The following is a 288,358-nucleotide window of genomic DNA, read 5'->3' as shown; positions in this document are numbered from 1 at the left end:
TTGGCATATATACTAGCATGGAAATGTGAGAATGGAGATGTGATTTGCAGGTGTTGCATACAGAGTGTGATCAGAGCATGTCATGTTCCTCGTGATCATGTTGTTATGATCGTGATTGTTCCATGGAGTTGGATGGTGGTTTGTTGCACGGTTTTTGTGTTTTTTCCACTAAGGTCAATTGTACAGAGGTGTTTCATGTTTAGTAGAGTTGTGTTGGAGATGTGATGGCCCCCTTTATCATGTTGACTGAACATGTTGCTACATATAGGTGTTGGTTGCTTCTACAGGGGCTAGAGTCGAGAAGTCTTACTGATTAGGTTTCAATATCCCAGATTAGTTCCACATGTTGATGATATGATATATAGTAGTTGGAGAGGATCTACAAGTGTCAGAAATACTTGAGTTGGTTGTATAGGTGTTGGAGGATGTCTTACATGTTCTGGAGTTGCATATTGGTGGTATAGTTTTTGTGGAGCAGGTTGATGGCCCAAGTGTTAGTATATTTGTTGGTTCGCATCCAAGTAAACCTATTTTGGCTTGTGATGATGATGGTGATTTGGTGAAGTGTTGCATAGGTTCCAATGGCTTCTAGAGGTCCTACAGAGGCTTGTCAAGCTCTGGAACAAACTTGGGTAGGATATGAGGTGATTTCATTCGTTTTCTCCCATCCTCTTCCCCAACCACATGGAGCTAAGATTGTAAATGTGGTTGAAAGGTTCCAACTGCATGGAGACAAGCCTATGCATGCGGTTGTAACTAGGATCATCTATTTTTGTGCATGCGGTTGAGAATTTAGCTAGAATTTCATCATATTCCTCGCGCATCTCTGCTAATTTTGGTATTGTGGCAATGTTCTTTATCAAAACTTTCCAGTATATGGTTGAAAAAAGGTAAGGGAGCTTCTATAATTTGGTTAAAATTTAAAATATCCATCAGTTAAGTGAAGTTAGTGGATTGATCAAGTCAAGAAGCTGAATCCAGATAAAATCAAATGTATGCACAGAGCTCCATCATTGAGTTGAAATTATTGACTTAATCACTTCATAAAATGATAAATAGTAGAAGATGTTGAGTCTATTTGGTTGGTCTAGTTGAGAGTGTGAGAGCATGATATTGAGAAGGAATTGAGAGTTATTAGTGATTGCAGCAGCTACTCACATAGTTTTGCAGAGTTTTATCACATTATTGTATGCAGTAATAAGAGTTAGATTTGAGGAGAATATTCAAATTTTTCATGTTGCACATGGAAGTATTTAGAGAGGAGAATAATTTCGAAGCTTATGGTGTGTTAGAGAGCATATTTTTGATATGAGAAGAAGAGAAGAATTTTCCACCTCCAAACATAAATTTTTATTCAGTTTTTATGTACAGAATGATGGTGTTGTTGGGTTGCTCATGTTGAGAAAATTGAGAATCCAATCTGAAACATTTATGAAACATGGTTTGCATGGAGGAAGTGAATGCGTGGAGGATTCAGAGTAGAAAACATTACAACAAAACCCTGTGATTAGCATCCCTTTTTGCTTCCTTTTTTGCGTCTAGAGACCATTTTTGGTGCTATTTGTGTCCATTTATCAAATATGGTGCAAACCTTGATGCAAAGTTTTCACCGAGTTTTGCACCAAGTCTTACATCAAATTTAGCACCAGGTATTGTGATAGGTTTTGCACCAGATTTTACACCAAGTTTTATGCCACGTTTTATGCCATGTTTTATGCCATCCTTTGCACCATGTTTTGCATCAAGTTTGACACCTAATTTTGTATCGCCATCTTTTTCATCCTCTATTACATCCACTTTTTGTGCCTACACTTTCATCAATTTTTGCATCATCTCTTGCATCCTCTTTTACATCATTTTTAAATCATTTTTTGCATCCATTTTTGCATATTTTTTGCATCCCTTTTGTTCCAAGTTTTTCATCGAGTTTTGTGTCTAGTTTTTCATCTAATTTTGCATCTACTTTTGTTGCATTGACTTTTACATCTTGTTTTACATCCCCTTTTTCATCTGTTATTGTGTCCACTATTGCATCCATTTTTCTTGAGCTATAGTTTGACACCTCCCTTTGCACCCTTTTTTGTTTCTAAATTTGCATCCACGATTGCATCCTCATATACATATAGGTTTTCATAAACTTTTACATCTATTTTTAATCCCTTTTTATATCCACTTTTGTGTCAAGATTTGCATCAGGTTTTGTGTCTTATATTGCATCTACTTTTGCATAGAATTTTGTTTCATCAACTTTTGCATCATATTTTACATCCATTGTTGCACCCATGTTTACGCCTACTATTACATCCCTTTTTGCATCCTATTTTTCATCTTCATTTGCTTCTCTTTTTGTATCTATCATTACATCCACTTTTGTTGTGACACAATTTGTGCCATGTTTTGTACTTACTATTATACCCACCTTTTCTTTCAATTTTTCATCCATCTTCACATCCTCTTTTGCATAAAACATTGCATCTATTTTTGCATCCAATTTTGTGTTGGGTTTTGCATCTCATTTTGTATCTTCTTTTTCATGTACTTCCATTGCATCCATATTTTGCATCCAATTTTGTTTCTCATGTTGCACCTGTGTTTGCATCCACTTTTACATCCCTTATAGCATCTTGTCTTGCATCTAAGTTTGCGTCTTTTTTTTGTCTATTATTACTTCCACTTTTTTTGTGCTATGATTTGTGCCATATCTTATGCCTATTGTTGCAACCCACATTTTCTTCCACTATTGCATCCACATTTGTATCCTCTTTTGTGTCCAAGTTTGCATCAAATTTTGTTTATGTTTTTTGCATCCCATTTCGAATCTATTTTTACATCCACTTTTGATTCGTCGAATTTTGCAACTAATTTTGAGTTCAATATTGCACCCATGTTTGGCCCATGTTTACATCCCTTTTTTCATCCAATTTTTCCTCCTTTTTGCATTCAAGTTTGTGTCTTTTTTTTTACATTCATTGTAGTATCCACATTTGTTTCACCACAATTCATGCTAAGTTTTATGCCTACTATTGTGCCATGTTTTCTTCCACTTTTTCATCCATGTTTGAATCCTATTTTGTGTTCAAGTTTGCATCAACTATTGCATCTATTTTTTCATCCATTTTTGTGTCAATTTTTCTGTCTTGTTCTGCATCTACTTATGTTGTGTCCATTCTTCATCCAAATTTACATCCATTTTTACCCCCATTTTTTGGTTCACTTTTGCATCCCTTTTCCAACACACATCATATTTTTTGCATTGATGATATTTCTTATGACATTGAAAATTATGAACAACTAATGACAATGTCAATAATTATAACGATGATGATAATGAAGATGATGACGATGACATGAATTGTGATTGTTATAATAATGACAATGATGATAAACACGATGAGAGTTACAATGACAATGGTAATGATGATGCTAATGACCTTGGACATTCTTCCCAATTTTTAAATGTTGTCATGGTCAAAATCATAATAATTATTTTTGGCGTCATCTTCCAAGTCATCATCATTTGATCATCATTATCATTATTTTCATCTTGGTCATCATCAAGAACAATAATGGCATGAATGATGATTATGATGTTCATGATGAAGATGACAACAATTATGACAAAAATTATATTAGTTATGATGATGGGGATGATGACAATTATAATGATGATGATAATGGTAGTAATGATGATGATCATCGATCATCTCTAAACAGTAAAGCTATTATTTTTCTTACATATATCATGTGTCATAAAAACCCTTTTCGAGCACTCGCAACATTTTTTAGGTTGATGATATTTCTTATGATGCCTATAATTATGAACAATTGATGACAATATACATAATGATGATGATGATGATGAAGACATGAATGGTGATTATGACGATAATGAAATGATGACATAATGATGACGTTGATGGTGGTAATGATGGTGATAATGAAGATGATGACCCTCCCTCTAAACTAGGGAGTTACTCATAATGAGACAAAAAAGTACTCTCAAGTTGAAATATTCATATAAGAAGGGATCTGCATTGATAAGAATCAATGATGATTTACATCATCATAGCCAACATTGTCAAAATAGTAAGGCCTTGACTAACAAGTTTATCTCTCCATTAGATCAGAGCACAATGTTGGGACACATAAATTTGGACACCATTGCCTCTCTAGGCACTTACCCCACCAGGATGTTCACCAGGTATGTCCTCAAATTATCATTTCCTAATCCACTATCATAATATTTGACACCAGGAAATGTCAATCCTCATGACTATTCTTATCTTGGATTAATGTACTTGACTTATGGCGATTAGTCCTAGTCAAAGTCCAAATTCTCAAAGAATATTGGTCCCAGATGTTTATCCAATCCACCATTCTCCCTACTAGTGTCTTTACTAGGCTTACGATTGTTATTCCTAGCCATAGTACATGACACATGGATAATATGGTGTTTACCCTCACTCCCTTTCAACCAGAGAGGAGACATCCACAAGCATAAGATTTTCTCAAGAATACCCATCATTTTCATAGAGAATAACATCATTAATTTGTTTTCATCACATGATGCCTTTATGATTAAGCATTCATAGATTTGTGGCAAAATAGTTCCCCTTTTGTCATTTACGATGAAATAAAATCAAAAAGTGAAAGCCAAAATCATTAAAGATACACTATATTGATTTATCTAAGTCTAAACTCTAAGGTTGAAGTGAAAATTCATGTAAATCTTATATCTACGAGTTGTGCCAAACTTATGAAAACCTTATTCCCTAAGTCCTATATTTAAGAAAATGAAAAAGAAAGAAAAATAAGGGCCAGTGAATGGTAACTCATGTATTCACTCCCTCTTTGGAAAATATATGAATATATACACTCCTAGTCACACTTGTTCACATGTTTGTGATGGTTAAATCATGAATTCCTCTTTTCTCCTTGCACTTTCACTTCATCATTTAAGCACCTAATTGAGGATGTAAGGAATGTTTTTTGCCTAAGGCTTTCATGTCTACTCTTGGTTTACTTATGTCACACTACTGTCAGTTTATGTGACGGAGTGAAATACATAAGTTTGTGGAGTTATTAGAGTGGTGTATTAAGTTAGTTACCACACACACATGTATTACATCTCATTGATCCTCGTGTGGGTTGGAGACTCATTGCTTGACAACTTTAATGGAGACTACTTTATGGCTTTAATGGTATAGCTTACAAAATATCTTGTTAAACATTGTGATTCATCCTTTCTTTTCCTCGAGACACGTGATAATATTGAAGTCACTCCCAATAATCCATGGAGATGGGGAGTATAAATTACTTGTGCTAGAACTAGAATTGAGAAATAAAGGTTTTCCATTTGCGATATTGGAGTCATAGACATTGGAAACATGGCAGTAGTCCTTGATGTCAATTAACTAAAATTGTATTGTCATAATGTGAAAAGAGGTAAACATATTGGTAACCTTGATGTCTTGATCATTTCAAATAATAACCATTCCACCCAAGTATCTCTAAGCATAAATCACTACTATTTGGAAATTCCTCCCCCATTTTCTAATTATATGAGGTAGAACCTAACTTAATATTTTTGCTTCTTACATCAACATTATTGATGGGTGCTTTGTGTACCATTTTTCTTTTAGGAGTCTTTGCTTTCCTTTACTATTGAGGCTCCTCATGTTCCATGAGACTATTTTCATCAAGAATTTACATATAAAGGAAGTATAATGTGACTAAAAAAAAACATGTCTCAAGATTTAAGTGCTTGGACAATTCCACTTCATGACTCCTATATTTCCTTAACCTGGGACCAAATGGTGAACTTGATGGCCTTAAGGGAAATTGACCAAAGAAAATATAAAAAAGAGGTGACTTTTGACTTTATCACATACAATTTAATATACTAAAAAAAATATCCATAAAATTTTCATCAATCAATGAATCATTAAAAAAAATATCCAAAACAATTTCATCAAGCAATGAATCATTGCATTATAAAATACAATCTATAAACATTTTGATAAAACATGCTCAAAAACCAACATATTTAACAATAATATGGACAATAACACATTTTGATAAATTAAATAACATATTATCAAGCCTAAAAAATGTCACTAACATAAAACTATAAAGCATGCAACTAATGGAAGTGACCGGCCACCATAAGACAATTAATCTATTAAGATCAAGATTAATGGGGACAAATATCTACAAAGGACAAAGTCAAACCTATTTTAACTTTATTGTTTTATTAGCCTGGTTCAAGATGAACATTTCAAGATATCATGAAGAACATAATTAGTTTTATTACATTAAGAAAACCCAAGCACATTCTATAACTTGGCAAGGAAGAGATGTATAACACCCATGTCAACGACACAACACATGGCATTGAGTTACTTTTTTATATATAATTTAAAATCCTATCATAAAATCACAAATTTAGCATGAATGGAATGTTTAAAATCCATTTTTATAAAAACAAAATATAATTTTTATTATAGAAATAAAATACTAAAAACTAAATATATATTTTTTAGAAAATAAAAAAATACTAAAACTAAATATATATTGAAAAAAACTAAAACATAAGCAAACTAGAATTTGAATTTGACACTCTTGTTCACTTTCGGAAACTCATATGGTGGAATGTGATCTCTTTATCCTCATCTTTAGCTTTTTCCTAAAAAATAAAAGCATACAAAAGTGGGAAAGAACCATAAAGCATCGGGAAGCTTTTTCCTAGGCACAAAAGCATCTAAAAAGTGGAAAAGGTCATTTTTATATGAAGAAACATTATTCATCCAAAATATTTTTCCCAACTTGAACTAATGAGGAATTTGGGAAATCTTCATAGCCTTCACTTTCCTATATATTGGAGACTTGGCCATTGAAAAAATGATGGGAGTTCTTGTATTGTCATGCTGCTGAGATCTATCTTGAGAGGGAGAGTTTTGGAGCTATGAGTTTGGGGAGGTGTTCTTGCAACTACATTTGATTGTTGTAACTTTCCTCCAACTCCTTTATTCATATAGATCAGTTGTTCTTCCTTCCATATGTTTCTATTCATTCTTTACTTCTTCTATTTAATTAATGGATGTATGGAATTTTGGTTTGTATTTATTTATTCAATAATATTTATATGTTTCTAATAGTTTCGATTATCAAGATATTATGCTGTGAAGGTTGTTTTATTCTCTCTCTTATGTGTAGGACCAAGCTTTGGAGCTAGCTAGGAGTGCTTCCTAGCTATACTAAAAACTCCAAGAAGACCTGCATGCGAGGACTCACAAGAATTCATTCTCTTTTTCTTAATCTATACTCTACATCTTGATCTACTATGAATCCTGAGCCTTAGAACAACCTTTATCTTAATTGGTTTGTCCTAGGTTTCTGGGATAAACTGAGAGGGTTTTATTTTCATCTAACCATGCATTAAATCCTACAGCAAAATGATATTTAGAAACTTTAATATATTTCACTATGTAAATGAACTTAGTAAAATAAACCCATAGAAGGGGTCATAAATGGAAATAAAAGTAAAACTCTAAACAAGAAGCCAAAAGTGGATTTAACCATGGATGCAAAATTAGGAGTAGAATTGGATGTTAAACTAGCCATCAAAACAAGATGCAAACAATGACACAAAAAGGGTTTTAAAGTAAAATCAAAAAATGGTGCAACACTAGACACAAAGAAGAGAACAAAATAGGGCATATGAAAGGATACCGAATTGGGCACAAACAAGGATGCAAAAATGGACACCAAAATGAGGATTCAAAGAATGGTGTAAAATTAGGATGAAAATAGGATGTAAGAAAAGACACAAAACAAGATGCAAAATGGGACTAAGGAAGGGTGAAACCAAGGATGTCAAAAATGATGCATAACTAGATGAAAATTCAAACTAAAATCTAGGTGCAAAATGAGATGCAAATGTGGACACAAAATGTGGCAGAAAAAAGGATGAAATTTTGGAAGCCAAAAAGGATGAAAAATTAGATAACAAAAAGGATGCAAATTTGGACATAAAAAATGGTGCAAAATTGGACACAAAAGAAGAAAAAATGGTGCAAAAATGGGCATAAAAATGGCTCAAATTTGGATGAAAATTGAGATGCAACATTGGATGTAAAATGATTTGCAACAGATCATTCAAAACTTGGTGCAAAAACAAATGAAAAATTAGACCAAAAAAATGGCTCAAAATTGAACATAACAATAGACACAAAATGGGATGTAAAGGTGGATGCAACATATGGTTCAACATAGGATGCAAATTTAGATGCTCAAAAGGATGCAAAATTGGATGCATGAAATCGTGTTAAAAATGATGCTAAATTGAATGAAACAAATGATGCAAAATTAAATGCAAAATAAGGTGAAAAATAGGATGCAAGAAAGGGAGATAAATAGAACGCAAAAGTGGATGCAAAAAATGGTGCAAAAATGCATGCAAAATTTGACACTAAATCAGATTCAACATATGGTGCAAAATTGGATGGAAAAAATGGTGTAAAAAAGGGAGAAAAATTGGCACAAAAATAGATGTAAAAATCAGTACAAAATTAGAAGCAAAAAAAGGCATAAGACCAGATGCAAAAATTGGCACAAACTAGATGTAAAAAAAGGCACTAAATCAGATGCCAAAGATGGTGTAAAAATTGATGCAAATTATGACACAAAACTAGAAGCAAAGAATGCCACAAAAGAGGAAGCAAAAAATGATGCAAAAATAGATGCAAAAAATGGCACAAAACTAGAAGCAAAACCTATTATAAAACCAAATGAAAATCTTGGTGCAAAATATGATGCAAAAAATGATGGAAAATTTGGCGTAAAAAAGATGCAAATTTTGGTGCAAAAAATGATGCTTTAAAAATTGTACAATAGAGCCAGATTTAGGGCCAGGCTGCTCATCCCAATTGAGAAAAAAATGCACTAAAATCTGGTGCTAAATCTGGCGCAAATTGCCTGTTTTGTTGTAGTGATATTATCGGCGGATTCAGTAGAAGGAACGGATTTCTCCATACAATAAGAGTTGGATAGTCCAATGGGAGTTAGGAAAGGATCATTAGTCATGGGGGCTTCCAGCGGATAGATTTCCTTAGATCTGTGAGAGAAACAAATTTCCTAATTAATAGGTGTCAACAATGTGTGGGGGAAGCCAAGTCTTCTAGCTTATGGTTGTAAGCTAATCCATGTAAAATATGTTCATCAGATTAATAGAATAAATGAGCAGTGCAACAACAGCAGGGTGGTTTTTCTTCCGAAAGGGTTCCCACCAAAAATACTTTTGTTCTTGTGTGTGCATGCTTGTGTTAATGTTTTCCATGGTTATTGTGCTTTGAGTTTATTATTTCCTTCATGTTTTGATAAGCTAATATTTTGGATGTGTGTTGCAAATTGATAATCTAGAAAAAAAAAAAGTTATAAAATTGATATAAATGCCACACTATTGATTCACCCCCCCAGTAGTAATCTAGTTTCCAACACAAAAGACATGTCTCTATAAGAAAAAGTACCCCATTTGGTTATGAAAGTTGTCTTCAAGCAATCCATTTCAGAAAACAAGACTTTATTGTATCCTACGAAACCATCTAATACGGAAGACATCTTAGAACCTGATATTGTTTAAATAATTTTCTCCATAGATGGGACAAGTTAGTTATATTTGTTGAATGATTAATTCATATTACAAAAACCCACACATAGACTAATTTCCCCTGATTTCTTTCTCAAGGGAACCAAATTAGAAACCCATCTCGAGTGTCTTACTTCAAATATGATTCATGCATCTAATAATTTCTTCAACTCTTTCTAGAGAATAAGTTATAATGTTGGATGCACTTTACACAACTTTTGTTGGAAATGTTTGACACCCTATTTGATGGGAATGGCATGTTGAATAATTTGGGTATCATATTTATTTAGATCATCATAGGTCCAAGAAAACACATCTTGGTAACTCTTTAACAATTGGATGAATGATTTTCATTCTACTCAAGTGCGGAAGGTACTAAGATTAACATACTTGGGGTCATGTTTAGTACCAAGATTTACTTGTTCATGCATCAATGTGAAACTTTGAGTTTTAGTATTCGGGGGCCCTGTCATGCGGAAAGAGTCAATTTTGTGGACAAAACCGACCTCCCTAGAAACAAGGCTTTTCTAGTGAAAAAGAAAACAATCAAGCACTATCTTTCCCTAAATATGCATTTAAAATAAAAGCAACCAGGTGTTTAAGGCTTTCCTTTAGTCCAACGCTGTTTGTAGCAGCCAAGCCTCTCCGATCCAGATGAGCTCCTTCTCCTTGAAGCCTGCATTCACTAACAAGCAAATGATTACATAGCACCTGAATAACTCATATAATAAAACATATTCATCATAAAGACCAAGGAGTTTATGAAACAAATTATATATAACAACTTGTTGAGAAAAATGAACTTAATTGTATTAATTGGAAACAAAAGAAACCTTACAACCAGTGCCTTGGTGTTGTGCAGGTCCCTCCCAGGGTCTAGCAAGAGTTCTCCTCTACTTTTATCAGCTCACCCACTTCCAAATGAAGCTAAGAAAGGATTGGAATCTCTCCTCTCAAGCTCTATAAGGGAGTCCTAATTTCAGCAGCATCTACCCTTAGGAATGTTCAGCTTTCAACCTCCTCTCCCTCTGGCCCAATGCCTGTATTTATAATGCTTTGGAGGAAGTTAAACAGGTCCACCATCAATGGGATAAGCCCCTCTTTCAAAGGGATAGTTCCCCTCTTCATGGGATAAGTTCCTCTTTCATTGGGATGCATGAACCATCTGGAGGTGCTCAATCCACGTCAAACCATCTTCTAGAATGCTCTAGAATCAACCGCAAGTAAGTTTTTTGAAGTAAAACTTGCGCCTTTTGACTTTTACAGGGGTACGCACCCACCCTTTTACAGACAGAGTGTACAAGTACGCAGGTATTATGTACTTGAGGTGCCTGCACGCAGGTAAGAGTAAGAGAAAGTGCGGAACCAGAGTTACATTGATTTTTAAAGGCTTTCTCTCTTTTTTGGAGTTTGACATGAGGAGCAGAGGTATAAGATTTGCCAAGGAGGACAGTATGGTTATTGATGGAGCCATATTGACTGCAAATAGTCATGGTGACAAATTTTAGTGTAACAGATTGCCCCCTAAAGTGCGAAGTCTGTAGTAGATTAGGGTTTTATATCATCTAGGAAGGGTGAAGCACTTTATCATTTCGAGGATTATCTTGTGGAGAGCCCAGTCGGAACCTGCAAATATTCAACACAAAATACATATATGAGATCATATCATCACTGAGGTAGGAATTCCCATACTCAGATCAAAATCTTAACTAACAAACTAACTACTGCTCTGACATAGGAATGATTTCACAATACATCATAATCATAGACCCATGTAGACACAGTATGGACGCAGCCATCTGTTTATAATTAGTCTATTGTATAATGAATACAAAACTCCTCGTAGCCTGGATGGCAGAAACTAGATCCAGGGTCTTCATTTCCGCTTCCCGAAATAGTACGATTCTATCCATGCGAATAAATGAGTTGATGTCGAACATGGTAGAAACCACTTGATTACCAGTCGATGATGTAAACTGTTAACAAGTGTGAGAGAGACCACCAGTGATGTCAATGGTTCTCAAAGTACTCAATACAATCCATGAGATGTGAATGAATGTGTTGATGTCAAACATGTCACAGAATCCCTTGATCGATGGTCATTGATGTAACCTGTCGTCAAAGGCGAGAAACCTGCCATTGAGGCATGCAGATTTCAAGGTACTGATGATTCCTAGATCATCTTTCTAGATAATGTGCTGATGTCGATAGAAAGCAATCCGTTGCAGGCAAGCCCACAACACGAAATCATAGATCAAGTTGAAGAAATGTAGCTGTAAGGACTGACTCAGGGATGGTCAAGATGGATGACAGATATTTTGCAGATGAATGGTTTATTTGCAGTGACCTCTTGAACACATAACGACACAACAGATGGCTTGGTGACAATTGATCCAAAGTTAATACCCAAAAACCGGCTGAAGCATTTCAATGTGGTTTGATCAACTATTAGGCAAAGGATTTCCCAACCCAGGTGAATGAAAAGTGTCGTGTTCAAGAGTGGTGATAAGGTTTTTCCGAGACAGAGTATAACAAATAGGCTCATTTTCCTCTCTTTTCCCCCACCATTTCTGGCAAGTACCTCTTTATTTTTTACAAGCTTGAGGAGGATAACATTTGCTTGATTATAAGCTCATCCTTCGAATGAGTCCAACTTAGTTTAGATTCGAACCCTAAGAAGGAGTGGTCCGTTCCTGTTTGTAATCAAACAGGTCCTTTACTGTGAAATTTTAATGAGTCCAGTATAGGAGAAACTCGGCGTTTTTCAATTTTAGAGAGTCTGGAAAAACTTAAGAAGACTCCAGGGTTGACCTTTTTCGTAAATTTGTGTCTCCCGAGCCCGAAAAAAGTATAAAATAATACTTGAGAGAACCGCTTGATCTTTACGACCAAGGAGTACTTTCATGATTAGTGTCTTTGATCTAAAAAGTAAAAAGCGATCAAGGACACGTCATTTTATTTCCAATATCGAATTTGAAACGACAAAAATCCGGCAATCTTTTCATGTTTTTACGGTCAGAAAAGGGCTGTAAGAGGATCGTCTTTTAATTCCATTTTAACGAGTGTAAAAGAAACGCTCGGCAATCTTTTCATGTTTTAGGAGTCAGAAAAGGGCTTAAAGGTGACTCTAATGTTTTTGTTTGTAAAAAATGACAATTTTCCCTAAAAATCCTTTATCCTGCACAAAAACCAACACATTACTCATACCTGTTGAAGATAGATAAAAATACTTTGAAAAATACCTTTTCATGGTGAAAAATAAACAAATTTACCATTTATTTACCCAAAAAACCTATAAAAAGGGCTTTTACCAATTCATTTTTACCATTTTAATGTTGAGGAGAGAAAAAGGGCTTTTGGCAAGAAACTTCCCGTGGACATTGCGAAGAATCCGACCGTCGAAACCAAACGCCATCTCTTCCAGGTAATTTTCAACATCCTCCTCTTTAATTTCATCCGTTTAGAATTCTTTTTAAGGCCCCAGATTTCATTTTTGGGAGGTTTTGGGGTTTCAAAGACCGCCTCTCGGCGTACGCAGGCACCACACTAGGGACCCGCGCACCCCAGCATTTTCTCAGTTGGAAAAATGTCGGGGGTATGCACCTTGCCTTCAGGGACCTTGCGTACCCACGCTCTGTTCCTAAAGGCGGGATGCGTACTCCACGCAACAAGTTTTTAAACCCTAAATTCTCCAAAATGGACCAAAAATTTTTGATTTCATGGAATCTAATGGATGTTTCATGGCTTGTAGATTGTTCACCATTCTTGATTGGCGCGAGAGAGAGCACGAAGATGTTGATTTGGCCGCCATTAATCATCAACCATTAATTGATGCTTTGAAGGCATGCGGCCTTTATAAATACTGGGCCATACCTGGCATGAGGGCCCAAGTGAGCTTTCTAGAGTGGCTGGTAGAAAGATGGAGCGTTCAGGACCAGTGTTTTTATATTGGAGGGCACCAGCTTGAGATGGAGCCCGCAGATATCTACTTTCTCACTGGTTTTCCCAAGAGAGGCGAACACTTGACTCTGTTCGGGACTAGGCCAAGTGGCCAGTCTATCGCTAGTCTCCGACTAGAGTGGTGTAACACTCAGTCTCAGGAGAAGGGGATAGAGATCAAAACTATATCCCGTCCTGAACTTAAGGTGATTGTCTTTACAGTTACCAGACTTTGCGGGGCTGCCGCTTTACACATTGCTATTGGATCCCAGATGCGGATGGCGATTGATTGCTATCGAGGTACCATTTTCAACTAGTGTGATGCTGTGTTGGCCAATGTAAAAGGCCAACTGACTAGAGCCAAAAACGGACAACTAAAGACCTTTGGTTATGGGGCTTTAGTTGTGAGTTTTGGCTTAGAAAGGGTTCCAATGTTGATCCCACAGCAGCTCACTGTTGAGGTTGGGCTTCCTCGAGAGCCCAAATTGATGCGATGGGTTGCGGTTACGGCCCGTCATCCTGATGAGGGGACGGAGGTTGTCCGATTTACTTTGGAGTACTTTCACTGGTTAGAAGACCAGGTCTTTTCTATACAGGATTTTCCTTATGCCGGAGTTGATTTTCGTGGAGATCCGGACATGGTTCTTCCACCGGGAGAACAATGGGATGATACAAGTAATTCATTTTTCACAAGTTTTTTAAACTATCTATTTTTTTTGTTTGTTTTATATCGTCTCAAAACTGAGAGTAATAATTTTCAAAATGCAGATGTAAACCCACGACGTCCAGCCAATCTTCGGCCTTACAAGAGGAGACTACCAATTGCAGCGGCACCGGCCCCACAGGACGATGCCACAGAGACTTTGGCTGAGTTGGAAAGTGACCTCGAGCGTCTTACAGCAGATATACCGGAGACTACGATAGATGACATTCCAATCAGGCTTCAGCGCTACGTAGTCGGGGTCCCAGGACCTTTTAGGAGGTTCTTGTGTAGGGTGGCTTGTGCAGTGGTGTCATATAGAGATCATCACCAGTGATTGGATGGTCGTTTTGTAGACACATGTGACATTTTGGTTTTTGTACTTATCATTTTTGCCGATCATAAGGTTTTTTTCAACCTATGATCGAAGACGATGTATTTTTTGACACACTCCTATATATATATATCATTATTACCGGCTTATCTTGTTAAACAGGTGTGATGAAATGTTTTTAAATTTACATGTATGATTATTGCAAATGTCTATTTAACATTCGAGAATCGATTGCATCTGCTAATGTATTTAAAGACCTTGGAATATGCTGATATTCAATGTAATCAAATTCACGTTCCAAGAGACGCACTCTCAAAAATAACCTTAATAACACTGGATTTCTAATGGCATACACTCTATTAAGCTGTAATACAATGAGTTCAGAATCTAACCTCACTATCAAACTCTGAATCCCAAATGAAATAGATTCAGACAATAACTCAATCACTGCACTGTATTCGGCAATGTTGTTTGTTGTTTGACCAAGGCTCACCCCATGCATAGAAACTAACTCGTCAGAGGGCGAATAGATAACCCAAGCTGCAGAAGAGATATTCTGTGTACTACGACAAGCACCATCAGCAAATCCAATGTATGTTTGGAGAGGCATCGACATCTGCAATATCAAGAGTAAAACCAAGATAAGCCAGAATAACGACGAAAACACACTCTCTAAGCTAACACACTGTCTAAACTAACAAACACACCAGCTAGAAAGAAAAACTAACCTAACTAAAAATCTCCATACCCATTCTTCTAAGCATAATACCTCTTCAAGTAAAGACCATTTCTGGGTTTACCTAAAGAGTCCCCGTCAAAGTCTACCAACTCATAGGCCCCTTTTGCTAGCTTTCGCTTGACAATATAGGGCCCATGCCACATAGGAACGAATTTTCCAGCACCTAATTTATCATTAGCTTGATCATACAATAACACTAGGTCTCCTTCCTAAAAATTTCGAGGGGTCACATTTCGATCATACTGAGCTTTCATACGTTTTGCGTGAGTCTCGATCGCCAATGCAGCATCACGTCGATTCTCATCTAATTGAGCTAAGTATAATAAACGCTTTTCCTCTTCGGAAGTAGCTGGAAGTAACTCGATGGCCATTTGCAGTGACGGGATTTCGCATTCAATGGGTAGCACAGCTTCCAAACCATAAACTAGTTGGAAAGGAGTGAACCCTGTTGATGTTTTCACTGAGGTTCGGTATGCCCAAAGCGCTGAAAATAACATGTTGTGCCAATTCGACCGATGAATACCAATGATTCGTCGAATCATGATAACTAAAACTTTGTTGATGGACTCAACCAGACCATTCGCTTGTGGATAATAAGGAGTTGAACTATCGTGATGCAAACCAAGCTGGCCTGTAAGTTTTGTCATCATAACGTTTCGAAAATGGCGCCCATGGTCAGTGATTATCGCTTATGGGACACCAAACCTAGCAATTATATGATTGAACATGAAAATTGCAGCTGTCTTGCCGTCTTCCTCGAATGTAGGCATCGCCTCGGCCCACTTAGTAAAATAATCTACTGCAAGGATGATATACGCATGCCCCCCGGCCGAGTGAGGGTTACATGTAATAAAATCGATACCCCATTTGGCAAAAGGACCAACGGCAATTATAGGGTGGAGAGGAGCAGGTGGAGCGCGCATCTTTCGATCAAACACTTGACAGTTGTGGCATTTTCGGACCGCAGTAATACAATCTTTAAACAAGGACGGCCAGAAGTAGCCAGCGCGCAATATCTTTTGGGCTGTGGCATACCCAGACATATGACCGCCACACGCTCCAGAGTGACAGTCATTTAGAACCCTTTCAGCCTCTTCGTGAGTTAAGCAACGTCGAAAAACCAAGTCCGCCCCACGGCGATAAAGAGTATCTCCAATAATTTTGTATTGTTGGGACTGGAATCGAATTTTCCAACGTTCCAACTTTGAAACTTCGGGCCGAAAGGATTGGGTTTGGAGATAGACAATGATATCCCCATACCACGGATCTAAAGTGCTGATTAGAAACAAAGATTCGTCTGCAATGGGCTCCTCTGCCACAGTTTTCGTGTCAGCACGCGGGAAGTCACACATTAACTCTGCAAAAACTAAAGATTTCTTAGACTTAGATTTCTCAAACTCCAAGTCGAACTCCTGCAGGATAACAATCCATTTAGAGTACTTGCCCCCTAGCAATTGTTTGGTCAAAATGTAGATCATAGGGTTGCAATCCGAAATGACTGTAGTTTTACGGAGTAAAATGTAGTGACGAAAACGTTGGACAGCTTGAACGGCTGCCAATGCCAATTTCTCCACATGAGAGTATTGTAGCTCAGTTGGATTTAACGTCCGACTAAGGTAATATATCACATGTTCCGTTCCGAATTCGTCTTCCTGAACTAAGACCATCCCAATGGTGGAATGGGCGGCGGCGAGGTACAAAAATTAATCCTAGTTGTAGTTGCGAAGATGCAACAACGGTGCATCGGTCAACGCGTGTTTGAGTGCATCAAAAGATTTCTGAGCTATCTCATCCCAAGAGAATTGAGCGTTTTGTTTCAACAACCGTGTAAAAACTTTTGTAACCTCGGCGTAGTTAGGAATGAATCGTCGTAAAAAGTTTGCTTTCCCCTGCAAACTTTGGAGTTGGCGAAGACTCGAAGGAGGAGGCAATTTGATGATAGCTTCTACCTTCGAGGGATCGACACGAATGCTGGCTTTCGAAACTACAAATCCCAGTAATCGACCCGTTTCTATACAGAAGACACATTTGTGTGGGTTCAACCGAATTCGATAATGCCTACACCTCATAAATATTGCTCGTAAATGGACAAGGTGATCAGCTCGATGTAATGAATGAGCAGGCAAATCATCGAGATAGGGTTGCACAATGTGCTTGATGTCATGAAACGCATAAGACATCGCCCTCTGAAAAGTTGCTCCAGCATTCTTGAGCCCAAAAGGTAATTTGCAATAAGCAAATGTCCCCCATGGACAAATGAAAGTCGTTTTCGGTTGATCGGCAGGTAGAATATTGATTTGATTGTAACCGGAAAAACCATCAATAAAGGAAAATATTTCACTGCCGGCACAATCATCAATTATTTGATCGATATAGGGTGTTGGGTAGTTGTCCTTTGGACAAGCTCGATTAATGTCCCTATAATCGATGCATATTCTTATTGTTCCCTGTTTTTTGTTAACTGGAACAATATTCGATACCCAATCCGTTAACGGGATCGGATAAATGAAACCCGCTTTCAACAGTTTTTCAACTTCTGCTTTAGTTGTAGTTGCTTTTCGTGGGTGAATCTGACGCAAACGTTGCCGGACGGGTTTAGCATCCGGGTAAGTCTTGATCTCATGAACAACAATCGCGGGATCAATTCCTGGCATTTCCTCATAGGACCAGGCAAACACGTCGCAGAATTCTTGAAATAGGGCCTTGTATGTCTGAATTTCGTTATCTGTACACGAGGCACCTATATGAATGTTCTCAACAATTCCGGGCTTAACCGAAATGTCAATGGGAATAGTTCGAGAGATGTTTCCCAAATTCAGCTCTGAATCAGGATGTTTAATGGGATTCTGAGCTTCCTTGACATATTCAGCTGTAAAAATTGATGAGAAATCATTTTCAAAACGATCATCCTCAGGTAAAAACGAAGATCTGTGATGGAGATCTTCCCATGGTAAATCATCTACACTTAGGACTTCACGAAGTTTCTCATTAGATGAAACAACTTCATGAAACGCTATTAACTTCGAGGTTGATGTGAAAAGTGATTCCTCACATACCACATTCATTAAGTCTTTTTCGGTTGAACGCGGGTCGGTAAAAGACTGCACGGCTTCATAGGAAATTTCATATGGACTCAACGGCATAGCATCACCAAATGAGTCTATCTCAGATTCAGAAGGAACGATCCAAGGATCATCATAAACAATGGTGTCTGATGTAATCATATGAATGGATGCAAACGAAGACAATGCGTTGATTGGAGGAAAAGGAAAAGTTCCCAGTAAACCGGCATCTTTAACTAATCCTACTCCAACATCCTTATATGGGATAGTCATTTTACCGACATGCTGAATACTCTCTGAAGAGGCTGGGTCGGATGAAAAGTAAGCCAGTTGGTCTATTGTTACGATCTTGCCATTATGTGGAAACTTTATTACTCGAAAGACCGATGAAACGACCGCTGTCATAGCGTAAGACCAACTTCGACCCAAGAGAAGGTTGTAGTCTAGAGGGGCATCAACCACTTCCACATCTAGACTAACGGTTTTTCCTTCAACCCCTATAGGCAAATCCTGTAGAATTCCAAAAGGATGAAACCCACGGCCATCAAAGGCCTTAAGAATTGTCGGGGATTGATTTAGTGAAGGAGAACCAAGCGATCTCCAACACTATATCGACATAATACACGTGGAAGCTCCCTCATCAATTACAGTCCGATGAATAGGCATGTTTTTTACTATCACTGGGATCTGGAAAGCCATTTGATGAGGCAAACGTGGTGTACTATTTTCTAGATCAAATATTATTAGGTTCGGGTCTTGAACATCAACAGCTCCTATAGCCGACAAAAGTAATTTACGTTGTGCTGGGCATGATTGCAGCACTTCCAAAGCCGACATTTCTGAGGGTGAAACAGCTAAGTCCTCAACAATGTTATAATTCTGGGCCGCTCTCACATGTGGATTGAAAGCAGACTTTCGAAGTATACCCTTGGCGGGCGGTTTGATTACTGAGTCCGGTTAGGTTTCTCGATCTGTAGTGGATTGGAACCGGGAGCTGAGGTTGATGGATTAGAATGAGAATATTCTGCTTCTTTGCCATCAACAGGACTTTTACTACCATAATCTTGCGATCGAGTCGCAATCCTTACATGGGACATCATCAATATGGGTTCTTCATTGGCATTCGAGGAAGAACCTATCATCTTGCTATCTTGATTTGGAAATGGATCCCTCAAAACAGCAGGAGTTTGGGAACCTTTGATGATTTTCGCAACCTCTGCTCGATGAGGGCAGTCTCTTGTAAAATGTTCCTCTTCACAAATCAGACATGGATAATGAGGTTTACGCTTTTCATCATTGGATTACGCTTTTTTGGTTTTATCCTTTGGAGTTTTGTCTGCTTTATTCTTCTTCTTCCCTTTCTTCTTCCCACCGGATTTTGATTTAGTCGTAGATGACTCTACAGCGTGAATGTCGGCGGAAAGTTCAGCGGAAGAATCTCCCGTCGGGGAATCTGGTAAGGTTATGATAGGAGAAGAATTCTTGGAGGATTTCTTCTTGCTTTTAGTGTTCACCGTACCAATCATGCCATCAGCAGCATGAGACCCTGACGGAGCTGCAGCGATTTGATTTGACTTGGGAAGATCTGGGATCTTTTCGTGTAACGTACCTGACTGAGTATAAACTAAGTCAAGGTACTGTGCTTGAGCAATCACTTGCTCCTCAGTAACTACTCTGGCCTTAGCTACGTCTTCAGTAATCTTCGATAACAATGATTTAACAAACCATTCAGCTAAGATCTGGTCCGGGATAAAAACTTTCACTAACCGCCTTCGACGTCTCCATTCATGAATATGATCGGAAATCTATGTGGACGTCGATTGCTTTAATGAAGTTAGTAACTCCGTGCCATTATCATATCTGACCGGCAACTGAAAATGAGTTAAAAACGAGGTAGCTAACTGGCTAAAATTATAAAAAGAGGCCCGTGGTAACTCAATGTACCAATTGGCCGCAAGACCAATGAGAGTGCGCTGGAAAAGACGTAAGCAGATCGAATCATCTGAGATGGAATTAGAGGCACACCAGAGGTGGTAAGTCATCACATGATTCGACGGGTCCTCTCCAGACTTACCCTCGAACTTGGGAATGTCACTGGGCAACTTATTCGGCATTGGCGGCCAAAACGGAAGACAATTAATTGGATCGTTCGTTAGGCGCGACAAATCAGGCAAGTCCAAAGTTGCGATAAACAGTAACTGCCGATTAGGATCCCTAAAACTCTGGGTCACGAGACCAGCCCCAGGAGGAGGATATCCGGGATAACTTGGAATAGGAATCGCGTTCGGGATATTATATCCTCCTGGAAAACCAGGATTAACCGGACCGTACTGGGGTTGTTGTGGTTGTTGATAAGTGTACCCAGGATACGGTTGATACTGGTAAACTGGTTGCTAGACAACAGGACCGAATTGGTACTGTCCCTGGTACGGTTGATAAGTGAATTGTGGTTGACTTGTGACAACCGTACTTAAACCAGGTTGTCCTACAGGCATCTGAACCGTAGTATGAATCGTGGATCTAGACGATGGTAAAGATATCTGAGGAGTAGATACAGGAACAGTAGAAACTGGAGCTGTCGATACTCCATAAGTAAGTGGGGTAGATTGAACAGATGTTGCGGCAGTTGCAGCAGTCGTTTGAGATGGAGTACGAGGCGAAATAGGCCCAGACTGAGAAACTACCGAAGGTACAGAAGTTTGAATATTAGATTGGACTGGTTGCTGGGATGAACTAGAAACTAAGGGTTGTCCAGTTTGAGATGACAACTGTACATTTGGCTGCAACACCTGTTGAATTTGCGATGGATCCCACACTAAGTTCATTCCGGGGTACTTACCCATAACAGGTTGAGAGTATGGGGGACCATAACCAAGTTGAGGGTAGGATTGATAATTGAAAGGTACATTTCCCTTTCCTTGAACATAAGATTGACCTTGGGGTGGTTGGAAACCTTGGTTCGAGTACTGACCTTGGGGTAGATACCCTTGAGGCATGTACTGATACTGGGGTTGACCTTGGGGTATAAATTGATACTGAGGTTGACCTTGGGGTACATATTGAGGTTGGGGTTGACCTTGAGGAATGTACTGCACCATGGGTACATACTGTCCTTGAGGTTGCCCCCCAGACACAATTTGTGTACCTTGAGGTTTCCCCCCAGGCGTTAATTGAGGCTGCCCCCCAGGCGGTAACTGGCCACCTTGAGGTTGAGAATTGGGAATAGAACCTGACATCATGAGAATGTTTTCTACGCTCAACGGTTTATTACCATTGTTTCCAGTTAATAACCCATGTTCAATGGGTTGAGGAGATGCTCCCGCAAAAGTACCAGAAAGTGACTGATACCCAGAGGGAACAGAAGGACCGACGTACAAAAAGGATTCGGGCGATTGAGTAAACATGGACGACTGACCAGACATATTTACAAGAGTATAAAGATCTCTAGGTGGATAAGGAGCACGAGGTGGTGAAAAACTTAACCCTGAGTTGTCCAAATAATTAGTTAAAGAAAGATACCAAGTAGTACTTCTAGGTGGACTGTAAAAAATTGATTCACGCTCCCTTAGATCAATAACAGGTTGATTTTCAGGGATAGGGATGCCTATTTCTTCTTCTGGAGCAAGTTCTTCAATAGCTATCAAACCAGAAGGAAGATTTTTGGTGATTACTCTTTCTACCCTAGGTGAATTAGGAGCACTAGAAGTTGGAGAAACTAACCCCAATGTTGGAGTAACAGGTTCAGATATCTCAGGTTCTTCGCCTATATCACTAGTAGATGAAAAACTACCAGCAAGTTCGGAAACCGAAATAGCTTCAGGATTATAACCTATTTCTAGAGTTTGGTAATCAGGATGAACAACCAACGAAGACTCTCCTTCTTCAGGTGAACCTACTTTACTGCCACTAGGAGTTACGAGGACTTTCAAACCTTCGTAATGGCCCGGGACGTCTTCAGGAGGTTGACCCCGAAGTCTACGGGACTTTCTCAACAAATCGGCCACGGTTACAACCTCAGGAGACTGGCCCCAAAGTCTACGGGACTGTCTCGGTAATTAAGGCACAGTTAAAACTTTTAACTACTGCACACGCAAACAAAGTAAAATCTCAAAGCAAACCGCCTAAAGTCTCTAAAGAACCAAACAAATTTGAATCACACGCCTAAAGAATCTAGGGCGTCAAACCACACACAAACAGTAACTTTCCGGACCGAAAACACTAGTTGGTGATGAAATCCAACATCGCAGAATTCAGTACAGAAATGGCGGGTGGAACAGTTACCCCGGCAACCTGCTTAATGAATAGACTGGCACAAGTTCCTCCACTTTAACCGTCTTGAGTGAAGTGAACCCCCCAGAAAATCCAAGTGAGTCTAGCCGACGTCTGCTCCAGGTACAGTGGGATCTTCCCTCCACCGTCACCTTAGGTAGAATCCTAAAGATAATAGTCACTAAGGTCACCAACAGCAACAAATATACCTGGGGGAACAGTCTACGATCCGATACGCACGCAAGGGCAGAGTAACAAGCTCAATCCCCTTGTCGGCTCCTTGACAATAATCCAAGGTTTACCGACAAGTGACCCCAAGCTCCTCGACAATGGTTAATCCGAGGTTTACCGTTTGTAGTACGTGCATATCTGGCGTCGTTCCCAATAAAGGAGGATTGATTCCCTCACTGGTTCGGACACGATCTCGTGCTTCTCCTTTAAGAGGAGCTTTCCCAGAGCATAAATGTAACAATTGGATTTATCCTACCGCAAGATAAGCTACTTGTTTGTTTTTACTGTCTTGGAGAGTTAATTACTCTCCTACTCCAAGACACTAGCTTGATCTATGTTGGTGTATCAGAGCCCTAGTAAATAAAAGTTACTAAGTTAATTTTACTTTAAGCATTAATTTTTTATGGCTTTTCTTTAGGACAAAAGGTAGCGGAGATGAAACTTATGATGTGTAGACTCGACTCAAATCCACTAAAAAAGATGCACCTAGGATGAAAAAACAATCTTTCCTTTTCAATGAATTCCCTAGCTAAGAGAGTTGGAGAATGCAAAATTTATAAAGACAACTTTCTTGGCAATGAAAATCAAAGAAACAATCTCTTTATCTTTTCCAAAGCACACAACACAAGACCACTAATTATTTCACGAAAACTTCCTTTCTCTTTTCAAAGACTTCAAACGCTACTAAAACAAACTTTCTTCAAAAGAGATTTTGTATTTTTCCTATTTTAACAAAGCATGAAAAACTACTTAACAAAAATCAATTTTAAGATCTATGAAAATCTAAGAGAAGTTTACCTAAAAGAAAATCTAAGAAAAATTTACCTAAAAGCAAATCTAATGAGGTAAAAGCCTACAAAATATCATTCCAGGATGTTTTACTTGGTTACAATTCAACCAAGGACTAATTCATGCAGAATCATAAATCAGTCAAAAAAAAAACAAAAAGTTTTTGTTCTTCTTCTTAAGAATGAAATTCACAGCTTAACAAACAAGCCTTCTCGAAATTCCGCAAAGAGACAACACAACGGTAGGTTTCTCACAAAGGTGGATTTTACGAATGGTCTGACTCCTAAGAAGACTGAAAAGACCAGGGATATCCAAGGTTTCTACAACTTCTAAAGCCAGAGTCACTACAAGACCAATACAAAAATCAAACCTAGGGCTAGAATTTCTATGAACTTCACCAAAACCCTCGATGCTAATGAAACAAGCTTAGATGAAAACTTCTGACAGGTAACCAGTGGATCTGGGCAGCAACAAATAAGCTAAAAATAAAATCTAATAGGTAAAAAGGAAAAAAAATTGAAATTTTATAAACTTTTGACAGGGTACGCAGGCAGCCCGTTTGCACAGGTGCGGCCACGCTCTGTGTACAAAGCAGAAGTGCGTACAGGTACGCACTGTGCTTAACCCAAAGGGTGCGTACTTCTCTCAAAAACAAGAAAAATAAAAAACTAACTCAATCCTAAGCTATTCCACCCAAATTCACTGTCAATCAGTCAAAAACTAGAAAGAAATCAAGGTTTCTCAAATCAAAGTATCAATCAAAAGAGAAATCAATCAAATCCATGGATTCCCCAGTGGAGTCGCCATTTTGTCATGCGGAAAGAGTCAATTTTGCGGACAAAACCAACCTCCCTAGAAACCAATGCTTTTCTAGTGAAAAACAAAACAATCAAGCACTATCTTTCCCTAAATATTCATTTAAAATAAAAGCAACCAGGTGTTTAAGGCTTACCTTTAGTCCAACGCTGTTTGTAGCAGCCAAGCCTCTCCAATCCAGATGAGCTCCTTCTCCTTGAAGCCTACATTCACTAACAAGAAAACGATTACATAGCACCTGAATAACTCATATAATAAAACATATTCATCATAAAGACCAAGGAGTTTATGAAACAAATTATATATAACAACTTGTTGAGAAAAATGAACTTAATTGTATTAATTGGAAACAAAAGAAACCTTACAACCAGTGCCTTGGTGTTGTGCAGGTCCCTCCCAGGGTCCAGCAAGAGTTCTCCTCTACTTTGATCAGCTCACCCACTTCCAAATGAAGCTAAGAAAGGATTTGAATCTCTCCTCTCAAGCTCTATAAGGGAGTCCTAATTTCAGCAGCATCTACCCTTAGGAATATTTAGCTTTCAACCTCCCCTCCCTCTGGCCCAATGCCTGTATTTATAATGCTTTGGAGGAAGTTAAACAGGTCCACCATCAATGGGATAAGCCCCTCTTTCAAAGGGATAGTTCCCCTCTTCATGGGATAAGTTCCTCTTTCATTGGGATGCATGAACCATCTGGAGGTGCTCAATCCATGTCAAACCATCTTCTAGAATGCTCTAGAATCGACCGCAAGTAAGTTTTTTGAAGTAAAACTTGCGCCTTTTGACTTTTACAGGGGTACGCACCCACCCCTTTACAGACAGAGCGTACAAGTACGCAGGTATTATGTACTTGAGGTGTGTGCATGCAGGTAAGAGTAAGAGAAAGTGCCGAACCAGAGTTACATTGATTTTTAAAGGCTTTCTCTCTTTTTTGGAGTTTGACATGAGGCGCAGAGGTATAAGATTTGCCAAGGAGGACAGTATGGTTAGTGATGGAGCCATACTGACTGCAAATAGTCATGGTGACAAATTTTAGTGTAATAGGCCCTTTAAAGCAATTATGTAAATCATACAACTTCTCCAAAGTGACCACTCCTTTAGGCTTATATTTTCCTTTACATATATTTGTCTAATCTTCCAAGGATTGTTCATGTTATTCTTCATCAATAGTCGAATCTTTGAACACATTTAACTTTGTAAATAAACTCCAGAATCTATTCATCATCATTGAACATTGTGAGGTTAGTTACATTATTAGCTACCGTGGGTTTATAAACTAATTCAATGGAAAAAACAAATCTTAAAGGAGTGAAATGAGTTGTTGGATTAGATAGGGATCAGTTGTAGTGTTCCTAGATCTAGAAACAGAAGAAATATTAAAAAATTTAAAAGATTATATGAGACACCATACCTCTATTAATAATTCTTTAGATGTGGAGATAAATTGTGGATATTACTTCGTACCTGTCTGGTGACGATATCAGAATCACCAATGACTTTGATACATTCTACCTTCAAGTCTATGGCCCTTTTCAATCCAAAGGTTAAAGCATTGTATTCTATTATATTCTTGGTGCAATTGAATTCCAAGTGGCATGAGATAAGTGTTTTTCTCTTTACTAGATCTAGAAAGATGCAACTTGCACCAGCTCTATCCTATGTTTTAGAACCATCATAATAAAGAGTCCAAATATTATTATTTACAAAGGCATTACTATTTATAGTAAGGTTAGTTACATATATTATACATTATTCGGTAGCACTAGTCAGGAAGGAGTTCTGACTTTTTATCAGATAGTATTGGAGATGGTTGGGCCAAATAACATCCAAGATCTATCTCTAAGAAAAAAATTCTCACTACTTGAGAAAAACTTATAGTTTCATTGTGTCCTTCTAACTCTGTGATAGTATATTTCATGTGAGGTTTACTATATACCCTTATTTGATTATTATTACCTTTGAAAGGAAGCCACAAATGAGACCAATCAGTTGGAAAGCAACCTTGTAGCTTCTTAGTGTTGAAAAATGTAACTAGTGTTGGTCTTCATAATTGTATTTGAGTCATGATGTAATATATTTGTCAAAAGAAAGAAAAATGAATTCTATTATAAAAGAAATTGACTTATTAAAGCATGGGTTTCATTCTTAGGTCAATGTTTTTAGGTCAAAGCCTCCATTATATGCCTCTAGAGTTTATTTCAGGATTCCTTGTCTTTGTCAATATGTAAAAGACCCTTCTTGTGCTTCATCTATCAAAGAAGAAATTTATTTTTATGTAAAATAAGTCATTCAGGCCTCCTCCACCAAGTCGACCTCAACCTGAACAAGTTAGCCTAATGAGAGAGGTAGAAACCACTATAAAAGGGCAGCAACTCGACTCATTTGGAGCAAATTCACAACAAGTTCGATCTGTAGTTGTTGGAGGTAGAAAAAGCATGCAAAATTCAAGGAAGAGGAAGGAAACCCAAGCGAAGGAGAAGGAATTCTTTGTCTAGAAAAAGAAGTCGAATTTTCTCTCTCCTTGTCTCACACGTGTTGAGTTGTTGGGTTTCTAGAAAGGCTAAAATTGTAGTACTGTAAGCTGGGATGAAATTATGGAGTAGTTGGGCCGAAATTATGGAGTAGTTAGGCTGAAATTATAGTTTGTTGATGGGTTGTATTTATTGGACAAGAAGATACTATTGAAGTTTTTTGAATCATATTGGAAAGCTGACTTGGTGGAGGAGGAATGTCTTTTGGTCAGGTCTAAGGTCTTGGTCTATCTCAATTTGATTAGTGGAAGAGTTTGACTGGGTTTTCCCCTACATAGGGGTTTTGGCCCTAGTTGAGTGCCTACATCTGGTGTCATTGATATTTTTGTTTTGATTTCATGATTTCTTGATGAAAAGAAGATAACATAATAACATAAGGAAGATAATAAGAATACAAGAACAACACAAAATTATCAAAATAAGAAAATATTTCTGCTTTTTTTATTTACTAACATGGTATCAAAGCTAAGGTGAAGAAGGAAGGAAAAGGAAGCATGAAGGTCAATTGAAAGAAGACTTCGGAAGGAGAAACACAATAAGATAATTAAGGAAAGGATAATATAAGAAGATAAGCCTACTATTGATAGAGACTATGAGAACCTCAATGAAGACAAAAAATAAGCTAGAAGGAGGCTCCAACTATAGGGCATGGAAGAAGAGGATAGATCTTATTCTCGCTAAGCATAAAGTTTTGGATCTTATTCAAGGAAAAGTTAAGAAACCTACAGATGATGCAATAAAGGAGAAATTTAAGGAAACTAACATCTTGTCCATGAATCTAATAGTAGATGGAGTAAATGAAAATCTAATCCCATACATATCCAATATAGATTTCGCACAAGAAGTGTATGAAACCATCTCCAAGTTATTTACCATCAAGAACAATGGTCAAATAGCTAGCTTCAAGAATGAACTAAGGAAAATAAAGAAGACAAAAGATCATATTGTGTCATCATATTTTGTAAGGATCTCTAGAGTAAGAGATGAATGCCAAGATATTGATGAAATTGTACTAGAGAAAAAACTCGTGATTGTTGCACTACTAGGTCTACCGAAATCTTGGAACTCTTTTGCATGAGGAATTAGCAATTGGAAGGAAACACCAACCTTTGCACAAATGTGGAAGGCATGCAGTAAAGAAGAAGACCACACCTCATTATTAAATAGCAATATGGAGGATGAAGAAGACAACATTTCAAATTCTTACATTGCTCAACACAAGAAGAAGTTTGATCTATAAAAGATTAAGTGCTACAATTGTCATAAGATTGGACACTACAAGAGTCAATGTCTTGAGAATCCAAGGAATAATAAGAGAGAAAGATAATATGCAAATGTTGTCGATGAAGCTCCACCTAAGAAGAACAAGATTGAATAATTTGAAATCAAATATTATACTATTAAGTCTCCTCTTAAATATCCTTCTTAGTCTACTATTTTAAATTTTGTAATGTTTTCTTTTATGTTTTGATTTTTAGAATTCATAATATGTCTTGTTAGAAATTCTTGAAGTTGTTTTGATAAGTTGTAGATATCCCTCAGAAAGATTGGATTAAGAGGAAGCTTTCCCCTTCCTCACGTCGAGATTTGTTTGTATTATATACTCATAACATTTTTCTTTATATTTTCATTGGTAGAAAAACTTGCAGAATATAAAAAGGTTATGGAGGAGACTTCAAAGGAAAGAATTGAATCATGAAATAAGTCTTGTTGCAAAGGAAGCCCTTCAACAACTGAAGACCTACAAGGTTTGTTAAAGAATAACTTAAGGCATGTCTTAGACTACAAATTTTGTTACAATGTTCTCTTCATACATAAGGTATGAGAATTCTTCTTTTGAAATTTTCTTTACATTACTAACATCTTTATGTCTATGGTTTTTAATCACAAATATTGTTGTTAGGGTGATTAATCATTAGATTGAATATACCCTTGTTATTTTGTCTCTTGTCATTTTATCATTCTTGTAAAACCCTAACGCTTAGTGTTCACTGTAAAACCCTAACGCTTAGTGTTCACTGTATGTCAATGTTAATAATGAAACCCTAGTCTACTTAGGGTTGTTTGAAATCCTATTATTTTAAAATTTAGGTTTTTGATAATGTCACGGTAAAAACCTTATTCCTTGAGGTTTTCTTGTTAATGTCTAATTTATGTAATGAAACCCTAGATTTTTAATGTTTGGTGAATCAAGGTTCATAAACAAAATCCTTTTAATAGTTATAGGAAGGTCCTAGAAATTAAACCCTAGGTGTATATTCATACGTTTGATCGAAACCCTAGCCTAGTCAAAATTATTTGATGTATTCATCTTGGGTTTACCTAGTAGGTATTGATGTGAAATGCTAGTGCATCCTAGATATGTATATGCGAGTGTGTTAACTTAAGTGTTGATACTCATGTTTCAGTTTGTGAAATTTAGGGTTTGTAATAAATCCCTAGTAGATATCGATATTCTAGGACATGATGATATTGTTTCTCGATTATTGATATGATTTAGCTTTGATGATAAAATATATGGTTTGCATCAAACCCTAGTAGAGTCTAACATGTAATTCTAAAGTATATTGTTGAAACCTTAGATGTATAATACTATGATTGAATTGGTATTGTTGATATCTTAGGCTTTGTGTCTCGAAGGCGAAGTCTAGGTTTTATGACAAAAACCCTAGCAAGTTTTTAAAGTCTAGAATATAAAAGATGTAACCTTATTTTATTATGAACCTAACTAGGTATATGTATTTGATGTCTAAATCTTGAATGTTTTGATAATGACATAATTTTATGGGGTTGACTTCATGCTTTTGTATGTTTTCATTTGGTTGTACCTACTATTAAAGTTATGCAGGGACATAATCTTCAAGATGTTGAATATGTTCATAATGATGAGCATGATGAAGGAAGCTATAAAATTATGATGATCAATATGACCTTGATGTCATGAGAAAGAACTGAAGCCTTGAAAGGATAAATTTTCTCTGATATTATAAAAGGAGGAAGTTGTTGATCTCCTTAAATTTGAGAGGGAGCATGGTTAGAAGAAAAGGTATATCTCTCCAATTGAGAGGGAGGGAATATTATGACATTCATAATGAATACCTTGAAAAAAAAGAATGAAACTGAAGAATGAATGATTTAACTACATATGGATGTTCGTGAAAAAGACTTGAGAAATACTAAAGTTGTATTTGGTGCTACTGAACAAGTGAAAGAGGAAAGCTTCCTACAAAGTTGTATCTGAATAACTTGATGATGATATGAGTAGCATAAGAATGATTGAGGACCCTGAAGGTTTGTGTTTACTAGTATATTTAAAGGTTTATTACTAATTTGGGTTGTGATTGTGTAGGATATCTCCATAAAAGGTTTGAATGTTTGAAGCATGTTGGTGGATATATATCTGATTTAGTTGATAAGGAGAGATGAAGCATCTTGTGGAAACAAGATTCTTGGGAGGAAATTTTGTTGGCCTATGTGTTAATGTCAAGATCCTGAAGTAGGGAGGGTGGTGTTGGTCATGGAGCTTCAACATTAGATATGCACCTAGATCCCTGGGTTGGTGTTATAGCTTAAAATCCTAATTGTACCTAGAGTTTCTAAAGCTTGAGTACACCTTAGTACCACCCAATTAGAGTACCCTGGTTAGGTATCTATTATGTGGCACTACGTGTGCTATGAATCTTCATAGAGTATATCATTTTTAGATCTTCCATGTGCCTTTGTATATGTAATTATAAATACCTCCCTAGTTAAGGCGGAGTGTTGAAAAATGTAACCAGTGTCAGTCTTGATAATTGTATTTGAGTATTGATGTAATATATTTGTCAAAACAAAGAAAAAGGAATTTTATTATAAAAGAAATTGACTTATTAAAGAATGGGTTTCATGCTTGGTTCAATGTTTATAGGTCAAATCCTCCATTTTAGGATTCTAGGGTTTATGTCAAGAGTCTTTGTCTTTCTCAATATGTAAAAGACCCTTATTGGACTTCATCTATCAAGGAAGAAATTTATTTTTATGTAAAATAGGTAATTTAGGCCTCCTCCACCAAGTTGGCCTCAACCTGGACAAGTCAACCTAATTAGAGAGGTAGAAACAACTATAAAAGGTTAGCAACTTGACTCATTTGGAGCACATTCACAACAAGTTCAATCTACAGTTGTTGGAGGCAGAAAAAGGGTGTGAAATTCAAGGAAGAGGAAGGAAAAAATATCAAATAAGAAGGAAGTCTTTGTCTGGAAAAACAAGTCATTTTTTCTCTCTTCTTGTCTCACATGTGCAAAGTTGTTGGGTTGTTAGAAAGGGTCAAAATTGCAATATTGTAAGATGGGCTGAAATTCTGGAGTAGTTGGGCCAAAATTATGGGTTGTTGTTGGGTTTTAGCTTTTGGACAAGATGAGACTACTAAAGTTTTTTTAATCATATTGGAAGGCTGGCTTGGTGGAGGAGGAAGGTATTTTGGTTAGGTCTAAGGTCTTGGTATATCTAAATTTGATAAGTGGAGGAGTTTTATTGGTTTTTCCCCTACAAGTGGGTTTTGGCCCTAGCTAATTGCCTACATCTGGTGGCATTTATCTTCTTGTTTTTATTTTATGATTTCTTGATGAAAAGAAGATAAAAGAATATAATAATAATAACACAAGTAATTATCAACATAAGAAAATATTTCTGCCTTTCTGATTTTCTAACACCTAGATCAATCTCGACTCAATGGAAAACCATAAGCCTCAAGTATGTCTACCACAACGATGTCAATAACTTGGTGAACCCTTAAGTCAGAAAAAATTTAATAAGCACTCCATTAAGTTCACCAACAACCTGCGCTTTTTTTACGTCCAGTTGTATAATCTTAGCATTGGTTTTCTCTGGGATAGTGTTTATTTTGAAATTTCTAAAGGCATAACATTTTTCAAGGCAGCGTAGTCCACTAAACAATTATGCACAATATGATTAAAATTCTCAAATGTAAGCAACAAGGGTGGTGTTTTAGATCTCAAGTGTGCTTTGATACTCGTATCATTAATTATGGCCTTATCATTGTTTGTATCCTTTTCTGATACTACATTACTAAAATTAGTTGATGTGGATGCATACTTACTCTGTATAGTGGGTGATTTGAATGTCCTAAGAAACAACTCTCTTTTTGGTGGAAGATTACATAAATTTTTGAGAGTAACATTGGTTATTTTCTTCTTCATATCATTATTCACATTATAATCCATTGTATTACCTTCGATATTATCCTTAGTTGTGTTGGTTAAAGGTAGATTTGGGGTAGAATCTGGTTCTTTTTCATTTCGTTTAGTATTCCTAATTATATTCTTGGTTGGTTGAGCATTCCTAGTTTGAGAAGTTAAGTTTTTATTACTAGTCTGATGAGTAACTATTTTCTTGAGCAATGATTTTCCCTTCTCCTGGGGACTAGGGTCGGCCACCAATCCTTTATTATGTGAGTTACAAGACTTGGTAGCTTCAGTAGGCTAGATATCTACAAGCAAAACTTTTAATTTTGTATGTGTTTCATTATCAACCACCAAATCCCATAAAAACATGGTTCACCAAACAGCGGATTCATCAGTTTTTGGAGGGGACTCTTCCTTTAAAAATTCCTCTATTTGATATTCAATGGATTGTTGCTCCAGTAGTTGATTGATTACAATCATCATATAATTAATCCATTGGGGACACATCTTCTCTGAATTGCCAACTTGATGATATTAAAAGAAGTTATCCATTCCCAGTTCTTTGACATTCAAGTTAACATTTGAACTCGTACCAGGTTTGGTCAAAGGATGTTGTAACACTTGTGAAACAATATAAAAGATAAATTACTAGAAGAACTTTCTCTAAAACTTCTACTTAGATCTACCACCTCATTGGTTAGCTTCTTGACCATTTTGACAACACTCTCCAAATCAATGGTTTCCTTCTCAAAGGGTTTACTTGTTGTTGGTTGAGGCTTCCCGCTACTTTTTTATTCTTCTTGAGAGTGGTGAACACCAATAGAGAGCATTTTATTTTCTACTTCCAATGCATCAATAAAATTCTCTGCCAATGTGGCCTTATTTTCTCATTTAACGAATATTTTTAACCAAAAAAGAAGTGTTGAGGTATAATATTCAATAGTTACCGCATCCTAGGGAGCCACGTTGGTGTGAAACTTGTTTAAAATTATAGTGAAGCATTGATTGAAATCCTTGACCTATTCTTCTATTAATATTCAAGGAGAATAATTCTCTCAATATTGTAGTGGGTGTTTTCTCATCTCCAAACTTGCTCATAAACACTTTCTAAAATTGATCCCAGTTAGCAATACAGCCTGTGGGAAGATTGGAATACTAAGTGGCAGCCTTATTCTCGAAAGTAAAAGGAAACAATTGACACACGACATATTTGTGTTGAACATTCATCGAATGCAAATCCAAATAAAAACTTTGAATATGATTAGGGAAAATTTTAGGGGCTAATATTCGTAGGTGGGCTAATTTTCTGAGTTTTTTTAGTAAAAAAATAATAATAATAGTAATAAAGTAAATAAAATTAATTAATTAAATATATATCTATATATATATATATATATATATATAGAGAGAGAGAGAGAGAGAGAGAGAGAGATAGATATAAGATTTAAAAAAAAAATTAACAATAAGGAAAAAAAAAAGACTCGCTAATTTCCCTTTTTTCTAAAATCTATTCGCCCAAATGTTATAGTATAAAATTATTTTAATTTGAAAACCATCAACAAATAATAGATACTATATAAAATCATTAGAAATATGAATACTTTTACAAAAATATAGCCAAATATTTTATAAATTGTATGTCAATGACTAGTATGGTTTACCAAGGTTTCTAAAATTTTTGATAAATTTCCAAAAAAATTTCATTGAGTATGATTTGTCGGAGTTATATTTTATCTGAGTCAAACTTCGGAAGCAATTCCTCGAGATGTATAGGCGAGTCATGCAAAATTCCTGCAAGATTCAATGCCCTTTGAGCCATCCACACAGGGTGTTGATTATCGGCCATTGTGTTATCTAGATGCTCGTCGTTGTTTGAGTTGTTATGCTCTTCTTCACTCATATTTTTCGCCGCCTTGTGACTCTTCGTCTTCCTCATTGGGGGGGAGAAGTTGAACAATGTTGTTCAATAGATTCCACCAAATATACAAAAGACAAATCAACCAAATATTCAACAAAGTCTACCAACACACCTTCCAAAGTTGTTGATATTCTCATAACATGTCTATCATGTAGTATACTAGCAATAAGAAGTTTCTTGATTCACTTTGCATAAGAACGGGTAAAAGGTCTAAGAGGTCTCAAATCTTCTTCTTAGACCACATATAAAGATTCAACATTCTTTAGATGAGGAAGTTCTTCAGGGTTGGAAGTTTCAATAGCTTTAGGGTTGACTTGAGAGGTATTGGGTTGATTACAATCTTGACCATAAACTTGGGAATTATAGAAATGAGGAAACCTACCAGCCATACAACGGCCCTCCTTCTACCACAAAAATATTATTGATGGGTTTGACTACATTGCTTACATTATTAAGGGGATCTCTTCAGTATGAGGCCCCAAATAGGCTTCACACTATTTGGGATGAGAGTATCATCCAATTTTTCAGCCCAACTTCCACATTATGCTTTTGTGAATATTAAATTTCGGATGGATAATATATGAAAGAGAAACCTAAATGAAGTCATTGATGGAATGCAAGTAAAATCAGCTTCAACGAAAATACTTTAAATCAATTTGTACAAGGAATTCTACAACAGATTTATAATAAGCGTGAATCTCAAAGAAAGAGTGATAGCAATATCCAATTAAGATACATGATGGCTAAAGTATACTAGTGATTAATGGCAAAACAGTTTACAATCAACAACCACCATAAACACATAAAAAGCAGCAAGAAAATCTTAAAATAATAATATTTTTCATCGAACAAAATAGTTCATTAACCTACCACAAATGTACATCAATGATATATTAGCAAATAGCATTAAAGAAAAGTCTTACAACAGTTGATAATACATGATGAGAAAATCCTTGTTGTGACCCTTCAAGGTTCTCAATATTAGAGTTGAACATTCAATGCCAAATCAAAGTGTATTCAAGAATCCCAAAAGTGGGAGTGCACGAAGTTGAAACTAGTCCTCAAGTTGATTACAAGCTTCTCCCTTCCAAGAATCTCCCAAGAGTCCAAAAACTAAGATCCCCTTTTGTTAACTTTTAGGGTAAGATTCTTCTTTGTTGTAGATAATTACAATTTTTTAAACTTTTCAACATTTTCATATAACATTCACCCCATCACATTATTTTTTCATTAGCAATTGCATAAAGAGAACAATAACATCAACAATTCAGCAAAATAGTAAAGAACATAAGAAAAGCATGCACAATAGAGACACCGAGATTTAGGTTAGAAACCAAGGAAAAAATCCCACAAGGGGGAAAACCCAACCAGATTCTTCTTCTTATTAGATATTCGTTAATTGTTCAGATGAGATACATAGTACAATAAGAATGAGATACATGAATCACATTAGGCTTCCTAGGGCCAACACAAGTTAGTTCACAACTACTTTTTTAAAATAAAAAATATGATCTATGATAATCAAACAAGTCCAAGAGAGTTGTTATCATATCATTGTCTCAAGTAACATCATGAAGGAACATAATCACTGCCAAGTTTCATCATTCTTGTTATGTATCATAAGAGAAAATTCTATATCACTATTATTGTCGTAGGGGTTTTGTCATCAAGGTTACATCCATATCAAAGGTTACTTCCATTGACATATCTAAGATTATTTCCATTCTAGATCAATGACACATTGTCATATTGATTACTTAGTCATGGTTATCAAGGTTACTGATATAGGGTTACTATCATCATGATTATATCATTGTCAATTCTAAATCTACATATCCATAAACACAATAGGCACCTCCAAGACACAGTCATAAGCTATGAGAAAAATGAACCACATATGATTCACTGTAAAGTGCCATTAATACTAAACCATTGTAGTGTGCCATCGATCACTATAATATAAAGCATGACCACTGTAATGTTGAGAGACCATTGATGAGAGATATAATGGAACTAATATGAGTCATATTATATCAATTCTATTGTAATAATTTGATACCACTCAGAGAGAAATATAGAGATGCCACTCTTAGTGTATTATGATGCTAGAGTGTCATTATTACATGTATTACAATGCCAGAGTGTATATGATTACATCGTTACATGTATTATGCTACCAAAGTGTAAGAATGAGAGCCTCAAAATGGAAGAACCTAAGAATTGCATAGATCTAGAATGAAGTTATTGTTGTGCATCTACCATAGAATCATTGTGCAAGCTAGAGCATTATATATTCCTTGCGTAAGGAGTAAATCATTGTGTAATAGATCCATTTTATAAAGAGTGAATCACTATGTAATAGAGAGAGAGAGCCTTTGCGAAATTGCGAGCCATGTGAGCTTGAGCAAAGAACATTCGAACCATAGAGTGAACATTAAAAATTATTTTTAACCTTAGAGATCAAACTATACGAGCCACAAAAAAATAAATGTGTGCCTGTAATGCAAACCATAAAGGATTGACATACGAACCATGGAGTAGTAAGTGCAAGCCTGTAATACCAAGTGCAAGCCCTTACATAATTCATCATTCTATTGTAACGAGCCTCAAATAGGTTATACAAACCATATAGAATTAGAAGTGAATATATTGTATATCAAATGAATCACAAAGGTTTCCTTTATATAAAATTCGTTGGAGGAGGAAGGGGTACCTTGAAAGGTCAGGTTGACTTGTAATCTTTGGAGGGAAAATAAAAAATACCCAAATTCAAAATTTCTCCTAATATTAAATATATTTTTATTACCCAAACTTATGCCTCATTAATAATATTTCTTTTATTTATTTGAATTATTCTTTGAGGCAAGATAGGCCTCTCTTGGGGTCTTAGGGTTTCTATGTGGAATTTCATCCCATATTTTCCCGACTTTTCAACACTCCCTCTTAGCTAGAGAGGAATTTCCATTTACATCAAAAGTCTCATCTTAGATGTATAGGTTTATTGCATCATGTCTTATCTTGTCTCATCTCATTTCATCTCATAGAAGAATAATAATCCATTACCGATGATAGGGGATATCAATTAGATCCTCCAATCCATACAAGTCTCTAGGTCAAGTTCCATGACCTTCATCTTAGTTGTATCAGCAATTCATCTATCTCATCACATCTCATTTCAAATTATCTCCTTTGATCATCAGTTGAACAATGATGTCTTGATATAAAGAAGAAGAATCACCATAGGAGAGCTCTGACTTCCACCCTATATCCACAGAAAATAGGGGATATTAATATGCTACTTTATATTTCTAATCAACAATAGGTAGGATACCACTTACCGTGAGAGGTAAGGATCATAACCTATCCTATTTTCTGACAATAGACAAGATACGACTTACCATGAGAGGTAAGGATCACAATCTATCATATTTTTTGTTGATCTTCTCACCTTTACCCTCAAGATTCAAGGGGTAGAACACCTGCATCCCATCACTTAAGTGAGATACAACTTACCATAAATGGTAAGGATCACACACTATCTCAAGTCTCCTCACCCATTGTCTAGATGGGTGACAATCCCGACAAGCCTACCTTGTGGGTAGGATGCATACTAGAGCATACTCTTTCAAGTCCCAAACTTGATGATAGGGGGAGATACCCACTTGTCACAAGTGAGAAGGATTACACACAAACACACCCTATATCGACAATAGGTATGATACTACTTACCATGAAAGGAAAGGATCATAGTCTATCCTATTTTCTAGAGTTCCCTTAACCCTAGGAGCTTTCCAGCTCCATTCCCACCCTGGGAGCTCAAAAAGGAGGGAAGAGCATAGCCTAGTGTTCTCGATCATCCATGACCACTTCTCAGAAGGGTTACCTCCATCTAGTAAAAGCTACTCTCTGAAGACCAAGAACTTCCCTTTTGGAAAAGGCTTGTTATGAATGTCAATTATCTACTCATCAACTGAAATGTGATGGAGTCTCATTGCTCCTATCTACATCATATCCTAGATATAGTGATATTTCAACTCAATATGCCTGACATGTCATGGAACACGGCAGTCTCTGAAAGTCATATCACACTTCTTAATATGGTAGTAAATCACAGTCGTTCCCAACACATGCTCAAACAACTATCCAAAGGGATTTCTTAATCATGCTACCTCATAGCTGGCCATGTTAGCAACAATTTTCTCTACCCCAATCATACTCAAATCAACAAACTTATGTTTATGTCTCATCTAGGTGATCATGGCAGAGCCCAAGCTACAATAGCACCCATATGTTCTTTTCCTATCAACAACATTTTCAGTGTTATTCAACATCGGTGTATCCATCAAGTTTTCAGCAATGTGTCTCCATCCATCATTAACTATTTCATGTAGGTATCCCAATACATATCCAAGATTTATCTAGCTCATGCTACAAATCAAGGATTTTTCTAACTGCCTGCTCATCATAGGATCCATCAAATCAAAATATTAAGAGGAGACTCTCTCAATTGCTTCAGTGTATTCCATAATGACAAATTATATCACATCATACTTCCCTTAACAAGGAAGTCCTAATAATATCTCTATTAGACTTCTAATCTCAAGCAATATATCATCAGAGCTCAAAGGTCAACTCCCTTTGGCGCTAAACACAGAGATGATTTGATCATGTCAAAAATCATTGTTAGCATATATAAAACCAAACATCAAAGTCATACCTTCAACCTTGAAGAGAGGTTGGAGTCTGCATCAAATGTCCATCAATTTAGGCATGCCAAATCCAGGGGAATTTCTTCAATATAAAATTATGAATCTCTTCTTATGTGCCTTAAAGAACTGAGGTGACTCTAAGTACACTTCTTCCTTAAATAAATCATGGAGGAATCCAACTTCATGTAAATCTGATAATAGTGCATCAAGAAACAAATGCTAATATCTTATCATAGTTCCCTCCCTCTAAAATCACCCCCATGCAGACACCTATGATGAAGTCCATGATCAAAGAAAAGTGAAAGGGATGAAGATGGTAGAGACTTGTTGTAGCGGCTACAACACCCTCCAAAATTTTGTCTTGTATCCAATTTCAGAGCCTCCCTTAGGTTTTTACTTGATGTTTGCAAGCACTCAGGCTCACCTTGTGAGCTCATGTTGAGTCTCTTCACCCTCCTTGCTTGACCATTCAATGGACATCTCTCTGAATGTTGGTCACAATGTCATGCTTGCAGCCATGTTTTGTTCATGCACAAGGTCCCGCTTCGTGTGTACAAGTTGTATTTGATGTGTAAACATCTATCGCACTCACACACGAAGTTGTATGCACTGTCACACAAGCGTCATCGCGGTTGTTCAATGATCTATCACAAGCGTCGTGCTTGTCGCTCGCAATGTCGATCAGTCATGTTGAGTATATGTTGTCTTGATGGTTTGAGGCGTCTTGTTGTCAAGTCATGTTGAGTGTGTGTTCGCAAGGTCGTGTATGCACAAATTCACTCACTCACACACTTAGTCATTTTGTTGAAGTTCTGATGACCGGATCACCCTCTAATAGCTAGACCTCCACCCCAGAATCGACTCGACCGATTGTCACCCAGAACAATGTAGAAGTGTCCAACAAGCCATTTCAATTTGCATTGCCGCAAGCTAATCAACCAACCCTCCTGCTGGTCAACCGAAGAGTTTGATCGGGCAGTGACCCCAGGACTCACTCCCCTAAAAAATTTTACAAAAGTTGTAGACCTTTCCCATTCTGTTGACTAAGGAAATTGCGCAGACAGGCCGAATAGACACCAAGTGTCCATCCCTGTCTCCCTCAAAAAATTGCGCAATTTTTCTAGTCAGCTAGTCGGCTGCTCACCCAGAAAACTGCGCAAATTTCATGAGAAGTCCCTCAGCTGCCCAACATCCCGCTCAGCTCAGAAACAGCATAGAGGTTCTCAACAGGTCAACCTCCTAGAAATTGTGTATTTTTTTTCACCAGCAATCCTGCAGCCAGCTTCCAGCTCCCTGAACAAAATGCACATTTTTCCTCGGTAAGCCTCTTGCAGCCTGCTCCCAACTCCCTAGAGGAATTGCGCAGTTTTTCTGCCAAGCCCCTTTGTTGCCTACATAGCTTCCCTCAAGAAATTATGTATATCTTCCCTCTAGCTGAGCCATATCCTGCAGTAAGTGGCTACTGATATGGATTGTCCATCTCTGTCTCTCAGTGACATCTGTGCAATTTTCACCAGTAGTGCTCGGAGCCCACATCCCAGCTTGAAACCTACCTTGCTCAGTTTCATAGCCTTGTCCTCTCTCCCGGTCACCTGCATCCGACAACGAATGACAATGCATCATGGTAGACTAGGAGGTTTATGGATTTGATATCGTCTTGTCATGAGTGATTGCAGATACAGGTACATGGATGAGACATGACATGACAACAAACGAGATGGACATGGAGGGCACATGCAAGGATATTTGTTCGCGAATGGATGAATGAACGATGCATGCGAGGAGATTTTCTCACGAATGGACGATGCATGCGAGGAGATTTTCTCGCGAATGGATGATGCATGCGAGGATATTTTTTCGCGAACGGACAATGCATGTGAGGAGAATTTTTCGCGAACAGACGAACATGTGAAGCATGCCAAAGTACTAGTAAGTGAGCGACGTGCACATGCAGAATCAAGCAAACACCAAGACCATCAAAGACTCTTCACACCTTGCCATGTGGAGGAGAATTTTTGATACACCAAGAGCACATCCATCACTCAGCAGCGCTGCAACTCGACATGGACACCACCAGTAGCATGAACATACCAGCACTGGCGTGTCAAGTCATGTCATGAGTCATATCAGCCACATCACTCCTATGGACCATACTGCGTAAATAAATGTAATGTAATGTGGAAGTCCAAGAGACCCACATGTCGTACGAAGAGTCATGTAAAGATGAGGAGTCAAATAAGTCAAACATTCATGAGGGAAGTTGAACAGTCACAAGGGCCAGTTTTACCCTTGGCTATAAATACCCCCTCATTTGTACAAGCAAAGGAATTTTCACCTTGGCTCCTCCCATATAGCCTTGAGAGTCTGTAGTATTTTCTTTGAGGAGCGAGCAGTGGCTCCAACGCCCCTTTCATGGGGTTAGTGATGTATGGTGTATCGATGTGTCTTGAAACTCTCACTTAATTTAGAAGCCTGATAACAAGCCAACACATTTTAGCACATGTATTGTAACTGTTGTAAGCCTAATCTTGAACATTTGTAATGCATGTTTCCTTAACCTGCGTTAAAACAATTGAACTCTTTCAGTTGCTCTAATACATATATTGAAGAAAATGTGTTGTATAAGTTGTTGACGATGTCCTTCCCGCATGGGTTGCCTCACCGAACATCACACAGAACCTTTCACATAAACTTGTTATAATGATCGTCACACTCTCATGGACTACCCCGTTGGGTGTTGTACGTGTTATCTTCTCTTTGTGTTGTGACTGCCGCATCTGTGTGGACTGCTCCTCCGAAATTTGTGCATGTCCTATTGTGTTGTGTGTCTCCGGCAGAGTTGGGACTTTTTCCCTATCGATTGGAGACTCACTTCCACCCTCTCTCTCCACGGTGAAATAACCTTGACACAGGTAACAATAGCACTCACCTGGGACGTGAACCTCGAAGACAAACAAGACCACTCTCATGTGATAATAATCAAGAGCTAAGGCAAACATTTAAGATAATGGAAACTGAGCCATCATACTGGATGGGACTCCTACACCAAACGATGTGAGGTCTAGTTGGGACTTCATACTAGGGAGATCCCCTAAATGTTGGTAGGTCCAGTTTCGTCAACATTTCTGGCACTGGAGGAAGGCTGCCAGTTATTTATGGTTGAATCTCCTCTCACCCCCACTCATCAATCATCTGGTCAAGGCAGTAACTCACACTCCCTCTCACCTACGTGCGACTCTGAAGTTGGTTACTCCTCACCTCCCAAGCCTGACCAAGAAATTTTGTATCAACACCTTCACTTCATCTATCCCACCACTCATCAATTCGCGAAAGCAGCTGGGCTGATCCCAGGAATATAGTATCTTCCATATGCATCAAGAAAGCCAAAAACCACTCCCACAAGGGTTGTTGTCTCATCGGTGGAAGAAGCAGTTCTTACCACACTTGAAGGTCTGGCAGAAGTTGTTGAGAACAGAGAGGAACCTCCGGTCTTCCAACAGGGAGAACGAGACACCCTTGTGATCTTAGGCACATATTCTGGTATAGGAAGCAGAGGGGAAGGTAGCATAGGATGCGGAGGCAGAGAAGAACCAATGAACTCAAAGCTAGAACCATCATATTCTAAAGAAGAGGAGGAGGACGAAGAAGAAGTAGACATGGCTGACCAAAATTTGGAATGGATGACTCAGGTACCATTGGCTCTCTTGGGTGCTTTGCACAAGATTCCAAAGCGATCGGAGAGAATGATTACAAAGTTTGACCGTGACAGCACAGTGAAGGCAGAAAATCACTTGGACAACTTCTACCTACAGTTGCATACCCTTGAGGTATGGTACGATGATTTTGCATGTAGATTGTTCCCATGTATCTTGCATGGTTGCAAAACATCATGGTATCACAACCTTCCTATCAACTCCATACATAATTGGGGTATGTTCAAATATATGTTTCTGGAAAATTTTGTTGATGACAAAACCCGAGCCATGTTACTCAAAGAATTGGGAAGCCTGAAGATGGAGGGGAAAGAAAAGGTAAAATATTTCAATCAGAGGTTTTTGCACATATTTAATAAGTTTTCAACAGACACAAAACCTCATGAATCCATCATTGTCAACTACTACACATCTGCACTATTGACTAGCATTGCGCAGTTCATCAAATGAGCTGTGAAACCAACACTGTTAGAAAACTGCGAAAAGGCAATCGTTGTTGAAAATGGCCTACAAGTGATTGGAGTCATCAAGGATGACAAACTAACAAAAGACTCCAGAGGTGCGAGCAGGAAGCCTCGGGCTGCAGCGAGCAAGGGTAAGGACAAGGAAACAAGTGATATTGAAACCCTTACTCGTCTTGTCAAAAACTTGACAACAGACATGTCTCACCTCAAACAGCAAATAGTTGACACATCTACGAGTAGTCGGTCCAGACAAAGACAAGGAAGCATATCATCAGGCAGCAATCACTTCCCAACTAAAACTACGCAGATCTTAGTGTTCTAGCTCAAACAATGTGCAAATAACAAGTTTTTTTCATTTCATGAAGATGATCACTCTTAAGGGTCTTGTTCAGACTGGAAGCAAGTTGTAGGCTCAGTATGAAACCACGCACTTGACGTAGCAAGAAATGCACATGGATAGCTTGGAGACACGGATGGTGATGAAGATGTTGTGCCTGATGAGGAATCAAGCATTGGGCAGGTGGTGAACATGTATAAGTGCTCGCAAGCAACGTAGAAGACAAACACTGAGAAGCAGCCCCAAAATGAAAATGATCGTTACAATATCAAAAGTAAGGGGGTCCCCCCTACACTTGGGAAAATGAAACAAAAGCTCAAACTGTTGAGGAAGATTGATCCACCAGCTTTCCAAAAGTAGAAAACACAAAGCAAGCCCGGGAAAACAGTGGCGGAAAAGAGTACTTCCATGAGCAGCAAACTGCAGAGCACTCCGTCGGATGACACGAACACCAATCTTACCCCATACATATTGGTGAGTCTACCCAGTCTGGATTACAACACTGTGGAAGACATGAAGAAAATTTGCACAAACATCATTTTATTTGAGTTAGCTAAATCTAGAGTCAGTGGGACATCTTGTTGCACGCACTGGGGTAGACAGCGCAGCCTCTACCAACAAGGGAGAAAGCACACCTCCTGGATCACTTTCAACTATGCTAAACACACTCTAGATGGAAGAAGCAAACTCTGTTTTCCCTCCATTCCTGCTTTCATTTGAAATATTTAACTATAATGTTCACAATTGTTTGGTTGATTCTGGCGCGGCATCCATTGTCATGTCACCCTCCATTACCAAAACGATCAATGTGCAATGGTGCAAGACATCCGCGTAGATCATCCAACTCAATCGGACATCCGTACCAGCCATTGGTGAAATTTTGGATGTGATCATTTGACTATCTCATGGCGGCTGAGTTCACCAGTGCATAAACATTGTTGTTGTGAACATACCGGAAGCATATGGCCTACTACTCAGCAGAGACTGGTCCAGCAAGCTAAACAGATACTTTTCTACAGAGTGGTTGCATATGTGGCTTTCCTACAAGGGCAAAAATAATCAGATCTGGGTGTTATCCTAGAGATACATGAGGCACAATGTCACACCCATCAATGGCGAGAAGGAATCGTTGGCCTTCGTAGATCTCATGTTCGTTAATTGCCTCTTGGAAATAACGTTGGGGTGTTATCCCACATGACCAGCTCTGAACCCACCAAACGCGCAATTGGGCCTCCTTTCTTGCGCAACTAATGGAAATGAAACATGTACAGTGCATTGTAACATTAGTAGCAGTAGCAGTAGCAGTAGTGATAGCAGTAGCAGTAGTGCAAGCACGTCGAACGGTCCATGTACATATGAGTTGTGGACCATGTACTTCAATAGATCAAAGACACATGATGGCTCATGAGTCGGGTGTGCCTTGATTGACCCAAAGAATAGGAAACATTTGATTTCAAGTCACTTGGAGTTTGAGTGCACAAACAACATTGTTGAATATGAATCACTTGTGTTGCGCTTGCAAAAATCCATTAGCCTCAATGTGGTCACGCTCAAAGTGGTAGGTGATTCAGAAATAGTGGTATGATATGTACATAACACCATTCACTATGTATCACCTCATCTCACAAGTTACTAGCAAGAGGTATGGCAACTGATCTCTAACTTCCAAGCATTTTATATCACTGTGGTACCAAGAACGCATAATACAGTTGCCAATGCTTTGGAAAACACAGCTTCTAGAATGTCACCGCTTAGGGATAGATTTACTGTTGAAATTTTGTATAGACCATCTATGCTGGATAACATAACTAATTTATGCATGTTTGATGATGATCAATAGATACTTCATTTCATGGACAACTCTGATATCTTCAAGGATGTAGCGATAAACGAAGACTAGAAAGGCGACCTTTGCAAGGAGAGAGGCAATATTTGCAAGCTGGGTGGATAACAAGAAAGGCCACCTCATCCCCAAAGGTGTGGTATCTCTAGAAAAGCTCTATGACTTGCAAGAACACTTTCAGGGATTAAGGAACAGAAAAACACATAGCTCTACCATGATGCATGAACTAATTAACTTGGGAACAAAACAAGATTTTAAGTTTTTCAATCTCAGTACGTGTTGCACGCAGCAGGAGTGACAAGCCTTTGTCTGCTTGTTCAAACAGTATCAGGATGTGTTCGTGTTGACATATGACGTCTTGAAAACTTAAGACACATAAATAATCCAAAACATCATTCCGATCAAAAAAGGGGTCAATCCATATCAAAAAAGCTGAGGAAAGTACATCTGTCACTTGAACCCCTCAAACAAAAAGAGCTCACCAAGATGTTGGATGCACGGATCATATACAGAGTTTGACATTCTACATAAGTTTTAAACCTTGTTCCTGTACGCAAGAAGTTTGGGGAAATCCAATTGTGTGTTGATTTTCGGAACTTGAACCATGCCTCGGACAAAGACAGCTACCTCGTGTTGTCTATGGAGCACATTTTGCAAACAATATTTGGGGCACAAATTTTTTCCTTACTTGACGGGTTTTTAGGATATAATCAGGTTCTGGTAGCGGAACCCGATAGACTCAAAACTACCATTTGTACCAAGTGGGATACGTTCGCATACAGATGAATGCCATTTGGGCTCATGAATGCAGGCGCAACCTTTTAGAACATCATGGACATCGCCTTCCACGGACTCATCAGACAAAGCATGGTGGTGTACCTCGATGATGTGACCTTGTTTTCAAGAAAACAGGAAGACCACATATGCCATATGAAGAAACAATTTGAGCGATGCCGGAAATGTGGTATTTCCATGAATCCCAAAAAGAGCATATTTGTAGTGTCTGAGGGGAACCCCTTGGGCATAGTGTTGCGAAAAGCGGGATTAAGGTTGATCTGGACCGGGTCCAGACTATTACACAAATCCCTCACCCAACCAACAAGAAAGCAATGCAGTCCTTCTTGGGAAAGATAAACTTCCTCTAGAAGTTCATCTCGGATTATGTGTAGATAGTAAAACCAATGTAATACATGATCAAGAAGGATGTAGTCTACAGCTGGGGCAAGAGGGAAAAGTACGCATTCACCTGTATCAAGAAGGCTATTGCAGAAGTGTCTGCACTTTATAGACCATATTTCAACAAAGACTTCCTGTTATACACCTTTGTCTCTAACAACTCGCTCGCTGCAGTACTCACTTAGAAGGGTGACCTAAACGATGAACGTCCCATCTCCTTCATCAGTGCAAGCATGCAAGGACCCGAACTCAACTACCCCACAATCGAAAAACAAGCATATGCAATATACAAGGCAGTGAACACTTCATACCCTACTTGTTAAAGAACCATTTCATAGCACATGTGCCTCACCCAACAGTCCTCTCACTACTTGTACAACAAGAGTTGTGTGAACGACGTGCAAACTGGATGACAGGCTTGCAAGGGTATGATCTTGACATCAAGCCAATTCTCACTGTCAAGGGTCATGGTCTCTGCAAACTCGCAGCTGAGGCAATACATGCACAAGAGGAAGAAGCAGAGCTCACTGGCTGGGAGCAGGAAATTGAAATGTATGATGTAGTGCGAGCACCACCCACTGTAAATGGAAACTCTTGGTACGAAGATGTATGTCAGTACCTTTAGCACGACACCATAATCTCTCACTTTTCCATTAGACAGAAGATGGAACTGTGCCTTAAATCTTTAACCTATCAGTTGGTGCATGGAGTGCTTTACAGAAAGCACAATATTGCTCAGGTGCCTGGAGGCACATGAATCAGAGAATGTTTTGCAAGATCTACATGATGGAACAACCGGGGGTCACTTTATGGGAAATACCACTAAACACAAAGTTATGTGAGCTGTTTCTACTGTCCCACATTATTCAAGGATGCACATGCTTACACCTGCAAGTGTCAGGTCTGTCAGCGATGCACCAACAAAACGCGAAGGGTAGTAGCCCCATTGTACTCTGTTACAGTGACTGAATCATTCCAACAATGGGTCCTAGACGTCATCAGGAATATTTTCCCACATTTTTCAAAAAAACGCCAATACATATGGACAACAACTAATTACTTCACGCAATGGACAGAAGCAGTTCCACTCAAGAAAATGAACAACCAAGAGGTCATCAGCTTCCTCCAACAAAACATCATCTCACACTTTGGTGTCTGGGTATCACTTGTGTTTGACAATGCAATGTACTTTTCATCTTTAAATATTTACAATTTTGCATTGAAAATTGGTATTGCGCTGAAACATTCATCTAACTACTACTTGCAGGGAAACGGTCTCACAAAATCCATGAACAAAAACCTTATCCGTATAATTAAAAATACTATTTACTCTGAGTAGGGTAACTGGAAATCTACCTTGATGAATGGCTTATGGGTTGACTGCGTAACACCCAAATCCTCTCTAAACACCTCATCATACTTCCTGGTATATGGTAAAGAACCCATCCTACCACCCTATATCTACTTTCCTGCACTTCAGTTGTCTCAAGAATCCCAAGGCAAACCTTGCATGCTAGTTCAGCATAAGATGGATACACTTCACAAACTACAGGAAGAAAGGATGTAAGCAAAAGAAAACTTTACACTCCATCAGAACCATATCAAGAGATGGTTTGACAAGAAGTCTACAGGGAAAGCTAACTTCAATGTTGGTGACTTAGCCTTGAAATGGGATAAACCCCATGAAGACAAAGGCAAGCATACGAAGTTTCAGTCCCTATGGATTGGTCCATACACATTCCATGAGAAGTTTGGCCCACACACATACCATCTGCAATCACTTGATGGGAGGATTGGCAATCTTCCTGTCAACGGCCAATATCTCAAACATTATTTTTAGTAGGCCAAGTCACACGCCATGCCATTGTACATAAGTTTGTTTGTTGCTTATTGTTTTTCTTTTTCTCTTTTCTTACTATTTATGTTTTGTGTTGTTTTGTTTGTTTAGTATCCTGTTATTTTTGGTTTTTTGTAAATAAGAGTTTCCCTTTACTGAGATATGGATTTTGAATGAGTATGTGGCTGAGATCTAAAGAGTCTTGTGACACTGCAGCACTCGGCTTGTCATGTGTCTGGATTCTTCGTGCTTGGTTGTAAACTTCGACTGATGAAGTCTTGATAGAAAATATGAGCCACCTGCAAGGGAATCTTGGGTCCAACCATGAACCCATGTCCACATTGGGAAACCACATGCCTGTACTCAGCCTTCTGCTCTATGTGTTCAAGCTCATTCAACTAGTAGAAACACAGAAGGGGAAATCTAAACGAGCAAACCTATGTCAGAGGTCTTACATGCTTCTCTAAAGGAACAACCTCTTCTGCTCTCAATAAGTCGGGATCCCTCTTCCGCCCCAAAAACAAATAAGTGCATATGCACAGTCCTTTTTAAAAAATACAAATGCAAAAGAAGAGAAAGGTTTCCTGCACAGGGAGGTGAAGCATGCAACGCCACTGGGGTACTGAATAGGCTCGCTGGTAGTGGAGAAATGAATGTGTTCCTGCGTGACTCTATTGGGCTACTTTCCAGGCTTGCTAGTAGTGGAGCAACACCAGATATGAAAACTTATACTCTGAAAATTTTTAACTCGCGAGCCAAACTACCCTTCCCGATTTCGAAGCACTTTGATCAAGCTAAAACTTTTATTGTGTTTGACTGAGTTGGTGAAAGGTGAACCATGTCTATCCATGGGGTAAGTGGGGAAGCCAAAGTAACCTGCCAACAACTCAATAATCCCTGAAAGACCAAGGCCTTGTGCTACAAATGGAACAAAACAGAAAATCTGGAGTTCAACTAGTGTGTCGTCAAGCATTGTAGCGGCTGCAACACCCTCTAAAATTTTCTCCTGCATCCAATTCGAAGCCTCCCTTGGGTTTTTACTTGATTTTGGCAAGCACTCGGGCTCACCCCATGAGCTCATGTTGAGTTTCTTCACCCTCCTTGCTTGACCGTTCAACAGACATCTCTTTGCATGGTTGTCACAATGTCATGCTTATAGCCATGTTCTGGTCACGCACAAGGTCCCGCTTCGTGTGTACAAGTTGTATTCGCTATGTAAACACCCGTCACACTCACACACGAAGTTGTATGCATTGTCACACAAGCGTCGTCGTGGTCATTCAACTATCTATCACAAGCGTTGCGCTTATCGCTCACGTCGTTGGTCAGTGATGTTGAGTATATGTTGTCTTGGGATTTGAGGTGTCTTGTTGTCAAGTCATGTTGAGTGTGTGTTCGCAAGGTCACATATGCACAAATTCACTCATTTTCAGACTTAGTCATTTTGATGAAGTTCTAACAACTGGATCACCCTCTAACAGTCGGACCTCCACCCCAGAATCGACTCGACCGATTACCACCTAGAACAGCACAGAAGTGTCCAACAAGCCATTCCAATCTGCGCTACCCGCAAGCTAATCAACCAACACTCCTCTTGGTCAACCATAGAGTTTGACTGGGCAGTGACTCCGAGACTCACTCCCCTCAAAAATTGTGCAAAAGCTACATACCTTTCCCGCTCTGCTAACTAAGGAAATTGCACAGACAAGCCGAACAAACACCAATTTTTTCCAGTCAGCCACCCAATCAACCCGTCGGATGCTCACCCAAAAAACTGCGTATATTTCATGAGCATTCTCTTAGCTACCCTACATCCCATTCAGCTCAAAAATTGCATAGAGGTGCTCAGTAGGTCAGCCTCCCAGCAATTGCACAGTGTTTGTCACCAACAATCCCGCAGCCCACTGCCAGCTCCCTGAAAAAAATGCGCATTTTTCCCGGAAAGCCTCTTGCAGCCCGCTCCCAGCTCCTGAAGGAATTGTGCAGATTTTGTTGCCAAGCCCCTCTACTGCCTGCATTGCTTCCCTCAATAAATTTTGCAGATCTACCCTCCAGTCGAGCTAGATCCCGCAGAAAGTCATTGTTGATTCGGATTGTCCATCTCAGTCTCCCAATGACTTATGCGCAATTTTCACGAGCAGTGCCCGGAGCCTGCATCCCATCTTGAAACTTGCCTTGCGCAATTTCATAGCCTTGTCCACTCTCTCGTTCACCTGCATCCGAAAGTGAACAACAATGCATCATGGTAGACTAGGAGGTTTATGGATTTGATGTGGTCTCATCATGAGTGATTTCATATACAGGTACATGGATGAGACATGATGCAACGATAAACGGGATGAACAAGGAGAGCACATGCAAGGATATTTTTTCATGAACGGAAAAATGAACGATGCATGTGAGGAGATCTTCTCACGAACGGATGATGCATGCGAGGATATTTTCTCGCGAATGAACGATGCATCGAGGAGATTTTCTCGCAAATGGACGATGCATGCGAGGAGATTTTCTCACGAATGGACGATGCATGTGAGGATATTTTTTCGCGAACAGATGATGCATGCAAGGAGAATTTTTTGTGAACAAAAAAACATGTGAAGAATGCCAAAGTACTAGCAAGGGAGCGACGTGCACATGCAACATCAAGCATACACCAAGACCATCAAAGACTTCACAAACCTTGCCATGCGGAGGAGAAGTTGTGATAAACCAAGAGCACATGCATCACCCAGTAGCACTGCAGCTTGACATGGACACCAACAATAGCATGAACACACCATCACTGGCGTGTCGAGTCGTGTCATGAGTCATATCAGCCACATCACTACTGTGGGCCATACTGTGTAAATCAATGTAATGTAATGTGGAAGTCCAAGAGACCCACATGTCGTATGAAGAGTCATGTAAAGATGAAGAGTCAAATAAGTCAAACAGTCGTGAGGGAAGTCGAATAGTCACAAGGGCCAATTTTACCCTCGGCTATAAATACCCCCTCATTTTTACATCCAAAGGACTTTTCACCTTGGCTCCTCCCATATAGCCCTGAGAGTCCGTAGTCTTTTCTTTGAGGAGCGGGCAGTGGCTCCAACACCCCTTTCACGGGGTTAGTGATGTATGGTGTATCAATGTGTCTTGGAACTTTCGCTTAATTCAAAATCCTAATAGCAGGTCAACACATCTTCACACATGTATTGTAAATTTTGTAAGAATAATCTTGAACACTTGTAATGCATGTTGCTTTAACCTATGTTAAAACAATTGAACTCTTTCAGTTGCTCTAATACATATATTGATGAAAATGTGTTGTATAAGTTGTTAACAATTTCCTTCCCGCATGGGTTTCCTCACCAGACATTAAATAGAACCTTTCACATAAACTTGTTATAATGGTTGTCGCACTCGCGCGGGCTGCCTTGATGGGTGTTGTACATGCTATCTTCGCTTGTGTGTTGTGACTGTCACAACTGTGTGGACTGCTCCTCTAAAATTTTTGCATGTCCTATTGTGTTTTGTGTCTTTGACAGAGCTAGGACTTTTTCCCTATCGACTGGACACTCACTTCCACCATCTCTCTCTACGGTGAAAGAACATTTCCACATGTAACACTAGCACTCACCAAGCACTCAAACCTTGAAGACAAGGAAGACCACTCTCATGTGCTGACAAGCAAGAGCTAAGGAAAACATTTAAGATAAAGGAAACCGGGCCATCATACCGAATGGGACTCCTACACCAAACGATGTGAGGCCTAGTTGGGACTTCATACTGGGGAGATCCCCTTAATGTTGGCCGTCAACAAGACCTAAAAGAAAAATAGACTTTTATCTTATGATACATAGCGATAATGATGACACTTTCCAGGGACGGTATTCCTTGATGATGCTACTCAAGACAGTGATATGATAGCATCTCTCTTAGACTTGTTTGATTATCAAAGATCAAATTTTTCAGTTCACAAATGTATTTTTACACTGAATTGGGTTGGACCTAGGAGGCTTGATGTGATTGATGTATCCCATTCTTATTGTACTTTGTATCTCAGCTGAACAATTGTTGAATATATGTTAAAGTTGGAAACTACGGCCATATTCCACCTTGGTATGGCTCATTTGATGGAGATGATGATTGCATTGGATCCCTCTTTTCTAGAGGTCCAAGATTTATATGAAGATCATCTCATTCGGAAAAGCAGAAGTGTGATTTTGAATTTATGCCCACACATGTGCAAATTGATCAGGTCGGCTTCATCATTATGTAGCCTCAAGAAGCCCAATGGATGTGTCTCTTCACCCATAATGAAGTGTATAAATACAAGAGACCTCAAACTTCATTTGGACATCCATCGCTCACACATTCTTCTCTCTCTCTTCATCAGATTGGACTTACATTGACCATAGGCCACTTTGACCACATAGATGACCACAGAGCGATCACGTTTGACCAATGCTTTTGTGATTGTTTTGGGTTTACTTTGAACATTGTTGGAGGCTGAGTTTGACTTTATTTGGCTGATATTTAAAGGAGGTGTTTGATTGCTATTTTGGTCAGTGTTGACTTCCTGGTTAGGGTTGAAGTTTGACTGTAGTTGACTGCAGAATTTGACAGGGCAGATTTGAATTTTGGGAAAGTCAATTTGACTTCCGTACTCTCTCTGTTCTGAAATTTTTATTTAATAATAAGAAGAATTTATCAAAGGGTTTCCCCACATTGGGGTTTTTCCCTGGCATCCACCAAATCTGGCATCCTCTTGTCTTGGCTTGTCTTTTACGGTTTGTTTTATGTTCTATCTGCTTTTGCTGTCATTGTGATTATTGTGAATTTTATTGGAATACTAAGGAACATTGAAGTAAATTGTGCTAAGCATATAATATACCATTGATAACTAGGATTAACATGGTATCAGAGCCTAGGTGAAGACAAGGCCCAAGTAATAGTGAGAAAATAAATCACTAAGGAAAGTCATTGGATAAGAATTTTTAGCTAGCTTCAATGACGACTACATCATACTTCAAATCTGAGGACAAGCTTAAGAAAAAATCTTACTATCATTCATGATATATGTCTTTGGATTTGACTTTGGAAGAGAATGATGCTATGGACTACGTAAAGGGAAGAGTGGTGGGGCCTCCTTCAAATGCATTTGTTGCTATAAAATCAAAGTACAAGAAAGGTGAAGCAAAATCTAAGAAAATTATTGTAGATTCCATTCACAAGCCTTTGGTTCCCTATATTTCTTATTTGGAAAGATCTAAGGAGATGTATGAAAAGTTGGTTGGGATGTTCAAAGTAAACAATTCAAATCAAGTCTTCTTTCTCAAGAACAAGTTTAAAGACATCAATATGGATAGGGGAGAGTCAATTCAATCCTACTTCATGAGGATTACTGAAATCAAGAATTATCTCCTATCTATTGGAGAAGTTATTGGTGACAGGGAGCTCACTCTTATTACACTTGGAGGCCTTACAAGAGCATGGGATGTGTTTAACACCACCATCCTCAACAATGACAAGATTTTGGGTTTTGATGAATTATTGACTAGATGCACTCAAGAAGAAATAAGGATGATGGTATCAGAGCCTAGGTTGTCATTGATGTCAGTGGTCGGGATGGCAAATATTCTTGAAGATGCCAGAGGATGATTACAACTCTTGTTTAAGATGTCAAGACACAAATGAAGTGTCAATCATGTATCTTGATGATCATAATGGAAGACTACCATATCACTGATCTTGATGATAACACTACATGATGACATGTCCTACCTCCGATAATTTGATGATGACATGAAAAATCTCCAATGATGTGAAGCTTGATGTCCTTATGATGAAGACTACATAATGATGTTGCATTTGATTGATGAAATATCTCTGCACTAGTGACCCTATGTTGAAGAAGGCAAGGACATGATGATGGTGATCCTATGTTGAAGAAGGCTAGGACATGATTAATCAACGAAGAAATCAAACCATGAAGAATCCCTACACTCAAAGGCATTCTACTTTGCCTCCATTTCTGCACTCATAAATAATCAGTCACATTAAAAAAATAATTTTGCTACCTTAGAGGAAAAATTCCTTAATGACACCTACACCATCTTGAAGAGCATAATTTTTCCTTTCCAACGAGCTATTACTCAGCCCGAAACTCCAAGCGGTTTGAAAGTTATTGATTTTACAAGTTAATGATGTAATTTTGGTCAGTAAGCCGACCTGAGCTTCTCTCCCATGTCGGCCTGCCCTTAAGAGACATGTCTATTCGGTTTGGTGAGCGAATTGGTGTATAAATATGACGTTAAACACTTCATTCTTATCAATTTTTCGGTGATCATTTCATAGAAAAGATACAGAACAACAAGGAGGCCGAGAGGACTTAGTAGTCTACTGTTTGGGCAAATTTAAGGAGGTTGAGGAGGAATATTGTTGTGATAAGCTAGCTGTGTAAAGGAACAGTGGACAAAAAATTACTTCAAACATGTTCTCATTTACCTTACAGCTCAGATTTTTTGTTTAGGACTATGGACAGCTTGATCATGGTCTCTAGACTCCTGTAGAAGCTCAGAAGTCTGAACAGTGTCCTATTGCAGCTCTTACACCACAGAATTTCAATCTTTTGGAGCTCCGATTTTTGGCACCAAGTTACAGACTTGTCATCCGTATAGCATACTTGGAGAGGATCTTGAAGGGCCTTGAAGTAAAGTTTTGGAGCCGCATAAAAGGCATTCAAAAGCAGATTTGAAGCATTTTGCTACAAACTTTGGAGAGCAGTTGGTGGACAATCACATTGCTTTGAATAGTCATCACTCACATTGAATTTGTTCATTCAGATTTGTTGGATTAGTAATCTTATAACACATTCTTTGGACCTGTTTGGAGGATATAGGCATAGCAGCTAATGGGCATCATTTATAGACCTCTGAAGTAAATACCTCAGTCTATAATCTTACATAGACCAAGCATCTTTGTCTATTGAGGGCAGCCTTGAAAAGCACTATTGGAGTCAATCCTAGAAAACATCTTGAAGTACTATTGAAGGGTGTCTTGTGAAGAAATCTTTGGAGCCTATCTCTTGGCTCCTCTTGAGCAGCATTCTTGAAGTCTCCTTGTAGCATCATTAAATACATTTTGGAGCAATACTGTAGACACCTTTGAGCATCTTGAAGATCCTTGAAGCAGAAGTAACTTGAAGAAAGTTGTTGAAGTTATCTTGGAGCTGTTTGGAAGACCTAGTGTATAACTTGAGCGATTTATTGAAGGTCTTCCAAACAGCTCCAAGATAACTTCAAATAACTTATTAATTAACTAATTAAATAAACAAATTAATAAATTAATTAAATAATAATAATAATAAATGAAAAATTAACAAGATAATGGCCGACCAAATTCCATATATTTTTTCTTTAAAAACCTATATATACCCTAAATAGAACTCTTGGATAAATCATTAAAATCTGGTGGATATCTATTGATGCATACCCTAATTATGGACTCACTTGGTAGTCTGAAACGTTGGGTTCACAAAACTCTATAACGGGTCATTCCTCATCTATAAAACAATCCTCACTTGTATGGATTCATTATTTAACAACATCAAGTCCTACCATGGAAGGGACATGATGGACAGCGCATCAAAGTTCCAGAAATTAAGATTATCCAGAGCGAAACTCATCTCCATTAATCTATTCTTTTAACTAATTAATTAGATAAATTAATTAATCATCTAAACAAATTAATGAATTAACTAAACAAATTATTTAAATAATTAATTTTATATAAAATTAATAAACATAATAATTAATTCAATAGATAATAAAATTAATTAATTAATCCATTTAACTTATTAATTAACTAATTAAATAAACAAATTAATAAATTAAATAAATAATAATAATAATAAATGAAAAATTAACAAGATAATGGCTGACCAAATTTTAGATATCTTTTCTTTAAAAACCTATATATATCCTAAATAGAACTCTTGGATAAATCATTAAAATCTGGTGAATATCTATTGACGCATCCCCTGACGATGGACTCACTTGGTAGTCTGAAACGTTGGGTTCACAAAACTCTATAACGGGTCATTCCTCATCTATAAGAGAATGGGAGTGTTGAAAAATACAAGGCTAGGTTTGTTGCTCAAGGCTTCTCTCAAAAGGAAGGGGTGGACTATGATGAGATATTTGTATCAATTTCCTTAGATGCCACTATTTTTTTTATTATATCTCTTATTTCCTCTCACGGATGGAGCCTACACCAAATGGATGTTAAGATTTCTTTCTTGCATGGCTCGCATAAGGAGGAAATCTACTTGGAACAACCTAAGGGGTTTGAAGTATGGGATCGAAGGACGCACATATGAAGGTTGGAGAAAGCCCTTTATGGGTTGAAGCAATCCCCCAAGGCTTGGTATGATAGGATTGATAGCTATCTTATGAAGATGGGATTTACAAGGAGCGACACTGACCCTAACCTATATTTCAAGGTTGAGAATGACACGCCTCTCATTTTGGTCCTTTATGTGGATGATCTCTTTCTGACAGGTGCAGACCCTCTCATTTATTAATGCAAGAGGGATTTGGCTTCTAATTTCAAGATGAAGGACCTAGGACTGATGCACTACTTCCTAGGCCTGGAGGTTTGGAAAAAGCCAGGTGAGATTTTCCCTTCTCGAGGAAAATACATTTTGTGAAGTTTCTTGAGAGATGTAGGATGGTGGATTGCAAGTCGGTGTCTACTCCAATGGAACTCAACTTCAAGAAGATATGTGGAAGTGTTGTTGGGCCCATATTGGTGAACCTTTCCGTATATAGACAACTTGTGGGGGCCCTGATGTTCTTGGCAAACTCCCACCTTGTCATATGCTTTGTTGTGAACATGTTGAGTCAATTTATGTTTAAGCATCATCACATTCATTAGATTGTTGCTAAGAATCTCTTAAGATATCTCTGGGGCACAATCTATTATGGACAGAGATACATTGTCAATAATTTAAGTTTGCATGGATATACAAATGTTAACTGGGCTGGAAATGTGGTGGATCGTAAGAGCATGTCTGGATGTTGCTTCTCATTGGGGTCTGCTTCAATTTCTTGGATGAGCAGGAAGCATAAATTGATTTCACTAAGCACCACCGAGGTCGAATACATTGTCACTAGTATGGCCTGTTGTGAAGTTGTTTGGTTGAGCAAGCTTTTCAGTGAGCTATTTGAACATGTATTCGATACCACCATGATATTCTATGACAACTAGAGTGGGATTGTCCTTTCAGAGAATCATGTGTTCCATGAGCGCTCCAAGCACATTGATATCATGTACCACTTTATCCAGGATATGGTACAATGGGGAGCAATAAGGCTCCAACACATCAGTACTAATGAGCAGGTCGCAGATATCCTCATGAAGCCTTTGGATAAGGTCAAATTCTTAACCTTTTGAGAGAGACTCAGAGTCATGGAAAGACCCTCCCATGAGGGTCTCGCCTGAGTTGGACATTGATCTCTCAGAGCTCCTGGGGGCTTGGGGTACTTCTTGGAGCTATGAGTGACCATAGGTTGTGGTTCACCTTCCCCTATTGGTGCACTATGTATAGGGTGAGTGGTTCACATTCCCCTGTAAAACCCCTTTGTGACATGTGTATGGGGTGAGTGGTTCACCTTCCCCTACTAGACACATGTGTGCAGGGTGAGTGGTTCACCTTCCCCTACAATTCACATATACATAAGATGGGTGGTTCACCTTCTCCTATGGCATATAAGCAGGATGAGTGGTTCACCTTCTCCTATTGATGGCCCAGCATACATCCTACCCATGTAGTTCAAGACTCATGGGAAGTACCTCTCATCTAGCCAAGGAGTTGGGAAATATGGATAGGGACCATATCCCTACCGATGGACGCATCATGTACTGTCGTACTCCCTATGTCTAGGATGAATGGTGTTCAACAACTTGATCTGGAATCATTTGAGGTTCTACCTTTGGACTGAATTTTGTGAGCGAAGAGTGGTAAGGTATTGTGACTCACTCTCAGTCAATTCTTCTTCAATATTACTTCATGGTTCAGCAGAGCAGAGATGGGATGACAAAGATGGTACATGACGATAAGATGGCATGATAACAACAGATGGATTGGCGGGTGGATTCTCCCTAGTTGAGAGGGAGTGTTAAAATTGGAAAATAGGACCATATTTCACCTTGGTATAGCCCATTTGATGGATATGATGATTGCATTGGATTCCTTTTTTCGAGAGGTCCAATATTAATATAAATATCATCTCGTTCAGCAAGCAGAAGTGTGATTTTGAATTTATGCCCACACATGTGCAAATTGATCAGGTGAGATTCATCATTATGTAGTCTCAATAATCCCATGTGTCTCTTCATTCACCCACAACAAAGTGTATAAATACAAGAGACCTCACACCTCATTTGGACATCCATCACTCACAAATTCTTCTCTCTCTCTTCATCAAAATGGTTCATACAGCTTGGGCACTCTCTCTCTCTCTCTCTCACACACACACACACACATGTGGATATGGGGACAAAATTTAGGATAGTTTGACCAGTGTTGACCAAAGTGATTTTGACTAGTTTGGCTGTTGTTTTTGGGGCTGAATTTCGATTTTCTTAGGCCGCATTGACTGGCACAGAAATTGAGGTTTTTTGGGTTGTTTGGCCTACATTGACCATAGGCATGTTTAATCACAGAGTTTACCATGGGTTGACTGAGTTTGACCAATGATTTTGTGACTATTTTGGGTTGACTTTGCCCATTGTTGGAGGTTGATTTTGACTACCTTTGACCGAGCTTCAAAGGAGGTGTTTGAATGTTGTTTTGACTAGCGTTGACTTTTTGGTTAGGGATGAATTTTGACTGTGGTTGACTGAAGAATTTGATAGGGAATATTTTACTTTTGGGAAAGTCAATTTGACTTTTGTACTCTTTATCTCTTTTGAACTTTCGATTTAATAATAAGAAGAACCAATTAAAGGGTTTGCCCCACATTGAGGCTTTTCTCTGGCATCCGCCAAATCTGGTGTCCTCTTGTCTTGGTTTGTCTTCTCCATTTTGCTTTATGTTCTATATGATTTTATTGTCAATGTGATTATTGTGATTTCTATTGGAAATTGTTATTGGGTTGATAAGGAACATTGAAGTAAATTGTGATAAGCATAGAACATACCATTTTTAACTAACAATATCTAATAAGAAGAAGAATTTGGTTGGATTTTCCCCCTTGTGGGGTTTCTACCCCGGTCTCTGACCTAAATCCTGGTGTCTCTATTGTGCATGATTTTCTTATTTTGTTCTTTAATTTTCCACTTCATTGTTGATGTTATTGTTCTCTCTACATAATATTTATTGATGAAATAATGTTATGAGATGAATTTTATATGAAAATGTTGAAAAGTTTAAAAATTTGCAATTGTCTATAGCAGAGAAAAATCTAGCCCTAAAAGTTAACATGGTATCATATTTGGGCTAAATAAAAGTCATTCATATCACCCCCTTGAAGACAACTATGATGAAGTTCATGATCAAAGAAAAGTGAAAGGGATAAAGATGACAGAGACCTAAAAAAATGATAGGGTTTGAAGGAAACCCTAGAAAACCTTTGTTTTTACAATAGACATTAGGGTTTGTGAGAAACACTCAAAGTGGACTTGGATATGGTAAATGCCTGCAGCAATGGAATCCTAGTACGAAACTTCCTAATATGATATGATCAATGAGAAGCCCATGATATATTTAGAGAAACCTTAGGAGAAGGGAATGTTGCATATTCAATGGTCATCATATACATTGATAGATTGGAATTGGATACCAATGAAAGAGGTAAAGGATACATGTGGTACTCATGAAGATGTATTTCTTCTAAAAATGATATCAACATATGGTTGATGGTCCATGGTACAGGATCAAGAGGGAGCTTATAGATTCCTCCGATATTCTTTAAACATAAGTACTTTCAAGACTTATGTTATTTTTTTCTCTTGTTTAGATTTATCATTTTAGTCTCAATATTATAATGCTTCTAACTTCTTGGATCAGGATGTGTTCAAGGAAAGAATATATTTCTCAAGGATCATCATGATGTAGAGCATTGTAGAAAAATTTAGCTCTCAGAGGGAGTTGGTATAGGATTAGTAAACTCCAAGAGGGAGCGGGTGCAGGACCATGAAGAAACCACTCTTATATGTGGAAAATATAGGCAGACCTACCTTACCATCAGGTACACTTTCATTATGTTTATTTAATTTTCTTTTATGTCTCTTTCTCTTGTTCTAGGGTCTACAGGTACATCTGATGAATAAGAGGAATAAGTCCTCTACGTCAATATTGAGAAGGATGTAGAACCATCCCCTGATTAGAATGGAAATGGACAAGAGCCCAAACCTTGGAGGAAGGATTGGAATGTTCCAGGTTGATGACTATGGATGAAGAGGATTTCTATTCAAAGGGAGTATATTGTCAGTTTGAATGCAATAGTTTGATGAAATGATGAAAGAAATATGTCCTACATCCAAAGACCATTCTAGATGACAAGATGTAGCAGTGACAGATACCTCCATGATATTAAGTTTAACAGTGTTATAGACTTTTCCCTTATGATTCATTACAGTAATGATGACACTTGATAGTGATGATGTTCCTTGATGATTCTACTTAAGACAGTGTATGATAGCATCTCTCCTGGACTTGTTTTATTATTGGAGATCAAATCATTCAGTTCACAAACGTAGTTGTGAATTGACTTGGGTTGGTCCTAGGAGGCTAGATGTGATTGATGTATCTCATTCTTATTGTACTTTGTATCTCAGTTGAACAATTGATGAATATTGACTAAGAAGAAGAATTTGGTTGGGTTTTCCCCCTTGTGGAGTTTTTGCCCTAGTCTTTGACCTATATCCTGGTGTCTCTATTGTGCATGTTTTTTTCTTTTGTTCTTTAATATTCCATTGCATTGTTGACATTATTGTTATCTCGACATAATTTCTAATGATGAAATAATGTTATTGGGTGAATGTAATATGAAAATGTTGAAAATTTTAAAAAATTGCAATTATCTACAGCAGATAACAATCTAGCCCAAAAAATTAACACCATTTTCTCCTTACTAGAAGGTTATATTTGTACAAAAGTGAGGTGACTTTTCACCTACATTCATATTTAATTTCTAATTCACTTAATTTTCTAATTCTGTTTTATTTGTACAAAATTACATTAAAATTCCAAGATAATCTTTTTAATGAAATAAACACCTAACATGGATCCAACTCCAAAATTGATAAGACATGCACTTGGATTAGTAGCTCTTGGGTCATGTGAGTGTGCCAAACCTCATAATCTGTTGCAATAGATAACATTTTTCTTGAAATTAAGCCTTCATTAATGACTTCATATTCACATGTATTAGGCACCATTATCTCTCAGCTTGTATTGTGTGAAATAATGAAGTGAACATGGTATGTGGCTTAGTGGGCTCCACCATTTGTTGTTCCAATGCCTCTTTGGTCAGCGTTGTATCTTTTCCTGTGAATTCTAGTTGTTGTGCAAGAATCATTACGTGTAATTCATCTTCAATATCTTTCTTAGGCCTCACTTGTCCTCAAGCTCCAATTGAGACTAACTTGTGAGATTTTATTAGTCTCTCCATCATGATGTGATGGTGTTGATAGGTGCTAATAGTTTTCATCATATCATTTTCAAGCCTTTCATGTGCTCAAATGATGATTTGATTTCATCTTTATCTCATTCTGCACTTAGTTCATATTTTCTTGGAAATGCCTCTCGTCAATCCATACTCCATGCATGTATTATATCAATGGTTGGCAAGGTGTCCTTGAGTTGTACACATTTCCCTTTAATCACATTTTGAATCGAGATGAGTATGGAAACCACCTTATGGACTTTCCCGAGTTTTTGGTGAAAAATAATTCACAATATATTCCAATGTTTATTCACCTCCAATCATGTACTCTAATAATTTGTATCATAAGATCTTGAATCCGACAATGCCTAATTTTCCTTCCACAACCTTTCGATTTATTGTTGTGCTTTCTTAAATCCCTTATCATGTTCTTTTACCTTTTCCATTAAATATTCAATATTATTTTATGTTGTTGAGGAAAAGGCAGTCCTAGATGAGACTATGGTCAATGGATTATCTAAAGTGTTAGATCTTATGTTTCTTTTTGTGGTCACTGAGATAGGATTTGCTGGTTCTAGGGCTAAATATTTCCTCCTCTCCTAGAAAATCTGATTTGTATATTTGTTAAAGCATAAACTTTCCATGTTCATAACCTAATTATCATCACTTACAGTGAATCCCATCTCCCCAATCGGAAAATTGCCTCCTATTAATGGTTTAGAATCTGAGGCTATCAGTTTAATGTCCATGCCAGGAAAACCATCATATGTTGCATTTTGGGCTTCTTGTTCTTGTTGTTCTTTCAACTTCATTTCATCATGAGCTTTTTTTTCCAACCTCTTTCGAGTTTCTCTTCTTCTTTCCTTTTTCTTTCTTCTTACTCCTTTTGGAATCTTTCTCTTTCATCCTTTGCTCTTTTTTCTACCTCCTCCTCCTCTCTTTTCTCTCTCTCTCTTTCTTTAACCTTATATCTTCTTTTAACGTCTCCTTTTATTTCCTAACGGCTTCTTTTTATACTACCCTTTTCTGTGTAGTTTTCTTATCTTTCACATCCTTTCCTTTAGAATATTCCGCTATTGTAGGATCAATGCCTTTCATTCTTCCCAAGGCTTCTATAGCATTGTAGCAATTTTTTTATTCTTTCTTTGTCTTTCTTGGTTTGCAACTAGAAAGGCAATTTTCACTTACATTTGGTAAAATGTGCTAAGACTACACCTCTTGGGTCATACCCATGGACATCTAGCTCTCCAAAGTTGAAACGATCTAGGTTAGACGCTTCTTCTTGTGGTTCCTTATAATTATTTACACCATACATACCTACATAAAAGGGGTATATAGGCCATGGTGTATTCTTCAAACATGTAAGCATGCCACCGACACCTGTGATTGCTTGATATGCAATTATTGTAAAATTATCTTATCGATCACGAACAATGGGAGTTGGTGTTGTGGTTTCTATGAGCCAAATACTCTTATATATGTTGAGTCATATGGACTGACCAATCAACAACTTCTTGCAATGTTTCCTTGGAACGATAAAACATGCATGGTGAATCATGATCAACTAAAATACAAAGAGGGATGAGATGAAGTCTTCAAATATCTTTGTGTATGACATTGTATGTTTTCTATCCCACAAATACCTACATTAAATAGACACAAGTTGAATATCTATATTTACATTCCACTTCCACCCCATCATCTCAACTCACACTTAGCACATATGTAGCCAAGTAGGTAAGAAGCCATGTAAAATTTAGGGTGCTTCCCTTCTTCTAGATTTTGAGCATCTATCACATTGGCCTGTATATATTTTGTAATTATTTCAGTCTAATTAAATATGACCCCATCATGAGCACATGTGTATATGAGTGGGACCCAACTTTCTTCGAAGAATTTAGTTGTCACTCTCCCATACAGCCTGCAGCACATAGTTACAACCATCGAATATGCTCTTCTAAGTGACTTTGTTTTATATCCTTTTTTTCCAACGTGCTTATGAATTTGTTAGGGTCTTTCACCAACTCCTTAAGATGTATTTTTTGTTCAAATTAAACCTATTGTACCAGGCCACTGATAATGCAACTTGATGTTTTAACAACTTGCAGTATTTAGCTATCTGAGGATAAGTGTATAAATTTCATAGCCATGTCTATCTCGTATAGTCATATATCTTGTATAAATACATTTGACCAGTTGATCTATGGTCTTACCGCATGGGAATACAGTTGGGTGAGAAGCCACTTTATGCAACCATGGTTTTCTAACATTTTGGTAAACTTTGATGTCTTCCTCCCCAACCGTATATTCTTTCCTTGCAAATAGATGGGAGATTTATTACCATTTGAGAGTAATTGACTTATCAATATATGGCTTTGTATCAGCATAGTTAGGCACTACTGCAATGGGACATTATTTAAATTCTTCCTTCGCAATGTCTTTTCTAGGTCTTCTTTTCAGAAAAACCAAAACTTCATATGATGATATGTTGAAATATTCCAAACCAAGCAATCCGGGAACATCAAAGATATCCATTAGAACAAATAAATAGAAACAAAAACATGACTTGGGGTGTAGTGCAAAAGAACAGTGTAATATGAGTTCGAGAGATACATTGTGGTGCAAGGCAAAAGGTTTAACTAGCAAGTAAGACTTGATGTGACAAAAGGATGGATTCTGACATGACTTTATATCTCATCGCAAACTCCATTATATGATATACAAAGGGTTTATGTCGTACCGCAACACTAAAACTTATATTGATAAATGGTAATGAAATGTGATAAATCATCAAAGTGAGATGTGAAGTATGTGCTGCATAAGGTATTAATGCATTGATTTGATGCACAACTGCAATGAGGTGGAAACAAGGAATGATAAAAATTGCTAAGTGTTAGAGAAAAAGGGTTCTTCCATGTTTATATGTATATGCAAAAGGTGAAACTTGTTTCGGAAAAAAAGAAGTCACACCAAAATAGGATAATTCCTACATCCTACTGACACAAATGATATGAGAAGAGGATGTGCAATACCAACTTGCAACATGGCATGAGCATTACAACTCCAAGCAGCGTAGAAAAAACTCAAGAAATAGGGATGTGCTACCAATCGGCATAGTGCAAGAGAATAAGGAAGGCTTGCAACAATGTATTACATTGAAAATGAAATAGAGCGGAGGAGTATATATAATATTTTCATTGCCAAAGTGCTTTAAATGTGCATTATTGTGACATCGCAAAGAGATTTGTGATGAAAAATTGCGATGGGGGATTGCGGTGCGATGAAATCTAAGGGTGTGATGCACCCCTCAAATTTTACGAATTTTCTAAGTTAAAACCTCCTCATCTATTGAATTTCAAGGGCATTAAGAATGGTCTTAGGATCTATGATACATAGATGTCCTATATTTTTGAATGAGGGGACCCTAAATTTTCCTCTTAGAAAAATTGAGGGTTATTGTAGTTGCTACAACATGTCACAAGCAAAATAAAATACAGTTCAATTCACATTGGAATTTCTATACTCCAAGGAGGTATGGAAAGTGGAAATATTAATAGGGATTGGAAATATTTAAGAATAAGGCAGCCTTGAACAGGCCTTTAAAACCTAGTGCATCGAAACATATTGCCAAAATCAGAGTATTTCCACTCAACGTAATCTAACAAGTATGGCTTGCTGGAAATATAAATATGTTTGAAGACAAAAAGAGACTTCCCCTCAAATGTGTCGTCCATCCTACTGACACAAAAGATAAGAGAATAGGATTTGCCATACCAATCTACAACATGGCACATTGTCACAACTCCAAGTAGCATAACACAAACTTGAGCAATAGGGATGTGCTACCAATTGGTGTAGCGCAAGAGAACAAGGAAGGCTAGCATCAATGTATTACGTTGAAAATGAAATAGATATGGTGAGTATATATAACATTTCCATAGTGAAATTATAGTTATCTACATTTATTTTGATATCGCAAAGAGATTTGCGATGAAAATTTGCGATGCAGGATTGTGATTCGATGAAATGTAAGGGTGTGATGTACCCTTCAAATTTTACGAATTTTCTAAGTTAAAACCTCCTTTTCTATTGAAATTCAATGATAAGAATAATGTTCTTAGGGTCTAAGTTACATAGATGCTTTATATTTTTGAATGACGAGACCCTAAATTTACCTCTTAGAAACGTTTAGGGTTGTTGTAGCTACTACAACATGTCACAAGCAAAAGAAACTATAGCTAATTTCATAATGGAATGTCCATACTCTAAGGAGGTATGGAAAAGTTTGGAAAGATTAATAGGGTTTAGAAACATTTAAGGAGAAGCCCTTGAAGAGGCCTTCAAAACATATTGCAATGAAATAGACTGCCAAAACAAAGCACTTCCACTCAACATAATTTGAGTATGGCTTGATGGAAATTTAAAGATGTTTCAAGACAAAAAGACACTTCCCCTCAAATGTGTTTTTCAGTGCTGGAATATTCCAAATTCCTATCCACTAGTACAAGAAAAATCTCTCATATACAAGGTGTATTTGTTATAAATAAGAATATTTCATGGGATTTTTCTTATGGTGCCTCACAAGGAAACCCCTCAAGGGAGGGGAGGCTCAAGAGACATACTAATTTTTACATTGTTTAGTATTACTTCTAAAGCTAAAGTTTGTCAACAACTTTTATCAACTTCTACAAATTGATGGCTTTAACCTAGTCCTAAAACTTACAAAAGAATATGGTGTAACCCAATTACAATTTTTTGGATACATAATGGTAAAACTCGTTATCTAATGGGTACAAAAAAAGAACCACATTCAAAAATTTTACATTTATTGAGATCTTTCTTATATATATATATATATATATATATATATATATATATATATATATATATATATATATATATATATATATAGATATATAGATATACGCCCCATATTTAAAAGGACGAGGACAATGCTATGGGTGCGCTCTCAAAAGCTAACTTTAATGCTGGAATGAGGAACCTGGATTGTTTCAATAATCCAGAATTGACATACCATAGAATACAATCATAAACCATGGACCTAATTGTATCATTTTTATCTCAGTTGTTGTGAAATGATATTTTCACTGATCCTTGGATGAAAGAGTAATGTTTCTTTTTAAAGAGGCCATTAATGTAACTGAACAAGAACAACTTGAAATTTATCTGTGACGACAAATCTAATATATGAATGTCATGTTAATTACTTAAACGAACTTAAGAATGATATGGGAATATCATGATGTATTTATGTTATACTATGTTTTTCCTTGGAAAAAAGAAAAATGTTCAAGAGGAATTTTAGAATCAAACAGCAATAAAATATTAAGCTTAGAAAAACAAATATATGTGCCTTGTCAATGAAAAAACAAAGGGTTATACTATTCCCAGCTCCCATATATGATTGCTCTAAATTGAAAAAAAAAAAATCATTATAGAATAGTGCCTTGAGATGATGGTGGTATGGGAGGTTTTTCTCATGGTTAGGGAGCCAGTGCATGTGGTTTCCTCAATGGTCATCATGTGTTTCTCCCTGTCTTAGTGACCTTTTAAATTTATCTTTGGTTTCTTTGAACTTGATGTAGTTTATAGGATGGTTTATTGTCTACCACAGTAAGTGTTTTTGTTATACAGGTGGCCTATTATGGGGTTTTTCTACTAACTTGGCAATGATGTGTCCCCCGATCAAGGGGATGATGAAACCCATTAAGTGGTCCAATTTTATGTTCAATCATCACCTGAATGTGAAGGTACCTTGTCGACTCCACCCCTTTCTACATCTACGCCTATTATCAATGATGTATGTTTTTCCATCTCTCATGCAAATTCTTTTTTCCACAATATTTGTGGACCCTTATTCTATTATATCTCATGCAACCCTTCTTAGTCCCCCTCTTTTGTTCCTCTTCCAACTTTTATGCCCTTGTCCAAATGCTTTGGGTGACATGTCCTCTCCATCTTCCTCTTTGGCCTTTTCTACAACGAATCACCATGAATTATAGGTTGTTATATATAATCTTTGTTCTCTTCTTGTGTTCCCCAAAAGGGTGGTAATGTTTGGCGTTTGGTGCAGCTTTATATGTCCTCGATAGAAGGTTGAAGTCATGATGGGAAATCCTTCCTTTCTTAAGGAAAGGAGAAATCTCATGTAGATCTTGTTGTCAAAAAACAATTGTCTATCAGAGAGGCCCTTAGAGCTTTCCCAACCCCATCAGGGTCTCCCAAATGAAAATAATGTCTTTCAACTCTTGGGGTATCACTTTTCCCCCTAAAAAACAAGCATTGAAGAGACTTGTTGAATTCAATGACCCTGATATGATATTCCTCCAGGAAACTCATGGATTGAGTGTTCAAATATCATCATTCCTTGAATCCCTTCTGAAGGGTTGGAAATTTTTGGTTGTGGATGATTTTGGTTGATCGGGGGGCTCTTGCGATGGGTTGGAAATCTCATCAAATTTAGGTATCTAATATCTGGAGTATGGAGTTGGTTTTGGGGATTGAGGTTTATTCCATGTTTATGGGGCATTCTCTTACATTGATTAATGCTTAAGACCCATCCCAAAATTGCATCAACTTCTGGGAGGATCTTCTTAATGGGTCACTCACTCGATCGAATAATGCCATCATTGGTGGTGATATAAATTTCTCACTGGGACCTTCTGAATATTAGGGTCCTCAAGCCAAGTCAGAACCTTTAGTGGATTTGTTCAAAAGTAAGGCTTGGCCGCACCAGGCTGGTGGATGTGGAGCCTGTTGAAATTTGTCCTAACTCAAGGAATCATCATTTTAGTCAAGATTGGTGGCTAAGATAATTGATAGATTCTCCTTTCTATAATTGATAGGCATCTCGAATCACTCCCCCATTTTCTTGGACATAAGAAGAACCCATAAGAAACCATCCAACCCTTTCAAGTTGAATTCGACATGGTTAAAGGATGAAGATATCCTATCCCTTCTAAAGCTACATTGGTCGTTATTTTATCCTCTCTTGGAAATGTCGACAGAAACCCAATTCAAAGAAAACTTAAAAATGATCAAACAAAAGACAAAGGATGGGGAAAAAAGGAAGAAATTACAATATCTATGGGAGTTGGAGGAGGTTGAAAGGAATTTTATGGTTATCTCATCCTCAGAATGGAAAGGCTTCTCTTCCCATGATTTCAGTGTAGCCCATAGGAATTGTTGGGCCTCCAAAGTTGCCTTCTTTTTTATAGTTTTATCTTTCATTTTCGCCTATTTTGTCACATATTCCCATCACCTTACACATGTTCTATGAGTTAAGAGTCATATAGGCAATGCAAGTACATCACTAAGGTAAATGTCCATTATAATCTCAATTATATACATTTTGCTTTATAAAATTGGTATGATTAAACATGACCTACCAAATTGTGCATGTTTTGCAGCGACTTTAACATTTTTTAGCTAAATCAAAGGTCCTATAGGTTCTCATGTGTTAAAATTTGGTTGAAGTATATGGGAGGCTGCCAAATGTTGTCAAGATGGTGATCCACCTATTAGCCACAGATGGAATTTCACAGGCTCAACACATCACTTAAGTCAAATCTTTGCTCAAAAAAGTTGTGGCACACCTGTAGCAGTCAAGATATCAAGCAAGTGAGATCTATCATCAAGAAAGGTTCAAGGATGATGATTTAAAGGATAGCAGTTGGTAATGTGTCTTCTCACAATTCGCTTCTCCAATAGAGAATCGTGACAAGATTCATATTTTATTCAAGAAGCCAAGATGTCAATTTAGATTCTAGTTATTAGGAAACAAACTCTCGAAGTTTTTAATTTAGAAACCCTATATAAATGCTTCATCTAGAAGTGAATGATAGTCTAGAAGTTGAATTCCATATACAAACTTATTGTATCTGAAACTTTGTTTTACGCACTTCAATAATAAGATATTCGTTATGGCGTTATTGTAATATTTTCTAGTGATTTTAATTTCGTGGTCTGAAGTTTCCACTTACACATACATCTCAAGATGCCCCCCTACAAAAGTGCAAGATCAATATATAGTTTATTTCATTTTATTTCTTAATACTTTATTTTCATGCGCTTAGATTAATACTCTGTCTTGCTCAAATTTGAATGCTTTTTGCTAGTTTAGATCTTATCTTGTTATTTACTCATTTGTCTCTTTTTATCTTCCACAGGTCAAGCGCTTGAGAAAAACATTGAAATAACCAAAAACATTTACTTAGTTGTTCTTTAATTCGCTTAGTTTGAAATTTATAGATAATAAATAGTTATGATTGGCTCTAATTCGGTATGCACGCATCAGTAATCTCAATGGGCTTTATGCACTTTAATTTCAGTTATTTTCTTCTCGTTATAGAATAAATTTTCATTGCTTTCATAGAACAAAGTATTATTTCCTTCTAGATTAGTTGGATTTCTATAGATTAAATTTACTTTCTAGTATAATAGATTAAATTTTCTTTCAAGTCCAATATATTAAAATTGTTTTCAAGTCCAATAGATCAAGTTTATTTTCAAAGATCGATAGACTAAATTTATTTTCAAACATCAATAGAATAGGTCTTACTCTTATGTTCAATAGAATATAATTTTAAAAGCTTTTATAACGTAGAATTAGAATAGCATTGTGTTTCAATTCAATGAGATACATTACTTTTCAAGTTCTGAATTTGATACTTTACTAGATATAGCCTTTGAGAAAGAACATGTGTGTGTGTGCTCATTTATATCTTTTCATGAATAGGAGGTTTCATTTTAGCCTCGCAATCATTTCGTTAGATTAATTTCTTCTTTGATTGAGAGTTAATTTCCTAGCGCATATTGTGCAAGTGTACTTCACACGAATATGAACCCTCGATTGATAATTTCATGCTAAGTAATTTAACCAACAACTAAACTACTCAACATTTTTGGTTTCGTTGTCGAGGAAGTATATATAGGTGTTTACTTTCAATTTAGGATGTCTTTCTCTTTACACAACTCTCTTTAGGAGCAATAAGATGAGAGGTAAGAACTTGCACATCACGATTGTAGGGTTCTTCCTAACTATTTTTGTTGGCATTGCATCTCATGATATTTGCATTCATTCTTAGAAGCATAGTTAAAACTCATTAAAATATTTAATATGCATGTATAGAGAATGAGATTCTAGGGGTATATTTGTTAGAGGATGTAGTTCAATCCCAACATCACCAACCACCCCCGCTAGACCACATAATGCGACACCATATTCCATATTTTGCAAGTAGATTGAGACTCCTTGAGGCACACAGATTATAAATTATACCTAGAGAATCACTAACATCATCTACACAAGTAGTGGTAGAAGAACCTACATCTACAATCGAAGGAGTTGTTTTCCTACCTTTAACAGGTGAAAAACTCATTGGACACGAGTTAGAAGTACCTAGTGAGGAAGGAGAAGAAGAGGGAGAAGAAACTTTTCTTAAGGAACCATTGATAGAGGACCCAGAAGAAAAAGAACTAGTTGAAGGAAATCATATTGAGGAACCTTATATAAGTTCTGAATAATCTACAATGGCGGAAGGAGAAGGAGAGGTAAATAATGGATAGGAAATACCATGAATTGGTGGAGGTAGGGAAGGTAGAATACCACAAGGAGGTGGTAGAGTGGGACTAGGTGGAAGAGGAGGAAGAGGAGATGATGGAGGTTATCATGAAGAGGAGGATCCTTTTAGATTTCCTATTAAATATACTAGTATTATTTCTACTATGAAGAATATTTCTCCATCCATTATTCCCAATTTCCATCGTTTAAGAACTGAGGATCCAAAAACATTTATTTTTTAGTTTGAGGTATTTGTTGATCTTACAATTATTTACTTGGTTTTTCCTGCTACATTGAAATATGGGGCTCTTAAATGGTCCATGGGTTTAGGAACTAATTTTATAAGGACATGGGATGACATGAAAATAATATTCTTTAGAAAAATATAAATATTATTTCATACATCATGACCTTAAAAAAGAAATTTTCAAAATGACCCAAAAAGAAAATGAAAATCTTGAAGATTTAGTGGAGAGATTTACTTATAATGTTAAAAGAGCTAAATTACATGATTTATGATTTGACACATTTAAAACTCTCTTACTAAAATCTATAAGGGATGAATGGATTGATCTCCTTAACTTGATGGGTAAAGGAGATGTGTCTTAATTGTCATTCCAAGAGATTTGTGAATTATGCAAGAATATTTCAAAAGGAAAGTCAAAATATGTGAGGAGTCCAAGAGATCTAGTTATGTCAAAAGTAAATCTGCATTGAGAATGGTAAGTAGATCATAACTTGGTAATTTGCTTGATAACTTTAAAATTGATATTCTTGGAAATATTAGTGAGAAAATCGATATGTTAAGAGTGTAAAAAAAGAAAAAAGATTAAAATGTTACTTTGTCTATTTTATGTCCTAGATGTAGGAAGAAACATGCATTACGAGAATGTCCTCTTAATAGTATTGAAATTTGTGTTATATGTGCAGAGACTCATGCTACAATGGATTTCCCTGTAATACCAGGATTAAAATTTGCTTTCCAAGAGGAAGTTGGGATAAGTCAAACAGAACAACTTTTTTATGTCGTTCCTAGAAGGCCTTGGTAGCCTCGACAAAAAGGTATTGCACAAGATCTTAATGCACAATATCAATCTTATGCACAACCACAAAACAATTGGAACACACATTTAGCATGGAAAACTTGGCCACCTTGACCTCAAAATTCATCTTGTTCACAAGGATGGAAGGGTTCCTATGGTAATAATCCCCAATACTCTCAATATTTTCAACAATATTCCCATTATCAACCTTAGTACTATTCTTCATCTCAATTGACTACAATTCAACCCCTTTCGTTACCATCCACTTCATTTCCTCAAAGACCAAATCAGTTGCCTGTGCAACCACTCCCCAATCCCAATAATAAAACACCTTAGAAACCCATTTACAATGTTGAGGCCCAAAAATTTCAAGCTCATATGATAGTTCCTCTAGATATAAATGATTTCCAACTTAAATCTGGTCGACTTTTGCTAAAAAAACACCCTTTGTTGTCATTCAAGAATATAAAGAGAATAAAATTCCTAAAAAGGAAGAATTTCTTGAACAGGAGGAGACTCCTCAAAAGGAATACATTCTGATACAAATAGATGGAAACAAAATAAAACCAGACCTTACCATTCCTATAGTTGAACAACCCTCTATTTCCTTACAAAATCCTTCATTTCCTGAGAGACTTGAAATTGATAAAGGTATAGAGGCAAATAATTTTACCTGATTATAACATGTTAGATGAATTGAAAAATATTTACATCAAGATTCCATTGTTTCAAGCTATACAAGAAATATCTATCTTTGCAAAAACAATAAAGGAGTTGTGTATCAAGACACCTGGAAGAAAAAGATATATATATATATATATATATATATATATATATATAGATATATTTAAAAAGTACAATTGATAGTGAAAATTGCAGACATTATAATGGAAAAAACAATAATTGAAAAATACTTAGATCCAGGTAGTCCCATGCTAAAGATTCATATCAATGGAATTGAAATTAAAAACAGTTGTATTGACTTATGTGTAGCTAAAAATATCATGACAAAGAATACTATGGATAAATTAAGATTAACCAATCTTCAATACACTCCTACTTATTGCAATTAGCAGACAGATTTGTTATCAAACGAGAGGGTATATTAGAAGATGTATAAGTATCCTTAGATTAATGATAGTATCTTATTAATTTCATGATACTAACTGTTAGCCCTGAGGTTCAGTGCTGACTTTTGGAAGGTCAAGGAAGGGCTTGGTCTGCTCTGCTGCTATCAAAAGGGGCCCCACCTGGGTCATTTTCCCCTTCTCCCCTTACCCCGCTCACTTTCTACCCTTCCCGTTCCTTCATTCACCTTCTAAACCCGACAAAACCCCCCTTTTCTAGCCTTAGCCCCAAGCACAAAGCTAAATTACCCATAAAACCTTACCCATATGCCTTACACGCTCATAACTCATCGCACAACATCTCCACCGTCGATCTTCTCCCACCAATCCAACGGCCCATATTGCACCCGATAAAGGCAACCTACCCGATCGGCCTCCACCGTCAGATCACCTCCGCCAGATCTAATGGTCCTCGCACATATCGCGAGGACAACTAGCATAGACAATACCCGCGCGATATGGGTAGTTTTTTCTCTCTCATCCGCTGCTACGTGTCAACCGCTGAATGGAATCACGCAACTTCTGACACTTACCATTTACCGCCCGATGTCTGCACGATAAAAACCATTACTGCCCAAGCTATACCACCCCGCCCGCTAGCGCCCGCACATCTTCATCACCCGATAACCGTCCTATCTACCCATTGAAGATCCAATGGCCTGGATAGGTCCCGCTCTCACCATGACCGATAGCCTTTGTAAATTGATCTCCACCACACATTCTCCATGATCCAGCGGCCACCATTCACGATCATCCCAGCTGTTCATCCACCATGCACTTTGTCCCCACGTCCAGTCTGTTACCCGAGGAAGAAGACAACCAGCTCTATTAGCCTGGTAACAGTCTGACCCCAACAACCGAATTAAATAGAGAGCATGGCCGAATGGAGAAAAGGACACAGCACGACCCCAACAACTGAATTAAATAGTCATGGGACTCCACTGCCATAATCAGTCTAACCTCCTAAAGGACAGCACAGTGCCTTAACTGATCAGGTTTTCACAGTGAAGAAAGCAACCTCATTCAGAGACGCTATCAAACAGTTATATGCAATTGGTGGTCAATTAAAGACCCCCATCCCTAAAAGGCCAGGGGTCCGTTGTAATGAAAAAGTTATAAATAGCCACTAGAAAGATGTAATCAGGGTTGGCATTTGATGTAAGGTTCAACTTCTGGAGACTGTAGTCACTTTGTCACTTGTAGCGTCTCATCTTCATTTTCAGCAATTCAAGCTTCTTTTGTTGTTACATGCACACTGTCCATTTCTTCACTGTTCTAAGCTTATACCTGTGACGTTGTGTTCAATGATTGCTTCCATGTTTAATACTAGATAACTGTCATCTTATCTCTGTATTGAAATATTGAATTTATCAGTGAGTAGGCCACTCAGGTTTCTTCTGTGTCTGATACAAAACAACTGTCATCTTGTCTTTGCATTGATAGATTAGATCTACAAGTTTCTTTACTGGTTGCAGCAGGCCATCACATGGTTGTGTGTATCTACTGGTGTGGTCAGTATTCTCCATATTCACCAAATTCCGAAACTATTGAGCATTGGTGGTCTAAAGCCTTGTCGTCTGAGGGTGTTCATGCCTGTCTGGAGTGAAAACAGAGTAGAAGTGGTTATTTGGCTTGAACTAGACCATCATCCCTTCCAATAAAATTCTACAAAAATAGTTTAATTTATATGTTACCAGGCATCTCTGAGCTACAACCTAGGAGAGTTTCCTAGAGAGCTAACATAATTGGTGTCGTTGCCAGGGAGAGGATATTGAAGCTCGGCTTCCTTGGGAAAACGACACAAATCCAGCTTTGATGATATACAAATTCTAGACACATTTTTGGTTGTAATCATCTATCTGGCAACTCTACTGGAGGTTGAAACTATTGGCAACTCCACATCACAGTTCTGGCTCAGTTTGTGAGGCACACTCAGAGAAATCATCAGAAATCACCAGCTGACCCAGTACCTGACCCTGAGAATATTATCAAGGAAAGAAAGACATCATAAAAGGGAGCATCAGGATCAGGTAATCCTAAACAATCTTATGCATCTCTGCAAGAAAGGCTTGTAACAGAGCAAATACATATTGAGAATATAGCCTCTAGCATTATCAATGAAGAGAAATTTTCAGAGATTCATAAAGCTCCTTATTATTTAGGTCCTCCTTTGGATTTCATCCCAAAGGAAACCTCCCCTCCTGTCCATCATATTCCTTTAACCCTATCAGTCATTTCTCAACTCCCTATCTTTCAAATTGCCAACACTCTTTCATCTGCCCCAGTCATGGCAGGCCCACAAGCACCCACCAAAATGGAAAGAATCATAGCTAATAGGTATGGACCCTTGGTCTTGCCTACTCCTTTGAATGCTATGCCTATAGGAGAATATCAGAAGTACATGCCTAAGTTCACTGGGACAGAAGGAGTCACAACAGAAGAACATCTTGAGTCCTTCTATAACTATGCTGATAATCTAGACGTTAGTGAAGATAATGTGTGGATGAGAGTTTGTCCAAAGCCTAAATGGAGAGGCTAGAAAATGGTTCAGAGAATTAACCCCTAGGTCTATAACAGACATTGAGGCCTTAGATGATGTGTTTTTAAAGAATTGGGGGGATAAGAAAGATCTGCTCTACTATCATACTGAGTTTGGGAACCTGAAAAGGGAAAATGGGAAGTCACTTTCTGATTTTAATAAAAGGTTTAACCGCATGTACAACAAGATACCAGCTGAAGTGAAACCTACTCCCACCTTTTCCAAGCTTACCTATGCCAATGCCTTTGATTCTGACTTCTGCCAGCTATTGAGAGAAAGAAGATGTGCTTCTTTGGCTGAGATGTAGGATGTAGCCTTGGAGGTAGAATCTAATATCATAGCTGCAGAGAAACTCAAAGGACATGTTGATCGAAGGAGACAGAGGGATGAATCTTCTTCATCTTCAGACCCAAGATAGACAAAATGACCAAGATGATAGAGTCATTGGCCTCTGAAATCTCCAAGCTGAAGGTTTAGCAGCATTCAGGGAGAGGAAGGGTTCCTAATGCATTTGCTCCTAGAAATCCAAACCCATATAGGAGAGCAAATGAAAAATTGCAGATCATGCAAAGAGGCAAAGAGGCCAGTGAAGAACAAAAAGTGAAGACTCCTTTCCAGAACGTAGTCATGGAGGAGGAGCAGTTTGATGAAGAGGATGAGATCCACTGCATGGAAGACAAAGGCAATGCTTCCTTTTTGACATTAGCTGCCTATGAGGAGTCATTACTCAAGGACCAAACTAGCCAGGAGTGGGACAGAGAAGTTGTTCTGCAAACTAAAAATCAGCAGAGATATAACTTGAGGTCACGGATGAGTAATGACAAAGAAAGCCCTGTCCAAAAGACCGTTGTCCCTGCAGAACAGTAAGCTAACAAGAAAAAATGACCAGCAACTGATCCCAAAATCCTCAAAGCACCAGCTCAAGAGGGAAGAGGTCCTGACAAGTCCCCTTCCCCTTTCAGTTTTGAATCAAAAGTCCAAAAGTTGAAAATAGTTGTGCCTCTGATAGAACTAGTAAAGAATGAGGTCTTTAAGAAACCCATCCTTGATGCCCTTGAGCTCAAAGCCACACAAGCCTCCAATGACTATGTGAATTTGCAAGATGATAAACCTGCAGTTGTTCTTAGCCCAATGACTAAACCCTCTGATGATAGTTCCCCATCCTGCTATGTATCCTTGACCATTCATGACAAAATCCTTCACAGTTGTCTGCTGGACATAAGTTCCAATCATAATCTAATTCACAAGGTCGTCATGGATGAGTTAGGCCTTGACATCACTAGACCTTATCATGACTTGTTCTCCCTTGATTCTAGAAAAGTGAAATGTTTGGGGTTAATCAAAGACTTGGCCATCACCTTATCTCAACTTCCCATGAAGAGCATGATGATGGATATTGTGGTAGTAGATGTCCCTCCTAATTTTGGCATGCTACTTTCCAAAGGATGGATTAAGAGGTTGGGTGGGACATTGCAAAATGACCTGTCCTATGCCACTGTCCTGGCTTTTGGAGGAGAAAACAGGAGATTGTACAGAGAAGCTCAGCTGACCTATATCATCAGTGATGAAAAGAACCCCACCAATCATCCCATATATGTTGTGGACACTGATTTTGGAGCATGTATTCTCCAGATTGAAGAATCCCAGTTGGCCTCAGTGCAGCTCAAGAAATCAGTATGCCAGGTCATGGGGAAAGAAGGGCCACAACTTTGGGATATGTTCTTTGACAGAGCTTGCTCTAGGGAAGTTGCAAGAGCAGGTGTGGTGCTGGTATCCCCAACACAGGAATGCATACATCTGTCGTTCAAGATGACTTTTCAGGTCACCAATCATATAGCAGAGTATAAGGTTTTGATATTGGTTTTAAATGCTGCTAAAGAAATGGGAATCAGAGACATAAAGGTGTTTGGAGATGCCGATCTCATCATTCAACAAGTGAACAAAACGTTCCAAGAAAAGCACCCAAGGCTGAAAGCGTACAGAGATGAGGTATGGTGGCTTAAAAATTCCTTTAGTATCTTTTGTATCTTGTATATTCCTAGAGTCAAAAATCAACTTGTTGATTCACTCGTTGTATCTGCTAGCATGTTCATACTTCCCATGCCCCCTAAATTGGCTTATGAGGTTCAGGTAAAATATAGACCATCTCTGCCTGATAATGTCAAATACTGGAAAGTTTTTGAGGATGATAGTGAAGTCAATAGGTTTCTGCAAGTCATTGATGAATTCTCTGAAATGAAAATTGACCAAGAGAATTAAGCCATGGAGGAATGTCATCCATCTCAGCAGAGAAACAAAATTGGCCAGGACAACATTGTACAATTGCCTAGTAACCATATACCTAAAGGGTTGGTGCCTCTAGAGAAGCTGTTTGACCATAATGATGTACCTTATAGGCCTGCCTAGCAAGAAAATAGGTCTACAGTCCATAGGCATAACATAGGAAGCCCAGATCATCCAAAGTATATAAATTTGTCCACCCATTTGTCTACTGCCCATAGTTCTGAATATTGCACCTTGATGAAGCAATTTTCTGATGTCTTTGCCTAGGAATACAGTGACATTAAGACTTATGACAAAAATGTCATCCAGCATAAGATCCCACTGGAGAAAGACACCATCCCTTTCAAGTAGAAACTGAGACCCATAAGCCCTATGTTGCTCCCTTTGATTGAAAAGGAAATCAAGAAATTGATGGCTACCAAGATCATAGTCCCCCTGAGGTATTCAAAGCGGGTAGCCAACCTGGTAGTTGTGAGGAAGAAGAGAGGGGAAATTAGGTTGTATGTTGATTTCATAAACTTGAACAAATGCTCTAAAAAGGATAACTATCCCCTGCCCAAAATGGATCATTTGCTGCAGAAGGTTTCAGGGGATAAAGTCATGTCTTTCTTGGATGGATTTTCAGGGTACAACCAAGTTGTTGTACATCCAGAGGACCAAAAAAATATTGCCTTCACCACTCCTTGGGGCACTTTTATGTACTCGAAGATGCCATTTGGACTGATGAATGCTGGGGCCACCTTTCAAAGGGCCATGGATATAGCTTTTGTAGGTGAGAAGGATAAGTTTTTCCTTATCTACCTTGATGATATAACAGTTTACTCCAGCAGTCATCAGGATCATTTGCAACATTTGAAGAGAGTGTTTCTGAAGTGTAGAAAGTTTGGGATTTCAATAAATCCTAAGAAGTCACAATTTTCTCTAGAAGAAGGTAAACTCTTAGGACATATCGTTTCTGCTCCAGGTGTCAAGATCGACCCAGAAAGAGTTAAATCAATACAGACATGGTCTCTTCTAAGGTCGAAAAAGGACGTTCAATCTTTTTTGGGAAAGATCAACTTTGTGAGGAGATTTATTCCCAATTTTTTCAGAACTAGTGAAACATATCACCTCCATGCTAAAAAAGGGATCAGAGATTAAATGGACCGAAGCAGCAAGAATTTCTTTTGAAGCCATCAAAAGAGCTATTATGGAAGCTCCCACTCTAATCAGCTCAGACTATAACAAGGAGTTCCATATCTTCTCTTTTGCTTCCTGTGACACCCTTGTAGCAGTCTTGTTGCAGAGAGATGTTGAAGGTACAAAGCACCTGGTGGCCTTTTTCAGCAAAACTTTGAGGGATGTTGAATTAAGATAAGACATTTTTGAAAAACAAGCTTATGCTCTTATTAAATTTTTAAAGGCATTCCGAATCTACATTCTACATTCCAAGGTGATTGCCTTTGTACCCTCGTCTTCAGTAAAGGATGTCCTCACGTAGCCGGATGTTGATGGAAGAAGGGATAAATGGATTGCAAAGATCATTGAGTTCAACATCGAATTAAAGCCCACCAAGCTTGTCAAAGGCTAGGTCCTGGCTAAGCTTATAGCTGAAGAAAATGGCATACTGCTGGACATAAATTGCATAGGTGCAGATTTGGAGGTTGAACAAGCAAAGGAGGCAACAGAAGAACGAAGGTAGAGCCAATCATTGGATGAGAACTTGGCTACTTGTGAATGGTATTCCAGTGTAGCTCATTTCTTATCAAAACTAGAGGTTCCCCTAGGCCTCAGCTCAAGTCAAGCCATGACCATCAAGCTCAGAGCAGCCAAGTTTTGTATTAATAAGAACCTGCTTTATTGGAGGGACCCATCTGAAATCCTCTTAAGATGTCTAGACAAGGAGAAATCTGCGGAATCCATGCATCAGTTCCATTCTAGCATTTGTGGAGGGCATCATTATTGGAAGACGACAGCCCACAAGATCCTCAGAGTTGGGTATTATTGGCCCACTCTATTCTCTTATGTGTTTTCATTGTCAGATCTTGTGATGAGTGCCAGAGATTTGCAAGAAGACAGCAGCTGAAATCTTTGCCCCTGAAGCCAATACGCACTAATGGCCCTTTCCAGCAGTGGGTGCTAGATTTCATAGGGGAGAATAATCCACATTCCAGTGGCAAGCATAGATGGATTTTAGTAACCACTGATTATTTTACCAAATGGATCGAGACCATCCCCACCAAGAAAGTTGATCACCAAGTTGTCATGAAATTCTTGACAGAAAACATTTTTACCAGCTTTGGCTGCCCAAACAAATTGGTTACAGATAATACAGTAGCTTTCAGGGTAAAAGAGTTGGTGGACATGTGTGACTCAATGGGAATTAAACTAGTGCATTCCACCTCATATTATCCTCAAGGCAATGGCCTAGAGGAATCGTCAAATAAGAGCCTGGTAAGGATAATCAAAAAGTTGTTGGAAGACAATAAAAGGAGCTGGGATTCCAAACTGAAGTTTGCATTATGGGCTAACAGGGTTACCGCCAAGAAGTCCACAGGGAATTCTCCATTCAAGTTGGTATATGGCACTGAGGTTGTATTCCCAATCCAATTGACCCTCCCTGTGGCCAAATTCTTGCAAGAAGAGCAAAACGAGGAAAATGACATGGCAAGGAGAATTAATGACTTGGCTGAATTTCATCAGATCATAGATCAATTGATTGAGAGGTCTGAAGCACACCAAAGGAAAATCAAGGAAGCTTTCGACAGAAAGGCAAAGATGGAAAATTTTCAAGTTGGGGACTGGGTTCTCAAATGGGATGCACTGAAGGAAAAGAAAGGCAATCACGGTAAATTTGATGCTCTATGGACAGGACCTTTTGTCATCTCTCATGTCCAGGGAAACAATACTTTCATGCTGCAAAGTGTGGAAGGAGAAATAGTTTCTGATGGCCCAGTAAATGGGAAGTTTTTGAAAGTTTATTTTGTTTAAGGCTCTCAGGCCTCAGTATTGTAAATATGTTATTTTTACAAGTTTTAGTATAGGCTTAAATAGACTCCATGCCCAATGGAATACTAGGCAATGTTTTTGATCTTGTTTTATGTAGAAGGCAGTGGTCTACGGTTCTTGAAACCTCATAGGGAGGATTTCATCCCCAGAAGGAGCCAGTGTTAGCCCTGAGGTTCAGTGCTGACTTTTGGAAGGTCAAGGAAGGGCTCGGTCTGCTCTGCTACTGTCAAAAGGGGCCCCACCTAGGTCATTTTCCCCTTCTCCCCTTACCCCGCTCACTTTCTACCCTTCCCTTTCCTTTATTCACCTTCTAAACCCGAAAAAACCCCCCTTTTCTGGCCTTAGCCCCAAGCGCAAAGCTAAATTACCCATAAAACCTTACCCATATGCCTTACGCACTCATAACTCATCACACAGCATCTCTGCCGTCGATCTTCTCCTGCCGATCCAACGGCCCATATTGCACCTGATAAAGGCAACTTGCCCGATCAGCCTCCACCGTCAGATCACCTTTGCCAGATCTAACGGTCCTCGCACATATCGCGAGGACAACTAGCACGGACAATACCCACATGATATGGGTAGTTTTTTTCTCTCTCATCCGCCGCTACGTGTCAACTGCTAAATGGAATTACGCGACTTCTGACACTTAACATCTACTACCTGATGTCCGCACGATGAAAACCATTACCGCCCAATCTGAACCACCCCGCCCGTTATCACCCGCACATCTTTGCTGCCCGATAACCGTCTGATCTACCCATTGAAGATCCAATGGCCCTGATAGGTCCTGCTCTCACCATGACCGATAGCCTTTGTAAATTGAACTCCACCACACATTCTCCCTAATCCGACGGCCACCATTCACGATCATCCCAGCCATTCATCCACCATGCACTCCATCCCCACGTCTAGTCTGTTACCTAAGGAAGAAGACAACTAGCGTTGTTAACCTAGTAACAATCTAACCCCAACAACCAAATTAAACGGAGAGCATGGTCGAATGGAGAAAAGGACATAGCACGACCCCAACAACCAAATTAAACAGTCATGGGACTCCAATGCCATAATCAGTCTAACCTCCTAAAGCACAGTAGAGCACCTTAATTGATCAGGTTTTCACTATGAAGAAAGCAACCTCATTCAGAGACGCTATCAGACAGTTAAATGCAATTGGTGGTCGATTAAAGACCCCCATCCCTAAAAGGCCAGGGGGTCGTTGTAATGAAAAAGTTATAAATAGCCACCAGAAAGATGTAATGAGGGTTGGCATTTGATGTAAGGTTCAACTTCTGGAGACTGTAGACACTCTGTAACTTGCAGCATCTCATCTTCATTTTCAGCAATGCAAGCTTCTTTTGTTGTTACATGCTCACTGTCCATTTCTTCTCTATTCTAAGCTTATGCTTGTGGCACTGTATTCAATGAATACTTCCATGTTTAATACTAGATAACTGTCATCTTATCTCTGTATTGAAATATTGAATGTATCAGTGAGTAGGCCACTCAGGTTTCTTCTATGTCTGATGCAAAACAACTGTCATCTTGTCTTTGCAATGATAGATTAGATCTAAACGTTTCTTTACTGGTTGCAGCCGGCCATCACATGGTTGTGTGTATTTGTTGGTGTGGTCAGTATTCTCCATATTCACCTAATTCCTAAATTGTTGATCATTGGTGGTCTAAATCCTTGTAGTCTAAGGGTGTTCATGCATGTCTGGAGTGAAAACAAAGTAGAAGTGGTTATCTGGCTTGAACCGGACCATCATCCCTTCCAATAAACTTCTACAAAAATAGTTTAATTTATATGTTACCAGGAATCTCCGAGCTACAACCTAGGAGAGTTTCCTAGAGAGCTAACACTAACTCCCAAAAATAATCTAGGAGGACATCCATTGATTCTTGGTAGGTCGTGGTTAGCTACAGCTTATGCATTCATAAGTTGTAGGTCTAGCGATATGTTTATTTCATATGGCAATACCACTAGAAATTTCACATTGTATCCACCCAGAAGAGAAATAACTTTGAGATAAAAATTTATGGATTGAAGATGATGATGAAGAGTTTGAATATATTCAACCAGTTTTAACCATTTCACAAAATGAAGAGGAAGATCAATTAATGAATTTAATAAATAATCATGATTTTTCTTCATATTGTGAAAAAATATTATTGTGTGCACATGCTAGATCAAAGTTTTCAGGAAAATTGTGGAATTGAATATTTCTCATCTCGACAATCCAAAATATCATTAAACTCTATGGAAAAGTTTGGCAATTGTTTGGTAGAAATTTATCTAGGTAAAACATTAAATATTAATAATAACTTGGAATAATTTTTAAAAAAAATTAATAGAGATGCTACAAAAACATTTATCTGCATTCGCATGGGAATATACAGACATGAGAAAGAAATCAATCCAAACACATGTATGCATCATATTTATATACAAGAGAATCTAAAACTTGTAAGACAACTTCAGAGAATAATGAATCTTAATATGAGGGAGATTGTTAAAGAAAAGTTGCAAAAATTTCTCAATGTGAATTTTATTTACCCCATTTCAAATAACTGTTGACCTGGGTTGTCATTGATGTCAATATGGCAATATTCTAGATACTAGATGATCCATGAAGGGGAAGCAGAGCAGATCCATGAAGAGACAGGAGAAAGGCCATCAGGATAGCCAAGCCATGAGCAAGAGTCTGTTAACGGAGGAGTTAACAAAGGAGGCATATCAAAGCTATTGCTTATGCTTAAGAGTATTGCAGAATATCAGAGCAAGAGAGGCATATCTGAAAAGGCAGAAGCCATCAAGGTGTGAAGGTATCAGAGGAGGTCATTAAAATACATTGCAAAGACAAAGGAAGACATTGGAGCAAGAGGAGCCATCGGAGGAGCATCGCATGTATACATGCCCAAGAAGAACTGAGAGGAAGAAGTCATCAAAAGAGGAGTTAACATATCAGAGGAAGCAAAACAGAGCTATCAGAGCTACAGGAGGAGTATTGCAGAATATAAAAACAGAGCATATCAGAGGAGCAAACAAAGCTATTGGAGGAGAAAAATAGAGCTGTCAGAGGCATATGGGGAGTATCGGGAGCAATGTATGCCAGAGAAGGACTATTGGGAGTAATGGATGCCAAAGAAGAAAAATCGAGGGTAATATATGTCATTGATGCCAAGAGGCGGAAAACATATATATATGCAATATACACTATCGGAGGCAAAAAACATATACATATATGCAATATACACTATCGGAGGCGAAAATAGTGTATATATCAGAATACACTATCGGAGGCATAATATATATATATATATATATATATATATATATATATATATATATCGGAACATAGAGGTGGATTATATGTATATATCGGCGATATCATAATCAACGGGTTCTACAATGAGCCACTACCCGAAACCCTCGACAGCGTTATATATGTGCGGATCCAACAAGACATATCTGTCCGCGTGTATAAACAGGTGAAGTCCGCTAAGTGTGTCAAAGCATGGTTTTTAAGTGTATTTCATATATTCAGGCTTTAAGTCTTGCCATGTTAAAACATGCAAATTTGCAAAAAAAAAAAAATATATATATATATATATATCATATAATTGCGATATGTTGTGGACCCGCTGCAACATTATGCAATGGTTTAATATTATATCGCATCCGCCCATCGGAACTCACATATCGCAATATACAAAGGGGTGTCACCCCTGAAAGCGTCGATTGCGATATATGTTGCAGACCCGATGCAACATTACAGTTTGGCTTAATATCATATTGCATCCATAGGAGAATCGGCCATCAGCCATCAGAAAGGACCTCCGGAAGCTGCGACTACCGATTGCGATTACACAGCGGACCCGATGCAATTATAGATGCGGGTGTAATGATTTTTAAGTCTGCCCTTAAGCGTCTCGGTCGACTTTTTCCATATATTCTTGTGTATTACAAATAATTGTATTGTGCGGGATTTGAAGGCCAAAATGCATAAAAAATGCTCCTGATAGTTCAGGAGGCCTGAACGATGGCAATTGTGATTGCGATGGTGATGTGGCATGTGGGGCCTTCCTGATTGGTACAGTATTTCCGTTAAATAGTAAAGTCCTGTGTATGAACGTTATTAAAGAAGAAAAAGGGGCCTCTCTGATATGGTTTAATAAACATCATTTCCTTTGTAATTCAGCCTTCTCTTCTATATTAACATGTCCGTGAAGCATTGGCTAATCTGAATAGGCAAAGGAAACTACAGCGACCGAGGAGGGCAGTCGAAGGATCAAGCGAGGCAAAGGAAACTATAGCGACCGAGGAGGAAGCCGAAGAGCGAGCAGAAAGAGGAAATTGATGGTCAGAAGCATTATGAAGATACAGAAACAGAGAACAAGGAAAGAGGAAGTGTTGTTGAAAAATCTGGAGGAAATAGAGGCAACTGTAGGGTCCAGCAGAACTAAAAAGGGCCAAAGGACCAACAGGACAGGACGCATTCGAAGGGTGAGCTTCTCTGCTAATCGTGTTACCCTGTGAAAGAATTAATCAAGTACACAATGCAGTCTGTAGAACAATTCTCGAATGTAATAAATAAAGTTTTATCTGACATTGTTTGAAGGAAGAAGTAGTTAGAAGGGAAGCAGTCATGGTGAAGCATTTATTGTGACAGTAAGAACAGATGCTTGAACATAAAGTTGTTTCTTATGCAAAGCTTAATGTAGCTAATAGTAGACTCACTAAAGCTATGTGGAGACATTATCAGAGGTCATGAAGGCTATTGGAGACTCTATGTGGACAATATGAAGAGTTGTAAAGACTCCTTCATAAGAAGACTAGTTGTCATTGATGTTGTAGCATGGAGACTACAGTGAAGCTATAAACAGACAGAACTCAATAAATAAGAGTTCTGAGAGCAAAACATTACTATCAAACATGCCTTGACAAGATTGGGTCAAAACCCTTGGGGTTGGTGCCTCAGAAGTAAGAAGGATTGGAGTCCTTGGGGTTGATGCCTCAGAAGTAAGAAGGATTGGATTCCTTGGGATTGGTGCCTTAGAAGTAGGAAGGATTGGTATCCTTGGGACTAGTGTCTCAGGAACTAGAAGGATTGAAGTCCTTGGGAGTTAGTGCTCCTAAGTCCAATATTGTTGCCTTAGTGAAACAGAGTTGGAGCTCTGGAGGTTGGAGCCTCACAAAAGTCCAAGTTGGTGCTTGGAAACTGATTGCAACCATTTATATATTGTATCTATTTTATTGCAAAGATTATATTAATAAAATAATTTATACTTGTTGTTCATCTTGTGTTCTGAATATAAATTTTTTAACTGGTAAAACAATAGTTGAAAAAGAAATATTGATTCACCCCCCCCAGTATTTCCAACAATAATCAATGGGTTCCCTTCGATATTGTGCCTAAGAAAAATGGAAAGTAGAGTATGCATAGATTATCAAGAATTAAACAAATCAACTCTAATATATTTTTTTCCACTACCTTTAATTGATAAAGTATTAAATACATTATCATGGAAGAAATGTTTATCTTTTATTGATTGTTTACGTGGATATTCAACTTGCAGCTGGAGATCAAGATAAGATAAATTTTACATGTCCAAGGGGTATGTATGCATATAGGGTACCTTCTTTTGGTTTATGTAATGCACTTACTACATTTCAGAGAGGAGTATTAAGTATCTTCTCTGACTTGATCCATCACTGTGTAGAAGTATATGTGGATGACTTTACTATTTATGGGAAAAACTTTTGACAAAGCTATGAAAAAATTAGAAAAAGTTCTTATTAGATGTAAGTAAGTTAATCTTTCATTAAGTAATGACAAATTTTTTATGATGTTTAATGAAGGAATTGCTTCGGATCATCATATTTCAGGTGTTGGAATCAAAATGGATTCATTAAAGGATGAAATTATTTCCAAAATTGCAGTACCTACATGTCAAAAATATGTTTGAAGTTTTCTTGGATTCAGAGGTTACTGTAGAAAGTTTATATAAAACTTCACAAATATTACTTCACCACTTTTTAAATTACTCACTAAATATTGTGAATTTTATTAGAATTCTCATTGTTAAAAATATTTTGAATTGTTGAAACAGAGGATTTCTGAAGCACCAATTTTAAGAGGATCAAATTGGTCCCTCCCATTCCATATTTCTATTTATGCTTCAAATACAACCTTAGGAGTTATATTGGGACAAAAATACTTAACTCCATATGTTATATATTATACAAGTAGAAATTTGACTCCTGTAGAGTTAAATTATACAATAACAGAAAAATAGTTTTTAGTAGTTATTCATGCCATTAATAAATTTACACATTACATCACTGGGTATGACACTTTTATTCATATAGATCATTATGTTATTAAATACCTTATGAACAAACCAATTACTAAATGGATTTTATTGTTACATGGATACAATATTACCAATTTAGATAGGCCAGGAAAAGAAAACACAGTGGTTGGTTTCCTTTCTAGGATGCAAAATGATAATAATGATACTCTTGTAATAGATAATTTTCCTGATGAATATAGTTTTGCAGTATCTACTAAGAATATTTGGTCTACAGATTTTAATTATTTGGCTACATGTAAATTTCCTCTTTAGCTATCAACTAGAGAAAGACAAAAAACTATCAAAGTCAATATACCTTATTCTTGGATAGAAGGAGAATTGTACTGAATAGGACTTGATCTATGTAGAAATTCCAACTGTAGATCAACAGATTATGCAATGTACTAAAGCAAAATACAAGATCTACTTCTACAATAAACTTTGCAGAAGCTTAATCGTATATGAGCAAGATCAATGAGAACACATATAATTGAGAATGAGAAATCAATCACACATACCACAGAAGAAATAACCCGGGGAAATCCTCAGCCTAAAACCCCAATCTCTGTATTATCATACAAGTGGAAAATATGTTCCAGTTACAAAAAGAATCAGCTCTCAAGCTATCTTTCTCTCTCTGCAATCAAACTGTTGCTCATAGACAATCAAAGGCTTCTCATAAACCTTCTCCTCTACCCTCCAAACCTCCTATTTCCTTGCGCAGTTTCTCCTGGGTCCTCCAGTTGTCACTTGTGTGTAATAATCCCTCACACACTACTCTGACCTCTTAAATAACTGCACAAACCTAAAGGAGATAATTCCTTCTGCATGGATGAGTTTCCTTTATAGGAAAAATCCTCCAACTGATAGTACATTGTCCCTTCCTCTAATCTCAACTGGGTCTCTGATTGAACTGACATGCATGAGTTATTTATGAGAGAATATTCAGTTATCTGAAGTGCAGCAGCTACATGCATGCATGCATTAACTAACTGAACTCACAATTAATTCCACAAACTGTTGGAACTAATCTAACTGGACTTAACTCAGTTAACTGAGCTAACTAATTACAACTCATCCTTATCTCTTTAACTAAAGGATAAATTCCTCAATCAATGGAGAAACTGTTGCATGTCTTCACATAGACTTCATGTTTGATTTTCTCCAACTAATTAACTCAAGATGAATTAATTAATTATTTTACAAACAGTTGCTAAGATCAAATTCGAATTTTACTTCTCAATTTTAGTTCAGGGACTAACTAAAATTGGAATCTATCCCAAAATACTATTTATAGAAATTCTATTTTTAGCACTTCCATTTTTCATTCCTTGTTGCTATGTCCAACACTAGTACCCGAACTATTATTTATAGCAGTGCTATTTTTAGCACCTCTATTTTTAGCATTTCTTGTTGCTATTTTCAACAATTCGCTCATTAGAAAATGTGTTTGAGAAGATAAAGTACCTGATATAATTAAAGCATGTCATGATGAACCTTGTGGAGGACATTTTTCCGACAGATGAACTGCATATAAAGTACTTCTTTTGGGATATTATTAGCTTTCCCTTTTCAAGGATGCCAAAGAATATGTCAAAAAATGTGATAGTTTTTAGAGAATTGGGAGACCTATTTAGTCAAATGAAATGCCTCTACAACCATAGGTACTAATAAAGCCTTTTGAAAAATGGGCTCTCAGATTTTATTGGACCTATTAATCCTCCATCCATGCAAAAGATGCATATACTTGTTTGCATTGATTATGTTACCAAAAGGGTAGAGGCTAAACCACTAAATTTTACTACTGAAAATGTCATTTTTACATTTCTTTTTGAGGATATTTTCACTCATTTTGGTGTACCACAAGAAATTGTAATGGATCAGGGTGCACAATTTACATCCAAGCTAGTGTAGAATATTATGGAGCAATACAAGATCACATCATAAATAAACTCCATGTCATCCACAAGCTAATGGAAAAGTGGAATCCACAAACAAAGTTCGTGAAGTCATACTGACCAAGATTGTACATTTACATAGAAGAGACTGGGCAGACAGACTTACGGGAGCACTATGGGCATACCGAACCACATGGATTGAATTCCAAGTGGAGCCTTACAAGGTAACAACAAAATTGGGGCTAGAACTCTCTGAAGTCCAAAAGCAAAGGTTGGCACAATTTAATGAATTGGATGAGATTTGACATGGTGTCATACAAAGGACAAACATAATCCAGCGGTAAAGGACAATATGGCATGATAAATTCATCAAAGTAAAAAAGTTCAAGTTAGGTACCTATGAGATAGAAATTGTTTTTGACAATGGAGCGGTTAGAATTAAGACCATTGATGAAGTGATCACTTTTCTTGTTAATAGATGTGGACTAAAGCTATATCATATGCCCTTAACAAGAGAATAAATTCTTCAAAGTCTACAAGAAAGTTCTAATTTGAAATTGGTAGGGAAACATTAGATGAAATTTTAGCCTAAAAGTGCCCATGAAATTTTCACGTAATTTTTATGTCATAATATGTAAACCAATCAAAATCCTTTAAATTTCAAAAGACGTACATGTAGATATTTTAGAGGCGAAAGAAGAAAAACTACTTTTTTAATTGTATTTTTTTCTCATCTCCTTATAGATTTACTCAAATTTCAAGTGTAAATGCTCATTGGATGCGGAATTAAATTCTACATCCAACGAGTACCCATTATGCATACTTTTGAGAAGACCCAAATTTATAAAAATTGAAGATACATTAAAAAAAAAACATGTTGAACATGTTTTTTAATGTATCTTCAATTTTTATCAATGTGGGTCCTCTTAAAAGTATGCATAATTGGTACTCGTTGGATGTGGAATTTAGTTCCGCGTCCAATGAATATATACACTTGAAATTTGAGTAAACCTATAAGGAAATAACCCAAAAATACAATTTAAAATATATATATATATATATATATATATATATATATATATATATATAGTTTTCTTTTTTTCCCTCCAAAATTCATAACTCTTGTTTTATTATTTTGACTACTATTTTATTAGTTTTCCTGAGGCCACTTTTGGGCTGAAATTTCCTCTAATTATAGATCCTTCTTCTTTACCACCAAAACATATGTAATTTTTTCTATTAAAAAAAATATATATATATATATATATATAGGCATTTTTATGAAAACCAACATTGTTGGCACACACAATGTAGAAAAACACTAGTTGAAAACCATATCCTTTTGGCAACTTGGATTTTCCTTTTTCCCTTCATTTTCCCCAATTCTCTTTTCCCTTTCTTTTTTGCAAAATAAATTTTTAGTTCAAACTAATTGGTTTGAATAATTTGTTTCTCTTTTAAAAAGAGAACTCATCAGCATTTATTAGCATCATCAGCCTCAAGCAGCAAGTATTCTAAAGAATTGAAGCAAAATTTTGAAGATTGTCAACATTTCCTAGCCACTATAACATTCCATAGTTGATTCATTAAAAAATCATTTTGGACTTGCAAACAAAGAAAAAACAAATCACAATAGTGATGTATGAAAGAAGGTAATTATATGAATAGTCAATCAATTTTATTAAAGTAGAAACTATAGATATTTGAGTTGATGGACTAATATTAAAGTTTAAAAGGCTCTCATATAGTTCAATGATAACATATATTATAACTCACTCCCTATCATTTTGTTCCATCATATCTGAGAAATATCCATATCCTATTCGAAAAATTTAAAACTCCAAACCCTATGTCTATATCAAAGGATCGTATCCAAATGGTTCATGGGAATTTATGATTCAAAAAGGGAGATTCCTATTATAATACTACCACTGAAATTCTTTCACTTCCATTTAATTCAAAATCTCTTACCGAATTTTATTCATCTCATCGTCCATTTTTTCCATTGGTGTACTGTCAAAAAGGTGATTTAGGCGCAAGACTTCCTCTACATCAATGGGAGTCATCATCTACCACAAGCCAGTGGTTGGAAATTTCTTAAGTGTCTACCCCAAAGTCAGAGAGAAATTATAGAAAGTAGAATGGTTAAGGTTCTTTGAGAAGTTTAATTGGTCTAGATTGGATCATCATATTGTTTGTCATCCATCTTGATGCATTCGGAGTGGGAAAAGTAGAGGAATAAACTAATCAGACCGTTTTTATCGTCGGGGCCCAGTTTGGCAAAATGTGGTCAAAAACCTTATGGGAGTGTTTTGAGGCATAAAACGACGTTATTTGGGGGTAAAACTTTGTGGCTTTAGCGCAGGACTTTTTTATGTTATTCTACACAGATATTTCCAACGACACAAGAAGCGCGTCAATCGGAGTTTGTATGCAAAAGTTATGTCACTTAGAAGTTGACCTCCCTATTTTCACCACCATGGTTTAAGAGGATGTCACGTCAGCCCCCATTATTCATGGAAAATGGGCTAGCCACATGTTTTTGATGTAAAAGGCTCTAGAAGATTCTATATTGTAACTCTAGGTAAAAGTTGATATAGTCAAACTTAACCACTAGTAGGCTATCGGGTTGTGTTATAACTAGGCCACTAGGAAGAAGAGGCATTTCATTACTTCGAGATTATTTTGTTCCATAACTGAGAAATGATAGCCAAGAGAGATAGAAGGTAGAGCACACAAAGAGGATATGTCCACTGTAGCAACCTACGGGCCATAGGGAATACTTCTTTGTAAATGCAGCCTTATTTTACATACAGAGAAAAAGAGCAAAGCAACCTCACCTTCCAGTTGGGTTTTCTTCCAAAAGGGTTTCCCAGAGCATATCTTGTGTCTTATTTGTGTGTATGATCTTATTTTTTCGTTCTCTACTTTTTGGCATAATTATCATTCGCATGCATTCACTAATTACAGTTAAATTTACAAATCTAGAGGTTTAATAAAACTGTAATAGTGTAGAAATTCAAAATTTTTAATATAATATTATCAGATCTATTGTGACGAATTGTCCAATCAAATATCCATGGAAGTTTACGAATCATTGATGGCCATGAAGCAAAAGTAACCAGAGCATTTGCGCGAGTATTTGATAGGGTTGAAGAGGAGATTGGGAACATAAAATTAAAATTGATCGAGTTATTTATCACTAAAGCAACAAAACTCCCTAGAAATAGTGAGAGTTGGTTCAAAAATCAGAGATTAAAGGATGAAAAGTGGAAATCCTTCTTACATAACCCAGGTATGGATATCTCGTCATTCAAGAAAGGTATTCGTGTTTTTACATTGAAATCAAAATGGCGCAATTTGTTGTTTGTCGTACAAAAACTCATCATCGGTGAAGGAAGATATAGAACCCTTCTCTTTTATAATTCTCGATTATTAATGGATTTCATCAGAGGGAAAGAGTTCAATTTACCATATTATCTCATGTGGATTTAAAAGAAAATGGCATTTAACATTCAATGAGATTCAATAAATATAGACAGAGTGTTGTATTGTCATGGTTTAATCAAGATACTGGTCAAGACAAAACTAAGAACTAAAGGTGATAATTGGAAGGACTTCTTGGTGCGAAATCATTTCATTGAAAGTTCAGATGAGGAAAAAATAAAGAAGACTAGAAGAAGTCGAAGAAAGGTTTCCTCAAACCCTAACCCTGAGCAAGTAGTTAAAGGAAACGAGAATTTGGTCGCTAACAATGTAGTAGAGACAGAGGTTCATAAAATTTAAGACATGGAAGAAGATATCACACTCAAAGAGCTGGAAAAACAAGAAAAATCCTCTAGGGGTAGACCCAAGAAAGGAAAAAAAAGGAAATCAAGCAGAGAAGAAGGACGAACCAGAGGATATTAGAAGAAATAAATCCAGTCAAAGAACATAATAAAACCTCAGAAGCGGAGCATTAAAAGGAACAATGACCAAGAAACAGCAGAGCATGCACAACAAGAAAGGAAGAGTAGAAGGTTTACAAGAAGCATGACTAGACAAGTCAGCCAGAATCCACCTGAAACCACACAGATTGATGAAATGGAGACAAAAGTGCCACCAAAATCTTCTACAAGAAAAACAGCAGAAGTAGATTTTGTTCAGCGATAAGCATATCATTACTTTGAGTCATTGGAGAAAGGAGCACAACAAGAAAAGGTAAAAACTCCTCTTGAGCCAAAATTACATGATAATATTTTACATGATGATATTCCAGTCTATGATCGACGTGAACTAGAAATAAGCATTCCTTCTCCTAAGGAACAAGAAGATATTAAAACACTTAAACAAGAGATTTATGATCTTGAGTTATTAAATAATTATATAAAAGATGAAAATAAATTGATCAAAGCATAAAATGAGACAATGCTTCTACGCATATGTTACCGGTATAAGAAGAATCAAAATCTTAAGAACAACAAGATGCTCCAACAAAACACCAAGGGATTACAAGCTAAATTGTTGATGAGAAAACCAAATTGGTCAATGAATGTGAAAATCAAAGGAGTTCAATCAAATTTGGATGTTTTGGTTCAGGATTTGCAAGCAATTCTCTGAGGAACATCATTGGAATTTTGGATTTTTTTCAACAAGTGAATGAGGACTTACAAAACCTTAAGCGTGGGAGAATGTTAAGCCTCCAAAATTGTCTTCTTTTTGACAATTTTATCTTTCATTTAACCTATTTTATCACATATTCCCATCTCATTACACCTCTTTTATGAGTTAAGAGTCATTTGGTCCATGCAAATATATCTATAAGGTAAATTTCCATTATCATCTCCATTCTATACATTTTTCTTTATAAAATTGGTATGATTACATAAGCTACCGATTTGTGCATACTATGCATCTACTCTTAAAATTCTACAGTTGAATCAAAGGTCCTATAGGTTCTCATGTGTTAAAAATTGCCTCAAGTATATGGAAGGATTCCAAATGTTGCCGAGATGGTGATCCACCTGTTAGCCACAAACGGAAGTGCACAAACTCAACAAATCACTTAAGTCAAACCTTTGGTCAAAGAATTTGTGGCGCACCTGTAGCAATCAATATATCAAGCGAGTGAGATTCATCAAGCGAGTGTGGTTCAAGGATGATGATTTAAAAGATAGAAGTTGATAATGTGTCTCTCACAATTCACTTCTCTGATAGTGAATCGTGAGAAGGAATATTCCTATTTTGATTAAGAAGTTGAGATGTCAATTTATATTCTAGTTATTAGGAAACAAACTCTCGAAATTTTTAAATCTAAAACTCTATATATGTGCTTCATCTGGAAGCCAATAATAGTCTAGAAGTTGAATTCCATATGCAAACTTATTGTATCTGAAACTCTGTTTTATACACTTCAATAATAAGATCTTTGTTACGACATTGTTGTAATCTTTGTTGGTGATTTTAATTTCGTCACCTGAAGTTTCCACTTCCTCGTACATCTCAAGATGGCCCCCCTATAAAAGTGTGAGGTAAATAGTATAATTTCTTTCTTTTGATTTCTTAATGCTCTATTTTCATGCTCTTAGATTAATACTTTGGCTCACTCAAATTTGAATGCTTTTTCCTAGTTTATATCTTATCTTGTTTTTACTCATTTGTTTATTTTATCTTCCACAGGTCAAGCACTTGAGAAAAACATTGAAAATAGATAATTGATAGTTATGGTTCTAATTTGGTATACACATATCAATAATCTCTACAGGATTCATGCACTTTAATTTCAGTTATTTACTTCTCATTTTAGAATAAAGTTTAATTGCTTTCCTAGAACAAAGTCTTCAATTGTTTTCTAGATTAATTGGATTTCTATATATTAGATTTACTTTCCAGTCTAACATATTACATTAGCTTTCAAGTCCATTAGATTAGAATTGTTTTCAATTCCAATAGATCAGGTTTATTTTCAAAGCTCGATAAACCAAATTTATTTTCAAAGACCAATAGAATAGGTTTTACTCTTATGTTCAATAGAATAGAATTTTAAAGGCTTTTATAATGTCTAATTAGAATAGCATTGTTGTTTCAATTCAATGAGGTACTTTACTTTTCAAGTTCTAAATTTGATGCTTTACTAGATATAGTCTCTGAGAAAGAACATTTGCGTGTGCTCATTTAGATCTTTTCATGTGTAGGTTTCATTTTAGCCTCGCAATCATTTTCATTGATTAATTTCTTTTTTGATTGAGTTAATTTCCTAGTATATATTGTGCAAGTGTACTTCACAATAATACAAACCATGGATTGATAATTTAATGTTAAATAATTTAACCAACAATTAAATTACCCAACAAGAACCTTGAAAACATACCTTACTGTAACGAAAGAGGAGGAATGATGTTTGAAAAGCGGAGCCATCTTGTTAAAAACTGGTGATGAAAATACAAAATTATTTCAAGCCATTGCAAAAGGCCGAAAAATGACAAACATTCTTTGCGTTAAAATTTGGGTACCAGAGGATAAATGGTTCCCTAAGGCTTTTATCTTTGCACTAGGGAAAAGTGTCCAAATTTATTTGTACTTTTCTCCTAAAGTGACTTTATAAGTGGTAAAGTCAATTTAGTTTAAAAGTGACTTTATAAGTGGTAAAGTTACATCCTATTTTAAAAGTGACTTTATAAGTGGTAAAGTGACATTCTAATTTAAAAGTGACTTTATTAAAGTCAATGAAGGATTAGAAAGTGAAAAAGTGACATTGGAAATAAAAGGCTAAGTGGGTCTTTATTTAAGCGGGTGAGTTAAAAAAAAAAAAAGTGAGAATTAAATGCACATTTATTCTCATCCCTAGATCTAAATGAATCTCAATCATTAGATCTTAGGGTAACCCAAAAGGTCATTTATAGAGTAAAAGGAGGAGAGAAGAGAGAAAGATCAATTCATTCTTTCATAAGCATTTGAGATAAAGAGAAGAGAGAGAAAGGAGAAAATTTCTGAGCAGTGAGGAAGTGAAGGAGAGTAGCAAGAAAATATTTCAACAAATCTGGGCAGCAGCATTTATTGGCACGCATCCCAAGGAAAAACTGTACAATAGGAGAAAGGCACAAAAATCGAGGAAGAGGAACAACAGCAAGGACACAAATTTCGAGGCAGATTTGGGCACAATTTTTGAGGCAGTCGTACTGCTGAAATCCGTACAACCCATATAGTCTGTACAACAGATTCTGAGCACAATTTTCGAGGTAGGTCGTACAGCATTTAATGTTGTTTTATTGGCGGAAAATTTATGTTTTGGTTGTTTGCTGATTGGCACGATTTTCAAGTTGGAGTTCAAGCACAGAAATCGAGATAAGTTGTAATTTGTGGTTGCTAGAATTTTTGTTGTGTATTTCAGTTTCTCTGTAAAAGCATTTTCAAAAATAAAGAAGATCTCTCATAATAGTTTTCCCCAAGAGTTGTAGGGGGTTTTTCCAGGGTTACATTAACCAAAAATCACTGTGTTATTTTTTGTGTGTGGCTGTCATAATTTTGCTGTGTTTTATTTCTGCAATTTCAGCAGTTGTGAAATCTCTAAATTTGTGTTTTCAGAAAATATTGTCATTTCCAGATTTTAGAATTTTTATCATGCTTTGATTTAAAATTGAATGCATGGAGTGATAAGGAAAATTGATAACCGAAGTGGGGGTTGAAATTTCTTCACGGTATCAGAGTGTGGTTTGCTGAAAAGTGCAGTTTGGGACAGCAAGCTGATTTTTACACAGAAAACAGAAACCTTTACAACAAATTTGAAAATTTCAGTTTTGTATGACAGTGAAACATATCTTTGGGTTTGAGAGTGGAAGGCAAGTTGGATGGGCAGAACAACTACAATGCATGGAAGGAGAGAATCTAGAGCATCTTTGAGGAAGCAGGAGTCTCGGGCATTATGGCAAATACCACATAGAACCTAGTAGTAGTACTTGTTGACCTTGTACAGTTGGCAGATTTTAACAAAAAGAATGCTAAGGAAAAAATATTGATTCTGGAAGGAATCAAATGTCATGTCATTCCTCATGTGAGAGGAAAGACTTATGCACATAAGATGTGGACAGCCTTGACCAGTATTTATCACAACTCAAATGAAAACAAAAAAATGGTCCTAAAGGAGAAATTGAAGGCCATTAAAATGGCTAACCCTGACAGTGCTACAACATACCTCACAAAGATCACTTCAGTGAGAGATGAGTTGGCAATCGTAGGTGAGATCATTGCACCCACTGAGTTGGTGAATATTGCTTTGAATGGTCTTCCCAAGACTTGGGAGAATTTTTGTGGACGGCATTGTTCCACGGGAAAACCTTACCGATTGGGAGAGGTTGTGGGATGATTGCATTCAAAATGAGATCAAAAAGAACCATCTTTGGGCAGCCAAACAGGTGGAGGAGGATCACAGTGTGGCACTGTTAGCAAGATGCAAGAAGGGCAGAGAAAAAAAGCAAGCTTCCAACAATGGAGGCAAAGGCAAAGGTAAGGGCAAGCAGCAGGACAAGGAGAAGGACTATTCCAAAGTCAAATGTTGGAAATGTCACAAGTTGGGACACTATGTTGTTGTGTGTCCGGAGAAGAAGAACAAGAAAGGGAGAGACAAACCCATGGCAGCTTCTGCAGAGATAGAGAGCTTTGATCAGGAGTTTAGGTTCATAGCTTGTGAGGCCACTAGTGCAGGATCACCTGCCATATAGGTTCAAAGAGAGTGTGCACTCCTCGCTACTAGCAGAACATCATCTAGCATTTGGTATGTTGACAGTGTCACTTCTCGCCACATGACAGGAGTCAGAGAGTACTTCTCAGAGCTTTCAGAGGATGATACTGAAATGGAGGTAGTACTTGGTGATGACATCATTGTTAGAGAAGTGGGTGTGGGGACATTGACATTTGATAGGGGACCCAAACCTCCCTTGAAAGTGTCAGATGTTCTATATGTGCCTGGAATGAAGAAGAACCTGATATCTGTCTCAACACTTGGGGACAGAGGGTATGATGTGTTGTTCAAGAGAGGGCAGGTGCGTATATATCCTAGGGGAATTCCATCTTCTTCAACTAGAGTGATTGGTGTGAGCCATGCCAAGGTGTATAAGTTCTCATTCCAGCCCCTGATGGCATTGAGTAGCAACACACGAGACAGGACCGACAACAAATCTATCAGTTCAGAGTTGTGTGAGATTTGGCACCGCAAGATGGGGCACATGTATCATGGGGCCTTGAGAATTGTGGGAGATCACCACTTGTGTGCCAGAGTTCAATTCTGACCACCTTGATGTATTTAGAGGATGTGCTATGGGGAAGTTTGTCAGATCCCCTCTTCCCATCAGTGACAGCAGAGCGACCAGGATCCTTGACTTGATTCATACCGATGTAAGTGGTCAAATGTCTCATGTTTCCTTGAGTGGCTATGGGTATTATGTTTTATTCATTGATGACCACTCCAGGAAGACCTAGATTTACTTCTTGAAGACCAAGAGTGAGGTCTTCAAGCGGTTTCAAGAGTTCAAAGCTCTTATGGAGACCCAGACAAGTAGGAAAATCAAGGTCCTCAGGTCGGACAATGGAGGAGAGTATACCCTTGGTGAGTTTGTTGATTTTTGTGCTGAGGCAGGCATTAGGAGGGAGTTCACAGTTCCTTACAACCCCCAACAGAATGGGGTTGTGGAGAGGAAGAATAGATCCATTGTAGGGGCTGCCAAAGCCATGCTTCATGATCAGGGGTTATCTTTATTTTTGTACGCAGAGCCCTGCAACACTGTTGTGTACTTGCAAAATAGGAGTCCACATCGTGCCTTGGGGAATGTCACTCCGTAGGAGGATTTTTCTGGGAAGAAGCCTCATGTTGGGCACTTTCGTATCTTTGGGTGCCTTACATATTCCTATGTCCCCAAGGAGAACAGTACCAAGCTAGATCCCACTGCAGAAAAGGGCATCTTTGTGGGTTATAGTGAGACCTCGAAAGCTTATCAGATTTATATTCCTACACATAGGAAAGTGGTTGTCAGGTGGGATGTGAAGTTCAAGGAGGAGAGAGATTTCAAGAGGTCACGTGAGTTAGAGTATCCAGAGTCACCAGACCCTCAGGAGCAGCTGAGTCAATCATAGGGATCCAGTGGTCAGGGATCAAGATGTACATTGATTGTAGTGTCAGGTCCATCAATGAGTAGTGGCTCTCAGAGTCAGGAGGGTGGTTCTTCGGGCAGCATGCAGGGCAGTGCGCAGAGCAGTTCACAGGGTAGTCCACTAATGGATAGTTCGCACGGTACTTTAGCATCTACAGGCACATATTCAGACATGAGGTCAGTTGGCAGGCCTTCAGGAGTTCATGCTTCTAACGATGATGAGGATTCTTTCACTCCAGTGGGATAATTATGCTTAGGGAAGAGGTAGCCCAAGTAGCTTCAAGATACCTTGCACAAGGCCACATCAGTTGCTGGGCCAAAGAGATAGGTTAGAGAGATTAAACCACATGAGCGGTTATGTAGTTACATGGCATTGGTAACAAGCATTGTTGACTCTAAGCCTTCTAGTTATGAGGAGGTAGCCAGCCAGCGGGTCTGGAGAGAGGCCATGATGGAGGAGTATTCTTCTATTATGAAGAACGACATTTGGGAGGTAGTGTTGAGGCCTAAAGGTAAACCAGTTGTTACTTCCAGATGGCTCTACAAGATAAATCATGCTGCAGATGGTAGCATCGAGAAGTTCAAGGCTCGATTTGTGGCGAGAGGGTTCTCACAGGTAGAAGGAGTTCACTATGAGGAGACCTTTGCTCCCGTAGCTCGATCTACATCTATTTGCTCCATTATATCGATAGAGATGGGTTGGAATATCCACCAAATGAATGTGAAGACCGCATTTCTCAATGGCTTCTTTCAAGAGGAGGTTTATATTGAGTAGCCGCGGGGCTTTGAGATGCATGGGAAGGAGTCCCATGTATGCAGATTGAAAAAGGAACTCTATGGCCTGAAGCAAGCTCCTAGAGCTTGGTACTCTAGGATTGATACACTTGCAGCATTTGGGTTTCACAAAGAGTGAGGCTGATCCAAACCTATACTTCATTGTGTTGGGTGAGGAGCCTCTCATTCTGGTGTTGTATGTTGATGACTTGATCATCACTGATGCAGAAAGACTCATTGAGGGTTGCAAGAGAGATATTGCTTCAGAGTTTGAGATGAAGGATATCAGCTTGATGCATTGTTTATGGGATTGGAGGTGTGGAAGGAGGAGGGGCATTTCTTCATGGGACAAGGGAAGTACATTGTGGATATTCTTAGCAGATTTCACATGGAGGACTACAAACCCATGACGACACCTATGATCACTAACTGGAAGAAGCTTCACGCTTCTGATTCCGAGTTGGTGGATCCCACTCTATACAGACAGTTGATTGGTAAATTGATGTATTTGGTCAACACTCGACTAGATATATGTTTTTCAGTTAACATTGCCTTCCTCTCGAAAGAACGCTTTGTCCTCAAAGCATACGTAACGACGGATGTTGTTGACAAAATGCTTCATTCTCCCAAGAAGAATCTTCTTCGATAAGTTCTTCCACTTGATCAGATATGCCAAGATGATCAAAGTCCCACACTTTAAAAGGTCTTGGATTAATCTCTCAATTTCCGTTTTTTGGTGATGTGAATATCGGTATGGCTTGATGTTAACGAGGTCTGATCTTGCGATGATCAAAGTCCCACACTTTAAAAGGTCTTGGATTAATCTTTCAATTTCCGTTTTTTGGTGATGTGAATATCGGTATGGCTTGATGTTAACGAGGTCTGATCTTGCCTTGACTTCTATTGTATGCTCAATTTCTCTATTAGGCGGCATCTTCATAGGTAGGTCTTGAAATACTTTTTCATGCTTCCTAATTAGATCTTGTCTCTCTGGTGACTCTTCACTGGTCATATTTGCAGATAACATTTCTAATTGGTGACATTGTAATACATAAGCAGGTGCTCCTTTTCGACTTAGTGTCATCATCTGAGATGATGATACAACTTGATTGTCTGGTGCTTGGAATCCATGTAGTTTGTACTTCTGACCTCCCAGTTTGAATTTTATAAATTGTACTTGATGGTTGGCGGCATAAGTACCTAAAGTTAGTAGCCATTGGATACCTAAGACTACATCTACTCCTCCTAACGGTGTCGTGAAGAACGGAGATTCTAGATTAAAGTCTTGAATCTGCAAATTGACCTTATGGAATTTCCCCACCTTTTCAATCTTCTTACCGTTAGCTACCATCACTTTCATGTTTGGTAAGGGAAATGAAAATATATTGAGTCTCTTTGCCACGGTTGCATCTAAAAAATTGTGTGTGCTTCCACAGTCGATGAGAACCACTACGTTGTTCTTCTTTATGTGTCCTTTTAACTTTAAGGTCTGAGGTTGTGATATACCTGTCATGGCTGATAATGACACTTGCGGAATACTCCCGTCATCTAATTCTGGTGAGAATTCTGGGGCATCTTCTACTTCTTCTATGTTAGAATCTTCACTGTTTGAATCATTGGTTGCTTCACAATTATATAGGTTCTTTGGTTCTTTTCCTTTAGCACATCTATGTTTGAGGTCCCACTTCTTACCACAGCGTTTACATTTACCCTCTTTTATCCTTTGCATTTCCATATTAGATTTTTCATCTTCACAACGATGTGGTGGAACATATCTTGTTTTATTTGAGTCCACATACTGGGGTATCCTTCGTCTTGAATATGTTTGTTCCGCTTTTGACCAAAATATTGGTTCGAATTTCTTTTCGGTTGTTTTTGCTTTTCGTCTTGCTACTTCTATTGATGTAATGTCATGCATCGCAAGTTCTGCTTGTAAATGGGTTTTGAATCCTGAGACATATGACTGAATTAGACGAGATTCTGATAACCCAGGTACTCGTGTTACTAAGGTCTCCCATTCTTGAGTGTATTCATCCAAACTTCCTTTTTGTCGTAATTTGATGAGTTTTGAAAAGAACTCTTCTTCCTTTACACCTTGGAATCTTTTAAATAATTCATCTTTAAATTTTCTCCAGCTAATGACATGTTTTGTCTTTTTCCACCACATATACCAGTTATATGCTTCTCCTTCCATTTTCATGGATTCATGCTTGAGCTTTTCGTCATCGTCATTGATGTCATATATCTCAAAATATTCTTCTGCTTTATTTATCCATGCAACATTGTTTTTTCGTTTCCATTGAATTTAGGCATCTCGACTTTTGCCCTTCGCTGGTATGTTGCTAATGGTTGAGCGAAAAAAGGGTTTTGATTGGTAAAGTTATCCCAGAGTTTCTTGTTTGTAAAGGTTGTGTTACTCACTTCTTGGTGGGGTGTCACTGATTTTCTTGGGGATTCAACTTTTTCATGAGAGTTTGTTGACTTTGCTGAATCTAATGAGATGTGTTCTTGATTCTCTTCATTTTCTTTTAGTAGTTGTTCAAGTGTACAATTCATCCATTTACACAGAAGTTCCAGCATTGTTAAGGCATCTCTGATGTTTACTTCTGTTTGAACATGTTGATTTTCCATCTTTATTTCTATTTGATTTGTCGTATCATGAAGATTTTTGATTTCATCAGCTTGCTCCCCAAGCTTGATTTGGAATTCATTTAATCTTTCACTGACCTCGTCATGGTTGTTATTTATCTTATACTCCAAACCCAACAATTTTTTTTGAAAATATGTCATTTTCATTGTCGACATCGAGCGGGTTTGCGGGGGAGTGTATTTATCTGCCAGCTTAATAATAATAATTTTTTTTAATTAATTAATTTAATTATACGACATAAAGTTTAAGTTTTTTTAATTAAAATAAATTTAATTAATTAATGTTATATATATATATATATATGAACTTATAACTAAATTAAAGTTATATGTTATATAATTTATAATTAAATTATAACATATATTATATAACTTATGTGTGTGTGTGTGTGTGTGTGTGTGTGTGTGTGTTATATGAAGAGTCACGTACACCGGAAGGTCACGTCCGTTGCTCCTATCGTGACCTGTATCTGCACAGAAATACCGTGGTCACAGACCAGATTATACCAGCGAATTAACAACAACTAATCGCCAGTTAATAGAACGAGCGTTTGTGGTGTGGTTGTTCTATCTGCTGATTACCCACATCCACGTAGATGCTAGCCAACTATGCCCGAGTTGAGCCACGCTCACAGCAGCCTTCCTTGGTGGCCCGCTGCCCCACGCACAGGCTACCTACGTCCAGAAAATTGTGTGAAGACTGCTACGAATCTGACTTTGGTATAAATATTTTTTTTCTTTTTTCCACTGTCGCTGGGGAAAACACACGTCTATTCGATCAATAACGTTGTGCACAGCGAGATGCAGCTGGACTGAGCGGACAGCGGAGTCAGCGGATGGACAGGCTAAGAACCGAACCCCTTTGATACCAATGAAGCAAAAAACTTCTTGATAAACAGAAATATATATAGAAATATTTTATTAATAAATGAATTGACAGATGATGTTGTTTACAATGGGGTTTCCTGGCTTATATACTGCCATGGGCACCCTTTCGGGAAAGGACATTATCTTATGATCGTGCCCTTTCGTCTAATTTAACCTAAAATTAAATAATAAACCTAAACTAACTAATCTTTTACATAAAAATCTCAACCATTAGATCTTAGGGTAACTCAAAAGGTCATTTAGAGAGTAAAAGGAGAAGAGAAGAGAGAAAGATCAATTCATTCTTTCATAAGCATTTGAGAGAAAGAGAAGAGAGAGCAAAGAGAAAAATTTTGAGCAATGAGGAAGTGAAGGAGAGCAGCAAGAAGATATTTCAACAAATTTGGGTAGCAGCATTTATTGGCATGCATCCCAAGGCAAAATCGTACAGCAAGAGAAAGACACAAAAATCAAGGAAGAGGGACAACAGTAAGGGCACAAATTTCGAGGCAGATTTGGGCACGATTTTCAAGGAAATCATACTATTGAAATCCGTGGAGTCTGTACCGCTAATTTCGAGCATGATTTTCAAGGCAGGTCATACAACATTTAATGTTGTTTTATTGCTAGAAAATTTTTGTTTTCGCTGTTTGATAATTGGCACGATTTTCGAGGTGGAGTTCAAACACAAAAATCAAGATAAGTTGTAATTTGTGGTTGCTGGAATTTTTACTGTGTATTTCAGTTTTTCTGTAAAAGCATCTTCAGAAATAAAGAAGACCTCTCAAACTCGTTTTCCCCAAGAGTTGTAGGGGGTTTTTCCAAGGTCGCATTGACCAAAAATCATTGTGTTATTTTTTGTGTGGCTATCATAATTTTGTTGTGTTTTATTTCTGCAATTTCAGCGGTTGTGAAATCTCTAAATTTTTGTTTTCAGAAAATAGTCATTTCCAGATTTTAGAAGTTTTATCATGCTTGGACTTAAAATTAAATGCATGGAGTGATAAGGGAAACTAATAACCGGACTAGGGGTTGAAATTTCTTCACTCTGAAGCTTACTAGATAAAAATGGTGTTGAGATATCATCTTTTTATGGGCTAGCTAGATTGGATAAATGTCACTTTACATATTTGGTCAAAGCTTCTCTAAAAACATCAATTGCTAAAGTTATACAAATTTCTCAATTCTTCCCTAGAATGGTGGTTGAAGAAGAGAGTAGGGTTATTGTGAAGGAGGTTACTTTGAATGAACTTTAGGTTGTGCTACACATTTTCCAAATAGACAAAAGTCCAAGGCTTAATGGTTGGGGTGTTGAATTATATCTGGAACTCTTCAATATTCTAGGCCTCGATATATTAAGGGTTATTGAAGAATCTAGGAAGGAGGATCGTATCTATTCATCCTTTAACTCAACCTTCATCGCCCTCATTCCAAAATCTAGTCATCCCCTCTCCTTCTTGAACTTTAGGCCTATTTCCTTATGCAATGTTATTTACAATATTATAGCCAAGATTATTGTGTCTTAGCTCGAGCACATTCTTTCTATATAGATCTCACTAGAGCAGTTTGCTTTTTTTGGAGGGGAGGCAAATTCATGGAGCGATCGGGGTGGCTCGGGAAGGCATACATAACATTAAAGCACAAAATTTGAAGGGGGCAGTCATCAAAATTGATTTATCCAAGGCATGTGATAAGAGTAACTTGGATATATACCAGAAACCTTACCCATTTGGGATATAATCTTGATTTCATAAACAAGAGCATGAGTTGCATCCAATCAGTCTCTTTTGTGGTTCTCATAAACTGTTCGGCTTCCCCTTTTTTCTATGAGAAAAGATGGTTGTTGATCCATGTGGATATTGGTAGCCACCCTCCTATTTCACCTAGACCTCCACTCGGTTTCATATGTTTCCTTGTTTATTTCAACATTTACTATTTTTAGTGATTTTTTGGGTCTTGAACTTTCGGAGCAATTTTGACCCCCTAAACTGTGTTTTTTTAGGTCTGTTGCAGGTCTTTTGCTGTAAGCAAGGGTCTGCCACAAATCCTATAGTAATTGGAGAGACATTTCCAACAAGGCAACATACGTGCCAAACGGAGATAATATGACCAAGTTATGACCCTGGGAAGTTGGTTGCCCAACTAACCCCAACGGGGCCCACGAACTCTTGGCATTGCATCTTTTATTGTTAGGATTTTGGTTGTTTATGGTTTTCTCTTGTTGTTCAATAATAAATAGGCCCTTGAGCCTCATTGTAACACAGTTCAGAAGCATGTAGCTGCCACATCTCTTCTTAGAGATAAGCTACCATCGCCCGAGCTAGTATATTTCCATTCTATTTGTAAGCATATTTAAGTATTCCAATATTAATGAAATGAAGTGTTATTTCTACTACATCTATGTATTTATGCTTATATCTATAATTTGTTGTGTTCCTGTTTAAGTTCAGATCTTTCTTTGTTTTTCTTTGCATGTACCCAACGAGGTCAGGGTATAAGGAGTTAGGGCTCGATCCAATTGAACTTTTGCAAGACCGACCTCGCAAACCCTGATGACCTCCCATGGCGGAAGAAAAGAAAGACAAGGGGGCAGGAGATCTTATTAAAATATTGCTCGAGAAAGCCCTCGAGCAATAGAGGAATGCGATGATGGATAAATTTTTCCAGATCCTTAAATAGCTACCCACATGCGACGCATCTTCATCCAGCATCCACTCTAGAGGCGCCTCTCATTTTTAGGTACAAGTTAACTTTGGCATTCCCGTATTTGAGGGCCGGATAGATACAAACAACATAGATAAATGGTTGAATCTATTGGAAGGATTTTTTCAGTTCATGACTTTTCCAATCGAGAAAAGAATGCTTTTGCCCTTCTCAAAGCTACCCCACACATCAAGGACTGGTGGGAAACCTACTGTGAACAAAAGGACGAGAGGGAATCCTCTTTGTTTTCAGCCGCACCCACTTGGGATTCTTTCCGAGACGCTATCAAGGAACAATATTACCCTGTCAAGAGCTATGAAGATAAATACATAAAGTGGACCACGCTATGGCAGGGAAGGCACCAAGATGTGTCGAAGTTCACAAATGTTTTCCATACCCTGCACACAAAATTTGGTATCAAGGATTCTGGGAAGAATTTGCTACTCGAGTACCGCAGTTGCAATGGGAGCCAAAAGAACCTCATTTCAACAGAGGTCATGAAGCAACTGGGCATATCGACAATAGCACATCCACAGTCGTACACCATCGGGTGGCTTCACCAAGGGCGATATCTTTGGGTCATCCAGCAGTGTCGCTTTCCCTACATCATCAAGCCCTTCACGATGAGCTATTGTGTGATGTTACTCCTCTTGAAGTTTGTGATGTATTATTAGGACAACCATACTTATGGAAGCAACATGCTATATATGAGTCTAGACCTCGCTCTGTGATTATTACTTTGGGCAATAAGTTGTACAAGATACCAGAGGTAGTCCCGTCTACCGCCATCTCTTTGATCACTGCAAAGAAATGCAGTAAAATCATTTCTCAGACTAAGAAATTTGTTTTCCTTATGATTCGCCCTCAAAGAAAAAAGAAGGTTGTGGCCATGACTTCCAGACAAGGCTCCTCCACATAGCAGCAGCAAACGGACAAGGTCGTGGAGTACATGGGCATTTTCACCTCACCTATAGGGGTACCTTTGCACTGTCAGGTCAAGAACTCCATTGATCTAACCCCAAGCGCGTCACTACCCAATGGACTAATCTATCGACGCTCTGTTTTGGAAAACGATGAGATCAAGAGGTAGATTCAGGTGTTTTTGCAAAAAGGGCACATCAGGCCAAGCTCATCACCCTGTGGGAGCCTGATTGTATTGGTACATAAGAAGGATGGAACCTGGAGACTTTGTATTGGATATCGAGCACTGAACAAGATCATTGTCTGGAATAGGTACCCAATCCAATGAATTGATGACCTTACGGACTAGCTCAAGGGGGCCAAATATTTTAGCAAGATTCACTTGAAGTGCGGTTATTACCAGGTCCCTATCGAACCCTCTGATGTGTGGTAGACTCCCTTCAAATCCAGTGAGGGACTTTTCGAAGGGTTGGTCATGTCTTTTGGGTTGGCGAATGCCCCTGCAATGTTATGAACTTAAAATCATAACAATTAAATAAAATATTAAAATATTATTTAAATAAATAAATTACTAATATAATCAATTAATTATCAAATAATTAGTTAAATGAAGAGACATCAGTCCCCAAGGGACATGTCTCTTGATTAGGCATGGCCAGTCAACTCCTATTTAAGGAGCACCGCCTCATCCTTGTAAGCATCATTCAAATTTTATCAATTAATAAATACATTAAATTTAGCAATCTGATGTATTATTACACGCTACAACAATTTAGTAATTTATTGCTAACAGTGGTATCAGAGGTTCGTTCAACTCGCAGGACCACACCCCCAGTGGGCCATCAGCCCTGCGGGTCCTCCACATCAATTCGACTTTTCCCTGTCACTGCTTTGACCCTTGTTTACCAGCTGTTGTGTTCTATTGCGTTCCTACACCTCCGCCTACGCATCACGTCCCCTTCCACCCGTCTTCCCACCCACTGCCACACAGCCACACATCGTGCGTCCTCCTCTGCCATCGCCCACCTTATTCCCCACGTCTGCAGCAGTAGCAAATTCACCGTCTCAGCATGCAGACAAATCGAAGGTACGCATTGGTGCATGGTCGTGCTACGCTGCAAAGTAAAGGTTATAGTCAACGTATTGACAATGTGACCATTGGTTGTCTCTGCACCACCGCATAAGAAGACGACTACGTCACTAGACGTGACCTCAGTCAACCATTGTGCGTGCAGATAACCATCGCTACCAATCCGTTGGTAGAAAATAATTAATATCTTCATAAGTTTTTATTATAAACTTTATAATTATAAATTTTAATTATTATTTAATTTAATTTAATTATAAAAAAATTGGGTCTTCAAGAAAAAAACGAAATAAAATGGCGGCCAACAACAATGACGATATGAAGAAGATTCAAGAGGACATTAGCAAGCTGAATATACGCCTGGATAATGTCGAGAAGTCAGTTAGTAAGTAGGACCAGATGGCCAACGATATCTCTTTCTTAAAAAACTTGATGAGTTGGCGCTTCGGAGAGACCGATCCACCTTCAGCTACACAGAGTCCCAAAACTACGGAAGGGGAGACTTCTCTAGAGCACGAGTTTCTAAGGCGTGAGAAGCAACAAATACCCCAAATTCACTTCGAAGGAAGCCAATATTATACTCAATCTTTCGGAAGGAACCATCTTAAAACAAAAATGAATTACCTAAGTATGATGGTAAGAACTTTAAAGGCGTCGTTGTATGGGTAAATAAAATGGATGCAATGTTTCTAGCAAACCCTCCGCTCGGCGAAAAAGAAAAGTCATGACTGCATCCAACTACTTAGAAGCAGAAGTGTACGAATGGTTTTTCTAATGGTCGTCTAAATGCATGAGTTGCTCATTCAATTGGGAAAACTTTAAAAATGCTTTGTTAAAAAGGTTTCATGACAAGGAGGAGGATGATGTCTACGAGAGATTTGTTCACCTGAAACAAAAAGGATCAGTGAGTGAATACATTCACAAATGGGAAGTATTAACAGTAAGGCAGAAAGGGTTTTTAAATGAGGAGCTGCTAAAAATATATCATTGTGGCCTTAAATATTACATTCGCGAAGAACTAAAATTGCATAAACCCAAAACCATTGAGGAGGCCAAACACGCAGCGATAATTATCAAGCGGAAATATAAACTTCACAAAGTACCATATACCAGTAACGACAGGATTAACAGCTATTCCAAGGGGAAGGCAAGTAAACCCTCGTCAAAAAATACTAGTAAGTATGTTCCACCACCATTGCAAAATGAAGGAAAACAACAATCTGATGTCGAAAGGAAAAAGGATGGCAAATGTTGGAGTGTGAAGATGAGTATTACACGGGACACAAGTGCGCAACACAAAAATTGTACAACTGTGAAGCTAAACAAGAAGAGGAATCTTCAGAAGACAGCGTTGACGAAGAGGACAATGAAGAAAATGCAAACCCTATTCCGGAATCAGAAGACGATATGCCACGAATTTCCATAGCAGCCATCACAGGGATAGCTCAACCACAGACATTGAAGCTTAATGGTCACAACAAGAAGCAAAGTGGTATTGTTCTAGTGGACTCAAGAAGTACGCACAACTTTGTAGATGTCAATGTTGCAAAAAGACTGGACATCTTTTTTTACCCAGTAGCAGACTTAAAAGTTTTGGTAGCAGATGCAAAATTCATAGATGGAGTGGGCAAGTGCCATAAGGTTAAGTTGCAACTAAGCGGCTATGTAATGGAGTCCAGTTTTTATACAGTTTCCCTAGGAGTAGATGTTGTTTTGGGGGTACATTGGTTAAGAACACTAGGCACATATTCAGCAAATCACATAAAACAATTCATTAGATTCAAATGGGATGGAAGTAAATATCAGTTGTTCGAGTTTTAGGCACCACCAACGCAAGTCATCTCCGCTCAATAGATGAACAAGCTTATTCGCAAGGGGGCACCAGCATTTGTTGCACAATGTCAGCACTTGGAATTATTATCGATAGAAGGGACTCATCAACCATCAGAGATTTCATCCTTGATCCAGAAATACAAGGTTTCCAAGATCTACCAATGAAGTTACCCCCGGAAAGGCAAATTGAACACATTATCAAAGTCAAACCAGCCTCAACATCAATTAATGTTAAGCCATATCATTATCCCCATCACCACAAGATATAAATAGAATGCTTAATACAAGATCTGTTAAAACATGGAATCATTACGAAGAGTAGAAGTCCATACGTTGCACCCATAGTATTGGTTAGAAAGAAGGAAGGATCTTTCCGATTATGTATAGATTACAAAGGCTTAAACATAATCATTATTATACATGTTTCCAATTCTGTTCATCGATGAAACGCTAGATGAATTACATGGTGCAGAATATTTTTCCAAGATAGATATAAGATCAGGCTACTACCAAATATGAGAAAGGTTAGAAGATGTCGAAAAGACAACGTTCAGGACTTATGAAGGGTATTACAAGTTCAAGGTCATGCCATTTGGATTAACAAATGCACCAGCCACCTTCCAAGCAACCATGAATGAGCTCTTTCACCCTTATCTTTAGAAGTTTGTATTAGTTTTCTTCGATGATATTCTAGTCTACAGTGAGACGTGCAAAGAACATCTCAAACATCTAGAAGAAGTGTTGTATGTTTTGGAAAAGAACCAGTTTTACGCCAAGCTATCAAAATGTATGTTTGGGCAGAAGGAAGTTAAATACCTAGGACATATTATATCGAGGGAAGGAGTCCAAGTGGATCCCAATAAAATCAAGGCAATCAAAAAATGGCCTAAACCCAAGAACATATCTACGTTGAGGGGATTTTTAGGTTTAACAGGGTATTACAGAAGATTTATAAAAAACTATGCACATCTGACAGCACCCTTGACCAATTTGTTAAATAAAAATGCTTTTTAGTGGAATGATCAAGCAAACAAGTGTTTTGAGAAATTGAAGGAAGTAATGTCAACCACACCAGTACTAGCAACTCCTGACTTTTCAAAACCATTCGTAGTAGAATGTGATGCTTATGGTTTCATAATTTGAGTTGTATTAATGCAGGACAACCACCCTATAGCATTTGAGAGCAGGAAGCTTAATAAACAAGAAGACTTAAATCAACGTACCAAAAGAAGATGCTCGCCATCATACACGCTTTGACGAAGTGGCGTCAATATTTGCTTGGAAGTAAATTTTCAATCTGAACCGACCACAACAGTCTTCAGTTCTTACTTCAGCAAAAGACATTATCGACAGAACAACAGAAGTGGATGGAGAAGTTGTCAGCTTTCGATATAGAAATATTACATAAGAAGGGAAAGGGGATGTCATAGCTAATGTGCTCTCACGTAAAGATGATGATAAGATAACATGTGCCGCCATGATATTTGTTTTGGAATGATTGGATGAAATACGAGCCAAATATGTCAAGGATAAGGATTGTGACTCCATGATTAACAATATCAGTCAGTATACCAACTTCGAGTGGAAAAATGAGATATTATGGTACAAGGGTAGAATTTACCTAACACCCGCATCCAAATTTAAAGTGAAAATACTAAAGGAGTCTCACAATTCGCCAGCAGTCGGACATGTCGAATTCTACAAGACTTACTACAACATACGACAATCATTCTATTGGAAGGGTATGAGCAAGGAAATTCAGAAATATGTTGCAGAATGTGATATTTGTCAAAGAAACAAGAGCGAAAATGTTCCAACTCCAGGATTGCTACATCCACTACACATTCCAAATCAAAAGTGGGAGGAGATTTCGATGGATTTTATTGAAGGACTACCTACATCTAACGGAAAGGATAAAATATTTGTAGTAGTCGACAGGGTCACTAAATATGCCCACTTTATGTCTATTAAAAAGACTGACACAATTAAACAAATCGCTGACGTGTTTTGTAAAAATATTTACAAACTACATGGGTTTCCTAAGGTCATCGTCAGCGATAGAGATGTAAGGTTTAAAGGGAAATTTTGGAAGGAATTTTACCATCAAGCAAGAATATCCCTCAACATGAGTTTAACCTATCACCCCCAAACAGATGGGCAAACCAAAATCGCTAATAAATGCTTGGAAACATATATTCGTTGTTTCATTACAAACAAAAAAACAGATGGACACAGTGGCTCCACCTGGCAGAATGGTGGTATAATACCGCGTACCACATGTCAGGGAAGATGACACCCTTCCAAGCCTTATATGGTTACGAGCCACCGAGGTGGAAGGACTTTACACTCCTTGATTCTAGGGTACCAACAGTTAAAGACCACTTAGGAGAAAGTCAAAGGATCATCAACTTACTAAAAGAAAATCTAACCATGGCTCGTAATAAAATGAAACAACAATCCAACTAACACCGCTCTGAAAGAGAGTTCGAGGAGGGAGATTGGATCTTTGTTGGACTCCAACCTTATAAGAAATTATCACTAAAACAACAAGGGAAGAATAAATTGTCACCTAAATAGTATGGACCGTATCAGATAATTAGGAAGATAAGTCGTGTAGCCTATGGGTTAAAGTTGCCGGACAACTGCCAAATCCATAATACCTTTCACGTATCCAGTCTCAAAAGAGTATTAGGGAAAAAACAAATAACACAAACATAAATACTAAAGACCGATGAACAAGGAAGAATAGTCCTTGACCCTGAAGGTATACTCGCTACCCGAGAAAAGGTTTTACGATCTAAGACAATAAAGGAATACCTCATCAAATGGAAGAGGTTGCTAGAGGAAGATTCGTCTTGGGAATCAGAACGTTTCATGCATCAACACCTAGGCCTACCTATGCTTTGCGGACAAAACATCTTAAGGGGGAGGCAATGTTATGAACTTAAAATAATAACAATTAAATAAATTATTAATATAATCAATTAATTAGCAAATAATTAGTTAAATGAAGAGGCATCAGTCCCCAAGGACATGTCTCTCTGATTAGGCATGGTCAGTCAACTCCTATTTAAGAAGCACCGCCTCAACCTTATAAGCATCATTCAAATTTTATCAATTAATAAATATATTACATTCAGCAATCTGGTATATTATTACAGTCTACAGCAATTTAGTAATTTATTGCTAACATGCAACCTTCATGAGATTGATGGACGACATCTTGCGACCCTTCACCAATGCATTTGTGGTGGTGTATTTAACTGACATCTTGATCTTTAGCCAAAGTTGGGAAGAGCACCTCCACCATATTCGACATGTCCTTCAAACCCTGGGACAACACAAGTTGTGTGCCAATTTGGAGAAATGCACTTTCGGCATTACCCAAGTTCAATATATGGGGTACATCATTGATGAAAAGGGTGTGCATGTGGAACCAGCCAAGATACAAGTCATTCGGGATTGGCCAGCCCCAACCACTCTAACATAGTTCCACATCTTTCTAGTTCTTGCCAATTTCTACCACAGGTTTGTGTTGGGGTTCTCTCATATCACTTGGCCTTTAAGTCAAGTCACCAAGGGTGGAGTGAAAGCAAAGGTTTTTTGGTTTGTAACCCAACAGAAAGCATTTGTCGAGTTGAAGCATCAGCTCTGCTTTACACCAGTGCTCACATTACCTGACCTACAACAACCATTTGAGATTGAGACAGACGCCTCTAACTATGCTATTGGTGCAGTTCTTACTCAGCAAGGGCATCCAATGGCTTACCACAATGAGACACTTTCAGACACAATCCGAAAGTATCCCACTTACGATAAAGAAATGTATTCGCTATTGGTGCAACTCTTACTTAGCAAGGGCATCCAGTGGCTTACCACAGTGAGACACTTTTAAACACAATCTAAAAGTATCCCACTTACAACAAAGAAATGTATTCCATTGTGCAGGCATGTCATCAATGGAAGCATTACATTCTAGGGAAGGAAATGATCATCCACACAGACCACCGACCCCTGCAGTTCATACAGACACAAGGGAAGTTGTAGAACGATCATCATTAGAAATGGCCCACCTACTTGCAACAGTTCCATTTAAACATTAAGTACAAGAAGGGCAGCATCAATAATGTTGCACACTACCTCAGTCGACCACCGGTCATGGCGCCGATCATTGTGCTTGACTCTTGTGAGCACGAGACTTCGGGGTGGCGCATCTTTACTAGAGCTATTCAGAATTCGACAGCACATACTAGACACTCCTGGAAGGGAAGCAAGTTCTAAATTTTCACCTTCATGATGCACTGTTATGCCACCTGAGACACATTTTTGTTCCTTCAAGCGAGCGTGCCAAGATGATTTGGGAGGCATAGAGAAAATAGTGGCAGTATTGCAGAAGTATTTTTATTGGTCGAAACTTCGTCAGGATGTTTGGAAGTACATTAGATCTTGCACCACCTACGTCATTGCAAAAACAACCATCAAGAAGAAAGGCCTATATACTCTTCTACCTACTCCTAGTCGACTTTGGGAATCTATCTCCATGGCTTACATTTCAAGCCTTCCTTCTACTAAGCACGGTGACGATTGTGTTTTCGTGATCGTCGACAAATTCTGTAAGATGGTCATCATTGCGGCCTACAAGAAGAGTATCACAGCAGAGACCACTACTAAGTTCTTCTTTGAGAGAGTGTAGGTACACTTTGGGATCCCACAGTCCATTGTCTCGGATCGAGACAATAGATTTCTTAGTGCATTTTGGTCAAGTCTCTGGTCGATGTTGAATACAAAACTTACTAAGTCTAAGGTTTTCCATCCCCAAACTGATGGTCAAACAGAGGTTGCAACAAGATGATCGTACACATTATGTGCATGTACAAGTTGAAGCATCCACACACATCAGATGAAAGTCTCCCCTATGTACAACACAGCTACAACAGAGCTCTCCACAGCTCAACGTGCCACAACCCCTTTCAGGTAGGGTTGGGATTTCATCCATTATGTCCCATTTATGTGGCCATACCATTTGTAGCAACTCAGGTAGATTTGACTCACCTCTAGTCCGAAGCCAACAGGGCTAACAGCGTCATTGAGCGCATTCAACACATCCGTAAGAAAGTACATGATATATTGAACAGAGCCAATGCTAAGTACAAGCAGTGCCATGATCAGCATCGAGTGTCGCACAAGTTCTAAGTGGGCGACAAAGTTTGGCTACATTTGCAGAAGGAGCATCTCGTTGGACCCCACTGCAAGCTTTGCCCACTCCGATATGGACCATACGCCATCACCAAGGCTGCCGGTGACAATGCCTTCGAGCTCAGCGTCCCATCGTTCCTTGGTTTGCACCCAGTGTTCAATTTAGATTGTCTTCGGCCATACTTTCCACCATTGTTGGATAGATCTGACATTGCAGAACAACTCACACCAACAAAGATCAACTCAGACTGCATGGGTCAAGCCACAACTAATCATCTCATGAACACGCAGATCAAGAACACTTGCCAACAAAGGATCCATCTATATCGAGTTGTCAACATAGGCCAACTCCTTCACCAGGGCCAGTGGTTCACCAGAGACTAGGTTCAACAAAAACTTCCTCACCTCATGGAGGCTCTACACGCAATGGGCACAATTACTTCCTAAGGGGGGAAGGAATGATCTAGGTGGATATTGGTGGCCACCTGCCTATTCCACCTAGACCTCTAGTCGATTTCATCTGTTTCCTTGTTTATTTCAACATTTACTATTTTTAGCAGTTTTGCGGGTCCTCAACTTCCGGAGCAGTTTTGACCCCTTGAACGGCATTTTTTAGGTTTGTTGCAAACCCATAGTCGTAGGAATGGCCTACTACAAATCATGTAGTTGTCATAGAGACCTTTCCAACAAGGCCAAATGGAGATAATATGACCAAGTTACGGCCCCGAGAAGTTGGCTACCCAACTAACCCCAACGGGGCCCACAAACTCTTAGTGTTACATCTCCAGGGTTTATGGTTTTGTTTGTTTAGGGTTTTCTCTTGTTGTTCAATAATAAATAGGCCCTTGAGCCTCATCGTAACACAGTTCAGAGGCATGTAGTCACCACATCTCTTCTCAGAGACAAGCTACCATCACCCGAGCTAGTTTATTTCCATTTTGTTTGTAAGCATATTTCAATACTCTGATATTAATGAAATGAAGGGTTATTTCTCTTGCATCTATGTATTTATTCTTATATATGTAATTTTTTTCTTTCATGTTTAAGTTCGAATTAGTTGTGGTAGGGATGCCCTCTCTCTCTTATTTTTCTTCTGGTGAATGGGGGCTGGAATCATCTACTATCTCATGCTAAGATGAGGGGGGACTTCCATGGTCCTCTCATTGCCAGGAATTTGGCAATTTCCCACCTTCTTACTGATGATATTCTTATTTTTCGTAATGGTGATGTCAAGGAGATAGCAGTGCTTGTGGAGATGTTATCGCACTTTGGGCATGCCACTAGGATGTCTATAAACTCTCAAAAATCTACCATGTCTCACGAAAATCTTTCTCGAGATGAGATTCTTCATATGTCCCAGCTTCTCCCTTATAATTCAAATTCGCTGGAGTAGGCACTGAAATACTTGGGTTTCTATAATAAGCCCAATTGCTATGGGAAAGTGGATTGGAGTTGGTTGTTGCAGAGGTGGAAAAGCATATGAATTGTTCTCTAATTCTCATTAAATCAGTGATAGAGCAATTCTTATTTACTATGTGTCCTTAGCCTAGATTCCTAAATGTGTTTTGAAAAAAATAAGGAGATTATGATTTATTTTTCTATGGGTCAGGAACAAAGAATCAAAGGTGTTTCCATGGGTCAAGTGGAACATTATATCTAAACCAAAAGCCCTAGGTGATTGGGGTTTCAAGTATTTATTCCACTTCTCTAAAGCCTTAGCTACCAAATGCAATTGCCATATGATCTCAATGTAAAGCCTTTGGACGTCAATGGTTTTCCAAAAGTATATTGCTCCCAATTCTTTAGAAGACCAGAGAAACCAAGATCCAATATTTCAATTGTTTGGAGGGATGTTTCAATATCTTTGATATCAGTAGAAGCATTCTAGCTTGGCGAGTTGGTAGAGGTGACAAAGTTAGACTTGCCATGGATCCATGGCCTGACAGGTGGCATGAATCACCTGTTACCCCCTCCCCTAATAAATTATCTCAGAGACAGAGGTTACTACAAACAAGCCCACATTGTCAATCTTGATCATTCTACTATTTAGCGACAAGAATGGCTAATTGTTGAGGAGCTTGACCTAGAAGGGTGATGCCAGCCTAAGCTACATATACCCCAATGATGCAACCTAAGCCGCATATACCCACAGTATGCAATTAATATTTCATGTCACACTATGTGTGTACATGTCCCAGGAATTTCAAATATTCCTTGTCTTAATAAAACCTTCACAAATGGAGGTTTAAGGCTCCTTAATTAAACTCTACGCGGAAACATTCATTTAACTATCCACAGGTTATAACTTTGGGTTACTTTTCACCTCCAGCACTTATCAACCATACCCTAGTCTTTAGACTTTGGTTAAACTCAAACTTAACCCATAAAACATTAATCCGCTTATTTCTATTATAATTTCTGTATAATAGAAATATCTCATAAACCACACTTAAACCTTACCTTTCCGCCATTCCACAAACCTTTGCACATACATCGATGCTCTCCTTAGCGCGTTAAATCTCTGTCATCAATCTCGTTCTTTGATCCGACGGTTATCGCGTCACCCGATCGCTAACTAGCTTAGCCGATCTCCACCGTTGATCTGTCTCATCTGATCCAACGGCTATCGCGTCATCCGCTCACCAACAAACTTGGTTGATCACCACCGTTGATCAATCCCGCTCGATCCAATGGTTATCACGCAATCTCGCGCAGATATTTGCACGACCGATATCAGATTGGAAGCACACGAGAAAAGTGGTTTTCTCTCTCCATCGTTTTCTACATGTCAGCTGCTAAAGGTAATCGCGTGAAATTTTGAAAGACTACTTACCACCTTTAGGGCGCGCGAGAAACTGCTTACCCCTTGCGAATACCACTCTGTCCTTCTACTAACACGTGGTGTTAATCTCCGCCATTCATCTTCTTGACTTTATTTCGCACGACTTAATCTTATCTGTCTATCGCACACAATCTCATCTGTTGATCTGATGGATCCAACGATTCCTGAACACTGTTACGTTCTTTTGGTTCTTAATGTGTAATCACCCATTCGGCTTTCTGCCTGTGTATTTGTCTTCGCCTCACGATCTTCACTTGTTCTGATCTCGATCTCCGCTCGCGCCTTTATGCTTCCTTCACCTTCGTTGTAACATTAAAGGCTTTCTCCAATACTGTCTATGTAAAACCATAACACTCCTCTCTGCACTTCTTCTCTGATTTTGCACACCTGCAACCTACGTTACGCAGAATTACTCAAGTTCACACAACTTATAATTCAAATACACATCACACAAACTCATAATCGAGTTATCTCTATTAATAAACAACCATTACACAGGAGTTTCTTCCTCGACGTGATTTTCAATATCCGTGGCCTTTCCTTTCCTGCTCGTAGGCCTAAATGATTGACTCATTGACTCCTGATTGACTGGCTTACTCTCTACTTGACTACTACATCTTTTAGGCTTATATTTATACAAAAGGTTATGTTTAACCAATTCTGGTTCAGACCCTTAATCTGCTGAACTAAATCTTGAATATCCTCTAAGTCCACTTTTAACTCCAGTAATCCCTAAGAATCCTCTCTAGTTCCACGAATCATGACACCACTTTCTAGTCTAAGACTTATAATTGATTTCCAACTCTCTCAATCTCCACTAATCACTCATGTTCTCCTACATTCGAGAGCATTTACAAAAATCTTCACAATATCTAATTAATTCTTGTTCCAACCACTCAAAACATTAATAATTACATGCATATGAATCAAACTTCCTTGAAAACACAAGACTCCTAAGTTGACTAGAATATAATGAAGTTGTTGAGCTAAATGCTCCTGCATCAAAGGGGAGTATAGGGCTTCATGGTAGGTATATTTACAAGCTCTATCAAATGGTCACATTAGATTAACTGATAGATCTAATGAACTCATATGGAGTATCTCCCCTTTTGGGCACTACACTCCTAAGTTGGGTTTTATTTTTCTTATGGCTAATAGGGTGGAGGTGGAGCAAAAATGGTGGTGGAAGGCAATTTGGAAAGAAAAATGCCCCCAAAATCAACATTATTCATGTGGTGTTTTATGATGAGGAAGGCCCCCTTTTGGGATGTCTTACAAAGAAGGTTCATTCATGGGCCTAGTTGGTGTTCTTTATGTCAAAATGAAGGAGAAAGTGTTGCTCATCTGTTCAAGGATTGCCCATACTTCCAACGGGTATGGAAGATCTATAGCTCTATGTTGTACCATTCTATTCCATGGGAAGAGGAGGATCTAGAGGCTACCTGGTCTACGTGGTGTACAAATCGTTGCAGATGTTCATTTAAAGCTTTCCCCCTCATTGTTTGTTGGCGGGTATGCTTGGTCAAGAATAGGGCGGTCTTCCAAGACAAGATTACAGACCTGAGGTACACATCTGATGAGTTGTTGGCTATCTTAAGTTACTATCCACAAGAAAACGGTATTACTGCTCCAAGAGCAACCATCCCTGAAAGTATTGATACATCCAAGCCATGGGCCTTCTTTGATGGTGCTTCAATCAATGATGGACAGAACAATGGAGGATTTATCTTATTCCTCACTCAGGAACTTAGATTCAAAGTCAAAATGGGGCTGGGTCCTAGGACAAATAACCAAGTGAAACTTATTGCTTGCAAAAACTTCCTTTTGTTTGCCAAAGAGAAGGGTTGCACACAGTTACACATTTGTGGGGACTCTGCTTTCCATTAATTGACTCAACAACATAATTGCTTGCATGAACATATTTTTATTGTCTATCCTTGAGGAGATAAAGCATATTATTGATACCTTCAATATGTTTTCATGTTCTCGCACTTAGGGAAAGGAATCATCCAGGTGACCACCTGTCAAAAGATGGTCTTTGTTATCACTCAGGTTGTTCCCCAGGAAAATTTTAAAAGGGAATACGGCCGAGGTAACCACTAACCAGTCTTTTAGCTGCAGATTCTAACCAATCTGCAAACAGAGAGGGCTCTCTCTTTATGATTTAGATTTGTTTTGCTATATGTTAGGCTAGTTATGAAGCACAAGAATTTGTTTGGTGTTTGGAAGGTGACATTCAATAGAACAGGGCTGCAAAATAAGAGAAGTTCAGACCTTTGGGTTAATGGAGTCAGTGAAAATGAATTTCTGGGTATGGTTTCTTAAGCAAAAGGAGGAACTACAGAGCAAGATAATTAAACATAGAACAATTTTCAAGCTGGAATGAGATGAAATGAAGTCAGGGAATGAAAGGCAATTAAGAATCTTTCATTATGCTGAAAGAGGAAAATGAATAAATATTACCAAGGAGCAGTTAAGAATTCCTTAATTATATTTAGAGTGTGAGAAGGGAGACAGCAGCAGTCAAGAATTCCTGCCTATGCTAGTCCTGAAGAAAACATAAAATTTGACAGGAATTGAACACAAAGTACAGTCAAGTAAATTATGGGTTATTCTTTTTTCCTGCAATTAGAACATGATATATAGATGATATATAAACACAGGAACAGTAAAACAAAGGTTAAAAGACTTATTGATCCATAAGGTAACGCGAGAATTCTACAACATATTCTTTTGCCATTAATTCCACAACCAGCAATTTCATCAGCGAAGCGTTCCAGCAGTCTTTATTCTGAAGAGTTCTCAAAATTTACAGCTTAAGTCCAGAATGATATTCATCAACCAGCCCTCAATACATCTCTAAGGGAGGTATTTATACAAAAAGAGTTACAAAATATCTCATAGGGAAAATATCAGGCAATAAATTTATCCATCTACTTCTTCAAAGGCAATAAATGACATTGAAAACAGAGCGTAATTAATGTAAGAGTAACTCCGTTGTGTTGGCTGCCTTAGGTGGTCTGATGTATTTGACTTTTTGATTCAACAAGTCGGCTGGTAGCTGTCTCTTTAACTTGCATCCCTGCGTTGCTGTCACGGCCCTGTCATCTGTCCCTGATTCTGCCTTAACGCATTTTAGCGTGAATTCCTTTCTCTGCTATTTTCATTTTTCTGATAGGTGGCATGTATTGAATTTGCTTTAATGCAGATGATCAAAAAGAAAAAGCACCAACACTACCTTGGTGGTAAAACCTCCAACATGCCCTGCCACCATTGATCAGTTGGCAGCTGGTGTCTTTGTAGTTTTATTAATGTTTCATCAGCTTCAGTATACCTGTAGTAATTGGGCTGGACTTCAAAAAATGTGTTATTTCATGCTCAATGTAGAACAGATTTTCCAATTTGTCATATAAGCTCTGTCCAGAGGGAGGCATTGAGTCTTCTGAAGTGCTTGATGATGTTGTAATCTGACTGGTAACATATGTATTTACCCTGTGAGCATATTGTTCATGTGTCAACAGCCTCTGATTGCTGGTTAATAAGCTGGGTAAACCTTTGCTCTACAAGACTGCGAACTTCTCTGTAAAGGCATTTATTTCTGTCGCATTTCTTGGCACTTTCTTTCCAGATTTTGTACAAAATTCCTCATGGTCAGCACATTTTTCACTGTCAAAATGGTGCCTGTTCTGTCCTTGATATCCAGAGCTGCTAGTTGTTCTCTAGTATGAGTATTCAAAAAATGAATTAGTCTATTGGCCTGTTCGGGCTTGTTTGCTAATAATGCTCTGGCCCTTTGAATCTCAACTTGAATTATTTCTATCAATTCGATTTGCTCATGGATTGTTTGAATTGATCTCCATTGATCAGTGATGGACTGGCCAATTTTAGTCCATAAAATTGTTTTGATTTCAGCCAGAGTTTTATGAAGAGTAAGGTCTTTCTCCAATGATTTTACCTTATTTTCCAAGGCCTTTACTTCTCTTGTTTTTTCAGCCACAGTTATTTTTGATTTATCATAATTTACCTCTAACTTGGCTAGTTTCTCTTTGGCTTCCTTTAGCTCTGCCATTTGGAGTTCTAAAGCCTTTATTTCCTTCATCATCTCTTCCATGCTCAGGCTGGTATCTGGTACTGCTATTGTTGCTGCTGTAGTTGTTGCTAAAGCTGAGGTATCTACTGTTGATGCTGGGACAGCAGGAGGCACTGCTGCTGTAGTTGTTTGAGGAGCTGTTGTAACAATTGGAGCTATTTGAGATGGCTGAGAGGCCAACTATCCCTGTTTTCCTTGTAGTGCTTCCTTCAATGCCTTCTCTGTTTCTGCCAGTCTCTCATTCATCCTCATCAGCAAACTCACCATGTCCTCCTCCTCTTTCTGTTGTGCAACTTCTGTGGTTTGAGGGTGCATTGTAATTGGCAACTTCAATTGCTTTCTGAGGGCTGCAATATCTTCTTCTTTCTCCTTTATTAATGTTTGGATACCCTTGGGATCCTTGGGATCATGTCCCAACTCAATAATAATTTCCTCCAAGGATTTTATCCTGTTATCCTTGGCTAATGAGGAGGCCTTCTCCAACTCTAATTGGGCAGAGCTATTATAAAATGAATTTTGCAATTTGTGAGCTAATAATGCCTTGTCTACCAAGGTGGAGTACACCATTTCGCCGGTTTGTTTATGTAATTCAATCTGGTCCATTGGGTGGATGTCTTTAGAAAGAACTCCCAGATTGGTCTTGATATAATCAGCAGTTGATTGTGGCTGTTGCATTGTGGGCCTGAAGTGACTAAGGGTCATTTTCCCTTTTTGAATATCATAGGCTGCCATTAGCCTTTGTTGATTTGTAGGAGTCGTTCTCAGCAATTGATTATAAAGTTGGATCCTTATTGGGTCATTTCTAGCCTTTATTTCAGTAAATGCTTTCTTGATATCCGAGCCTTGCTTGCTCTGTGGCCTGGTGGATGTAACCTCCACACCATGTTGCCTCTCTTGCTCTTGCTGATATGAGCTAGTTGATGTTTCCAAAATTGGAGGAATCTGTTGTTCAATTGTTCCCTCACCCCTTAGGTTGCCTGTTGTCTCTTCCGCCAGTTCCTCTTCAGAGTAAGGGTTTAACCTTTGCCTCTTTTCCCCTTGTTGTTCTGCTGATCCACTTAAAGGTGTGTCTTCCTGCCTGTCTCTTTTCTTGGCTCTTTCCTCATTGAGAGGAGTTTGTAACACTGGGATTTTAGGTACCTTTGTTTGTGTTGAAGGACCTTGCCCTTGGCTTTTCTACTTTGCAGTATCTGGCCGGTCTGCCATTACTTGTTGTTCTCCACCTATTACCTCCTTGCCTTTAGCTGATGCTGTGCTGGCCTTTTGTGATGGTTGTTGAGAAGTTCCGGCAAAAGATGTGTCACCTCCTAAATGTTGGGGCAGCTTGAAGGATACCTGTCCAAAAGAGTCCAGGTCAAGCGTTTTTTCAAGCCCTTTCATAGCCTTTTCCAGTTTTTCTTCTTCAATAATCTCCTCAACTAATGTGCCCTCTAACCATTCTTGTTGGGTAGCATACTGTTGGATTTAAGGGATCTTGCAATGAAAGTATGGTGCCAGGTTGTATTTGACCTTTCCATAACTTATAAAATGACCAGGGTCATATGGTGACGAATGAAAGCTTTCTTTTAGCTTAAGTTGCTCCCCTAGAATCTTATCTGCCTCCTCCAGGCTTCCCTTTTATTAAAGATAAAAGGACCCAATTGATTTCTTATTGTCAGTTGTGTCTTTTTCTTTGCAAAAGTGGATTAAATCTGCATGGATAAACTGCCTGAAGTACTCTAGTGCAAATAGTCTCATGGGCACAAATTTGGGTAGCTTGTAGGGACATAGTTCAGAGCCATATATTCTTATTTCAGTGTGATTCTGGTAAAAGTACTAGTCACATATGTTGTAGTTTTTTGAGAGCTGTAAAATTCTTTGCATTTCACCAAAAAGTTTATCTGGAGGACTTGTCATCAGTAAAGAGGAGGCTGGATGTATGAATAGGTCAATGAACTCACAATAAGTATAAGGAGAGTTATAGACTATATGGAAGATTGGGGTCCAAAATATGACAGATCTCCTTTCTCCTCTTGCATCCAATTTCTTGACAGGGAACTGAAAACTATCTGTTTGATAGTATAAGAAGAGATGATATGTATATGATGTATACTTGAAAACCCCTTCTCTATCCAGGCTCATGAATTGCTCATGGATTTTATTAGCTATGAAGGTAGCAAAATCATACTTGACAGCAGGGGGCTGTCCTGGAGCAAAAATGGACATCAGAACTAAGGTAGTCTCATCAACAAACTCACTGGTTTTGAATCCTAAAATGTAGGATATCATGTCTACAATGAATCTCCCTGCCTCATTGAACCAAGAATGCAGATAAGGAGGAGGCTGCTGGGGCTGGCAATTTGGTTTCATAAATAATTGAGCAATTCTGGTTATCTCTGAACTGGGTAGTTTGGCACCTTGGTCAAGCAAGAATCCCATGGAGAGAGGGGCCAGAGGCTGATTTGGCTTGAAGTGCAGCATCTCATTTATGGATTGAGGAGTAATATAGAAGAGGACAGTCCTAGATGGGGACATCACTGCTCTTTGAGAAGGGTCATAATTGGCATGACATTGGTGAATGAGGTCAGGGAATACATTCACTGAAGGGAGATAATACATGGGCATATTAGACTCCCAGATTCCAAATACATCAGCTTTGTTCCTGTAGCTGTTTCTGATCTCACAGAAGGCTTGGAGATGAGGCTTATCACCCACTAAATCATTAATTTGGAAATCCCTGACAGCTAGAGGTAGCCATTCAAGTTCTTTATGTGGAGCATTCAAGGGGGCAACATTCAGGGCCACTCAAGCTTCCATTGCTCAACTGTCTATGCTTTTAATTGGAATTTGGGGTCTGTGCAGCAACAGGAAACATAATACTGGCTCTGGGGTTTTTCTCAGGAAATTGCAGACTGAGCTTTTAATTAAAATTTGCTTCACTGGGTAAAATTTATAGTAAAAAGCAAAGTTTGCAGAGTTTAGTCGAAAAGCTGGACAAAAACAGTGGAAATGGTGCTCCTTTTGCAGGTGTTTTGACAAATTTAACTCAATAATTGGGCATTTTTAGGAAACTTTGCAGAGGGAAGTTAAAAACAGGGGGCTTGGAAAGAAAAATTTGGTAAATTCCTGTTTTTATCAACTCACTGCATTTCTAGCCGCAGCAGTTGAGTTTTTTGTGGAAAAATTGGACAAAACAAGCATGGTTGGGGCGTATTTTTCAAGGGTTATGGACCGAATTTGTTGGATTTATTGGTTTTTTGAGTGGAATGCAGAGAAAATAAGCTTAAATTCAGCTCGATGGGTGCATTTGCGGAGGGAAACACAGTTCACATTTCTTTGAAAAATGGGTAAAACAATGATGTTAATGCAGAGGTGTAGAGGCAGCACTGTGATTCTTATTGGAGTTTTGGTTCTGTGGGAAATTTTTATAGAAAAACTTGGAAAAATAGGGTTTATAAGCGGGTTTTGGATAAATACATGCTTTATAGACACCTAGTACGAAATGTAGGTTGAAGACTAAGCTGAAGGGCCGTGCTGTGGAGTGAATTTCAGTAGGTGGTGGCCTGTGGATCGAAAATGGTGTTTTGGACGTCGAAAACCATGCAGAGCTCGCGCAAAAAGAACAAAGAGAAATGGACCAACAACGACAATTAACGGCTTTTTGACAAAAATTTTGATTTGGCGGGTTTTTGGCGCGCTTTGGTTGGGTGACATCAACACGAAGTCATCTTTGTCGGTAGCGGGGGTACGGAAGGTGACTTGGCACTGACGTGGCAAGCAGGCGGACGAAACAGTGACGAGGTGGCAGCTGACGTGGGCGCTGATGTGGAGGTGACATCATCGAATGACATCATCGAGGGTTCCGCGGGGCGGTATATGGTATTCCCCACACCGCTTTTGAACAAAGGTGGTTTCGGGAAGGGGGCATGCGATGGTAGCGGGTGAACGACACGCGTCCCGAAGTACAGCAGAAATACCGCTTTTCATCGGGCGCTATCTATCGGACATCGGAGGGGTTTCGATATGGATGTGAGCCGTCCGATCTAGAGGATCGGATCTGACGGTTGACGGGACGAGGAGTTGGCGAGGAGGTACAGCGGGGACCCGCCATATCATTTCACTGTTTTGTAAGGTTTTGCGGAGTATTACAGTGTATTGCAACTTTGGGTTTTCGGGTCGGTTATTTAATTAACCAAGTGTTAATTAAATCCCAAGTTTATACGTGTGCGGGGGGGAGTTTTATAAGGTTCGAGGTGAACTTGTAATTCCCGAAATGCCATGTTTTATGGCTATAATCGCCGGGGTGGGATATTATAAAGTTTGGGGTTTTTTGTATGTATTTTATGTATAATAGGAGCGGGGAAACATTATATGGGAGCTATACAATATAGTTAGGATGTTAATATGGTTTTGTGAATAGAAAACGCTAAGCTTATAAGGTAAAAACTTAGGTTCTTATGGAAATGAAAGTGAAATGGAATGATTATTTTTATACAAGAAATGTGGTTTGTTTTGGCTAAGCAAACACAGAGTTCCACTTATTATTTCTCATAAAATGAAATGAAGTAGGACCACTGAGAAAATCTCAATGTCCTTGAGGGAATGTTAGTAAGTGTTCTTGGGAAAATGAGAGGGGAAATTAGTCATGCTCCACCTGAACTGTAACCAAACAACTGCCATTGCACTTATGATGTTCATGAGAGATGAATTCCCTCCTATAGACAGCACTGCTCATCAACTTGCTTCTGTGACACCAAAATTACCTACCCACTCTGCTACACCTAACATTTTTTCTTCATTTTATTTGGGTGCCTTTGAACTAGCAAACCCTTTCACTGTTGTTTTCTTTTGACTGCCCTCCTATCTAAGTCTGCCCTTATCTCTTCTAGGGGCTCAGATTTAACTGTTGAGCACCCTTTGCTTCTCTACCTAACTATTTGTCTGCCAAGCTTGAACTGTTTGAACAGAATTTATTCTCCAATGCTAAAACAAGAAATTTAAACATGGATTGGCCAAGATTGAGCTGTTGGGCCATCCATCAAGTGTGACAGAAGTCTGTGATTTCAAATTCTGAACTTATTTGCAAAAAATAGGACAGTAGTGGCATTTTGACTAGCCACTTTCCTGGTCTTTTCTTTGGGGTTCATTTTCTTTCTCTCTTGACAAATTCACTCTTCTTGCCCTTTGATTTTTCTTTTAGGCATACCCTCTTTCCATTTTTTAAATTTTTTATTTTTTGAAAATATGGAACCTTTGCAGCATGGAAAGGATGATCATATTTGGCATTTCCACAGTCAATCATGAAATATGACACCTATTGGTATAGGAACCTAACAGTTCTTATTGGCGACTCCACTGGGGAACTGAATAACTGTGTTTGTTATCGCTGCGTATTTTTAAAGCTACAGATGGAGCCTGAAGTTAGCCAGGTAGCCTTTGAAACTATTTTTGTTGTGCATTTACAGGAGTAAATAAAAGCTGCTTCAGTCATCTCTAGTCTAGCATTAGGCTTTATACAGCTGTCTCAAAATTTGATCAGTTTCCTTCTGTTTTTAAAAGATCTTTAGGAAAATTCAAGACTTTCACAATTCATACTTTTATAGAAAAATATTGTCAAAAAACAGTGTTCTTCAAAATTTCCAGAAAAATACCAAAAACTGATTTAGAAGCTGGCTCCAAAGAAGAAAACTCGTTACACTAGATCAAACCCAGATCCCAATCCTCCCGCTATTTTTGAAAATCATAACTTAATCTCCAAAAGCCTTAGAAGAGAAGAAAGTCTAGAGAATTCTGCTGATATAAACCGTGATATACTTCAGCACAGCCTTACCAAATTTGAGCTTACTCCTGGAAAAGCAGCAGTCCTTTCTACTGTTGCTACAGCCTCTTCTAGTTCACCATCCTCACTTCAAAGCACCTCTTCCACTCCTTCATCCACTCTGTTTATCTCAGATGTTATCCCTGTGCTTCCAGCTGTCCCATTTATACCTGTAAATATGGCAAACCGATATGCTCCTCTGCAGTTGCCTGCAAATCCAGGGGCTATGTCTCAAGATTATCAAAGCAAAATTACATATTTTGATGGTACTAGCTCCTACACAACCCAACAACACACCAAGAAAATGATGGACTACTTTGAGAACTATGAAATTGATGACAATGATGTCAGAATGAAAATTTTTGTCCAAAGCTTAACCGGTGATGTAAGGACCTGGTTTAGAGCACTTGCTGCAAACACAATTGTTGATCTGGATGCCCTTAACAAACCATTTTGAACAGATGGGAAAAGAAGAAGAACCCATTGCATATGCTATCAGAATATGAGAGTTTAAAAAGAGGCCCATAAGAAACTGTCCAAGACTATTGTGCTAGATTCAACAATGTGTATAATGCTATTCCTCAAAACCTTATACCTCCACCAAACTTAGCCTTGATCAAATTCCCTGATGGATTTGACTCTGATATGGCATATCAGCTAAGGGAAAGAGCTCCTTCCAGCTTAGAAGACATGCGGAGCATAGCTATTAGTGTAGAGGCAAACCTGATCTCTAAAAGAGCCCGAGCTAGAACTGAAAGAAGGACTACCTTCAAAGAAGAGCCTTCTGCATTTGAGCAAAAACTTGATGCAATCATCAAAGGAATGGATAGATTAGGTGATAGAGTAGAAACCATTGAAAGGAAATCTTCTTGGGAAGGTCAACCAAGTAACACCACTAGAAACCCAAACTTTAGGAAAAATCAAAATCCTAACACAAGGAAGGCTGGCCCTAACCAAAATATCAGACCTCCATTTCAAGAGACCTATGCTGAGGCTTCCACCTCTAGTGAGCCAACAGAGGATACTCAAATCAACCTGATGGGTCTGAACAGTGAACAACAAATCTTCTTAACACAAGATGACCAAGAGGCTCATAATTTCAATAAATTTCAAACCAAGTCGGGATAATCATTTGATTTCAGAGAAGGATATGACGCAGTTGTCTATGAAGTACATAAACAATACAAATTGAGAAGGAGAACGGTAGATGTACCTGAACCTAGCAAGCTCAAAGATACTAAGCATCCTAAGAAAGCAAAAGATAAAACTGCCCTCACAGAATTGCTTTCTAAACAGACCTCAACCCAAAAGAACCCACGGTTGTGGACATAATAGACTGGAAACCCTCAAAAAATCAGCCATCCACCTCCTTTCCTCCAAAATAAAATATAAACAGCTCTCCTGAAAACAATTTCAAAGCAGATTTAGGTCATAACAGCACTCATGATGAAGAAAAAACCACTAAAAACACAGCAGAAAAGAAAAACTTTGCTGCCCGGAATACAAAGATTCAAACAAAAAAACCTTTCAACCTAGAAAAAGAAATTGGCAAATTAAAAATAGCCATTCCACTGTTCGAATTGGCTAAACATGAGGTATATAGAGAACAAATCAGCAGGTCGCTCCAAATATCAGAGAATAGAGATGCAGTCAATGTTTTAGATGACCAACCAGAATTGATTTTTGGTTATGAGGTAAATGGTAAAACAGTAGATGGAGGAGTCCCTCCATTCTATGTAAACTTAAACATTCATGACAAAGTGTTGCATAATGCAATGTTTGATTCGGGAGCTTCCCATAATCTGATGCCTAAGTCTGTGATGGAAAGATTGGACCTAGATATCACAAGGTCATACAAGGACTTGTTCTCATTCGATTCCAGCCAGGTCAGGTGTCTAGGCCTAATCAAAGATTTGTGTGTATCTCTAGTACAATACCGTGCCAAGATTATTTTAATGGATGTGTTGGTAGCTGATATCCCACCAAAGTATGGAATTCTTTTGTCCAGATCTTGGGGTGCAAAACTCTACGGATCTTTGCAGCTAGACATGTCTTATGCCACCATTTCAGTCTTTGGCCAGCCAAAGAGATTATATCGGGAAACATTGATGAAATATGTGGTCAGCAGTCAAGAGAAACCCCAAAATTTCCTCATTTACTCCATGCATTCTGACATGGATTCATTTATCTTGTACAATGCTTAGATGTGTCCCAAAACTGATGGCAAGTTGCTAGAATTAGCACACGCAAGAAGCATTAATGAAGAATCTACTGCTCAGGATCAAAAAATCGTTGAAGTGATTGATGCAACAAACAAACAAGACATACCATATCAGTTACAAAATCCAAATCTGCCCATTAAGACAGTTTCCAAAACTCCTAAGGCCAGTTACAATCAATAAATCTTATGGTACTTAGAGTTTGATGGGTCAGTAAATAAATTAGGAGCAGGGGCAGGGATTTGGATACACAATATGCAAAATGATTACGCTGAAGGACATGCATACAGACTGAATTTCAGATGTACAAACAATATGACCGAATATGAGGCCCTTTTGCTAGGACTCAAACTGATTAGAAGTCTAGGTGCAACTAAGATTTCAATTCTAGGGGACTCAGATCTAATTATCCAACAGATGAAGGGGAACTTTGTTACAAATGATCTTAGGCTGAGAGCTTACAGAGGGGCAGCAATTGAAATACTCAACACCTTCTTAGAATCACAGCTAACTAAAATTCCAAGAAACCATAATTTACATGCGCATAGTTTGGCAACTTTTGCCAGCACTTGCAAGCTGCCATTTGAACCTAATCACCACTTCACTGCTGAAATTAAACACAGACCTGTTGTCCTAGATAATGTCAAAAATTGGCAAGTGTTTGAAAATGACACACAAATCAATAATTTCTTGACTTTGAAAGAAGAATTCTCAAGCACAAACATAGACACAAACACCATTTGTGATCAACAGCGAATAGTCAAAATTGAGAAAAATATATCAGCTGAAACAGCAAATCACATTTTGCATCCAACAATCTTTACCAGCAAAAATTTACATCCGCTGAAACAAATGGATCTTGATGAAATTGCTAAGGGAGAATCTGAAGTAATTGAATTGAAGCATAATTTTCTGCCCACGGGGACCTTTAACAAGCAAATGAACACAGCAAGATTGCAGAATTTTGAACTGGAATTTTTATTATATGGATGCAGATATTACATAAGAAAAAATCTCCTTACAGAGATTGACTGTCTACGCATTCACCGGACTTTATACCGTTCTCAAGGAACAAGTATTACCGGAAGCTCCTGGCAATAGACAGGCTCTGCCTCAGAGATTACAGACAAACTTTCAGACTTTCCTAATGGTTCAGCCACTTTAGGTTCTCACCAGTGTCGAGCACACTGATGCGCAGGCTTCCAAACCAGACTCTAAGACTTACAAAACTCTTCGTCATGCAAGCAGATCAGACACAAATGTCCGCAGATGCAGAGCAGGAAAAGTTTATGACTCTAAACTCTCTCGACCCGAATGAATCTTACTTCGCAGCTAGCTCTTATTTATAAGCTGGAAGGGAATAAACATTCATGAGTGCGCTATGTACAGACTGATGACTCAAAAACACAAGTACTCAGACAGATCTGAGTAGATCGCCGAAAGCAAGATTCGGGCATAGGACACTATCGTCCTATGTTATCTCGTCCCTACTCTTTATCAGAGAGCCCGAGGCATGTGGGGACCGAATCTTAGTACCAACAAACTATTTACACAATCTCGTCCCTACTCTTTATCAGAGAGCCCGAGGCATGTGGGGACCGAATCTTAGTACCAACAAACTATTTACACGGAGGAAATTCATCAGTGAACCCTCGAAAGACTTATCATGTCATAAAAGATGAGATTTGCAAATCCCATGGTTTGTACAAAGTGGAGATTCCAGAGTGAGGGAATCCACGAAAGCTCGTCCGGCACCATAGTTGGCCAGAAAGACGTCACTCAATCCATAGTATAGTATTCTATCTGCGGATGTGTATAATGTTGATATCTGAATCTTTCAATCAGAGAATTATTGAAGTATTGTACTCTTATTTCTTTCTCTGATTCCCACATTTGTGAAATATTTTGGTTGGGCGGTTCCAAAAAGTTGATAGGTTGGAAAGGATTTGATGTGATATCAACCTGATGGTGGAAATCTTCATAATTAGTACTATGAGATATCATCCTTGCCTTGTACTGGTTTGTAACAAACCATCTGATGTGACCACAGCGTCGCATTGCTTGTAGAAAAGATAGATCACTGATTTCGGCAACATTTTCAACATCTTTGTATACAATTCCATTCATATGGGAAAATGGTTCACTGAAACCAGGGATTTTAAGCATATGGAGTGTATATGGTTTGATGATTAGAGCTGAAAGACCATATATCTGCCACCACTCAATGAACCATTCTGGTGTAGGATCTTCTTGTTCCAATGCTTCTGCTGACATGCCTTCAAATAAAAATGAGGACCGTATAGAATAAAATAAATTGGCTGAGCAATTTTGGAGATTCATAGTTGTATAGAAACATTCCTTTTATCTGTCAGGGTCATAATTTTCTCTGTGGAGAGGATTATCAAACCATCTCAGTGTGATGTGGCAGCTTGTCATCCGATCATCATCCTCATCATCTCTCTCAAGAGTATAGTGTATGTTTTCAATGTATTCCAGATAGTCCAAAGCATCTACTGCTTCTTGGTTCATTTCGTCTTGCATTGTTTCTGTCCATAGGTAAGGAATATCTTCTCTATGTCTAATTTCTTTGATTGGGTACCAATTTACATCATGGATAAGTACTGGAGTTTCAAGCATATAACTTACCCAACCATTTGGTGTTTCTATTTCAACAGTGCTTTCCCTTCTCCTGATATAATTGCAATGCAGACTCAAAATTGAATGTTCTGACAGAAATTCTCTACTCAGCATATCTGTGAAATTGTTCTTATCACCTTTAACAAATTCAACATCAAAATTGTACTGGCTTAACTGCATGATCCACCTGACCATAGCAGCATCCTCAAAACCACATTTATGAATTGCAAATTTCAATGCCTGGCAGTCTGTCTTAACAGTGAATTTGGTGTAGATAACAAAATCCCTGAATTTTTCTATTCCTAAACAAACTGCTCTGAGTTCTTTCTTCAAACTTGACCAATTCAATTGATCTTTTGCCCATAATCCAGATGCATATTGGCAGATTTCAATCTCACTTTTGTTGCTGGGATTTTTCTGACATAAAACTGCTCCCCATCCTTCATAACTGGCATCTGTCATAATGATTTTCTCCCATTCTTCTCTGATAGGGGAGAGTGGTTGAATATTTATGACCTTTTCTTTTATTGCCCTGACTGCTTGTGTGCAATCATTATTCCATGGAATTGGATTCTTTTGAAGCCTTTTGTTCAATAATTTCCTTTCTTGTGCACAATGCTTCAGAAACTTTGAAATGTAATTCAGGCTTCCCAAAAACATTTGCAGTTGAGTTTTGTCCTTGATTTCATCAGGGAAATGATCAACAAAATTTAAACTTCTTTGGATTACAGTATAGGATCCGTACTGTATATTGTAACCCAAAAAGTCTATCATTGGCCGGAATAATTTCATCTTAGATTCTGATAATACTATACCCATTTCTTTAACCCTGCGAAGAAAGATTTTCAAATGTTTGATATGGTCAGCAATATTATCAGAATGAATTAGTAAATCATCAATATATTTCTTCAAGAAACTTTCCATTCCTTCGAAAGTTTCATCCATTATTCTCTGGAAAGCCGAAGGAGCATTAATCAGGCCAACTGGCATGATATTCCATTCATAATGCCCTTCTGGTACAGAGAACGCTGTCTCCCATTTATCATCTTCTTTAATTCCTACTTGCCAGAAACCAAATTTGAGATCAAACTTGGAAAATATCTTGGACTTTGATATCTGAGCAAGTATGGAAGATGGCTTTGGCAAAGGATATGCATCATAATCCAGAATTTTATTCAGAGGTTTATAATTCACAACTAACCTTGGTTTACCTCTGGCAACTTCAGCATGCTTATTTACATAGAATGCAAAACATGCTATGGGGCTTTTACTTTTCCTGATAAGCCCTTTCTTCAAAAGATATTTAATTTCTTCTCTGCAGAGTTTCATTTGTTCTTCATTCATTGCCACTGCTTTAGACCTTCTTAATTTTCCACTGAAATCTTTCTTGAGAGGAAGTTCTACCTCTTGTTTCTTAATATGCCAAAATGCATTTGGATCATCTGAACAACATTCTTTAAACTGGGAAGTGAGATTTCCTATCTCAGAAGCATACTTTCCGTTATCTAGATGTTCTTCTGTTTTCAATACTTCCCTTTTCACTTCCATCTTTGCCAAAAGATTTTCCATTCTTTCAACTCTCTTAATCCTCATTGGAGAATTAGAATTGATAAATGGGAAAAAGACTTCCTTATTATCAAAATTAATAAAATATCCATACCTCTGGGTTCTTGCATCAAATTTTGCTCCATGCATGCTGAAATTCTGAAAAAATGGTGTCCCGAGGTACATTGCACAATCCAGTGCTGGAACAACAGGACAAACCAAATGGACTCCTATTTTGTCTGTGAGCAGAACATCAATTTCTGCTTCATGCTTTGTGGGAATGTCTCCACTTGCTGTGATCACCCTTGGACATGTTGTTGGCCTTCTGTGATGCATGCCAACTACTGTATCACTTACGATGTTTAATCTAGAACCAGTGTCCATAAGTACCTTCCAGAATTCATACTGGTGTCCAACCTTTACTTTCATTTTTACACAATACATGACATCTCTATTCATGCTATTGCATCCAAAATCTGTTCTTGCTACTTCTTCTTCTTTTCTTCTTCTTCTTTGTTATACTGCTGTTGAACTGGCCCTGTATGATAGGTCCAGTTTTCTGTCTTCCCTGAAATAGGATCTTGTGATGAAGAAGCAAAAGGAGCTTGTGCATTTAACATCTTTAGGCTTAACTCATTGTGCCTTTCAACACACAATTTTCTATTCTCTTTGATTGTTTTTCTTAATTCTTTTATTGCCTGATGCACTGCAGGTAAAGTTTGTGGCAAGTCTTCTCCAAAATCTTCATTCTTAAACTGTCTGGTTAAAGCTTCAACAGAAAAAAGAGTAGCAGGAGGCACATACCCTTTATTTGAAGAATTCTTTGAAGTAGAGGGTGATTTCTTCAAATGTTCTGTCAGCAAAGATCTGTACATTTCTTTCATTTGCGGATCTGTAGCAGCCATCATTTGTGCAAAAATATTCTTACTGATTTCATCATAATCAGTCTTCATCATCCTGACTGCATTGCATGTACAAATATCAGGATCATCACAATCACAGGATTTACATTCTGTACAATGGGGATCATTACAGAATTCTTCATCAGATGATTCATCTGAATCAACAAAATTAAATTCATTTTCAGATTCTGAATCAGAAGATACCAATTCATCACAGCTACTAGGAAGATAGAATGAATTTATCTTTCCTTTCTTATTTCTATACTGGACTTTCTTTTTAGAAGAGTCTTTCTTTTTATTTGGACAATTTGGAGCTGTGTGACCTTTTTTGTTACAGTTGTAACAAATTATTTCTCTATCCTTAGAAAACATCTTTGTATGCTTGTAAGGTTTTGCTTTGTAATGTTTTCTTTTTGGCTTATCTTGGGAGATCTGGGAATTCTTCTTGAAATGTCTCTTTCTCCTCTTATTCCCCTCATAATTTCCAACTTTACCAAGATGCCATTGTTTGCAGAGCTGTTGATATCCATGTGGCTTTTTAGGGTTGGTTGCTGCTCTTGCAATTTTCATTTGTGAGCACAATTCTACAATGATTGCTTTTACAGCTTGTCTGATTATGCCAAATTTATAGTCCCCAACCTTCCCTGGTAATTTATTGACAATAGCTGAAGAGACCCATTGGGGAAGGGATGCAACAAAAATTTCCTTCCATTTTGGCTCAAAAATGAGATCTGGAGTCAATGTATGCAGTCTGTGAAGGAATTCATTAAAATATTCATCAAAATGTTGCATATTATGCAACTTCATGGCCAGCGAAGTAATGGTTGTAATATCATTGGTTATCTGAGGAAAACCAATGAAATTGACTGTAATAGCATAAAGAAGCTTTCCTATCATATTGCTGACAGGCAAACTAGTGATAGGATCTATGTGAGTAGATCCATCTTCATTTTGGACGACTGCTTGTTCCCATCCTGCAAGGAGACTAGGATCTTTTAATGTCTCAGCTTTTAGCCAAGAATCCAATGTTCCTTCAAATCCTCCTATTATCCTCCTTGTTGCATTAATAGGTCCAATATCATCAGCAAGATAAGTCCTATAACATACAAGCATGGAATGTAAAACAGACATAATTTCAGCCTCTGTGCAATTATCAATGTTCCATGAGTAGGTAGAATTTGCAGACCAATCCTTATGGTATTCAGATTTCATAAGATCTCTTCTATCAGGAGCAGGGTTCCAAGTAGTCTCCCATCTTGACCTGGATGATGTAGCATTGACTTGATCCTCATTATCAGGTTGCTCCTGGTCTTGATCTGTCAAAGATAAGTTATTGATACATGTTTCAAGCTCTTCAATTTGAGGTTCTGCTTCTATCTTGTGAAGAGTCATATCCCCGAAAGATGTTTATGTCTTATGGAAACTTGTATCAAAACTTTCTTCTTCTTCTCTAGTGTAAGAATCTTCAGACATGAAATTAGAAGATTTTGGTTTGCTGGATCCTTCAATTTCTTTGGATTGCTTTATGGCAGGATGTGGACTAAAGAAACTGGGATTTGCAAACAGAGAATATGGATGAGAGGAAGTCGGCGGTGGAAAGGTTATAGAGTTGGGTGTTCTAATAAGGCTTTCCACAGAAGGAGTAATAGAATATGGAACAGAAGTCTTGGGTTCTGAAAATATAGTTGCAGATTTATAGGCCTCAACCCTAGGCTTCTTTTTCAAGGATTCTATTCCTTGAGTTACTTCCCATACTTGTTTTTTTACAATATCCAAAGAATTACTAATCTTTACAATTTCTTTTCCATGAGCAGTGGTAGCATCATGGGTTTTCTTATCTATTTGTCCTGTTTGTAAAGATAGTCTGTCAAGACTCTTGGCTAGAGCCTTATCATTTTCTGCCAAAGTTGTAACACTGCTGTTCAAACATACTGTATTGTAATCTTGTTCTCTAAGAATACTTTCCAGCATGGTCTTCATCTCAGAATTAGCAGTTTCAATATTTTCAAATTTAGAGCTGACAAATTTCTCAAGACTGAATAAAGCTAAATTTGTCCAATTAGTAGCAGCCACAGCATCTCTTGCTACTAGGTTAGAATCATCAACATGAGATGGAAGTAGTTTGTACAATTTTCCATCTTGGTTTCTTATCACAAAATTTTTCCAAGGAGGAAACTTTGTGTCTGTTTCTAAAAGGCTCCCATCAAGGAGTTCCCACTTGTGCTTATTTGGGGTCCTAGTCCGCATCATGTTTACTTGGAACTGAGAACATATTTTCCTTAGTAGTTTTTCTCCTTCTATTTGAACAGCAATCAGAGATCTGGGAATGTTTGACTTGTTTAGCATACTCTGAATCTTTGGCTGAAAAACATGTGCTTTCAAAGGAGGAGGAATTACTACTGGATTTTCTTTCAGTTTTTCTTCTACAAATTTTTCTGGATCCTTGATTTTTTTCTGTTTAGCCTGGTTCCTGAATTGCTTCATCAAGGATTGTTCTATGATCTTTGCAGAAGGATAATACCATTCATAGAATGATATCCATTGATTTTCTACCTTCATCCATTCTTTCCATTTTTCAACATTCTGTCTGTTGAAGGCAGGACGATCATTTTTTGGAAGAAGCATTACTTCTTCAAAATACAAATGTTCTTTCTCATGTGTAAACATATCCCAATTGAACATTTTCTTTTTCCATTGATCATCAGGATCATATGGACTGATTCATTTAAAGATTTTTAAAAAGGCAATTATCTCTGAATCAGAAGGAATTTCAACATGCCTTGGAATTTTATCAATGGGATTTCTTCTGTATTCAGGAATAGGTGAAGAATCTACATAGCCTAAACCATAGGTAGAAGAACTGGATACAGTATGTACAAGTAGCTCTTCTTGCGGATTAAAAAATACAACCTTTTTGTAATTCTCTTCAGATGAGTCAGATGAAGGAGTGAATCTGATCATGTTTATCCTATGACGGTCTGACGACTCCCCATGTGGAGTTGGCGGTTCTGAAGAAAATTGACAGAATGTCTTGGAGCAGTGCGGATGGTCACAGACTGAACTAAAAGGCTGGGATGAGCTTGGCTGTGAAAACATCCTTCTGATAGAATCATACATTGCTTGATCTATTACAAACTGTGGAGGTGCAGGACACTGACCAGGATGTAACTCACTGATTGTAGTAGGAATTGCAGAGACAGAAGTAGAGGGTCCACCATGCTGAATTGTGTTAATTCTAGGAAACCGTGTGATAACCTTTCCATCTACCTCTGTTATTATTGATTGTGCAGCAGCAACAGGTTTCTTTTTGGGTTTTCCCCAATTAGTTACCCAGTCATCAGGAGGACATAAATCATTTCTGGAGACGTAGACTGGTGCTACTGGATTACAAGATGAATCATACTGGATAAAAGTAACTCGGCCTTCATCTTTATCAGGGGTATGCAAAACAGCAGGGATTGTTGTATTATAAAACCTAACACAGGTAATATAAAAAATGGCCAAATTTTTTGATTTACTTTTGAAATTTTCATACCCAGCAGTCTGGATACCTAAGGTTAGGCATTGCAAGACATTTGGGTCGTCAAGTGCAACAGAGAACTCTGGAAAAACATCATACTGTACTGGGCCTTCAGCAAGACTTGTTTCGATGCCTCTTATCATAGCCTGTGTAAATGTGGTCCATCGATTATCAAATAGGGCTGAGAACACATAGGCTTTTTGTCCTTTTCTGTGTAATGCATTCAGTCCTATCCTCACCATCCCCAGATGGACATACTGGTAGCCTGCTTTGAGGGCTGATTTTATATGTTTGGCTTCAAGGAGAGATATAGTCAACATAGCATTCAAAGTTAAATCTGCTTTGATGGATTTTTCTTTGATTTTGATTTGACTAAGGGCCCGGAAATTAAAAGAGGATAGATTTCTATATACATCATGCGGAGAAACTGGTGGAAGTTTCCAATTAACAGAAGGATCTGTTTCTTCTTGTTCTATGATAGCAGAATTACCAGAAGTGGATTCAGATCTACATAGCCCTTCTAATGCAGATTTTGATTTTTCTTCATCTTTCATAGTTCTAAAGTGCTTAGTTCCAAAAATAGAGTCAGAAGATTCAGCTGAAGAGTGTCTAGGAGCATCCATGTTAGAAATAGATAAATACCCGATCAAAAGTCTTGCAGAAAATGATGAGAAGAATTGCGGTCTTCTTCTGAAAGAGAAATTGCGGCAAATTCTCGTCCAACGTCTTCAACGCTCTCCAACGCCAACACCGGCAACAACGAGCTCGAACGCTATTCAGGACTCAAGCGAATTTTTTCACTCAAACAATATCTCACAGCAAAATATCAACTCAAACAATACTTGGCTCTGATACCATCTCTTACAGGACCTTTAACAAGCAAATGAACACAGCAAGATTGCGAATTTTGAACTGGAATTTTTATTATATGGATGCAGATATTACATAAGAAAAAATCTCCTTACAGAGATTGACTGTCTACGCATTTGACTCCTTTGGAGGATATTTTTGATTCAAATGATATACCAAGAAAGCCAAAAATGCAGCCTTTAAATGCAGACATTGAGGACTGTAATATAGGAACTGCACAAGATCCTAAAATGGTAAAATTGTCCAAAGCTTTGCCTCCCGACCAAAAACTGAAATACATTGAGTTGTTTAAAGAGTTTCAAGATGTGTTTGCATGGAGTTATGAGGACCTCAAATCGTATGATACTTTGGTCATCCAACACACAATACCTTTAAAAGAAAATCAAAAACCTTTTAAACAAAAACTTAGAAGGGTTAATCCAGTCCTTCTTCCTCTCATTGAAAAGGAAGTCAAAAAAATGTACCAAGTTAGAATAATTGCTCCTATTAGATTCTCAGAATGGATTTCAAATCTGGTGCCCACTAGGAAGAAAACGGGAGAGATAAGATTGTGTGTTGACTTAAGAAATCTGAATAAAGTCTCTCTCAAAGACCACTACCCCTTACCTAAGATGGATCACATTTTGCAAAAGGTAGTGGGAGCCTCTAGGATCTCACTGTTAAATGGATTCTCGGGATTTAACCAGATCTTAGTTCACCCGAATGATCAAGATAAAACTGTCTTTACAACACCTTGGGGAACTTTCAAATATGTCAAAATGCCTTTTGGACTTAAAAATGCAGGGGCCACATTTCAACGAGCAATGGACATATCTTTTGCAAAAGAGATCCATAATTTTTTAGTCATATATCTTGATGATCTCACTGTTTTTTCCAACTCAGATCAAGAACATTTAGAACATTTAAGACAAGTGTTCCTAATTTGCAGAAAATATGGCATATCATTGAACCCAAAGAAATCACTATTTGGCCTGGAAGAAGGCAAGCTCTTAGGTCACATAATTTCAAAGGATGGTATTAGAATTGACCCGAACAAAAAAGAATACAAGCTATTCTCCAAGTGCCTCACCCAAGAAATATCAAAGAATTGCAGGCTTTTCTAGGAAAGATTAATTTCCTAAGAAGATTTATACCCAACTTGGCTAAACTAATAAGATTGTTGAATAACATGCTGAAGAAAGATTCCAAAGTCAAATGGACAATAGAAGTTAAGCAAGCCTTTGAGGATATCTAAATAGCTTTAACTAAAAACACCGGTCCTCACAAGCCCAAAGTTTGATAGAAACTTCATAATCTTTTCCTTTGCATCTGAGCATACTATTGTTGGTGTCTTATTGCAAAAAGATGACCAAGGATGTGAGAAGCCAATTGCTTTTTTCAGCAAAGCACTTAGAGATGCTCCTTTAAAATATCAAATCATGGAAAAACAAGCTTATAACCTTGTAAAAGCCATCAAGGATTTCAGAATTTGTATCTTGTACTCTCATGTGATAGCTTATGTCCCAAATGCCGTGGTCAAAGATATCCTAACCCAAGAAGGAATTGAAGGCAAGAGGGGCAAATGGATAGCTAAAATTTTGGAATATGACATTGAAATCAAACCAAAAAAACGGATAAAATGACAAAGTTTAGCAGAACTGATGACTGAAACCAATTTTCAAGCCTTTGACATCAATGAACTGGATAACGAATAGGAGATGGCGACTCCACAGATCAATCAAGCCTTCTTACAATCACCTTGGTATGCTGATATAATTTATGTATTGTTAAACCTGCAAGCTCCTCCAGGGTTATCCAGAACTAAAAAGAGATTCTTGAAAATGAACGCTTCAAAGTTTTGTATTGTAGACAATGTTTTATTTTGGAAAAATCATGAAGGGATTTTACTAAACTGCTTATCACAGGATGAAACTGACAAAGTACTCAAGGAAATTCATGCAGGGGACTGTGGTGGACATTTGTATTGGAAGTCAACAGTTGATAAAATCTTAAGAGCTAGTTTTTATTGGCCCTCCCTGTTTGCTGATGTAACAAATTTTTTGCCATAAATGCCAAATCTTTGAAGGGAAGAGAAAACTGTTACCTTTACCCCTAAAACCCATTTCCACTGAGAGACCATTTCAACAATGGGGTTTAGATTTCATTAGAGAAATTCACCCTTCTTCTTCTGGCCAACATAAGTGGATTTTAACTGCCACAGATTGCTTCACCAAGTGGATAGAAGCCATCCCTTGTAGGCAAGCCAATGACTCGATCATCATGCAATTCTTAGAAACCAATATTCTTTTTAGATTTGGTTGTCCGGAAAATATCATAATAGACAATGCTGTTGTCTTTAAATCCAAAAGAATGATCAATTTTTGTCACAAGTACCACATTACCTTGGCCATTCCATAGCCTATTACCCTCAAGGTAATGGTCTAGTTGAATCATCCAATAAGAGCTTGATCAACATCATAAAGAAAGTATTGGAGGAAAATAAGAAGAATTGGCATAAAAAACTTATTAATGCACTGTGGGGAGACAGGCTATCTACAAAAAGATCCATTGGGACAAGCCCCTATGAGTTGGTATATGGCATGGAGGCAGTATTCCCTTCATCTTTGGGAATCCCAGTGATAAAATTACTGCAAGAAATACAAGCAGAACCCAAAGATATTCATAGAAGAATCAATCAGACAATTCACTTGCAGCAGACTAGAGAGGAAGTGTATCACAGAACTCAGATCCTACAAGAGAAATTGAAGAAGATTTTTGACAAAAGGACAAAAGCAAAGGATTTTTCATAGGTGACAAAGTGTTGAAGTGGGATTCTAGGAGGGAAGACAAAGGAAAACATGGCAAATTTGATTTCTATGGAAAGGACCTTTTGTCATTCAGGTTGTACAAGGAAACAACACCTATTTTTTGAGAAGTTTGGATGGTACAAAAGCTGAGGAAGGGCCAGTCAATGGTCGGATGCTCAAGCATTATTTTGATCCTCTTTGTTAACATGTTAGGACTGTATTTTGTACATAAATAGTGTCTATTTTCAGCAGTTTATTACAGCAATAAGAAAAGGAATAAGATGCAGCAAATTTTGAGGGAAAAGGAAGGAATTGTGCCACCTTTTTGTGTTATATTTTCAGTTTATCAGAAGAAATTAAGAAGAAAACTTGGGAGCTTAAAATCTAATGGAAAGTACTCAGACAAACTAGAAAAGGCAGAGTTGTAACTCTGTTCAAAATCAGATCATAAGAAATGTATATATGTCATAGAGATACAGTTTTGTTTGTTTACAGCAGAAGGGGATTTCAGATTGCAGCAAGAATTGAAAATAAGGCCATCTGACCTGTTGTTCTTGGGTTTTCCCCTGGAAAAGCCATCCCCAAGTGGAGCCACTCTTAGGTTCCTATACAAATAGATGTCATATTTCATGATTGACTGTGGAAATGCCAAATATGATCATCCTTTCCATGCTGCAAAGGTTCCATATTTTCAAAAAATCAAAAATTTTAAAAATGTAAAGAGGGTATGCCCTAAAAGAAAAATCAAAGAGCAAGAAGAGTGAATTGGTCAAGAGAGAAAGAAAATGAACCCCAAAGAAAAGACCAAGAAAGTGGCTAATCAAAATGCCACTACTGTCCTATTTTTTGCAAACAAGTTCAGAATGTGCAATCACTGACTTCTGTCACACTTGATGGATGGCCCAACAGCTCAATCTTGGTTAGTCCATGTTTAAATTTCTTGTTTTAGCATTGGAGAATAAAGTCTGTTCAAACAGTTCAAGCTTGGCAGACAAATAGTTAGGTAGAGAAGCAAAGGTGCTCAACAGTTAAATCTGAGCCCCTGGAAGAGATAAGGGCAGACTTAGATAGGAGGGCAGTCAAAAGAAAACAACAGTGAAAGGGTTTGCTAGTTCAAAGGCACCCAAATAAAATGAAGAAAAAATGTTAGGTGTAGCAGAGTGGGTAGGTAATTTTGGTGTCACAGAAGCAAGTTGATGAGCAGTGCTGTCTATGGGAGGGAATTCATCTTTCATGAACATCATAAGTGCAATGGCAGTTGTTTGGTTACAGTTCAGGTGGAGCATGACTAATTTCCCCTCTCATTTTCCCAAGAACACTTACTAACATCCCCTCAAGGACATTGGGATTTGCCCAGTGGTCCTATTTCATTTCATTTTATGAGAAATACTAAGTGGAACTCTGTGTTTGCTTAGCCAAAACAAGCCACATTTCTTGTGTAAAAATAATCATTCCATTTCACTTTCATTTCCCTAAGAACCTAAGTTTTTACCTTATAAGCTTAGCGTTTTCTATTCACAAAACCATATTAACACCCTAACTATATTGTATAGCTCCCATATAATGTTTCCCCGCCCCTATTATACATAAAATAAATACAAAAAACCCCAAACTTTATAATATCCCACCCCGGCGATTATAGCCATAAAACATGGCATTTCGGGAATTACAAGTTCACCTCGAACCTTATAAAACTCCCCCCCGCGCACGTATAAACTTGGGATTTAATTAACACTTGGTTAATTAAATAACCGACTCGAAAACCCAAAGTTGCAATACATTGTAATACTCCGCAAAACCTTACAAAACAATGAAATGATACGGCGGGTCCTCGCGTCGTACCTCCCCACCAACTCCTCGTCCCGTAAACCGTCGGATCCGATCCTCCAGATTGGACGGCTCACATCCATATTTGAACCCCTCCGATGTCCGATAGATAGCGCCTGATGAAAAGCGGTATTTCCGCCGTACTTCGGGACGCGTGTCGTTCACCCGCTACCATCGCATGCCCCCGCCCGAAACCACCTTTGTTCAAAAGCGGTGCGGGGAATACCATATACCGCCCCGCGGAACCCCCAATGACGTCATCCGATGACATCACCTCCACGTCAGCGCCCACGTCAGCTGCCACCTCATTACTGTTTCGTCCGCCGTGCCCGCCACGTCAGTGCCAAGTCACCTTCTGTACCCCCGCTACTGACAAAGATGATGTCGTGCTTACGTCACCCAACCAAAGCGCGCCAAAAACCCACCAAATCAAATTTTTTGTCAAAAAGCCATTAATCGTCGTTGTTGGTCCATTTCTCTTTGTTCCTTTTGCGCAAGCTCTGCATGGTTTTCGACGTCCAAAACACCATTTTCGATCCACAGGCCACCACCTACTGAAATTCACTCCACAGTGCGGCCCTTCAACTCAGTCTTCAACCTACATTTCGTACCAGGTGTCTATAAAGCAGGGATTTACCCAAAACCCGCTTATAAACCCTGTTTTTCCAAGTTTTTCTATAAAAATTGCCCACAGAACCAAAATTCCAATAAGAATTACAGTGCTGCCTCTACACCTCTGCATTAACATCACTGTTTTACCCATTTTTCAAATAAAATCTGTGAGTTGTGTTTCCCTCCGCAAATGCGCCCATCGAGCTGAATTTAAGCTTATTTTCTCTGCATTCCACTCAAAAAACCAATAAATCCAACGAATTCGGTCCATAACCCTTGAAAAATACGCCCCAACCATGCTTGTTTTGTCCAATTTTTCTACAAAAAACTCAACTGCCGCGGCTAGAAACGCAGTGAGCTGATAAAAACAAGAATTTACTAAAGTTTTCTTTCCAAGCCCCCTGTTTTTAACTTCCCTCTGCGAAGTTTCCTAAAAATGCCCAATTATTTAGTTAAATTTGTCAAAACACCTGCAAAAGGAGCACCATTTCCACTGTTTTTGTCCAGCTTGCCGACTAAACTCTGCAAACTTTGTTTTTTACTATAAATTTTACCCAGTGAAGCAATTTTAAATTAAAAGCTCAGTCTGCAATTTCCTGAGAAAAACCCCAGAACCAGTATTTTGTTTCTTGTCGTTGCACAGACCCCAAATTCCAATTAAAAACACAGACAGTTGAGCAATGGAGGCTCCAGTGGCCCTGAATGTTGCCCCCTTGAATGCTCCACATAAAGAACTTGAATGGCTACCCCTAGCTGACAGGGATTTCCAAATTAATAATTTAGTGGGTGATAAGCCTCATCTCCAAGCCTTCTGTGAGACCAAAAACAGCTACAGGAACAAAGCTGATGTATTTGGAATCTGAGAGTCTAATATGCCCATGTATTACCTCCCTTCAGTGAATGTATTCCCTGACCTCATTCACCAATGTCATGCCAATTATGAGCCTTCTCAAAGAACAGTCATGTTCCCATCTGGGACTGTCCTCTTTTATATTACTCCTCAATCCATAAATGAGATACTACACTTCAAGCCAATTCAGCGTCTGGCCCCTCTCTCCATGGGATTCTTGCTTGACCAAGGTGCCAAACCACCCAATTCAGAGATAACCAGAATTGTTCAATTATTTATGAAACCAAATTGCCAGCCCCAGCAACCTCCTCCTTATCTGCATTCTTGGTTCAATGTGGCAAGGAGATTCATTGTAGACATGATATCCTACATTTTAGGATTCAAAACTAGTGACTTTGTTGATGAGACTACCTTAGTTCTGATGTCCATTTTTGCTCCAGGACAGCGCCCTGTTGTCAAATATGATTTTGCTACCTTCATAGCTAATAAAATCCATGAACAATTCATGAGCCTGGATAGAGAAGGGGTTTTCAAGTATATAGCATATATATATCATCTCTTCTTATACTATCAAACAGATAGTTTTCAGTTCCCTGTTAGGAAATTGGATGCAAGAGGAGAAAGGAGATTTGTCATATTTTGGACCCCAGTCTTCCATATAGTCTATAACTCTCCTTATACTTATTGTGAGTTCATTGACCTATTCATACATCCAGCCTCCTCTTTACTGATGACAAGTCCTCCAGATAGACTTTCTGGTGAAATGCAAAGAATTTTACAGCTCTCAAAAAACTACAGCATAGGTGACTGGTACTTTTACCAGAATCACACTGAAATAAAAATATATGGCTCTGAACTATGCCCCTACAAGCTACCCAAATTTGGGCCCAAGAGGCTATTTGCACTGGAGTACTTCAGGCAGTTTATCCATGCAGACTTAATCCACTTTTGCAACGCTAAGAAAAAGGCACAACTCAAAATAAGAAATCAATTGGGTCCTTTTATCTTTAATAAAAGGGAAGCCTGAGAGGAGGCAAATAAGATTCTAGGGGAGCAACTTAAGCTAAAACAAAGCTTTCATTGGTCACCATATGACCCTGGTCATTTTATAAGTTATAGAAAGGTCAAACACAACCTAGCACCATAAATTCATTGGAAGATCCCTGAAATCCAACAGTATGCTAACCAACAAGAATGGTTAGAGGGCACATTAGTTGATGAGATTACTGAAGAAGAAAAACTGGAAAAGGCTATGAAAGGGCTTGAAAAAACGCTTGACCTGAACTCTTTTGGACAGGTATCCTTCACGTTGCCCCAGCATTTAAGAGGTGACACATCTTTCGCCAGGACTTCTCAACAACCATCACAAAAGGCCAGCACAGCGTCAGCTAAAGGCAAGGAGGTAATAGGTGGAGAACAGCAAGTAATGGCAAACCGGCCAGATACTGCAAAGGAGCAAAGCCAAAGGCAAGGTCCTTCAACACAAACAAAGGTACCTGAAATCCCAGTGTTACAAACTCCTCTCAATGAGGAAAGAGCCAAGAAAAGAGACAGGCAGGAAGACACACCTTTAAGTGGATCAGCGGAACAGCAAGGGGAAAAGAGGCAAAGGTTAAACCCTTACTCTGAAGAGGCACTGGTGGAAGAGACAGCAGGCAACCTAAGGCGTGAGGGAACAACTGAACAGAAGATTCCTCCAATTTTGGAAACATCAACTAGCTCATATTAGCAAGAGCAAGAGAGGCAACATGTTGTGGAGGTTACATCCACCAGGCCACAGAGCAAGCAAGGCTTGGATATCAAGAAAGCATTTACTGAAATAAAGGCTAGAAATGACCCAATAAGGATCCAACTTTATAATCAATTGCTGAGAACGGCTCCTACAAATCAACAAAGGCTAATGGCAGCCTATGATATTCAAGAAGAGAAAATGACCCTTAGTCACTTCAGGCCCACAATGCAGCAGCCACAATCAATTGTTGATTATATCAGAACCAATCTGGAAGTTCTTTCTAAAGACATCCACGCAATGGACCAGATTGAATTACATAAACAAACCGGCGAAATGGTGTACTCCACCTTGGCAGACAAGGCATTATTAGCTCACAAATTGCAGAATTCATTTCACAATACCTCTGCCCAATTAGAGTTGGAGAAGGCCTCCTCATTAGCCAAGGATAACAGGATCAAATCCTTGGAGGAAATTATTATTGAGTTGGGACATGATCCCAAGGATCCCAAGAGTATCCAGGCATTAATAAAGAATAAAGAAGAAGATATTGCAACCCTCAGAAAGCAATTGAAGCTGCCAATTACAATGCACCCTCAAACCACAGACGTTGCACAGCAGAAAGAGGAGGAGGACATGGTGAGTTTGTTGATGAGGATGAATGAGAAACTGGCAGAAACAGAGAAGGCATTGGAGGAAGCACTACAAGGAAAACAGGGAGAGTTGGCCTCTCAGCCATCTCAAATAGCTCCAATTATTACAACAGCTCCTCCAACAACTACAACAGCAGTCCCTCCCGCTGTCCCAGCATCAACAGCAGATACCTCAGCTTCAGCAACAACTATAGCGACAACAACAACAGTACCAGATAACATACCAGAGAACAACTAGCAGCTTTGGATATCAAGGACAGAATAGGCACCATTTTGACAGTGAAAAAGGTGCTGACCATGAGGAATTTTGTACAAAATCTGGAAAGAAAGTGCTAAGAAATGCGACAGAAATAAATGCCTTTACAGAGAAGTTCGCAGTCTTGCAGAGCAAAGGTTTACCCAGCTTATTAACCAGCAATCAGAGGCTGTTGACACATGAACAATATGCTCACAGGGTAAGTACATATGTTACCAGTCAGATTACAACATCATCAAGCACTTCAGAAGACTCAATGCCTCCCTCTGGACAGAGCTTATATGACAAATTGGAAAATCTGTTCTACATTGAGCATGAAAAAACACATTTTTTGAAGTCCAGCCCAATTACTACAAGTATACTGAAGCTGATGAAACATTAATAAAACTACAAAGACACCAGTTGCCAACTGATCAATGGTGGCAGGGCATGTTGGAGGTTTTACCACCAAGGTAGTGTTGGTGCTTTTTCTTTTTGATCATTTGCATTAAATTAAATTCAATACATGCCACCTATCAGAAAAATGAAAATAGCAGAGAAAGGAATTCACGCTAAAATGCGTTAAGGCAGAATCAGGGACAGATGACAGGGTCGTGACAGCAACGCAGGGATGCAAGTTAAAGAGACAGCTACCAGCCGACTTGTTAAATCAAAAAGTCAAGTATATCAGACCACCTAAGGCAGCCTGCACAACGGAGTTACTCTTACATTAATTACGCTCTGTTTTCAATATCATTTATTGCCTTTGAAGAAGTAGATGGATAAATTTATTGCCTGATATTTTCCCTATGAGATATTTTGTAACTCTTTTTGTATAAATACCTCCCTTAGAGATGTATTGAGGGCTGGTTGATGAATATCATTCTGGACTTAAGCTGTAAATTTTGAGAACTCTTCAGAATAAAGACTGTTGGAACGCTTCGCTGATGAAATTGTTGGTTGTGGAATTAATGGCAAAAGAATATGTTGTAGAATTCTCGTGTTACCTCATGGATCAATAAGTCTTTTAACCTTTGTTTTATTGTTCCTGTGTTTATATATCATCTATATATCATGTTCTAATTGCAAGAAAAAAGAATAACCCAGAATTTACTTGACTGTACTCTGTGTTCAATTCCTGTCAAATTTTATGTTTTCTTCAGGACTAGCATAGGCAGGAATTCTTGATTGCTCCTGTCTCCCTTCTCGCACTCTAAATATAATTAATGAATTCTTAACTACTCCTTGGTAATATTTATTCATTTTCCCTCTGTTAGCATAATGAAAGATTCTTAATTGCCTTTCATTCCCTGACTTCATTTCATCTCATTCCAGCTTGAAAATTGTTCTATGTTTAATTATCTTGCTCTGTAGTTCCTCCTTTTGCCTAAGAAACCATACCCAGAAATTCATTTTCACTGACTCCATTAACCCAATGGTCTGAACTTCTCTTATTTTGCAGCCCTGTTCTATTGAATGTCACCTTCCAAACACCAAACAAATACTTGTGCTTCATAACTAGCCTAACATATAGCAAAACAAATCTAAATCATAAAGAGAGAGCCCTCTCTGGTTGCAGATTGGCTAGAATCTGCAGCTAAAAAACTGGTTAGTGGTTACCTCGGCCGTATTCCCTCTTTAAAATTTTCCTAGGGAACAACCTGAGTGATAACAGTCTCCTTCCCGAAAAGTATCTTTAGGCTCTAACTGAAATGGTAAATGATCAATCATTTGAATATCTCCACCGACCTTACAGGAATCCAGCTGGCACAGTTGTTTCAGTGTGAGACATTATCGCTCAAGGGACCAAATTATTTTCTCTTCACTATTCAGCAATGCTTTCTCTGTTTTTCTTGAACACCTCCGATTTTTCCTGGTTCCATTCATGGACATCTTGTTTTTATTTTGTTTGCAAAATGCACAGATTGGTATGCAACAGTTTATTTAAGGCTCAAATGTGCTCCAGGGAGCATGTAAATACTTGTTTTTATGGGGTCTACAAGTTATGGATTTTTGCCTGCACATATATCCAGCACTCTGTTGGGATGTAAGGTTTTATACTTGTCTTTCCTGCTTCAGCCAACAGCCTTTTTGGCAATACAGATCAGATCTATTTTCAGCTATTGTGGATGTTTTAAAGCACTGTCTAATTGAACAGTTTGTTACTAAATGCATGCTCAAAATGAAAGGCCGCATAATTGGAAAATTTTATGAATACACTCCTGTAGTGTATATGCAGAATGTAACTTCATCATTTAAATATGAATGAATTTACGAGTCTTTTTCTTCGGAAAAATAATGATGTTTCGATATAGGAAAATAGTAATTACACTAACACCCTCTTTTGAAATGGCATCTAGAAAATTATTCTTGCAATAAGCAAAGATGGGACAGGTGGGAAGCCTGGGCTCAAATTGCAGTTTAAAAAGCCATAGGCACAATCACAAGAGCAATTGGTAACCTTTTATTATACCTTAAATGGGCACATTATGACCGAAACAAGTGCAGAATCCCACAACTATTATGAGCTTTACATTTCTATATAAGCTGGCATAGGAATAAATCAGCAAATTACAACTTTAATATGGCCATGAAAAATATTATCTCGTAAAACAGTATTACTTTGTCATTATGAGATTCACTTACGCTTTCTACATCAGGTGACGTAGAAAAGCAGCAACTTACAAACTTAAATTTGATTGTGAGGAGTAGGTGCCGCACGAAACAGTAACTTTTCTGGAACATTCGAAACATGAAGTCTACAAGGAAACTAATTTTCAGAGAAAGAAACTGCAAAAAGTGATGCTGGTTAAAATAATCAAGCGACTAGAGAAAATGAGCTTATTCTGCAGGAAACAGCTCGCTCTTCTGCGAGAACTTTAGTGTAAGCTCAGAATTCCCCTTTGTGGTTTTTAAAAATATCCAGAAAAGGGAAAAGGATAAAATGCATACCAATATCGTTATCCTTCTGACTGATATCAGTAGCTCTTGAACCCAAATTCAAAGTATCGAGATCTAAGTTATATTACCAAATCGTAATGTAAGATGCAAACATTTCACAGACTCTAACAATAATTAACTTGCTCACACAAGTTCAAGAATTGAAATTGAGAAAACAGCAAATTGAGTATTGGACAGCAATCTCAGAAGCTGGAAGAGAAAACACCTATAAGGATTCCAAGTCCTCTACAATCCCTCTCACAAGTTCAGAAAGGTTTCTTGAATCGATCATAAGCTTACAGCTCATAAACGAGACTTAAACATGAGTAATGGTGTCTCATAAAGGTCTCCTTTTATGCAAGTTGTCCAGTGGTGTGCATGATATCTGGGTTTACAAGGATAATTGATATTCGCAAGTGCGTGACTACGTTAAGGCTAGTTCAATAGTGGAGAACAAGTGTGACAACACTTGAGGTGAGTAATTGCATCCCTAAATGTCTCCTTTATGCAAGCTGTCCTGTGGAACGCATAACATCTGGGTTTCAAGGATAATTAAAATTCTCAAGTAAAGATGCATTCTAAAAAAAATTAAAAATTCTAGGTGACCAAATTAAAGACAGCTCAATGATGGAGAACAAGGGTGAAGATGCATTGGGTGAAATCATATCGGGAAGGAATTCGTGGATACATTGAACAACCCTTGTGATTCCTAAACAGTTTTATCTTTATTTTGTGGAGAACATTTTCAGTAGGTTGTCTTCTGCTCTTGTTTTGAATGTGCCGGCAGAGAATAATCTGCATTGAGACTCAACCTATCATATTATCCTGCATTACAACCTGCCAATAAATCATACAAGACTAAGATTTTATATTTAGCTTGCTACTGTGCGGGCTTCATCTCAAAATTGGCACACAATGAATCTGATACCATCCAGTCTTTGGTGTAAATATACTTCATGAACCTTGCTGTACATAACATTTTTCTTAATGACGCAGTTTCCCGGAAAATTAGCATACCTGCATGGCTAGAAAAAGGAGATTCAAACATCATGCACACATCGCAATGCTAGCACTGAGCCAAGGTCGACTTGAACAATCATTATAAAATACCCCATACAGCCGACGATTCCTCAAGTTAAAGAAATTGTGTCTAAAACTACCAAATGCATGCTTCAGAGTACATGTAGATTGATAATGTGGTCCATCATATCCTGTTCAAAAGGCATGCGGATGACACGCAATTTTGATGGAAAAAGTATAGAAACATGATATTTTTCAAGAGGATATGGAGTGAAAATCAAAAGGTTGCAAACAGAAAACATACTAATTCAAGCATGGCATGCAATTTTGATGGAAAAAGTATAGAAACATGATATTTTTCAAGAGCATATGGAGTGAAAATCAAAAGGTTGCAAACAGAAAATGTACTAATTCAAGCAGAGTGCAAGGAATGAAAGCCCCACAAAGGGTGTCAAATCGGGTGCCTTGGGAAGTGGATCAGGTGGGAAAAGGAAACAGGGGAGAAAGCACAAGCTGCTCCCCGTGAAAACCCAACTGCAATGCACCAGTTGTATATTCAACAATGATGGTGCCAAAAGACTACATGCAAGTCAAATTGACACTAGGATGCAAGAGATTTTTCGAGCAAACGATAAACAATCATGGTGTGCAATACCTTTATGCAAGTCAAGTTGACACTAAAAGTCAGAGTAACTGGCAAAAGATATTTTGCCCCAACAATGCACAATACCTCTATGCAAGTCAATTGACACTATACACCAGACAGAAGCACGAGCTGTTTCACCCAAAGAATTCTAGAAAAGAATCTTTCCTGAGACGGGATGCTCAGGCACCACCAGTTTTGAAGCAAACTATTGAGCATAAAGAGCATCAGCCCAATCCCAATTGGCACTGTTCTTTCAAGAGGTGGACCATTTCTAACCTGCAACATGTTAACAATAACATAAACAGAATTGACCTTAACAAAAAATGTTATAACACACTTCGAGAAGATTTTATGGGTTTCTGATACATCATTTGAGGTGAAACATATGCATTAAATGGTAGACATTGGGTGTGTCACCAATAATCCTCATCTTATTGCAAATTGCCCTCCGAAACAATTGTCTGCCTTCTTTAACCTTCTGTCTTTAAAGATTAGCAATGCATCAACTCCAATAGAAGCCACCTGAGAGAAGAAAATCAAGTTGATGTTTTTCATCTCTATCACCTGTGGCTTTAGATGAAGCATTGACATATATCTATTAGATGCATTAGATGTATTAGATGAAGCAGTGGCTTTAGATGTATTAGGCAGGTTGTAAGGATCAGAAATCTTGCTAACACGCTATACTTCAAAGAAAGAAGTTCTCGTCTTAGTTTTTTTCTTCCTTTTTTTGTGAGGTCGTATTATAAAGTACCTGGAAAACAAAGAAATAAGTTAAACACAGTTGGGTCAGAATGTTTCTAAGAATTAAAAGCTGGAAACAGTCAACTTTGAAAATTGGTTTGCTAAATGTTGGCATTGATTACAGCTTTGTCTGACTGCTCCATATTACATAAATCTCAGGGAAAAAACTACATAAAACATCAAGGATGCTATCCCAATTCCCCTACATAACCACTATATCTATCTTTTAAATCTACTACTTGTAGGCCTGAAATCTTATTTAAAAAGGATCCTGCTCCTCAGTATTATTCTGGCTTGGTTTAAAAGGAATCTCTTTATGCTTCATCTGTATCTGAGCCACTATCAGTTCCTGAACTTCTATTTCCAACATGTGATTTCCCATTTGCATGCTTGTCAGTCCTAGATTTCTCCTCAGGTTCACCTTCCTCATCATCACTATATTCACTTTCATAATCATCATAAGTGCCTTCATCTTCTTCATTTTCTTCCTCTTCAATTCCATCTTCTTGAATAGGTCCCTCTTCAGCAATCATGGCCCTTGTGCCAGCTCTGCTACGCTTTGCTACCTTGAACTTTACAATCACCTTCTTGTCACAGCCTATCCAAGTATCAGATAAGCAATAAGCTGTGAGATTGTACGTGCTTTCAGCTGGTGCTTGGAATTTAACCATGACCAACCTTGAGCCGCTCTTCACTTTCTCAACAGCATCCTTAACTGCTACATTTATCTCCTTAACACTTGCACCAGAACCTTCCAAAGATTCTTGAATAGCTTTGGAAGCAGCAGTAACTGCAGTAGCCTCATCCATAAAACTGACCTTTTGTGAAACCCACACATTATTAGAGACAGGATCAGCAAGCAATAACCAATAATTTTCTTCTTTATGGAATGGGAAGTAAGGTGCATGAGGCAGAGCAGCAGTAAGACCATTTCCACGTTTCAATGAAATCCAAGCTCGCAATGTAACAATGTCACCTTCTTGAATGCCTTCTTCACCTTCAGTCTCACATGTAACATCAATTGTTATGGAAGGCATCATGTCAAGAACTACCTCCACATCCCTGGCCTCTGTATCAGAAAAACCTGATTGAATTAGCAAATCCATACGGTCATTGGGAGTCATTTCCCTCAGGTCCTGAAAAGTGCGCACCTTCTGCATATAAAGTGAACTGAAATGTCATGATAATATACTGACAAGAATATGAACGTATGATCTATAAGTTGATTTATGCTCAAAACCTTAAATAAAAAACAGGCTTGTCAAGTAACTATTTCTTATCAAGTAACTATTTTACTCACTTTGCGACCAAGTTTCTTTACAACAGCCTCACTAAAGTGAGGTAGCTGCAAAAATGGAGCGATCCCCTCAGTGAGGACCCCGGCATTAGCATTTCGTTCTGCAACTTTCCTGGCACTGAGTGGTACAGCCTGTATGAAGTAATCACAAGCCAGAGAGAAATACAATCAATGTATTTATCATCCCAATTATTTTTGCACAGCATAATGTGAATACCGAGCATACTTGAGATACAGAACACAATGACACCAGGAGGTGGAAATTGCAGCAACCATTTGCCCAATTCCCACCAATATTTAGAAAAGAAAACTGTTCATTATTTCGAAGAAGTAAAATTTTTGCATTATTCAAATAATCCCCAAAGCAGGACACTGAGGAATAAAAGTACAGCACCGTGATCAGAAGATCGCATCCTTCATTCATTTATCTGGGTTAGAAATAGCATATAGATCAATCTTAATCCCATATATATTAGGCACCAAGAGGGGTGAATAGACTTAAGGAAGTATTTTTGCATCTTGCCCCTATTTTATCCCCAATTGATCTAAAGGTTAAATGGATCTGTGATAGTTTATTTAGTAGAAGTCTAAACATTGTACAATTTGGACTTTCTCCAGCAATCATCACTAGAATCTGGTTATATATTTTTGGTCAAACTGCGAATTTCGATGTTGAAATAGCATTTTTAAATGCAAAAATCGATTCAGCACCCTCAAAATCCCCTATTGCACCCAGACTGCACAATCTCAACAACTGATATCTGAAATTCCAACAATTCTTCTTAATTTTTGGCTGAATTTTGGGCAAAATGATTAGAAAAAATGTGGCCAGAAAAGGTCCAAATCATAGCATGTTTAGACCAAGCTGGTTTATTTATAATGTTGTTTAAATATGCTAAGATTAATAAATAAGATGTCTACTTTTTTGGACATTATGATAATTTAAAAAAATAACGTCTCTTTTTCTCATTTTACTTTATTATTGCTACAAATGTGCACACACACATACATGTAGACATCATCCCCCACCCAGACTGTAGAACACCTTGTTTCTCTTGGTGCAACAGGAAATCACCTCTAGTATGCAATCTGAGATTAAAGAAGCATGCCTTCCAAGACAAAATAGTGCATCGTATTTTCCCCTATATCAGGAAAACTTTTAAGTTATGATTCACCATTTGGCTATTCTTTTCCAAAATTTTCGTTGAAAACATTTGGCAATTGAAGATGATTTTTTACTAAATTTTGATGAAATAAAATTACTATGGTGAAATTGCAAATTTTTTTATAAAATATATAACATAAGAAAATTAGATGAAAGGATTCATGAGATTTTTATTTTAAAATTTGCAAGTAAATAATAATGTGGAGATTTTTTTTATCCCTGTTAAAAAAAAAAAAGTACAACTACTAAATTTTATCCGAAGACTAGTTTTCTAGACTTTGCCTTGCATGATAGATACAGTGGTGACTATTACCCACCAAAAAGTGTGTAACCCCTAGGAAAAAGAATTCTCCTCTTCGGACAGCCAGCCAGCGAGCAGCCCTATATGATCAGCACATAGCATTATCCCTATTGCTCCAGTCAGATCTCTATCCCATCTGGGAATTCTTCTTAAAGGAAAGTGGGTCATCTATCAACATGTACTTTAACCATTTTGTGATCATGTGCTTTCACTTAATGTTATGGTAATACTAATATGGATATAGGGAAACTAGATGATTGACCGATCTCGAGTGTATTCTTGTTCCCACACTTCACCTAGTAGGTGAGTCTTTGACTCTAGTCGAATGGGACTTCTTCTGAAGTTTAAGGGTTTTAGGAAGGATGCTATTGGGGAAGCACTGATTGATGTAACATGTCCAAGATAAACCATACTTACCACTCTCCATCTATTCATGTTGTCTATCTCCATTCTTCAGGCTGGTAATCATTGGTCATGGGGATTGGCATCCTTCATCCACATTCTTGAGTCAAGGCCTGAAAATTTGGCCCTAGAGGTTGATGTAGCTAAAAAAAAAAGTTAAAAGAATATATAGCCACAATGAAAGAAAAATGTAAAAGGCGGCTGGAACATTATTTAGCGCATGGGAAAAAGCCTAGCATGAGACCCCCTAATTAGCCATCACCCAATTCCTCAAGCATTTAATGTTTTATCTAAAGAAAGAAACTCTTGAAAGCCACAACCCTGATGAGCGAGAAATTGCTACATTTTAAAAGGGTATTAGAAAATACAAAAGCAAGCTCGGGCTCCTAAGATACCCACCCAAATAAAGATAAATCATTAAAGTAAAAGGCACACCATAGAGGTGGAAAAAGCCTAATAAGGAAAGGGGCAACTCATGCCACCACAATTTCTCCTTCCTCGCATCTATACACTCAAGATGTTGGGCCCCCATTAGCTGGTCAAATCATTGTGGCACCCACCTTGAAGTCTTTTCCACTATGTTATCACCATTATCACACACACACACAAATTGATGGGCTAGCCTAGGACATGTAACTCCCCTTGGAGCTGGAAACGCTCAATAGGGTTGTTGACCTAATCATCCCTGATATAAATGAGGCAACTTGCTTACATGTCCTGATCTAGTTAGACATTTGAAGGTGAGGTTTGAGTGAAGTATTCTGGTGCCCTTAGCATACATATTAGATATGGCCCACTATGATGCTTTGATGGTTATTGTCCCTGATGGTTATTGATCTCACTTGATCTTGGGAGGATTTTTCATGTGGTGTGTTGGAAACAATGTTAATACTGAGAGGGGAGTGAATCAGTATTAAGGCTAATTTTTAACTTTTTATGCCAATTTACTTTTCTTATTTAAACTTGGCAACCATCCATATAACCAACATAAACATATCATGTGGCAGCAATATGAAATCAACATACAAGCACACACCATGAGCATCATACACATGAGACACAAGGTTTTACGTGGAAACCTTTTCAGGGAAAAAAACCACCAAAGCTTGTTGTTGTTATTGATGTAAAATAAGAGCACCTACTCTATTACATCAATCTGTTTTGTGAGCCACCACTCACAGGAAGCACCAACTCCCTTTGATTGTTTGCTAGCACCCACTAGCAAGAAGCACCAACTCCCTCCTTTTGTAGACACTTGTCCAGCTTACCAGAAGCACCATGTGAAGCACCAACTTCACAGATTTGTTGCAAGCACCAACTTGCATCTCCTTGGATTTATGCAAGCACCAACTTGCAGGAGGCACCAACCCCCAAGCCTTCTCAAGCACCCACTAGAGATGGAAGCACCAACTTCCTATATGCAGGCTCTAACCCACACTCAATAAGGAACTCAATGTTCTTTGTTCTAGGCAGCCACTCTGCCTGATATCAGTTATGTTCTCTTCACAGCCCTTGGCCCACGCAACACTCTATTCTTTGCACTCTCTACTGCAACTCATGCTCTTCTCAACAGCAGTCACTCATCACAGCTCTCATTGCATTCTATCCTCTGCTCTTCAACAGATTGCACTTCAGCTCTCTGCATTCTATTCCACAAGCTCTCTTGGCCTCTTACACTGCAACACAGGCTTTGTCAGCCTTCTTCACAGCAGCACTGACTCTCTCGGAGTCTTTTTTCTGCATAGGCATTCTCCAACCTTTCTCCATAGAACAGGCTCATTTGGCCTCACACGCAGCAGTCCACACTCACACTGGGCTCTCCTCACAACTCACTCAACAATGTTGCATACACCCCCCACATTTTCTCAATGGAAATCACTCGTTTTGTTCTTTGGATGCACTGCACAGTGTTGCCTCTGTTGTCCTATATCCACATTATATGAGTGTACCTCGACATGGCTCTCCATTTTGTTGTTGTGTCTAACTAGGCCACTGTCATTGCAATAACCACTGAGAATGGGTATCTGAGTACTTCGCTATACTGAGAATTAATTCTCAATCCACCTGCACACTTCAACTAGGCATTGTTCTCTCTGTGGACAAATCTCCTGTACCTGAGGCTCTCCATGCTTATTCATGGCTTCACAGAGTTTGACTACGTCGGCATGGTTTCTCTGCTCTTCATTTAATTTCTAAGACATGCACATGAAGATCAGAGGTAGCTTTCTCCAGCTTAAGGTGGGTCCAACACTCTTCCCTACAGAATCGTGGTCCTTTCTATCTTGAACAAACGATCTCTATAGTCACCATTAATTCTGCAAGCAACTCTCCTGCACTAGTTTATCCAGCTGCCAACTCAACCAACCGCATACACAGTGTTGCATCAAAGCTCCACTCATCGTAACTTTTATTAAAACAGAGTTACGATATCTCACAATGTTGATGCCTTTAGCCCCTTAGAGCTTAGCCTCTTTTAGCTTTACTCACCATAGTTCCATGTGTTGTGACCGGGGCTTCATTCTCCTCTCTTCAGCAATATCGGGGATTCCCATATCGTAACTTTTTGTTAAAATAGACATTACGAAATTGTGGGGTCCCGAGGTTCCAAACCCCTTCATGCTCAGCCCCTTCTAGTTTTTTCAAATGACCAGGCATTGTGACCAACAGCTTAGCTTTCAGGTGCTAAGGCCTTTAGATCCTGTCAGAAGCCAATCTTTATTTGTTGACTGCTTTCTGCCCTTGGTTCCTTTAGTCTCCTTGACCAAGTGCCACCACATCAGAGCTCCCTGTATCAGGACTTCCTCTTAATTCAATTATGGAGGAGTTATGAAATCTCCAGCCTCTGAAATATATCCCACATGGCATCTTCACAACACTTAGGTGCTAAGGTCTTCCCTGTGCCCTTGGTTCTATCAGTCTCCTCGTGACCACACGCCAATTACCATCAGAACTCCTTTCATCGTAACCTTTTTCAAAAACTTTTATAAAGGAGTTTTGATGTTCCCTTTCTCCAGAATACTTCATAGCACTTGGGTGCTAAGTCTCACTCTACGCCCTTGGTTCTCTGGGCTTCATTACCAACTACAAACAATATCAGAGCCCGTGGCATCGGAACTTCTACCAATTTCAATTACAACAAAGTTACAATAACTCTGACCTCTGAAAGTCCGACTTGCCGAATGACATGCTCTCATCATCATCTACACGTGGCGCCTCCATAGTGGTGACACATGTCGCTTGGATTTGCCCCATTGGGCCACCTGATTTTGCCGAATTTGTCTGCCACATGTCCTCCGTACAGTGACGTCATGATGAGGTCATTTGCCACAGTAGCTCCTCAGGGCCAATCACATGTCGCCATGTGTCCTACCAGAGGAGAGAGAAAGGGTCCCGTCAAGCTTTGGTTTTGCAACGAAAACCTTTGTTAACCTTGCTCCGCATCCCTCGACGCTTTTAATAATATCAGTAGCTCCATGTATCATAACTTCTCAAAATTCAAATGTTAAGACGTTTTGAGGTTCCAATGGCCTCAACCTTCCAATATTCTGATATTCACCTACTCTGAGGTTCCAATGTGTTGTATGCTCCATCCTTTGATGTTCTGATGGCCCCATCCTTCCAAAAATCGGTTTTGATATTCGACGGCTCTTTTCGGGTTTCTTTTAAACAGACCATTGAGGTTTCGATATGCCTACTTGTGCCATCTACTCCGAGATTCCGATACGCCTACATTCCAAAACTCCCGAGACTCCGACCTCCAATATTTTGTCCTCCCAAGGTCCCAAAATGCCAGTGTTCTCCAATATTTCGGCCTTCCGATATGTTGTCTGCCTTCTGATATCGAGTCCCAAAATTCTGAGCCTTCCTAAGTTTCGAAGACTTCCTTCTTCACGTAGAGGCTCTACCATCATCTCTGTTGAGTTTGGCAGTGCTGCCAACTTTGGTTATGTGCCAAGACTCCTCCAATCACCTTTGAACTCTGTTTTCATGGCTTAAACCACCAAAATTTGACTGGGAATAACCCTTGATCCAGAAGGCTATTTCCAAACTTACACTTACCATTGGAAAGCTTATTCAAAGCACTTTCTAGTGGAGAAGGTCTGATGTAGGCTTTGAGCCCATCTGTTGCCTGAAAAATGGTTGCTAACTCTTTGCCATTTGTTTCTCCTTGACACTTCTTGCGCCTGGAATCCTAGACTGCCAACCATCATAGTCATCATGTTATGGCTTCTCCAATAAGCCTATTACTATGATGATTCTCTACAGAGCACTTCAACAACCATGGGACTCCGCCAGAGCTTGACACATCAAGCACATCAATGCTAGCCCACTTACCATCACAGCTAAGCCAGGGGATATCAAAGCCAACATTTGTTGCTACAAACATCCATGTTATCTGGTTGACATCAATGCCAACACTCTTGCCAACAGTTAGACAATGCCAACTGCCCAACACATCTCCCAGCATGATTGTTGACATCAATGCCAACATACTTGCAGCCACTAGCCATCCAGACAATGCCAAATGTCCAACAATATCCCCCTTTGGCATTGATGGCAACACCTCAACCTCATCTCTTCACTTTGATGGCCAATCTCATGTTGCTCCACATCTTCTTACATGAGCCATCAATGGCTCTCTCTCCTCTGCATGGGCCATCAAGCTTCTCCAATAATTTTCTCCCCCTTTGACATCAAGGGCAAAGGGCTACAAGTTGTCTTTTTCTCTCCCATGCAATCATTGACTACCAAGACCAAGGAACCATCTACTGATGTGCATTTTGATCTACAGACGTCTTTTCAAGGACTATTGTTGTTACTGCTCCATAAACTAGGCATATGTGATTTGCTCCACCTGAACATATGCTATCACTTCTTTGAGCCTCCAGCCTTGGACACTTTATGGTTGTTGGCTGAATATACCTCTTGCCAATGCATCTTATGTGTCGTTTAAAAAGAAAAGTGATACCAATTAAACTGCTCATGGTATTTTTGTTGCTGCAAATACCAATCAGTGATGATGCATTTCGGCTAGCTCTTCACCGTTGTTGCTGCTTCATCCTCTATGCTCAACTCTCCTGAGCATCCTTAGCACTTCTCCCCTTGAGAGCATACTCCGACAATAGGGACTTTTGCTTCAATAATATCAATTGCACCAAGAAATTGATACAAATTGGACAAATGTACCAGGCAAACTCTAATATTTCCTCTCAAAAAGAAATGCCCATTTGCACACAAGGTTACTTTCATTTGGTCAGCAATCTTCCTTTCTGAGGCTGACAATTTTGCCCACCACAACTATCAAAGCATCTCCCCCTGAGCCAATGCTCTTTGATCTCCTGCAACTGCTTCCTTGCTTCTACGCGGGAACTGATCCTATGGACCTGACTTGACAGTGGGCTTCCTGTCATTCCACACTTCTACTGCAACCCATCTTCTTCTTCCCACAACATAATATATTGTCATGTACTTTTCATGCTGGTTGCACTCCTCTCCCTTTCAATGCATTTGAAATAAACACATTCATTACCGTAATCAGCAAGAGGACTCAACCATACCTTCAACAATCAAATGCACTTTTTTGTCTTTGCCTTCTAGCTTCCTGCACCTCACTTATTCGACCTCCCTTGAGGCCATTCTCTTCCTTTACTGAAGAGAAACAGAGGATCTACTCCCCCTAAGCAGATCATCCTCCTCCTTCTTCCAAACCTTCAATGGTCATCCTGACAGAAGAATTACCATCTAGCTTCTTCTTTTCCCATGTTTGGGCCTTCTCTCCATTGCTCATGGATAGGGGAAACTTTTGCTTCAAGTCCTCCTTCTTAACCCAAACCGACTTACTAGCATTTTGCTTTGTTTGCAAGAGAATAGTAATTGGGTTCTTGTTGCTCCCTTTCCTTACCTGAAGCTTGCGCTCATTATGGCTTGCGATTACAAAGGGCCTTCTTCCCCCTTTATTTTGCAAGTCCTTTTGATATTGAGCACTGAAGACATACTCATAATCCTCTACTCTTTCATTCATTCTTGTCTTCAAAGCCCGAGCATTATCCACCAACATTCTTGTCACGACCACTACTACTGCCAACATACCTTTTCCAGACCTCTTTGTGCATTCTTGGGTTGCTGCTACCCAACACATCTTGTTTCCTTACATGCCATCTACAGTCTATGGCTTTATGTCCAAAATTATTGCAAGAAAAACAATACCCATAAAAAGGCTTTTGATGACAAAGGTTACCTTTTCTTTGAAGGCTTTGTCCTTGAGGAGGAAAGGACCTCTGTTGGCTCTTCATGTGCCTTCCATGACAGTTTGCATTACTGCCTTGCACTCTTTCTTTCAGTTGCCTAGCTCTCTTTTGTTGCTTTATTTGTTGTTGTATTTTATCCTTTTGCTACTACCTTTTCTTCTTTTGTTGTTGTTGCTTTCCTTGTTGTTGCTGCTGTCTGGCAACCTCTCTTTCTTTGTTGTTGTTGGAACCTTCAACTACCTTTACTTAGATAATTGACCCTTCAATCTTCACAGTCTTGGAGCTTGGTTTTTCTTTGAAACCCAAACCAACCTTGATGAGAGGGGATATTTGCTTGCCAAGAATCTCATCCAAGACTTTCTTGCTCTCCTTAAGCTTCTAATATTGAGACAACTCTTTATTTGACTTTTCTAAGTCATGTCTCAATGAGACTACTTCATTTTGTAGTCTCTCCCAATGAGACTCCCTTTCTCCTAGCTGAATGGTTGACCTCCCATGCAATTTGCTAGCCTCTTCTTGTTGAGTATTTAGACCAACCATTGTTTTACTCAACTTCTCATTCTCAAGCTCATACATTTTCAGTTGCTCCTCTCGCTTGAGATTTGCCTCTGATAGGTCCTTGACCTCCTTTAGAGCCGAGATCAACTTCTTTCTAAAATAGATCCCTTCATTTAGATCTTTTTCTTCGCTATCAGAGGTGTTAGCAGAGTCACCACAGAGATCTAAAGCCATCTCTGTGTCCATGGAGTCTTCCAAAAGTTTGAGGGTTATCCCTTCTTCATCACTACCTCGGGTATTCTCTTGTTCTCTTATGGATAAGTACACTGGGAATCTCTCTTTTTCCTCTGAGGATCCCTCATTTGCTATTGCTACTAGAGTGGGTCTATCTTCATTACAACTATTAGATGCATAGCTATCTCTATCTTCAAGTGATTCACATGTACATCTAGATAATGAATGACCTATCTCTTTGCATTTATCACACAGCAATAGCTTACCTTCTGAGCAGCATGATCTCCCTTCCGAGACTTCTTCATCATCAACCCGAGTGTGATGAGCAACAACTTCTGCATGTTCTGATTCATTGCTAGAGCAGCAGGGCTCCTCAACCTCTTCTTGAGCCACATGGATTTCTCCTCCATATAGACATTGCAATCTATCCAGCATTTCCTTTGTTGACTCACAATGCCTCAATTTATCAGCATCTGGCTTAGACAACCCTTTCATGATGATTTCCTTGGCTTCTGTATTGAACTCATTCCTCTCTTCATATATCACAGATAGCCAAATGTCTTCATTCACTATCATCAAGTCGCCTTCCATTCTGATCTTCCAGAGCTCATAGTTTGATCCATTTAAAAATGGAACTACTTCTGTTGTTAGCCAAACTCAATTAGCCATTGTTTCCCTTTGATCTTCCATATAGCAATTAAGCTATTCCTGAAGGAACCAAGCTTTGATACCAATCGTTGGAAACAATGACAATACTAAAAGGGGGGTGAATCAATATTAATGATAATTTTTAACTTGTTATGCCAATTTACAACCATCCATATAACCAACATCAACATATCATGTGGCAGCAATATGAAATCAACATACAAGCACACGCCATGAGCATCATACACATGAAACACAAGGTTTTATGTGGAAACCCTTTCGGGAAAAATATCACCAAAGCTTGTTGTTGTTATTGATGTAAAATGAGAGCACCTACTCTATTACATCAATTTGTTTTGTGAGCCACCACTCACAGGAAGCACCAACTCCCTTTGATTGTTTGCTAGCACCCACTAGTAGGAAGCAACAGCTCCCTCCTTTTGTTGACACTTGTCCAGCTTACTAAAAGCACCATGTGAAGCACCAACTTCGCGGAATTGTTGCAAGCACCAACTTGAAGCTCCTCGGATTTATGAAAGCACCAACTTGTAGGAGTCACCAACCACCAGGCCTTCTCAAGCACCCACTAGAGATGGAAGCACCAACTTCCTATATGCGGGCTCTAACCCACACTCAATAAAGAACTCAATGTTCTTTGTTATGGGCAATGACTCTGCCTAATATCAGCTTTGTTCTCTTAATAGACCTTAGCCCATGCATCACTCTATTCTCTGCACTCTCTGTTTCAGCTCATGCTCTTCTCAACAGCAGTCACTCACCACAACCTCTCGTTGTATTCTATCCTCTACTCTTCAACAGCATGCACTTCAGCTCTCAGCCTTCTATTCCACAGGCTCTCTTGGCCTCTTACATCGCAGCACAGGCTCTCTCGGCCTTCTTCACACAACACAGGCACCTTCAGCCTTCTTCACAGCAGATCTGAGTCTCTCGGGGTCTTTTTTCTGCATTGGCACTCTCCAACCTTTCTCCGCAAAAACAGGGTCACTTGGCCTCACACACAGCAACGCACACTCACAATGAGCTCTCCTCACAGCTCACTCAACAATGCTGCATACACCCCCCACATTTTCTCAATGGCAATCACTTGTTTTGTTATTCTGTTGCACTGCACAATGTTGCCTTTGTTGTCCTGTATCCACATTATCTTAGTGTTCCTCGACATGGCTCTCCATTTTGTTGATGTGTCTGACTAGGCCACTGCCACTGCAATAACCACTAAGAATGGGTATTCGAGTACTTCTCTATCCTGAGAATTAATTCTCAGTTCACCTGCACACTTCAACCAGGGATTGTTCTCTCTGTGAACAAATCTCCTGTCCCCGATGCTTATTCATGGCTTCACAGAGTTTGACTCTACTTCGGCATGGCTTCACTGCTCTTCATTTAATTTCTGAGACGTGCGCAGGAAGATCACAGGTAGCTTTCTCCAGCTTAAGGCAAGTCCAACACTCTTCCCTGCAGAATCGTAGTCCTTTCTATCTTGACCAAACGATCTCTGCATTCACCATTAATTCTGCAACCAACTCTCCTGCACTCATTTATCCAGCTGCTGACTCGTCCAACCGCGTACACTCAATGTTGCATCGAAGCTCCACTCATCATAACTTTTATTAAAACAAAGTTACGATATCTCACAATGTCGATGCCTTTAGCCCCTTAGAGGTTAGCCCCTTTTAGCTTTACTCACCATAGGTGCATGTGTTGTGACCGAGGCTTCATTCTCCTCTGTTCAACAGTATTGGGGATTCCCATATCGTAATTTTTTGTTAAAAGAGACGTTACAAAATTGCGCAGTCCTGAGGTTCCGAGCCCCTTTTGCTTTAGCCCCTTCTAGTTTTTTCATATGACCGGGCGTTGTGACCAACAGCTTAGCTTTCAGGTGCAAAGGCCTTCAGATCCTGCCAGGGGCCAATCTTTCTTTGTTGACTTCTTTCCTCCCTTGGTTCCTTTAATCTCCTCAACCAAGCACTCCCTGTATCAATACTTCCTCTTAATTCAATTACGGAGGAGTTCTGAAATCTCCAACCTCCAAAATATATCCCACATGGCATCTTCACAACGATTAGGTGTTAAGGTCTTCCTTGTGCCCTTGCTTCTATCGTGGCCACACGCCAATTACCATCGGAGCTCCTTTCATCATAACCTTTTTCAAAAACTTGTATAAAGGAGTTTTGATGTTACCTTTCTCCAAAATACTTCATAGCACTTGGGATCTAAGTCTCACTCTACGCCCTTGGTTCTCTAGGCTTCATGACCAGGTGCAGACAATATCAGAGCCCCTGGCATCAGAACTTCTACCAATTTTAATTACAACGGAGTTACAATAACTCTGACCTCCAAAATTTCGACCTGCCGGATGACATCATGCTCTCGCCATCATCTCCACGTGGCGCCTCCATAGTGGTGACACATATCACTTGGATTTGCCCCATTAGGCCACTAAATTTTGCCGAATCTAGCTACCACGTGTCCTCTGAGGTCCGTACAGCCACATGATGACAACATCTGCCACTACAGCTCCTTGGGGCCAATCACATGTGTCCTACCAGAGGAGAGAGAAAGGGTCTTGTCAAGCCTTGGTTTTGCAACAAAAACCTTTGTTGATCCTGCTCTGCATCCCTTGGCGCTCTTAACAATATTGCAACTCCATGTATCGTAACTTCTCAAAATTCAAATGTTAAGAAGTTCCAAGGTTCTGATGGCCTCGACCTTCCGATATTCTGATATTCGCACGCTTTGAAGTTCCGATGTGTCATTTGCTCTGTCCTTCGATGTTCCGATGGCCCTATGCTCCGAGGTTCCAATGGCCCCATCCTTCCAAAAATCGGCTCCGATATTCGGCGACTCTTTTCGGGTTTCTTTTAAACAGACCATCGAGGTTCTGATATGCCTACCTGCGCCATCTACTCTGAGGTTCCGCTTTGCCTACATTCCAAAACTTCCAAGACTCCGGCCCCTGATATTTTGTCCTCCCAAGGTCCTGAAATGCCAGCTTGCTTCGATATTTCGACCTTCTGATATGCTGCCTGCTAAGTCACAAGACACGTCCTCCAAGGTCATGTGTCTCGTATTTTACGTGTCGGACACGAAAACGGCCCTAAAACGTGTCGAAAACGTTTTTCATTGTGTCCTGCAAAATGTAAAACGTATTCACCGGTTCTCGTCGTGTCCTGCATCTGGAAAACGCGTATTTTGTTGATAGAAAACGTTGCCTGCATAAGCTGCAATTTTTTTTGAAAGAAACAAATAATTTTTTAGTGGGGCAGCTTAATGATCAAGTCTAGGCCCTAGTATTGATATGCTATTCATGGTAATGTTAAATTCTTAAAGTAAAAGTGGCATTCTCCTTAATCTTCATTTTCATCCTTTTACTTAAATTTTTAACATTACCATGAAATGACTCAGGATGTTTGAGAGTGGTTCCGGCCTCATTGGATTTCATATGGAGAAAGTAGAATTTTAGATTTCATTCAAAATGCAGCAGACTTATCAGTTTTTCAGGATTTCAGGATTGGGAGATTGTAATGTTTCTAGGTGACACCACCTGCCCGGGCTACCCCTGCCACCAGTAGAGGACGTGGTCTACCTCCTATAGCTCCTACTTCTAGTTCTTCAGCTTCTAGAGCATAGCAAACTCCACTACCAACTCCACCAGCACCAGCATCTACATCTAGAGGGAAAGGGAAAGTTGTGGCATTTTCTCGCAAGAGGGGCAGAGGAAATCAATAGGATTAGACTTTAGTTATTTTCTTCATTTTATTGTATATGACATTATGACATGATGAGATACATTATTATATTTTTTTGTTGATATTTTGAGACTAAGTTGGGACTCAGGAGTCAAAGACTTACTATTCAGGACATGATTCAATGTTATGTGTGATTTTAGCACTAGAAATGATATTAAACACTTATATATTAGTTCTTTTATCATATTTATGTGTCAATGTATTTATTTTATGTCGTAGATGGTTTAGATATTAAAAAATTGAAAAAATAAAATGAAAAAAATGAATATTTTTGTACCAAACAATTTTTTTCCCGATAATTACGATTTTTTCCTCGCGCCGATATTATCCTGATAACGATTAATGCAACATTGTTGTAAACACTAAACAGTGATACATTTTGATTTTGATGACTTAATGGAACATCTGCATTTTATGGTTTTAATATCTAAGTTCTAAATTTATAGTTAGTAGTAAGTACTTAGTAGTTTCTTATGTGCTTGTAAGTTGTACATGAACAATGAACATTGAATATTCAAGAATCAAGACCAAGCATATCACATTCTAATTTCTAAATAGTAAATTTTGATTCTATTTATTTTTTTTAAAGTGAACTATGAACTTTGAGAAGTAATTATATTTTAATTTGATTAGATAAGCTGCAACCTGCAATTTAATATGGATAAAAAACTATATTTCGGTATATATATATATATATATATATATATTATTAAATATATATATAAAATGTGTCCCCCGTGTCCTGTTTCCAGGTCACTGCGTTTCGTATTGAATACTCGTATTTACGTGTCCTTCGTGTCTTGTGTCCTCGTGTCATGTGACTTAGGCTACCTGCCTTCTGATATCGAGTCCCCAAATTCTGAGCCTTTCTAAGTTTCGAAGACTTCCTTCTTCGCGTAGAGGCTCCGCCATCATCTCAGTTGAGTTTGGTAGTGTTGCCAACTTTGGTTATGAGCTAAGACTCCTCCAATCACCTTTTAACTCTGCTTTCATGGCTTAAGTCACCAAACTTTGACTGGGAATAGCTCTTGATCCAGGAGGCCATTTCTGGACTTCCACTTACCGTTGGAAAGCTTATTCAAAGCACTTTCTAGTGGAGAAGGTCAGATGTAGGCTTTGAGCCCATCTGCTACCTGAAAAATGGTTGCTAACTCTTTGCCTTTCTTTGCTCCTTGACACTTCTTGTGCCTGGAATCCTGGACTCCCAACCATCATAGTCATCATTGCATGGCTTCTCCAATAAGCCTACTACGATGATGATTCTCTACAGAGCACTACAGCAACCATGGGAATCCCCCAAAGCTTGACACATCAAGCACATCAATGCTAGCCCACTTACCATTATAGCTAGGCCAGGGGACATCAAAGCCAGCATTTGATGCCACAAACACCCATGTTATCTGGTTGACATTAATGCCAACACTCTTGCCAACTATTAGACAATGCCAACTGCCCAACACATCTCCCAACATGATTGTTAACATCAATGCCAACACACTTGCGGCCACTAGCCATCCAGACAATGCCAACTGTCCAGAATGGTCTTATCACAACAACAAAGACCCCTTGAGAGATGGGCTTGATCCCTTTCAACAACACTTTAGAGGTCATTGTACACCATCCAAAGAGCAATTTTGACCTTAATGATGTTGTGTTTCCCATTGAAAAATGAGTTATGGACTATGAGATGATTCCACATGGTACTTGACCCTCATACGTACCATTGGATGCTAAAATGCTAAGCCAATGAGGTTACGCATTGGACTACTAGATGACGCGCCCAGATGGACCCAAGACGCCACTAGGCTAGCCTTGACACTATTTGATGGATGGTGTGTATTCACGAGCCCAGATGATTGTTGTTTATACTTGAGATGACATGGCAGGGCTTGCACATCACTTTTGAACCCTAACGCTTCAACATGATGATGCCATGTCATTCCTTTGACCCATGGTAGGGGGATGTGGAGCATAATTATGATGACATCATGGTTTTGGAGGCACTTTATGGAGGCATACCCATGCACTTTGAGCCTTTCTTGGAGTGAGGAGCACTCATGATCCATTTTGTCACTTGCTTGTGGCACCTTGAGCATTTATGGAGGATGATGTCATGGTGGAGATCATTATTTCCCACATGTGTGGGCTATTTTTGGCATTTATGTTATGTTTTTGAGCTATATTGAGGTCGGCTTGTGACCTCACTCTTGTTGAACGCTTAAGCAAACTTGTTTTAGGGCTTTGCTTGTAAAAACTATGGAAATAAGGTATAATTAGAGGCGGCCTTATTTCATTTTTTCATCATCATCACTCATCACACTCCTCTCTTTAAGAGTGCACATTAGTCTTCTTGTCTCTACTAGCGCAACATGTGATCTTTTTTGGCACAAGTTCCTCTTGGATTGATTGATGTGATCCTTGTCGAAAATTTTGTAAGTTTACCGCATATTTTCTATATTTTGCATGTTGTATCTGTGTAGTAGGGTTTCTACATGTGTCATGATATAAATTGCTAAATTTTATCTTGAAATTTTGCTCCTCTATGATGTGTAAAATTGTTTTGGAATCCTCAAAGAGAACTTCGAGTGTGCATCCTCTTGAATTTAAAATCAGCCCTCAAAGAAATCGCTAGGGTTTAAAAGTGGATTCCCTAGTCATCCCCCCTGCTTCAACAAAATCATTCTCATTGAATTTTCCATATGAGACTCCATTTTCCAATTTAGAACAAAGCACTAGTCATAGTAGTGTTGATCAAACCTCATTATCTAATTAATTATCCATCTTCTCTCTTAATTCATAGATGTTTGGGGTTAGGGGTTAGGGTTAGGGATTTATGCGAAATATTGCTAAAAAGTGATTTATGTTTGATGTTTTATTGCTCTTAAAGTAGGAAATGCATTAAAGAAGTATACAAAAGCAAAATCTAGCATTCTTTGCAGGTTAAACTTTGCCTTTAGGGCTGACTTCATCATTTATTATTTGTTTTATGTATGTTTCAACCATAAAACTCCATACAAAACCCTATATCCATGATATCTATGTGAAGGTCTTGTTCCTTAGTTATCCTTGTTCCTTAGTCATCATTGAAAGGCCTTTTTTCTTGGCTATTATATGACATCACTTGCAAAACCCTAACTTACAACACCCTAAAATTGGTCTAAGAATAGAGTATTTTAACTTTAGTAAAGATGACCTAGCCATCTAGGCTTTGGCGGTACTATAACCCAATTTTTAGGGCTTATCCAATCACCTTGAGCCATTCCCATTGAAAATCCTTTAGGTGATCCTTCTAGGGAAGCCTCCCTCGTGGTTAAATACCACTAAATAGCAACAGGAGAAATGTTGTTGAGGTGACAGTGGCAACTGATCCCTTGTTGCCCTAAGGTTTGGTTCTTCCTAATGGAACTTTGCACTAGGCCAGCTAGATTTTGCAGCAACAATGACAAAAACACAAGAAGCTTCCAAGCAACATGCAAAGATTATTTTCAACAGTGCAAATAAGAACTGATATGAAGTAGTAAACCCAATTTAATTTTGGTGTCATTCATAACTAATTCTTAATTTCACTTCATCTCAAAATAAACTTTAGTCTCAGGGTTTTAAGTTCTTTGTAAAAAGAAAGGCCTTCAAGATACTTAAATCCAAGCCAATTATTTTCTCAAGCAAAAAATATTAAATGATTGTTCTAAAGGAAATTATTTTAAGTTAATAATAATTTCAGAAACCAAAAAGACACTAACAACTAGAACACATTGCTTGGTTCTCCAATGATAGACTCCAAGATTTCTTTTACAAATGAATATCAAAATGCTCAACTAGGCAGCAACCAAACTGACAATGCTTATATTATCAGAAGATCGGGAAAAAACTGCAATGCATCTTGAAAAGAATACTCAAGGCCAAGTATCAATTACCAAGGTCAATATTAAAAGTTATGATCAAATGTAAGATGTTATAATTATTTGTAATCTAACTAAAGAAAAGAATACCTAAAAACAGTAGACAGATGGAAGGTACAGTTTACCTGAATAATACTCTGTGAGAGCTCCATTACACCAAGGGCAGGTCTTAACCAGCCATGTCCCTGATCATTGCGTGCTACAACTGCCATCTGCATCATATTGAACATGCAACTTTATTGAGCAACTGCTTGTGATATACTTGTTACAGATTACACACGCATTACACTGAAAAGATGCCAGAACTTTTTTACGCAAAAGCCCATTAAACTCAGACATTTGCAATCACACAACTACAGAGAGCAAGAAATTACAATAAAAATAAACTGCTAAAAAGAGTACTCTGCTAGATCATTGGTTTGAACTTTGCAGGAGGCAATTTTTTGGTGCTAAAATGGGCTAATTTTCCATGTTTCTTCTCAAAAAAAAGACTTGTCAATTTCTATTTTTTCTAAAAATGATTCACCCAAATTCTATAGGATAATTATCTACCTTAAAATTCACTAAAATTTATAGAAACTATAAAATCCATAGAAATTTGAATATTTTTATAAAAATATCACCAAACATTTTACAGTCTGCATATTAAAGAACAAGAAAGATTTGCCAAGGTTTCTACACTTTCGGAAAAATTTCCATCTTTGAAATTTTCTCTGCTTTGCATAAACAATGGAAATAAAAAAAGCCATCAGCAATGTGATCATAGAAAATGAATTGACATCTATTTAAGCTACCCATTAATCATAACAATGCTTTCAACAATAGATCAATTATAAGCATCACCACACTGAAACTGTGCATTATCTAAATTCATTTCTACCATGTTTTTTCAGATGAGATTCCCATTATATTGACTTTCTAGATGATTTCTATCATATTTGTCCCAGAAATTAGAAGCTAGAACTTAATGTTACCTTAATCTTTTTACTCAAGTGCTTTATAGGGAGATGACTAGAGAGCATTAAATACACTCTCCTTCCATTAAAAAAAAGATATTATGTCTATATAATCTCTTTCAGTTGAATAACTGAAAGAAGATTCAAATGAGATTATAATATATTCAGAACTCCATTAAGGCAGAACTTTCACATTATAAATCAAACTTAATGCCCTGCAGTGCATCCAATTACCAAAATTTACAAAAGCATTCAGATAATCAGAAAAACGGCATATACCACTTTTATCAGTTTTCCTTTTCCAGGTTTTCAAATAACCTTTTGACAACTAGGTTCCACAATGACACTCTTCCTGGTGATTCCACTGGGAAAACAATCAAACTTTGGGTACTCTAGAGCATAGCACAAGGCTCGAAATAATCACTAGGGAATATGAAGAATTGAAGGAAGTTCCAACAGACAAATTTGCCACAGAAAACATGGTCTATAACTGTAAAAAAACACAAAGCATAGTCCCAGCATCTATTAGAGACTCTACCTATAAACTCTCAATCTTACTGTTCAGAAATTTTCAAGCAATACATATGATAATATTCATATATAAGAACATTTTTGGAGATTTTCATACATAGAATGTTGTTGCATATATTTAGCTGTTATATCTCTCATCATGCTCAGGCCTAGTAATGATATTTGTCAGCTTAAGTTAAAAGGTTCAACTAGACCTGGATCAAATTTGTAGGACTTCATATGGGTGCATAAATCAATAAAACAAACACATAAAAAAGAGAACAATACATGTCCAACATATTGATAGCGATGTAGCAGGTACAACTACAGGGGCCATAGGTACTCTACCCATTATATAAAATTTAAATACCTCTCTCAATTTACTCATCCCTTTTACATTATTATATAGCACCCTAAGTTAGTTATTGTGGTTTAAACACTTAACCCTCACCTCAACATTGTAATATTATAGAGGTCGCATGTCACTATCTTATTAAGCAACCATATTACATAAACATTTGATTTTGTGTTATACTCTAACAAGGTTTCATCAAACAATGAACCTTTCACAATGGTCAAAGAGTACACCAAACCTCCAAACCTTAAATTAATTACAAGAAACAAATAACCTAAAAAGCTCACGATTTGAATGCAAAAAATAAATAGATAAATAAACAAAAGATAATATTAAGAGTTCGGCTGATGTCATATTTCCTCATCTTATAAGCCAAAAGTCTAGGAATATTTTCAATATTACATATGTTTCATTTATAATTACTATTTCTAGGAATGTTTGTGTTTTTCCATGATTGTTTGTGTTAATTTTTGTTAGGGTATATTGTTCTATGCTTTGATAGGTGCATTTCATTATTTACATATTAAATTCACCCCACAGCATCATAACATTATTCAATTTTACAACATCATTCTGGAACATACGCAACTATATAGAAAGAACAATATCATCATCAATGCAACGGAACATAAAGGAACAGTAGTAGAAAAGCATTCACACATAGAGAGGCCAAGATTGGTCGAAGACAAGGGTAAAACCCACTAAGGGAAAACCCTTTCAATCTCTTCTTCTTATTAGATTGTCATAAAATGTTCAGCAAAGAGAGAGTACAATGATCCAAATCTTCAACCATAATACTATCCAGCAAAATCAACTAATCAACATCCAAGAGATGAACCCAACAATGCTAATAATCAAGATTCAAAACCCTGATTCAGAAGTATGCGATCAATTGTCACTATCTGCAGTCAACTATCGAATTCTACGATCAACTAAAAAACCAAACCCTGGTTTCCAACCGCACGCAGAGTGTACATACTACGCGTGTGCGACTTAACCCCTCCAACCGCACTCATGAGCCTGCGTGCATGCAGTTGCAACCGAAAAATGTCTATGCCATCCCTGGGGTTGGAAACCAAAACCCTAGATCTCATGTGCGAACTTCGGACCCTGCAATTTCAAACCTGTATGAACCACCTCAGACCTGTGCGAGCCAAACCAAAGAAAGAAGAATGATCATGATGATGATGTCCCGAAGGTGTCCAATTTCTCTTTTGGGTCAACCTGTCCTTTTGTGCACGTGGGCTTCAATTCAAAAATACACCTTCCCTTGTCCAAATCAAGTGCTTCAAAAGTCAAAATTGGTCCTCTCAAAAAGAGGAATCTAGTCCCATGATTGGAATTTGTCTGAGCTGCCAAATTTAACACTCCCTCTCAGTTAGGGAGAAATTCCAACGGCATCATGTAATCATCGTAAATATGTTGTCACCAAGTCATATCCTATCTCAAGTATCTCATTATCAAATGTCCTCATTGCTCATCTCAGATCATCTCTGCTTATCCCTGCTTATCTATTACTTGTCTTTGCTCACATGCTAAACACTCTCGAATCTAAAAGAAGAAGAATTTGACATCGAAGGGGAGCCCAAGCTACCACCCTCTATCCATCGGGGAGCCACTGCTACCACCTATAATCACTGCCAACGGGGAGCCCAATGCCACTACTCAGGGAACATCAGAGAGCTTATCATCAAGGATCCCTGCTCAACCTAGAACCACATCAGGAACACATCTCAACCCGGAATCCAATGATAATGAGGAAGGTCCTATGAGACACTCACCTCATGTCTATGACAGTGGGGAAGGTCCTATGGGACACTCTCACCCCAAGTCATCTCATTGAGCAATAGGCGAGATACAACTTACCAAGCAAGGATCACAACCATCCCATTGTGCAATCAATGGGCGAGATACCACTTGTTATATGAGGTAAGGATCACAACCATCCTATTGATTGTTGATCTTCCTAGCAATGACCCTAAGGAGTCATGTGGTAGAACACCTGCATCATAATCAGTTTGGGTGAGATACCTGACTTACCAAAGGTAAGGATCACACACCCCCAAGCTCTCTCTCAACCTATTGGCCAGACGAGGAGCAACAATCCCAACAAGCTCGGCTTGTGGGTATGATGCCAACTGGGGTATACTCTACATAGACCAAGATAGGGGAGCAACATCTTCCACCCTATGGGTAACAGATAGGGGTAATACCCTATTGTCCAGAGATCCCTCAACCCCAAGAGCCCTCCATCTCAATTCCACACCTTGGGAGCTCAAACAGGGGGGGGGGGAAGTTGGTTCAGTGTCCTCAATCAATCCTGCTCTCTGTAGATCAAAAACATATCAACGTGCTCATATTTGGTACCAACTTAAACAACTCATTGAAGAGTTCAATCATAATGTCTCAATAGCAGCAGTTTCTTGTTCATGCGGGACATCAAATCAAATATTACATTAGAACAAATAAATAACACAAAAGGATACCTTATTCATCATCCCTCTCACAGAGGCAGCAACCACAAGCCTAAGCTTGTCTCATTCAGTAGCACTGTATCAATATATGAAGATATCTCAATCCCATCTATATACGGGATTCTCTGCCAATCGGATCCCACTCTTTATTATCACAATGTATGACTGACACATCCAAAACCTGTTCAAAAGAGCTCTCCAAAGAGTTTCTTCAACCTGGCTCACAGTTAGCCATGCTAGCAACATCGTACTCAACCTCAGTCATGCTTAGAGCTACAGATTTTTCATCAAAAATATCATGGCATATCTCATACTAAAGCAACACCCGAATCTGTTCATCTCATCAATAACGATCCCAAACAGCATCAGTATATCCATGCAGTCAAATATCATATGAAGAATATTTCAGACCAAAAATTGATCGTCCCATGCAAATATCTCGCGTTGGAATTTCTAAGTCTAACCCGTTAGAAATTCTTCCTGCACTATCTGGTTTATTTCTTCCTACTTGTTTAATTACTTAACAAGTTATTTACCATGTAAATACTGAAAATAAACACAAGTACAGTATCAACATCTACAGATCATCAACTGAAAGAAAACAAACACACAAGTGACACCGTTATTTTTGGACCAATGCCTCGAAAAAACCCATTGTGGGAAAACCAGTGCAGCTATTCATAGGGTTTTATTACTATGCAGTTTTCATAATACAACAAGGGTGCTAGAAATGGCTCACCCAACAGAGAATGCCCTTGGTAGTTGTACCTCTCCTCGGAGACAGATATTCGGGTGATTAATCACCGGATAAACGATCCCCCAGCAACAATTGCAGCTCATAGTTTTAAAAAACGGTCGTTTCTATACCGAAACGGCCGAGTTGATCCGAGTTGATGCCCTCCGGAGTGACTCGGCCTATGAAACGGCTCGTTTGGCCGAGTCAACTGACTCGGCCAACTCGACCGTTTCCGTATTGACTCGGCTGAGTCATACACAGCGGCCCGTAACCCGAAATAAACAGAGATTTAACCATTTTTTAATGAATTTTTTTGGTGTTCGCTGATTGGTTTGGACACCAAGCTGTTGTGTGAATAAGTTAAATGGTATTTGGGGTCCATTTCCCCCTCCCAAACCCTATTTAACACACTCAAGTGCTCTCATTCTCTCACAACAATCTTGTGCATTTGAGTGAGAGTCTTCTTTGAGAGTTAGTGAGCAGTTCTTGAGCTTGTTTTTGGAGCAGCAGTGAGGAGTCTTGGAGGAGCATTGTAGCTGGAGTGAGGAGCTTCTTGGGCAGCCATTTGGAGCAGCATTGAGGAGCTGATTCTTGGAGCAAGCTTGAGGAGGCAGTTTGTGTCTGGAGGTCATTTTTTTCACCTCTATAAATCTGTTTTTGCTTAGTAAATTTTAGGTGCATATTTAGAAAGCTTAGAGAGTGTTTTTTGTCAAAGAAATGAACATTGAATCAATGTTTTTTTTTTTCATTTTCAGATTGTTTGCTTTCATTTCCTAGTCAAAAAATGGCACCTAGAGCAAGAGATCCTGCTTGGGCATATGTTGAAATGGTTGATAGTAAAATGCACTGCAAATTTTGCCATAGGAAAATTAAGGAAGGTCCTGGGGGCATTAATAGGTTGAAACATCACTTGGCAGGGATTAGAGGCCAAATTACCCCATGTACCTCGCCAGAAATTGGGGAGATTAGGAAGCATTTGTTGGCCAGCTTTGAGAAATTTAAAGAAGATAAGGCTAGGCAAAAAGACATACAGGCTGAAATTGGCAGGAATAGGGAGATACAAAAAATGATGGCTACCAACCCCCATTATGATTTTGAGGGTTCTTCCTCTATCCCTCAAACTGATACATCCAACCCTTTCCGATATGTTCCTCCCTCTTTTGGTTCTGTTCAAGATAAGGGAAACGGTAGAATGATAAAGGGCGATGTGACTATCAAAAGTTATTTCACTCCCTCCTCTCCATCAGATGCACATGGTCCTGAAGTTAGTAAAAGTCAAATGCAGCCCACTTTAGATGACCACTGGAAGAAAGAATTGAGGGAGACTGCTTGTGAGTACATAGCTAGATGGTGGTATAACGTTGATATCCCCTTTAATGTTGCTCGTTCACCATATTATGAGCCTATGTTTGATGCCATACATGCTGCTGGAAAAGGCTTCAAAGGCCCTACTATGCATGAGCTAAGGGGGTATCGTTTGCAGAGAGAAATTGAATCCATTAATGAGTATTTGAAAGAGTTCAAGGACTCATGGGCAAGAACAGGATGTACCATCATGTCAGATGGATGGACTGATCAAAGAAACCGTACCATCATAAACTTTCTTGTCTTCTGCCCATGGGGAACCATGTTTTTAAAATCAGTTGATGCATCTGATAAGGTAAAAGATGGGCAATTGTTGTTTCAGCTATTGGATCAGGTTGTTGAGGAGGTGGGGGTGGCTAATGTTGTTCAAGTCATCACAGATAATGCCTCTAACTATGTTCTTGTTGGTAAACTGTTAGAGGAAAAACACAAGACCATCTTTTGGACCCCATGTGCTGCACATTGCATAGACCTCATGCTTGAGGATATTGGAAAAATAGAGTGGGTCAAAAACACTATAGATCATGCCAAAAGCATAACAAAATTTATCTACAATCATACATTGATTTTGAGCCTCATGAGGAAACACACTGGGGGCAAGGATATTATTAGGCCTGCCATCACTAGATTTGCTACACATTTTTTGACATTGCAATCTATGCTTTCCCAACATAGAAACTTGCAAAAGATGTTTTCTAGTGATGAATGGAATGAAAGCAATTGGTCTAAGAAACCGGAAGGCAAAGAATTGAAAAGGAAAGTCTATGAAGAAACTTTTTGGAGAAAGGCAACAGAGATTGTGAAGCTTGTTGAGCCACTAGTTAAGGTGTTGCGGTTGGTGGATGGGGAAAGGTTGGCTATGGGCTTCATTTATGAGGCTATGGATCAAGCAAAGGAGCAAATAAAGACAGTATACAAGGATAGAGTGGCAAAGTATGGGCCCATTTGGGCAATCATTGATGAAAGATGGAACAATCAACTCCATCGCCGTATACATGCAGCTGGGTATTTTTTGAACCCACGGTATCATTATAAAGCTAAGGAGTCAGGAGCTTTGAGGGGGGAGGTCAGAGATGGACTGATTGATTGCATTGATCGCATGATCCCATTGGACTCTGATCAGCTGGAGATACACCGACAGGCCAATATCTTCAGCAATGCATCAAGTACCTTTGGGAAGAACCTAGCAAAGATTGCAAGAGAAGCAGATGAGCCAGGTAAACAAAAATTTCAATTTTCAAATTCTTAATAGTTTTACTTTTTTTTTAAGTTTGTTAAATCGTTTATAATTTGAAAGTTAGATATAATTTGTAAGTTTGTTGAGCTAACTCATTACACTCCTATGTTTTTTGCAGCACAATGGTGGGAGGCCTTTGGTGGCCATTGTCCTAAATTGCAAAGGTTTGCAATTCGTATTTTGAGTCAAACTTGCAGTGCATCTGGGTGTGAGCGCAATTGGTTTGTCTTTGAGAGGATTCACACAAAGAAGAGAAACCGTTTGGATCAAAAACGGTTAAATGATCTAGTTTATGTCCAATACAACCTCCGGCTCAGACGAAACCGTTTGCTGAACAAAAGACCTGATTCAGATCCCATTTTGTTGGAAGACATTGATCCAACATCAGATTGGGTAGTGGAGAGTTGTCCAGCAGAGTTTGATCCTGATGAGGATCTTGATTTAGATTTAGATATCGAGACATCAGTTGAAGTTGATCATGTTGTTCTGGTTCAGTTGAATGCAGATCCCAATCCACCAGCCTCAGTCTCACAGCCAGCAAGGACTCCAGTTGTAGGTGCTTCCTCTGCTCAGCCACGACAGAAGCGCAGCCGCATATCTACTCTATCTCAGCTTGCATCTGCTGCAGTTGCACAGCCTGCTAGTGGTACCACTTCTACAGTTGCAGTTGGAGATGATGATGAGGAGGAGGAGCCATGGGGCCCCCTGTCTGACTCTGATGATGATGATCCAGAGATTGATCGACATGATCTTGGCTCCTCTGTCTGTAGCTACTAGCCAGTAGTACTAGTACTGGAGTCTAGTCACCATCACAGTTTACTTTTGTTGTAGAGGCCATTTCTAGCCTCCTTGGTTATGTGTATTTTGTTTTGAGTCTTTGATCATGTATGACAGTTCTGAGTTGACTATGTATTCCCATTGGGTATCATTTTGATATAATGGATTGGTTCATGAGCCTACTTTGATCATATGTTGTCTTCCATCTATATTATAATGTTGTGTGTTTGGAAACATGAATGAAAATCTTTAAAATTATGTTTAAAATCTTTAAAATTATGTTTTTTTATAAAACAAAATAAATATTTAATGTATTTTTTACAATGACCGAGTCACTGAAACCGAGTCGACCGAGTCATTACCGTTTCGGAGTTGGAGTCGGAGTCGATCCTCGGCCGAGTCAAAGTCGGAGTCGGAGTTTTAAAACTATGTTGCAGCTAGCCTCTGCATCAGCCTCTGGAGCTTCTGCGTCAGCCCTTAGACCCTTTGTGTCACACATGCTGGCCTCTCTTGGCTCTGTGCAGCTCCTAGCTACTTCTGCGTAGCACCCAACTGCCTCCTCGTAAACCTCTCCCGGCTCTGCACTGTCTCTCTGGTACCAACTCTGCCTCTCTGCTATGTATTCACTACCCCTCGTTGTTGATCACTGATTCTATCTCTCTTAGCAAACCCCGCTCTAGAGAATAGAATGATTGATTACTCTGGTGTGTTCTCAAACTGACCCTCAAGCCTCCTCTTATACTGTTCTCGTTGGTCCATCAACGGCCGAGATTAAATCTTTAATCAACGGCTAAGATTAGATTTGGCTTGATATATGACTTTTGGAACATTTTAACCCAGTTTTATATTAATACCCATTAATATTTTATTTTCCTAAGTTTAGACTTAGGAACTCCATTAAAAATATTAATTATTTTAATATCTCCCAAAACGGTTAGAATCTGCCCAAACCATTTCTGGGTCTTGGAGATCTCATGTGCTTTACCCTCTCCACCAATTTTCATGGCTAGAGCATATCCGATGCTACCCCAAATCAACATTTCGAAGGGTGCTTGGTGGCAACCCAATGTGTATAAAGCAGCTCAATCATGAATTGACTTAAGTTGTTCTGTTTAAAACAAATATCTAGATAGAACGTCAATGCTTCAATCAATTGTTTGTTGCTAAGTCAAGTTCAGCAATATGTTTGCATAACCTAATTCTATCAAGGTGTCCAAGGATTTGCATTCCCACTTTCCAAAATTGCTTTAATAGCTTCACGACATATGTCCCTTTTCCGAACTTCATTATGCCATGTTCTTCATTTCAAACTTCAGAGGCCAACTCCCTCTTCCTTTGATCATCAAAGGCTTGTTACCTCTCAAGAATAGATCGTCAACATATAAAACCAAAATCAAAGGCATACCTTGGTCCTCCACTTTGAAGGTAGAGGTTTGGATCAGCCATCTTTCAGGCTTTACTATGTAACTAACAATGCGGACATACCAAACTCGGGGAGCTTGCTTCATACAATACTTTCTACAAACATAATACTTGACCAAGCCAACATGCTCAGCCTCACACAAATCAATAGTGTGCAATCAAATCAACTAAGTCTACTTGTCAATACAAAACAAATATCAAATTTATGAAAGTTCCTGTCAGTATCACCGTTAAACCTTTTAATCCAAGTCCCAATGTAGAGCTCACATCCAAGTACCAAGTTACAACATTATCTATTGTCAACAGTTGTTATTTATAGTATCAAGTCCGACTTCATCAAGTCATCCTTATGATCATCATTTATGTCCCTAGGTGTGAATGCATACACCAAGAATAAGTCATATAAGTTATATCCATTCATAGTGAGATCACTGCATACTGAATCATAATTGTTTACTCTTCAACCAATGATGCCAATACATAATCAATTATGTCTACATAGCATTGTTATTTCACATCAAAGCAAATTACCATTATCAAGAACCAAATCTGATCAAAAGCCTAATTCATTATCACTGTGACTTTAATCAAGCCATAAGACAAAACATATTTATGAATTGTTAAGCATCATGTCAAAATTCCAATACTACTCATCTATATTAAACCAATAAGCCAAATCTTGTCAAACCCTTACAACTGTTGTTAAATACTGGCATATACTCACTTCAATGATCGAATCAAAATAACATACGTAAATGCAAATTCCAGTCCCCTACAAACACAAGTTTAGTTAACACATTCACACTCTCTATAGTAAGTCAAAAATTCGAACTACCCTACTCGTAGAACTTTCTATTGTCTGCACCATATCTGTAGCACTGTAATACTCTTGGTGTGCTCCTGATCTCGTGCATAAGGCTTCATTTTTTGTGTCCTACAGGCACAACCACACCCATAGGCCTTCTTTCATGCAGTTGGGAGGGCTTGCAACCCCATCCTTAAGCCTTCTTCCATGCGGTTGGGGCTTAGACAAAGAGAACCCTTCTCTGCCAAAAATCAAAACTTGCCAAATCCTTTTTCCACAACATCAGAGGTTTATTCATGTCTAGAATCATTCCTCCAATAGTCAAGTGTCTTCTATTAATATTTTGCAATTAACAATAGGTGTAGAGGTCTCAGAAAGAGTTTCTCCCTCTGAATGGGAAGCCACTATAGTCATCATCATTCAAGTCATCAACCTGTCTATAATAATGTTTTTCATCCAATATTGCAACTGAAACAATGTACTATCCATACCTTATAACATTTAGATACCTTTACACTTTGTATCACTTACTTGTCATGGGAAATTGTAACTCTTTTCTTCCTGCACTAACTATCTTTTCCTACACCTCAGATGATCCTCAAGAAGGATCCACTTATCACGTCTCATCAAGAGGTTAGAAGTATCCAAATACTCAAATATACATTTAGGAAGTATAATTAATGATCAAATCAATAAATCTAAACAAAAGGTTGTTGCTAATGTTGTTCGACTTGAGTATGTGGCCACTAGTGAGAAGCTTGCAGATATATTCATCAAATCTCTAGCACGAGAACCCTTTGAGTATCTTAGGCAACAAATAGGAGTTGACTTTGACCAGCAATGAAGGTCAAATTTGACCTACTTTGGCCGAGCTCAAAAGGAGGTGCTTTGACTATTGATTGTTGACTGGTTAGGGCATGTTGACTATTGTTGACTTTTTCATAATTGTAGTCCTTCATCAAGCTTATTAGATTTACATTGGTTTGGGTAATTAGCAAAAGTCAAGTCACATTGACTTTGACTCTCATCATTGTACTCTATGAGATATTCTCTCTACTAAACATTTGATATTTGATAATAAGAAGGATTAATTAAGGGTTTTGCCCATCTTGGGGTTTTTCCTTGGCTTGAGCCAAATTCTTGTATTCTCTAGACTTGGCTTGTCTCCTACATTTTATTGTTCTTGTTCTATCTACAGTTACTGTCAATGTGAGTTAATGGTTTATGTGATTGCTATTGGAAATTAAAGTGGATTTTATCATTGGACTAATAAAAGGACATTGAAGTAATTGTTTCAAGCATAGAACATACCATTGTTATCTAAAATTAACACCTAACCTCATAATATCCATCAAACCCTAATAACCAGATTGCCTAGGGTTTCCTTCAAACCCTAACCTTCTTTTATGTCTCCTCCATAATCTTTTGCTTCCATCAATGGTGTCTTCATAGGGGTGATCTTCAATGACTTTTCTTCAGCCCAGCTCTAATACCATGTTAACTTTTCTTAGGTCTATATTGTTCTTTGCTTTGATAATTGCATTTCATTAATTACATATTAAATTCACCCCACGACATTATAACATTATTCAGTTTTACAACATCATTCAGTGTCATATGCAACTATATAGAAAGAACCATATCATCATCAATGCAGCGGAACATAAAGGAACAATAGAAGAAAAACATTCACACATAGAGACATTAGGATTGGTCGGAGACCAGGGCAAAACCCACTATGGGGAAAACCCTTTCAAATTCTTCTTATTAGATTGTCATAAAATGTTCAGCAAAGAGAGAGCAAAGTGATCCATATCTTCAACCATAAAACTATCCAGCAAAATCAACATCCAAGAAATGAACCCAACAATGTTAATAATCAAAACCCTAATTCAGAAGCTTGCGATCAACTGTCGAATTACATGGTCAACTAAAAAACCAAACCATGGTTTCCAACCACAGGTAGAGAGTGTACTTGCATGTGGTTGAAACCCCTTGTGGTTGCAACCGAAAATGCATGTGTCATCACTGCAGCTAGAAACCAAAACCCTTGATCTCACGTGCGAGCTTCGGACCCTGCAATTTCAGACTTGTACGAGCCAATCTCCACGAACCACCTCATTGTTGTGTGAGCCAAACCAAAGAAAGAAGAATGATCATGATGATAATGTCCAAATGAGGGTCACTTGACTTGTATTTATAGCCATTCGAGTGTGTCCAATTTCTCCTTTGGGCCGCCTTGTCCTTTTGTGCACATGTGGGCTTCAATTCAAAAATACAATTTCCCTTGTCCAAATCAAGTGCTTCAAAAGTAAAAATTGGTCCTATCGAAAAGAGGAATCTAGTCCCATGATTGGAATTTGTCACTGGGCTGCCAAATTAACAATTTGAAATGTTGAGTTATATGTATAATTTTATATGTTGCATATTTCTGAACTTTTTGAACTTCTTTTATAATCATAAACTTTTCAAAACCTTAACCCCACTTGCAATCCTAGTGAAATTTGCAAACCTGGTAATTAAGATTTTCAATATCTTCTTTAATCTATTCTACTATAATACATATTTTTGCAAATATTGCAACAAATTGTAAGTTTTTAAATAGAAATATTTCCTTATTGCTGATATTATCACAATATAATCAAAATATAACAGGTTAATGGAAAAAAACACCATCCATTCCCTTTGAATCCCACTTTTTGGTTTTTCTAACCTCATTTTGAAAAAAGAGGTTGTTAATTAGTAGCAAAGAAGTTTGCTATCTACTTTCATCAAGCTAAGGAGGGGAAACCCAGAGTTTACATTACCACTAGCCAGCTATTATGGAGTGAGGATCGATCCAATCTAGAGTTTACATATAACCAACTATGAATAAACTTTATGCTTGCATTTTGTTTGTTTTTTGAGATTTAATATAGGGTTTGAAATATCCATTAGATTTACCTCTTCTTACCATTTTTTAATGGAATATTTACTACTTATTTAGGTCTCATTTTTTTGCCGCATTCTTTTTGGATTACTTTCCTAATCAATAATTCCATAAAATATTTATCATTCTATAATCTAGATGACTCTTGATGATGAATCATGACATACATTTATTATTCTTTTGATGTGATTTAGTATCATCTTGCATCAAAAGAGGCCTGACAAGATCTATGCAAAGTTAAGAACGATAGAGCCATGGCCGGAGGTTGCGAGATTAGGTTTTCTGCAGGTCCTTCCGCTGCCGCTGTCGCCCCCACGGTTCTGTTCGATGCTGCAGGACTATTCGCTGCCGCTGCCGCCTTCACAGATTTGGTTGACGCTGGAAAGGGTTGGAGCTTGATTGAGGGATTCTCAACGCGCGATGAAACCTCTTGGATTTGGACCGGATACATCAACGGAAAGGAGCCACTGGTAACAAATCAAAACAGTCAGGTATTTGAGGTTATTCCACCTGTCTTGGCTCATTTCGGCTTTCTTAGGGCGACTCTGGATCCCCCCTTTCATTGCCTGGGGTTTTATGCTTCCTATCTATCGACCCCCACACGTTTTCAGGATGATCCGCCCTCTTTCGTGGGTGGTATTCCCTGGCGAGTTCGCCCAGTCTGCGTCATCGGGATACAGAGTCGACTCCCGTTTCCTCTGCCCCTGTTTGGCTTTCCGCGGGTGCATGGTACAGATCTGCCCTTCCGGGTCCGTAAAGACAGCAGATCTGGGCCGGATCTAATCGCCTCTGTGACTCAAATCGCACCAGGTTCAGGGAGGAAAAAATTTAAGCTAGACCACACGGACCCAGATCAACAATTTTTCATCAGATCAACAGAAGGCAGACATTTTTGTCTTAGGCAACAGACAGTTGAAAGCCAGCCAGATCCAGAACTCAAACCAGTAAAATGGAACCTGAACAAGGTAGACATTGCAGATCTGAAACAAATTTTTATCAGATCAACAGAAGGAAGACACGTTTGTGTGCAGATCTGGGAATGGATGACTGTACTGGATTTAAAAAAAGAGATACAGGTCAAATTGGGCACTCCAGTTGCATTACAAAATCTTTTATTTTCAGGGCTATGCATGCAGGATCAACACACCCTCCAGCATTACAGGGTTGCAAAAGATTCAACTGTTATCCTCAATCTCCGGCTGCGAGGTGGATCTAAGGGATCCACATCAAAACCTACGGGATCCTACAGAGACGCAGCAAAAGGGACAGAAATCCCAAAGGGGAAAGAACATGCAACTGTTAATATCCCTCCAGGGCAGTATATCGTGGATGAAGTACCAGAGAGCCCCTCCATTCCGTTGGATATCCCAGAGGTAAAGGGCATATTCACAGATCTACAAAAAAACGTCGTTATTTGTAGATTTAACGGCTTCTGGCCTAGATCGGATGCTTTGTATCAATGGATACACACGGCATGGACAAAAAACTGCCGGATCCATCTATGCTCGAAAGGATTCTTCATAGTAGTCTTTCGCGTTGAAGAAGAGAGGGAAAAAGCTCTTACCGAAGGACCATGGTTTTGGGGCAGTGCGGGACTATTTGTTACCCCCTGGTTCCCGGAGTTTGATCCAAACACCATGGTGGTGTCAAAAATGCCGGTATGGGTAAGGTTACATAATCTTCCGATGCATTTTTGGCACTTTTCATCCTTAGCAGCAATAGGGAATACCCTCGGAAGAATGTTAAAGATTGATACAGAGAGACATTTAAAAGGAATCTTTACCTTTGCTAGAATTTGCGTCGAGGTAGATCTCAGTCAGGGGTTACCAGAAAGCATCATCCTGAATTTCAACAATACTCAATGGAAACAACCTCTGGATTATGAGAACACAGCATTCAGATGCAGGGGATGTCAACAAACAGGTCATCTGTTCAATGCATGCAAAAGCCTTAACAAGAGCAAGCCACAACAAAGGAAGCACAAAGGATGGCAGAATATAGACAATGTCATAAAGAAGAAAACCGCGGAAAAGAAAGCCCCCACAGTATCAGAAGACGCAGAAACAGAAGCAGAGGAGGATGATACCACCATAGAGGAGGTTGATCTAGAGACCCAGAAGGAAAATACAACAGCCAACAAGGAGCTACAGCCTCATTCATTTCAGGCAGAGACCCAGCAAAATCAGACAGAGATGAGAAGCGTGGATCAAAGCATGGGAGGCATCAAACGGCAGCATCACTCAGATACTTCAGATTCAGATAAAGAAACAGGACAACAGAATGAAACAACCCAGTTAGTCATTGCCTCGACCGAGCCCACTGTGGGAGAGTGGCGCAAGGTTGAAAAGAAAAAGGGGCGAAAAACCTGAAGCGTGAGTTTCTCTCACTGCCGGAAGTCAGGTTTTTTCCCTTTTTTCGTTCTCTTTTCTCTTCTCCTTCTTATTCTTTGTGCACGTTAGTTTACTAACGCTGCGAGCCCATGTGGCATCATACTGAATGCTTCATTGCATGTGCTAGTGTAACTTTTCATTAAATTTTTAATAAAAGGTTACCGTTTTTTTCCTTGGAAAAAAAAGTATCATCTTGTCAAGATTCAGGACAACTATTAAGATTCAATATCAATATGTGATGAATCACTGGACATCTAATACATATTATATATCAATTTTATTCTCATATATACATAGCAATGTGCTTGTTTGATGTTTTTGTAGCTATAGATGTTTAAAAAATGAATAAATAAATAAAAACTAGTTTACCTATATTTTCCCTGATTCAAGGGATATTCCTAACCCTTGGTTGCAACATTGCTATAACTAAATAAAAAAAATTACTATCTCCATGCAGTCATGATCCAAACTGAATCCTAAAAACCCTCTAAGTCTTCAAAAATCAAAAAACTGTCACAAAGGATGAACCTTTAAAAATGGCGGAAAACACTATCGGGAGAGAAAAACATGAAGAAACAGTGGAAAACAGAGCTATCGGCGGCTTAAACAACAATGCACAGGAGCCATCGGCGGCTTAAACAACAATGCACAGGAGTTCACAACAATCTTTGTGAACTGCCACCATGCTTTGCTCTTCCACAAAGTCTCCATGTCTTGTGCCCACATGCCATAGTTACACTCGTCAAGCACCACAGGCTCCTGCTTTGAACCCATATCAGTTCTGTAAAACCTTCATTCAAAAACTTGCAACAACTAGAACCAACAAGGGATTAGCACACAATATACATAATCATAACACTATATTTGTAACCAATAATTCTTCATCACACAGAACAATCCAAGTGATCATCTATTTATACTTGAATATGTAACCAATATCCCAAAAACTAAAGTTGATTCAATCAACTTTGACCACCCAATGTGGTTACACAACTTGCATTTCATGGATTAATCTGCACTGGGTGGATTATTTGTCGCCATTCTTCACCACACAGACCAATCCAAGTGATCATCTCTTTATACTTGAGTGGGAAACCAATCTCCCTTAAACTAAGGTTGATTCAATCAACTTTGATCACCCAAGGCAGTTATACAATCTGCACTTCTGGATTATTCTGTGCCTAGTGGATTACAGTCACCAAGTTGGGATCAGTTTAGTCAATCTGATCTGACAACTAAAAACTCCTCAGTTGACCAGTAAATTTATGAAATCGATCCATGCACAGACACCAAAATACATCTACAGACATCCAAAAGTTGGGTTTAATAACAAAATCCTACAAGTTTTGTAGTAACAGCAAACTAACACGAGCTCCACCTTTATCTCTTTTGCATCTTTTTTAACATATATGAAAATGTTGGATATTTGAACAACATGTCCATTGTCTAATATCAACTACTAGTTACCATTGCATGCCTGTAAAAATGAATTTCACCATTTATCATTCTCATTTATGTTTTCTTTGTGTGCCTCTTTCTTTTTCCCAGTGAAAAGGGAAGACCACTTGACAGATTTAAATGATGGCATGGCAAATTATATCAATTCTATCTGTCTACTAGCCATCATTGGAGGCACACAGTAACTATCAACAGAATTTTGTACAGGTATTCTTCCGTCAGGCAATAAACCTCTGACTGATGAAAGAAAACAATTGATCTAAATTGCTGTAAAGCTTTGTTGTATGATTGCATTCTGCTCTAATATTGTTTCACTACATTAGTGTTATGAGATGAACCAGATCTAGCAGTAAACATAACTCCCTGCATGAGGATAAAATATAAAATGTAGCAAGTTATATCATAGACTTCACAATCACCTTCATAAGTTCTTCAAGTAGGCGGGGGGCAAGTTGCAACACATGTCTAAAGTCAGACTGCAGACCAGAGGGCACAGCTGTTGATTCACGAGTCAACTGTGCCAACAACAATAACTCCGTCTGCACACACAGAACAAGGTTGAGAAGTTAAAAGCAGGATATATGAAAGCACAACACCCTGCAATAAAAAGTCTGAAGTGGCTGCACATTAAATTCTGACAAACTAACTTTGACCAAAGCTGGATACTTTTTCCAAAACTTTGCTTGCTCTTGCTTCAGGTTTTTTGGATCAAAATTCAGTTCACTTCGAACAACCATAAAGAGCTTCTGGAGAGGTTCATCATCACTACGACGAACAGGCATGTCCACATATTCTGCTGCCTTAATAAAAACATCCATCACTTTGCTGCAAATCATATCAATTAACAACTAATGAGATGTAGATAGTCACATATATACAATCAAAAGAAGACAATGATGTCCATATAAGATGTAAGATGAGACACTGTTATATACTGAAAAATGGGTAACAATTAAATGAGATATCGATAGCCAACATGCATGCAATCAAAAGAAAACAATGCTATCCGTGTAGCAAGAAGAAACACTGTTATATACCCAAAAAAAAGCAACACATTATTAATATACACCAATAGATACTCATATGCAATCAAGTGAAGACAACGATGTCCATCTAAAAAGTAAGACAAAACACTGTCTTATACCTAGAAAGGAGTTAAACATTATTAATATACACTAATAGAGATTCATAATCATTAGTCAGTGTATGGTTTTATGTTGTCACTACTGGGAAAAGCTACCATAAGGATATATATTGTCATCCCCTGTTGTAACATAGCAGGGTTGGAATTATCTACTACTTTTGTTCTTTTGGTCCACTACAAGTGGTATCTAAACCATTTGGCTTTGTAAAATTTACCTGGCATCTAAAATTTTCGCCCAAAATCCTACATGTCCATCTATCATTATCATTCCATACTCAATAAATGAAAAGAGGGAAAATAAAATTAAACAAAAAAAGGAATAAGCATAGATAATTTATTTATTAAGATTCATATTTCAAATTTCATTCTCATCTCCATGTACTCTGCCAAATCCTTATATTTGTCATTTGTTAACTATACAGAATCCAGATAACCAGTCTATAACTATACAGATAACATTGTCAATGTGGTTCTTTCTTGATTTAGACCGACCTAGTCAACACTCATGTATTATATTCATAAGTGGTTAAAGCCGGCCTGCTCATTATCAGCCCATAAACCCTCTTGGGGTAAACCCTACAACTTGAGTACACGACTCACCTCTCATTGTAACATCATCTTGAGCTATTGCTCTCTTTATAAAGTGATCTATTCTTTAACCTACAGGCAGCATATCGAGTGTAGCACTCACTTCGTCTAAGGTTGCAACACGTGCTCTAGCACACTTATGTTTCAGCTCTGTTGTTCTTGGGTAGTTTCTCTATAGGGCACACTTGCTAATGCTGCATTGCTTAGAAGAACCTAGTCAACACTCATATATTATATTCCCAGATGGTTAAGGCAGGCCTAGTCATTATGGACCCATATGGTAGAAACCCTCTTGGGGAAAGCCCTACACCTTGACTACACAACTCACCTCTCATTTTAACATTGTCTTGAGCTATTGCTCTCTTGAGTCTTTATACAAGTGACTTATTCTTTAGTCTACAGGCATCATATCTAGTGTCACACTCTCTAACAGACTTATGGTTCAGCTCTATTGTTCTTGGGTAAAATTCCTCTCTAGGGTGCACTTGTTATGGGTTTTGTGCTGTGTTTCCCTAGTGCTATTTTCTCCTCGAGTCTGCTGCAGAATTTAAGGTTCGTTGGTTAGTTCCATTAGATCCTCCTCGCTGCTGTGAACCTTGACAGAGTCCAAATCTCAAGAGAGAGCACCAGCGATGGCACTAATAAAATATTTGTAAAACCATAAAAAATAAAAAATAAAGAATTAAATATGTAAAAGCCTAAAATAACGAAAATGTTAAATGCAGGAGTGATAAATAATAATGTTGAACCTGACATATAGCATATACCTATAATCCATGATTCTATAAAAGAAAACCATTATTGTTTGATTGATTATGCCTCCACCTCAAAGAGATATGCCCTGCCCACTTGCGGTAAGGCTTACACCATTTCTTAGGTGAATAACTTATATTGCAGCCTAGCTCCAAAAAAATTACAGAGATTTACAAAATGCTCATTTCAATTAACTTTGATTAAACCTAGAATAGGGTTGAGTAAGATTTCATCCTTGACATTGCTCTATTGGTTGGAATTTGGGAGTCTGTCTACTCAAGTTGTGGCCACTCAAGGACACCGCTATCTCCTTTGTCATATGTTATTGTAACAAATATGCTAGGGTTACTCCTTGAAGTTGCCAGGGTAGAAAGGGATACTCAACGCATTCTTCTTCTAGATAGTGAGCAGCTAATGTTGATTCTGTTGATGATTCTGCTCTTACACCAGAAATCATCCAAAGCACCATCGAAGAAACAATGTGGTGTCTAGGCATTCTATGCCAAGGCAACAGGAGCATTGGTGCATAACAAGAAGACAAAGGCTCTTATTATTGGGTAGGATGACTTTCCAGATCAGCTTGTCAAAAAGAGGACGATTGTTCTACCTAGTCAAATTTTGAGCAATTGAGGTATTCCCTTTAGCAAATAATGTGCCTTCAAACACCTGTAAGTAGTGTAAGGTTGTATCTTGAACTAGTTTGGAAGCAAGCATTTTATATGGTTTTCCCAAAATAACTTTGGTAGGAAAAAACATTATCACAGAAAATCTTTTGGTAGCGAGGCATGTTTCTTATTGCTCTTTCCTTCTTTAGGATACACAGTTGGAAATGATTCTTTGATAAATCCTATGAGAATCAGGGGAGAAAACCAATCTTCCACTAGCCTCATGGGGCATATGCGCTCTGTCAATAACGGTTAAGGGATAAGTTTCATCGATATAAAAACCTAGAAGGCAATACTTCAAGATAAATGAATTGATAGCCAGTGACTGGGAGTGGGAAGGCTCCTTGGCATATGCTTGCACAGCATCAAGTCTAGGGGAATCAAAGCCAATCTGGAACCTGACCAAATTTTGGATCAAGTATCCTTGGGAGGATTTGCCAGGTTTGACTGTTAGTAACCAAAGAAATATAAGGGGACTGACAGACCTAACAGAGGATGGTGCCTAGTAGCAAGATACATTTCAAACTTTCCCTTGAAGAGGGCACCAAGAAAGGCTTCTGTATTTTGGATTTGTAGAATCATCAATCATTCTCAAAGACTGCAATCTACTGGCAACCATGTGTTCATAGAGCTTTGTGAGATTGTTAATTTTTTTTTGGCTAGCTGCGGGAGGTATTCCCCAGCTACACAAATCGGCTCATGAAAGAAAATTAAAAGAAAAATTTTAATTTGATTTTAAAATTTAATTTGCTCAAGTAGGCCCCAAAAGTACAGGTCGGCCCAGCAAAGAGATGTGCCACTTGGGCACCCTAAAATCACTATAAAAAGACACTTGAACTTCTCATTTTCTCACAAATTCATCACTCACATTTCTCTCTCTCTCCCACATGGGAAGCAATCTGAGGAAGAGGCTGAAGTTTCTAAGGAGCCAGATTTCTAAAACCAGAGTTGACCAGCATTGACCGAGACTTTCTGAGATCTGTTTTAATCATCATTGACCAAGTTTCTGATGCTTGTTTGACCTGCATTGACCGAGCTGCTCTGTGATCTGTTTGACCTGTGGTTAACCAAATTTGCCCTCGCACATGTGGGCGGCATTGTTTGACTGTTTGACAGAGTATTTCTGGGCAGCTTGACCGAGCTGATTTGCTGCTGCAGAAGGCCATATTTCGGCCTCTTTGACCAGGTTTGACAAGTGCTGTATTTTTGGTCTGGGTTGACCAAGTCTGACTTGTAAATATCAGACTGTGCTTTTGCTGAACTGAACAACTTCTCCTAGAAAAGATTGTATTTACAATTGAATTTTGCTGAGTGTAATTGCTTAATGATGTTCAAGGGTGTGCTAAAGTAATATCATATATCATTTGAAGTAATTATCAGTTGCAGAAAATTGTGCTTGTCTAATTAGCACTAGAAAATCAACATGGTATCAGAGCTTTGGTGAAGAAAGGCCATTGAGATCACCCCTTGAAGACACCTATTCTGCAATCTGATCTGTGACCAGATTCTTGACCAAATACTTCCATCTATCAAGCCCAAAAATACGCTAGAAGGTGCAACAAATTTTAGGGCTTGGAGGACCAGAATGGATCTCATTCTTGAAGAGAATGATGTCATGGAATATGTGGCTTCCTACTTCATGAGGATCTCTCAATCGAGAGATCAGCTCAAGGCCATTGCAGAAAATATTGATGAATCAGAACTTATGAATGTGACCCTTAATGGGTTTCCGGATTCATGGGATTCACTTGTATCAAGCATTTGTGGTGGAACAGAAATTCCAATGTTTGATCAGCTATGGGCTTCTTGTACCCAAGAGAAGTCTAGGCTAGTATCAAAGGAGAAGATTCAGAGACCTCAAGATGGTGAGTCCCAAGCATTTGCAGCTCATATGAAAAATGGTAAAGGAATAAGAAACTTGGGAAATTATCATAGAAGGAATACAGGTAGAAGACCTGCTCCCATTCAGGAGCAAAAGAAGAAGGATATGCCAAAAATTCAGTGTTTCAGTTGTCACAAGTTCGGTAACTATAAAAACAAGTGTCCTAAAGCAAAGAATGATAGGAAGAGGAAGGGCAAGCAGCATGTTTCAGTGGCAAACATTGATGATGATGAGCATCCACATCAAAAGCGATCTAGGAATGACAGTACAGATTATATGGATCACTTCTCCCTTTTTGCCCTTACAGGCATTGTTGCAGATCACAGTGACATTTGGTTAGTGGATAGTGGTGTCTCTAGACACATGACAGTGTCACAAAATTGGTAGAGAGGAAGTCAACACAGAAAGGTGTTGGGATAACATCCTTCCAGTTGGAGTCAGGAAAATATATTCATATAAAGGATGTGGTGTATCATGTATGTACCAGGTTTGAAAAATAACCTAATCTCTACTTCATCCTTCGAAGACAAAGGGTATGGAGTTGCATCTGTTGATGGACAAGTCCTTGTATGTACTATGGAATAAGGGCTCAAGCATAGATTTTGAAAAGGTAATTGGTGTGTTGAAGAATGTAACTAGGTTTGGTCTTCATAAATGTATTTAAGTCACAATATAATGTATTTGTCAAAAGAAAGAAAATGAAATTTTATTATTATTAAAATTGACTTATTAAAGCATGGGTTTCATGCTTGGGTCAATTATTTTTAGGTCAAAGCCTCCATTGCAGGATTCTAGGGTTTGTGTCAAGTGTCCTTGTCCATGTCATAATGTAAAGAACCCTTCTTGGGAATTATTTGTCAAGAAAGAAATTTATTTTATATTAAAATTAGTCTTCTAGGCCTCCTCCACCAAGTAAGCCTCAAAACTGGACAAGCCGGCCTAAACTGGGCAGCAAAATAACTATAAAGGCAGCAACTCGACCTCATTTGACACACACACAAGTAGTTCGATCTCCAATCACTGGGCCATGAAAAAGTGTGAAATTCAAAGAAGAAGTTGAAGGATAGCGAAGAAGGAGGACTCTTTCAAGCATAAAATCGAAATTTTCTCTCTTTCCCACACATGTGAAGCTGTGCAGCTGCTGGAAGGGGCCGAAATTCTGCAGTAACTAGGAGGCCGAAATTCTGCTGCAGCAGGTCGAAATACTACAACTGGGAAGTCGAATTTTTGAATTATCGTTCAGTTGGAACTGTTGGATAAGAAGAGACTACTATATCATCTTGGAAGGTTGTCTTGGTGGAGGAGGAAAGTTTGTTCATCTAGGGTCTTGGTCCATCTCAATTTGAATTACTGAAGGAAGAGTTCTACACTGGGTTTTCCCCTATATAGGGGTTTTAGGTCCATCTCAATTTGAATTACTGAAGGAAGAGTTCTTGACTGGGTTTTCCCCTATATAGGGGTTTTAACCCTGGCTGTCCGCCTACATCTGGTGTCCCTGATCTTCATATTTTGTTTTTGATAATTGCTTGATGAACTAAGATAAAAGAAGAACATAAGAAAGATACAAAGAATTCAAAGATATCACAAGTAATTATCAACTAAAGAAAATCTTTTTGCCTTTCTGATTTTCTAACATGGTATCAGAGCTAAGGTGAAAAAGAAAAAGAAAAAGAAAAAAGCATATTAAAGACTCTATTGAGGAAAAATGAGATCAAAATAAAGGGACATTAAAAGGGGATCACATAAGAAGACAAGCCTACTATTTACATGAACAATGAAAAACTCAATTAAGGGAGAAAACAAATTAGAAGGGGCCTCCAACTACAGGGCTTGGAAAAAGAGAATAGATCTCATTCTTGAAAAGAACAAAGTTTTAGATCTTGTTCAAGGAAAAGTCAAGAAGCCTACTGATGAATCAAGTAATGCAGAGAAAGTGAAGTTTAGAGAACTTGAAATCGTGGCTATGAATCTAATAGTGGATGGAGTTAAGGATAACTTAATTCCATACATATCCAACATAAATTCCGCTCAAGAAATGTATGAGGCTCTCTCCAAGTTATTCACAATCAAGAACATTGGTCAAATAGCAAGCCTCAAGAATGAACTAAGAACTGTTAAGATGACAAATGATGATATTGTTTCATCATACTTTATAAGGATATCTAGAATCAGGGATGAACTCCAAGCAATAGATGAAGTTGTCCTAGAAAAGGAGCTCGTAATTACTGCCCTTCTAGGACTACCTAAATCTTGGAGTGCTTTTGCATCAGGACTTAACAGTTGGAAGGATACTCCAACATTTGAACAAATGTGGAATGCATGTAGTCAAGAAGAAGCTAGAATATCGATGGTAAACAACAAGGAGGAGGATGAAGAAGAAAACACCTCAAATGCTTATTCTGCTCATCACAAAAAGAAGGGAACCTTCAAGAAGTTCAAAAGACCAAAGAAGAAAATGGACCTGTCCAAGGTTGAATGTTACAATTGCCACAAAAAGAAGAGAACCTTCAAGAAGTTCAAAAGACCAAAGAAGAAAATGGACCTATCCAAGGTTGAATGTTACAATTGCCACAAGATGGGACATTACAAGAGTCATTGTCCTAAGAATCCAAGAAATAAGAAGAGAAATAGGGATCAAGAAAATGTCACTGATGAAGCTCCATCTAAGAAAAACAAGACTGAAGAAGAATCGGAAGTCAAGGACTTATACTACTAAGTCCTCCCTTTCACATATCCTCCCTTGGTCTTCTATTCTAAGTTCTGAATTTCCTTTATGTTTTGATTTCTAAAAATTTGTAGGTCTAACATGTTGTGTTAAGACATTTTTGAATTATTTTTATAAGTTGTAGGTATCCCTCAAAGATTGGATTAAGAGGGAGCCTCCATCATTTACCAAAAGATAAGTATTTTATTCCTTGTCTCCTCTTTTGTGTTTGGTTTCTCTCTCATATCAAAGTATGTTTGTATTGTATGCTAATAACCTTTCTCTTTATATTTTTCTTGGTTAGAAAAGCTTGTTGTTTGCTCAAGGGTTATGAAGGAGACTTCAAAGGATAGATTTGAAGCATGAAAGAAGTTTTATTGAAGCTCATCAAGATTTGATGTCCTACAAGGTTTGTTAAGGAACAACTCAAAGGTATGCCTTAGACTATAAACTTTGTTATAAAGTTCTCTTCATAAAAGGTATGTTCATTCTATTTTAAATTTGCTTTACATTACTGACATCATTATGTCTAGGGTTTTGAATCACAAAGATTCTTGTTAGGGTGATTAATCATTAGATTGAATCTACCCTCATTATATTATCATTCTTGTGGAACCCTAAAAAGGTTCACTGTAAAACCCTAACCTAAGGGTATGTCGATGTTATTATTGAAACCTATTCTACTTAGGGTTGTTGATGAAATCTAGAATTCCTATTCTTTTGATGTTTTAGAATTGTTATAGAAACCCTAGCTCTTTAGGGTTTGCGGTTAATATCTAAGTCATGTATTGAAACACTAGATCATTAGGGTTTGGTAATTAGGGTTTATGCACTAAACATGTGTAATATTTATAGAAAGGTCCTATGAATGAATCCCTAGGTATGTGCTCGTATGTCTGATAACAAAGTCCTGGTAATTAATATTCTAGGATATGATATATTGTTTTCTGATATGATTTAGTTTTGATGATAAAATCTAGGGTTTGCAAACAAACCCTAGTAGTGTCTAACATTGTTGAAACCATAGATGCATGGTAGGATTGTTATTAGTTGTTGATATCTAAGGCTTTGTGTCTCAAATTCAGAATCTAGGGTTTGTATTAAATCATAGTAGAGTCTGTCATATCTCTGAAAGTAATATTGAGGTCCTAGATAGATTGAGACTGATTTCATGATTGAGTTGCTTTATATTGAAGTCAAAGGGTTTATGACAATAACCCTAGCAAGAAGTATGTGTCTCTTGCTGATCATGAACCTAACTAGGTGTTTGATGTCTAAAGTCTAATTGCTTCCATTATATTGACATGATTCTGATATAGTTAACTTCATGCTTTTGTATTTGGTTGTACTTGTTGTTTAAGTTGTGCACGTACATAATCTTCAAGATTGACTTGATAATATTGGTAAGCATGATAAAGGAAGTTATGATGATAATCGTGATATTCTAAGAAGGAATGCCATGATAGGTTCAAAGAAGTGGTTGATCTTTCCAAGTAAAGAGGGAGCATGGTTAAGAGTACATCTCCCCAATTAAGAAGGAGGGCATATTATGATAGTCATGATGGATACCCTATAGAAGAAATCTGAATGTACTACAATGTATTAAGGATGTCTTAATATTGCTAAAGAAATAAAAGAAGAAAAGTTTTTGATTAGTTGCATATGAATAACTTGATATAAGTGGGCATCAGGATGATTGAGAACCCCAAAGGTTTATGTTTACTTGTATATATATATTTGAAAGTTTATTATTTATTGGGGTTTGTGTTCGAACAGGTAAATCTCTCCATGAAGAAGGATGAACACTTGGGAAGCATGCTTGGACAAATCGATATATCTAGTTTATTAGGGAAAGATGAAGCAACTAATGGTAGATGCTTGGGATGATATCTTGTTGGCCTATGTGTGTTTGATGTCTAGATCCTGAAGAGGGAGGGTGGCGTTGGTCTTGGAGCTCTAACCTTGGATACGCACCTAGATCCCTGGGTTGATGGTTACTTAGTAAGCCTGATGGTACCTAGACTGGTTGAAAGCTTTAGTCCATCTTAGTCCCACCTGGATAGATAACCCTGGTCAGGTATCTAGTTCGTGGCACTGAGTGTGCCTGAACTCTTCGTAGTTCATTTGGAGATCTTCCATGTACCTCTATATAGTTGTAATTATGAATACCTCCCTAGTTAAGAGGGAGTGTTGAAGAATGTAACTAGGTTCGGTCTTCATAAATGTATTTAAGTCACAATATAATGTATTTGTCAAAAGAAAGAAAATGAAATTTTATTATTATTAAAATTGACTTATTAAAGCATGGGTTTCATGCTTGGGTCAATTATTTTTAGGTCAAAGCCTCCATTGCAGGCTTCTAGGGTTTGTGTCAAGTGTCCTTGTCCATGTCATAATGTAAAGAACCCTTCTTAGGAATTATTTGTCAAGAAAGAAATTTATTTTATATTAAAAATAGTCTTCTAGGCCTCCTCCACCAAGTCGGCCTCAAAACTGGACAAGTCAACCTAAACTGGGCAGCGAAATCACTATATAAAAGAACCAACTCGACCTCATTTGATACACACACAAGAAGTTCGATCTGCAATAACTGGGCCAAGAAAATGTGTGAAATTCAAGGAAGAAGACGAAGAAGGATAGCAAAGGACTCTTTCAAGCATAAAATCGAAATTTTCTCTCTTTCCCACATGTGTGAAGTTTTGCAGCTACTGGAATGGGGACGAAATTCTATAGTATCTGGGAGGTCAAAATTCTGTTGCAGGAGGTCATAACACTACAACTGGGAAGTCGTATTTATGGATTATTGTTGGGCTGGACCTACTAGATAAGAAGAGACTATTATATCATCTTGGAAAGCTGACTTGGTGGAGGAGGAAAGTTTGTTCGTCTAGGGTCTTGGTCCATCTCAATTTGAATTATTGAAGGAAGATTTATTGAGTGGGATTTCCCCTATTTTTAGCCCTAGTTGTTCGCCTACATCTGGTGTCCCTGATCTTCATATTTTGTTTTTGATAATTGCAAAACATAAGAAAGATACAAAGAATTCAAAGATATCACAAGTAATTATCAACTAAACAAAATCTTTCTACCTTTCTGATTTTCATATAAAGGATGTGCTGTATGTTCCAAGTTTGAAAAATAACCTAATCTCTACTTCATCCTTGGAAGACAAAGGGAATAGAGTTGCATTTGTTGATGGACAAGTCCTTGTATGTACTATGGAATAAGGGCTCAAGCATAGATTTTGAAAAGGTAATTGGTGTTGGCGAGGGAGGCTTGTATAGGCTCATAGGATGATCAACCCAAGCATTAGTACATGATAACACCAATCTATGTTAGTTATGGCATCGAAGATTTCCTCACATACACTACAAGGTCTTACCAGCATTAAGAAAGATGGTTACATGTCTTCCAGAGCTCCAGATAGGGTGTGAAGAAGTTTGCGTGGGTTGTGCACTTGGCAAGAATGTCAAGGGATCTTTTCCGAGCAGTGACAGTAGGTCCAAAGGGGTCTTGGATCTAATACATTCAAATGTATGCGAATCAATGACAATATTATCTTTGGGTGGTCTCTTGATGGATCTACTTCATGAAGACCAAGGATGAGGTTTTTGGCAAGTTCCAAGAGTTCAAGGCTCAGGGTGAGAACTTTACAAAGAAGAATATCAAGGTTTTGAGCTTAGATAATGGAGGAGAGTATATTTCAAAGGACCTCATTGATTTCTGCAAGGAAGCAAGGATTAAGAGGGAGTTGATAGTTCATTACAACCCTCAGCAGAATGGGGTTTCCAAAAGGAAGAAAAGGTCCATTAAGGAAGACATTAAGGAAATGATTCATGATCAGGGATTGCCCAAGTTCATTTGGGGAGAGGCATCCAAAACAATAGTTTATGTCCAGAACAAAAGTCCTTACCGAATCTTGGGGAATAAGACTCCTGAAGAGGCCTTCACAGGTGAGAAGCAAAAGGTCGGGCATCTGAGGATCTTTGGTTTTCCAGTCTACATTCATGTACCCATGGAAAAGAGGTTGAAGTTGGAGCCTTTTGGGAAGAAGGAAACAATTGTTGGATACAATGAGACATCAAAGGCTTACAAGATTTATGTTCCAGGACAGCGGTAGGTTGAGGTCAATCGAGACGTTACCTTTGATGAGGTAGCAGCCTACTGAAGATCCAAAGGATCTCACTTGGATATTGATGATGAGGAACAAGAGGCGCCCCAGGATGTGGGTTCAGGTCCTTCTATGCATGTGGAACATCCTTTAGAACATCAAGAAGAGCTCGAAGGGCCCATTGAGCTAGTGGACCCACTTAGGGTCATTGTTCTAGAATCCAAGAAGAGGTTGACATGGCTTCAAAGTACATTGCAAGATGCAGAGGACCATACAACTCCCTGTGGCACTTTTAGGGAAAGCAAATGTCCTAAGAAGTACTCAGGATATGCAACACTGATGAGTCACATCATTGATTCCGAACCATCCAATAATGAGGAGGTAGCAGGCTAGCAAGTTTGGAAGAATGCCATGATGGAGGAATATCAGTCCATCATGAAGAATGATGTGTGGGAAATTGTGCCGAGACCTAAACGGAAGTTAGTGGTGACTTCCAAGTGGATCTATAAGATCAAGCATGCAGTAGATGGCAGCATAGAGAAGTACAAAGCGAGATTCATGGCAAGAGGATTCTCCAAGAAAGAGGGAGAGGACTATGAAGAGACATTTGCTCCAATCGCTAGGTACACTTCTATTAGAAGTATTATTTCTATTGCTCATGGGTTGGAAATTGCATCAAATGGATATGAAATAATATTGGATCTGTGCAGTGAGGCTCCAATACGATTCTACAGACAAGCAGGTTGTTGACATTTTCACAAAGACTCTACCCCAGATGAAGTTTGTATGCTTCAGGGACAAGCTTGGAATGGTTGAGAATGCCTCCCTTGTTGAGAGGGAGTGTTGATGTTTATAGCATCAAGGCAGACATTCTCCCTAGGTCAGGGTATTAATTGGGTGCCATGTAATGTGGCTAGGGAGAATGGCCCAAGTAGCATCAGGGCCCAGAATGCTCCCCCAATCAAAAGGTTATGAACGCATTGCCAAGGGTTACTTGGCTGGTGGGTAGAGTGAGTGCCTCAAAGCATTGAGCAAGTATTTTTCCCATTCAAGTGCCAACGACATGGGGGAATGGTAAATGGGCCCAGGGTTTCATCATTGGTCAAGGAGAATTGACCTAGTTCCATGTGATGACTTGGTTAGTTAGTGACCCAGGACTAATTTTACTTTTTACCCTGTTCAGGGGGCACCTGACCATATCACCAAAGAGTATTTGGCTAGTGGGTGGCTAGATCCTCTACATGATGTTGATGCAAGATGTTTTCCACATGGTTCTAGAATAGAACATGAAGTGGATGGATACATTAACATAGCAAGCTCATTCAATCTTTTCTTGGGATGGAGAAATTTTCAGCAAAGAGTACATCTGAGAAAGTCAAGGTGAATACCTCCCTAGTTAACAAGGAGTGTTGATTTTTTTTTCGATAGTTGTGGGAGGTATTCCCTAGCTACACAAGTCGGCTCGTGAAAGAAATTTTAATTTAATTTTTTATTTTTTATTTAATTTGCTCAAGTCAGCCCCAAAAGTATAGGTCGACGCAACAAAGAGACATGCCACTTGGGCACCCTAAAATCACCATAAGAAGACACTTGAACTTCTCATTTTCTCACTCACTCATGATTCATATTTTCTCACACATGGAAAGCAATCTGAGGAAGAGACTTAATCTTCTAAGGAGCCAAATTTCTAAGACAACTGAAGTTTGACCAGCATTTGATCAGATTTGATTGACATTGACCAATACTTTCTCAGATCTGTTTTGACCAGCGTTGACGAGTTTTTGAGGTTTGTTTGACTTGCCATTGACCAAGTTTGACCTTGCATGTAATGTTCCAAAAAGGAAATAACAGTGATAAACAAAGTAAAATACCATACAACACCGAAATATTTAAACAACAATCAAACACCCACAATTTACACTGAAAGTGCACCAAAATTCAGCCATTTTACTATATATGGAGAAGAGTACAATGCATGAAATATGTGCACCTATACTTGCCAAAGCAAGCTAAACAATCCCACGTGAGAAAGATGCTACCCAGATGCAGAGGAAATGCTTCTCCTCAATGTTCTGCGCTGGCCCTAGAAATTCTACAACTATTGGCTGCAAGAAACCCTTGTTTGAGCCTCCAAAAGTGCTCAGAAAATTCTGCCAAATTAATCTTAAGCTCTCCACCAAAAAACCAAAAAAAACCAGAAAGGGTTTAGCCTATCTCCAAGCCAAATTCAAACTCACAAAATGGTGCAAATTCCTCAGCTAACTAGCGATTTCTCCTACTATAAGAATTAGGATTTCATGCCCAAATATCGCCCGAAAAACTCTGTAAAATTAGTCAAAGACTCCTCTCAGTAAACCCAAAAAAAAAAACCCAGAAAGGGTTTGGGTCGAATCCATAGACCCCCGGTGACCCCCAACAAGTGCAAATTCCCCAATTTGGCCAAAAAACGCCCCACAAAACTGATACTGTTGAATTAAGCCCAAATCCACCACTGGAAATATCTCCCAACTTTGGTTAAATTCTCCCCTGAGGAATACCTCCAATCTTCGACCCTTATCTCTCCTCAACCTTTATTCCTCCAGCCCCTGTGCACTTCCAGAAATGTAGAATTTCGGCCCCAAGAATTCTCTCAACTCAACCCTGCTAATCACCACAAAATCTCCAGCTAAATTAGGGGAAAAACCCCTGCAAATCCTTCGGTGTTCTGCTCCTCTGTAACTAATCTCCCCACAAGCAATTTGAACCACTTTTGTGCCCTAGAAGAAAAACGTACCAGCTAAAATAACTTGCAAATATGCCCAATGGAAACTCTGAATTGAGCTCCCCAAATTGCCTCACTAGGGAAACACTCGAAGTTCTCCAAAATGAGGGTGGAATTCCCGCTCGGAAATTCCTTGTGTTGAACAGCACAGTTGTCTTGGCTAAGCAGCTCAAGAGAACTAATGTTGAATTATCAAATGATCAAAGATACCAAATGGAGGCCTCCAAGCTCTATTTATAATTGCTAGCCCTCTCCCTTAGTGGTCCCCACCTTCCACTAATAAAATATTACTTTGCTGCCATTCTTCATTAAAATAATAATTTCCACTTTTCTCCTACAAAATAATATTTTCTCCTTTTATTTAATATCACCAAAAATTGGCAAAACTCCATAGTGAATTTTGCACTCACAAAAAAATTGGGAACATTACATTGCATGTGTGGCCGCATTGTTTGACTGTTTGACCGAGTATTTCTTGGCATCTTCACTGAGTTGATTTGTTGCTGCATAAGGCTAAATTTTGACCTGTTTGACCAGGTTTGTCTAGTGTTGTATTTTTGGTCTGTGCTGACCAAGTTTGACTTGTAAATATCAAATTGTACTTTGGCTAAACTGAACAATTTCTCCTAGAAAATTTTGCTCAGTTTTCTCCTGAGTTTGGGTTTCCCAAGGCAAAATTCTGGTGTCTACCGTGCACGACTATTCTATTGTGATATTTATTGTTTCTATTGTATTTATAGTTAAATTCAAAGTGTAATTGCTTAATGATGTTATGGGGTTATCATAAATAGAGAGTAAGGCTAGCAGTAACAATACAGAAGCAAGAAGATAAATCGACAAGTAAAGGAAAGGACACTTAAGAAATATTATGCAAAGAGAAACATAATATATAGGAAAAGATCTTTATATTATCAAACTAGTTTCGTCCAAAAGGACTTATCAGTGATACAAAGAAATCCCATTACAAAGTGTCCTTTATAGGAATAGGACAGGAGAAGTGCTCATGAAACGGTCAAGAAATGAACTGCTTACGAAACAGAAGCAGTTAGGATCTCCCCGAAAATAAGGCAAGAAAGATGTAACCGAAATAGCAAGTGGACCAATCAACAGAAAAATAGCCGAAAAAAGCCTGAACAGATGGGCGTAAACCATTGATGAAGAGTGTTGAGGACCAGTCATGTTGTGGACCAAAACTAAAAACTGCTCCTAAAAAATATTAAGTCCGAGGATCTGAACTGCTCATAATAAAGGTTCCAAGCTTGCGTGGATTTCTCCAACAAATCAAAGGTTTGGGAATATGCTGCAGAAAAGGGTAACGTTGGAAGTCTCCATAAAATTTAGGGTTTAGGGTCCCCCCAAGGTTTAAAGATCGAGTGGCTTCGCAGAATTCCAACTTTAACACCAAGGGGGCCCTTTTGAGACTTGAATAATGAAGATGTCCCTGCGCATAAACATGTTGTAATAGAGCTTCCCTCTGATCCCAATGAACATTTGAAAAACATGCCTGAAGAAAATCGGGTGGATAGCCTCTGAACCAAAGCCAAGTGTAAAACAACCTCCTGAGCTCTGAAAAACCAAACTGACTGCTTTCTTGAAAAAGATATCTTTTTAATTCATTGACCACAAATGCCACTTTTTGGTGTCGAGGATGCCAAGAAGTGAAAGGAATGTACTAATAAGCATTCAGAGGCTTCTGATAGCATTTTGTAGAAAGCTTTCCAGAGGTTTGAAAATCAGGACCTTTGAAAAGCACAACATCCAGTAAATTGACACTTGTGGAAGAAATACAAGATGTGATACAAATATTATCAGGATAAATGGATTGATAACATTCTAAGTATTCAAACAATCTGTCTTTGGAGCCTGACCAAACCATACAACCATCATCAATGAAACGCTTGAAGGGTTTGATTTCTGGGGAAGGCATTCTTCTGTTGACTTCTTGCTCAAGATGACAAAAAAAAGACATGCATATACTACAGCAAAATTGCTGCCCATAGCAGTGCCTCGAATGTGTTGATAGAAGGAGCCATTGAATTGAAGAAAATGCCATCTGAGAACCAATTCTGCTGCGATGACTATGAAATCAATGTCCTCCGGAGTAAAAAAGGTTGCAGTGCTTTGAGAGAGCATATCTCGCAAGGCAAGCAAACCATCTTGAGTAGGAATACTTGTATAAAGAGACTCTACATCAAAGGTTACCAGAAAAGAATCTGCTGGAAAGCGTTTTGTTTCAATAACTTGCAGAAGAGAGAGAGTCTGGCAGATGATTTGGTTGCACAAGCAAAGTGCTTAAAAGTTTATGATCCAAGAACTTGGAAAGAGGTTCTAACATGAAACCATCATATGAGCAAATCAAACGACCAACTGGAGGGTTTTTCTGCACTTTCCAAATGAAGTACAGAGCACAAGCTCTGGCATGCTGCATGTTGATTTGCAGAATATATTGTCATTGGCTGGCAGACAACAGGTTTCTGGATATGGCCTGAAGATGTCGAAGAGAAGCTCGAAGATTTCCCCATGGAACTGTTGCAGCTGGTCGATAAACATTATGATCAGATAGTTTTCTATGAGGTTCAGCAAGATACATGTCTCTATCAATAGTAACAATGCCCAAATTCTTATCTGCAGGTTTAAATACAATTGGAAGGCGGTAAAGTCTTCTAAGAGCAAGTAACTGAGATCTGGAGAATCTAGGTTTGAAGGAGAAATCTAAGGAGGCCATCCTAGTATGCAAAATATTTAAGCCAGAATGAAGGGCATGGTTTAAATTGGGATCATTGATAGGGGGTTCCCAAGTAGGATTAGGCAATCTGAAGGGATCATAGGAATCTTCAACAGAAAGTCTAAAAAACCATCTAAGTCTGCATAATCTAGAAAGCACAACATATTCTTTAAAAATGTCATCAATGGCCATAGGGGGAGGCCTAGGAATGTACTTGTGCCCAAGACCCAGCAATTTAACTTGACTGATTGGTAAATTAATAGAAGATAAATTGTGGATAGCAAGATTGCTAATCCGACGATCTAACTTAGAGAGCGTCATTTTACCTAAAAGATACAGCAAGAGAAGGGATTAACAGAGGGCAACCAATACAGATGATGATTTTGGCTTAGTTTTGAGCAGCTTGGCCTCTGTTCTGAGGATGAGGACGAGCCCGAGGCATATTTGGCTACGGTGGAGCAAATGGCGCAACCTTTGGATTTAAACCAGAGTTCAGAAAAGACTGGTTTGGATGAGAAGTTGACTGCCCAGTTGCAGATGGAGTGATCTGATTTTGATTCTGCCTCCCTTTGTGGTAGCGGCCCCGACCGACCCTGATTTTTGGTAGAGGAGGTTGTCAAGTTTGCTCAATATGTTGAGGTTGTTGCGGCTAGCGAGGCTACTGAGGCTATCGAGGGTGTTGTGGTTGACGAGGTTGTTGGCGAGGTTGTTGAGGCTGTCGTTGTTGCCAATGTTGAGCCTGCCTTTGTTGGGGCCCCAAGTGCATCCTATAAAATTGCCAAAGGTGCCAAGTCGAAATGTGGCCTTGATGGGGCCCCTCCTTGAGCCTTGAGCCTTCCTTGATCTTTGATCCAACCTTTGCATCATTAATAAAGAAAAATCGAAATATGGTTGCAAGAAAAAAATCGAAAGATAGCACAAAGCAAACTGCACGCAATCAGGAACGACCACACGGATGAGGTTAGGGAGCCAAGGTACAACCTTGCCTCAAGTTGTTGGTGCCACTCACTTCAGGTTGGTGGACCCGAGGGGACTGACTTGACTCCTAGTCCATCCTTGATGATCGGGGTGTCCCAGGTTAGGGATTCAGGTTGTCGTGCCTCTCGTATGTGGTACCACACTCGACATGTGGACCAAAGGGGACAGCCTTGAACCCAAGCCAACATGGCTTGTCCCAGGTTAGGGAGCAAGGCCACATTGCATCATCGGTGTGGCAACCACCACATGACCAAGATCACAGGTGGGCCTGATGGTGCGACCTGCCCCCAGCCCAATCGGGGGATGGAGTGTCTCTCAACAGGGTTCTTACTAGGGTGTCACCACTTTCATACCCTCAGTCCCGAGGTTAGGGAGCAAGGCTGCCTTGCCTGAGAAATAATGGGGCCACCGGTGAAGGGTGGTCCCTCAGGGGACAACCAGGTCAGATCTCCTAGCCCATCCTTGTGGGATGGGGTGTTCCCTGAAACTAGGGTTCTTACTAAGGTTTTACACTTTTCTATACCCTAAAGGTTAACACTTTTGGGTATGAAAGCGGTGACACCCTAGTAAGAACCCTATTGAGAGACACTCCATCCGCCGATTGGGCTGGGGGCAGGTCGCACCATCAGGCCCACCCGTGATCTTGGCCATGTGGTGGCCGCCATACCGATGATGCAATGTGGCCCTGCTCCCTAACCTGGGACAAGCCATGTTGGCTTGGGTTCAAGGTTGTCCCCTCTGGTCCACATGTCGAGTGTGGTACCACATACGAGAGGCATGGCAGCCCGGCTCCCTAACCTGGGACACCCCAATCATCAAGGATGGATTGGGAGTCAAGTCAGTCCCCTCAGGTCCACCAACCTGAAGTGAGTGGCACCAACAACTTGAGGCAAGGTTGTACCCTGGCTCCCTAACCTCATCCGTGTGCTCGTTCCTTATTGCATGTAGTTTGCTTTGGACTATCTTTCAATTTTTTTCTTGCAGCCATATTTCGATTTTTATTTATTAATGATGCAAAGGTTGGATCGAAGATCAAGGAAGGCTCAAGGCTCAAGGAGGGGCCCCATCAAGGCCCCATTTCGACTTGGCACCTTTGGCTATTTTATAGGATGCACTTGGGGCCCCATCAAGGCCCCTCAGTCAAGGATCAGAAGAAGCTAGGCCGTTGGACTGCAAATTTATGAGGAAAGCTAATTGATCTTGAAGCGGTTTTAGGGTCGCATCAAGTTTCTGTTGTTGAGCCTAAAAAGATTTGGAGATTTCTCTTTGGACCATAACAGAAATAGCTTCCTCTTGAGGGATGTCATTGGCTTGTTTAGCAACTTCTTCCCGAGCCGCATTACGAGCAAATTGCAACAGAACGACTTAACAAAGTGTGCCCCTCAAGATCGATAGAACCATGTGACTTTAGAGGTGCTAAATTATCCAGAAAACCCATTCTTATTAAGGTAAGGTGCTTGAGTCATTGGTGCTTAAGAACACCTTAGAATTTAAAAATATGCTTCACCACTCAAGCCCAGCAAATGGTGGTTTTGTGATTTGGCATAAATCAAAGACAGCTCAGCATGTATTTTGGTGTTGCAAGGTAGGCAAAATTGTTTGGCAAACGATTGTCATTGAGTTCACCATTCTCTTTGCTATCACCTTCAATTGAATGGGAATCACTCTTGGGATGGATGGATGGATGGTCAGATAGTTTTGAGACATGCCTTGAATGCCATAATATTGGTGGGAATCTATTCTTTTATGGAAATGATGATGTTGTGCTACATTTAATGGGGATGCCATCACCCTTCATTTGGGCAAGCTCCCAACTTTTAGATCAAATTTGGTGACAGCTTTCCACCAAAATTGGCATTTTTGGAAAAGCTTTACACAACATGGGCTGGTGCCCCGGCAGATATGATGGTTTTCCTTGCCTATATGGGAAGGGATAGTCTATATAATCAATCTTATCTCAGTGATTTATGATTCTTGTTATATTCTTTCTTATTCAGCAAAAAATTATAAAGAAAGTGTTTTCCAAAACATGTGAGGCCATTTCCACAGGTTTTTACCATGATAATAGCATGCCTCTGGCTCTCATCCCTATCCCACTTCTACTCATTGTGTATACCACAATCCTTCTCTAAATTTTTGTTATTGCCTACAAAAAAAGTTAATGCTAGAATGGAATGAAAATTCCTCACAGCATTTATTCTGAAAAGGCAACCCATGAGAAGTACAATAAACCCCATTGTTTTCACACTACTCTCTATGGCTCCCCACTATGATATTGACTCAAGTTTGCCTCCCTGTCTGTTGCTCCCCTTCTCCTCCATCTACTCCTACTCATATTTCCATCTATGATGATGCTACTGAGCTAGGGCCTTGGTATTAACTCAGTTTCACCTCCCTGTCTGTTATTCCCCTTCTCCACTATCTGCTCCTACTCATATTTCCATCTACAATGCTGCTTTTGAGCTAGGGCAATGTTGTTATAACTAGCCCCTACTTCTTTTATTTCTTTTTTCCAACATTACACGATCATGCTCTTCCATGTATTTCCCATGCATCTATTAGTTTAGCTAAATTTTTGTTTTCAACATAACCATATGTACTCCTGCAGGTGCTTGTCACCAATTGTACTTTTTCTTCAGTCCCATTGACTTACCTTTTTGTTCAATTGTTGGACTTTAATGTAGTTGTTTTATCTAGTCTTAAATCCAATGGGCCAATCTCTGAGAGTCTGGACAATGAAAAAGTATGGGAGTGATGCTCCAGAGATATAAGTGTCTCCATAACTTCCATGCATACCTTACCCATTAAGGATAATATCTGAGCTCACATATAAAAAATTTAATATGGTGGGTCATTGAGTACCTTGAAAACCTCTCCATGCAAACCCAGCATGATCTTATATGGTGGTAATTGAAATTCATCAAGCATTTGCTTAAGCTCCAAGCTCATTCCAGTGACCAGAATTTAAATATTTTGTCCTCTAGCAATGCCAAGCTCCTGAAACACCTCGTCAATCTCTTCAATTATAATTTATATTTCCTTCTTCAGTTGATGCCTTGGTTCCCACAGACCCTTCCTCCTCCCACACCTCCAAGAATGTTCTACTTTCATGAGAGATAAATATTTCCTCAAGATCTTTCTTGACGTTGGAATGTTGAAAACATTGGCAAAATTTGCTTAAGCTCCAAGCTCATTCCAGTGACCAGAATTTAAATATTTTGTCCTCTAGTAGTGCCAAGCTCTTGAAACACCTCGTCAATCTCTTCAATTATATTTCCTTCTTCAGTTGATGCCTTGGTTCCCACAGACCCTTCCTCCTCCCACACCTCCAAGAATGTTCTACTTTCATGAGAGATAAATATTTCCTCAAGATCTTTCTTGACATTGGAATGTTGAAAACATTGGCAAAATTTGCTTAAGCTCCAAGCTCATTCCAGTGACCAGAATTTGAATATTTTGTCCTCTAGCAGTGCCAAGCTCTTGAAACACCTCGTCAATCTCTTCAATTATAATTCCTTCTTCAGTTGATGCCTTGGTTCCCACGGACCCTTCCTTCTCCCACACCTCCAAGAATGCTCTACTTTCATGAGAGATAAATATTTCCTCAAGATCTTTCTTGACATTGGAACATTGAAAACATTGGCAAAGAATCAAAAAATAATGGAAAACCACAAGCAATAAAAATTGCAAAAGACAGTAACTTATTCAAGTTTTTTTAATATAAACAAACAACATTAAATAATCGCATTGTCGCATAAATATTAAAAAAAAAGTGATATATAAGATGTAAAGGATGCCAAATGATACAACACTAATCAAATATTGATACTAAATCATGATATTTGTAAAACTAAATACAAAAGAGAAAATTACATCTCATGAGTCATCTATGGTGATCAATCTAGCAACTAGTGATCGATTCCCTCTGCCCCTTTTAAGAGCAAAGGTAATCGGCCCGTCCTCTAGTAAAAGAAGGTATCATCATGAAGTCAAACGGCTATTGATGGATGCCTTCACTCAATGTAGGTGGTGTTGAGGCTAGCACATCAACCTCCTATATCTTGCTCTCCTACTCCAATTAACAACTTCTGACCATCATCCCCTACCCCCACTCCCTAACCACTCATGTGTCTCCTACATAACAATCTTATTAGTCTCCACCCTCGAATCAGATATGGTGTCAATGTTATCCAAGGAAGTGACATCCACATCAAGGGGTCTCTCAAGCTGCTTCACCCGCAGTAGGAGATTCCATTAGGCATGAACCATATCATTAAGGCATTGGCTGTTGAATTTCCATGAAACTATGCAACTACTTAGATGAATAACTGAAAACTAAACCTAGTTTACTTTCACCGAGATATAGAATTTCTTAACAATTCATAAGCAGCGGAATAAAACACTAGAGATTAAAAAAAAAAAGAAAAAAAGAAAAAAACATGCACACAAATTGACACACTTGTTTTCTCAGGAAACCAAACAGGGAAAACCTGCTTCCTTGATGTGGTATTTTATTGATTGTTCTTGAATAATTGAATCTATTACAAAGCAATATGTCTCTGAGAAAGTGCTCTACTTCTTCTCACAGCTCTTAGTTAATACGATTTAACTCAGCCTGCCTTGATCACTTCTTGATCTTGCCCCTCTAGCTCACAATCATACCCCCACTGAATACTTGAATTTCCCTTGTAATCCCTTATCCCAGTTCCTCCTTCCTTGCACACTTGGCAACCCTATTTCCTTGCGCAAATCTCCTATTTCCTAGCGCAAGTCTGGCTCCTATTTCTTAGTGCAAGTCATATTTCCTTGAGCACTTCCAAGTTCTTGCCTCCTATTTCCTAGGACATCGGCGCCTCAAAACTGCGCACAATCAATCTCCTAAATTCTAATGCACTTGTGATCTCTTATTTCTTAGGACACAAGCTCTGCGCTCTCCACAGTCAAAGATGCTCTCACAAACGCATAAATTGTCTTGTCTCACAAACCTTGTGCACAAAACTATAATTTCTTGTGCCTTTGTCCTCCTTTTTATAGACCCAATTCGAACATGCAAGGAGGCCCAGTTCTATTTTAGAAGTCGAGTTCTGATTGAGAGCTAACTAAGAGTTCTTCTCGTCCTTTCTCCAATCAACACTAGAGTTCTTAACTCGTTCTCTCTCCAATCAACACTGGAGACTAACTCATTCTTCCTTCAATCAAGATTGAAGACTAACTCGCTCTAACTGAACTTGTAATTGCCACCTCGTTTTGTAGTCAAACTGATGAAGGCTCCACTTAACTAAAGCTCCAACTCTACACATGTTTACCTGATGATTATTCCAGTAAACTGGAAATAACTCATCCTAACTGAAGTCTAACTCATGAGCTTGCACTCATACTAGGAGAAGGACAATTTGAGGTCTTCACTGGCTAAGGCACAAGCCAGAAGACCTTTACTCGCTACATTTTCAACACTCCCTCTTAGCGAGGAAGGTACTTCTGGAAGAACCTCATCCACCTGGATTTGTCTTCAACACCACCACGTTATTCGTTGTTGTAGCTCCATGTTGCTTGGGAGTGGGAGCGGGAGCGAAAACGGGAGCGAGAGCGACCATTTTCAGAAGCTCCCGATTTGGGAGCGAATCCGGGAGCGATTTTTTAAAAATATATATATTTTTTTATTTTTTAATTTTTGATACATATATGTCAACAAAAACATGTAGAATGATGAATTAGACATAAAAAACATAAAAAAACATAGATTGATCATTGAACCATATCACATCAATCATCTAGAAATTATAATCGTCATCAACCATGTCCACAAGTTAGTAAAATACATATTACAACTGCAACATATTGAGTCTCATGAATCATGATTCATCAAATTCAATCTTAAAGTTTCAACTTCAAGCTTTCAAAATTGAAAATTCAATAACATTTATCATCATTGATCACCAAAGTTGTACTTGTAAGCTAAGTTTAACCATTACAAGAAGTAATATCTAAGATATTTCTAAGTCCTAACTTCTAACTGTTAACATGATATGAAATGTTATAAATTTATAAAATGAAACATGAATAATGAAATGAAATGAAACAACTTTAGTCTTTCACAAAGCATCATATTCATAATTCACAATCATTACCAAAGAGTTATAATCAGTGTTCCACGGGGACTCGCCCCCTCCCCTAGGGGTCTAGTTTCCTCGCTCCCCTGCGCTCCGGGGACTTGGGGACGAGTAGGGGACGTTTCCCCACGCTCCCAAAATGGAGGAAACTCAGGGGGACGTGCCAGGGAAACGTTTCCCTTCCCTGAGGGGACGTTTCCCCACGCTCCCAAAAAAATGGCCTTGCTTATAGTTTATGATTTAATAGACCTAAAGTGGTACAAAGCTACTCATGTTCTGTATGGGGATAACGTCTTGTGCTGTCTTTTGGTTTCAACAAGCGTTATTTTAGAGGGTCAGTATCATGGAAATTTGTTGGACCATATAACACGTACATGAATTTTCCCTTTTGAAACTTCTCCTTTTTTTCTCAAGTGATGGCTGGATTACAGTGGGGAGATAACTGGAGTGACAGGCAAAGAATATGAGACATTCAATTTGTGTTTTTAATTTGCATGACATTTGACATACAAACTATGGAAGCAGCACCTATGTCATGTGGGAAATAATTGGGTGGACTATAGACTAACATGCGTTTACTGCAAGCATGACAAAATACTATGGGCAACAAGAAATCTCAGGAAATGTCGTTATATATGAATTTACACTGTTACAAAATTTACACAGAGCACATTTGCTCAGCTTGAATTCTCAGGTCTGAAAATTATTTTCACCCCTGAAACACACTGCTACTTGAAGTTTGAACTACATGGCATTGCTCTAATAAGGTAGACAAACTATCCATGCCATCGTTGGTCACCCAAGTTGGTTCGCAGATGGTCATCCTGCAGTCAATGTCATTTGATAGTAAACTGTCAGAAATTCTTTCATGTGATCTTCTCATCTCTCCTGGAACTAAAACTCTTCTTTCAGCATATGGTGTACTGTCTATATTATATATAATATAACAAGCTTTCTAGTTGTTGGATCCAATACACTGGACAACCCATTGTAGTTGCCCCTTCTACTGCCAATGCAGTGTTCCTGATCTGTTCATTTACCTTTTCACAGAATTCAGTGGCTACCTTATCAAGCTGAAGCTCTCCCTCTGTCTGACCAAAATCTAAATTAGAATTTGAACAAGCTGAATTAGAATTATAAATTTATTATTTTATATGATATTATAAATTTGGATAATGTCAAATGATATTCATATCAATGATCATGCTTTGCAGCTTTTCAATTCAAACCAAATTGTCATAATGGACTCAATTAATAAATTATATTTTATATTTATAAATTTTTAAGACCCTGACGCTCCCCCACGTTTCCTAAAAAATGGTAGGGAGCTTTTGCATAGGCCGCTCCCGCGCCCCCTCGCTCCCTCGTCCTGGAACCTTGGTGGGACATTGGTTATAATTGCCAAGGCCCAACTTCAAACTTCAAATTTTCATTGTCACAGTGATATATTGTTTACAAAAAATATCATTATGATATGAAAGAGTCAAGAGTCAAGAGTCAAGGACTCAAAACTCAATAGTTATGAAAACTAAAGTCTAATAGAAACTAAAAAAGACAAGTAAACTGTAAATCTACATGTGGCCCTTGCCACAAGAGTCTCCAGGAGTATAAGCAGGTCGTGGTGGTCTTCTAGGAGTCTCCCGCACAGACCGAAGACCAGAACTAGAACCTCCACGTGAGGGTGTAGATGGAGGTGGCGACAGCAAAGGAACAAGACTCGGACCTCGAGCACTGCTACTGGATGGTGGAGGTGGAGGTGGCATGGCTGCTGCAGCTGCTTCATCTTCATCCCTTACAAGTTCCTCTTCCAGTTCTTCAATATGTACAATACCATCCTCCAAATTGTCATCCTCTGGATGATTGTCCCAAATTTTATATGCGGGATCCTCATAAGCCCGATCACAGTAATGACTCAACAACCTCAAGTTGTAGTGCACATAAACCAAGTTTTCTGCTCGGTTTTCATTGAGTCTGTTTCTTTTCACATTATGTATGTAGCTGTAGGTGCTCCAACACCTCTCTGCAGAAGAAGTATTTACAACCTGACCTGTGAAAGAACTTTTTTTGCCAATTTTGGCAAAAGTCCATGCCCGCCATATGTTTCCCACCATGTGAGAGTATCAAATCTATCTCTGTCGTCCATTGCATGGAAGTTACCATACAAACCAATGCCACTGAAGTATCTGCCTATTTCAAAGCGCACAGCTGCACATTCCTCCCTATCAGGTACCAACTTTTCTAATGCTTCCAAATATCCTCTAGTTACCTCTGGATCTAAATGGGGTTTGGTCCTAACCCCACCCCCTGCTGCAGGTTGGCCCAACCAAGATGTAGAGTAGTATTTTGGCGTAAGGATATACACCAAGCAATGTAGTGGAAGATTAAGACTATTCGACCATTCACACACACAATTGTGAATCAGTTTGTACAAGTCGGGATCTCTGTTATGAACAATATCTTTTATTTCCCCCAACATGGTATCCATCTACTCATACACCTCGCCAATCACTGGTTTGTCTATATCTGCAAACCGAATCATGTGATAAATGGGCTTGGTGAAATCCAATACTTGCCTCACACTTGTCCAAAACTGACCATCAAGAGCGGCCTCCTCCACCATTTCAAAACCTCCCCTGTCAGCTGCATTTGTAGCCCTTTCCTTTAATACCTACCAATGTGGACTTGATACCATGCTAGCCAATGCCTCTCTTACCTTCAAAAGGCACCTGAAGGTGAGGTAATAGCTACCAAATCTGGTCTTCGCAATCTTCAACAACTCCAATCTCGAGTGACTGCGGAAAAGGCCATGGGTATTGCTATGATTTGTAATAAATTTTATCATTTGTTTGCCTTTCTTGTACAAATCACCAATCCATTGGTATTGTTCATTTTTGTTCTTGACAATATCATGCAACAAAAGGTTCAATGTGTGAACCAAACATCCAGACCAAAATATGTTGGGGTATTTATCCTCAATAATTGCTCCCGCTGCCTTACAATTAGGAGCATTATTAGTGATGACTTGGATGACATTGTATGGCCCAATACGCTCAATTGTTTCAAGTAATGCTTCTGCAATGTTGATGGCGGTCTTAAACTTGTCTGAGTAATCATGTGCAGTTAGAAAGATGGGACCACTAACAGACACAACAAGAACACTTATCAATGGCGTGCCTTTTACATTTGTCCATCCATCAGATACAATGGACACCCCATGGTCAGTCCAAGAACTTGTCATTCTATTCAAAGAATGTGATATTTTTGCTTTTTCATGATCAAGGCCAACGGTTCTTGCCTTGTCATACCCAGGGCTGTTGTATCCTTTAGGGGCATCATTTATGGCAGAAACCATTTCGTGCCAATAAGGTGAGCGAAGAACATTGAATGGTATCCCACATGCATAGAGAAACCTGTAAACCTTTGAATCCACATCATTCCTACACCCCTCATCAAGGAAATCTGATATGGTTCTACGCCTTAAAAAGATGACCATGTGCCTCCATATCCACTGCCTTGGGAGGATGCTGAAGGAGTTCTTTGTGATTGTGAGCTTGGTTCGAAAAAACCCCTTTTTTTTTTGATTTGTATTGGGCTTCCTCCTCTTCCCTTATGTATTTGGCTCTATCCGCTGTTGACACCGCTGTACAAGTTTTGATTCCTATTTGTTTGTCTCCATCCCATGGCCTTTTCCCACAGAGGTGTCTTCTAGCACGGGTGTATGAACCTGTGTAATCAGTGTTGCAATGGGGGCAATGAAATTTAGTGGTTCCACCCCCTCTCCCTGTTTCAGCCCTGTTAACATATTTCCACAATGGGGTTTGGTCTTGTTTAGTTTTTGGAGGGTCATGTTCACCCTCCTCCAGTTCCTCCTCACCGGGGTTTTCACCAATTTGACTTTTTCCAGCTTCTTCATCCCCCTCTTCAGTTTGGCCCCTCTGTTTCCTACTCTCCAGCACCATAATAACCATAAAAGGGACCAGGAAGAGGAAAATGCCAAGAAATATAGCCAGGTCCATGGTGTCTGATGTTTGTAGGGTTTTGATTCTTAAATCTACAAATTAATTTAATTTATTGGGATTAATTAATTTAATTTATTAATTTAATTTAAATTCATGATTTTTAAACTCAATAAACTAAATTAAATTAACTAAATTACTATTTAACTAAATTAAACTAACTAAATTACTAAGTTACTTACCTCTGCAGGCTTGCTCCTCGCTTCTCCTTGCTCCTTTGCTCTTGCTCTCCAACAAACTCAACTCAATGAAGTGATAATGAAATTTTTTTAGGCCCATTGGGCTTTTAAAACAAACAAAAAAAAAATAATAATTTTTTTTTAAGTCCGCGGAATTTTTTTCCACCGGATCGCTCCCGGCGCTGCTCGAAACGCTCCCGGAGCGATTTTTTAATGCCCGGGAGCGATCGCTCCCGGGCTTAAAAAATCGCTCTGGGAGCGACGGAGCGACCGCTCCCAACATCGCTCCCGTAAATGGCAGGGAGCGCCGCTCCCGCCCGGAGCGCGATTCGGGAGCGGGTTCGAGGGGGGGGCGCTCCCCCACAACTATGTTGTAGCTACTCCATCTGACTAGAAGACTTCCCTGCTTCTTGCTTTGGAATCTGATCTGAATACCTGGTTGTCCTTTACCTCCAAATAACACAAAAAAAAGGCTCAACTTCTCTGCATACCCAGCTGCTCACAATGGACAAGTCCTTCAGTCCACTTGCATTTATCAGCTCCAAACACCGCTATTCACACCTCCATTAGTGAACAGACTTCATAATGAATACTCAGCACCCTTCCAACAATAATAACAACCTTTTAGCTCTTCCACAAACTTCATCTACTTCTATTCACAGTTACACTCCTCAAGGGACAAGGCCTTCCCATAGTGTAATCTTCCCAATCTAAGGCCTTTCGGCCCCACTGTGCTTCGCCTAAGGCCCTCTCAGCCTCTTCTTGTACTTGGTCTAAGGCCCTTTCGGCCTAATATGAGACAAATTGAGGTCTAGGCCTCTTACTCAAGGCTTCGACCCTCCTTCCTGGATAGAACAGACTCTCGACCAACACCTACTATGACTCAGCCTACTCAAATAACACACAAAATTGCACTCAAACTTCTTCTAGAGATGCCCACGTCCTTAAATATACTCCATCTCAGCTCTCTTTGAAGTTATGCGGCTCAATCTTGGCTTTACTATTCACACAAGGATGAGATGCTATGATGTTCTTACAAGATGAGTTGTTATCATGTGAGACCTCTCCATTGGTCTCTCAAACATATAGCTCTCCAATTAATTGTCTTAGGAGCCCTTAACTCCATTAAAGAGTCTCCTCCACAATAATTAGAATAAACAAATAATGAACTTGGCTTCTAAGCCCACAACTTTAGGTCCAAAACCCATTGGCTTGGGTACTTTTCCCACAAAGTGCGTTTTCTCCTCACAAGTCAAGTACCCAGGATTTGTGGGAGTACCTCCCAAGATACATGATTGTCAACATAGAAGACCTTTTGAGGCTACGAAATCAACAATGCCTCCACTCAAGCCCCAACACTATGGAGAACGATGACCCCAAAAAGTGATTTTTTTCAAAAAACTTGTGATTTTCACTTAACATCAATATGTCCCAATTTTTTCCAAAAATAAGTTGACTAATCAGGGAGAGGCTTGGGCATCACAAAATACCACCACATCAGTAAAAAAAATCAGCAATGCTTGCATAAGAGCATTCAAGACTTCCATTAGTACTCATCATTACACATTTGTCGTATACACTAAAGCTTACACGTTTTAGAAACTCTTAGCAAATTTCTTTTGACTAACCTTCTCTTAAAAAGATCACCTTACGTCTAACAAACTTTTTGGTTCTTCACATCCTTAATTAAACTCCTCCCCTTTCCATTCAGCCTTATTTTAGATTATAAAATGTTCATCCCATTGATTTACCCCCCTCATCTAAAGATCCTGAAAGAAGAATACACAAGTAATGGATCATGTGATAGAATAAACTATAAGGGTAGCTTATGCAACAAAAGAATCTCACTTGTCAATTGAGCCTATCTCAGGTGGTTGGCAGGAATGATTGTTATCTTCCCCACCTAGGTTCAATTCCTGCAAGCTCATATCTAGTATATTGTTGCAATGGATTTGAGCCTTGTTTTACAGCCTTGAGCCCCAAAGAATATCTTACCTTTGCCTACGGGCTAGAGAGTGGAATGCTTGGTTACATGGAAAAAAAATCACTCAAGAAAAAATGACCATAGACACAAATGTGGAAGATAGTTGATAAGAATGAAGAAACAATTATTTACAGTAGAAACCTTCAAAAGATGTCATCAAAATTGGTGACCACGGCACTAAAAATGGAGTTCAATCAAAAAAGGCATCGCAGATGTATCATGTCAAGAAGAAAGCTTGTGGGTGCTCTAAAGCCACTCCAAAACTGCACATATATTTGGCATCTTCCAAATTAAGATGTACTAGATCTTTACGTTTAAGGTTCAATCAAAACAAGTAAACAATGAAGTAGATAACTTAAGGCTACTAGGTCCAGGAAAGTTGTACCGATGAAACATTTACAAAATAAAAGTATTATCACAAATCTCTTTAGCTCAACCAATAGAAAGAAAGGATCATTGATGGACAGAAGACATTTCACTTTCGGAGGGGGTAAAGAGGGTGTCAAAATAAAATTTATAAATTTCTACCTCTGAGATTTGTTTAGCAACTAATTTTAAGTAAAACATGCTCACAGATGAATATTTCATCATTAGTTTAGTCAAGGATAAAATTCTTATTGCTTTTTCTACAAGTCGTATAGGCCTTTTTCAAAGTAAGTTAATTTGTAGAAACATGAATCAGTAACAGCATATGAATGTATTGACAACATTCAGTTTATTTTTTCCAGACAAAAGCTATATCCCCACCATCATCGGAACTGTTTTGCAAATGATGTTTAATTTTCATAACTTTCAAAAAACAAATTTTGTTGTTTCCTGATGCTTACCATGACTCAGACAACTTTACCTGACAAAACACATACCAGCTCTGAGGAAATAAATCTCTATGAACTTATATAGGGAAATCAGAAAACAAACCTGGGTGCTAGAGAGGGCTTCATGAAGTAATAATAGGTTGAAAGTGTCTGATGCATCACATGATTGCCAGTATATTTTGAGGAACGAGAAAGATATATGACTGCTGTCATAAGGGGCAGTAAAATACACACACCAACAATCCCAAGCAAGAGAATCCCCCCAGAAGCTCCATGTACATTTAGCAAGAACTCAGGTAGGGCTATACCCATTTGAAGTCCCTGCCATCTCAACAATCTTGACATTAATACATAAAGAACAAGAAGCAGATCAGAAATCATAAAGAGATTCAGCATACAGAGAAAGAACTAAACTTTGAGAAGCAATGAAAAAAATCCTGGAATCTTGCAAGCTTATTATTGATAACATTTTTGGTGCGTTTACAGAGAACAGGTCAGAGACAAACCTGTCTACCATCTGGATGGCCATACTTTGCAAAATTCTCTCGAGCTGCAGGGTCAGTAAGAGCCTGATAGGCTTTTGATATATACTCTACAAAATACTTGTTGGCCTCTGAAAGCATAAAAGTAAGCCTTCATCAATTAAAGGAGTGGCAGAACAAAATTACATGCATGTTGAATTTTTAAATTTTTATGGAATCCATATAGCTATAAGCAAATCAAAAAACGGTTGAAGGTAATCAGTGGCTTATATTCAGACAAGCAAAAAGCAATAATGCACACCTGGATCTGGATTTTTATCTGGATGGTATTGGATGGAAAGTCTTCGATAAGCCTTCTTGATCTCTGCTTCAGAAGCTGCAGGATCCAGTCCAAGAATTGCAAATGGCTCAAAAGGTTGAACCTGAGATCAAAAACAAAAAAGTGATTGTCTGGTAATCAATGCAATAGTCTGAAAGGTTAACATATGATTAAGCAAGCATGAAACACATGTTAATCAAACCAAAGATGACACCTATCCATAATACAAGTTTCAACATATCTACCAGTGAACACGATAAATTAGATTTGCAATCAGAGAATATGATTGATCACATCATAAATCCATTCACTATTATAAAGCACATATAATGCTCAAATTAAAAAAGAAAACCATACAGAGTTCCAGCCTCCCAACACATCGGCATCCCACATTTTCTGCTTAGAGCAAACCTTCTCCCATGGCATTAATGCACATCCCACTGATGTGACTCTGCCATAAGAAGCAATCTAATGACACAATGTATCTACTGAAAGGAAATTTAAACAAAACAACAACAAAAAACTTAAGATTATGTGGTACACTATAGGAGTAATAGGAATCTCATTCTCATGATCCATGAGCCAATGTTACATCAAAATATAGTGAGAAGATTAAGAGAGCCAAGGAGCTCATCAGCCATCACAACTAGGGTTATACCCTGTTGAAGTGTGTAGCTTGGGAGGTATTCCATAAGCCCATATCTGGGGTTTGTGAGAAGTTTGTGGGCAAAAGACCCAAGTGAAGGGGTTTTAGACCCAAATGGGGTTTAAAATTCTAAAAGGAAATTAAAAAGAAAATTAAAAGGAAAAATAAATCTTAGTCTAAGTGGATAAAACCCCTAAGATCTAGATGGTTCCAAAGAAGGCTTAGGACAAATCTATTTAAGTGATGCCTTAGGACAAGGCTAGATTATCAAGTGAAGGATTCATTTGATCAAAGGAGGTCAAAGATGTAGCCCTAGAGAGCCCTAATTTGAGGGACATGTAGGGCTGCTACATGAAGAAGGCCGAGAGCACACACCAAGTGCATCTTCTCAAGTAAGGACAATTCAATGTAGCCGCAGATCTCAGGGCCAAGTTGGAGAGGAGCTGAAGGACGTGTTTTATACTTGTATGTTTCATGTTCTGATGTAGGTCAAAAGAGGGAGGCTTGGCCAAGTTGAAGAGGTGATTCTGTAGCTGATTTCAGTGCCTCAGACTACAAACAAAGGTCTGAGTTTACCTTGCTACAGACTGTGGTAGATCCGAGCTTCTCCACTTCTATTCAAGAGGGCCGAGACTCTTTTAAGGGCTGTTCCATCTGCTAAGTAAAGGCCAAGCCCATGGAGGATAGAGATAGGAAGCAAAGGGGTCCTGTATACCATGATTTGAAGCCATAGCAGTGAGGGTAATGTGGCCAAAGGTTCCTGAGGTAGGGCACTGAAACAAGGTCAGTCCGAACTGTCTAAAGGACTGAAGTTTATCACAGATCAGAACTTGCAAAGAGGGCGTGTGACTGTGTCCTTTAGGAGAAGGAATATTGCGCTGGAGGGTGTCGATAAGGCTGTTACTAAGGATTGTTGACAGCAGTTGTATAAGCCCTAGTAGACCTGCTTCCTATGCAGGACGAAACCCATAAGAGACAGTTCAGATCTCAGAGATTTAACGCTAGATCAGTGACAAACAAAGAGGGCTGTGACTCTTGTGAAGGTGGCATAATGTTTCTCTGTTTGGGCAGAAGGCTGAGAAGAGAGGACTGGAATGAAGGGTTGGTTCAGGGTTTGGAGCAGCAGTTAGTAAAGCCCTAGATCTGTGCAGATCTGAAGCCCTGGTTTAGGGCTGTAACTTCTGTGCAAGGTTTTCCAATCAGATCTATCCCCTAGTGTCTAGATCTGTGCATAAACAGTGGACCGTGACCCCTAGAAGCACTTGGAGGAAGGGCCACAGTGTTAGGATATTCCGACACATAGGATATAGTTAAGTTCAACTTGGTCTAGTATAGAGTTAGGTTAGAGTTAGGTAAAGTGTGTTTCTTTACCGTTGTACATTTTGTAACTTACAATCCGACGGTCACGATATGTAGTGATCCGACGGTTCACTCTCACCTCGGTATTACCGACACTTGATCCGTGGCTTGACACCCGATTGGTCCATGAGTTCTATTTAAAGCGCATGGAGGATCATTGTTCGGGTAATCCGTGCATGAGAGAAGCTTATGTAAATTTTCATTCTTTGATTAATAAATTGCCTGTAGTACCCACGTTGGGACAGGCCGTGGACTGTTTCCCTCCTTGCACTTTGAGGGTTTTAACCACGTCAAAAATACTGGTGTATTGATTTGAGATCTGGTTGTGAGCGGTGTCCTTTTGGTATTCTTTCTGTGGAACTTACCCTGTAAATTCCTACATGGTATCAGAGCTATTTGAGGGTCGCGTCCGTTGGTGATCCAAATCTGAAGCCGGTAAAACTGCATGCGGCTGTCGTTTCCTAGATCTGCTGTTTCTGACTGCTTTCGGGCCGAGAGGACTGCTCTGTTGCGTTCGGAGCATCTGTTCCAGTGAGGAACCCCTTTCGTTTCACGCGAAAAGGTTTCCGGTAGCCCTAGCTGCGTCATTTTTCAGATCGGGAGGTATACAGTGTTTTTTTTTGCAGTTTACTGTTATTTTCTCTCTGCTTATTTCGGTCTCAGTTTATTTAGCCTTTTTTTTTAACCGGATCTATACCTTTCATTTCTGCGTATGCTCTTTGCCCTGCGACTCTGTGCGATCTGGGCAAATCAGAAACAGAAAGGAAGGATTTTTCTCATGCGTATGCTCTTTTCCCTGCACCTTAGTGTGATCTCGGAAAATCAGAAACATTGAGAAAAATATTTAGTTTTTCGGCTAAAGCTAACTTTGAGATTTTTTTTTTTTAATTTCTAGTTTTTTTTTGCTAAAGCTAACTTCGAGCCGCAAGGTTCGTTTTTCTTTGCATATTCGTGTTGGGTTTTGTGTTTTGTGTTTTGTAGGGAAAAAGAGCTTTCTCAAGGCAAGCACGCAAACCAAGGACCCCCCCCCCCCCTCTCTCTCTCTCAAATTTTTTGTATAGATCAATTGGTTCAAAGCTATTTTAAGAGAGTAGAGGTCTTGGGTTCAAGTCTCCATTTTGTGGGGGCGGATTTTTTTCATTCCCGCACATTCGCGCACTTTGCCGGCAACGTCAACAATTTTTTTTCAAAAAGCCATAACTTCTTCATCCGGAAGCCTTTTTCAGAGCCGTTTTTTTTAAAACCGCCTATTTTTTCGAGATCTATCCATTGGAACACTTACTTTCAGCATCTTCAGCTTCAGTTTTTTTTTTAAATGGAAAGTCCATGCCAAGTCATTCTTGACAGCACTAACTACTTCCAATGGGTAGCCTACATGGAAGATTTACTTAGAAGTAAAGGTCTCTTCAGAATAGCCACAGACCAAGAGAAGAAACCAAAAGATGAAGACAAGGTTGCAAAATGGGAAAATAGACAAGATCAAGCACGTGGTTTGATAGGGATGTCTATTTCTCCTGATCTTAGATTCCACATTGCAGACCTTGAGACTCCTCATGAAGCATTAGAAAAACTCGCTAAAGTTTTTGGGATTAAAAATGAAATTAGAGCCCATCAACTTGAAAATGAGCTGCTTACTTTGGATCCTAATAATTTTTCTTGCATTGAAGATTTCTTGTCCAAATTCAAGACCCTTAGATATCTCTTGGAAGGTGTTAAAGTTAAGAAAGAAGATGGTAACCTTATTTATTCCATCCTTACTAAGTTGGGACCAGCCTACTCTGTATTTGTTTCCACTTTCCATTCTACAAGGGAAGCTTTCATTTGTCAAGGAAAAGACTACAAGGCCCCTTCCTTTGACTCCTTTTGTGATTCCTTAATAAGAGAACAAGAAAAACTCTTACACCTTGGTCTTCTTAATCTTGTAAACTCTTCCACGAAAGCGTTAGCCGCCCAGCAGCAACCAAATTCAAAGAATCCTAAGAAGTCATATCCTCAAAAGAATGGTCCTAAACCATCTCAGCCTCAAAATGAAAGATCATTTCAGCAAAATGATAAGACCAATAAAAACAAATGGAAGAAGACTGATAGACATTGTAACTTTTGTAATCGAGATGGCCACTTAGAATCTAAATGCTTTAAGAAGATGGAAGCCTTGGAAGCCGCAATGAAGAAACATAACATCCATGTGGAGCCTACTTCAACTTCAACTTCCGGAATGGCACTTTCTGCATGTCATTGTCAATCATCTCAGTCTGGTTATGCATTAAATGTATCTTCTTCTTCTTCTCATTCTCATGAGTGGCTCATTGATTCTGGAGCCTCTTGTCACATGGCCAAAAACCAAGCCATGTTTTCTTCTTTAAATGATTGTAACACCAAAAATATATATGTTGGTGATGATAGATCTCTTAATGTTGTAGGGACTGGAACTGTTCATCTAGACAATGGTCAGTTTAATGATGTATTATGTGTTCCAACCTTATCCTGCAACCTTCTATCTGTCTATCAGATAACTCATTCAGGTGAAGGTAAAATTGTTGAATTTTCACCTCATGATGTTGTAATCAAGGATCTAAAAGATCCTAAACAGATTCTAGCTACTGGTCTTGTTGATGATTCCAAAAGGTTGTATAAGTTTCACAACTTTGGGTCATCAAATCTTCCCTCAGTATTTATTGCTCATAATGATGAAGTGAGCAAACTTTGGCATGAGCGATTTGGTCACTTAAACTATCGCTCCCTTCAGCATCTATGTAAAGAAAATATGGTGACAGGTCTTCCTATGGTATCTTGCAGAGATGGTGTTTGTTCCGGATGTGTACTCGGAAAACATCATCGGGACAGTTTTGACAAACGTGCCTCTTGGCACGCCTCAGCCCCTTTACAGCTTGTGCACAGTGATTTATGTGGTCCTCTTCCTGTTGCTTCATTCTCTGGCTGCAAGTACTTCTTAACTTTCATTGATGATTTCTCCAGACGCACTTGGGTATACTTCTTAAAACTCAAGAATGAAGTATTTAACACCTTTTTGGCCTTCAAAGCCTTTGTTGAAAAACAATCTGGACATCAAATTCTTAAGCTAAGAACTGATAATGGTGGAGAATATGTTAAAAACACATTCATCAACTTTTGCACCGAAAATGGAATTCAAATGCAACATACTGTTCCATACACTCCACAACAAAATGGTGTAGCTGAAAGGAAAAATCGCACCTTAAAGGAAATGGCTAATTGTATGCTGCAATCTAAAGGACTCAGTCTTAGCTTTTGGGCCGAAGCAATTAATTGTGCAAATTATATAATCAATCGCACTCCCACTAAGGTTCTAGAGAATATCACTCCAGAAGAAGCTTGGAGTTCCATTAAACCAGATGTAAGTCACTTTCGTGTGTTTGGAAGTGAAGCATGGGCCCATATTCCAGATGAAAAGCATAAAGCTTTAGAACCTAAGAGTGAGAAATGTACTTTTGTTGGATATTCTGAAGATGTAAAAGGTTATAGACTTATTCCATTTAAGTCCAAAAATGTTATCATTAGAAGAGATGTAAAGTTTGATGAAAATAAATCAGCCTGCGAGCCTAATCCGGCGGATGTGCCACCTCTTCCTATCTCTTCTACTTTTGAAAACATTTCTTCTTCAGATGATGAAAGCGAGGATGATAATCCTCCCCCACCTTCTCAGGATCCTCAACTTCCATGATGGGTCCGTGCTACTCGGGATGCAGCAGGTGATCTTGCCGGTGATCCTACAGATCAGCGACGTACACGTTCTCAGTTTGAAAGAGCCTCTTCTTTACTGGCTCAAGCTCCAGTAAATCATGATCCTGACACTTTTGCAGAAGCTTCAGGCCATCCACATTGGGAAGCAGCTATGAATGAAGAATATCATTCATTGATGACAAATGATACATGGGATCTTGTTCCTCTACCAAAGGGACGCAAACTTGTTAGATGTAAATGGGTTTACAGAACCAAGTATGGACCAGATGGGAAAGTTGATAAACATAAAGCTCGTCTCGTTGCTAAGGGCTTTTCACAGGTTGAAGGCATTGACTACACTAAAACCTTCTCCCCTGTTGCCAAAATGAACTCTATCCGCCTTGTTCTTTCCCTTGCTGCCTCTTTAAAATGGGAAGTCCATCAGATGGATGTTAAATCTGCCTTCTTGCATGGGGACTTGCAGGAAGAAATCTATATGGAACAACCCATTGGCTTCATACAAACAGACTCCAGCCTTGTTTGTCGACTTAAGAAATCCCTTTATGGCCTCAAGCAAGCTCCTCGGGCTTGGTATGCCAAAATGGATAGCTTTCTTTTAGAATCTGGCTTTTCTAGGTGTCATTCTGACAATACTGTCTACACCAAGAAAGTGGGCAACTCTCTTATCATCCTTGTTCTTTATGTTGATGATCTTATTCTTACTGGTAGTGATCCCAACCTTATAAACCATGTGAAGTCCAGCCTTAAAAAGAAATTTGAAATGACAGACTTAGGACACTTACACTATTTTCTCGGTCTTCAAGTCTTGCAATCCCAGGAGGGTATTTTCCTTTCCCAGTCCAAGTATGCTTGTGATATTCTTCGTCATTTTCACATGGAAGACTGTAAGCCAGCCCCTTCTCCCTTTCAGTCTGGAGTCAAAGTTTCAGTCTCTTGTACTTCTCCTGAAGTTGATGCTACCTTATACCGTCAACTTGTCGGAAAACTCTTGTATTTAACCCATACTCGTCCTGATCTTTCCTTTGCTGTTGGCCTTGTTGCTCGTTTTATGCAAAACCCCCGTGAAAGTCATTGGAAAGCAGCTAAAAGAATACTTCGTTATGTTCGAGGTACAGTACAGTTTGGGATTCATTACAGTGCCAAAGAAGCTCCTCTGTTAGTTGGTTTCACTGATTCTGATTGGGCTGGTGACCCTGATGATCGGAAGTCTACTGCCGGTTATGTCTTCACTCTTGGTTCAGGACCTATTACATGGGCTTGTAAGAAACAGGCTGCCATTTCTCTTTCGTCAGCAGAAGCAGAGTATCGTGGTGCCGTGGAAGCTAGTAAGGAAGCCTTGTGGCTTCGTCAGATCCTATCAGAGTTTGGCTTTGAGCAGCAGCATCCAACCACACTTTGGTGTGATAATCAAAGTGCCATTCAGCTATGCAAAGATCCAGTCCAGCATCAGCGCAGCAAACACATTGAACTACACATGCACTTCATCAGAAAGCTCATTCATGACCATGTTCTTGAAGTGCAATATTGTCCAACAGATGATCAGGTTGCAGACATCTTCACAAAGGCTCTCACAGAGGCGAAGTTCACTAAACTTCGATATATGCTTGGAGTTCAGGAAGTTGTCACTAAGGGGGGATAGGCTCTAGTGCCTCCTTCCTTCTCCTATTGTGTCATATTTGTAAATCCTTCAATCCTATCCCAAGTTGTTCTTAAGGGGGGATGTTAGGATATTCCGACACATAGGATATAGTTAAGTTCAACTTGGTCTAGTATAGAGTTAGGTTAGAGTTAGGTAAAGTGTGTTTCTTTACCGTTGTACATTTTGTAACTTACAATCCGACGGTCACGATATGTAGTGATCCGACGGTTCACTCTCACCTCGGTATTACCGACACTTGATCCGTGGCTTGACACCCGATTGGTCCATGAGTTCTATTTAAAGCGCATGGAGGGTCATTGTTCGCGTAATCCGTGCATGAGAGAAGCTTATGTAAATTTTCATTCTTTGATTAATAAATTGCCTGTAGTACCCACGTTGGGACAGGCCGTGGACTGTTTCCCTCCTTGCACTTTGAGGGTTTTAACCACGTCAAAAATAATGGTGTATTGATTTGAGATCTGGTTGTGAGCGGTGTCCTTTTGGTATTCTTTCTGTGGAACTTACCCTGTAAATTCCTACACACAGACCAAGAGAGTTATGTACAGTTCAGTGGACCGAGATGTGGAGGGACAGAAGTATGAACGCAGCCTTGAGGTGAGCAAAAGGCAGTATAGTTTGGAGGTCTGCTTCAGGGTTTGAAGCAGCAGTAGTGTCCCCTAGATCTGTATTTTGAGGGTCAACCACTAGTATGAGGTCAGAGCATTTGACATTGTTGGAAAAGCCCTAGATGAGGGCAGAACAGATGTCAAGCCCTAGATCTGAGGGCAGAGTATTTGGCAGTATGTTGGAGCCCAAGTACAGTGAGGAGGAGGCAGCCAAATCATTGTTAGAGGGTAGATCTACAAGCCCTAGGTGAGGGGAGTAATGTGGGCCCAAGATCAGTCAGCAGTGACTGAAGAACAGGCAGATCTGAAGCACAAGAAGCAGTGCAGGATTTGTGTTCAGAATCCAGATGGGACAGAGAATGGCAGTTCAAGTACAGGAAGGAGGGATGTTAGGAGACTATTACAAAGAGCCCTAAGTGCAGATTTGAGATGGACTTCAAATCTGCTAGAAGTGGCAGACATATTGAGGTCATGGTCTGATCAGCCAAGAAGAGCCAGATTTACAGCCCTAGTTCGCTGTCAAAGAAGGACATTTGCAGTGATAAGAAGGGCAGCCTTAAGTTTGTCTTCATTGTAACAGCGCAGGAAGGCAGCAGAGGGAAGAAGTCCCAAAGGAGCTGAGGAGCAGCAATGGGCAGTCTTCACAAACAAAGTTGTGAACAATTCGACAGAAAACCCTATGTGTTTAGTCCTTGATGAACGAATGATTAGCTAGAGGGCAGATTGGTAAGCCGTGTTCAGTGACCTAATGGAGCAGGACCATTGATAGAGGCAAAGCTGTAGATTGGGAGCAGATGGACCAGCAGATGTGTTCAGAACACGTGGAATGAAAGGGCTGTGGGGTGCCACATCAGCAAGTAGGTCAAGGATGTCTTGTTCAGGGTAGATTGGTGGTCAACATGACAGACACCAAGCCCTAGTTGTATGTACTTGTATCAGTGATTGTATGAAGACCATGATCCCTGGTACAGGAGCCCTAGACTGTTACATTATAGCTTGTTAATATAACGAAGAAGGGTTGAAAATTTCAAAAATTGTCATGTGCCCTAGTTGATTCGCTGACGTGCAATTTCCTGCTGTGCAAAGTAGGATGGTTGAGGTACTTGAGTAGGTTTGTGTCAGAGATTTTAAGACCTAACCCAGATTCTCAGGTGCCATGGAAAATCAACATACCCTAGCCACCGCCACATTCTCTCTTATAGTTGCCACCTACTCAAATCAGAGACAATGAAGCCACTGTGCCTCACGATGGAGGCCTGTCCAGCGTGTTTAAGGGTCACAGCACAGCATAACAAACAACAGCCAAGAATGTCACATTTGAAGCGCCTAAGGGTCACAAAACAACAAATTGGCTAGAATCTATGGCCATAAAAGCCCACATGACCTCTTCTACGTGCAGATTCATGAAGAAAAAAAAGCCTCCAATCCAATTCTAGACATCTTATCCCTGGAGCCCTAACGAAAGACTGTCACCCTCTCAAAGCAAGCTCTAATAAGTAAGTTCACCAGCCTATGTCCCAGCCCTATCTCTTTGAAGCAATGGAGCTCTAGGCCATCTTTTGCCAAATAGCAAGAAATTGATCAAGCCATGATAGAGAACATCTATAGATTCTACATCTTCACCTCTAGAGAGCTGCCTCAAAGATGTTCTTCGATAAAGAGCACATCTTCGAACTATGAGGCAGCATCATCCATCCATGTAGAGACACTCAATGCACTCACTCAGGACACCTTCGGACCAGCTCTGAGTGGAATCTCATAAACTTTAGGTGGAGACAAATCATCATATGCTACAGCCAAACAAGATCACCACTTTGGGTGGAGACCAATCACCATCCTATGGCCTAACAAGATCTGCTAGATATGCCACTTACATGAGCTGGAAATACAGATACGCCTCATTCTCAAGGGCCCCTCCTGTTATGAGAATAGGATGCTACTACTACCTCTATAGGTACTCGAGGAGTTCCTGCTCCACTTTCTTCAAAAAGAGAGCAACTTTCTTTTTTTCGAGATTTTTTATAGGTATGTCGATCATCGATGATCACAAATGCCTAGCCCTCTTCATAAAAGAGATACTTCACCACAAATCTCAATCCTTAAACACCCTGCCTCACAATGTGACCACCAAAGAATCACCTCATACTTTCATGTTGCTCCATCAAATTGAGGCAACAAGCACATGGTAGATCCTTAGAATATTTTAGATTATAGAGTTGCAAGACCTCAAGTCTCCCCTTGACTTCCCCGGCAAGTAATTGAATGAAATCCTCAAGGCTTGTTTAGAGCTACCAAACTAGGCCACAAACCACATATAATCAAAGTGACAAACAAACCAACTCCAAACAAATCAAGAGCAAGATGCCTCCCACCTATCAAACTACCCCCCAAATTCAATATAATAACTTCCTTTGACCTTGGAAGGTAGAAACTAAGGCTTCTACACTCTCCCATGGATAATACAATTGGATCCCTTGACAGTGCCCGATGACTTTGACAACCCAATACCTCAATGACTCAGTCCTACCCTCAACCTCGATCATCAAGATCATAAGCCTTTGACACCATCTTCATCTCTCACTTGCTCAACTCTAAGGTGTGCAAACTCAAGTTTTGGAGTCTCCTATTGTATCACTTCACCTTTGATACTATTATATATATTTTGGGTAGACTATGTGATTTTCTTAGCTAAACATTTATTTATGTTGCACTTCTTTCACTTTCTTTCTCTTGCTTTCAAGATTACCTAGGAGTTGCTTTATCACTGCCACATTATTCACACAAGATGTATCTGTTAGTCCCATTGACCTATTTTTGTGGTCATTTGTGAGACATCATAAAGATTATCTTATCTTATAACCTTCGAAACCGCAAATTTAGGAACAACATTTTATAGTTACAATCTATAGAAAACAAAGACTTTATTCCGATCTAGCCCATATTTCATGGGTGCGAGAAAAATGTATCCAAATCACTAACCTTAGACTTCAAAGAAATTGAAGAAATTGCCCAATCTAGGTTCACCTCCCCCACTTTCCTATGGTATTCTATGAGAGACCGACTCTTAAATTCTTAGGGATAATTTGGGGAAGTCCATTGAAGCAATAGAGCCAAAGTGGTCTCAATGTTCTTGTTCCTACATCTACATATAAGTGGCTTTGGACAAAGGTCTTATGGAAGCCATCCCAATGTATGAATCTTCCATCGAGATCCAAGTTATGAAAATTTTCACTCCAAATTCAATATGTGCCATGAATACAAACATTTTACAAGGAATTGTCTAGAAACTCAAAAACCTTTAACTAATCAAGGTATCTCCTCCCCATAGATTGATCAAAACTAATTTGAGACTATGATAAATAAGAAAACAACCATTATAGCCTCAAAACGAGATGACTACCAAGGTAAACTCCAACTCAAATTCATTCCAAGCCCTAGTTGATCCAGAGGTCCATCAGGAAAAGGAAGACGCAAACCATCAAGATTAAGATCTAGATCCCAATCTACAAGAAACCAACAAAGGGAGAGTCTCACTCTACAATAGTAACCAAAGACCAACCTTGTCAAAAAAGGTTGAAATATAGATCACCCTAGTTGATTCGAAAGTTACGATAAAAGATACCAAGGAAGAATGGAATGTAAATGAGAAGGGAATAAATTGCCAAAACTAGAAGTGACTCTTCTTTTGCATTGCAAAGGCCAACTCCTCAAAGCTCACCCCCACTCACCAGAGAAAGGAAATCTAATCGAAAACAAAGGAAAAAGATGTTGAGAGGGATATGGCTTTCTGAACCTAGAACTCACATTGGAGAGGTGCTTCCCATGGACAACCTCTCCCTCACTAGCCCACCCCCCCCCCCACAAACCCAAGACTATATAATATTAGATAGAATGACTAAATTACAAAAATTAACAAGTATTCCTTTTCTTGTTTCCTATGTAATCAATGTGTACGGGTTAACTCATATAACACGGAAAAAAAAAAAAAAAAAAAAAAAAAGGAAGTTTAAAATACCAATTCAAGAACCCTTCACACCCTGTTTGGAGTAGGGAGTTGATCTTGAATATCGAAGCCCTTATGAAAAGTTGTAATCATTGATCACTATTGTATAGGTTACGTTGCAATCCTTTAATGCAAATCAAAGAGTAATTGTTTTTGCTTAAGTAAAAGGAATATGAAAAGGAGAAAATAAGCTAATAGTAAACACCTTTTGACTTAGAACTAAATGTCGATAATCCAAACTTGAGTAAATATTTTAGGCTAGGAACTCTATGACTAAGCACAACTAATTACTTGGTTAGATGTTTTGGAAGATTATTAGACACATTAAAGCTTGCGCACAGTAACGCATTGTTAAAAATTAAAACTCATGTTTCATTAGCATGAAACCAAATCTTGAAAGTCCCCTGTGAAACTAAACAACCATTGCTTTCATGGTCTCAAAAGAAATGTATTACTATCTTACAATAGGCAAAACTTAAGAAACAATTTTGATAATAATGACACCACTTAGATTGACACAAGCAACAAGAATGGAGCCCTAAGTGGAAATGCCAACAAAACCAAGTCCCCCCTCATCCTTGGGCAAAGTACACACATTTCAAGGAAACAAAGGAAGGCCCCTCTCTCCACCATATTTAAACAACAAGTATGATCTCAAGATCTATTGTAGCCTCTAAAATTAATCCCTATTAAGCAACCAGCAAGAAACATAATACATATAAAAAGCCTGTAGGATCCATCTAACCATAGTCAACTTCCCAGCAAAGGGAAGTTCTTCATACTACAAAACACAAAGTTTCCTTTGTAGCCATGGAAGTGTATACAATCCAACTGCTAAGAAGACTTCCTATCAAAAAACTAATTAGTAACCAAGATGAAAAAGCTCTAAATGCATGTGCTTCATTTCTTGTGTTCACCCCATCCCCATTTGCATTTACTTTAATTTAGATTAGATTAAGAGCATAATAAAACATCTTGCATTCCATACAATGGCTAGATCATAACCAAAGGGCTTGCCATTTCAATGGTAATAGGGGAAGCAATCCATAGGGAAATCGAATCTTGTTCATGTGGCTCTTCACGGATTAAGATTGGCTCAAAAGGATAGCTTCTTGAAATTTGAAACCCTATGTTGGCGGCACTTCAAAGTTTCGGGAGTCGACTGGCAATACTCATTCAAGCATTTAGGGTTCGATCCAGAGAACAAGCTACAATGGCTCCTTACAGAGATATCGATCCCTAAGATAAGGGGGTTTTCTGGCATTTGGGAGGTCGTTATGGCTAACCATTTGCAATTGGAGTTGCCCAACGAAGTCATGGCCTTTAACATCCTGCTCACAAATGGGCCAAAGTTCCAAAAGGCATCCGCCTCAATGTTTATCAAGAAAATAGATGAGATCCCAAAGATTGCTTTCTCTGCTCCTCAACCCAGAGCTAGGGCTTTGCAGCTAGCAGATCGAGGGTTGATTGGTCAATTTACTAGTTTATGGCCTTCCCCCAAGTCGGTTCGTTCCTGGATTGATCAAAATTAGAAGCCTAAGATGAAAGGGGAAGTGTTCTCTTCCTTTGCGGAGAAAGGCCTCTTCACCTTCTACTTTGAATTAAAAGAAGACAAGGATTTGTTTTTTAGAAGCGGTCTGTATTTTATGGGGCCTCAGGGTTTGTACTTAAACAGATGGAACCCCAATTTCAACCCAGATTGTGACATCCCCATTGTTGTTCCAGTCTGGGTGAAGTTGTCGTATCTCTCTCTTCATTGTTGGAATGATGCCACTTTCACACTAATTGGAAACTCGTTAGGAAAGTACAATGATTGCGTTAAGCCCAAGGTGGGGTTATTCGCGTGTGCACAAATTTTTGTAGAGGTAGATCCGGAGAAGGTTCTCCTGGCGACAATCAATTTTTGTATGGACGATTGGACCATATTCAGGAAGTGGACTACGACCAGCTCCCTTTCAAGTGCAGAGTTTGCCATGAATATGGTCACTTTGCCTGGAGCTGCACCAAATCTACTGAACCGCGGTAAAATCAAGGAGATCAAGGGGAACAGTGGCAACAAGCTTCAAGGCATAAAGGCCCAGACAAGCAACCTCCCTCAAATCAAGGGACGCAGACCTAGCAAGCTAAAGATCCAAGGGATAATAAGGTAGATCAGGGAAACAAAGCAAGCTCGAGTCACACAGGCACTCACAAAGGATCTGAGAACAAGTTTGCGATATTGTCATCCCTTAATAAGGAAGAAGGCCCATCCCAAGCAAATTAGGAAGGTGAAATTCAGCAGCGGAAAGACTCCCCCGAAAAAGAGTGTCCTTCCCCAAAAGAATCCTTCGTGCCCTCTGAAGATTCATCAGAGGCAGAGGAAGAGGCATATCATTCTTCCAAAGAAGTTGTTGGCCAGATCCCTAGAGCAAGTTTTGCCGATGAAAAATCAAAAGCAGAAAAAGCAAAAGGAATTGAGAGGAAGAGTCAAAGATCGGGTAGGAAATCTTACAAAGAAATAAGGAAAGAGCAAATAGAGAAAGAAAAGGAGTAAGGGCATCAAAGCATCATCCCTCGGCAGATCGCCAAGCATGGGAATAAGGAAGGGGAAAAAGGAGGTAATGTTGGCCCCTCAAAAGGGGCACTTCACACCAAAAAGTAAGAAATGAACATCGTTTCCTGGAATTGCAGAGGGCTCAGGTCTAGGAAAAGGATAAGCGAGGCAAAATCTCTCATTGTGAAAGAAAAACCAATGGTAACCCTATTCCAGGAAACAAAGGTGGATGAGGTTGATCTCTCATCCATACACAAGAAAATTTGGAGCAAAAGTTGCCAGGTCTCGGAAAGCTCCAGAGGAGTTTAAGGAGGAATCTGCACACTATGGGACCCAAATCAACTAAAGTTGCTAAAGTATCACAAGACCAAAAACTGGGTTGCTATGGTATTCCACTGTCCGGCTTTAAATCAGGTATGCACAACAATTAACATATACATGCCAGTTCATTTTTGTGAAAAGCAAGATTGTTGGCAATCACTTTTGGAAATCAAAGATACAGAGTTGGGGAACAATTGTGCCTTTAGAGGGGACTTTAACACCACCTTAAACCACAAAGAAAAAAAGGGAGGGTCGATCATTTGTGACCCCTTTCAGGAATCTGTGGAGGAATTATTAAACTCTATGCAACTTCTTGGTGTACATTGTAAAGCCTCGGAGATCTAGTTACAAATGGATTAATCGAAGAACTAGCCCGGGCATGTTGCAGCAAGGTTGGACAGGTTTTTAGTCTCTGACTATTTTCTCTCTGTCAACTTGACGCTTCATTCCTTCATCCTTCCCTAGAATGGTTCTGATCATAGGCCTATTAAGCTTGCCCTTTGTCCTCCCTTGAATTATGGACCCATCTCGTTCCGGTTCTCAACCACCTGGTTGCAATCCCCTGGTTTTCCTGAGCTTGTTAATAATTCTTGGAGTCAATGGGCGAAGGGCAGCCCCATTGCTATTTGGGAATCTAAAATTAAGATACTGAAAATGGTTATAAAGCAATGGCTAAAGAAAGGGAAATTAAATGTTGGTAGTCTTCTCCCTCGCCGAAACAGAAATTAGCCCATGTTCAATTAAGGGTGGAATCGGAGGAAGTTACATCTGATCTCCTCTCACAAGAAATGCAATCGCTTCACTCTTATCATTCAGGGCTTCACCAGGAAGAGGAATTGTGGAGGCTTAAATCCAGGAGTATTTGGTTTCAGGCAGGTGACAAGAATACTAATTTTTTTCACAATCAAGCCAAATCCAGAGAGAGAAAGAACAATATCTATGAGATTCAAGTTCAAGGACAAAGTTTGGATGATTTTTAGCAAATCCAAGAGGCGGTGTACGAGCACTTCAATTATTTATACCAAAGCAATGACAATGGGTTGGTAGAGGTTGATAACTACATGCTAGAGTGCATACCGGAACTGGTAATAGAGCGAATGAATGAGCAACTCATAGTCCCCCCTTTAACAGAAGAAATTTGTCAAGTTGTTTTCTCCTTCCACCTAGATTAGGCTCCGAGACCAGATGGATTTCTGGCTCTCTTCTACTATAAGTTTTGGGATGTAATCAACAAGGACGTAATAAGAATGATTCGTCTATTCCTTGAAGCAAATGTGTATAGGAGGAGGAATGAACTCTTCCTTTTTGGCATTAATTCCAAAGGAATGGAATCCCTCCTCCTTTGACAGATTCTGGCTTATTTCCTTGTGTAATGTATCATACAAGATAATCACCAAAATTCTGGCATCTAGGCTGAAAAAGGTTCTCCCCGACATCATCTCTGAGAACCAAGGGGAATTTGTCCCTAGCGGGCAAATTTTCAACAGTACCATTCAAGAGGCAATGCACTCTAGCTGGAAAAGAGGGGATCAGGGAATGGTTTTAAAGCTAGACATGGCTAATGCATTTGATAAGGTCAATCACAGTTCCTTGTTCAAAGTTATGAGGAAAATGGGCTTCCATGAGAAATATATTCAATGGGTAGCCTTATGTATTAGTTCGCCATGGATCGCTTCATTAGTAAATAGTAGGGGTTCAAAGTTTTTCAAGGCTACCAGAGGTCTCCGGCAAGGATGCCCCCTATCTCTCCTCCTCTATATCATTATGGCAGACTCACTCGATAGGAGATTGGAGCAGGAGAGAAGTTAGTGTAGACTGCCTGGGATCCAATTCATGGAGGCATCAAAAGCATAAATCATGGGCAGTTTGTGAATGACACGATCCTATTGGGGGGAGTGTCATCCCTTATTGCAAAAAGGTACAAGAGAATCTTGGAGGCTTTAGGAGGCTTATTGAACGAAGCTAAATCACAAATTTATGCCTACAACATCAGTTTACATCGCCAAAAGAAAATTGAAGAAGCATTGGGTTGTCAAGTCACGATGGACTGTAAAGAATTCAAATATTTGGGTGTTCCTATTAGATTGAAAAATCCTCATCCAAATCTTGGAATGGTATAATAGACAAAATCAAGGCTATAATGGATGATTGGGGAACAAGATGGCTAAACTTTGTTGCCATAGAGGTTCTCTCAAAAGCGATTCTTTTAGCTATTCCTTTGTTCCAGTTCTCGGTTCTTTTGGCCCCGAAATACATTTTAAATAAATTAGGAACCTTTCTTAGGAAATTTTTGTGGGAAGGTGGGAAATCTAATGCGCAAAAAATTTCATCTAGTGAAATGGAGCACTGTCAAAGCCCCTAAATCCCATGGTGGTTTGGGTATAAGAGATCATGCTCTTCTAAATATAGTGTTTGGTGCAAAATTGGCTTGGAGCCTCAAATCGCTCTCAAATTCATGGTGGATCTAGATTCTCAAGGCGAAGTATCAACTCTCCCTGGATGCTGACTCTCGTAGGCTATGGTCCCCGATCTGGAAGTTGATAAAATCAGCGTCCTTTCTGATTGATGACCACCTCAGTTGGATACCAACGAATGGGGACTCCTTTCATCTTTGGGAGGACTCGATATTGTCTCGTCCCCCTCTTCAAAACTTGGAAGAGCTTCATCCCTTAATGAAGTACATGCAGCAAAACGGACTAAGGATGTTGGAGAGTGTCTCTCAATGGAACGAGGATGGCACTTGGTCTAACTAGTACTTTGGCGATCTCTTGATTAACTTACAGGCACTGGGAATTTATTAGAAAAGAAATTGTCTGGAAGCGCTCCCCTGAGCCACACTCTCCCAAATAAAGTAGCTAGGAAATCCTCCTCCTATTCCATCAAAGAAGGATATTCGGATCTTTTATTTCATTCCAGTATCCCGCCCAAATCCTCTATTTGAGGGAAGGTGTGGAGCCCTAATGTTGGGACAAAGGCAAACGCATTGTGTTGGTTGCTAGTTCAAAAGAAAATTCTTACACTAGAGAAGTTAAAAAGCAGGGGAATCCAGGGTCCATTGAGATGTCCCCTGTGCAAGATCCAAGAGGAATCTATTCGACATATCTTTGTGGATTGCCACTTTGCAAAGCAAGTCTGGAAACAGGCTTTGGGTCCTTTATTTGATCAAATTCATTGGCCAGGGGATCTCATCGATTTCTTTGGTGCTTGGCATAGATCCTATGGGGGCTCCCTTCTATCCAAATCTTCCTTCAAATCCATTTGGCTGGCCATTCCAAAGTATATATGTTGGCAAATTTGGTTAACTAGAAATGCAGAGGTATTTGAAGGCATCTCAAATTCTTTTGTCAAAGTTGTTGCTCGGCCTCTCCCCCTCTGTTTAGAAATCAATCCTCTCCCATTTGACTCTTCTCTGGATTTTTTGGAATTAGAATGGCTCGATTCTTTGGTTCTAGGGCCCTGCTCTCATCGCCCTATTCCCTCAGCCTCCTCTCCCTGTCCTTGGAAATTGAGAATGTCTCCCCTGGAGTTTGAAGTATGTAAAAAACAACAAAGAAAGTGGATCTTTTGTTTTGATGGGACTTCAAAAGGGAATCCAGGGGCAGCAAGAGGGGGTGAGATTATGGTTAATCCCGACGGAATAATCAATATTAGGTATGCCTAGGGGTTGGGATTTAGATCTAATAATCAAGCAAAAACATACGGGCTACTCCAAGGTCTGCTCATCGCCAAAAAGAAAAATGTGAACAATATTGTCATACTAGGGAACTCTATGATTACCATTCAATTTCTCATCAAAGGAACTAGCCCCAAGGACTCCCTATTGGCCCATTCCTTTTCTAGAATCGAATCTCTTTTAAGTAGTTTCTCCATGAAGAAAATTTTCCACATTCTCTGAGACAACAACCAAGAGGCTGACAATTTAGCAAACGTGGCTTCCACCCTAGGGGTAGCAAATCTTGTGGTCAATAAAAATATGAGTCAATGAGCTATTCCTTAAGGTCTTTAATTGAATAAAGATGGCAAGGTTCCTTGGTGTAACTCATTAATGATGAAGGATTATATAAAAATCCATGGCACAAATGGGGGGCTTATGATGATCAATGGCGTGAGGGAGAATTTATGGTTTACATACTCCTAATGGGATGGCATTTGGCAGTGTATTCTCCATGGTGAACATGGCAATGTACAAGAAAAAGTGTCATGCATGCTCAGAGTTCTTGAACTCGCATGCTTTCAACATTAATTCTCATTCCTGGATATGTGATCCCCTAGTTTCATGATGGATTTTATTGGCCTTCTCTCTCGAAAATTTAATGAATCTATACGAAATAAAGGTGGGAATGTTGGACTTGCGAGGGTAATCATGTTTTTATGTGGCTATCTTATGCAATTATCCAGTATGGTATGTGGTCTGAATGCCCTGGTGCAGAATTGCTTTGGTCTTTGGATAATACGCACAATTGTTAGCAAATATGGTCAGAGACGCAAGAACTTTTGGTGTTGGTTTTGGTATGCAAAGGGGAAGGAGGGTCATTGTAGAAGCTTCCCATCTAGTCGGGGCATTTGGAGCTGGCTGCGACAATTTGACAGTAAAGCTTTTTCACTCGGCCATTTTCCTCTTTTTCTATTTGAAAATTTGGTATGTGAATTTCGCTTCAGAAGATTATCGTGAGATCCAAATGCGATTACTCTGCTTGGGTTCTTTGCTTAAGAGGTGTGTTAATTATCTCTGGAGGCTGAGCTATAGTCGGTTGCGCTTTCTGTTCTCCTCTCAATTCTCTGGTCCCTTCGACTCTGTCATGGTGTTAGTATGGCGAAGTGTTAATTCTAGGTAACAATGGTATGTTCTATGCTTAAGAGCAATTTTACTTCAATTTCTTTATTAGCCCAATATCAATATCCAGTTTAGCAATCACATCAACATGCTAGTAAAATGCAAATAAAACATAAACATAAACAGTAGAAGACAAGCCAAGACAAGAGGACACAAGAAGTGGCACCAGCGAGGGACAAACCCCAATGTGGTGAAACCCTTTATCAATTCTTCTTATATTCTTCAGTAGTTCAGCAGAGAGAGATAGTACAATTTACAAATCTGATCATTTATGACAAGCAAAAAGCCCTAACCAGAAAAGTCAACGTTGGTCAATAGGCAGAATTCTTCCACTATTCAGCTCGGTCTAACCCAGTCAACTTCGGCCTCCAACATCAAGTGTAATCAGAAAAAAACAATCAAAAAAAGTCCAATCAAAATTGCTCAACGAAAGTCAACCCTGCAGCCAACCCTAGTACAATCAACGCTGGTCAAAGGAGAGGTCAGATTGCCTCGGTTTTAATGCCCAGACTTGCGGCTTGCTAGGACAGAGATGCCTCACCCAAATCGAAGTCAAAACAGGTCAACGCTTGAAGTCAACTCAATCAAACAACCTCCCTGCAACTCAAAGAACGTTGGTCAACATAGTCAACAAAAACTTGTCCTCCTTTCCTTCGCACATGTGAGAGAGAAGCATGCCCAAAAATGCATACCCAATCACAAGAGGAGAGAGAGAGAGAGAGATGTGAGACGAGATGATGGTGAAAATGACTTGAGGTCTCCTTTTATATGCAACGTTGAGGATGAGTTGGGGGTTTGAATGCTTGTTTTTCTTGTTGGCCGACCTTGACAATTTGTCCATAATATAAATAAATTCATATCTTTATTTGTACATGTCAAATCGAATGATCTTTAGATCAATCCTACACCTCTCGGAGAGAGGAATCCAAGAAAAATATTAGTTGTCATAAATAAGATGACCCATGTGGAGTTTGGCCCTAGTTGCCAATTTTAACACTCCCTCTCAACTAAGGAGAACTCCATCAACTAATCCATCTGCCAGTGGGTACTATCTCTGCCATCAATGCACTGCTCTACTGAACTATGAAGAAGAAGAAGTGATCGAGAATGTATCATATCATTCTCTACTAACCCGAACTCAGCCCCAGATAAAAGAGAGTGTCTCATACGCTCTTACTAACCCAAAGTCGGTTCCAATCAAAAGAGAGTGTCTCATTCCACTCTTACTGACCCGAAGTCAATTCCAAAAGAGAGTGTCTCATACCACTCTTACTGACCCAAAGTCGTTTCCAATTGATCCCAGATCAATATCGGTCATCCTAGCATAGGGAGTGCGGTAGTACAGGAGGCATCCATCGGTAGTACTATGGTCCCTATCCTCGTTTCCCTACTCATTAGCCAGATAAGAGGTACTTGCCATGAGTCCCAGATTGAATGGGTAGCATGTCTCAGCAGGAGAAGGATGAACCACTCATCCTGCCTAAACGTCGCCACGAGGCATCATAGGGGAAGGTTGAACCACTCACCCTGTAAACAACAAACCACTAGGGGAAAGTTGAACCACTCACCCTATGGTTGCTCATCGCTCCAAAAAGTACCCCAAGCCCCCCAGGAGCTCCTAGAGCTCAATGTCCATATCATACAAGACCCTCACAAGAGAGTCTCTCCACGACTCCAAGTCGTTCTCGGAAGGCCAAGAACTTGACCTTCCCCAAGGGCTTTGTCAAAATATCGGCGACCTGCTCATCAGTCCCAATGTAATGGAGCCTTATTGCTCCTCATTGTACCATATCCCGAATAAAGTGGTACTTGATATCTATATGCTTGGATGATCATGAAACACGGGATTCTCTGATAATTAGATCCCACTCTGGTTGTCACAAAGGATCACGGTGGTATCCAGCACATGTCCAAACAGCTCACTGAAGAGCTTCCTCAACCAGACAGCTTCACAGGAGACCATACTAGCAGCTATGTATTCGGCCTCAGCGGTGCTCAAGGCAACCGATTTCTGCTTCCTGCTCATCCAGGATATCGAAGCAAAACCCAAAGAAAAACAACATTCATAAGTGCTCTTGCGATCCACCACACTGCCAGCCCAATCAGCATCAGAATAACCATGCAGCCTCACATCTCCGGCACTGTATCTCAGTCCATGAGTGATTGTGCTATGAAGATATCTCAGAAGATTCTAAGCACCAATCCAATCTATATGATGAGGCTCAACCATATATTGGCTCAACATGTTAACTGCAAAACATATGTCTGGGCGGGAATTCACCAAGAACATTAGTGCTCCTATGTGTTGATGATACTCAAAAGTATTTCCCAATTTAGGTCCAACAGAACTACCACATAACTTCTTAAAGTTAAGTTCCATCGGGTAGTCACAGGCTTGCAGTCCACCACCCCAAATCTTTCCAATATCTTCACAACATATTTTCCTTGAGATATGAAAATTTCTCCTGGCTTTTGCCAGACCTCCAACCCTAGGAAGTAGTGCATCAGTCCTAGGTCATTCATCTCAAATTCAAAAGCCAACTCCCTCTTACATTTGTGAATGAGAGGGTCTGCACCTGTCAAAAAGAGGTCGTCCACATAAAGTACCAGTCTGAGAGGTTTATCATTTTCAACCTTAGAGTAAAGGTTCGGATCGGCTTCACTTCTAGTGAATCTCAGCTTCATCAGATAGCTATCAATCCTCTCATACCAAGCCTGGGGTGCTTGCTTCAAACCATAAAGAGCTTTCTTCAACCTGCATATATGAGATTCTTGGTCATGAACCTCAAACCCCTCGGGTTGTTCCACATAGACTTCCACTTTAATCAAACCATGCAAGAAAGCGGTCTTGACATCCTTGCGAGGCAGCAAGGGCTGTGATCGAGCGAATGGTGGTGTATCGGGCAACAGGTGCAAATATCTCATCGTAATCTACACTTTCCTTTTGAGAGAAGCCTCAAGCAACAAAGCGAGCCTTGAACTTTTATGCAGTTCCATCAGCTCCATGCTTGATTTTGTAGAGCCACTTAGAGGTGACAACTAATTTGTCCTGGGGTCTAGAAACCACATCCCAGACATCATTCTTCATAATTGACTCGTATTCTTCATTCATAGCATCCTTCCATACTTATTGCTTCATAGCTTTTTTGAATGATGAAGGCTCATTTTGAATGATAGTGCTCATGACGATCAAGTATCCTTGATACATGTTCGGCTTCTTGCTTTCATGGAAAGTCCCCCTTGGTGCAATATGTCTCTCGGCATCTTCGAGAGTCTCCCTAAGCCATGAGGGTCTCCTCTTGGAGGAGGAGGGTTCTTGAGGAGGAGGATCAATAGGATCCATAGGTTCATCAACATTTGGCATCGCTTCATCTTCTTTTGCACCCTGTTTTCCGATGTCAGCTTCTTTGTCCTTCCTTGGGATAGGAAGGTTGTTGATCTTGTTAAGGGCCATATCTTCGTCGAAGGTGACATCATGATGTATCTCAACTTCCCTTTGACCAACCACATAAATTCTATAACCCTTAGAATTTTCACTATAGCCCACAAAGATTCATTTCTTCCCTAATGCATTTGATTTGCTTCTTTTCTCTTTCGGCACATGAAAATATACGACTTCCAAAAATTCTAAAATGAGAGACATCGGGTTTCTTAACAGTGAATATTTCTTCGAGAGTCTTGGAGTCCAATGCTTGATGAGGGCATCGATTTTGAACATACACGACGGTATTTGCCGCTTCAGCCCATAGGAACATCGAAAGCCCTTAATCATGAAGCATGGCACGAATAGCTTCTACAATAGTAAGATTCTTCCTTTTAGCTACAACATTCTGCTCGGGAGTGTATGGTGTTGTAGTCATGGAATTCATGGGATCCGTACTCAGTCCCATTATCAGTCCTCAATATCTTGATTTTCTTCTCGGATTGGTTTTTGATCAAGGCTTTGAAGTGACGGAACCAGGTGAACACTTCATCCTTCTTTTTCAAGAAGTAGATCCAGGTCTTACGAGAATAATCATCCGTAAAGGTGAGATAATATAAGTATCCTTTGAAAGAGTTTACAAGCATCATACCAGATATGTCGGAGTGGATCAATTGCAATATATTTGTGGTCTTGCTAATACTTGAGGGGAATGGTCCCCTTGTAAGTTTTCCTTCGGCACATCCCGGGCATACACCTTCATACTCTACTTTGAACTCGAGCATACCTATCACCATCTGTCTTACATTGGGTAGATCCTTATAATGATGATGGACAAACCTCCAGTGCCATAGTTCAGAGTGTAGAGATGTGTCGCAAGACATGGCTCCCAATGGACTTCATCCAACTTGATACGAAGTGTCAACCCTGACCCCAAGAGTAAAAGCATCTTTAAAATTTCTTTCCCAAACACGTACCTTTCCATCGATGAATGCCACCTTGTATCCTTTGTCTTCCATTGCCGAAATGGACACTAGGTTCTTCTTGAGATCAAGTACATATAGTACTTCTTGTAAATGAATAGTGTTACCTTGATTCAATTGAAGGGTAACATTCCCTACTCCCTTCATGGGATAGGTGGCATCGTCTCCAAGGATAATCTCCAAGTTTGTCTCCTTCTCTATCAGATTAAAGAGAGCTTCCTTGTATCCGGTGAAGTGCCTTGAGGCACAACTATCAATTAGCCAATTCCCCAAAGTGTCTGATGGAGAGGTAGTGAAGAGGACCAATATAAGATAGTACTCCTTTTGCTTATTGTTAACAACATTTGATTCTTCATACTTGGAGTTCCTTGCTTTCTTGGAGGGTCGACCATTGCCTTGATGTCTTGTATTCCTTTTTCCCTTGCCATAGGACCCGCCATTCCTTTGATCGTTGTTGTTGAAGTTGCCCCTAGAATGATTGTGATCATCATCATGCGATGTGTCCCTTCTATTTGGACACTCCCTTGCATAGTGGCCAAACTTATTGCAAACAAAGCACCTACCCTTCCTTCCTCCCTTAGATCTAGGCTTTCCATTGAAATGACCTTTAGACCCTGCATTATTTCTCCTTTTCTGCAGTGGGGTTGCTTCTATTAGAAGGCATTTCTTGCTCCACCATTCTTGTTTCTTCTTGAATGCATCTCGACATCAATTCTTCAAACCCTGGAATTCGATCATTGTTGAGAATAGTGGTTCTAAATATATACCACTCGGGTGGGAGTCCTCCAAGGGTAGTGATAGTAAGTTCCCTGTCAGGAATGACCTCTCTAATCGAAAGTAGATCATTCTTGATCTCAGTGATCCTTAAGAAGTAGGATTGAATATCCTCATCCTTGCCCTTCTTAATATCTTTCAACTTATTTTTGAGAAATAAAATTTGATTAGCATCACTAACCTTGAACATGTTGATCAACCTGTCATAGATCTCCTTGGAGGTCTTCAATTCGGAGATGTAGGCCACCAAACGCTTGTCAATGGAATCTTTGATAATCTTCTTTGCTTTGACTTCAACCCTATTGTACTTGGTCTTCGCAGCAGCTGGTGCATTTGAAGGAGGCTCAGGGATTTTACCCTTCACATAATCCAACACTTCTTGTTCTTCCAAGGTCAAATCAAGAGACATCTTCCATCCATGATAGTCAGATTTTTCACGGAGCTTGTCTTCAGCCGGGAAGTGGGATGAGGAACCCATTGAGCCTTTTGTCCTTGTCCAACTGTCTTTGGTGATTGCTCTTTCACTCTTGCTTGGGCTTTGTCTTCACCTCACCTCTGATACCATGTTAATTTTAGGTAACAATGGTATGTTCTATGCTTAAGAGCAATTTTACTTCAATTTCTTTATTAGCCCAATATCAATATCCAGTTTAGCAATCACATCAACATGATAGTAAAACGCAGATAGAACATAAACATAAACAGTAGAAGACAAGCCAAGACAAGAGGACACAAGATGTGGCACTAGCCAGGGACAAACCCTAATGTGGGGAAACCCTTGATCAATTCTTCTTATATTCTTCAATAGTTCAGCAGAGAGAGAGATAGTACAATTTACAAATCTAATAATTTATAACAGAAGCAAAAAGCCCTAACTAGAAAAGTCAACGCTGGTCAACAGCACAAAATTCTTCCTCTATTCAGCTCGGTCAAACCCAGTCAACTTCGGCCTCCAACAACAAGTGTAATCAGCCCAAAACAGTTCAAAAAAGTCCAGTCAAAACTAGTCAACGAAAGTCAACCCTGCGGCCATCCCTAGTACAATGAACGTTGGTCAAAGGAGAGGTCATATTGCCTCAGTTTTAGTTCCCAGACCTACGGCCTACTAGGGCAGAGATGCCTCACCCAAACCGAAGTCAAAACAGGTCAACGCTTGAAGTCATCACAGTCAAACAACCTCCCTGCAGCGCGATCAACGCTGGTCAACGCAGTCGACAGAAATTTGTCCTCCTTTCCTTCGCGTGTGTGAGAGAGAAGAATGCCCAAAAATGCATACCCAATCACAAGAGGAGAGAGAGAGATGTGAGATGAGATGATGAGATGATGGTGAAAATGACTTGAGGTCTCCTTTTATATGCAACGTTGAGGATGAGTTGGGGTTTGAATGCCTGTTTTGCTTGCTAGTCGACCTTGATAATTTGTCCATAGTATAAATAAATTCATATCTTTATGTGTACATGCCAGAATCAGATGATCTTTAGATCATACACCTCTTGGAGAGAGGAATCCAAGAAAAATATCAGTTGTCATAAATAAGATGACCCGAGTGAAGTTTGGCCCTAGTTGCCAATTTTAACACGAAGACGGGTAGCAACACGATTTCCATGGAGCTCGATTCTACATCTGAGTCTTCCTCATCAGTGAACATTTGCTCCCACTGTCGTGACTCCCACGAAGCCCTACACCAAGTTGATTATCATCTTCAGGTTTAGGTGCATCAATTATCTCACTCTCAAATAGATCACTCGGATAAGATTTTGGCTCTACAGAACCAGATTTCTTGGGTGTTGGATGAATTTTTTGCTCTTAGAAGCATGCTTATGGATTTGAAGTATTCAGTTGAAAAATCACCTACATTGGAAGTGCAAGAGTCGAGCAGGGAAAATTTTAAGGATGGAAATTTATCTTAAAGTTTAGAAACGTTGGCAAATCCCATTAGTCCATAATGTGAAATCTATAAAATGTTTGAAGATTTTTTTGTAAAAATATTCAAATTTATAATATTTTTATATAGTCTATATATAATGTTTTGGCGATTTTAAGGGTAAAATAATTTCATTCTATAAAATTGGGCGAATCATTTTTAAAAAAATATGGGAATTAGTGAATCTTTTTTTTGGAAAAAGTATAGAAAATTAGCCCATGGGCGAATATTAGCTCCTAAAATTTTCCCTGGAGTCGAGGTTGGGTCGAATGGAATTCGACATCAACCTTCCAGCAACAAGATTGGAATAGCACTCCTTAGTGGCAGTTGTTTTTGTTAATTTTGGTTCCTATGGCTCTCTTTGGTTTGGCAGCAGCACGTTTGTGGGTGGCTTGTTGTGGTGGACATGAGTCTAGTTTCTGTTTATGGTGCAATTGATCTGATGGCCTCTTATGGCTCCTGGTCAGATACGGCTCCTTATGTTACATCTTGTTGGCACTGCTTGATATTGCAGCAACTTGGTCAAGGTCTATGCGTTCAGTCTCCGAGCATGGTTTGTTGGTCCTGGTGGGGTCCATGGCTGTGTATTGTTTGTTCTGTCTACCTTGGAGGTGTGGATATAGTATATGCATGATTGTAGTGTGGGATTAGTCGTTGGGAACCTGTTTCTACATGTTGTCAAAGTTAATTTTCAAAACGGCTCTGGAATCTGAGCTCAGTGCCTCTAGAATTTGAAGTTGTATCCCCTGGGTAACAGGCTACAACCAGGGCAGATTTCAATAAAATTACTCATTTTTGTTTTAAAAAAAAATAATTAGGATGCATATAGGTTGAGTCTTAGCTTAATTCCACACGATTAGGAAGAGCGAAAACAATACAAATAGCAAGAGCAAAAACAATACTTGATGATATGTGGGACAATTTTTTTCCAAGGAAAACCTCATGAGGAAACCTAAGGGATGTTGCCCCACTTTAAAGGATGACATCCCTCAAAAACCCGTCAACTTCGACTACTGTAGCTCACATAAGGATTTGAATTGGGTACTTATTGGCATAGAACTAGCCAAGCGCACGACCACATTGTCGACAATCAATTCGGTTAACCCCTTGGGCTTGATATGTGGGTCATGGGATGATTACAATTAATATATCTATCATTGACAAGTATATATCCTGAGATGAAATATGAGAAAAAAGAAGGTATGGAAATTTCGAAGATTTACACTTTAAAATAACTTCCAAAATTTCACCTCATTTACTTGAGGTTCCTTGGTTCTATTTCATGGAGCTTTCAACCTTATGGTTGAATCTAAAATATGTATTACAATAGCAGTTACTTTGGGATAGCAATAGTACACTTCCTATATTATACAAACACCAAAGGCTCCACCAATAACCTAGCATCAACACCAACAAGTCCATCCTTTGGATCTCCCACTTATATCACACAAGCTATCAAGGAGATTCACCAAGTATGCATCACACAAACTCCACTTGCATCCAAGTGCACAAATCATCCTCTAAGTTTTCATCCCACAAACACTATTCCACTTGCATCCAAGTGCAACAAATCATCCTCTAAGCTTTCATCCCACAAACCCTAAGTCTAGCTCACACCTAAACTTCAAAACAGACCCTAGAACTCCATGTCTTCACTAGTGTTTACTTCACACAAACCCCAAGTCTTTCAATGCTTGTATCACACAAGCACAAAGACGCCAAGACAAGGACAACAAGATTACAAATACATAATTGAATAGTTCTTATTGACAAAGGTTGTATGCACCATTTATATAAGATAGATGAGGGAGGACAATAATAGAAAAATGGACTATGCCCATAACAACCTACTCTAAGTCACTAAACTAGATCAACAAGTGGAGTGTTCTTCTACCGAGAGAATACACTGTTAAATTTTCTCAAAACATAGCAAATAGATTCTACACTCTAAGAAAATTCCTATAAGAGATTAAATAGTGGAAAATTTAAGGTTACTCAAGCATGCACTGTGTAATTAATGCTATAACCTATAAACACATACTATAGAAAATATATGACGAAAATACACCAAACTAACTGTCGGAACCTATTATTGCTTTTCGTTACTTCTAAAATGAAATTGTGTTATAGGAACATATCAAACTATTAACTACTAGATTGAAAATTAAGTGAACAAAGCTATACCTCTACCTTCTTGTTTATAGATTGAGAATAAGAGTAGGTAAATTGAATACAGACATATGCACAATAGTGCCTCAACTAGAGATTATCTAAGGCATGCAAGCATGCATCCTCCTTGAGATTTATAACTTATATACTAGGCTACATGCACTTCTCCTACCTCACTAATGCATGCAAACTTAAATTAGAAACTTAATGCATGCAAATCAACTAAGCCAAAACCAAAAATAAAAGTAAACTACTAAATACAAAAGGCATATAAACTAGAACTAAAATGAGGATGGCGCATGCGTGCACCCTCTACCTCTCTCCCATCCATAAATGCTATTATGCCCTCATCACTATTGTACAAAATTGTTGAAAGGGGTTATACAAAATTGTTGTAATGTTGTACAAAAAGGTTGCTTTGCTACAATATGAACCTACAAACCTATCACATGTACCATGTGCACCCAAGTCTCCTCTATACTTGCTATTAATATTGATGGCACTCTACCATAGTTTTGAGGTACTAAAAATCTAACATACACAAGTCACTATGTGGTTGGTCACCAACTTCCAAGTGGAGCACTCTCCATGCTAAGCCTCCACATGTTAAGTGCTCTTGATCACAAGGATACATGCTCTCCAAGATAGACTCCCAAGCTCAATGTTTCTCCTCCATATGCATGTAACTAGTCCACAAGCAACCTCCAATGGAGTGCCATCCAACCAAGACTCCCTCAAGCCAAGCACTCTAGCTTTGCTTTTGTGACATGTGATGATTTCAATGCTCCTTGGGCCGACAACCCTTACTCCTTATACCTAGAACTCCTCCATAAGATAGTTCAACCTCTTACACCAAACATTATCCTCCTCAACATGCATCCTTGTACATGATGTCAATTGCCACGTAAGATAACTACCCCCACAAGAAGTGTGCATCGTCTAGCACATATCCTAAGCACAATCATGCATCTATAGTAAGATCTCCAAATGCAAATCAACCAAAACAATGTAAGATAAAACAAGGGGATAGGGTTTCACCATGCACCCCACATCACATGAAGTGCACACCCAAACTTTTGAAGCAACCCAAAAGCTAGAAAAAAGACCCCAACTTATGCTCCAATACCTGGGCCTAAAAGGGAGCAGGGTTTGGAGTTCAAATCCGCTTCTACATCCGTAACAATTAAGCAAAAATTTTCATGCAACATTGACTCTTATCTAGCCAATGAGTCAATGAGAAAACAAGTGATTGGTGACTTGTTAAGTTTCCAATACTAGTCTAGATTTATATATACCTCAACAATTTTATTCCTAGAAAATTATTAAATAAATTTTTTAATTGTTGTGAAAATAAAATCACTAGTAGTTAACTTCTAAAATGAAATATTTGCAGCAGAAAAATAAAATCAGAGAGATCAATCAAATCACAACAGTAAGTACACACCCATAACAATTTTCCTTCATTTAAATCCTCAAGAAAATATGGGCCTTGACCCACAGAGAAAAATAAAAGAAAAATGCACTTGTTGTAACCAATAACTTGGCCCAACTGAGAAAATCAGCCCAATAAATTCAGCCTACCAAAAAATCGACCTCTTGAAGAATTCAGCCCTGCAGAAACTCAACCCTCAGCACCAACGATGCCCTCTCCTTTCCTCCTCGTACAACCCCTATGCACTCAAGGAAATTGACCCACTGGATAAATCGGCCTCTCCACAACTTGGCCTCCTTTGCGCTTCAACTACTCAACGTCTCAATTTCCTGAACTCAACCTCCTGGAAATACTCCTGAAATTTCCTGCACTCTTCCTCCCTTCTCTTCAATCTAGTTGAGCTCTCACTCTAGAGAAAATTGCTTCCTCCATTTGTGTGTCTTCACCTCTCACTTAGGCTTATTTTATAACTTCATTAAGCCAAAGTCCTAACCCTAATCTCCTACTTAATTGACGATCGAGATTAGATCTTGCCTCTCTTGAGATCAATGGTTAAGACCATATCTAGGTCACTTAAATAATTTTACTATTTATCCATGGTAATTTGGCTCAATAGTCCACAATAGTTTATTGACTTTAATTATTGTACTTTTCCCAAGTTAGACTTTAAAAAAGTAGTCATAAATCACTTACACCACCAATGTTGAGAAATCGATAAGGGCAACAGTTAGGGTGATTTCTCTTTACTTGATAATTGCTTGTGAAGTTATGTTGCCTTCTTATTACTTTATTATGTTATGTTCATCAAACAATTACCAAAACCATAAACCATGAAGATCACAAAAAGACAATGAACACAAGATGTAGGCTCCAAGCCAAGGCAAAACCCCTCCAAGGGGAAAACCCAGTAAAATTCTTCTCTTCTTATAGAATCAGATCAAATGAGAAATCCAAGATCCAAACAACAAGACCAAGACCTCCAACAAAACCCAAGTCATCCCTCCTTCCAAGCTCTTCCAACAAGTTAAAGTCAACTCAAGTCAAAACCTTGCAAATCAGCTCCAACTTCATATTTTTGGCCCCCAACAATAGAATTTCAGACCTGGAGTAGATCTACAACTTCGGCCCTTGCAATAGCTCCAGAAACTCACATGTGTGAAAGAATTAGGCAAATTTTAGGGCAGAAATTTCCATTTTTCTTCCTCCTCGTTCTTTGCTCTTTCTTTCTTGACTTCTTGTTCTTCTTTGCTTGCACTTCACTCTTCTTAGTACAGAAATTGAAACGTGCTTGTTGTCTTTCAAATGAGATTGAATTGTCTTTATTTATACACACCCAGGAAGTTGAATTACCCCTTCCAGGGCCGACTTGGTGTTGAGGGTACAAAAATGACAATTTGACTCAAGAAAAAAAAAATCCATTTTCTTTTCAAAGTCCAAATGGGACTTGACTCTAGAACAATAATTTGACTTACGAAAAATATTATTTTGACTCAATGAACCCTAGAAGCATGAAGAACATGCTTGACCAAGATGACAAATCAATTTGATCATTAAACCCATGCTTATAAAAATAATATTTCTTTTTCTTCTTCTGAACTTTATATGAAATATACAATAACATAAGTATAATAGCAATTATGAAGCTCGAACCTAGTTACATTTTCTAACATTCCCTCTTAACTAGGGAGGTATTCATAATTCCACAATATGTACAAGGATGATCTCAAACTGAAATATTCTCATAAAAAGAGTCAGATTGATAAGACTTTATGACATCATAACCAGCATTGTCAAATTACAACATAGCAAGGCCTTTACATGACAAGCTCTAACTCTCCACAAGATTAGAGTACAATGCTAGGAGGCATACATATGGACACCACCATAGCCTTTCAAGGCACATACCCCATCGAGGTGTTCACCACGTATGTCCTTTCAAGACTATTCTTATCTTAGATTCCCAATCCTTAAAGAATATCAGTCCTCCTCAACCACTCTTATCTTGGATACCCAGTCGGATCCTCAAAGAGTGTCGGTCCACGAGACTACTTCCTATCTTGGGTTCCCAATCCTCAAGGAGTACCAGTGTCAGATGCTTATTCAATCCTCCGTTCTCCCTCCCAGTGCCATACACTAGTCGTACGGAAATTAGACCCGACCTAGTGCATGACACATATAGAATACGATGTCACATACACTCCCTCTCAATCAGGGATTTAACTCTCATTCCCTTTCAAATAGGAAGCAGATCCTAGCTCCCTCTCAACTAGGGAGACATCATTGCAATTCTTAATTAAGTTCAAACATATGCTTTATTCTTTATCTCATTCATCAGCTACTTGTTCTTCCATGGAGATCATAGTAGTAGTTGCAAGGGCTCCTATCATCATATCATGCTTGAGCTTCGACCTTCGTAGATGTTTATGGAGCCAAATTATTTCTTAATCTCCTTTTGTGACATGGTTCTTGCCATCAGTATTTTACACCACTATCACAAAAGGGTAGCCAAGTCATATCTCAAATGAATCATCAATATCAAATCAGAGTTATAATAGCCTTTTTGTCAAGATGTCATGTTCTGCTACCAGCTTCTTTTGAGGTCAACATCCCTTTGCATGGTCTATCTTCATACTAGAATCCTTCTTCATGCTTTCAAACATTAATTAGTGTGTTCATGGAGTGAACTAATCCACAAGCTTCAAAATCATATCTATCAGAGTTTATGCAGCTCCCTTTGAAGTTGTCCATCTTTCATTCTTCAAGAGACCATATCGGATGTTGATCAATATCATCATGTATTTTGTCCATCCATTATGCTTCTATATACCGAATAATCATATGGAAGAGTTATTTCTTATCCAATCAAAACATACCATCATGCTCATCTATCATGCTTCTATGTATTGAGCAACCAAAAGGAAGAGTTTTGTCCAATCCAATCTTATCCAAGACATAACATGCTTATGCAACCAAGCACATTTATGCAACCAGCTCTTCCTACAATATTTTTGAAGACATGAATTTTGCTTCCTAGTGAGAAGCTCTAAAGATATACATACCTTTGCGAGCTAGTTTTCTTCCTTTTGTACAAACTGCCCTTTTCTTGAGGATGATGTCTAAGATGAGATTCCTTCTCTAAGATGAGAAGTGCTCAATTATATCTTCATGCTGCAACTTGATTATCTTCATTCCTGCAAGCTTCCTTGATGTTTGTTTCCATAATCTTATAGTAGAAGTATACTCTTGTCATGATACAAAGATTCTTTCACATAGTGAAGAACCTTCATAATTACTATTAAGGATCCTTGTGATCCTTTCTTGCTAGAAGATTGCTTTTATAACAACATGATGCCAAAAAATAGTTGCATGAATTGTGGAGTGTTGGATGGTCCAAAATCTTGTATCTTTGCTTGATGATTGCTACCAATGAGATGCAACTGACAGTGTAGACTCTAATCCTTTCAATGCTTTATGCTTCTTTCCATAATGCCATGCTTCCAAAAACCAAAATTCTTCTAAAAAAGTAGCTACACATGCTACTCTAACCCATCTTCTAATAAAAGAGGAAAAACAAACCATGAGCAAACCTGATAGTGGGGGAGTCCTTCAATAATAAAGATCCTTGGGGTCTTCAGCTTATTTTCAAGTTCTTCATTTTCTTCAACTGTGTGAGCTCCACTCCTTTCCTTCCTCTTATTGTTCTTCCTGTTTTGAGGATCTTTGGGACAATCTCTCTTAAAGTGTCCATATTCATTGCATCCAAAGCATTGCACTTTGGACATATCTTGATTTCTTCATGGTTGATTGTTGTTCCTTTGATGAGGTTCAAACTTTCCAAACTTTCCTTTCTTCTTCTTTACTTTAGTAGCAAAAGCTTGAGACCTTTCATTTGGTTCATGTCATCTTTTGCTTTCAATCTTGTCTCTTCTATCATACACAAAGACCATATCTCATCAAAGTTCGAAGTGTCCTTTCTTGAATAGATGCTTGTCACAAAACTACTCCATTCGAGAGGTAATGCATTGAGTATACAAGTTATTAGTTCAGAATCATAAACAACTTCTCCAAGTCCTTGTAATTGATCCCTCAATTGTGAGACTTTTAAGAGATATGAGGTCAAGTCTTCATCCTTTGATAACCTTGTCTTGTAAGTCTATTCCTTAGAGATATCTTCTAACCTATAGTGCTAACTGAATACAATTTCACCAACTTGTCATATATTGCTTTAGATGTGCCCAAATCTACAACAAAAGGAATGAGATGATCCTTGATGGATTCAATAAGAATCCTTTGAGCCCTTACTTCTCCTTTCATGTACTTGGCCAATTCTTAAGTCTTATCCTTCTCTGGTTCTGCAACTTTGCCTAGAAGGTGGTCCATGACTTCATTTTCTACGAGTATCAAGTCTATTATTTTCTTCCATGCTTGAAAGTTTGTTGACCCATCAAGCTTATTAGTTCAGAATCATAGACAACTTCTCCAAGTCCTTGTAATTGATCCCTTAATTGTGAAACTTTTAGGAGATATGAGGCCAAGTCTTCGTCCTTTGATAACCTTGTCTTGTAAAGTCTATTCCTTAGAGATATCTTCTAACCTATAGTGCTAACTGAATACAACTTCACCAACTTGTCATATATTGCTTTAGATGTGCCCAAATCTACAACAAAAGAAATGAGATGATCCTTGATGGATTCAATGAGAATCCTTTGAGCCCTCACTTCTCCTTTCATGTACTTGGCCAATGCTTGAGTCTTATCCTTCTCTGGTTCTACAACTTTTCCTAGAAGGTGGTCCATGACTTTATCTTCTACAAGTATAAAGTCTATTCTTTCTTCCATGCTTGAAAGTTTGTTAACCCATCAAGCTTATTGCCTTCCTTACAAAATGAAGTCATTTGATTTGAAGGTTGAGCCATAGAGAATAATGTAGTACTTGATATAGGATTGTCTAGCTTGATGAAGAGGTCTGCAAATACCTTGATATTTCCAAGAGTTTCAAAAGTCTTTAAGAGATGCCCTAAAATGATGACTTCTAGGATGCCTGAAACAATAATGACTTCAAGCTATTTCAAAGAGAGTAGATGATGTTCCCAGTATTCTTAATGCTTCCTTTTGTGATGTCTTCCAAAATAAGTGATGATTAAAGAGCTTCCAAGAGAGATGGATGTCCTTCTTCAAGATGATGATGTGTAATCAAGAGCCTTCAATGATGGAGAGAGAGATGATGGCTTGATGTAATATCCTTCCTTTAAGATGAACTTTTGAGTCCTCTTCCTTGTGTCCTTTTGCAAATGATGTCCTCCAAGGTAACTTGTATGAATGTCTTTCATTTATGCCAACAAGAGTGATGTTTGAGCTGCCTTCTCTTCACCTTAGCTCTGATACCATGTTGAGAAATCGATAGGGACAACAGTTAGGGCGATTTCTCTTTACTTGATAATTGCTTGTGAAGTTATGTTCGCTTCTGATTACTTTAATATGTTTTGTTCATCAAACAATTACCAAAAACCATAAACCATGAAGACCACAAAAAGACAATGAACACAAGATGTAGGCTCCAGGCCAAGGCAAAACCCCTCCAAGGGGAAAACCTAGTATAATTCTTCTCTTCTTATAGAATCAGATCAAATGACAAATTGGGGCAAATTTTAGGGCAAAAACTTTGATTTTTCTTCCTCCTTGTTCTTCGCTCTTTCTTTCTTGACTTCTTCTTCTTCTTTGCTTGTACTCCACTCTTCTTGGCACAGAAATCGAAACTTGCTTCTTGTTTTACAAATGAGGTCGAAATGTCTTTATTTATACACATACAGGATGTTGAATTACCCCTTCCAGGGCCAACTTGATGAGGCAGGGCTGACTTGGTCTTGAGGGTAACAAAATGACATTTTGACTCAAATACAATTCTTTTTCCATTTTCTTTTCAAAGTCCAAATGGGGCTTGACTCTAGAACAATAATTTGACTTATGACAAATATTCTTTTGACTCAATAAACCCTAGAAGCACGAAGAACATGCTTGACCTAGATGGCAAATCAATTTGATCATGAAACCCATGCTTATAAAAATAATATTTCTTTTTCTTCTTTTTCATGTCACGTGTTTCACGCACGAATGCCCATATGATGGTGATGTCGATGATGCCGATCATGCCGATGATGCTAGTGATGCCGATGATGTCGATGGTGCCAGTGATGTCGGTGATGCTGATGATGCTAATGCCGCTGATGTAGATGATCTGACAGATATTCACTGATGCCGCTGGTCTAGGGTTTGTTGCTGCTGATGTAAATCAGATTTATGTACTATTTCTCTCTGCTGAATTATTGAAGATAAAGGAAGATTTCATCAAAGGGTTTCCCCATATTGGGGTTTGTCCCTGGCTAGCCGCCACATCTTATGTTTCTTGTCTTGGCTTGTTTTTTGTCGATCATTTAATGTTCTATCTGCACTTTACTTACTGTACAGGTGATTGCTGATCTGTGGATAGTAATAATAAAAAGAAGTAAACTGCTCTAAGCATAGAACATACCATAACTTAACATGGTATCGGAGCTAAGGTGAAGACAGAGCCCGAGCAAGAGCAAGAGCAATCGCCGAAGATAAGATTGGCAAGGCTATCCTAAAAGAAGTATGGGGTCCTCAACACTCTTCCCTGACGAAGACAAGCTCCATGAGAAGTCTGACTATCACGAATGGAAGATGTCTCTCGATCCAACCTTAGAAGATCAAGGAGTGTTGGACCATGTGAGAGGCATATTGTTGAGCCTCCATCAAATGCACCCATTACTGCCGGGAACAAATGGAAAACCGGTGAAAACCAGTGAAGTCAAAACAAAGAAGATCATCCGGGACTACTCTATCAACAAGCGCTTGGTGGCCTATGTTTCTGAGCTGAACACCTCCAAGGAAATCTACAATAGACAGGTGAGTTTATTTAAAGTTAAAGATGCCTTTACTCTTGGGTTTCGAGTTGATTCATTATATCAGGTTGGTGGAAGTCTGCTAGGTGTCATGTCTTATGACACATCTCTTCAATCCAAACTTTGGCATCGGAAGTTTGCCCACCGTCATTATAAAGCTCTACCCGATGTAAGACAAATGGTGACAGGGATCCCTGAATTCCGAGTAGAGAAAGAAGGTGTATGTCCGGGATGTGCCGAAGGAAAGCTCAAAAAGGGATCATTCCCCTCAAGCCAAAGCAAGACCACCGACATATTACAGTTGGTTCACCTAGACATATCTGGTATATGCCTGTGAACTCCTTGGGAGGATATTCATATTACCTTACTTTTACAGATGACTATTCTCGAAAGACTTGGATATACTTCTTGAAAAAGAAGGATGAAGTGTTCTCTTGGTTTCAACACTTCAAAGCCTTGATCGAGAATCAAACCGAAAAGAAGATCAAGATCTTAAGGACTGATAATGGGACTGAATATGAATCTAACAAGTTTCATGACTTTTATAAAGAGGCTAGCATTAAGAGGGAGACTACTACACCATATACTCCTGAACAGAATTGTGTGGCGGAAAGGAAGAACCATACGATTGTGGAAGATGTCCGTGCCATGCTCCATGATCAAAGACTTTTGAAGTTTCTATGGGACGAAGATGCAAACACCGCCGTATATGTACAAAATCGATGCCCTCATCAAGCATTGGGTTCCAAGACTCTTGAAGAAATGTTCACCAAAAGGAATCTTCGTGGGCTATAGTGAAAGGCTATAGAATCTATGTAGCCGATCAAAGGGAAGTCGTGATTAGTCATTATGTCACCTTTGACGAAGATATGGCTCTCAACCAGGTGAACAATCTTCCTACAGCGAGGAGCTCTCAAGACGCTGACACCAGGGAACCAAAAGAAAAAGAGAATGACGAGATATTTGCCCCTGTTGCCAGATATACCACCATCCGCTCGACCATAGCCCTTGCGGCTTCACAAGGATGGAACCTACATCAGATGGATGTCAAGACCGCATTCTTGCATGGTTCGATCAAAGAAGAGGCCTACGTGGAGCAACCCGAAGAATTTGAGAATTATGATAGAAAATCTCATGTATGCAAGTTGAAGAAGGCTCTCTATGGGTTGAAGCAAGCACCCCAAGCACAGTATGAGAGGATCAATAGCTACTTGATGAAGTTGGGATTCACTAGGAGTGAAGCCAATCCTAACCTTTACTCTAAGGTTGAAGATCACAAACCTCTCATACTGGTGTTGTATGTGGATGACCTCTTTCTAACAAGTGCGGACCCTCTCATTCACAAATGTAAGAGGGAGTTGGCTTCTGAATTTGAAATGAAGGACCTAGGACTGATGCACTATTTCCTAGGACTTGAAGTCTGGCAGAAGCCAAGGGAAATTTTCCTATCTCAAGGAAAATATGTGGTGAAGATATTGGAAAGATTCGGTATGGTGGACTGCAAGCCTGTGACTACCTCGAGGATCTTAACTTTTAGAAGTTATATGGTAGTGATGTCGAACCAGATTTGGGAAATGCCTCTGAGTTTCATAAACTCATTCGCGTTGATGTTCTTGGTGAACCTTTGTTCGGACATATGTTTTGCAGTGAGCATGGTGAGCTCATATTTGGTTGAGCCTCGCTAGATTGATGCCAAGAATCTTCTAAGATGTCTTCGGGGCACAATCTCTCATGGATTGAAATACACTATCGGAAATATCAAACTGCATGATTATTCGAATGCTGAGTGAGCAGGCAGTGTGGAGAGCACTTCTCAGTGCTGGTTCTCTTTGGAATCTGCCTCGATATCCTGGATGAGCAGGAAGCAAAAGTCGGTGGCTCTAAGCACCACCAAGGCAGAATACATTGTTGCTAGCATTGCCTCCTGTGAGGCAATTTGGTTACGAAAGCTCTTCAGTGAGCTGTTTGGATTTACAATGAATACCACTGTGATCCTGTGTGATAACCAAAGTGGGATTCGTTTATCAGAGGATCTCGTATTTCATGATCGCTCCAAGCATATCGATATCAAGTACCACTATATTCGATATATGGTGCAGTAGGGAGCTATAAGGCTCCAACATATCAGTACAGAGGAACAGGTTGCCAACATTCTGACAAAGCCCTTAGGAAAGGTCAATTTTTTTACTTTCTGAGAACGACTTGGTGTCGTTCAGAAACCCTCTTATGAGGGTCCTGTATGATGTATGGAGCTCTTGGAGCTCCGGAGGGGGCGCAGGATACTTCTTGGAGCGACATATGACCACAGGGTGCACCATCCCATGGTGGTGTACGTGTAAAAGGTAAAAGAATCAAAACTTTCCCTGTGACACCCCACGGTGACTATGTAGAAGGATGATTAGTTCTCCTGTGAGGTCTGGATGATGTGTTCTCCATGACGATTGTGTAGCAGGATGATTAGTTCTCCTGTGAGGTCTGGATGATGTGTTCTCCATGACGATTGTGTAGCAGGATGATTAGTTCTCCTGTGAGGTCTAGATGATGTGTTCTCCATGACGATTGTGTAGCAAGATGATTAGTTCTCCTGTGAGGTCTGGATGATGTGTTCTCCATGACGATTGTGTAGCAGGATGATTAGTTCTCCTGTGAGGCCTGGATGATGTGTTCTCCATGGCGATTATGGAACAGGATGATTCGCTCTCCTATGGACCAGGATGATTAGTTCTCCATGGCATCCACTGGACAGGATGATTCGCTCTCCTATGGACAAGATGATTCGCTTTCCTGTGGACAAGATGATTCGCTTTCCTGTGGACAAGATGATTTGCTCTCTTGTGGGACAAGATGATTCGCTCTCCTGTGGACAAGATGATTCGCTCTCTTGTGGGACTAGATGATTCGCTCTCCTGTGGACAAGATGATTAGTTCTCCTGTCGAGGCATCCTACCCATGCAGTCTGGGACTCATGGGAAGTACCTCTCATCTAATCAATGAGCAGGGAAATGAGGATAGGGACCATAGTATTACCGATGGACGCATCGTTGTATCTATCGTACTCCCTATGCTAGGATGACCTTCATTGATCTGGGATCAATGATACTGGTCTGGGACCAGTGGTAGGAGTTGTACCCACTATGACGCTGACTTCGGGTCAGTTGAGACTAGTCTGGGAACAGTGGTACATACTCTGTGATTGACTTCGGGTTAGTGGAGGACTGTTCTGGGACCAGTAGTAGGAGTGGTACCTACTATGACGCTCGGGTCGATTGACACTGGTTTGGGACCAGTGGTACGCACTCTGAGACTGACTTTGAGCCAGTGGAGGATGATACTGGTCTGGGACCAGTTGTAGGAGTTGTACCCACTATGACGCTGACTTCAAGTCAGTTGAGACTGGTCTGGGACCAATGGTACACACTCTGAGACTGACTTTGAGTCAGTGGAGGATGATACTGGTCCGGGACCAGTTGTAGGAGTTGTACCCACTATGACGCTGACTTCGGGTCGGTTGAGACTGGTCTGGGACCAATGGTACACACTCTGAGACTGACTTTGAGTCAATATGATACATCCTCTATCATTTCTTCTTCATAATTCGGACAAAGCAGAGCAGAGCAGAACAGAGCAGATCAGAACAGGGCAAAACAGAACTGAGCAAAGCAGGCAAGATAAAGCGAAATAGAGCAGGGGTCAAGCTATATAGGGCAATCCATTAGATGGATGAATAGTAGCGACCGACAGACAGATTGGAGTTCTCCCTAGTTGAGAGAGAGTGTTAAAATTGGAAACTAGGGCCAAACTCCATGTCGGTCATCTTATTCATGGCTGATAATATTTTTATTAGATTCCTCTCGTCGAGAGGTTTAGGATTGATCTAAAGATCATCCGATTCCGATAAGTATTTATGGAGATATGAATTTATTTTGATTATGGAATATTTATCAAGCCAACTAGCAACTCATGTAGGTTGAGAAGACCAACAGTCGCATCTATTCAATCATCAACAATTGTGTATAAATACAAGAGATCTTTTCCTCATTTGGACACACACATCTCATCACATCTCTCTCTCCTACGCAGAAAAGAGGCTCTTCTCCTACTGCGCAAATAGGGACTCTTCTCTCACACGTGTGGAAGGAAAGACACTGTTGATGCCGGTGATGATGATGTCGGTGATGACGATAATGTCGGTGATGCCGATGATGCCGATGCCGCTAATCTAGATGATCTGACAGATATTGACTGATGTCGCTGATACCGCTGATCTAGGGTTTGCTACTGCTGATGTAAATCAGATTTATGTACTATTTCTCTCTTGTTGAATTATTGAAGTTAAAGGAAGATTTGATCAAAGGGTTTCCCCATATTGGGGTTTGTCCCTGGCTAGCCACCACATCTTGCGTCTCTTGTCTTGGCTTGTTTTCTATCGATCGTTTAGTGTTCTATCTGCACTTTACTTACTGTACAAGTGATTGTTAAGCTGTGGATAATAATAATAAAAAGAAGTAAACTGCTCTAAGCATAGAGCATACCATAACTTAACATCTTCACATGAAATATACAATAACACAAGTACAATAGAAATTATGAAGACTAAACCTAGTTACATTTTCTAATGGCAAGCACCTAAAGAGGCAACCAACTATCTCCTACATGCTAAGACACCAACCCCATGTAGAAGACCATTTGAAGCTACCAAGAATTTCAGCACTCCCTCCTAGAAAGGAAGGGGTTCTTTACCACCCGTAGCTTGTCCATGTAAAACACAAACTTCCATTTCACTAAAGGCTTGGCGAGAGTATCTGTCACCTGCTCCACTGTGGAAATACACTACAATCTCACAGCACCTCTCTAGACCTTATATCTAATGAAGTGACATTTGATCTCTATATGTTTTGACTTGTCATGAAACATAGGATTTTCTGAGAGCTTAATGCAACTCTGATTATCACAGTGAATCACAGTGGGATCCTGTTGAGAAATCTAGGGTAGCTAGATTAGGGTGATTTCTCTTTGTTTGATAACTGCTTGTGATGTTCTTTTACTTAACTTGATGTACTTGCAGTTAGCTTCTTCTTTACTTGATTATTACAGTGTTCTTTTATCATCAAACAGCTACCAAACAATGAAGACCAATGAGACAAGAGGACACAAGATATAGGTTGCTAGCCAAGGCCAAAACCTATCCTCCTGGGAGGAAAACCCACAAGAATTCTTCTCTTCTTATAGAATCTTCAAATGACGAATTCCAAGACCTAAGACTCTTGACAAAGACCCCTCCAAGACCAAGTCAACCTCTCCTTTGATCAACTTGTCCTTCACAAAGTCAACCCAACTCAAACTTGCTTCAATGCTCCAGATTTTGGCTTCACTTTAGAAATTCGGTCATTGCTTTAGATTTGCAATTTTCAACCTGCCTACAACTTCTACAGTTTCGCACATGTGAGGAGTTTAGGGCAGAATTGTAATCCTCTTTCCCTTCGCTTGGCTTGATTTTCTTTGCGTTGCAACTCGGCTTGCAATCTGATCTTCTTGAAACTTTATTTTGGCTCCTTTAATGATTGTGATTTTCTGCAACAAGTGATGCCATAGTCTTTTCGCCCGTGTGAGAAATTCTGCCCTAAAAATGGTCCTTGAAACTTCAGTTTTTCCCCGTTTTATGTTCTCCTCTTCTTCGTTGGTTATAAGGCTTCTTTTTCCCTTGTGATCGAACTTGTTTCTTGCTTCAATGAACTTGTGTGTGTCTACTTCCAATTGAGGTCGATAGCACTCTTATATATGTTGATTTATGTAGCTTGGGAGGTACTCCAAGCCCTAGGGTTTAGGGTTTGGAGAGCAAAGCACCACAAGGGCAGCTTGTGGGCTTGGAAGCCAAGCATGGGGTTTTGGCACCCATCGAGATTTGGGACAAAACGATGATGGATTTACGACATGTGATGGATAAGGATGATAGTGCTTGGAAAGACAATTCCAACGCAACAAAAATCGTCTGAATCTGAATTGTCGTTAGAGAGATATTAATTTTTGAAGTTGGCAAATTAATTTGATTGTCAAGTAGGCCAACTTGATGTAAAAGAGAGCCAATAGACGTGCCACTTCAAGTGAGACGTGCCCCTCTTTATGGCTATAAAAGGAGGATGAATGCTCATTATTTAGGCATCCATTTTGTGTGCAATACATCTCCAAGTATCCTGTAAAATCCCGGTGAAGCAAGGAGACTAAAGGACAGCATGGAGAAGCCCTGGGAGCAGCGTGGAAATCTAGGGCAGTTTGGGTGTTGTTTGGTGTTGTTCTTGGGTGCTCTTGTAGGGCAGAAAGGCTGAGGTTTGAAGGCAAGCCGCAGCTAGATAAGAAGGTCGAGGAACAGTGTGTAGAAGGCCAAGGAGACAGCGGGTTGTTTCAAGGGCTGGTTAAGGGTTTTTTCAAAGCCGGTTAACTGGGCAATCAAAGCCAAGGAAGAGAGGAGCATGACAATGTTGTTGGGTGACTGTTTGGGCAATGTTTAAGAGAGGCCGAAGACCTACAGTTGTTGTTGGGCTAGGTCGCAAGCCATAGCTAGCAGCGATAGTTGTTTCAAGGGCAGCGTCAAGGTGACGAAGGCCTGTTTGAGGCAGCATGGTAGTGGAGGGCTCTCTCCAAGGAAAACCACAGTTCATGAGGGCTTCATATCGCTAACTGTGTGGAGGGTTAAGGGCTGAAGTTTGTACCCTAACCAGAGTTGCACTAGCATCAGCAAACAGTGAAGGACAACAGTGTTTTGTGGAGTATTGAGTCAAGGTATTTGACCGTGTTTGGATCAGCTATTGACCAGCCTGTTAGTGCCATGTGAATGACATTCCATGGTGGTGAAGTGTCATCTTAGGAGTAGAATCAACAATGAGTTGATTGGGTGCCATAGAGCAGGTTGGAGGGCAGCGAGTTGGCTACCCGAAGTAGCCCTAGGCGAGCTACCTTGAAGGAAGAAGAGCAGTTGAAGGTTGGGTGAAGATCGGTGCCGAAGTGCAACACTTTGATGGACGAAAGTTGTTGCTAGCGTGGCAGATTGGAGCTCGGGAATTAGGCCTACCCAGAGAGTAGTTGATGAGCCCGTGTTCATTGTAGCAAACATGACTTGCAGCAGTGATAGGAGGCAGCCCTCTTGGAGTCTCGAAGTGTAGATGCCTTGATGGACTAAGGCACTACTAGTGAGCAGTACAGAAGAAAAGGACCGGCAAGACAAGATACGACATCAAAGTTGCGCAACAAAGCTTGTCATTGTATCTTGTATACCATAGACTGTTGTATTATTCAGAATTTGGTTTAATATAAAGAAGATTGGGATTGTACAATTTTGTTTAAAACTGTGTATATTGTGCATATATGATTTATTGTTTTATATTTCCGTTGTGCAAAGTAGTTTATGGTTGAGATTCTTGGTTCGGTAGCGTTAGTGATTTTAAGACTCTAACGTAGACCCAAGGTCGTGCAAATTCAACATGGTATCAGAGCATGTCTGAGCTACTTTGGAAGTAAGTAAATCAAAGTTGCGCGCAACGAAGTACAGCATGAGAGGAAGTTCGTCACATTGTGAGTGAAGGGTTCACTACAATGTCGAAGTTGCGAGCAAGTACGTGATATGAGGATAGGTTGGAGGGGTTGTCCAACTATAGTCCATGGAAGGAAAGGATCAAGTTGATCTTGCAGGTCAACAAGATCTGGGAGTTTGCCGACATAGAGATCAAAAAGCCAACCGACCCTAAGGAGCTGGAAATATGGGAAGATTTGGATGCGAGGGCAAGATTGATCATCCTTGATGGTGTGAGGGATGCCCTAATACCTCATTTGTCCGGGAAGAACACCGCACATGAGATGTGGATGGCTCTTCAGAATTTGTTCCAGAATAAGAACGAGAACCGAGTATTGGTATTAGAGGACAAGTTGAAGGCCACCAAGATGTTAAAGGGTGAAAGTGTGGCCTCATATCTGACGAGATTGTCTCAGGTCAAAGATGAGTTTACCGCCATCGGTGTAACTATCTCAGATGGAGATATGGTAAGGATTGCCTTGAAAGGGTTCATCGAGGAATGGAAGCCCTTCATCAAAGGGATCGTTGCCAGGGAGAAGCTACCAGACTGGGATAGGTTATGGGATGACTTCATTCAGTAAGATTTGCGAGACGAGGATCTTCAGACGAAGCAGAAAGCTTCAAATGATGACGTGGCACTTGCATCACGAATGAAGGGTAAGCACAAGAAGTACTTGAGTAAAGTAAAGTGTTTCAATTGTGGTGAGATGGGTCATTTTTCGTCAAGATGTCCAATGAAGAAGAAGGGAAATGATGAGAAGAAGAAAGGAAAGCAAACACCCAGTGTTGTCATTTCAGCAGAGATGGACAATCTCTCCAAGAGTTTGGAAGAGGAGGACTTTGCTATGATTTCTCATTTCTCACAGAGTACTATCACTGAGGATGGATGGTACGTGGACAGTGGTGCGACAAAGCATATGATAGGGTCACAAGAGGTTTTTGAGACTCTAGCTAGATGGGACTCAAAGTTGCACCTGGTGTTGGGCAACAAGAGTCAGTTGGAGATTCGAGGATCGAGTGTTGTGCCATTCAGGATGGAGACAAGATGTATGATGAGGGTCCAAGATGTACTATTTGTACTAGGACTCAGATATAGCGTGATTTCCGTCTCGATGATCGAAAGGAAAGGGTTTGAGGTCTTGTTCCAGGATGGGAAGGCAAGACTCAAGCTCAGAGGCTCTAAGTCTGATGGGATTGTACTCGGAGCTAGAGAGCATGGTCTCTACAGTCTGACAGGCAAGCATGTCGATCATGGAAAGAAGCAGGTGGAGCAGGTGCAGGTTCCAAAGAAGCAGGCACAAGCTTCAGAGGAGAAAGCACAGGTTCCCGAGAAGAAGGTACACTTTCCTGAGAAGGTCCAGATTCTAGAGACTCAAAAGGAGTCTAGTTCGAGAGGGAGCTTGCAGATTCAGAGGGAGACTCTGCAACCCAAGAAGAGCACATGGTCAGTGGTGAGCAAGGGTGCTCCTACAACTACCAAGAAGGAATCATCAAAAGAGTGGAAGATGATGCAGGATAAGAAGAAGAAGCAAGTTGCTTCCAACAGTGACATCGACACTTCCAAGCAGGGTGTAGTTCACTGTACATGGATTCCTGCAATTGTGAGCGCCAAGAGTTGGGCAAGTGTTGCGAGCAATGATGAAGATGACGAGATACTTCCTAGTATTGGAAGTAACTCCTTCGCTAAGAGGGAGTGTTGATTTGTGTAGCTTGGGAGGTACTCCAAGCCCTAGGGTTCTGGGCTTGGAGAGCAAAACGACACAAGGGCAGCTTGTGGGCTTGGAACCTAAGTATGGGGTTTTGTCACCCATTGAGATTTGGGACAAAACGATGATGGATTTATGACATGTGATGGATGAAGATGATAGTGCTTGGAAAGACGATTCCAATGCAACGAAAATCGTTTGAATCTGAGTTGTCGTTAGAGATATTAATTTTTTAAGTTGGCAAATTAAATTGGTTGTCAAGTAGGCCAACTTAATGTAAAAGAGAGCCAATAGACGTGCCACTTCAAGTGAGACGTTGAGCCCCTCTTTATGCCTATAAAAGGAGGACGAAGGCTCATTGTTTAGGCATCCATTTTGTGTGCAATACATCTCCAAGTATCCTCTGAAATTTCGGTGAAGCAAGGAGACTAAAGGACAACAAGGGGAAGCCCTAAGAGCAACATGGAAGAATTCAGGTCATTGTAGGTGACAGCGTGTAAATCTAGGGCAGTTTGGGTGTTGTTTGGTGGTGTTCTTGTGATCTGGATTTAAACAAGAACACAACAAATTACAGATATAACCATAAATACAAAGATGCAACAGAAAAAATACTTCATTTCATTAATGTAAAACATTGAAATATGCTTACAAACAGAAATGGAAATAAACCAGCTAGGGCGATGGTAGCTTATCTCTACGAAGAGATGTAGAGGCTACATGCCTCTGAACTGTGTTACAATGAGGCTCAAAGCCCTATTTATTGTTGAGAAACAATGGAAAACCATAAACATCCAAAAACCTAACCCTAGGAGATGAAGCGTCAAACTATGGGCCCCATTTGAGTAAATTGGTACATCAACTTCCCGGGGTCATAACTTTGACATACGATCTCTGTTTGACACGCAAAATACCTCATTAGAAAGATCTATCCGAGGGCTACAACTTTTGAGTGACCAGCATGGGTCTATGTTGGTCCCAGTTTTCACAAAAAAACGTCATTTAGGGTCTCAAAACAGCTCCGGAATTTCAAGACAAAAAACTGCCAAAAATAGTAAATTGTGCTACAATTTAGGAAACTAAAAAACTAAAATAAACAATGGTGGGGATCCAAGTGGAATAGGCGACTGGCCACCAATATCCACCTGGATCATATTGGGTGCTCCTGCCAGGCAAAAAGGTCGAGGTTTGAAGGCATGTCGCAGCTAGATAAAAAGGCCGAGGAACAACGTGTAGAAGGCCAAGGGACAGAGTGGGCTATTCTGTGGTGGAGGCTGAGTGTTGTAGGAGACAGCGAGTTGTTTCAAGGGTTGGTTAAGGTTGTTTCAAGGGTTGGTTAAGGTTGTTTCAAGGCCGGTTTACTAGGCATTCAAGGCCGAGGAAGAGAGGAGCATGACAATGTTGTTGGGTGACTGTTTGGGCAATGTTTGAGGGAGGCCGAAGACCTACAACTGCTGCTGGGCTAGGCCGCAGGCCATTTCCAACAGCTAGAGTTGTTTCAAGGGCAGCGTCAAGGTGACAAAGGCATGTTTGAGGTAGTGCGGTAGTGGAGGGCTCTCTCCAAGGAGGAAAACCGCATTTCATGAGGGCTTCATATTGCTAACTGTGTAGAGGGTTAAGGGCTAAAGTTTGTACCCTAACCAGAGTTGCAGTAGCATCAGCAAACAATGAAGGACAACAATGTTTTGTGGAGGAGTATTGGGTCAAGGTATTTGACCGTGTTTGCATCAACTGTTGAGCAGACTGTTGGTGCCATGTGGATGACATTCCGTGGTGGTGAAGTGTCATCTTAGGAGCAGAATCAACAATGAGTTGATTGGGTGTCATAGAGCTGGTTGGAGGGCAGCAAGTTGGTTACCCAAAGTAGCCCTAGACGAGCTATCTTGAAGGAAGAAGAGAAGCTAAAGGTTGGGTGAAGATCGGTGCCAGAGTGCAACACTTTGATGGAAAAAAGTTGTTGCTAGCGTGGCAGATTGGAGCTCGGGAATTAGGCCTAACCAGAGAGCAGTTGATGAGCCCGTGTTCATTGTAGCAGAAATTACTTGCAGTGATAGGAGGCAGCCCTCTTGGAGTCTCAAAGTGTAGATGCCTTGATGGACTAAGGCACTACTAGTGAGCAGTACGGAAGCAAAGGACCAGCAGGACAAGATACGACATCGAAGTTGCGCAACGAAGTTTGTCATTGTATCTTGTATACCATAGACTGTTGTATTATTTAGAATTTGGTTTAATATAACGAAGATTGGGATTGTACAATTTTGTTTAAAACTGTGTTCAATTATTAAAAAATCACCCCCTTGGGGTTCTGCACAGTTGCTCACTACTCTGCGCTGCCACTGAATAGAACCCTGCGAAACTCAGCCCAGAACTCTTCCAAACTCCTCCAATATGCAAGAGTTGATCTCTTGCTCAATCCCTCGGCTCAAATCCTCCACAAACCCTCAATCCAAACTGCTCCCAAAAAGAACTGCTTCCCTCTCCCAATGCTGCGCAATCCTCAAGAACACTAATAAAACCACTGCTGAAATGTTGAAGATACTGCTGCTAAAATGCCAACGAAAATACCTTGCCCGAGCAGGCACTCGAAGTCCCCCGGGGCTAAGGATGAGATCTCCGAACGGAGACACTCAATGCACTAAACAGTGCTGCAGACTAGCTAAACAGCGAGCGTGCTCTAAGCCAAAACAACTATCACAAATGCACATAACTGAATGATCAAAATGAGGGGGCTCCTCTCTCTTTTATAGCTTCTGCCTCTCTCAATCCCAATGCTCACCTTCTCCTGCGTGATTCCCTTTTTGCCACGTGTTCCTCCCCTCCTACGCAGTTCCTCCATGTGTCTGCGTGGGCTCCATTTCTGCGTCCCCCCTTTTCGCCCCCTTGGCTCTCCCTTTAAGTCACAACATTGTGCTACTAGGAAGTGACTTTTATTCTAAAAGTGAGTTATGTCCCCCTTTCTCACTTTTTTATTTACAAAATAACTATAGAAGGCAAAATTTGGCAAAATCGAATATTCCAATTAGTTGGGGCTAATTAGGAATATTACATTTTTGGAGAAACTTCATCTTTGAAGGGGTTTGAGACAGTTCTTTTTCTTTGAGTTTTTCTTGATCTTTTTCTTCTTTTTCAGGTTCTTCTTCAATGAGAGGGTCAACTTCATGTTCTTCAATTTCTTTTTCTGAAAGGTTTTCATCAATCTTCACATCAATGCTTTCCACTATTTTCCGTAGTCGATTATTGTAGCACTTGTAGGCTTTGCTCCTTGTAGAATATCCAAGGAATATCCCTTCCTCAACCCAAGAATCAAATCTTCCTGGTGAGCCATCATTGATTTTTATGAAGCACTTGCTTCCAAAAATCTTGAAGTATTTTACTGAAGCACGTCTTCCTTTCCATAATTCATAAGGAGTCTTCTCATTATTTGGTCTTAGTTGAGTTCGATTCAAGGTATAGATAGTTGTCCCGATTGCTTCTCTCCAGAATTTTGGCTGCAAGTGAGCTGCTATTAACATTGTTCTTGCCATATCTTGAACTATTCGATTTCTTCTTTCAACTACCCCATTTTGCTTCAGTGTTCTGGCAGTAGAGAGTTATCTTTCGATTCCATGTACTTTACAAAATTCATCAAATTCTTTTGATGTGAATTCTCCCCCTCTATCTGTTCTGAAACATTTAATCTTAGAGCTCTTTTCATTTTCTACAAGAGCTTTAAGATTCTTAAAACACTCAAATGCTTCAAATTTATATTTTATGAAATATACCCACATCATTCTAGTATAGTCATCAACAAATAAAGCAAAGTACCTTTCTCCTTGGAGTGCCAGAGTTCGAGTTGGTCCACATAAATCAGCATGGATGATCTCCAAAGGCTTTGATGTAGAAAACTCCATGGTCTTGTGGCTAGTCCTAGTTTGCTTTCCATGTTGACATGGACCACTGGCTTGAATAACTTTGGGATGTCTCATACTGCATTAATCTTATTGATATTGATCAAGTTATCAAAGCTTGTATGTCCAAGTCGCTTGTGCCATAGCCAACTTTCATCTGTTTGACTTAAGTAACATTTATCTTCTTGAATTTTGTTCAGAATGTAGATGTTGTTTGATGTTCTAACCCCTTTCGCCACAAGTTCCCTTGAGGAATAGTTCCTTATTTCCCAATCTTTAGTGCTAAAGACAACATTATGTCCTTGATCACATATTTGGCTAACACTCAGGAGATTGTGTTTGAGCCCGTTTACTAGCAAAGCATTTTGAGCCTTTCCTTTTCCATTAATAAGGGTAACAGTTCCTTTTCTAGCAATTTTGGCAGATCCACTTCCAAAGGATACATTTCCTTACTTTTTGTTCAATGAGACAATCTTCCTTTTGTCCCCTGTCATGTGTCTGGAGCACCCACTATCCACAAACCAATGATTTTCATCACTGTGAGCACACAGAGCTAGGCCACATTTATCAGTGTTGGGATTCTCATTTTTGCCTTTTCTTCTTTTGAGGGGGCAATTTTGTTCATTGTGTCCATTATGATTACATAATGAGCAAATCAGATCAAATTTGGCCAAGGTGTCAAAAGAGTTGTAGGTCTTGATTTGTCCTTGCCCTTTGGGACCATATGGTTTGTTTGTTTGATCCTTCAATTATGGTGTTTCATTCTTAAGGGCCATGCAAAGTCTGGCTTGATGACCAAAATTTTTACAATAAAAACAATGCCCAAAAGAGATAGTTTTGTACCTGTTGTAATAGCCATGATTTGAATCAACATCCTTCCTTGGAGTTATTCTCTCTTCATTCTTTGGATTTGAGATGGGCCTTTGATGAAATAATCTTTCTTCTTTTGGGTTGCTGGAAAGTATGTTGGCATAGCTTCTCGCACTATTCTTAGTACTTGATGATTCTCCTTTAAAACCTATTCCAGATTTGTCATGTTGAGGTTTTTGATTATTCAGGATAGTGTCAAGTATTTGAGAGCTTTCCCAACCCCTTTTGACTTGCTCCAATTCCTTCCTCAGAGATACTATTTCGGCCTCACGTTCTTCACAAACTTCTTCTTTTTCTTTTAGCTTATGTTTCAAGAGGTCTTCCCTTCTTTTTGTTTCCTCGTTTTCTACCTTGAGAGAGATGATTTTATTTCGTAATTTCTCATTTTCTTCAATGGCACTCATTAACAATTCATCTACATTTCCTTCTAGCCCTAAATCTACATCATTTGTGAATGCCATGAATAATACTTCTTGGCTTCCAGCATAGTCATTTTCTTCATCTGATTCTTCATTACCTCCTTTGCGGCGAGGGAACTGATTAGTTGATTTCTTTTTTATGACTACAAATTCACCTTCATCAAACTCATCTTGCTTAAAGAAGAAATTCTTCTTATTGAACCCTTTCTTTTTGTATACCATCCTTTTAGAATTTTCCTCACCATCACTATCATGCTTATGAGGACATTTTGCAACATAATGACCTATTTTTCCACATTTGAAACAAATAAGAGGGTACTTACCTTTTAACTTAGATCCTTTCTTTAGTCTTTGTACAAATTGCGCCAATTCGGATTCAACACCGGAGTCATCACTACTGGTATTCCATTCTTTCCCCTTTTTTTATTTTGAGGCCTTGAATGCTGCATCTTTGGAACTTGGGCATCCTTTTCTCATCGCATAGGCAATGAGGATTCCATGAAGTTCATCCATCTTGATAGTATCTAGATCCTTCATTTCTTTTATAGCACTAACTTTGGAGTCAAATCTGTCTGGGAGAGACCTTAAGACCTTTTGAACAATAGTGCTTTCTTCAATGTTTTCTTCCAATCCTAAGAGAGTTGACCACTTCAGCTACTCGAAAAAAGTATGATGCAATATCTTCTTCATCATCCACTTTCAGACTTTCAAATTGCCTTCTATGAGTTTGAAGCTTTGCCTTCTTAACTTTGGAGTCCCCATCATATAAGCTAATTAGCTTATCCCATACTTCTTTGGCCGAGTTATAATTCATGACTTTTGTAAATTCGGAACCAATGATTCCACTAATGATGGAGTTTAAGGCTTTTACATTTGCAATGTAAGCTTTCCTTTCGTCTTGATCTGTTGGAAGAGTGGAAGGAGTTGTGTACTCATTTAAAACCGAATACCAAACTTCAAGTCCAAGAGACATTAAGTAGTACGACATTCTCTTTTTCCAAAGAACAAAATTTGTGCCATTGAACAGAGGAGGTCTTCCTGACACTTCTTGATTTCTCATCATGACTAAGAATCCTTCTTCCAGATGTTAGGCTGATATGAAGAAGTTGGCTCTGATACCAATTGTTGGAAATATTGAGGGGGGGTGAATCAAAGTTTCTTTTCAGTTGTTATTTTTATCAGTTAAATCAATTATATTTAGAACACAAAATAAATAACAGGAATAAATGCTTTTATTAATATAATCTTTGCGAAATCAAGTACAATGTATATAGGGCTTCAACCAGTTGCCAAGCACCAACTTGGACCTTTTGTGAGGCTCCAACCTCCAGAGCACCAACCTTGGATTTAGGAGCTCCAACTCCCAAGACAACAATCCATCCAGTTCTGAGGCACCAACCCCAAGGGCTCCAACCTTCTGCTGTAAATTGTCTGGATATATTTGGTAGTAATTTTCTGCTCCCAACCCTGCTAGACCTACAACTTATTTTTGTCCTCCTGCTTCTTCCACGTCTATCAGACCCTCGGCTTCCTCTGTTTCTTACAGTACACCCATGTAAACTTTCCTTGTTCTCTGTTATAGATGCTCGATACGCCCTGACCTTTGGCTTCCTTTTCGCTCGCTTGATCTTCTGGCTTCTCGCTCTTCGGCTTCCTCTGTCTCTTCGAGTTCACCAATACTCAAAAAACACCTTCATTTGGAAGAGAGGCTGAAGTACAAAAATGTTGCATATTAAAATTATATCAAAGAGGCCCTTTTAAATATTTATACAATAGACTCAATATTTACAGAGGACTTCATAGGAGAGGCTATACCAAGAGGGAGGTCCCACATGCCTCACTACTTCAATTCGAAATCTCAACTTTCGGAAACTCCCGCAATCGCAACCCTTTGGCTTCACGATATAACATTGTTGATGCCCCTATTTCCGACAAATGCGATATTCCAATAAGCTTCTTTTGATAACTCAATCGGGTCCACAACTTATATCGCAATCGACGATCGGGTTCACAAGACTTATCGCAATTGGTAGTCCGGCGATGTCAACCCTTTTGAACTTTGCGATTCAACGGATGCGATATTTAGTTAAGCCATGCTATAATGGTGTAGCGGGTCCGCAATGCTATCGCAATCGCAGTTTTCAAGTGGCATTCCTTTGTGATACATAACTTCCAATGCAGATGCGATATACTATTAAATCATGTTATAATGGTGTAGCGGGTCCACAATAATATCGCAATCACAGTTATTAATGTGACATCCATTTATGAATTGTGATATGAAAGTTCCAACGGGCGAATGCAATATTGCATTAAGTTATGTCATAGTGGTGCAGTCGGGTCCGTATTACATATCGCAATCGGAGGTTTGCGGGACTTCGACTAGCACATGGATTAAAGTCGGCCTTAACCCCCGCAGTTTGACCATGATCTAAGGGTTGACTTCCTTGATCGACGGCTAGGATTTAGTGCAGGCCTTCAGCCACGATCAAAACAGACGTACACTCCTACCCCCGCTCTTCCGATAGTTGTGCTCTTTGTTTTCTTCTTTACTTGCTCCGATAGCTCTTCTCTGCTCTAATATTCTCTGCTCTGATAGCTCCTATGACTTTTGATATTCTCTGCTCTGATATTCTGCAATACTCCTCCGATATGTTAACTCCTCTGATAACATTGTTTATGCACCTCCGCCGATGTGTTCCTCTTTGCTTCTCGTGGCTTCCAATGACCTCTTCCTCTTACGCTTTGACTTCATGATGGCTTCCGATAAACTGCTTCCGATGAACTCTTCCAATAGCTCTTCTTTGACTACTCCTGTTCTTGTCTTCCAATGTCTTTCCAATGGCTTCCTTGATGGCTTTGCTCCTTGGCTTCTTGCTCTTGTTTCTTCACGGATCTACTCTGTTTCTCCTTGGCTTCATATCATCATTTAGTATCCTAGAATATTGCCATATTGACAATAATGACAATCTAGATCAACAAAAACTCAATGCTTCTAACGCCCTCTACTGCATACTTGGTGTTGTCTCCAAGCTCCACATGTAGGTCTCTAAGCACTTTGGCCATGTTGGTGAAAATATCTTGAAATCTTGTCATGTGATGAGATGCTCCATTGTCCACAAACCACACGCCTCTCGTAATCGTGCCAGAAAGGCATGACACTAAGGTAAAGTTATTTTCGGACTTCTTAGCCAACTCATCCATCTATGTTGTGGCTACCATAAATCCGTATCCCTTGCCCTTCTTCCTGTTTGGACATTGTCCGACAAAGTGACCGAACTTACAACATGCAAAGCATTTTACTCTATTCATGCCCTTCTCCTTTTTACTTTACGAAGATCCTCCACCCTGGTTCTGCTTGGCCTACCCATTACCCTTCTTCGCTTGCATAGAAAGAGCAAGTTCCTCATCCCCATCACAGTCCCTTATCTATTCATACGAAGGTTGTTTAGCTTCTCTTTCAACGCCATTTCCATGTTCTCATTTGTACTTTTATAAACATTGGTTAAGGTTGCCCACATCTTACATGTTGTGTCCTTCCCTGTCATGTGAGGAATTACACCATCCAAGATAACACCCATCGCTTTCACATCCTTCAAATTGTGCTTGGTCACTTGGGTAAGGTCTGAAGGAACCTGAATCTTTGCGTTTGCAAAATCCCACAAACCATTCATTTTCGAAACAGTAGTGATATGCTCCTTCCGTGGACTAAAATTAGTGGCCCCATCCAACTTGTCTTCATATCTCAAGCTCATTGATGCCATCTCACAAATCGAACTTGACCACAAAACCCTAGCTGCAAAATAAACAATTATGTTGTTGTAAAAAGGAACAACTTAGTATTGTAAAACCTTTGTGATCTGAGATCTCCCCTTGAGAGTTTCTATAGCTCTAATACCATGTAAAATTTCCAATACTAATCCAAATTTATTTATACCTCAACATTTTTTATTACCCAAAAATCATTAAATAAAATTATGGACTGTTGGGAAAATAAAATCATTGGTATTTAACTTCTGAAATAAAATATTTGTAGCAGAAAAATAAAATCAAAGAGACCAATCACATCACAACAGGAAGTATACACCCATAGTAATTTTCCTTCATTAAAATCCTCATGAAAATCTGGGCCTAGGCCCACAGAGAAAAATATACAGAAAATGCATTATTGGACCTATAACTCAGCCCCACTAGGAAAATCAACCCAAGGAATTTGGCCTACCAGAAAATCAACCACCTGAAGAATTCAACCTTGTAAACTCAACTCTCGGCACCAACAAATCGACCTTATCTTTTCCTCCTCGCATAACCGTTGCGCACTCAAAGAAATTGGCCCATTGGATAAATCGACCTCTCCACAAATCAACCTGCTTTGCACTTCAACTACTCAACCTCTCGATTTCCTGAACTCAACCTCCTAGAAATACTCCCGAAATTTCCCTACACTCTTCCTCCCTTCTCTTGTGCATCTTCACCTCTCCCTTAGGCTTATTTTATAACTTCATTAAGCCAAATCCCTAACCCTAATCTCCTAAGTGATTGACGGTCGAGATTAGATCTCGCCTCACTTGAGATCAATGGTTGAGATCATATCTAAGTCACTTAAATAATTTTATTATTTACCCTTAGTACTTTGGCTTAATAGTCCACAATAATTAATTGACTTTAATTATTGTACTTTTCCTAAGTTAAACTTAGGAAAGAAGTCATAAATCACTTACTCCACCAAGCAAGCACCTAAAGAGGCAATCAACCATCTTCTACATGCTAAGACACCAAGCTCATGTAGAAGACCTTCCGAAGCAAACAAAAACTTCAACACTTGTTGTGTTTTGTCTCCAGTGATTGTAAGTTCTTAGCAATAACAACCAAGTCAACTCTTCTTTGTGATTCAAGCTCAATGAGGAGGACTAACAAGAGCAAGAGCAGCAAGACATGCACTGCAATTTTTATTATGTTAAATACTTTATTTATTCAATTTTGTTATGTATTTTGTTATAAAGTTCGACCCCCTCCTGCTTTGTTCATTAATTGGCCATTAACGATTGTAAGCGTCAACCCTTTCTCTCAAATTTTCGGTCAACCAACGACTCATATTATTTGTGGGGATATTTGAATCAAAGGACCAACTGCATTTTGAATGGCATACAAGTATTAAGGAAAGAAATGTACTCATGGAAATTTTTTTATAAGGGTTTGTTTCATAATTATTTTGAATGAGAATTGCTTTATCAAAGTAAGAGAAACCCATAAAATCAGTTGTGTGCTATACGTGGATTTTTCTGGGAAACAAATCGCATGTAAAATGTTATAATTTGTTAATTTTGTATTTATTTGATACTTTTATGGTGTTGTCCCCTGTACTGCTCCTTGAGATTTGGGGAGTCTCTTTAGCCCAGCCTGCAACTTGTCACCATGTTCCCAAATTAGTGCAACTATATATGACCACATATGCTCTTTCATATGTTTTCCCATGAATTTCTATGTTGAATGGAAAAAAAATAAAAGAGTAATGTGTAATCCTCTATGTTTGTTCTCATTTTTTGTGATAAAGAATGCCCAATGCTTTGGAATAATCTCTCCTTTCTAAAACTGGTTAAAATCAGTACACGAGAGTAAAAACAAGAATACCCCCTAAGTAAGGCTAGTGGGCACATGGATTACAAGATTCCAACGAAACAACAATATAGCAGTGTTCCACGGGGACTCGCCCCCTCCCCTAGGGGTCTAGTTTCCTCGCTCCCCCGCGCTTCGGGGACTTGGGCACGAGTAGGGGACGTTTCCCCACGCCCCCCAAAAATGAAGAAACTCAGGGGGACGTGTCAGGGATTCGTTTCCCTTTCTTGAGGGGGAGTTTCCGAAAAAGGGGGACGTGGGGGGACGTGAGGGGGCGAGGGGGGACGTGGCACACGTTTATGTAAAAAAAAAACAATTTTCATTAACTTAACCCTAGAACTAATCTTTAATTAACAGTTAAATTAAGCATGGGGTTTTGGAATTTAGCTGTTTCATGTTACAAAAACAGCAGGGTGAACACATAACAGCACACAACTTTCACGCGCTTTGTGTGTTGTTATTACTAGATCTGATCTCTCCCATGCATGGAACCGCGATGGCATCTATTGGAACATTGCAGATTGCAGAATGGACCCTTGATATGGCTATCACATTGGTAATGTGATTTGGTTATTTGCAGAAATTCTGGAGTGCACATACTAGACAAAATTGAAGACAGATCTTGAGGATTTCTATCACTATGAACCGTCAGCCCTCTGATTAGACAAATTCTGAGTTTGATCCAAACAAATTCATTTATCTGTGGTTGCTGCTCAATATTACCCTACACATTCTGTGAGTAGATCATCCCTGAAGTGGTTACTCATCAATGCTTCTCTACTTCTCTCAAAGCTCGGCTCTTCAAGATTCACTATGGATGATCAACATCAAGTTCAGCATCAAATTAACTTAACTTTTGTGTGGCCGTGCTTGCTTTCTAAAAGACACACCGATCACGTTGAAGTATTTTTTATTTCTCTAAGTAACCCTAACTGGTGTCTTACAAGTATCTGTATAATCAAGTTACAGTAATCCTTGAGGTCATTGTAATTTGAATTTAAACAAGAGTTTCAAAGTAAAGGAGCAGAAGTTGTAATACATATAGCCAAATTGTCAGATATGGAAGCTACAGGTTTAGATTGCAGATTTTTGGAGTTATGATAGAAGTATGAGTAATGTTCTAGACACAAATGTGCATCAGTGGACAGAGGCATTAGCATCTTGTTATGCCATCAGGAGTCTGCACAACAGTCACTCTTCAACAAGGATACAATTGACAATAGAATTCACACGAGCATAACACAACACTGTTGTTTTGTATATCCTTGTAATTGATACTATGTACAGATGGGCAAAACTCACCAATGATTATAGCAGTTTGGCCTAGAACTGAACATAGTTGCCTTGATAACATATTGTTGAAGTTGCAGAGGACAAAAGTGTTAAGATTCTGAGATTTAGATCTTTTATTGATAACAGAGATGCAGGAAGAACAGATCTACAGTGATCTTCTACAACGACATTGTTGAGGTTTGCTGTGTATTATCAGAATGCTGAAGATGGTGGTATTGCTGTCTTTGTATTTTGTTATAATGTATGATCATTGATGTATGATTATAAATTAGAATTTTAAATTTATTATTTTATATGATATTAGAAATTTAGATAATGATATTCATATCAATGATCATGCTTTGCAGCTTTTCAATTCAAACCAAATTGTCATAGTGGACTCAATTAATAAATTATATTTTATATTTATAAGTTTTTAAGACCCTAACGCTCCCCCACGTTTCCTAAAAAATGGTGGGGAGCTTTTGCATAGGCCGCTCCCGCGCCCCCTCGCTCCCTCGTCCTGGAACCTTGGTGGAACATTGCAATATAGAGGTTGTCAGTAGCTGCAAACCCATCCAAACATAAACATGCAGACATGTAGTGATGGTATTGTATTAGCCTGCCACTGCATACCTATATTAAGGAGAGCAATATTAGCTGATTAAAAAACATGGTTGTGTGACAATGATATGAAACTTTACCTAAATCTATAGACATGTTCGGAAGACTAGAGGAACCAAATAACAAGGCTTTTACAAACAGGTACGATGCTATGTGAAAACCCTCTCACCAATTTTGATTCTAGGGATATTTTTCAGAGTAGCATTTTGATTATGTTGGTTGATAGCATTTCAGTTTTGGATCACGCTTTGATGTTCGAAAAAACAAGCCCTGTACAGTTTTCACAGTTTACATAAAGGTATCTTGAGCCTCGTTCAAGCTAGTTCTTTTAGCAGTATATGGTGCTTCTTATTATCGGATTGGCAAATTAACAATCTGTGGTCAAAGGAAGGAGCTTTTGCCAAACAGATCAACAACAACGCGCAGAATTGGCACTTAAACGCCTAAGACTGAATCAAACTTTATAGTGAAATCATAGTGGTACACTAGGACACTGTGTTCGATATGAAAACATAAGAAGATTGAAGGAGGCCTAACTTACTACTGCTTGAACTCACAATTCTAATCTTACTACTGCTTGAACTCAAAATTCTAATCTGTATTTAGGTCAACACATGACGATCAATCAAAACAAAAGACAGGAAGCATGTACCCAAGACAAGGATATTGGACGTATACGGGAAAAGGTATTCAATTTTGTTCGATCTATTTATTCAATCATATTTATTCCTGAAACCAGGGTGAAGCATCTGAGTTACAAATATTTAAAGGTTGATGACCTTTTGTCCAATTCTGAATACCACAAGCACATCAGATAAATTTAGGCCATTTACTATTCAGTCAATATAGACACACGCAACCAAGGATCGATTCCGAAGATTTCCATGTTTGTCAAAGGGCAGAAGCTCCTTTGTCATACACTATAATCTAACATGTTTTCCTCTTCTGTTTTTACTAGAAATGGAGAACAAAAACAACACGTACCTCGCGAGTAATATGCTTGACATAGTATACCAGAAAAAGCATTATCGCCCACAGCAGAAGGAGCATCAAGTTGCTACATGTTGAAAATTTCGAGATCTGCGGCAGACCCAGAATAATTCTATTAAAAACCCTGCGATACAAAACCCTAGAGGAGGATGATTCCTCGAACTGGAAAACCTACCTTCTTGGCCACGGATGTGCGGTATTTTCCAGAGCGTAAGCAGACGGAACAGTGGCAGTGAATGCTCCTGGCCTTCTTCCACGCCGCATTCGCCACTCGATGGATAGTGTATGGCACCAGCGATAAGACCATAATCGCCAGTATGAAGATCGGAAACAGAGAACTGTTCTCCTCCGCTGTGTTCCCCATCTCACAAAAAAAACAATCACAATCTAGACACCCGCAACAACTCGAATCAAATCAAAGGACGGGATCTCCTTCCTGGGAACAGCAACGCACAGATGAATAATTTGGGTTGCAGATCGATCAAACTGATCAAGTTCACAAGTTTGGCGGAGTCCACGGCCCAAAACACAACCTTGATGTACAAAGCCACGAACCGAAGTGCTTCCGTATGTATAGGAACTTTCTCCTTGGGCGTTCAATTCTGAAGGAAAAGTCCTTAGGTTATTATATGGACGCTTTGACTCCTTTTCCTTACGAAGGATGCATGCGATATTGCTGTGACTTCTTAAAGAAAGGCAGGGTGCATGGGAAATGGAAATTGTTGGTGGTTCAATTAGCAGGGTATTTATGTGTCTTTAAGTTTATTTAATTATTGTTTATTGGTATTTTTAAAGTTATTATTACATTTAATTAATGGACTGCACAAAAAAGTTGTTTTTTTTTTTATCCTTTAGGCTTGATCTTTGGGTTGAGGAGTCGTGATCTTGGGGCATTTAAGTTGTTAAAGTCACCCGGGGATCACACCCAACTTGGGCACACCAGCCCTTAGGCTTGATCTGTGGGTTGAGGAGCCGCGATTCAGGGGCATTTAAGTTGTCAAAGTCACCCTGGGATCACACCAAGCCTGGGCCACACCAACCCTTAGTTGACTGGATTTTTTAGCATGTCTCCTCCCCCTAGCATAGGGCACAACCACCCCGCGTGAGGTTTGATCCTAGGTCGCCTTGTTGACGAGGTCCTTCCTCAATCGGTTGCGCTAGTGGGACTTGACAATTTAAAATTTACTTATATTGTATTAATTTATTTTTTATATGTTTAAGTTTTATGGTAGTCATTATTTTGTTAATCATTATTTGATTATTAAAGTTTACGAATGTATATATACTCTATCTTATTTTAAATTTAAACTTGTGATTACTAATGAGGAAGTATATATTCTTAATCATTAGATCTATTCTTGAGAATTTTTAAAGGAAAAGTTCCAAATGATGCAACTATTTGCAACAAAATTGTGGCTTTTTCTTGGAATTTTATGTATCTGAAAAGAAAATTCATTAATTCTTGTTAAAGTTTGAGGACTATTTCAACTTGGACTTTCTGTTTTGACTAGATGTCAGCTTTGTTACAGCTTTAGTCATTCAATGTTTTTTTCAAAAAATTGGGACATATGTTTATGTGTACAGAAGTTGTTATCATTTTTGTTAGGTTGGAACTTGTATCATTTTGATATGGGGTTAGAGTGTAGAAAAGTGTTTAGAAAGTTTAGAAAATTGTTTCCTTATAGCTATTTCACTACAAGAAGCCATATTTGGTCTTTGGAACTTGAATATGTATGTAACTTTGATTTTATCTCATGAATAGCAAGTTATCGTGTTTTCTTCTTTGTGGACAAAAAGAAAACATTAGAGCTAATCCAATTGTATCATCATGCTCACTCAAGTTATAAATCCATTCAATTCAATTTCTTATATTGTAATTATGGTTTTAGTTTTTCCATGTGTTTTATAATTTTTTTAATTTAATTTTTCAATGTGATATGCATAATGTTGATTATGTATAGTTTAGAAAAAAGATGTATTATAAGTATCAAGTATTTATATGTTTATTAAAAATTCACTAGGCTATAAACGAGTTATGCTAGGTTTTTGTTGATCAGATGGTTTTTTCTACAACAATCCTGACATCCTTTGCAGATCCTGACAGTTTTTCTCCTCAATAGCTCGGTCGTTCATCTTCATTGGTTATCTGACAGTTCTAATGGCCTCCTCCCACCCCCAACCCCTCCTACTGTAACGTCACGGCCAAGGAAGCTTCTGTAGGTTGTCGTGGCTTGCCCTCCACCTCTCTTGCTACTTCATCAGGTCAATCGACTCTTGGAAGATAGGTTAATGCTCCTATATTAGGTGTGGCATGGAAAAGTACGTGACGGAACCATTGCCTCCCTAAGGTAGCTAAAACCCCACGGTATGAGGTGCAATCTTACTCAATCTGACAATCAAGGTAAGGATGCTCGAGATTCCTCTGTCAAGAAAAGGAAAAATCCTTAGAATTATGAAGATAGCACCCCCCCCCCCCAAAAGGATCAAAAGACTATGGAGTTTGAAACTTCTAATATGTAGCAATCTTCCCATATCAACAGTAAAGAGCACATGGAAAACGAAGCCACAAAAAATTCAAAAGCTCATGCACAAGCACTTGTAGTAATGCTTCATGAGCTAAAGAACCAAAACCCTAGGATCGTCCCGGAGTTGAAGCTCGTCCAGCTACAACAAACTCTGCTCAAAGTCCAAAGCAGCGCAATCATCACCAAGAAAGTGCCCCCTCTCGATAAAGGAACCTCAAGAACACAAGTGTATAGATCTAAAGCTATTAACAAGTCCTATAATGATGGAAATTGAAAAATAAGGAAGACCACCCAGGAGTTGGTTCAATAAGCTAGTGATTTCTTGGCGAATTTAGGTAAATTCCAATGGTTATCCAAGATATTTTCTCCCTTTCCCACCCCTCCTCAATGAAGATCTTCTCTTGGAATATTAGGCATTTGAATGGCAAAAGAAAACACGGGCTCATTAAGGATTGAGTTAAAAAGGAAAAGCCCAGTATAGTAATCTTGTAGGAAACCAAGTGTACTTGTGAAAGAATGGAAATGCTCTCTCAAACAATCTGGAAGGGGTACCATGTCTAAGTATCTTTCTGCAAGTAGCTCAGTCAATGACCTCTTTGTCCTTTGCAACCCTCTAGATGTTTCTTTCCAAGACTGGCTGGCCACCCCTCGAATTCTTACGACGAGGATACAACTAGTAGATGTTAGTGACACATGTTCTTTCATAGTAGTCTATGGAACGTCATTAGTGGTTGAGAAGAGGAACTTTCTTAATGGTCTCTCCACCCTTTGCAATCTTCGTTAGGCAGATCCTTACATAATTGCGGGGGGGGGACATCAATATGATTGTATCCCTGGAAGAAGAAAAAAACAACAAGATCCGCAGATTAGACACTAAATCAACTATCTTCAAGGAAAAAATCAGGGCTATGCACACCATAAACATCCTATTGTTAATGGGATGCACACTTAGAACAATAAGTGAGGCAACCAACACCAAATTCCCTGTATGTTGGATCAATTTCTCATTTTGGAGGATCTACTAGAGAAAGACTTGTTCATGGAAGCATCAATAACACCCCGCACTAGTTCTAACCACTAGCGTATTATCGTAGAGTTGGACTTCAAATCCTCCCAAAAGAACCATCTGTTCATATTTGAAAGTTTAGATCCCACCTTTGTGGAAAAATTCAAGGAATGGTGGAAACAAATTGAAACCCCTAGTGGCTCACAAATGTACAACTTTCAGCAAAAATTAAAAATCCTCAAGGCCCATATCAAGAAATGGAACCACGAAGAATTTGGAAACATCTTTGAGGGAAAATCTTGGCTTGAAGCTCAAATGGGAGAGGTCCAAAAATGATGCATCAACGAAAGTCATTCCCCATAGTTAAATTAGCTCAAGGCTAATCTAGTAGCCCAGTTAGAGCAAAGGTGAATACAAGAGGAACTCCTCTGGCATCATAAATCTAGGATTAATTGGCTCAAAGTTGGGGAGTGTAACACTTGTTTCTTCCACAAGTCCATGCTGCAACATCGACATCACAATTGACTCTTCTTCCTCAATGGATCTAATGGCCATAGGTTCACTTCTCATGCAGACATTGAAAGGGAGCTCACCTCTTTCCATGGTTATCTATTAAAAGAGCTAATTCCCCATCGCCTCGTCGCCATAGAAAAGATCACTTAATATATCCCCAACTTTGTCAGTGATGAGAAAAATGTGACCCTTATGCAAGAGAACACCTTGAAAGAAGTCGAGGAAGCAATTATGAGTCTTCCCAAGAACAAAGCCCCAAGTCCTGACGACTTCGCCTCTGACCTTTTTCAGGTCTATTGGGCTTTCTTATGTAAGGATATTTTAACTCTAATGGAGGAATCGCAGTGCTCCCAAACTGACCTCAAATCTTTTAATGCTAGTTTCCTTACGTTGGTCCCCAAAGTTGCTCAAGCCACTAAGCCTGGTGCCTTCTATCCCATTGCTTTGTGTGATGTTATCTACAAAATTATATCAAAAATCATTGCTAACAAATTGAAGCCTCTTCTCCCTTCATTAATTTCTAAAGAACAATCAAGGTATGTAGAGGGATGGCAATTCATTGATTGAATAGTGGTCACTCATGAACATATTCACTCAATGAAGAAGCTCAAAAATCAAGTATGGTGATTAAATTCGATTTTTCCAAAGTTTTCAATAAATTGAATTGGTTTTATCTCTTCCACATTCTCAAAGCTTTTGTCTTCTTTGACCAATGGACTACTTGGGTCTTGTCCTTGTTCACCTCCCCCTCCTCTATTTTGATCAATGGCTCTCCATCCTCACCTTTCCATGCCTCTCAAGGCATAATACAAGGGGACCATCTATCCCCTTTCCTCTCTGTCCTAGTTGTTGAAGGGCTTGGTACCTTAAAATTGTTACTCTCATAGGCATGATAAAAGGCATTAAACTAACCATCCACCTAGATCCCATTACCCATCAACAATTTGTGGATGACACCATGTATATAGGCCAACCCATAGTCCAAGAAGCTCTGGCCCTCAAACAAAATCTTGATGACTTCATGGCCACCTCTGGCACCTCCATCAATCCTTCAAAATCACAAATCTTATTTTTCAACACTCATACTGGTATCCAAAACCATTTGGCCCATCTCTTGGGCTTCCAACGGGCTCACCTTTCGGTCATCTATTTGGGTGCACCTCTGGTGGACAACTCTCTAAAAACCATACACTGACAGGACATTTTGGACAAGCTCACTTCTAAGCTCGACAATTGGACTTTTAGATATATTAACATTGGAAGTCATCTTGTCCAACATAAATCTGTGTTGTAGGCTTTGCCCATATATCTCATCTTAGTTCTAGTAGCACCTAAAGGGGTATTGTTCTCTATTTGCAAAATCTTTCATTCTTTCCTCTGGGATTGTGCCTTCAGGAGAAATAATGGGCATTGGTGCCTTGGGAGAAATTTTATTTTCTAAAGCATTACGGGGGATTAGGATTGAGGGATCCATAGCAACTCAACAAAGTGATGGGTACAAAATTGTGTTGGAGATTGCTTCAATACGGTGAGGACATATGGGAAGCAAACTGGAACGAAAAATATTACCTAGGCATGAGTCTTGTTTCTAAGCTTCACCCCATAGGATGCATTTAGGGCTCTTCGATCTGGAATTTGGCAAATCAAAACAAGG

The 288,358-nt window shown here is 39.0% G+C and overlaps 1 protein-coding gene across 1 annotated transcript; it reads right to left on the bottom strand.

Moving 5' to 3' along the window:
* Positions 1 to 154,360: 154,360 nt before the first annotated feature.
* ATERDJ2A (DnaJ / Sec63 Brl domains-containing protein) lies at positions 154,361 to 283,310 on the bottom strand. Its single transcript, XM_089404473.1, has 10 exons — positions 282,836 to 283,310; positions 282,655 to 282,750; positions 222,395 to 222,515; positions 222,118 to 222,224; positions 221,715 to 221,932; positions 190,844 to 191,021; positions 190,616 to 190,735; positions 172,908 to 172,994; positions 155,621 to 155,749; positions 154,361 to 155,474 (listed from the first exon to the last, which is right to left on the bottom strand). Exons 1-10 carry the CDS (start codon positions 283,022 to 283,024, stop codon positions 154,635 to 154,637), a joined length of 2,085 nt encoding a protein of 694 aa, XP_089260599.1. The 5' UTR covers positions 283,025 to 283,310; the 3' UTR covers positions 154,361 to 154,634.
* Positions 283,311 to 288,358: the final 5,048 nt, after the last annotated feature.

Source organism: Pinus tabuliformis, chromosome 2_2 (genome assembly GCF_031772625.1).
Source record: "Pinus tabuliformis cultivar Carrire ecotype Pingquan chromosome 2_2, CPIR1, whole genome shotgun sequence".
Lineage (NCBI taxonomy): Eukaryota > Viridiplantae > Streptophyta > Pinopsida > Pinales > Pinaceae > Pinus > Pinus tabuliformis.
Note: the sequence above shows the minus strand (reverse complement) of the source record. Positions and strands in the feature narration are given on the sequence as shown.

Bases quoted from the DNA above. Each gene is read 5' to 3' on its own strand.
- ATERDJ2A (XM_089404473.1), bottom strand. From the start codon at position 283,024: ATGGGGAACACAGCGGAGGAGAACAGTTCTCTGTTTCCGATCTTCATA. The intron at 172,995-190,615 runs GTGATTGTGAAG...AATATGATGCAG, and splicing joins TACTTGAAGAACTTATGAAG to ATGGCAGTTGTAGCACGCAA. The intron at 155,750-172,907 runs GTAAACTGTACC...TACTTCATACAG, and splicing joins TCTCACAGAGTATTATTCAG to GCTGTACCACTCAGTGCCAG.